The sequence below is a fragment of the Carcharodon carcharias genome, chromosome 14, assembly GCF_017639515.1.
Source record: "Carcharodon carcharias isolate sCarCar2 chromosome 14, sCarCar2.pri, whole genome shotgun sequence".
NCBI classification, from domain to species: domain Eukaryota; kingdom Metazoa; phylum Chordata; class Chondrichthyes; order Lamniformes; family Lamnidae; genus Carcharodon; species Carcharodon carcharias.
The window spans coordinates 48,721,519-48,967,835 of NC_054480.1; the positions used below are offsets into that span (position 1 = coordinate 48,721,519).

The 246,317-nt window shown below is 41.1% G+C and overlaps 2 protein-coding genes across 6 annotated transcripts; one reads left to right on the plus strand and one right to left on the minus strand.

Annotated features, from left to right (window-relative positions):
• Window positions 1-25,407: 25,407 nt before the first annotated feature.
• LOC121287141 (beta-1,4-galactosyltransferase 5-like) lies at window positions 25,408-139,846 on the minus strand. 4 transcript variants are annotated; one of them, XM_041204715.1, is made up of 9 exons: window positions 139,786-139,846; window positions 71,336-71,470; window positions 54,170-54,283; window positions 50,747-50,871; window positions 43,244-43,360; window positions 36,638-36,825; window positions 36,013-36,135; window positions 31,125-31,226; window positions 25,408-28,454 (listed from the first exon to the last, which is right to left on the minus strand). In XM_041204715.1, exons 1-9 carry the CDS (start codon window positions 139,787-139,789, stop codon window positions 28,307-28,309), a joined length of 1,056 nt encoding a protein of 351 aa, XP_041060649.1. In that variant the 5' UTR covers window positions 139,790-139,846; the 3' UTR covers window positions 25,408-28,306. The 4 variants fall into 4 exon arrangements, with proteins under 4 accessions (XP_041060649.1, XP_041060646.1, XP_041060645.1 ...); XM_041204712.1 differs by lacking the exon at window positions 139,786-139,846 and adding an exon at window positions 126,424-126,937 and having other exon boundaries at window positions 71,342-71,470; XM_041204711.1 differs by lacking the exon at window positions 139,786-139,846 and adding an exon at window positions 126,424-126,937.
• Window positions 139,847-139,998: 152 nt separating this feature from the next.
• Window positions 139,999-214,368, plus strand: slc9a8 (solute carrier family 9 member 8). 2 transcript variants are annotated; one of them, XM_041205617.1, is made up of 16 exons: window positions 139,999-140,349; window positions 145,679-145,863; window positions 147,858-147,938; window positions 150,073-150,131; window positions 164,861-164,944; window positions 170,626-170,727; window positions 173,708-173,742; window positions 176,825-176,968; window positions 177,325-177,463; window positions 178,600-178,705; window positions 188,642-188,758; window positions 192,766-192,848; window positions 200,959-201,070; window positions 204,072-204,292; window positions 205,211-205,357; window positions 212,620-214,368. In XM_041205617.1, the coding sequence occupies exons 1-16, from the start codon at window positions 140,021-140,023 to the stop codon at window positions 212,725-212,727; spliced, it is 2,052 nt and encodes a 683-aa protein (XP_041061551.1). In that variant the 5' UTR covers window positions 139,999-140,020; the 3' UTR covers window positions 212,728-214,368. The 2 variants fall into 2 exon arrangements, with proteins under 2 accessions (XP_041061551.1, XP_041061552.1); XM_041205618.1 differs by lacking the exon at window positions 176,825-176,968.
• The last annotated feature ends 31,949 nt before the right edge of the window (window positions 214,369-246,317 follow it).

Here is a 246,317-nt window from a genome sequence, read left to right on the forward strand (position 1 = left end):
TCTATATGGCGGTCCACACTGGTCTGGAGGGTGCTGCATACAGCAGTCCCGTGTAATAAATGGTTAACTTGATTCATGGACTTTTGGCCCATTTGTAATTTCTGCAGCCTGGAGAAGTCTGTGTCTCATTTATGTACAGTGCGAGCGATCGAAGCCTCTCTTCCATTGTCTGAAGGGGCTGATCCTCAATTTCTGGTTGCACTTCAACCCTACATTCCTGATGTTTGGCCACCTGGTGCAGTGGTAGCAGGGCAAGTAGATCGACTTAAAACTTTACTGCACGGGGATACATGTGCAAGACCCTCCATGTCAAATCCCTAATGCGGAAGGTTTCCCTTTGGCATCGAAAGCCCTCCAAAGTCCCCAATGCCACAGCGTGTCTGGATGGCCGACTAGGGGGAAAAGAGGAATTAGAAGGTGTGCAAGAGCAGCCCGTACACGAATCCCCTCTGGGCTGAGTGGAGTGGAGTGGAGGGGACTCAGGTTTCGGGGCATGGTGACGAAAGGAACATCCAAACAAGTATACAAACAAAGCCCAATGTGACATTTAACTAGGCCTTTATTCGGTCACCTATAGACATTGAGGGTCATCTTACAATGAAATCCACCACCAGAGGTGAGCCTTATCCTTCAACAGCACAAATTAGAAACTTGGGTACATGGTCTAAAATTTGTAGGCTCTGCATGTCCATTTTTGAGTTGCGTTAGTTGCAGATAAGGCCTTCCGCTGACAACACCAATTTATAACAGTATCCAAAAGGGGAAAAATGTCCTTAGCTATTCTGCTGGATTTTCTCCATAATATCAGTGTGGGTCCTACAGAACAACTTCGACAAAGACCAGAACCTTTATAGGTCTGACTTAGTTCAGAATTTCAGCTTGGCTTTTAAGGGGTGCAGCCTTTTTCCCCACACATACAAGGCAAATTACATGATGACCATGGACACCTTAAACTGGGAGCTCCTGCTTCCCTGGCCCACAAGGGACCAAATGTAAATCCAGAGGCATGCATCCCAGCAAGATAGTCCATACCAGTTTTCAGAAAGGCAAATGTGCCCTTTGCTGGGGTAGTGCATGCCAGGGAAGCAGCTTGGGCCCCCATAGGAAGGCAAGATATGGGAAGACATACAATGGACCAAGAGGGGGCTTTGATGAAACACAAACAGTCTTGAGCTGTGAGAACCAAGGTCTTTGCGTATATGTTTTACTTTTGATTGGATAACATAATTGTGTATACAGCCTTTAGAATAATTGGTTAGCAAAATCACATGTTTATGTACTCAATAGGATAGAGTTAGCATGAGACTGGTGTGTTGGTTACCGATTGTATGTACTCAAATGTATTATGATTAAAAAGTGCAAAAGTAATGAAATGTAATCAATCTGGGAGCTGGGTCTTCATTCTTAGGAATGATTGCGGCTCCCTTGCATATGCTTGAATAAGACTGGTTAAAGGAAGCCTGAGTCTCTGTTGTCACTGTGTGATTGGGAATTGTAACTTATCCTCTTCAACTGGCCTATGTTGTAGTTGCTGGATTGGAGGGGGTACCTTCTTCAGTGGCGCAGTTGGCAGGATTCGCCCAGATCTTTGTGAAGGCGGAACAATGATCTGGTGAGTATTTTCATTTTGAAAGATACTCCCCGGTTGTTCGCGTCAGACTAGAATGGAGGTCTAATAGGTCGAATCTGAATGTTTCAGCTAGGGAGACTCAGGTGGACGAACTGTATGTTCCTGTTTATTGTGGGGCGGTGGAGTCCTGTTTTATTGTGGGGCAGTTGAGTCCCAGGAGCTTGGGGGAACTGTAGGTCCCTGTTTCAGTGTGGGGGTGTGGGTGTGGTTATGGCCAAGAAGACCGAACTCTAGTCCGTTGCAGAACGGGGAGGTGAAGGAACCATGTCCCTTCACCCCACCAGGAAGCAGAGAAAGTTGATCAGCAAAATGAAACAACAAGGGTGGCAGCCGAGTGACCCGCTGTTACGCTCCAAGGACTGGTGGAAGCTCAGACTAATGATAAATCTGACAAAGCTACAGCACTCATTTTGAGTGTGTATCTGCAACAAACTAAACTGATCTAGAAATATCTCAGTCGAGTTGTGCCGGTCATAGTGGCAGATCGATTTCTCCCAGGGGCCACCAACAGATGTCGGGAATATGTGGAAGGATAATTGGGACGTGAAATGTTGTCACATAAAAAAAATGAATTGATCTAAGTTTCAAGAGCTGTTTGTGCTGAGGAGAGAGAGAGAGAGAGAGAGAAAGGGGGGACCCCTAGGGGAGTTAGTGAGCAGTGACAGGCAGCAGCAGAGAAAATGTGAACTTCGGTCAGTTTGATTGTCCCTATAGGTGGAGCTTCCAAGATCCCTTTATTCCCCATTTCTACTTGAAGCTTCATTTATAGTTGAGTTCAATATTATAGGAATATAAATACATACCTTTATATGTGTTTGTTTGTGTGCAAGGAAGCATTTGTGAACTTTAATGTGTTTTCTTCCCTAAATTGTCATTTGTGTGTGTATTTCAGCACTTAAGCGTCAAAAGCCCCATATTAGATTAAAGGAAAAGTATACACAAACATTGAGTATAAGGTTTGAGTTGAGATTTCTGGCAAAAATCACAATTTGAAGGTATTGTAAAGATAAAACAGGGTTTGCCTTTGTTTGAGATGAACCAACTCCTATACCACCCCCTTGCAGACTAGCAGGGAATAACCCTCATCACCAGCTTCCAACCTGATTGGGATTGATACATACAAGTTGGTATTCTAAAATTGAGGGGGGTAAAAATTACCTGAAATTCAGGATTCCAGGAAAACCAAAAGACATAAACACATGGTCTAGGTGATTCCAATGGATAAAAAGGGGTTCCTTTTGAAGAGATTAATTAAATATTAAAGGAAATCTGCATTCCAAAAGGCACTAATTTGAATTTGGGATGATCTTGAGATGTAAAGTGCAGTCTAATTTAACAGGTTACTTTGAACAACAAGGATTCCATCCAAAGTTAAAGAATGTGTCGATAAACATATGGGACTTCTAATCTGGATACAAATCATTACACATGAAAAAGAGGTTGTTTTAATTTTGCTAGTGTAAATTACAGTTCTTACAAAGTTTAAAATTGAGGTTTGGTTCTTGATAAAGTTCTCAAAAGGGAATTTTCATTTTAGAAGGTTTTTGACGACAATTGGCACTAATTCAAATGCTGCAAGCTTTTGTATTTGTAAGTCTGTTCCCAAAATGTGAAGTTAAGCTCAAGACCTTGACAAAGTTTGGCAGAAATCCAATTTTTGGCTGCGTTAATGAATCTGGGATCATGCTTAAAAAGTCAGACATAATTTAGTGGGTTACTTTTGAGACAATAAGGTGTTGTTTGAGAAGAAGATAAGGTGTCAATGCCTGATTTCTGTTTTAAAACTGTTATGAGCATACTTTATTGGACTGTAAAACCTCTCCAGACAACCTGAACAGGATAAGGTGGTAGCTATTGCATGTGTAAAATGGTATAAGGAAAGGGTTAAGGGTAGAAGAAAGAGATAGGGAAAGAGTACACCATAATGTACAAACTGTTTTAAAGGAACTGAATTTGATAATCTGGCCATCAGCTGAGACATTGGAACCACACAGGGGAAGATAAGCAAAGATCTAGAGACAGAGATCCCCGTTGACATGGAATAGTTAATATGGCCTAAAGAGTAAGGGAACATTTTAAATGGTCAAGACAATAAAGAAACTGACCTCAAGAGAATCTTAGGATGATCGTGGTCAGGAAAAAACCTTAGAGGCAAAACTATTCGGAATCTGTAGTTGAGGCAATTGAAGGGTAAGGAGAAATAATACTTAACGACAATTTACCACAAGATGGATACAGGTAAAGGTAAAGCTGGGAAAAGGCTAAATAGATGTATTACTGACTATATTAATGTGCCTGCAAGCTACAGAGAGTAAGACCACAGGATTAACACCTTGATGAGAGGCAGAGTTAAGTGGCTCCCAGAGAGAACTGCCACTGTAAGTGAAGATAGTGAGCCATCAAAAGACAGGATAAGACAGGAGACAGGGAACAGCTGGGCCACCATATTGCCCAGCATTCTGGTGCACCTTAGGGCTACACCAAATAGAACTACCAGGATCACTCCATTGAATTGATAACAGGAGGGGCCATGCAATTACCTGAAGGCATTATAGTGAGACGAGGAATTGTAGGGCCACTGAATGGAAGAATACGGGGCAATGTAAGGGAATTAAATGAGCAATTACATGAGTTGAGAGAGGAAATTAGAGACCGACAGATGATTATGGGTATGGAAACAGGCAAATTGAGAGAGCAACAACGGACCCCCAAAGTGGGGAATAAGGTGATGGCCAAGGTGAGCCCTGAGCAAACAGGGTTTGCCCAGGTGGCATGGACCATACAAGGTAAGGCTGACAGGTGATACATGTGCACTTGTAGATATGAAAATAGGAAATAAATGGAGGCATTACACGCAGTTAAAGATATATGATGAATCGCCAAGTGGTAATTGGACAACGGGAACCAATGTTAATGTTTCCACAGGTCCGTGATCCTGGCTATGGGCATGTCAGCTCTGGTATGGGAAGTAGCAATGGTCAAAGTCAGTAATGACACCTGCCTTCACCCTAGGCAGTATGTATTACTTCCCCACGGAGGAAGTGATAAATGGATAAGAAAGCCCAACAGCTGGATTACGGATCAAGTCACTACACAGACACATCGAATGAACAATTGGGAACAGGACCCCCAAGTGTAATCACGAAGAGTTGTAAGAGTTCTTTACATTTAACAGCACCAGGGCAACCATTTCAACTGACACCATTTGAGTGTAACAACGGGAACTTCATGGGATGGTGGTACTTACCCAAGGGTAAGGACAATGATGAACGTACACCCCCCCCCTTACAAAAGAACTGGACTGGGTCGGTGGAATGGGGGATGTACCAGTTTTTCATTAACAAGCATTTGGATGTATCAAGAGATTAATGTGACTGCCGAATGGACAGATCTACCTCCCTTTGTTTGGGAACCAGGTCTTGAGGGACAATATTGTCAAGAAACATGTAAATATGTAATAGATATGATACACAATGTTTTACTTTGACTATGTGTGGATATCAAAGATTCAATGTCCAGATGTAGTAAGTCCTCCATAGATGGATAGTCAGGATAGGAAAGTTGAAACCACTACAACATGATGTAACTATGGTCTCCATGGAAGTGACATATAATATCTCAGGACTACTGTCAGTATTACATACCACTTGTCACAGCCACCAGAATTCCATAAAATGGGCTAGAAGCCAACTGGAGAAGGTAGTTAAGGACTATAAATTTCAAATTGTCCCGGGAATTAGAGCAAAAGCACAGGCTAGGTTAAAAAGAAGTATACTAGGTGATATCGGAAGGCTATTTGGGAGTGCCAATTCCACACTTAATTAAGAACAGGCCTATGACTTAAATGATTATGCCTCCTGGGTGGCTGCTGAGACTGCCCGAGGGTTGCACTACAACATGAGTGGGACAGGATTTGTCCTGACATCCATGGAGTTACAAGGAGAAGGTCTGCTACGGATCCTTAGGCAGACTGCAGATGGGATAATAGACACAGGCGAATCACAAGCCTCAGGGAGGGCATGCGATATGCTAGCACAAGATCTAATTGATGGGTTAAAATCTGACATTGAAGATATCAGGTTCGGGACAATTTCCGAACACATATTCGAGCCAGTCTACCAATTAACCGTCATAAATTTACTCAAGGAGCGGCAGGAATTGGTGATTACACAGCCTCAAGGTGGAGGAGAGGATGGAGTCATAAAATTCATCATGGCATTCCCCAAGAACATTATCTAAACGGGGATTTCCTAAACAGCTATAGGTTTGAGTCCCTAGGAGTAGATAAAGGGGGGATGGTATTCCACATAGGGCTACATGGATATATATCCTATATAAAAGACATGGTATTGATAAGTACTGGAGACTGTTGTTCAGAATCAAGAAATTACATTGTGTGCTCATGCCAAATGCTGGAGGTACAGACAGTAAGAAACCAAAGGTGCGCATCAGTTCCCCGACCTATGCATATTTCAAGGGGGAGGACAGGAAAAGGGGAAGTTATGTTATACAACTGGTGGTTTAGGATTCCTCTGGCAGTCTGGACGACTGGCCACCCGAAGGGCAAAAAGAGGAATTCTCAACTTAAGGTGTGGCCAGCTTGGGCTTTGCCAAAGGGGACTGTAAGGGGAAAATTAAAAATGCTAAAAGAGAACACTAAGAATTTACTGAAGAACACTTAAAATCTCCAGGCAGGGAGGTTACAATGAACTTATCTAAGACACTGGTTAGACCTCAGCTGGAGAATTGTGTACAGTTCTGGGCACCACATTATAGGAAGGCTGTGAATGCATTGGAGAGAATGCAGAAGAGGTTTATGAGAATGGTTCCACGGATGAGACACTTCAGTTATGAGGAAAGATTGGAGAAGTTAGGAGTGTTTTCCTTGGAGAGGAAAAGGCTAAGAGGAAATTTGATAGAACTTTTCAAAATCATGAGGGGTCTGGACAGATAGGGAGAAGCTGTTCCTGCTTGTAAACAGCTCACTCCGCCCTCTCTCATTCGCCCCATTCCCTCCTCTGATGCACCACCTCTTCTCACTCCCCAAGAAGCAGTCATCAACTTCATACACCCCTCCCTTGCATGTGCACCTGGACATTGCCTTCCTCCACCCTTAGACCTTCCAACACCCCTGTAAACTTACCAGCTCTACATCGTCATTCCCAACCCCCAACCTCAACCCCTCTGACACCATCTTCTGCCCACCTTCCCAACCTAACCCCGACGACACCATCCTTCACCCCATGCCGACTTCACCCCTCTGCCCCCGACACAATCCTTCCCCCCCATCCCGAACTTACCCTCACCACCCCCTGCCCCTGCCTCCGCTCTCGGCCTCACCCTCACCCTCACCACTTCTCCCGACCTCACCCCCCCCGACTCCTTCCTTCCTTCACCCCGCTCAACCTCTCACCCCTCACCTGACACCTTGATTCCTTCCTTCACCCCAATCTCTCACCCCTCCCTAACACCTCCCTTCCACCCTCATTCACCCCCTTTCCTCCCCTCCGCCATCTCCCCCTCTCTCCCCCTTACTCCACCTCTTCCCCTCTCTCCCCCTCCCCCCCTCATTCACCCCCTTTCCTCTCCACCCTCATTCACCCCCTTTCCTCCCCTCCCCCATCTCCCCCTTACTCCCCCTCTCCCCCCCATCTCCCTCCCCCTTACTCCCCCTCTCCCCACCATCTCCCTCCCCCTCTCCCCCCCTCATCTCCCTCCCCCTCTCCGCCCCTCTCCCACCCTTACTCTACCTCTCCCCCACTTCCCCCCTTACTCCCCCTCTCCACCTCCCCCCCACTCCCCCCTCACTCCCCCCTCCCACCCTTACTCCACCTCTCCCCCTCTACCACTCCACCTCTCCCCCTCTCCCACCCTTACTCCACCTCTCCCCCACTCCCCACTCACTCCCCGCCATTACTCCCCCTCCCCCTTACTCCCCCCTCCCCCCTTACTCCACCTCTCCCCCCCTTTCACCCCTCTCCCACCCTTACTCTACCTCTCCCCCACTTCCCCCCTTACTCCCCCTCTCCACCTCCCCCCCACTCCCCCCTCACTCCCCCCTCCCACCCTTACTCCACCTCTCCCCCTCTACCACTCCACCTCTCCCCCTCTCCCACCCTTACTCCACCTCTCCCCCACTCCCCACTCACTCCCCGCCATTACTCCCCCTCCCCCTTACTCCACCTCTCCCCCCCTTTCACCCCCTTTCCTCCCCTCATTTTCCCCTCTCTCCCCCTCCCTCTCCCTTCCACCCTCATTCACCCCCTCCCCTCTCTCCCACTCCCCTCCACCCTCATTAACGCCCCTCCCCCTCTCTCCCCCTTCCACCCTCATTCACCCCCTCCCCCTCTCTCCCACTCCCCTCCACCCTCATTAACCCCCCTCCCCCTCTCTCACCCTCCCTTCTACCCTCATTCACCCCCCTCCCCCCTCTCCCCCTCCCTTCCACCCTCATTCACCCCTCTCCCCCTCTCTCCCCCTCCCTTCCACCCTCATTCACCCCCCTCCCCCTCTCTCCCCCTCCCTTCCACCCTCATTCACCCCCCCCTCCCCCTCTCTCCCCCTCCCTTCCACCCTCATTCACCCCCCTCCCCCTCTCTCCCCCTCCCTTCCACCCTCATTCACCCCCCTCCCCTCTCTCCCCCTCCCTTCCACCCTCATTCACCCCCCTCCCCCCTCTCCCCCTCCCTTCCACCCTCATTCACCCCCCTCCCCCTCTCTCCCCCTCCCTTCCACCCTCATTCACCCCCCTCCCCCTCTCTCCCCCTCCCTTCCACCCTCATTCACCCCCCCCTCCCCCTCTCTCCCCCTCCCTTCCACCCTCATTCACCCCCCTCCCCCTCTCTCCCCCTCCCTTCCACCCTCATTCACCCCCCCCTCCCCCTCTCTCCCCCTCCCTTCCACCCTCATTCACCCCCCTCCCCCACTCTCTCCCCCTTCCTTCCACCCTCATTCACCCCCCTCCCCCACTCTCTCCCCCTCCCTTCCACCCTCATTCACCCTCTCTCCCCCTCCCTTCCACCCTCATTCACCCCCTCCCCCTCTCCCTCCCCTCCACCCTCATTCACCCCCCTCCCCCACTCTCTCCCCCTTCCTTCCACCCTCATTCACCCCCCTCCCCCACTCTCTCCCCCTTCCTTCCACCCTCATTCACCCCCCTCCCCCACTCTCTCCCCCTTCCTTCCACCCTCATTCACCCCCCTCCCCACTCTCTCCCCCTCCCTTCCACCCTCATTCACCCCCCTCCCCCTCTCTCCCCCTCCCTTCCACCCTCATTCACCCCCCTCCCCTCTCTCCCCCTCCCTTCCACCCTCATTCACACCCCTCCCCCTCTCTCCCCCTCCCTTCCACCCTCATTCACCCCCTCCCCCTCTCCCTCCCCTCCCCCTCCCTTCCACCCTCATTCACCCCCTCCCCCTCCCCTCCACCTCCCTTCCACCCTCATTCACCCCCCTCCCCCTCTCCCTCCCCCTCTCTCCCCTCCCCCTCCCTTCCACCCTCATTCACCCCCCTCCCCCTCCTTTCCACCCTCATTCACCCCCCTCCCTTCCACCCTCATTCACCCCCCTCCCTTCCACCCTCATTCACCCCCCCCTTACTTCCACCCTCATTCCCCCCCCTCCCTTCCACCCTCATTCACCCCCTCCCCCCTCCTCCCCTCTCATCTCCCCCTCTCCCCTCCCTCCCATCTCCCCCTCTCCCCTCCCTCCCATCTCCCCCCTCCCTCCCGCTCCCCCCCTCTCTCCCGCTCCCCCCTCTCTCCCGCTCCCCCCTCCCTCCCGCTCCCCCCTCCCTCCCGCTCCCCCCTCTCTCCCGCTCCCCCCTCCCTCCCGCTCCCCCCTCCCATCTCCCCCTCTCTCCCGCTCCCCCCTCCCATCTCCCCCTCCCTCCCGCTCCCCCCTCCCATCTCCCCCTCCCTCCCGCTCCCCCCTCCCATCTCCCCCTCCCTCCCGCTCCCCCCTCCCTCCCGCTCCCCCCTCCCTCCCGCTCCCCCCTCCCATCTCCCCCTCCCATCTCCCCCTCCCTCCCGCTCCCCCCTCCCATCTCCCCCTCCCATCTCCCCCTCCCTCCCGCTCCCCCCTCCCTCCCGCTCCCCCCTCCCTCCCGCTCCCCCCTCCCTCCCGCTCCCCCCTCCCATCTCCCCCCTCCCATCTCCCCCTCCCTCCCGCTCCCCCCTCCCATCTCCCCCTCCCATCTCCCCCTCCCTCCCGCTCCCCCCTCCCTCCCGCTCCCCCCTCCCATCTCCCCCTCCCTCCCGCTCCCCCCTCCCATCTCCCCCTCCCTCCCGCTCCACCCTCCCTCCCGCTCCCCCCTCCCATCTCCCCCTCCCTCCCGCTCCCCCCTCCCATCTCCCTCCTCCCATCTCCCCCTTCCTCCCTCCCATCTCCCCCTTCCTCCCATCTCCCCCTCCCTCCCGCTCCCCCCTCCCATCTCCCCCTCCCTCCCGCTCCCCCCTCCCATCTCCCCCTCCCTCCCGCTCCCCCCTCCCATCTCCCCCTCCCATCTCCCCCTCCCTCCCGCTCCCCCCTCCCATCTCCCCCTCCCTCCCGCTCCCCCCTCCCATCTCCCCCTCCCTCCCGCTCCCCTCTCCCCCTCCCTCCCGCTCCCCCCTCCCATCTCCCCCTCCCTCCCGCTCCCCCCTCCCATCTCCCCCTCCCTCCCGCTCCCCCCTCCCATCTCCCCCCCTCCCTCCCGCTCCCCCCTCCCATCTCCCCCTCCCTCCCATCTCCCCCTCCCATCTCCCCTCCCTCCCGCTCCCCCCTCCCATCTCCCCCTCCCTCCCGCTCCCCCCTCCCATCTCCCCCTCCCTCCCGCTCCCCCCTCCCATCTCCCCCTCCCTCCCGCTCCCCCCTCCCATCTCCCCCTCCCTCCCGCTCCTCCCTCCCGCTCCCCCCTCCCATCTCCCCCTCCCTCCCGCTCCCCCCTCCCATCTCCCCCTCCCTCCCGCTCCCCCCTCCCATCTCCCCCTCCCCCTCCCATCTCCCCCTCCCTCCCGCTCCCCCCCTCCCATCTCCCCCTCCCCCTCCATCTCCCCTCTCTCCTGCTCCCCCTCCCATCTCTCCTGCTCCCCCTCCCATCTCCCCCTCCCCCTCTCACCTGCTCCCCCTCCCATCTCTCCTGCTCCCCCCTCCCATCTCCCCCTCCCCCTCTCACCTGCTCCCCCTCCCATCTCTCCTGCTCCCCCCTCCCATCTCCCCCTCCCCCTCTCACCCGCTCCCCCTCCCATCTCCCCCACTCACCCGCTCCCCCCTCCCATCTCCCCCTCCCCCTCTCACCCGCTCCCATCTCCCCCTCCCCATCTCACCCGCTCCCCCTCCCATCTCCCCCTCCCTCCCGCTCCCCCCTCCCATCTCCCCCTCCCTCCCGCTCCCCTCTCCCCCTCCCTCCCGCTCCCCCCTCCCATCTCCCCCTCCCTCCCGCTCCCCCCTCCCATCTCCCCCTCCCTCCCGCTCCCCCCTCCCATCTCCCCCCCTCCCTCCCGCTCCCCCCTCCCATCTCCCCCTCCCTCCCATCTCCCCCTCCCATCTCCCCCTCCCTCCCGCTCCCCCCTCCCATCTCCCCCTCCCTCCCGCTCCCCCCTCCCATCTCCCCCTCCCTCCCGCTCCCCCCTCCCATCTCCCCCTCCCTCCCGCTCCCCCCTCCCATCTCCCCCTCCCTCCCGCTCCTCCCTCCCGCTCCCCCCTCCCATCTCCCCCTCCCTCCCGCTCCCCCCCTCCCATCTCCCCCTCCCTCCCGCTCCCCCCTCCCATCTCCCCCTCCCCCTCCCATCTCCCCCTCCCTCCCGCTCCCCCCTCCCATCTCCCCCTCCCCCTCCCATCTCCCCCTCTCTCCTGCTCCCCCTCCCATCTCTCCTGCTCCCCCCTCCCATCTCCCCCTCCCCCTCTCACCTGCTCCCCCTCCCATCTCTCCTGCTCCCCCCTCCCATCTCCCCCTCCCCCTCTCACCTGCTCCCCCTCCCATCTCTCCTGCTCCCCCCTCCCATCTCCCCCTCCCCCTCTCACCCGCTCCCCCTCCCATCTCCCCCACTCACCCGCTCCCCCCTCCCATCTCCCCCTCCCCCCTCTCACCCGCTCCCATCTCCCCCTCCCCATCTCACCCGCTCCCCCTCCCATCTCCCCCACTCACCCGCTCCCCCTCCCATCTCCCCCACTCCCATCTCCCATCTCCCCCACTCCCATCTCCCCCCTCCCCCCTCCCCCACCCTCATTCACCCCCTCCCTCTCCTCCCTCCTCCCTCAACTGTCCCCCCTCAACCCCTCCCCCTCCCTCAACCCCTCCCCCTCCCTCAACCCCTCCCCCCTTCCCCCTCCCTCCCCCTCCCTCAACCCTTCCCCCTCCCCCTCCCTCAACCCCTCCCCCTCCCTCCTCCCTCAACCCCTCCCCCTTGCCCCCTCAACCCTTCCTCCTCCCCCTCCCTCAACCCCTCCTCCTCCCCCTCCCTCAACCCTTCCCCCTTCCTCCTTCCCCTTCCTCCTCCTCCTCCCTCAACCCTTCCTCCCTTCACCCTCTCCCAACCCTTCCCCCTCCCCCAACCCTTACACCTCCCACCCTTCCCCCTCCTCCCTCTGTTTCCCCCTCCCCCAACCCTTACCCCTCCCTCAACCCTTCCCCTCCCTCCTCCTCTGCCCCCCCTTACCCCCTCCCTCCTCCTCTGCCCCCTTCCCCCCTCCCTACTCCCCCTCCCTCAACCCTTCCCCCTCACCCGTCCACCCTCCCCCCTCCCTCTTTCCCCCTCCTCCCCCTCCCTCTTTCCCCCCTCAACCCTTCCCCCTCCTCCACCCCTTCCCTCTTTCCCCCCTCAACCCTTCCCCCTCCTCCACCCCTTCCCTCTTTCCCCCCTCAACCCTTCCCCCTCAACCCTTCCCCCTCCTCCACCCCTTCCCTCTTTCCCCCCTCAACCCTTCCCCCTCCTCCACCCCTTCCCTCTTTCCCCCCCTCAACCCTTCCCCCTCCTCCACCCCTTCCCTCTTTCCCCCCCTCAACCCTTCCCCCTCCTCCACCCCTTCCCTCTTTCCCCCCCTCCGTTCCCCCCTCCCCCAACCCACCCCTCCCTCCGTTCCCCCTCCCTCAACCCACCCTTCCCCCCGTTCCCCCTCCCTCAACCCACCCTTCCCCCTCCCTTCCCTCAACCCCTTCCCCCCCCCCTCCCTTCCCTCAACCCCTTCCCCCCCCCCCTCCCTTCCCTCAACCCCTTCCCCCCCCCTCCCTTCCCTCAACCCCTTCCCCCCCCCTCCCTTCCCTCAACCCCTTCCCCCCCCCCTCCCTTCCCTCAACCCCTTCCCCCCCCCCTCCCTTCCCTCAACCCCTTCCCCCCCCCCTCCCTTCCCTCAACCCCTTCCCCCCCCCTCCCTTCCCTCAACCCCTTCCCCCCCCCTCCCTTCCCTCAACCCCTTTCCCCCCCCCCTCCCTTCCCTCAACCCCTTTCCCCCCCCCCTCCCTTCCCTCAACCCCTTCCCCCCCCCCCTCCCTTCCCTCAACCCCTTCCCCCCCCCCTCCCTTCCCTCAACCCCTTCCCCCCCCCCCTCCCTTCCCTCAACCCCTTCCCCCCCCCCTCCCTTCCCTCAACCCCTTCCCCCCCCCCTCCCTTCCCTCAACCCCTTCCCCCCCCCTCCCTTCCCTCAACCCCTTCCCCCCCCTCCCTTCCCTCAACCCCTTCCCCCCCCTCCCTTCCCTCAACCCCTTCCCCCCCCCTCCCTTCCCTCAACCCCTTCCCCCCCCCTCCCTTCCCTCAACCCCTTCCCCCCCCCTCCCTTCCCTCAACCCCTTCCCCCCCTCCCTTCCCTCAACCCCTTCCCCCCCCTCCCTTCCCTCAACCCTTTCCCCCCCCCCTCCCTTCCCTCAACCCTTTCCCCCCCCTCCCTTCCCTCAACCCTTTCCCCCCCCCCTCCCTTCCCTCAACCCTTTTCCCCCCCCCCCTCCCTTCCCTCAACCCTTTTCCCCCCCCCTCCCTTCCCTCAACCCTTTTCCCCTCCCTTCCCTCAACCCTTTTCCCCCCCCTCCCTTCCCTCAACCCTTTTCCCCCCCCTCCCTTCCCTCAACCCTTTTCCCCCCCCTCCCTTCCCTCAACCCTTTTCCCCCCCCCCTCCCTTCCCTCAACCCTTTTCCCCCCCCCTCCCTTCCCTCAACCCTTTTCCCCCCCCCTCCCTTCCCTCAACCCTTTCTCCCCCCCTCCCTTCCTCAACCCTTTCTCCCCCCCTCCCTTCCCTCAACCCTTCCCCCCCCTCCCTTCCCTCAACCCTTCCCCCCCTCTCCCTTCCCTCAACCCTTCTTCCCCCCCCCTCCCTTCCCCCCCCTTCCCTCCCCTCCCTTCCCCCCCCTTCCCTCAACCCTTCCCCCCCTTCCCTCAACCCTTCCCCCCCTTCCCTCAACCCTTCCCCCCCCCCTTCCCTCAACCCTTCCCCCCCCCTTCCCTCAACCCTTCCCCCCCCCTTCCCTCAACCCTTCCCCCCCCCTTCCCTCAACCCTTCTCCCCCCCTTCCCTCAACCCTTCCCCCCCCTTCCCTCAACCCTTCCCCCCCTTCCCTCAACCCTTCCCCCCCCTTCCCTCAACCCTTCCCCCCCCTTCCCTCAACCCTTCCCCCCCCTCCCTCAACCCTTCCCTCAACCCTTCCCCCAACCCTTCCCCCAACCCTTCCCCCAACCCTTCCCCCAACCCTTCCCCCCCTCCCTCAACTCTTCCCCCAACCCTTCCCCCCCTTCCCTCAACTCTTCCCCCAACCCTTCCCCCCCTTCCCTCAACCCTTCCCCCCCTCCCTCAACCCTTCCCCCCCCTCCCTCAACCCTTCCCCCCCCCTCCCTCAACCCTTCCCCCAACCCTTCCCCCAACCCTTCCCCCCCTTCCCTCAACTCTTCCCCCAACCCTTCCCCCCCTTCCCTCAACCCTTCCCCCCCCCTCCCTCAACCCTTCCCCCCCCCTCCCTCAACCCTTCCCCCCCCCTCCCTCAACCCTTCCTTCCACCCCTACCAAACATCCTACGTTCCCCTACCAACCCCAGTCCCCCGGCACCAGCGCGCCGCCCTCCAAACTACAACTCCCCTACGCCATTGTTCCTTTCTCTCAACCTCACCCGCCCCCATCATTCACTCCCCCCACCTCACTCGCACCTGAGACAATTGTTCCTCCCTTCCTGACATCACCCTTCGCCCGAGACCAGCGGCTCCCTATTATTTCCACCCTCCAACCTCACCACCCCCGGCACATCACCCAACCTCACCACCCCCGGCACATCACCCAACCTCACCCCCGACCCCATTGTTTTTCCCCACCCTCCTCCTCCTCCTCCCTCCCCTACCAAAAGAACATATATCCCCCTAACCTCAGCCCCAGGTACACCTCCCTCTCCCAGTTAAACCTAGTCCTTCCTCTTCCAACGCGCACACTCCCTGCCCAAGTACATATTCCTTTCCACTCCCTCGGTGATCATCCGTAGTTCATGTCCAAGACACTGATGTCCTGATGCAGATCCCCAACAGTGACCTTCCATCTTCAGTGAGCTATTTCGTGGCACAGCCATGTCCATATAAATCCACCCAGCCTGTGATGCATGTTTTCCTCTAGGGTCCAGTAGTTGTAGGGGTCTCGTTGCTGTAGGGGTCCAGCATCTTCTGCTCCTTAGACATCTGCATATCACACTTGTCAGGACGTGTTCTGCACCAGCGTGTTTTCTTGTTAAGGTGGGTGGTAAATTTGACCTGGGGTAATGATTCCCATGAGCAGGGCTTACACATTGACATGTAGATGTATTAAAATGAAGGTCCTGACGTACGGCGGTGGGCAAGGTGGCGCACAGTTGACTGGCAGAGCAGACGACTACAAACTAGTTTCACAACAGCGTCAAACTGATTTTTGGTCTTCCCGTCATATTGTCTGCTCACGCCCGACGCCAATGGGCATGGAAAATTCCACCCTTCATCTATTCACTGTTAGTACACACTAGTAATTTAAAATTGCCTCATATTTAATAACCTGCAGTTAAAACCATCACATGCTGGATATTTGCCAACCTTAAGTTGTTACATTCTCCATTTTAAAAAAATGTTAATATATTTCCTAACTTCCTCTCCTTAACTCACTTGCAAGTTCCCTTAATGTGCTGATACTTTGTCCACTTTCTACACTGTGAAATGTTCAGTTAAAAGATCTGCTACTTTCTTATTGGCCTTATTCTCATCTCCCCTGCACCCCTCTTTAATTGTCCCACATTTCCCTTTATACTCCTCTTAATGTATTAAAAGTGTTGGTTGATGGCCTTAATATCCCTTGGCAAGTTTTGTTTTCCATATTCCTTTTACATAACATTACTTTGGGAGATATAGGAAGAATCAGCCTGCTAGATTTCAATCTTTCCAGACATTTGTGTAAGTCTGTCCTTTCAGCTGACATCTGCCTTAGTTCAATAACCATGGTCATCGAATGAGGCTAACAAGTAGAGCCTTTCCCTTTTTGAGTTGAGTTACATACTGAAGTTGTATTGTGTCAAACATTTTTGAATATTTCCCACTGTTTACAGGTTTGTCCATAAATAGTCCAGCCAAATTTTATTATGGTCAATTTGATTCTCATTCTTTTGAGGTTAGTTAAACTTAAAACCTTTGCTTTGTGACTCTTTCTAACCAAAGATTGGAGGAGGAACATATGCCATTTAGCCCCATGATCCTGTTCTGCCATTTAATTAAATCATGGATAATTTGCATCTTAACAACTTTCCTCAGTTCTTTGTACATTATTTAACCATCTAATGGTCATTATTTGCCAGATGCTTCCTTATCAGATTGTTAACTAATCCTGGTTTAGTAATCATAAAATTTAATACGGCCTGTTCCCTTGATGGCTGTAAAACATTGCAGCCTGTTCACTTCTACTGAAATTCCTGCTTTCTACTGTGGTTAGTTATCAACAATGCTACTTCTCATCCCTTTCCAATATCCATCTCCTCCTCCTTAAAAAAATCCCAAACCCTAGAAATGTTTAGCTCCCAATCACTTGCTCCGGTGTAAATGAGTCTATTTAATGGTCACTACATCAAACTCTTCTAGCTGAATTTGAGCATCTAATGCTCATCTGGATAAATGCCTCTACCCTGCCCATGCATGTTGCTGGTCTTTCTCTCACTTCATTTGCACTCCCCCCCCCCCCCCCACCCCAATTTAAATCTTTCTCTGCTGCTTTATTTAGCCTTTCCATGAGAACAATGCATGACCATAAGGTGGGATAGCCATCGAAACCTGAACACCATAAAATCAGGTTTCTCATAATTAGACATTTTCTTAGATGGTTGTATCACCAAGTCATACTTTACTTAAGACCTGTTCATGTTTTAACACTAGTAAAGCTTACAGTTTGACTAGCAATATAATTATCTTAGGTGCCATAAAAATCACTTATCTGGGTTTGGGGTCAACAGATATCTTACCTACTTCAGCTGTTTGCAAGCTACCAAGGTCCAAGAGCAATGAGATTCTGTTCAGCCTTTGAACTGTTGGCATGCTAAAGGAAGTTCCAATAATCCTCCTGTTAGTCTTTTTAAAAATATATCAGCTCATAAAACATAATTAAAACAGATCTTGCGAAACAATTAGTGGTGAGGCAAACAATGCTCACTGTAACAGGGTAAATCAGACAGCAACCTTTGGCATCTGAACATGCATTCGCAGGAAAGGCACACCAACGTCCGTGTTCTCGCTCAAGCCAACATCCCCAGCATTGATCACACACAATCAGCTTTGCTAGGTGGGCCACATCATCCGCATGCTGACATGAGACTCCTGAAACGAGCATTCTTCTTGGATCTTCTTTCGCAGTAAGTGAGCCCTAGGAGGGCAGAGGAAACACTTCAAAGGCACCCTCAAAACCTCCTTGAAAAAGTGCAACATCCCACCAACATCTGCGAATCTGTGGCCCAAGACTGCCCAAAGTGAGGGAAAGCATCCAGGAAGGAGCTGAACACCCAGTCTCATTGCCAAGGGCTAGCCGAAGCCAACAGTGAAAGGAGCGTGTGGCAATCCAGGCACCCCACCCACCCATTCCCCCTATATCACCATCCGCCCCACCAATGACAGAGGCTGTAGGTCGCGCATTGGACTCTTTAGTCACCTGAGAACTCATTTTTGGTGTGGAGGCAAGTCATCCTTGGCCCCGAGGGACTGCCTGAGAAGAACAGCTAAACATAAAACACTGGCAGCTTCTGTTAGAGATATCCTGTTCCTTCATTAGGTGAATCCTTGCAATGCTCTCCAGATTTGACACTGAAAATAGTTTAATGGCTGAACTTGGGGTACTGGTCCACTGCAATCATAAAATGATTACAGCACAGGAGGCCATTCAGCCCATCCTGTCCATGCCAGCTCAGAGCAACTTAGCTCGTCCCTCTCCCCTAGTCTTGCAATTTTTCTCCTCTTCAGATAATTATCCAATTCCCTTTTAAAAGTCATGATTGAACCTGCCACCATCATACCCTCAGGCAGTGCATTCCAAATCCTAACCACTTGCTGCGTAAAAGTAGTTTTGCCTCATATCACCTTGGAGTTCTCTTCGTCAATCACTTTAACTCTATGCCCTCTGGTTCTCGACTCTTCTGCATTGGGAACAGTTTCTCCCTACCTACTTTGTCCAGACCCCTCATGATTTTAAATACCTCTATCAAATCTCCTCTTCTTTGAGAACAGCCCCAGCTTCATGCATCTATGTAACTGAAGCCTCTCATCCCTTGAACCACTTAAGTTTTTCTGCACTCTCTCTGATACCTCACATCCTAAAGTGTGGTGCCCACAATTGGACAAAACATTCCTGTTGTTGCCAAACCAGTGTATTGTAAATGCTCAGCATATATTTCTTGCTTTTGTACTCTTATGCCTCCTATAAAGTCCAGGATCCCATATGCCTTAGTCATTTTCTCAACTTCATATCTGTGCCGCCACTGTCCCTTTTATTCCATGAGCTTCAACTTTGCTGACAAGTCTGTCACGTGACACTTTATCAGCACCCTTTGAAACTCCCTGTAAACCACATCACTGCATTACCCACAACAACCTGCTGTTAGCTCATTGAAAAGCTCAGCCAAATTAGTTACACAGAATTTTCCCTTTACAAATCCATGCGGTCTTTCCTTACTTAACTCTCGTGTGTCCAAGTAACTGTAAATTTTGTTCTGGATTATCAATTCTAAAAGCTTTCCTACCTCAAGTGGTTAAACCGACTGGCCTGTAGTTGTTGGCATTAATCTTGCACCCTTTTTTTCAAACAGAACTGTAACATGCCTAGCTCTAAGGTGGATTAGAAGATTATGATCAGTGCCTCCACAATTTCCACCCTGGCTTCCCTCAGTACCCTCAGATATAGCCCATCCAGCCCTGGATAACTTGTCAACTTTAGGCACAGTCAGCCTAAAATCTCTATCAATTTTTAGCACCCTTCCACTCCTCAACCTCATCCTTTCACTACGAATTGGGCAACATCTTCTGCCTTGGTAACATAAGATGCATTGTTCTCATTTAATACTTCAGTTGTGCCCTCCACCTTCACGCACAAATCTCCTTTTTGGTCCAAATTGACCCTACTCCTCCTTTTAACACTCCATTATTTATACGCCTATAGAAGATTGTTGGTTTCCCTTTTATGCTGGCTATAATTTCTCTCTCACTTTTCCTCTAAACTTTCTATATTTAGCATGGTTTAACACTTATATATCAACCTGACATCAGTCACATGCATTCTTATTCTGATCACACCCAGGAGTAAGTTTTTAATGGTGTGATAATTACTGTGAACATCTCTGGACCTTGTTATGAAAATTGACTTACCTTGATGTTGAGAGCAGAGGTTGGGAACTTCAACTCTTGACAGACCAGGGAGCTTTTGAGCATGCACAGACAGTGAGCGGGCTGCACATTTTTTTATTCATTCATGGGATGTGGGCCTTGCCCAGCACTTATTGCCCATCCCTAATTACCCTTGAGGTGTTGTTGGTGAGCTGCCTTCTTGAACTACTGCAGTCCATGTGGTGTAGGTACAGATATGCAGATCAGCATTTTTATGTTCTTGGGCCCAGTGCAGCCATATGGAAGAAAAACAGTGCAAAAATGCAAGGAGGTGGCCGGAAGTGGAAGGCCATTGAGAAGGGAAGACCCAGGTAGGAGACAGGGAGAGGTCGCAAAGGGAGATGGGACAAAGAGAGGTCCAAAGAGTCCCAGAGAGGAGGCAAGGACAAGAAAAGGTCCTGGTTCAGTTTAAAAAAAAGCAGAGAAACAGGCTCCAAACAGGAAAAGGGCTGTGGGGAGCAGACTTTAAGTGAAAAAGACAACTGAAGGTTGGTGACTCTGAACTGTGGGGGAAAAAGGTACCCCTTTGGAGCATCAGTGTTCTGCTTGGCATGGCCAAAAAGCTGAAGTTGTGCTTGTGCATTGATGTTGAGTGCATTCTTGGGAATCCAGGTGAACAGAATCTTGGGAGACGAGATTGAAACCCTCTGAGGTTGGCCATTGTTGATGCCATCCGAGTTGGAGCAACTTTTGGAGAAGAATTCCCAGGCTAAATCTTTAAAGGTGAAGACTGGAATCCCTTCTGAGAGACAGAGCTTCAGTGCATTTGGTTGACTCAAGTGTTACTGACATCCAGGTGGGCTGTTGAGAACTCCATGGACTCTGTCTTAGTTGCATTTGCCATTTATTGTGTAGTGTGTTTGACCACAGTTGGCTTGTTAATTCACAAGTGCTTCATACTTACCCTGAATGTTAGAATAAAGGATAAATATTGTAAATGGTTTTATCTTGCTTACCTTTTATAGTAAGTTTATTTTTGTTTGTTCAAAGCCAGTGAAAGCTTGTGGCTTTATTCATTAAATGTCTTGAATCTCAAACTTTGTCAATTTTAAATAAATTTCATTGGTCTCTGACCAGTCTTACCAAAATCTTGGAGATCATTCTATGATCATAGCTTGAAAGTTTAATTTTATTAGTGTGGAGTTTCATTCCCTCAGAATAAAACTTGCATTGAAGACTCAATTTTCTTTTTTTAACCTCATCTCTTTCCCTTTTATCGCTCCTAATTTCATCTGCATTTCCCAATCTTTATTTCCTACTCTATAATTACTGGTTCAGATTCTGCAAGAAATCTTCGATCTGATTGTTTGAAGAGATTTGCTGTCTTGGTCTGCTGATAGATGTTATACGACATATACAATAGATGCCGTGTAGAGGGTGCCACACTGGATTGAGATACAACATTAGAGAAAGTCTACAAAGCTTTGTGAAGAGCTGTCAGTGAGGTAAATAGCCAAGTGCCAATCCTTTGGTACTGACTGATCCATATTATACAATGTTGGATGAAATCCTTGCTTCACAGTAATACAGACCTCAAGGTGAACTTTATTATTGTAATATTAATTCCTTAAAAATAAGAATTTTGAATAAAAATCAAACATTCGAACATACCAACTCTGCTCATATTGACCAGTGCTTTGACTTTTTAAGTTTCAAATATATTTTTGCTTTAATCTTCCATAAGGTGAATAAATTTATGAGGGGCCCAAATGGAGTGAATAGAAATAACCTAGTTCCCTCAGCAAAGAGGCCAATAACCAGGCATCATAAATTTAAATTAATTGGTAGAATTAGGTTTAGAGGGAAATTGAGAAGAGTGATGGGGGTCTAGAACTTACTGTCCGAAAAGGGGTACAGGCAGAAAGCCATATTAAAAAGTACTTGGATACAATTAGAAGTGCTTATATATCCTACAAGGCTGCAGTTCAAGAGCTAGGTAGATTATTAGGCTGGATAGATAATTTTGAACCGGGACAGATACATTGGGCCAAATGGCTTCCTTAAATCTCTAGGATGTTGTTATTCGGTTATATCACTTGCTCACTTTGTAACATTCTTCTTAAAAATAAGATTCAAAGGAAATACATATAATAATGCAGTCAATGGTGCAGAGAAATGTTGCCAACTTGCAATTAATTTTCCACATTTTTTTTTCTATGTGTAGGTTAAAGGACTACCCATAAATTTACTTAGTTGTTGCTTTGAAAGTATCACTTTAGACTGAATTAGAATGCTACATATTTGCTATAACTTCACACTTGAGTAAATGAATAAGCCGAAGTACAGACCATAAATAATCACAGGATACACAAAGACAGTAAAAGATGTTGCTTGTTCCTGAAAAGAATAGAAAGCTTGCAAAAGGTCTGCCCCCAGGACCAGCTTCATTCAGGCACAATGGCTGCCATTTATACAGTTGGAATTTACAAATTACCATTTTTGCAACAGCAACTCTAATGATTTGTACATAAAATAGAATTATTATTTATTACTGATTTGTACATTGACACTTGTTCCACATATCTTATGACTGAATTGCCCAGTAGAATTACTGGCCTTAGGTTAACTGCAGTTCAAACCATGTGGATTCTTCCTCATTTCTGCTCTTCTACTATTTTCATCCTCTGATATTTTTAATCTCTGGGATAATCCATCAGGACTATTTCATGCAGATTATCTTTCCCTCATGATTTGTTATATTTTTAATAGAATCCTCAAAGTGCACATCACAATCATTCCTCTTTTGTGTAACATTATCATTTTACTTATCTCTCCAGGCAGTCATTTAGATTCTTGTATTGAGCATGCTGTCATTTGATATTTCACACTTCTATAAATTGAAAGCATTTAGTATACCTTAATTCATTTTTTAAGAATCAGACTCTTCCTGTAAGCATGAGGACACCACGAACAATTTTATCAATACTCTAAAACCAGTTCCATGAAGAAATGGGTTAGCAACATGTAAAGAGTCAGAAATTCTTCCTTAGATTGACTGGGACAATAATCATATTCCACTTATTCATTTTATCGATCAAAGCCAATAGACTCACATTTTGTACTACAAAACATTCTGCCAGACCCATGAATTTTACCCATACATCTGTTATTAAAAATCCCTGGCATCCAATTTAATTTTACCTTTTTGCTGTGATAGCTTGAAATGGTCCCAAAAATTCTGTCACTTAACCAACAAGTGAAGGTAAAACAGAACGTTTTACAAATATGGATCAATTTGCCATTAACGTGGTTACAATGTTGGATTATCATCTCACCCTCTAGAACAAAACCTTGCACATATAACACTTTTTAAAAAAGGAAAATGTCCCAAAATACTTCACAAGGGTTTAATCAGACAAAAATTGACACCAAGCCAAAGGAGGAGATATTCAAGTGTTGACTAAAACCTTACTCAGAGATAGAAGGGTCAATGATAAACTTTGAGAATTAAGAGGGGAAAGTACTTGATGAGAGCTAACATTTTAGAATATCAGTTATTATTCGGGCCAAGGAGGGAGTAGGATGGTCAGCAGTTTGGTGGAAATAAGATCAAGAGAGCAGGCGGATTTGATGATCAATCTGAGCTCAGAGGGGGCATAGGGGACATACTACAAAAACTACCAAAGGACTGGGTTGCGCGGGGAAGAATCTTAGAAGCCAAGGAAAAGAGATAGCTGAATGGATAATCCCAATCTTCATGGCAAAGCTCCTCATACGAAGGCTGACCAACACTTTTTTATGGATCTTCCTGGAAGATCCATAAATTCAGACAGATGATCAGATTAGAAGGCAAGAAACCTTACTTCGCTTAAGAGTTGAGCTAAGATGGTCCAAATGGCATGTCTCATTTTTATTATTTTTTTTTAAATGATATCAAATAGATTATAAGCACTTTCTGCACGCTTACATCATTACAGGTGTTCTGGACCAACTAGAATAGGTGAAATGCTACACTACCCACCATATAATTGGTTCAATAACAGATTGAACTAAACTTTCTATTTTGAGCACCAATAAACAAGAAACTATGGAATGAGAACATGCTCATTCTCTCTAGAATGGAAAGTTTGATATTATCCAAAATCTTATCGTGTCATATTTACATCTTTAACAAACTTGTCTTTTTTTTTTGCAAAAAAAATTAGATTCAATGTTTACTACATTAAATAGGAGTTTATTTCCAAAATCACACATGTGATAAGAAATTCTTTAAATTATTCAGCGCTGGTTTTATAGTTGCCTCTCCCGCGAATGCTGAGCGTGGTACAGTGATCATTAGTTGCTTTACTCAAACTACCACTAGCCCAATCATGATAAAATAAGTGTATGTTGCTCCTTCCAACCTTTCTTTTTGCTAAAATTAATAACCTTAACTCTTCCCCATCTATGCTACATTCCTAACTTTTCCAATGAACCCTTATCATTTTAGGTGTTCTTGTGATGAGAGCTAAAATAAGCAGCTTTTTTAAATGAACTATGCATCACAGGGTATCATTTACCACAATGGAATACGAAGGGTCTATGAAACAAGAGCAAGTAGTTTAGCGAAGGTATAGGTCAATTTTATTCTCAACTTCCCAAGCAACCAAATTATGTAGTTCCTTAGTGCAATTGTAGAAAGATGGTTGGAATGGTGTTTGCAGGGTGGGTCGGGGTTGGGTAAGCTCATTGGGGGAGGTCAAGAGAATAAAGGCAGAGAAGACACAGTCATTCAGTCCTTCATGGTGGTGTCAGTTCTTTGAAAGGACTATCTAATTAGCCCCACTCATCAGCTCTTTCCCCATATCCCTGTATTTTGTTTTGTTTTGAACAAAGATCCAATTCTTTTTTTCCATGTATTAATGTAATTAATAGATGTCCACTATCTACAAAGCACAAGTCAGGAATGTGATGAAACACTCCCCACTTGCCTGGATGAGTGCAGCTTCCACACTCAAGAACTTGACACCATCCAGAACAAAGCAGCCTGCTTGACTGGCACCACATCCACAAACATTCACTCCCTCCACCACCAACACACAGTAACAACAGTATGTACCATCTACAAGATGCACTGCAGGAATCACCAAGGCTCCTTCGACAGCACCTTCCAAACCCACGACCACTACCATCTAGAAGGACAAGAGCAGCAGATAGATGGGAACACTAGCACCTGCAAGTTCCCCTCCAAGTTGGTCACCATCCTGACTTGGAAATTTATTGCCGTTCTTTCACTGTTGCTGGGTCAAAATCCTGGAACGCCCTCTGTAACAGTGCTATGGGTGCACCTGCACCACATTGACTGCAGCAGTTCAAGACGGCAGCTCACCATCACCTTCTCACAGGCAGCTAGGGATGGGCAATAAATGCTGGCCCAGCCAGCAATGCCCACGTCCCGTGAATGAATTAAAAAAAAATCACTGCAGATCATGGTCATTTTCTGTGCAATACTCCAGGACTGGTACATGTGAATCAAGAAGTCCCTTAGCTCTATGAGCAGCGATGAATATCATTCGCCAGTGAGATTTGGAAACTAGTAAAGGTACATTCTGGAATTAAGACTGTAATCACTATATTCCTGAATGGTCAGTTATCCAATTAAACCATGCAGTGTCGCTTCAATTCTTCCTCTACAGAAGACAGCAATGACAGTGGAGGCAAAATACTTACTCAGGCATCAGTTTCAGACAAACATTCTGGTCACACTGTTGTTCAATGCCAATTCGAGCAATGAACCAATTGTCAAAGTAGGATTCTTTTCAGTCCAGTGATCAATCCTGGAGGCGTCTGTAGGTCAGAGAATCCAAATACATTTATTCACGTTATACAAATTAACGTGGCTTGGCCAGAACACGTTTTGTAATATTCTCTACAGACATTTTAAGTCCCTCCTTCACGAGAACATTTTAAATTGTTTATTTTGAATTGTCTCAGGAATGAATATCCTATTTTTATGAATTAGTTGTAATCTACACATCGACTCATGGTGTCTTTCACTTTTTATTGAAAAAATCATCCATAAATTAATACAAAAATGTATAACAAATGAGCAAAGGAGTGAAGATAGGACAGAAGGCTTTGAGGTGAGAACTCTAATGCTTTTCAGTGCACAGGTCTAGAACTTTGCTGATCTGTCCAGCTCTACTTGGAAACATGCAAAAACTAGACCATACAACAAAAATTTAAATAGGAACCATATTCTATAAACAATACATGCCAACATTTGAGAAAAAGATCTTATATTGTCAGGCCTCTTTTGCCCCTCTTCCTGCAGTGTTATAGAAAGTTTGATAGATTTCTACATTCTTGTATATTTACTAATTTCTTTTTGCATGCAGTTTGGGTCATATACAAACATATTGTGGGTCTTGTGCACCAACATGGTAAAAAGCGATCCAAATCAGAATTATCCTTCATTCCCACAACATGGAACACGTTTGTGAAATGGGCAAGGGGTTTTACTGAGTAAATATACCGAAAAACTATAAGGTATATACAAAAAGCAAAATCTGTGGTTTGCATTTTTTTAAATTGACACCAAGTTAAAACTGAAAGGTACCTTTACCAAGATGATTTTGGAGCTTATGCTGCCTTACAACAGCTTTCCGATTCTTAAGCTGTGGCATTTTTCAAAATGTTTTCTATATCATGTTAGAACATGCACATCACAATTTTCTCTTCTATACAAATACACAAAACTCATTGTATAGAAATCGCCAAAACATGAATAGTACATATTTAAGTGCTTCATCAAAGCCATTTTGGAGAGGGAGTGGGAATGGAACTGAAGGAAAAAGAGGTGGAGAAAAACATATGGTTACATATAGCTATAAATCAAAACAAAATACAATTACGATTTTATTTCTGCAGTAATATACCAGATTCAGAAATAGCAATACAGTTCACCATCGACAGCTGAAAATGAAACAAATCAGCATTTTCTTTATTGCTATACACTCTGACTGCATCATACTCGGTCTTCAGGATAATATATGCAATATTCCTCCTTTGTGAAACATCAGTTTTAAATGCAAACATAAAAACTAAATAAGGCTAGCAGCCTTTCAAGGACAGATAAGCCTAGGACAATGAAATCCTTTGTCCTGAATTTTTTTTTAAGCAAAAAAGGTTCAGCAGAAAATAAAATAGAAATTCTATTTTGTGTTCACACTAACCATTTGGCTAGAAAAAAAAATGAACAGGAGAAATTTCATCCCTAGATGTCCTCTCATACCGACTGATCATGACCTTGCAACAAAAGCTTCAATGTCTACTCACTTGGGTTATTCCTCACTGCAAACAGCAGGGCCTGTGTCATGTCACTGCCGTTCATTGGTGGATGGGATCTTAGACTCATAAAAGATGTAAACCAAAGATTGATACAAAAATATACATACATATATACATATACATATACCCCACTTCTTTAAAAAAAAATATTTTCCCATCTCTTCTCCTGGCACGTTTAACGATGGACCTCCAGCAGTTGTTAAAGCTGCATAGGTGGGCTCATCATGTTTTCCCAAACACTTCATTTATCATTGGCAAAAAAACTGCAGAATCTTACGTGTAGCTCCATGTCCTACTGTTCTCTGATGCAGTGAGCTACAACATCTAACACCATAAATTATGCTTCATTTTAAAACGGCTAACAATTTAAACAGGCAATGGGCTTTAGCATCTTAATCAATAAGTTGACATTTTACTAATGTTCACAAACATGGTAGGGGTAAGGAACTCTCCAATTCAGACAGATAAGCTGAAATTATCAGCTAAACGCCATGGACTAGAGAAGGCAGTTGAACCCCCAATGTAGAACATTAAAGAAACACAAACTCAGCAGTTTCACAAGTGCTGGACGTTGCCATAAACTCAATTCATAACAAAGACGGAAAATAGTTTTCTACACTTCTAGTGTCGTAACATAAGAATTAATAGAACAAAATGCTACAATATCATTGGCACACATTTGTTTTTAAGAAAATGCTGATATTTCAAATATAATCAGTTATGTTGAATAAAGTCAAGCAACCACAGTTTAACTAAGGCATGTGTAAAAATGCCATTTTTTCTAGGAAGGATCTATGAATTTCAGCAGCATGAGAGTGTAGCAGTAAAGAGGGCTGAAACAGAACACTCAAGTCATATATTCAGGAACACATACTAATCAAATCACCTCACATTTAAAATTAAAGGAGATTATATTCAGTGTGTGTTCTGTGCCTTACATATACAACAGTGTCAGACTTAAATTGTTGATCTCAACATGTAAACCTTGTGGTTCATTAGACTATAAATAAAAAAATATCTGGCAATTCACAGCTTATTTACAAAAACTTTGTCCACTAGAAGTGCATTAACAATTGCTAGTGAATAAAAAAAATGGTAATGGTATGTTTTTCAGCTAATTTAGTATTTGATCACAAGGTGATTGGAAAGGAAACTGCTCACTTCATTCCTGTTGGCATCCAATGCCAAAATACAATACAATAGTTTCCAAGTAGGTCTGCAGTCTTGGAATTCAGTTTGATTCATTGCCGCGATGCTGCTGCATGGATTCGACAGTATTTTTTCCTTCTTGATCAATGATGTATTATTCAATTGGAAAAGTGAGATTAAGAGGTTACACTGATGAAGTTCATGACAATGAATTTCAAGCCTGATTCTATCATAGACACCAGCACTCCTGTATAGTCATTGACCATTACCCAACCTGTTGAGAGTAAAATCAAACTGCTGGCCAATTCCTCAAGACTACGCAAAGGAACTTTTGTGTTGTCTCACTGCAGATTTTTTTTTTAAAAACCAGGTTTACAAGTCCATCAATTTTCTCTGAGCAAGCAACCCTAATCCTCACTAACCTGTTATGCCTATTATAACTTAATAGTCACTCACTGGAGCCAGCTCCGGTGTCAAGTTTACAGTTATATTTTTATACAAGACTTCAACTGTGATATTTGGAAAGTACTTCAAGTTTTGCAGGCCATCAAGCTGTTGCCTCTCTTTAGAATGTCTCAATAAAGCATATCTGCAACAAAAAAAAAATAAAACAGCAAAACAGCTTGTTAATGTTTTCATGTCAGTTAAAATAACTAAGGAACAATCTCATTTCACAGTTAAGAACAACAAAAAATAGGAACAGGAGTAGACCATTAGGCCCTTCCAGCCTTCTCCGCCATTCAATAAGATCATGGCTGATTTTGTGTGTTTCAATTTCCACATTCCCATTTAACCCCGATAACCTTCAATTCTCTTGCCTAACAAGAATCTATCTACCTCTGCTTTAAAAATATTCAATGACCCCACCTTCTGAGGCAGAGAATTCCAAAGCTGCACAATCCTCAGAAAAAATTTCTCCTCGTCTGTGTCCTAAAAGGGCAACCCCTAATTTTAAAACAGTGCCTCCCAATGCTATTTGAATTTGTATACAACTAATAATGAACATTACTCAAAATAATAGGTTCAATTTTTCAGAATTAAAAGTTAGTAAAATAGAGTAGAGGTAGAATCCTAACACCATTAGTACCAGCTAATTATTGGATGCAACTGAACTTCAATTTCTAGGAAACCTTGTCCTGAATATCCATTTGCACAGCATGTTGAAGACCTGTACAGCTATGTTGCTGAATAGGTGGATAGCATGTTTTGGGGGTGGAGTTTAAAAGCATATCAAACAAGATCAAGTTTGGAATACACTTTTTGTTTTCTATGTCACAATACATCTGGCAATTTTGTAAACTTAACAGCAAAGGACTGAAATGGAGCTCAATTAATACATTAATGACTCAAAAAACTACAATCAACTTTTAGCCCAAATTGTTATTATTCTTTGACCTTTGTCCTTCGTTTAACCAATGATGGGAAACACTGAGCCAAGAGATCTATGGTTCAGTGCTATTCTCAGGAGATTTACTTTCGTAGCATTGAACCCAACACCATCTCCGATAGAAAATTCAGAGTTCTTTTCAAAGGGAGTAATCTGTAGTGAAATGTTAAGTGATAGTCAAATAAGCAATTCACAAAACTGAGGAGCTTAAACTCAAAAATTATATTGAATAATGTTACATTGTTGCTCACCTATGTCCTACATTTGTAGAATTAGTGCAGAATTATGGAGATAAAATTTTTTGGTGTTAAAGTTGCCTTAATGATCAATGCACTATAAACAGTACATTGGCCCGGGTTTTGCAATGATAATGATAGTGAAAATGTCAGTGTCATCATCATTGCACAGCACTGATACCACCAGTAACTTTGGGAGTCTACATATGTGGAAATAATGTAGAAATCCAGAAGTTGCTGTTAGTGATCTACGCCCCTCCATAAGGTGTGTTTTTGAAGTCACTTCAATCAATGAATGGGCTGAAACACCCACTTTTATGTCATTAGTCTCACTGAAAATTCCCTTAGAAAAAGTTGCACATTACTAATGTGTTTTTAATAGTATACTAGCTAAACACCCTTATCAACCCTGAAGAGATAATTTTATATTCATGGAATGTCAAACTTCTCCATTATGATTTTAAAAATTCTACATGCTTTGAAAAAAATGTTTATGTTAATACTTCAGCTGCTAAATCCAATCATTTATTTTGCTATCTGCAAATTTAATATAAAATGAAGGATGAAGTACTTATAAATTCTTGCTGTCTGAGAATGCTTCAATGTAATTAACTACTTATCCTGCCAACAGATCTCACTGTTTCTGCATACCTGGAAAACCTCACGCTGATGCCAGATTCAGAACGCTGCCAGGCAAGGGGAACAGCTACATTTTTGTGAGCAGCTTTCTTCAGAGTCAACAGCAAGTGACACTGCTTTACCGCTGACTGCAAAATCTAGCCCGTTGCTTCCCACCAGTGCTGGATTCACATTTCAAAAACATCCTAGAAAATCTCAGTGCCGAAACCTACAGTGATTTATTAACTACTTGGATCAGTTTGCATACTTACTATGCACTGCCAATTTAATCTGTTAGTCAAGAGTAACATACATTTATAGCCGTTATACTCCAGGCTTGAAGATGTATGTTTATGCTTGGGATTCTAGCATAAGTTTTTGCACTTTATTGATAAAAATGTGTGGCGATTTTGAAACAATGAGGAATAAATTAGGCTACCCCACAATAGGCATATTCTTAATTTAATATAGTTCAGTCTCACTGCAAATCTCTGTGTCTAGGCTTTACTTACTTCTCTTTACAATCTAGTGTGGTTTAGAGCTGCTTTTCACCTATTACCTACATCTCAATGCTCCAAATATCGGTTGCCTTAATGCCATCTCCTTAGATCAAATATTGAAAGGCAGTATTTAAAGGATTACATATGGTTACACAGTTGACAATTAATTAATCCGCACATGGGATGGAATTATTCAAAAGGAGAGCTTTTTCAAGCCAGTTTACCAACCAATGTTATGACAATGTCCCATGTGAATATTTGGAGCATGAGGAACACCCTTCTTACAATAGACAGTCTAACCTTTGTACACTTGATTTATATGATGCTAGAAATTCCAATAAGAATTTTTACCTTGTTGTCCTATCAAAATTGGTGCTAAGTAGTTCTGTGATTAATATTTATTTTGTATTATTTGTATGACCTTGGACAAACCATTTTAAGGATGCTTTCTACTATCTCTTCAGAATCCAAATTCAATAAACATGTTCAAGTACAGTACCTCAAAAAGTTAGACTCACCTTCCCAAGAACTGCACTTCCCCTCTATGGTGGTGAGGAACAGATTTGTATTTTCCCAAATCACCGCCTGGTCTTGTTACAGTAAGGCCAGCAAACTGAACCCTAAAAAAAGCCAAACAGATGCTTCAACACAAGTTCTTAGTTCAAACAATACATTTAATTTTTTTGCACTTGATTACAAGTAAATCCAGAGGTTAAGTCAAATATTGCAAAGTTTATTCATCTTCGTAACAAAGGTTTTGTTGCAAGGAATTTCAAGAGCAACACATTTGCCAGTTGAATTTGACAAAATGATCACAAAGTACAGCTCAAAGAAGGTACAGAACGTTACTCACCTTTGGCAGTTGCACTGTTCATTCTTCAACTTAAATTATCTTCCATTTACCATCAACTTGTGTGAGAAGGGGAGAAGAAAGAAAAACTAGAGAAACTTGTCCTAAAAAATGCTTTACCGACTAGACTAGTGTGATTCCCTCTTCTCAGGCCCGTGCATAATATTTCCATCAATAACCCAAATAAAAAGTTGCACTAATGAATCTACTTTCCTTTTTAAAAATACACAGTTCAATGCATAATCACTAACAATTACTCAGTCCCGAAAATGTTTTATCAAACATGTCTCAAAGACAAGTGAAAACAAACGTACATCATGGCAATAGCATAATTTAGAACCCCAAAGCAAAGAACCAAAATTAAGCTTACGTCTACAGTAATGGTAATTTAGCAAAAACAATGGAGGGACTGCTCTAATATATTAGTATCTACACTACTCAAATTTCACCAATTACATTAGCAATGATGATTTGATTGATCCAGTACCGTGGAACATTTGTGCCTGCAGTATTCCTGAAAAGTTTCACATTCATCCTTACAAGATATTTATCCCGACCCTTTAAATAGTTATTCAAATATATTATGAAGGCACTAAATCCTGCTAATGTATCCACCACACTTCAGCTCAGTGAAAAATTCAAATGTCAGTATAATATTTACTCTCCATCTAGTTTTCCCCTCTTGTATGTGGAGATAATCACCTAACCTTTACATAGCACCACTCCATAGCAGCTTAATCAAAATTAAACTCTATGCGAGACAAACCTGCTTTACAACCCCTCTCCCTGGCAACTGCAGCAGAAAGCATCATATTCCACAACTCTCAATGAAAACCAGCTGAATTTTGTCAAGCTCTTCGAATATCAAACTGTGAATGCTAGAAATCCAAATTAAAACATTCTGCAGTTACTGGAGGGGCTTGCCAGGAACATTAGTTTTAGATCTTTTCAGATGCTGACAATCCTACTGTATAATACAAAACTTGAGTAAAATGAAACGTTAGCATGTCCTGACTTTTGAACTTAGTTATATTTAAATTTCAGAATTTTAACTATTTTAAAAAACTAAATTGAAGATAATCAGCGATTTATCATTTTTTATACCCAAATAGAAGATAACTAAGCATGCAACACCATATTCCTGAAGTGAAGCTGTGGCAATAACTGAATGATTTATCTTCAGTGCTACTAAAATAGTGGAAGTGTTTCCAACAGAAAGAAAATAATGATGGAGCTGTGCCAGAAATCTTATAGCAATGGGGAGAAGGTCTATCGTCCTTGGCCTGTTTTTTCATAGAGGTTGGTCACGTTCTTGCAAACAAGGATAGTTTAAGCTTCATAGCCTCTTGGGTATTATCAAGCTGAAGACTGAAATCAGTCTATTCGAGCTTGGCACATAGGGCCACATTCCTTTCCACTGCATAATTCGTGAACTTGTTGCCTTCCAGATCCATGGCCACATCTCTCAATTCTACCTGAAACTCTCCAATTGTGTTTCCATTCCTGCCACAATTCCAAAATTATTCTGGCAAAGCACAAAAATGACATTCCCTACAAATCTGCCAGAAGATATTATTCCTCCTTGGCCCCATGCTCTGGAATTCCACCCTAAAGGTCTCTGCCTCTCTCTCATCCTGTAAAATGCTTCTTAAAACCACTTCTTTGATCGCTTCACCTGTCCTAATATCTAATGTAGAGCAGCATTTCATAATTATCTTTGAGAAACACATTGAGATATTATGCTGCAGGTGCTATGCTTAGTTTTTTATTCATTCACGGATTGTTAGCATCGCTGGCTAGACCAGCATTTATTGCCCATCCCTAATTGCCCTTGAGAAGGTGGTGGCGAGCTGCCTTCTTGAACTGCTGCAGTCCATGTGGTGCGGGTACACCCACAGTGCCATTAGGGAGGGAGTTTCAGGATTTAAATACAAGATGTTGCCCTTTCTTTAGCCTTCAGCATTGTAAATCACACCCCCTCTTCAATATCTTTCCTTAACAATCTAGCGCAGAAATATTCCTCTTATTTAGTTCTACTCTTCATCTGACTGTGGCCAGAGCATCGCCTGCAATGATCTCTCTTCCAAATTCCTCATTCACCAGGAAGGAGCATCCTTGGCCCCTTTCCTCTTCCACATGTGTATATATGAGGGCAGCTTCTACAACATGCTGGTAACCCTTAGCACTGACACTCCACTGCCTTCTGACTACTCTATTGTCTAAGCTTTTAGTGCTAGAGGATCCGAACTTTCCTTCAGCTAAACAATAGGAAGACCAAAGCTATAGTTTCAGCTCCAACAACAAACTTTTGCCACCAATTCCAACCCCTCCCACTTATCACCTCAGGATAAACCAGACCATTCAATCTTAATGTCCTATTTAAATTCCAAATTCTCCATACCCCCCAAAAAAAAGTTTATTCTATCTCAGACTGGTACATAACCATCATATCCAAACCCTTCTAATCCAATGAATTCTGTTTGGTCTCCTACTTTCCACCCTTCATAAATTGCAGCTCACCCAGAACTCTTAATGTGGGTCCTAAGCCACACTAGATCCCCTTGCCCATCATCTGAGTTTACACCGATCTAGATTGTCTTTTGGTCTTCCAATATCTCAAAATTTCAACTATTCATTCTTGCATTAAAATCTCGCCATGTCCGCATCTGACCATCTCTCTAACCTTGCAGCCACCCTTCCAAACTCTGCTCTTCTGAGTCTAGCTTCTTTTTCTGCCCTGTTCCCTTCACTGTATCAGTACATAAGAAATAGGAGCAGCAGGTAGGCCAAAGGGCTCTTCAAGCCAGTTACACCATTAAATGCGATTATGGTTGAACTTCTGCCTTTTTCCTGCCTTCTCCTTATATATCTCTTTATTTCCCACAAAATCAAAAATCTAACTATCCCAACCTTGAATATACTCAATGATGGCACATCGGAAACCTTCTGGGTTTTATGCCAAAGATTCATGAACCTCAGTGAGGAAATTTCTCATTTTAGCCCTATATGATCAGCCTCTTTATCTTGGCTCATTTCCCCCATGTTCTAAATTCCCCAGGTAAGAGAACCAGCCTCTTGTGAAGTACCAGGGATGCTTTTCTATGTGAAAAGGTAGTATATAAATACAAGTCATCAGCATTGCTGTTGTTGATACATTACAAAAATAATCTATTGGCCAAAGCTTGAGAAGGTAGTGAAAGATGGGGAAAGAGATTATTTGCAGCTGATTATCGAATTGTGGTCAGAATTATGCAATTTTTAAATAAAAAAAAAATCTTCCTTTATTCTTACATGAAAAGATGCATTAATTTCAGACAAGCATCCAAAAGAAGTCAGATGGCTAGAGCTACGAGTTTACAACAGGTGAGTAATAAAAGCATTCCCTTTTATGGCTTTTAACTGCATAAACTTATGAAAGACAGAGTAAGCCTTGAGTGCATCAGGAGAGTGCTTACATAAGTTGCAAGCTTCTTGTGAAGTTAAATGGTTTATTGTACAAGTGATGACCTTTGATTTTCATCTATCTCATTTAGAAAGCTACCAAATTTCACAACTCTAGTACCTCAATATCTGTACAGTGTAGCAGTAACAAATATGAACACACCAGTTATTAAACCTTTGAACTGAAATTTTTGGAGGCAATTAAAGTTTCCCAGGTCTGGGTGAATACCTCAAGGTGCAAGCTTTGGGCGGCTTGAAGGAAGGGCAGAATTTGAAGTGGGATTTAATACTAAACTACTAGAATTGTCTCTTTTTATTATGCTAAGATTTTCTGGCAGGAGGACAGCTTGCTTCAGCTACACTCACTGTGCTAAAGGCAGGTGCTGAACTCAGGATGACATTATCCACCATTAACTCCAGCAGTTTGCTCTCCTCACCACCCCACCCCCCAACCTCCAAAGAGAGTATACTCCATGGTGCAGGTATACTTAAATTCCCAAAAAAGCTTGCTGACAGAAGTGGTGGGATCCACAATGCCAGTTTCTTAAAATGATTGACTGCCTTTAGGAAAAGCAGCTACTTCAAGATCAATATTTCTTTCACCTTCACCGTGTTTGGACAGATTAGCTCACTGGCTTCCCCCAACCCTTCCCACAAAAAGGAAAAAATGTCACATGGAAATCCTTTGCCTGCTGCAGAGCTACACCATAAACAGTATAGGTTTCCAAATGACCCTGGCCCAAAGAATTCAGGACAGTCAATCCAGGGAAAACTGCCTGTTAGAAATCTGCTACACTACACTACCAGCAGCAGTGCAGCCCAAAATTTTCAGGCCCAATATATTTATGACAAGTTGAACATTTGCTCTGCCCATTGATATACACAGATGAATACAGCTGAAAGATACTTGGCTGTGAAGCACTTTAGAATGTCTTAAGGATATAAATTCAAATCCTCTCCTTCGTGCAGTAGGAATCCAAAACAAGCACGATTACTTTCAACATGGTATTCATTTGAATATGTGCAACTGTTTTTAACCAGAAGCATTTCATATGGATTGAATTAGTGACATATGAATTTAGATATAACTCATTATTGTGTCAAACCTAACCAACCTTTTCCAGAGATCATCATCTTCACCTCCCCAACCCCAAAACGCATTTGGGAATCCATTGATTTTTCTAAACTGTTCCACTGTTAGTCCACTTACTCCACCAAAAAATTCATCGTAAGGAAGCCTGTAGAAAAAGATGACAGAATTGTAATAAGCAATTAAAAAATCTTTAAATATTTTACTATTTTATTTGCTTAGGCGGTTAGGGGTTGAAAATAAGAGAGAGGGGGGTCTGTGTAGTTGCAGTAATGCATCAAGGGAAAGGATTATAGGACCAGGGTTTCTGCTCCAAACGGCACATGCAAATTCAAGGGCATGTCGAAAAATTGACTCTCTTGTTAATTGTTAACTGTTTATGGCCTTCTTAATGATCTTATACAGGAGCATAAACATGGTTCTCTAAACAAGTTACTTGCTTAGAGCTTTCTGAAGATGGTATACAGTATGGAACTTCAAAAAGGAAGGAAACTTAAAAAATGGAAATATTGTGAAACTGATTCAAATAAATTTTTGCTCGAATTTCACACAAATTTAAAGCTACACAATACCTTTCCTAATGATATTTTGTCCAGTTATATTTCTAACTATGATTAATCGAACACCTCAGATTAAGCAACAGGACGTACAAGTACATGTATTTATCCAACTTGGCTGCAAAGTGCCTTGGCATCTGGCCACAACCGTAGTAGTTACGATCATTTTCAGGTATGTGATCAACATCGTGAAAAATTACACAATCCCAGTCCATGTCTTTCAAAGCCTCCATAAATCCAACATTGAACAGCATTGCACGGTTAAATGGGTGGAACCCAGCCTGATAAAAGAAGAAAAGAATTAACTTCTCTGGCAACACTTTTTTTTAAACTATTTTTTTTTTTTAAAAGTACCCAAGGGTGGGATGGATTATTTTGTGTTACTTGCAACAAACTTATATCTGAACCCAAAGTTGTTTACATTTTGTTAAACCTATGGCACAAAGAAAATCTCGACTACCTTGACACTAAATCTACATATTTGATCTCAAAATTATGGACACTATATACATCTCACCATTAGAATAAGGACTTTATCTACACGATACAATATTAAAAACCAGATAATAGGATAGAATAAAAGTTACTGAAATCATAAGCAGCTTTGATCAACATTGTTGAAAAGGAAGTGCAGTTATTTTGCAATTCTTAACAATAGTTCAATTCACATTGCAATTGATGGCAAAAAAGAGAGAAGGAACAAAAATATACAGCAAGGTACAATCATTGTAAAAGAAAAACAGACTTGCATTTACATGACACTTTTCATAACTACCAGACAAAGTGCTTTACAGCAACCTCATCTAATCTAGTCACCGTTGTAATGCAGGAAACACAGCAGCCAAATTACACACTGCAAACTCCCACAACAGAAATACAATAGTGACCAGGTAATCTGTTATATTTGTGATTTTGATTGAGGGATAAATATTGGCCACGACATCAGGACTCTTCTTTGAAATAGAGCATCCAACCAAAAGACAACACCGAAAAGGAAGTGAAAGAATACACACGACATGTTCCGTTGCAAAGCTAGATTTTATCCATAGCAAACACTGGTAATTATAATAAACGCAAAATACTGCGGATGCTGGAAATCTGAAACAAAAACAAAAACAACTGGAAAAACTCAGCAGGTCTGACAGCATCTGAGGAGAAGAATACAGTTAAGAGTCCATATGACTCTTCATCAGAACTTTTCTTTTCTGATGAAGAGTTGAATGGTAATTATAAGGCTGCTTTTAAAAAATTCTGCAGCTGAGTAAACCATTTAGGTTAGTTATTTAGTCTCCTCCATTACTTAATTTTAAACACTTGTACACAACTTCACAATTTAAGTTTCCTACATGCAATATCTTTTCTCGTTCTTTAAACTCAGTGATTGCTTGTAAAGCACATCAGTCATTCTGTGCACGCACACTTGATCAGTTATGCATGCACCTAGACTCTGGACAGTCAACAGGAGAGAAAGCTGGATGTGGGCCTCCAAAGCACATGCACCTGCCGAGCCTGAAGCCACTTACTGCCTGCTCCAGCTCGGTGCATGTGCTGGTGATAGACTGCCAAGTGGTTGGAGTGTAGGAAGCTCTCCACACAGGAGAAGGGCTTCTCCCTGTACGTTGCTTCCATAGGATGCTCAACTCGATGAATCCGTTCCCTGGAACAGAAGGAAATGCTTCTTGCTTGTGTGGATGCACTGGTGGTCAGTCAGGTGGGTGAGGGAAGGCCTAACTGCAGCTTGTGCTTGAGCAGGACTGCTCACACTAGTGCACCCATACTGCACTAGGTTCCTGGACTTCAAATGAACACTTCTGCTCTGAAGAAGGGTCATATTGGGCTCGAAATGTTTCTCTCTCCACAGATGCTGCTAAACCTGTTGAGTTTTTCCAGCATTTTCTGTTTTTACTCCTGCCTTAAAGTTGGCCTTGGTCCCTTCATTCTGAAATTTTTAAAAAATATTTCCAGAGGGAAAGGAAAAAACAAATCTCTAAAATAGCTAATTAACTAAAAAAAGTCTTACCTTCAAGTAGCTAATTGCAGATTCACCTTGTGCCTATTGTTATCACTATTCTCTCTTATTTTAGTAAAATAAGGCAGGATCTGGCCAAGGTAGGCTGGGAACAGCTACTGTGGGGAAATCTACAGAGGACCAGTGAGGGGGCGGGTGGGTGTTCAAAAAGGAAATGGGAAGGGTACAGGCTCAACATGTTCCCTCTAGGGTGATAGGAAGGAGTAACAAGCCCAGAGAACCATGGGTGACCAGAAATATTCAGTTTACGATGAGAAATAAAGGAGAGGCTTTTGGCAGGTAGAAGGGAAGCAAATCAATGGAGGCATTAGTGGCGTAAAAAAGTGCAGGGTGGAGCTTAAGAAAGCAATTAGGAGAGCAAAGATGGGATAGGAGAAAGCTCTGGCTGGTAAAAGTAGGGAAAATCCCAAGATATTCTATAGGTATATCAATGAGAAGGAGATAACCAAGGAAAGAGTAGGGCCCATGGGGGCATGGGTGGAGCCAGAGGACATCGCTAGAGTGTTGAATGAATACTTCACATCTGTCTTCACCCAAGAGAATGAGGATGAAGGTATCGAACTTAGGGAGAGAGACTGCAATGTTCTTAAGCAAATTGATATGGAGTGACAAGGTATTGGAGGTGTTGGCAGGCTTAAAAGTGGACAAATCTCCAGATTATTTGTGTCCCAGACTGCTGAGGGAGGCAAGGGAGGAGATCGCAGGGCTCTGGCACAAATTTTTAATTCCTCTCTGGCCACAGGGGAGGTGCCAGAGCACTGGGGAACAGCTAATGTCGTTCCGCTATTTAAGAAGGATGGTAGAGATATGCCAGGGAACTACAGGCCAGTGAGTCTCACATCAGTGGTAAGGAAACTATTGGAGAAAATTCTGAACGAGAGAATCTATCTCCACTTGGAGAGGCAAGGTTTGATCAGGGATAGTCAGCATGGCTTTGTCAAAGGGAAGTCATGCCTAACAAATTTGATTGAATTTTTTGAGTAGGCCAGGTGTGTAGATGAGGATAGTGCAATTGATGTAGTTTATATGAATTTCAGCAAAGTCTTTGAAAAGGTCCCACATGGGAGACTTATAAAGAAGGCAAATGCACATGGGATACAGGGTAATTTGAAAAGGTGAATTCAAAATTGGCTTAGTTGTAGGAGGCAGAGGGTGATGACAGAAGGATGCTTTAGTGACTGGAAGCCAGTGTCCAGTGGCGCACCACAGGGATCTGTGCTCAGTCCCCTATTATTTGTCATTTGTATAGACAACATAGATGACTACGTGGGGGGTAGGATTAGTAAGTTTGCAGATGACACAAAGATTGGCCGGGTGGCTAACAGTGAGGCTGAGTATCTTGGGCTACAGGAAGATATAGACGGGATGGTCAAATTAGCAGGTAAGTGGCAGATGGAATTTAACCCTGAAAAGTGTGAGGTGATATACTTTGGAAGGAGTCATTTGACAAGGAAGTATTCAATGAACTGCATGACATTAGGAAGTTCTGAGGAACAAAGGGACCTTGGCATGTGTGTCCATAGATATCTGAAGGCGGAGGGGCATGTTAGTGGGGTGGTGAAAAAGGCATATGGGACACTTGCCTTTATCAATCGAGGCATAAATTACAAAAGTAGGGAGGTCATGTTGGAATTGTATAGAACCTTGGTGAGGTCACAGCTGGAGTACTATATGCAGTTCTGGTCACCACATAATAGGAAGGATGTGATTGCATTGGAGCGGGTGCAGAGGAGATTCACCAGGATGTTGCCTGGGATGAAACATTTAAGTTATGAAGAGAGGTTGGATAGACTTGGGTTGTTTTCATTGGAGCAGAGAAGACTGAGGGGCGACCTGATTGAGGTGTACAAGATTATGAGGGGCATGGACAGGGTGGATAGGGAGCAGCTGTTCCCCTTAATTGAAGGGTCAGTCACAAGGGGGCATAAGTTGAAGGTGAGGGACAGGAGGTTTGGGAGCGGGGGGGGGGGGGAATGTGAGGAAAAACTTTTTTCCCCAGAGGGTGGTAACGATCTGGAATGCCCTGCCTGGGAGGGTGGTGGAGGCGCGTTGCCTCATATCCTTTAAAAAGTACCTGGATGAGCACTTGGCACATTATAACATTCAAGGCTATGGGCCAAGTGCTGGTAAATGGGATTAGGTAGGTAGGTAGGTCAGGTGTTTCTCACATGTTGGTGCAGACTCAATGGGCCGAAGGGCCTCTTCTGCACTGTGTGATTCTGTGATTTGCATTTTCCTCAGCCATACCGTACAATCGTAGCAGAACTCTGAACTCCAGCCTATCTGTCTAATAATAACTGGATCAAATAGCACATTGCAGAGACCTTGAATTACCCTACAGCAGACAGGATCACATAACTTATTCCGGACAAACTATAGGTGGTGCCAAAGTGTATCAGAAATCTGGCCCAATCCGCTAGTGTTGCAAATTGACAAGTTTGAACTTAAAGATGCAGCCAGTCAGGCTGTGTGTTATACCCAATTAGTTATACTTCTGTCGTGTTTATTTTAAGAAATCGATTTTCACTTAAGGTTCATCAGCTTCAGTTTTTAATTATTTTGCGCTCCTCCAGTTGTAACATTCCTGCACCAAACTTTAAAGTAGGGTCCTTTTTTCTGGTATAAGAATCCCTGCAGAGATTTGGTCCCATTCCCGATACACTTTTACACTGGTTCACTTTTTAAGAAAAAAGTTAAAAAATATTTATGAACTATACTTCCACCACTGATTCTTAATTAATGTTTTAATGACCCTCTAGGTTTTAAAAAATGCTCTAACCTGTCTTCATAGATAGGGAGAAATGTTTCCCATTGGCAGAGGGCACAGATTTAAAGCAGTTGGTGAAAGTAGCAAAAGTAATCCGAGAAAAAACTTTATCACACAATGAGTGGTTAGGGTCTTGAGAGTGTGGTGGTGGCAGGTTCAAGCAAGACATTCAAGGGGGAACCAAATGATTATTTGAAAAGAAACAACGTGCAGGGTTACAGTGAGAAGGCAGGAGAATGGCACTAGGTGAAATGCTCAGACAGCCAGTGCAGGCACGATGGGCTGAATAGCCTCCTCTGCGCTGACATAATTCTGTGATTCACACTTTTAGTGATTATTTTAATTTCTATTGTTCCGATTACAAATTCACCAGTTAGTGGAAATAGTGTTCCTTCCATCATAGTTCCTTGTTTTTAATGAATATTGTCCTTGTTCTATTATCTGTATAGAAAGCCTCTCACCCCTTTACAACTATAAATGAATATCTTTTAAACCCTCTCATGGCATTGACATCTTTTCAAAAGTAATGCTAATAAAATTGAATACAGTACTCTAATTGTATCCAAACCTATTATTTACATTGGTTTAACATTTGGATTTTGTACATTCTGCCATGATTTATGGAATTTAGCATCCAAATATTGATGTCTTTTAAAAGATTTGTTTATCTGCATCCTGATACTTCTCTGCTTCTTGAAATGTTTTACTAAATCTTTTACCCAAAATATATCATCTCTCAATTCTCTGCATTATATCTCATCTGACATCTATCGGACCAATCTACTCTTCTGTTCATGGCCTTGTAAAGTCACTTCGAGTTCTGTTCAGTCAACCACACTCGCTATTTTTGTGTTATCTTCAAACTTTGACTTTGCGCCATTATAACCAAATTCAGATAATGTACATACATATTATGAACAATGATAAGACAACCGTTAGTCACAGCCACAAGGTGTTGATGGTTCAAAAAATATCAGGAAATACTTAATATTAAGTTGAAAACAGTGTTTGCAAAATTCTCAGCAATCAAAAAGGTGATGTTAAGACTATTTAGTGCTGATTGTCCAAGGTCTATGTGAATGGACTTCATGGACAAAAAATACTTCTCTAACTTCATCCTTTATGCTCTTGTTTGAGAGATGCAAACTTCAAGCTGGCATAGAGTTTTACTAAACTGGAAACAATCTTCTTTTCTGATAAAAATATGGAAACACAATTGGAAAATAAGCTTATATTTTTCTCATGAACTTTGTATAGTAGCAAAGTACCCTGGAAAAAAGGCAACATGCAACAGTTTAATGGGTCTCACAACTGTTTTGCTTAGTCAAACAAGCTCTTATGTAACCAAGGATTTTGATACATTTGCAAAAATTATGCCCAAAGGAGATTGCAAAATTGGGCGATGGTACCTTACTGCCTAATAGATAGTTAAGTGCCCAAATTAAGTAAATTAATTTATTTACAGTTCATTTGCGTTATTTTTACAAATATCTCTTTAATCATTACTGAGCCTCACCAGTGAGGGTCAGTGGGCTATTTGACAAAAGGTCACAGCAAAGACAGGCCCCATCTTCACCTGATATTCACATATGCTCAAACCTTAAATAAACTTCTAAATGTACTGTTGACCGTACAAAGAGCCTGTAATTTACAGTGGTCAGTTGTAATAGCAGTGATAGGCTATAACTGGTTTCCCACTTAGCAATCCTGATGTGATGGAAAGTGCAGGTGTACAACTTGCTTGACTTGAAGTCAGATGTTTTGCAATACACTAGATAATGACCAACAGTTAACAACTTATAGATCTTACAGTTTCACATTTGAGGGGATATGCTGAATATCTTATGGTGAGACCACGAACCTTAAAACACTTTAAAAAAAAAAATTAAAAATTGCCACTCACCTGTTCAATCACATAAAAAGCAAACTGCAAGCGTTGGTGCTGTAGCATTGGAATCAGATGCCTCAACAGGATTGGAAGATGCTCATGACGATTGCGGAATGGGATCAAAATTGCGACCTGAAATGATAAGCTCAAGTAAGGTTATTTGCAATAACATATGGTTAATTTGATAGGCAGAATTAATACCATTCTGGAGACTCATTCAAAATCTTCAAGCATTCAGAAAATTAAGTATTGCCAATTCCGCAAAGCAGGGAGGCTAAGTGTTCCCTGGATCATACATTCCATGAGGCAGACAGAGTTCAGGATAGTTGATGGGTGACCATTTGGAACAGTAAAAAGCAGGAAGTTATTTTTTCATTCATTCACAGGATGTGGACTTCACTGGCTGAGCCAGCATTTATTGCCCATCCCTAGTTGCCCTTGAGAAGGTGGCAGCTGCCTTCTTGAACCGCTGCAGTCCATGTGGTGTAGGTACACCCATAGTACTGTGAGAAAGGGAGTTGCAGGATTTTGACCAGCGACAATGAGGGAACAGTGATATATTTCCAAGTCACGGTGGTGAGTTACTTGGAGGGGAACCTCCAGGTGGTGGTGTTCCCATCTATCTGCTTCCATTGTCCTTCTAGGTGGTAGCGGCCGTGGGTTTGGAAGGTACTGCCTAAGGAGCCTTGGTGAATTCCTGTAGTGCATCTTGTAGATGGTACACACTGTTGCCATTGTGCATTGGTGGTGGAGGGAGTGAGTGTTTGTGAATGTGGTGCCAATCAAGCGGGCTGCTTTGTCCTGGACGGTGTCCAGCTTCTTCAGTGTTGTGGGTGTTGCACTCATCCAGGCAAGTGGAAAGTGTTCCATCACAGTCCTGACCTGTGCCTTGTAGATGGTGGACAGGCTTTGGGGAGTCAGGAGGTGAGTTATTCATTGCACAATTCCTAGCCTCTGGCCTGTGCTTGTAGCCACAGTAATTTATATGGCTAGCCCCATTCAGTTTCTGGTCAATGGTAACCCCCGGATGTTGATAATGGGGGATTCAGCATTGGTAATGCCATTAAATGTCAAGGGGCAATGGTTGGATTCTCTCTTGTTGGAGATGGTCATTGCCTGACACTTGTGTGGCACAAACGTTACTTGCCATTTGTCAGCCCAAGCCTGGATATTATCCAGGTCTTCCTGCATTTGGATATGGACTGCTTCAGTATCTGAGGAGTTGCAAATAGTGCTGAACATTGTGTAATCATCAGCGAACATCCCCACTTCTGACCTTATGATGAAAGCAAGGTCACTAATGATGCAGCTGAAGATGGTTGGGCTGAGGACACTACCCTGAGCAACTCTTGCAGTGATGGCATGGAGCTGAGATGACTGACCTCCAACAACCACAACCATCTTCCTTTGTGCTCAGTATGACTCTAACCAGCAGAGAGTTTCCCCCCATTCCCACTAAGTCCAGTTTTGCTAGGGCTCCTCAATGCCACACTCGGTCAAAAGCTGCCTTGATGTCAAGGGCAGTCACTCTCACCTCACCTCGGGAGTTCAGCTCTTTTGTCCATGTTTGAACCAAGGCTGTAATGAGGTCAGGAGCTGAGTGGCCCTGGCGGAACCCAAACCGGGCATCAGTGAGCAGGTTATCATTAAGCAAGTGTCACTTGATAGCACTGTTGATGACCCCTTCCTTTATTTTACTGATGATTGAGGGTAGACTGATGGGACAGTTATTGGCCAGGTTGAATTTATTCTGTTTTTTGTATATCTGGGCAATTTTCCACATAGCCAGGTAGATGCCAGTATTGTAGCTGTACTGGAACAGCTTGGCTAGGGGCATGGCAAGCTCTGGAGCACAAGTCTTCAGTACTATTGCCAGAATATTGTCAGGGCCCCTAGCCTTTGCAGTATCCAGTACTTTCAGCTATTTCCTGATATCACGTGGAGTGAATTGAATTGGCTGAAGACTAATATCTGTGATGCTGGGGACCTCTGGAGGAGACCGAGATGGATCATCCACTCGGCCCTTCTGGCTGAGGATTGTTGCAAATGCCTAAATCTTTTGCACTGCTGTGCTGGACTCCTCCTTCATTAGGGATGGGGATTTTTCTGGGGCCTCCTCCTCCAGTGAGTTGTTTAATTGTCCACCACCACACACAACTGGATGTGGCAGGGCTCGATCTGATCTGGTGGTTGTGGGATTGCTTAGCTCTGTCTCTCACTTGCTGCTTATGCTGTTTGACATGCAAGCAGTCCTGTGTTATAACGTCACCAGGCTGACGCCTCATTTTTAGATATGCCTGGTGCTTCTCCTGGCATGCCCTCCTGCACTCTTCATTGAGCCAAGGTTGATCCCCTGGCTTGATGGCAATGGTAGAGTGGGGGATATGCCAGGCCATGAGGTTGCAGATTGTGTTCGAGTACAATTCTGCTGCTGTTAATGGCCCACAGCACCTCATGGATGCCCAGTCTTGAGTTGCTAGATCTGTTCGAAATCTATCCCATTTAGCACGATGGTAGAGCCACACAACACGATGGAGAGTGTCCTCAATGTGAAGGCGGGACTTTGTCTCCACAAGGACTGTGCGGTGGTCACTCCTACTGATACTAGCATGGACAGATGTATCTCCGGCAGGCAGGTTGGTGAGGATGAGGTCAAGTATGTTTTTCCCTTTTGTTGGTTCCCTCACCACCTGCCACAGACCCAGTCTAGCAGCTATGTCACTTCAGACGTGGCCAGCTTGGTCAGTAGTGGTGCTACCAAGCCACTCTTGGTGCTGGACATTGAAGTCCCCACCCAGAGTACATTCTCTGCCCTTGCCACACCCTTCGTGCTTCCTCCAAGTGATGTTCAAGCACTGATTCATCAGCTGAGGGAAAGCTGTATGTGTTAACAAGCAGGTTTCCTTGCCTATGTTTGACTGATGCCATGAGATTTCATGGGGTCCAGAGTTGATGTTGAGGACTCACAGGGCAACTCCCTCCCGACTGTATACCACTGTGCCACCACCACATACCCAGGGATAGTGATGGAGGAGTCCAGGACATTACCTGTAAGGTATGATTCCGTGAGGATGACAATGTCAGGCTGTTGCTTGACTAGTCTGTGAGACAGCTCTCCCAATTTTGGCACTGGCCCCAGATGTTAGGAAGGAGGACTTTGCAGGGTCAACAGGGTTGCGATTGCAATTGTCATTTCTGGTGCCTAGGTCGATGCAGGGTGTTCCATCCAGGTTCACTGCTTTTTTTTGACTTTGTAGTGGTTTGTTACAACCGAGTGGCTTGTTAGGCCATTTCAGAGGGCATTTAGAGTCAACCACATTGCTGTGGGTCTGGAGTCACATGTAGGCCAGAGCAGGTAAGACGACAGATTCCCTTTGCCCTGAACCAGATTGGTTTTTACAACAATGGTTTCATGGCCATTAGACCTTTAATTCCAGACTTTTATTGAATTGGGGGGCGGGGGGCTTCACATGTTGACCAGTTCTAGGGCAGGAGACATCTATTCAAAAGGGACAGGTTGCACCTCAACTGGACTGGGAACAATGTCCTCACAAGGAGGTTCACTAACGTCTTGGTGAGGGTTTTAAACTAAACTGGCAGGGGAAGGTGGGCACTAGCATACAGGAGTAGAAAAAAAAAATAATTGCATAAAAGGAGTGAGTGTTGGGTAATACTAGAGAAGGACATAGTATCACATTAAACAGGAATGGACTAAGAATGGATACAAGGATTAGAAAGACAGGTTTAGAATGCACAGAATGGTGAATGAAGCTGATGAGTTACAAGCACAAATAGCTGTGTGGGAATATGATGTAGTGGTAACAACAGCAATGTGGCTGAAAAATGGGTGAGGAATGGGCACTTAATATTCAAATGACAAAGTGCTCAAAAAAGATAAAAAATAAGAAAGTGTGATGGGGTGGCAGTACTGATTAGGGAAGTCATTGTTGTGTTAGAAAGAGAGGATGTCCTGATGGGGCAGGAAAGAAACATTTGGTTAGAGAAGCAAAAAAGGAATGATCATGCTACTGGGGCATGTTCTATAGACCGTCAATTGTGATAGAGAGATAGAGGAGCAAATCTGCAGGGAAATCAGATGCACAAGAACTACTTAGAGGTGATATTGGGGGATTTTGATTATCCAAATAATCGATTGGGATAATACTGGAGAGAAGGCAAAGGTAAGGGAGTAATTTCTGAACATGTTCAGGAGAACTTCCTTGACCAGTATGATTTTGTTCTAACTAGGAAGGAGATAGTTTTGGATTTGGTGCTGCAAAATGAAGGGGGAAAGAGTTGGGCAAGAGTGACAATCATATCATAAGGTTTACATTAGCAATGGAGAAGAGCAAAGCACAATCTAAAGCAGGCTTCTGAATTGGAAGAGGGCTAACTTCAATGAGATGAAGGGGAATCTAGCTGGGGTAAAATGGAACCAAAAGACTGTAATGGAACAACTGGTGATCTTCGAGAAGATGCTTCAGGTACAGATGAAATATATTCCAAAGATGAACAGCAGGAAGAAGCAAATCCTTGGCTCAATGGATGTTGAGGGACTTAGAAAATATGATGAAACAAAAAAAGGGTGTGAGGGTGTTTTATTCTTGTCAGGTGAATTCATCAAGCAAGAACTAGGTATACTACCAGGTCAATGAGCTGAAAGGGGCAAAGAAGAGGAAAATATGAAAGGTAAAGAAAGAGTATGAGAATAGAATGGGAGTTAAAGAAGAAACCTAAAAATTTACCAGTGTGTAAATAGTAAGCAGCTAATAAAAAGGGGGGGTCCTATTAGGGACAAAGAGGCCAATATACACTTAGAGGCACAGGACAAGGCTAGAATACATGGTATTGGAACTTACGAAGGAAAGGGATGCTAAAAAAAAGTGGAAATGGAGGTGGTAGAGGTAACGGACGAGGTGAAAAATCGATCGGCAGGATGTACTGGAATGGCCGACTATACTTAAAGCGGATAAGACCGGGTGGCTTACATCCCAGGTTCTCAAGGGAAGTGAGGATGGAGAGAGCAGAAGGGCTTGCCATAACCTTTCAATCTTCTCTAGATACAGGGAAGGTGCAGGAGGACTGGAAATCAGCAAATGTGACACCCTTGTTCGAAAGGTATAAGGGCATATCGAGTTACTACAGGCTGGTCACTTTAACATTAGTGGTGGGTAATGTTTTGAAAACAATACATGAGGAGAAAAAAGAATCAACAGGCCAACAGCGTTTGACTAGTCGAATTGATTTTTTTTTTAAAATGACGGATGTTGCCCATATGGATTTTAACAAAGCTTTTCAAGAAGCATCACATAAAAAGCTGGCTGACAAAAGAAAATGGGATTCATGGAAAATGAGGTTTATCCAAGTGTCAGCTTAGATAAAAGATTGGTTTTAAGGAGAGAAAACAGTGAGCCATAGTAATTAATTGTTTTTCAGACTAGAGGAAGGTAGACGTTTGTATTCCTGGAGGGTCACTGATAGGAGCACTACTTTTTTTTAAAAAGATATATGTAAATATGAGGGAACTATTTTTTTTAATGCAGTGAGCAGTAATGACCTGGAACCCACTGTCTGGGAGAGTGGTAGAAGCAGAGACCGTCAACGATTTAAAAAGGAAATTAGATGGACACTTGAAGGAAGTAAACATGCAGGGCTACAGGGATAGAGTAGGGAATGGGATTAATTGGATTGCTCTACAGAGAGATGGCATGGAGTCAATGTGCAAAGTGGATTCCTCCTGTGCTGCAATGATTCCATGACTATGCTATTCTTGGTACAGAAATGGGTCCATTCCACAAGTGGAATAATAAGTGAGCACAATGTCCACTGTACAAAACAATAATAGAGATCCTGAACTTATGAATGCACAGATGCTTAGCAGGCAATAATGTAGAAGTGGTCTTTTACACTGCTAAAACAACACTATTACACAACATTCTTGTACATCAGAACAAGGCACAATTTAGATTTAAAAAGGTGCTTAAATGATGACCTGCTAGATTTTAGTTCAATAAAATACCATTGTTTGAGAAATACAGAAATATTTGAGGTTACAAAAAAATTGAAGGTTAAATTTCAGGAGCAAGGTTTGTTTCTAAAAACACTTCTATAAATTCTTAAATGTTTACATAATTAACTGCAAAAGTAAATACATATAGGATTTTTAAAACGGTTACATTTCACAAATGAATGAAGCAGCCAGAATTCTAATTTGTCTAAAATGTGGAGTGAGTGAGTTTGATTACTCAGTCAATACTGGAGATATTAAATCATCCATCACACAAATGGTTGGACTGCTCATGCATATAATATGGGTACTGCCTTGCTTTCTTAGGGACATCTCCAATACCAAACAAGTACAGCAAATCATGACTGCCAATTTTACCAATTAAAAAAAGGCTGAATGAATTTAGCATGGCTAACCTTGGGAAAGATTAAAAAGCCAGGGAATTTGTTGAAAAGTCTAATATTTTATTCCTGCCTCTTGTGCACCAAGGGTTAAGCACAATAATTAGGTGCAGTGGTGAAGCTGTGTGTACAGCACAACATAGAAATCATCATTAGCTGAGGGGAAAAAAAACACCAATCCTGTCACTTCTTACACAATAGGGATTTTCTTCTGTTTGTAAAATTTAATGAAAACAGACGTGAGGGAGACCGCAGTAATGGGAGATTCCATTTATTTTTATGAAATGAGCTCAAGAAAAAAAACTAAAAAGAGATGCAACACTTGATTCATGCATAGGCCTCATTTTTCAAAAGCTCCTCCCACTGCAAGATGATCTTGCCCAACATGAATCTCTGCTTTCAGAATGTGCCTGGTACAGGTGCTGGTATTTCTCTGGTTTAGAACTCTTGCATAAATGAAAGTCAGCATATTAGGAGCCAAGTTCAATCCTATGCATACAAAGGCACGCATTTGCCATAAGATTACTGGACTGTGATTAGGAGGGAGAATTCAGGCAATAATGTGCAAAAAAAAAAAGAGCATCATGATGCTTAGCAGTAAGTTTCACATTTGATCACCAGATTGAAACTTATGTCAACTCCTGACTAATTATTAAGGGTACCATTTTGCACTGAATATATCATTACTATTGTATAGTATAAACATTAGATGCAAATCAGATGGCTGTTGCACGAAGTATGGTTCAGAATGTCCAGAGACCTCAAAATCAATGTCGAGAGACCTCAAAATCAATCTAATTTCTTTTGCAATAACTGATCATCTGCCTTTTAAAACATGCCCATACTAGCACTTAATTCACACAATAAGTTATTGGTGTGTAAATTATTTCTGCTTATCAAGACATTGGTTTTGCACTTATTGCCATTTCTAAAATGGATTACTGCTGCTACAGTTAATATACCGATGCTTACATCATTAATTACATTTCTTTTTTAAATCTTGAGGCTCACAATTTAAGCTTTGTAAGAATCCAAGTTCACATCTTTCAAACATATTAAAAAGTCAAAATGAAAGTACCATTGTTTCATAACCATGCACCAATTTATTACCTTCCAACGAGGCCTGCAATCTCTTGGCTTCCAGTGACCACCAATCCGAATATAAGGATCCTTAGCATATAATTCCTGGATCTTTTCCAATGAAATTTCAGTCATGTTTACATCAATTGGGCCCCCTGTTCAGGAACATTTGAAATGAAAGGTCAAGCTGTTCCAAAAGGTGTCAACAGTCTATGTTGACCACAGCATTAAGCAATTTTAGAACCAACAGCATACTACTACCCAAGGACACAGCTACAAGCCCAAAGCTCTGCATCAACATAGGCAAAAGTATTGTGTACTACCAAAATGCGTAAGCCCATGGCTTAGCACTCCTCCATCACTATCAATTTATCAATGGGAGTGTAGGAAAAGAGTGCCAGGTGCATTCCCCGGCATAGACCAGCAAGTAAAGCTACAGCAAAGGGCTACCTACATACTAATCATCAAAAACAATTGCACTAAACAGTTCCACAACTAACAGATTAATGAAAAGTTTTGTAAAGTCTTACCATATCCAACGAGAATGATGGTAAACAATCAGATAACTAATGTTGGGAGAAAGTTCCACAAACATACTCAGTTCTGGTGGAACACAGCATGTGAATGAAAGAGGCAAGGCTGAAGCATTTCCAATATCTTCAACTAAAAGTTCCAAGTCGATCTGACACTCCCTTCTCCCTAGGTCCCAATCATAGGTGCCAATGTCTTGCTAGCTTGCTCCTCTCCATGTGGCATCAAGAAACAGCTAAGTGTACGAGACACAAAATTAACAATTCTGGCAATATTCTAGACATAGTAAAGCCTTGCACACCAGAACTTGGTACTTCCATTGTCAAACTATTCCAGAGCAGCTATGACAATACTATCCACCCACTGACATTAGAAAATTGCTCAGGGTATGTCCTATACATAAAAAGCAGCAGAAACCAAACTCAAGCAATAACTGTTATCAGGTTCCCTCAATTATCAATAAAACGATGAAAGGAATCTTTCCACCAAGCGACACCTACTCACTATTCTGCTCACCAAGCCTCCATTTCAGTTCTTCCAAAACCACTTGGCTCCAGATCTTAGAGTCTTAAATAAGTAACGGATGCAAGGGCAATTACTAAAGGAGACGAGAATAACTGCATTTGACATGGAGGAAGCATGGATACAAAGGAAGCTGAGCAAAGTTGAGGTCAGTGGCAGGTGACTGTGGAAGTCTGCTACTGACTGTAGTCATACCTTATGCATAAAAAAAGGATGGCTGCAATTATTAGCCTCAATCATTGCAGCAAAAGTGCTTGGTCCAACCATCTTCAGCTGCATCATCACGGCCTTTTCCTCCATTATAATGTTAGAAAAAGTGCTACAGTTCAATGACAACTCTGCTGTATTCATAATCCATTCACAACTCCTTACATAATGAGGTAACATGTCAGCCTACAGCAGGACCATCCAAGTATGGGTCACAAGTGACAAGCAAGCTTTGCACCACACAAGTGCCAGGAAATGCCCATCTCCAACAAAAGGGAAACTACCTCTTGTCAGCCTTCAACACTGCCAGGTTTACCCATTAACATGAAGCTTAACTGGTCCAACCACATCAACAACATAAGAGCAGGGCAAGAGACTACATAATCTGCAATGAGTGGCACATGTCCCAACCCATCAAACCATTCATAAGGTTTGATTTAGGCAAGTAGTCAATGTTACACTATGTTTCTGATGAGTGTTGTTATAATAAAACTCATGAAGCATGACTCCATTTATGAATGATTAGTCCGCTTGATGGCCACCCCTGCCACTGGACTCCATATCCATCCCCTCCTACTGTGCTGTAGTAATTATCTAAAAGGATCCATTATGGCTTCACATTAACAACACCTCACAATTCTGTGGCCTCTACCATCAATAAAGGGCAACAGCAGAAAGGTCACTGGAACACCAAGATCCTCTCCAAGTCTCTCACCATCCACATTTGGACATATGCCACCATTTGCATCATTGTCAGCAAGTCAAAATCCTTGAGGTAGATATCCAATGTGGGATCAACATTAACACAATGACAGCAGTGGTTGAAGAAGGCTTCTCAATTTCTTCAAACAAGTAGGGATAGCAAATAAATGTTGTTTCGGCAGTGTCATCTATATATTTGGTAAAATCTTTATTATAAACCAATGGTCTGATCTGTGGGTTTTTACGACAATGAGGAGCGGTTTCATGGTCATCAGACTTTTAATTTCAGCTTTTTATTGAATTCAAATTTCGCCACCTGTCATGGTGGGATTCGAACCCCAATCCCCAGAGCATTAACAAAAATACCTGGAAAAACTCAGCAGGTCTGACAGCATCTGCGGAGAGTGGTACAGTTAACGTTTTCAGTCAGAATGACTCTTCATCAGGACAAAGGAAAAATAGTAAAGAGGTGAAATATAAGCTTATATTTCACTTTTTCTATTTTTCCTTAGCTCTGATGAAGAGTCATTCGGACTCGAAATGTTAACTGTATCCCTCTCCGCAGATGCTGTCAGACCTGCTGAGTTTTTCCAGGTATTTTTGTTTTTGTTCTAAATTTCCAGCATCTGCAGTATTTTGCTTTTACCCCAGAGCATTACCCTGGGTATCTGGAATACGAGTCCAGTGACAATAGCACTATGCCACCGCCTCCCCATATAAATTTACCAAAACTAACTTTAAACAAATTATAGATCATTTGGATCTCTGTACACTTCCATTGCAAACTTTATGCACCACATTTATGTCAATCGTGGCTTGAATTTAGTATAAAAATGTGTAAAATTAATATTCTACTGCTCTGCATCCAGAAAGACCAAGTAGGTAATTCCATGATTCTGTCATACTTTCTGACTGAATTCCAACATCTGCAGCATCCCATAAAGCAATCACCAGACATCTGCTTACCAGGGCAAGTACAGGCACCCTTGGGCCTTTTGAGGTGTGTTGTTTAAATATAAATGGAATTCTTTGCACATCTGTTGCACAATTATCTTCTCCCACACCATCCCTCTACCTTGGTCTAGGCACGCTTTGGCCAACTACAACATCCCAGTGTTGTTTTATGACTATTGGAAGCCATAATTGGTATAAATCTATACAAAGCAGGAAGAGGTCTATGTGATGTCATACATTAATTTATCGAGTCAAAAGGAAGTGCAATCTTAACAAGTGTCTTCCTTTACAAAATGTAATCAACATTTTCTTTTGGGTTTATTTTTAACACTACATACAGTAGTGACAAATTATAGATTTCCATGCATATATTCTATTGTTTTAGTTTCCATGCTCAAATATTGTGGCATTTCTGTAGTAGAAAAAAACCTAGCTATAAAACTTTGAATGGATAAAATAATTCTTATTTAGGTTAATTCCAACAGTCATTTGATGTCTCAATAGATTTACACTAACTTGACTTGTTCACATACTCACTCATAGAAGGAAGTCTTTCAGGGCACATGAGGTTTGCTTGGTAGGTAAAATCTTCAGGAAGAAACGTTGTTGTTTGTAGATAAGTTTCACTATGGTTTAAATCATCTGGATAATCTGAGAAGAAAGTTGACAGCACAGTAAATTTCAGATCTTCTGGCATGTCACAGTAAAGCTGCAACACATACACTGATGTCAGGATTGCAGGCAAGTACCAATGTTATGTTAAATATAAAACATGTTACTTGCCATTCAAAATATTTCTAATTTCACTACAGCAAGGTGTTGCAGTCCATTAGACTTTAAGGATATCCAAGTGTTTATTATCCATCTGTTATATACGTGCAACAATTTAGTGCGAGTATAAATAATGTTTCCCTACTTTATGCATATATTGACACTCTGCTAACAAATGGCAAAAAAATACATTTTTGAGTAGTCTGGAATAATTACATGATCAGCGTGATTCTCACTTTCATTGGGCACAAAATACACTTGGAGATATTTTCAGAATATGGGGAAGTTGCTAACAGGCATGGCTAAAGGAAATGGCCTCTTCAAAATGGATTCAGATTGGAGCACTAATGGTGAAACTGGCCTACTTTTGGGTAATCCTATTCTGACAATATTGTCAGCCAATTCACAACCTACTGATGAGGCTTGGCCATATGCATGCTGAAAACCACCATGCTCCAGGTCCTCACTGGGTAACAAGGGATGTGTGGTGAGAGAGAGAAATCATAAATCAATAAAAAAAAGACCAGCCACCAACCACAAAATTTAAAACTGAAACATCCTGTCAAAGGTTTTGTAACACTTTTCTAGTTAGTCAAGTTGTTTTTCTAATTCATGAGATCTGGGCACTGGCTAGGTGAGTATTTATTGCCCATCCTTAGTTGCCATTAAGAAGGTGGTAGTGAGCTGCCTTCTTGAACCGCTGCAGTCCATGTGGTGTAGGTGCACCCAGTGTTGTTAGGAAGGGAGTTCCAGGATTTTGACCCAGTGACAGTGAGGGAATGGCAATATGTTTCCAAGTCAGGACAGTGAGTGGTTTGAAGGGGAATTTCCCATCTGTTTGCTACCCTTGTCCTTGATAGTGATGGTGGTCGTGGGTTTGGAAAGTGCTGTCTAAGGAGCCTTGGTGAGTTCCTGCAGTGCATCTTGTAGATGGTATACACTGCTGCCACTGTGCATCGCGGGTGGAGGGAGTGAATGTTTGTGAATGTGGTGCCAATCAAGTGGGCTGCTTTATCCTGAATGGCATCAAGCTTCTTGAGTGCTGTTGGAGCTGCACTCATCCAGGCAAGTGGAGGGCATTCCATTGCACTCCTGACTTGTGCCTTGTAGATGGTGAACAGGCTTTGGGGAGTCAGGAGGTGAGCTACTTGCCACAGGATTCCAAACCACTGGCCAGCCCTTGTAGCCGCAGTATTTTTATGGCTGGTCCAGTTCAGTTCTTGGTCAATGGTAACCCCCAGGATGTTGATAGTAGGGAATTCAGCAATGGTAATGCCATTGAATATCAAGGGGTAAAGGTTAGATTCTCTTTTGTTGGAGATGGTCACTGCTTGGCATGTGTGGCACGAATGTAACTTGCCACTTGTCAGCCCAAGCCTGGATATTGTTCGGGTCTTGCTACATTTGGACAAGGACTGTTTCAGTGAGGAGTCGTAAACGGTGCTGAACATGGTTTGCTGATGATTGCGCATCCCCACTTCTGATGTTATGATGGACGGTTGGTCATTGATGAAGCAGCTGCAGAAGATTGGGCCTGGGACACTACCCTGAGGAACTCCTGCAGTGATGTCCTCGAGCTGAAATGATTGACCTCCAACAACTGCAACCATCTTCCTTTGTGCTCAGTATGACTTGAGCCAGCGGAGAATTTTCCCCTCCAATTCCCATTGACCCCAGTTTTGCTGGGGCTCCCTGATGTCACACTTCATCATATGTTGCCTTGATGTCAAGGGCAGTCACTCCCACCTCAGCTCTGGAGTTCAGCATTTTTGTCAATGTTTGAACCAAGGCTGTAATGGGGTCAGGAACTGAATAGCCGTGGCGGAACCCAAAATGAGTGTCAGTGAGCAAGTACCGCTTGATAGCACTATCAATGACCCCTTCCATTACTCTATTGATAATCGAAAATAGACTGATGGGGCAGTAATTGGCAGGATTGAATTTGTCCTTTTTGTGTATAGGACATATCTGAGCAATTTTCCACATTGCCAGGTAGATGCCAGTGTTGTAGCTGTACTGGAACAACTTGGCTTGGGGTACGGCAAGTTCTGGAGCACAAGTCTGCAGTATTATTGCCAGAATATTGACAGAGCCCATAGCCTTTGCAGTATCCAGTGCATTCAGTCGTTCCTTCACATCACATGGAGTGAATCAAATTGGCTGAAGTCTAGCATCTATAATGCTAGGGACCTCCGGAGGGGGCAGAGATGGATCATCTATACGGCACTTCTGGCTGAAGATTGTAGCAAATGCTTCAGCCTTATCTTTTGCACTGATGTGCTGGGCTCCCCCATCATTGAGGATGAGGACATTTGTGGTGCCTCCTCCTCCAGTGAGTTGTTTAAATTGTCCACCAGCATTCACAAATAGATGTGGCTGGATTGCAGAGCTTAACTCTGATCCACTGGTTATGGGATCGCTTAGCTCTGTCCATCACTTGCTGCTTATGCTGTTTGGCATGCAAGTAGTCCTGTGTCATAGCTTCACCAGGTTGACACCTCATTTTTTGGTATGCTTGGTGCTGCTCCTGGCATGCCCTCCTGCATTCTTCACTGAACCAGAGTTGATCCCCTGGCTTGGTGGTGATGGCAGAGTGGGGGATATGCCAGGCCATGAGGTTACACATTGTGGTCAAGTACAATTCTGCTGCTCCTGATGGCCCACAGTACCTCATAGTTGTCCAGACTTGAGTTGCTAGATCTGTTCGACATCTATCCCATTTAGCACGGTGGTAGTGCCACACAACACGATGGAGGATATCCTCAATGTGAAGGCGGGACTGTGCGGTGGTCACTCCCACCAATACTGTTATGCGCAGATGCATCTGCAGCAGGCAGTTTGTTGAGGATGGAGGTCATGTCTTGTTGGTTCCCTCACCATCTGTTGCAGACCCAGTCCAGTAGCCATGTCATTCACGATCCAGCCAGCTCAGTCAGTAACCCTGTTTCCAAGCCACACTTGGTAATGAACATTGAAGTCTCCCACCCAGAATACACTCACCCTCAGTGCTTCCTCTAAGTGGTATTCAACATGGAGCAGCACTGATTCATCAGGGAGGGCAGTACATGGTAAATCAGCAGGTGGTTTCCTTGCCCATGTTTGACCTGATGCTAAAAGACTCCATGCAATCCATGTTGAGGATTCCCAGGGCAACACCCTCCTGACTGTAAACCACTATGCCACCACCTCTGGTGGGTCTGTCCTGCCATTAGGACAGGGCATACCCAGGGATGGAGATGACGGTGTCTCGGCCATTGTCTGTAAGGTATGATTCCGTGAGTATGACAATGTCAGGTTGTTGCTTGACTAGTCTGTGAGACAGGTCTCCCAATTTTGGCAACAGCCCCCCACCCCCTGAGGTTCATAAGGAACACTTTGTAGGGTCAACAGGGCAGGGTTTGCCATTGTCATTTCTGGTCCTTAGGTCATTGCTGGGTGGTCCATCCGGTTCCATTCCTTTTAGGCTTTTTAGCTATTTCAGAGGGCATTTCTGTGGGTCTGGACCAGGTAAGGATGGTAGGTTTGTTTCTCTAAAGGACACTAGTGAACGAGATGGGTTTTTACGACAATCGACAATGGTTTCATGGTCATCATTAGATTTGTAATTCCAGATTTTTATTGAATTCAAATTTCACCATCTGCCACGGTGGGATTTGAACCCCAGAGCATTACCCTGGGTCTCTGGATTACTAGTCTAGCAACAATACCACTATGCCACCTTCTTCCAGTACTCTTGTACTATGACTTTTTATAATGATAGAAAAATGCAAGGCAGTGTGGATCTATTGAGTACCAAGCTAACTGACCACAATTCTTACCTATACCTTGTGCCCAGGACCTGATGGTTTCCAATCCAAACTTCTAAAATGTGAAGGGGTGCATTAGTAATAAATCTCCAAAAGAACTTGCAATTTGGGGTTTGTGCTATTGGATTGGAAAAATTGCTGATGTCCATTTTTTTTTTTAAGAACAGTGGAAGAGAGAAATTAGGGAATTACAGACCTGTCAGTCTAATGTTATCTCTCAGGGTATTACTGAAATTGTACATGAGGGGATTGTGAATGAACAGGTCAAAATGAAACAGTACACATTTGTGAAGGGCAAGTTATGGCTGAATAATCTAATACTGAATATTTTTGAAGTCGTCACTAATACAGTGGATAAAACTGCCTCCATGGATATTATATCATAAGGTTCCATTCAGAAAGATTGGTTAATAAAATGGAAGTGTGCAGAATTGGAGGTAACCTTGCATTTTGGGTTAGAAGCTGCTGGGGGAGTGAGAAGGAGAGAAATAAATACCACACACACACATTGACAGGACATGCTATGCGGTGTTTCTCAGGGACCTGTACTGGGGCCTCAAACTTTTTAAAACCATATTTGTCCATAATCAGCATGAAGGAACAGTGAATTGTACATCCAATTTTGTAGGCAGCACAGTAAGTAGCACAGGTGGGGATACAAAGGGATGTAGACAGATTAACAAGAGTTTTTTTTCCTGTCATTATTGAAGTTCAATATCTGTGAGGTCATTCACTCTGCTAATTCAAGCATATGTACTCCCATTCTTCTTCGCATCGTCTATATTTCGAGCTGATCTTGCTTGGATCAAGGAAATATTCTTTACATTTCATGATTAGCTAAATTCCCCTCATATGCTTGTGAGTCTGGAATGTATTTCACCACTAAGATTCGATTCCATTGATTTATTTTTCACTTGGGTCTTTGAGACCCTTTGGGTTGTCACTGTGTGACTTTTCCAAACTAGAGGAGGTCCCTTTCATTGAATTCCTTCTGTAGTGTTGTACGCCACCAAGGGGCAACTTGTCAGCCCCAGATAATAGGTCATCAGATCATTATGCTGCTTGGTTTGAATAGGTAACAGGTTGAAGAAAAGCAGGGGGCTTTGTTCAAAGGCTTCCTATTGGTGAGAAACTTGACACTTCCCTCCCCTTCCCTGGCCTCTCTGTCTTCATTTCCAGCGATAGGCTGTCCATCAATATTCATTACAAACCCACTAACTCCCACAGCTGCCTCAACTACAGTTCCTCACACCCTGCTTCCTTTAAGGGCTCCATCCCATTCTCAGTTCCTTTGCCTTCGTCACATCTGTTCCAATGATGCCACTTTCAAAATGGCACTTCTGACATGTCTTCCTTCTTCCTTAACTGAGGTTTCCCACCCACTGTAGTAGTTGCTAGGGCCCTCAACAGTGTCTGACCCATCTCTGGCGCCTCTGCCCTCACACCTTCCTCTCCTTCCCAGAACCATGATGGGGTCCCCCTTGTCCTCACTTATCACCCCACCAGCCTCCGCATTCAAGGGATCATCCTCCACCATTTCCGCCAACTGCAGCATGATGCCACCGCCAAACACATCTTCCCTTCAACCCCCCAGTCAGCATTCCATAGGGATTGTTCCCTCTGGGACAGCCTGGTCCACTCCTCCATCATCCCCAACACCTCATCCCCCTCCCAAGGCACCTTCCCATACAAATCACACAAGGTACATCACCTGCCCCTTTACCTCACCATTCAAGGGCCAAACACTGCTTTCAGGTGAAGCAGTGCTCCACTTGCATTTCCTTCAATTTGGCCTATGGCCTTCGTTGCTCCCAATGCAGTCTCCTCTACATTGCAGAGACCAAATGCAGACTGGGTGACTGCTTTGCAGAACAACTTCGGTCTGTCCGCAAACACGACCCAGACCTTCCTGTCGCTAGCTATTTCAACACACCATCCTGCTCTCATATCCACATGTCTGTCCTTGGCCTGCTGCAATGTTCTAGTGAAGCTCAACGCACACTGGAGGAACAGCACCTCAGCTTCTGATTAGGCACTTTACAGCCTTTCGAACTTAACATTGAATTCACCTGCTTCAGACCATGAACTATCTTCTCCACCTTCACCCCTTTTTTATCCCTCTTTTTCAATATTCATTTTTATTTTTTTATTTTTATTTTTTATCCACTTATTTTTATTTTTATTCATTGTTTTATCCTCACCTTTTATCCTATTTTTGATCTTTTTTCCTCCCCTGACCCCACATCCAGAAGGGCCATCTGTCACTTGTTCATGTTGTTCTTCTCTAGTCCTGCTGTTACCGCATTTCGCTAGACACTATGTCTTTACTGATGAAATAATTTGACTCCAGCTATCTTGCAGGGATTCACTACCCTTTTTGAAGATCTTAGGGTATTGCCATTTCCAAATTTAAAGCTGGTGGAACTCTCAAATTCTTTAACCTTATTCTGATCCTTGTCATTTAAGGGGTCCAGGTAGCATTTTAACCAATCTATTCCAGGCTGTAGATGTGTATCCGCTATCTAGCGCTGCACAGTTGAAGGACTCTGCAAGCAAGACATTCCTTCTCAAGCCAACCCCTTCTCAAGGGCAACTAGGGATGGGCAATAACCAGCCCACCAGTGAAGCCCACATCCCATGAATGACTTATAGAGGAGATAAGCAATAGATGTGATATATTTAAGAAATACAGAAGGACACTGTCGCATCTACCCTTAGCGGGGATTTCAGTAAAGTTGTAGTGATGGATTTAAAGGTGTGGGATAAAGAAAAGAACATTTTTATTTTACATTTTGTAGATTTGGCCACAAGGTTTGGCCAATCGACAATCATATACAGCAAAGAAAAGAAAATAATTGTGGATCAGCTAATGGAAAAGTTGATAGGGACCGGATTGGGACCACTGGCAAAATTATTCGCTGATAATGGGGGGGGACATTGCTAACCATGAGTTTTGGGATATGTGCAAAAACATGAAGAATCATAAATACAGCAGCGAGCGCCCTTTCACTATCGGAATGTGTGAAAAGAATCAGGTGGTGATAGATGAGACGCTTTGTAAAATATTGGTGAATAGGCCAAGCTGTAAATTAACATCATGGGTGTCCATGCCAAAAATTCACTGCAGATGGGTTGGGACTATAGTCCATATCAGTTGGTTTTTGGTAGAAACCCAAAAATTCCTTCAGTCCCGAGTGATCATCCCCCAGCTTAGGAGGGTACTACGATTAGCTTTACCTTTTGAGCATTTAAATGCACTACATGCGAGTAGAAGAGTTTTCCTTAAAGCCGAAGTTTCAGAAGGAATTCAGCAATCTCTAAGACGCAAAGACTATCGGAAACTACTTTTAATCAGGAGACATTTCTTACTATAAAAGAGGAGGGCTTAATAAGTGGAAAAGCCTGAAAAAGGTTACAGGTAAAGATGGTAAAACAGTCATTTTACAGCATGGGAACCAGACTATTCAGGTACACTCATCGAGGCTAGTTAGCGCAGACTACAAATTTGCAGGTCCACAAAGGGCTGTAGGAAGGATGAGGAACCATGTACTTCTCATACCCATTATGTTTTATGATTGTAGACAAGGTTGCTGAGGTTGACAGAATATCTGAAGATGGGCACAGTAATTCGGACAAACAAGATGAAGCCATTTGTCCCAGAGGACAACTGCCAAAAGCTGGCACTAAAATTACATACTTGCCAGAAGGGGCTGTTCAATGGAGGGGTGCAATGATTGTACACAGAGCAGAGAAGGCCACAGGAAAATACAAAAACAGGTTATATGTACGAGAGAGGGGACAGGAGGTTAGGCCTATGGATTGGGAACATGAAGTACAAAAATGGAAGGCACACATCACAAGGGTACCTTCAAGGTTTTACCTCCTAGATTTGTACATTGATTCCAAGGAGTGGAGGAATGATAAACAGAAAAAAATAATTAGGATAAGACTTCTGCTCCTAAAGAAAACTTATAATATAATCAGGAGGCTAAATCCACTGTTGACTTTCTCACCTGTACCTTGGCAGGTGTTTACTCAAGGGATTAACAAGTGCTCCCTTGTGATAATTTGCTTAATGCATATAATGCACTTTGCAAATTCACTTTGGAAAAGGTGTTGGATATCACAACATCAGTTAACAAACCAAAGCAAATATAATTGCAATTAATGACATGAGCCACAACTCAGCAAACACACAAGAAACATTGAAGGTTGTAAACAATTGTCCTTCATAGTCTTCAATGACAAGAATTGCTATTAAAAATATTGATCAAATTTGTTTCTGAACAATAAATGTAATCAATTTTCATCCTAATAAAAATAAAAATACCTGGAAAAACTCAGCAGGTCTGGCAGCATCTGTGGAGGGGAACACAGTTAATGTTTCGAGTCCGTATGACTTCCATCATGTCCAGGTAGCTGGAGCACTGTCAATAGACTCTCGTTGCAGGATAACAGAGTCTTCTGCAGACTCTTCAGTCTTGTGCTTCCCGCTGGCACTGCACCCCAATTGGCTGCGCCTCTTTCCACAAATCGCTCTCTGGGATGCTGCCTGCAGATTCCAGGCCCCCTCTTCAGAGAGTAGGTCCCTCCACCCGAGTAGACAATCCCCATTTGCTGGAATACAGATGGCATAGGATAGTGCCCTGAATGGTGCACTCGGCAGAAAGCCTCTAAGAAAACTTGTAAGCCAAAGAGTCCTCCGGAAAATACAAAATGCAAATAACTGTCAGAAAAGCACCTACAACCAACTCTCACCTAAACTCCTACCTATCCACATAGCCATGGCTGTGATCAACTTTCATCCTGCTTGGATTGAGTGTCACTTAACAGGATGGCCATCTGCCCGTGTGGCCTGTGTGCCGATTGCAAAATCGCACGGGTCACGTAAAATTTCAATGAATTAATTTAACATTTAATTATTGATGGGCATGCTTCTCCCCCCACACCCACCCTGCCCTGTGTATGCCCACCGACCATAATATGACATGATGGCACAATGACGTCAGAACGCATGCCCGTCATTTTCTCGTGCAACTTCACGTGAGGTCAAGTTGGCCGTGTGCCCGATCCTGCAACTTTAAAATCTGGCCACGGAATCAAAGTGTGCCAATGGGAAACTATTGTCATTGAATTCCTAGTTCATCTCAAAAAGTAATGGAATTGAGAAGGTTACTAATTTTTAGAACTTTCTAGATGACAGCACTTCTAGGTAGGAATGATATCAAAACATTAATGGCAAATTAATGTTTCCATTAGATTAGCTCTGGTTGACTTTGGCCTTTGATATGTGGGCAAACCAATTTGCTTTATTTTTCTGGAGCTCTTGAAGGCTGCTGGAAAAGGGGACTGGAACAAAGGTGCCATCAATTGGAACGACCAAGTTTGGATTGCCTACTATGATTGGGATAGCTTGCTTAAACTCTCAGTAAGTTTTCCTGTTAAATGCACAAGGACAAAATATTGAATGAAATACACTTGGAAAGAAGTGTGAAGTTGAGAATGGAGAAACTGAATCCATCACCTAGTGGCAGTCAAAGCAAATGGCAGTGCTTAATGCCAAACCGAAGCAGCCAATAATGTACAAGAACCCAGTATCTGAATTATAGCTTGGTGATTTGGCAACACAAATGTCAATGTCTGACTTCATACACAGCTAACTTAACCAGCAGAGTTGATAAAGGGGAACAGTAGATTTATGTATTTTTATTTCCAGAAGGCATTCGATAAGGTGTCACATAAAAGGTTATTGCACAAGATGGGAGCTCATGGTTTGGGAATAATGTATTAGCATGGATTGAGGAATGGTTAACACACAGACGAGAGAGGGTCAGGATTAATGGGTCTTTTTCAGGTTGGAAAGATGCAACTAGTGGAGTGCCACAAGGATCAGTCCTAGAGCCTCAATTATTTACTATCTATATTAAATGACTCGGAGGAGTGAGCACAGTGTAATGCATCCAAATTTGATGATACAAAAATAGGTGGGAGGGCATGTTGTGATGAGGATATAAGGAATCTGCAAGGGGATAGATAGGGTGAGTGAGTGGGAAAAAAACTTGGCAGATGGAGTTTAATGTAAGAAAGTGTGCGGTCATGCACCTTGGTAGGAAAAATCAAAAGGCAGACTATTATTTAAATGGCGAGGTGCTCCAAAAAAGTTCAACACAGAGGGATCTGGGTGTTCTTGTGCATGAAACACAAAAAGTTAGCATGCAGGTGCGGCGAGAAGGCAAATGCAATTTTGGCCTGAATGCTAGGGGGTTGGAATTTAAGATTAGGGAAGTCTTGTTACAACTCTACAGGGTGTTGGTGAGGCTGCACCTGGGAGTACTATATACAGTTTTGATCCCCTTATTTAAGAAAGGATATACTTGCGTTGGAGACAGTTGAAGAGAGATTCACTAGGCCGATTCCTGGGACGAAGGGGTTGACTTATCAAGAACGGCTAAAAGGTTAGGCCTTTATTAGGCTCAGCGGCAGGAGTGAGAGCAGCCCTCAGTGAAAACAGCGTGGAAAGAGAGTGAGTAACGAGCTGGGAGGGAGAGAAGGACAGGAGCCCCAACCAGCGATTCGAACCAACACCGAAAAAACAAAAAGCGCAATGTAACAGGAGAGCAGGCAGGTGATTGGCTGGTGAATACTTCAGCTTTTAGCTTTGTTTTAGATTTAAATGAGGTGCTGGGTAACTATCACTTGATTGCTAAATTAGTAACACAAGGATAGGGGGAAATTAAATAAATAATAGAGGTGAAACAACGAAAAAAAGAACGGGAATGGACCAGCTATATAAAGAGCAGGAATTTACCCGAGAGGGAGGGGAGCAGCTGTATAAAGAGCGGAGCGGAGTTTACCTGTGAGGGAGCCAGTTCTCACCAGATACTTGAAAGGAGTGATGTCAGGACATCGGAGAGAGCTTATTGGTAAGTAGTGGGTAAGTTGATTTTTTTCCCCAGTCTGAAGCGATATTACAGAAGGTAAGAGTTTCAGCATGAGGTTTTTTTTTTATGAAAAACTAAATAGTTTTCCATTTGTCTTAAATTTAAGGAAATAGTCTTTTAATTAAAAATAAACAATATGACAATATGGGAGCTCAGACCCGTGTGTTGTATGGCCTGCAGCATGTGGGAATTCTTAGCTACTCCTTGCAGTCTGGATGACCACATGTAGGAAGTGCCACTGGCTTGACCAGCTTGAGCAACGGGTTTCGGAGCTTGTGCATCAGCTGGAGACACAGCGGTGCATCCGCGAGGCTGAGGGTTACTTGGATAGCACATTTTTAGATGTGGTCATTCCGCAACTTAAAGAAGTGCGGTCAGAGAGGGAATGGGTGACCACCAGTCAGAAGAATGGAGGCAGGCAGGTAGTCAGGAAAGTCCCAGAGTGCATCTCACTCAAGAGCCATTTTTGTGTGTTGGAAAACAGTGAGGGTGAAAGTTCCTCTGGAGTGTGCAGCCAGAGCCAGGTTCACAGTACTATGGGTGGCTCAGCTGCACAAGTGGGGAGGAGGAAGAGTGCAAGAGCAATAGCGGTAAGAGACTCATTAGTGAGGGGTACAGACAGGCACTTCTGTGGCCGTGGATGTGACTCCAGGATGGTTTGTTGCTTCCCTAGTGCCAGGGTCAAGGATGTCTCAGAACAGCTGCAGGGCATTCTGAAGGGGGAGGGCAAATAGTCAAGGTTGTGGTTCACATTAGTACCAACAACAAAAGTATACAGGGATGAGGTCCTGCAACAAGAATTTAGGGAGCTACGTAGCATATTAAAGAGTGGGACCTCAAAGGTTGTAATCTCTGGATTATTCCCTTTGCCACATGCTAGTGAGTATAGAAAAGGAGGAGAGGGAGGATGAATGCGTGGCTGAAGAGATGGTGCAGGAGGGAGGGCTTTAGTTTCCTGGATCCCTGGGTCTATTTCTGCTGAATGCGGGGCCTGTAAAAGTCTGATGAGTTGTACCTGAACCAGAACAGGGCCAACATCCTTGCAGGGAGGTTTGCAAGTGCTGTTGAGGGGGCAGTTTAAACTAATTTGGCAGGGGGGTGGGATACAGAGTGGAGGTACAGTTGGAGTTGATGCACAGCCAAATATAAAGGAGAAACTAAGTCAGTCTGGAAGACAGAGCAAAGAGAAACTTGTCAAGGTGCAAGGGAATAATACAAGACTGGATTGCATCTATTTTAACACAAGGAGTCTTACAAGTAAGACAGATGAATTGAGGGCAAAAACAGAAGCAGAAATACCTGGAAAAACTCAGCAGGTCTGGCAGCATCGGCGGAGGAGAGCACAGTTGACGTTTCGAGTCCTCATGACCCTTCAACAGAACAGACCCTTCTGTTGAAGGGTCATGAGGATTCGAAAAGTCATCTGTGCTCTCCTCCGCCAATGCTGCCAGACCTGTTGAGTTTTTCCAGGTATTTCTGCTTCTGTTTTTGTTTTGAATTTCCAGCATCCGCAGTTTTTTGCTTTTATCAGATGAATTGAGGGTGCTGATTAACACATGGGAATATGATATTGTTGCTATCAGAGAGACATGGTTGAGGGAAGGGCAGGATTGGCAGCTCAATATTCCAGGGTATAGAATCTTCAGGCCGGGGCGGTGGGGGCTGTTTATAAGACAGGAGGTGGCATTGCACTATTGATCAAGGATTCAATTACTGCAGTAAGGAGGAATGGTATCTTAGAAGGTTCCTCAAATGAGGCCATACCTGTAGAACTTATAGGGAAGCAATCACTTTGCTGGGAGTGCACTGTAGGCCTCCAAACAAACAAGCAGTCAGGGGGAGATAGGGGGACAGATATATAGACAAATCTCAGAGAAGTGTAAAAATAATAGAGTAATAATAGTATGGGATTTCATGTTCCCCAACGTTAACTGGGATAGTCTTAACGTGAAAGGCTTAGAGAGGGCAGAATTCTTAAAGTTAATCCAGGAGAGCTTTTTGAGCCAGCACGTAGAAAAGTCCTACAAGATAAGGGGCGGAACTGGGCCTAATCTTAGGGAACGAAGCCGGGCAAGTGGTAGAAGTGTCAGCTGGGGAGTATTTCGGGGATAGTGACCATAACTCTAAGATTTAAGGTAGTTATGGAAAAGGACAAAGGTAGACCGAAAATAATGGTCCTCAACGAGAGGAAGGCCAATTTCAATATGATAAAACAGGATCTGACCAAAGTGGACTGGGAGCAGCTACTTGTAGGCAAGTCTACATCGGGCCAACAGGAGTCATTCAAAAATGAAATAGCGAGAGTTTAGGGCCAACATGTTCCCATAAAAGGTGAAGGGTAGGACCAACAAGTCCAGGGAACCCTGGAGGTCAAGGGATATAGAAAATTGGGTAAGGGTAAAAAAGAAGGCTTATGGCAGATACAGAAGGCTGAAAACAGCAGAAGCCCTAGAGAAGTATAGAAAGGTTGGGGGGTACTTAAAAAAATAATTAGGAGAGCAAAGAGGGGGCATAAAAAAACACTGGTAGGCAAAATAAAGGAAAATCCCAAAGCATTTTATAAATATATTAAGGGTAAGAGGGTAACCAGGAAAAAAAGGGTAGGGCCCATTAGGAACCAAAGTGGGATTGTGGGTGCAGAGCCAAAGGACTAAGTGAGGTTTCAAATGATTACTTTTCATCTGTGTTCACTATGGAGAAGGACTTTGTAGGTGTAGAGATCAGGGAGGAGGACTGTGATATACTTGAACAAATTAGGATTGAAAGGGAGGAGGTATTAACAGTTTTAGCAGGCTTAAAAGTGGATAAATCCCCAGACACAGATGAGATGTATCCCAGACTGCTATGTGAGGCAAGGAAGAAGATTGCAGGGGCTCTGACATTAATTTTCAAATATTCTCTGGCCACAAGAGAGGTACCAGAGGACTACAGGACAGCGAATGTGGTACCATTATTCAAGAAGGGTAGTAGGGATAAACCAGGTAATTACAGGCCAGTGAGTCCAACATCAGTGGTAGGGAAACGATTGGAAAAAATTCTGAGCGGCAGGATTAATCTCCACTTAGAGAGGCAGCTGGGATAGTCAGCATGGCTTTGTCAGGGGGAGATAATGTTTAACATTTTTGATTGAATTTTTCAAGGTGGTGACTAGTTGCGTAGAGGAGGTGGTGCAGCTGATGTAGTCTCCGTGGACTTTAATAAGGCTTTTGACAAGGTCCCACAAGGGAGAATGGTCAAGGAAGTAAGAGCCCATGGGATCCAGGGCAATTTGGCAAATTGGATCCAAAATTAGCTTAGTGGCAGGAGGCAGAGGGTGATGGTCGAAGGTTGTTTTTGCGATTGGAAGCCTGTGACGGGTGGTGTACCACAGGGATCGGTGCTGTGATCCTTGCTGTTTGTAGAAGATATATTAATGATTTAGGTGTGAATATAGGAGGTATGATCAGTAAGTTCGCAGATGACATGAAAATTGGTGGTGTTGTAAATAGTGAGGAGGAAAGCCTTAGATTACAGGACGATATAGATGGGCTGTAAGATGGGCACAGCAGTGGCAAATGGAATTTAATCCTGAAAAGTGTGAAGTGATGCATTTTGGGAGGACTACCATGGCAAGGGAATACACAATGAATGCTAGGACCCTAGGAAGTACTGAGGATCAGAGGGATGTTAGCGTGCATATCCACAGATCCCTGAAGTTAGCAGCACAGGTAGATAAGGTGGTTAAGAATGCATATGGGATACTTGCCTTTATTAGCTGAGGCATAGAATATAAGAGCAGAGAGGTTATGGTGGAGCTGTATAAAACGCTAGTTAGGCCACATCCGGAGTACTGTGTATAGCTCTGGTCGCCACACTATAGGAAGGATGTGATTGCACTGGAGAGGGTGCAGAAGAGATTCACCAGGATATTGCCTGGACCAGAGCATTTCAGCAATGAATAAAAACCGGTCAGACTAGGGTTGTCTTCCTTAGAGCAGAGAAGACTGAGGGGACACCTGATAAAGGTATACAAAATCATGAGGGGCATAGATAGGATATATAGGAAGAAACTTTTCCCCTTAGCAGAGGTATCAATAACTAGAGGGCACAGATTTAAAGTAAGGGGCAGGAGGTTTAGAGGGGATTTGAGGAAAGATTTTTTCACCCAGAGGGTGTTTGGAATCTGGAACATACTGCTGGAGGGGGTGGTAGAGGCAGGAACCCTCACAACATTTTAAATAGTATTTAGATGGGCACTTGAAACACCATTGCAAACAGGGCTATGGGCCAAGTGCTGGAAAATGGGATTAGAATAGGTAGGTGCTTGATGGCCGGCAGGGCCTGTTTCTGTGCTGTATAGCTCTAAAACTCTATTTATTCATTAGAGGTGACCTTATTGAATCATACAAGATTCTGAGGGGGCTTGACAGGGTAGATGTTGAGAAGATGTTTTTATTATTGGGGGAATCGCAAACTAGGGGACATAGTTACAGAATAAGGGGACACTCACTTAAAACTGAGATGCAAAGCAATTTCTTCTCTCAGAGGGTAGTGAATGTCTGGAACTCTCTACCGGAGAGAGTTGTGGAGGCTAGATCACTGAAAATATTTAAAAGAGGAGGTAAATAGATTTTTGAAATATCAGGGAGTTGAGGGATATGAGAAGCTGACACGGAAGAGGTCTGGAGGCCTAGGGCAGATCAGCTATGATCTTATTGAATGATAGAGCAGGCTTCAGGGGCCAAAAGGCCTACTCCTGCTCATATTTCTTATGTTCTTATTTCTTTGTTGAAGCCATGAGGTCAAATCCTGCAAACACATGCCAGGTCTTTGTTGTAAAATGCAATCTAATTCCAATACATCCTCCCCCATCCCTATTTGGTTACAAACAGAGCATAAAATGATATTTTTCCATGAAAGCATAGAAATATTAGATGCAGTGTAAAAATTGATTTTTTAAAGCAAAATAAGCACAATGTATGGATTTCCAGGCTAACTTCATTTGCATCAAAGCAGTAGTTCCTCAGAGTATACAGATGGTGACCCGAATAAACACATCAACCTTTTGATCCAGGTTCAAGTTTTCCACAGGGGTGGAATGTATTCACATTAGATTGGAGAAAAGTGCACTGAAAATTTGCTAGGTAGGTTTAAATAATGAATCCACTGGCATGCTGACTGGACGTTAGCCAGTTGTTCTTTACCCAGAGAGAGTAGAGTGCCTTTAAGAGGTAATAACACCAGTTCTTGACTGAGGCAGAGATCACATCATTTGGAGGTTGTGTCTTTATAGATAACACTTGGTCCATGTGATCTCCTGAACTGGTTTTGATCACTTGAGGGATTTGGCAAGAAATTTTCTAGGGTCTTTTACCCCTTATTATTATTCTGGTTTCTCTCCATCTCTTAGGAAATAACATGGGTGACGAAAACCAAAACACTTGGGGAAATAACATGTTGTGAAGTGTTGCATTTTTGCATTCAAAATATTAGTGCCAATATAAGTCTGCCACCCTTCAATACCCATTTCAAGCTGCAGCACATGTCCTCTACACCTTTAGCAAACCATATGCAAATGTATTCAACTTTTCTACAGAGCCAGCAAAATGGCAGTGTGTTTATTTACACCTCATCAGATCCTTCAAAACCCAAAGAACTTTGCTTTAGAAATGTAGTTACTTATCTAGGGAAAAACACAATACCCATTGGCACACAGGAAGATTTCATATCAGGAGGCTGATGTACACTGGTTACAAGGGCATGAAGACCTCCCAGCTCCTCTTCAAAGTCTGCCAGGTCATCTTTTATGTCAGCAAACAGGCACACACAGCTTTGATTTAACACATCACCCAAAAGATCGCACCGCCAACAATGCAGAGCTCACATGACATTCGCAAGAATACCAAATGTATTGGCAACGCAGCTACAAGAGTCCACTTGTCAACCAATTAGCACTCTCTTCTTGTGAAACATAAATTGTTGTTCCCTTTACATTTGGCATTTTCGCAAATGACCTGTTAAGGGCAAGATATTAAGCTTTAAATTCTTTCAGAGATACTCAATTTCAGTACTCCCAAATGATTTGTAAAGGAATTTTCTTTTCCAGGTGCATAATATTTATAGATGTTAAACAGAGGCCAGTTATTCTACACATGTAAAATATATTTCTCCACTTTAATTTGTTACCATGGCTACTGCATAAATACCTGTACCATTAAGGCTGCTGTTCATCTTGGCATAAGTGCCGCGAACCACCTGCTCATACATTTGGGATCCCATTGTTTTCACACTCTCTCTGATCATGATGCCTTGGGCTTGCATCATAAATAGATACGTGTTTACTGGAAAAGAAAATAATGCACAATTAAATACACTTCAGCAGAATTGCATAATTGGGAATTGCAGTTCAATTATGGTAAACAGCAACAGCTGAATTTAGAAATAAATCAAGTACCTCACTAAAATCAAAATGTACAAACTCCAGCCTAATAATACTGATTCAAAAACAGGCAGACTGGCAGGTTGCAAGTTTGAGTTTCAGACTGCACATTATATTCCTGATCTCAGTCGAACTAAATGAGCACTATGAGGAAAGGAATCTGTTCAAACAGCAGCCATAGAAGAGCAGACACCCAGGGACAGGTAAATATGAAGTCATAGGGGGTGTAAAATGGATCAATCCTTAGGAGGAAAAAAAAATAGCATTGAACAGGTTCAAAACAACACATCAAGAAACTCGATTCTTGCAGTCACCAAAACAGGCATTTAAAAAATGATATCCTTTGAGATGTTCCTGCAGATGTCTCATCACCCTGCCGGCCTTGTGCACTTTCCTCCTCTGGCTGCAATCAGGGAACCTCTTTAAACAGTAGAATAAATACACAATACAAAACACCTGCTAACAGTAATCCGCAATTCCACTCGGAGTATCATGGCACCTGAAGCCTAACTTCAGAACACCACTGGCCTTCTTTAGACAAAATCAGTTGCCACCATGAGCCTCATTATATCCATGCTCCTTTGAACAAAGGGTAGCTCCATTCTCAGTGAAGGCACCCAGACACTAAGATAAAAACAAAAAACTGCGGATGCTGGAAATCCAAAACAAAAACAGAATTACCTGGAAAAACTCAGCAGGTCTGGCAGCATCGGCGGAGAATAAAAGAGTTGACGTTCTGTTGAAGGGTCATGAGGACTCGAAACGTCAACTCTTTTCTTCTCCACCGATGCCAGACCTGCTGAGTTTTTCCAGGTAATTCTGTTTTTGTTTTGGGCACCCAGACACTAGTCTAACTGTAAACATGTGGTGGACTACCTTAAAATGAAGGAATCTTGGGACAGCATAATGGTGGTTGAGATCACTAACCAGCTCGGCAGTTAAATTGTTCCCTGTTGAATGAGTTTATATCATTTTTGAAAAGGGGCATTTATGGCTTCAGCTGACATTTTGAACCTGGGGAAATACAACCAATCGATAAAAAGGAGCTGCTCCTTCGAGCTGATGAGTAAACTTTATGGGAAAGATGTAACACACAACTCATGCATTAAACGAAATGAACAAAAAGCAAGGGAAGTCATGGCAAACATTTACAAATTACTAGTTAGGCCTCAGTTGGAGTTTTGCACCTGATTCTAAGCACCAAAATTTAGGTAGGATGAACTTTAGGGAGGGTGCAGAGGAGCTTTATGGGAATATAACCAAGCATGAGGGAATTCAGTTATGTGGAGAGATTAGAGAAACTGAGATTGTACTCCTTAAAAGAAGAGAAGATAATTCATGGAAGATTTAATAAGTGTTCAAAATTGAAGGGCTTTGACAGAGTAGATTGGGATCATTTCAAGTTTCCTCTGAGGATTATTGGGTTCAATTGGCCTATTGTGTTTGTGCTGGCTCTTTGAAGAGCTATCCAATTAGTTCTACTCATCTGATCTTTCCCCATAGCTTTACAGGTTGTATTTTCCCAATTCCTTTGAAAGCTACTATTGAATCTACTTCCTGGTTTTCAATGGCAGAAGAATTGGTGACCAGAGGAAACAGATGTAGGATAGTTGGCAAAATATCCAGGAGGGAAATGGATTTTTTTTTTCAAACATAAAAACAGCGAGTTATGATCTGGAATAAATTTCCAGAAATGGAGGAAGTAGATTCAATAGTAGCTTTCAAAGGAATTGGATATATACAGTACTTATAACCTGCAAAGCTATGGGGAAAGATCAGATAAATAAAACTAATTGGATAGCTCTTCAAAGAGCCAGCACAGACACAATAGGCCAATTGAACCCAATAATCCTCAGAGGAAACTTGAAATGATCCTACAACGAAGTAGTGAGGATGGTGGAAATTCTCAAAGATACCGGTAATACAGTTTCGCAAGTGATGATCAGTTCTAGGTCAACCTCCATGAACGAAATGTATCCTTGGGCATTGCTCATTATACAGGTCAAGATAACAGAACCACACTTTGTAAACATAGCTGCTTATGTATGTATGTTGTGTCCCAAACAGCTCCAAGGCACATCAACAAGGCTTGAGGAAGATGCTGAATTACAAAAGGAGAAATTAGGAGAGGTAACCAAACACTTTATTGTAAAGGTATTATGATCCCAGCTGATATTACTGCTGGACAAGCCAAATCTCAAGGGAGGAACCCGGCTTGATAGATCCTAAGTTTTATTTTTTGTTTAGATACGTGGAGTAGCTACTGAACAGAGTCACAGGAGTCAGCTGATGAACTAACAAAAGAATAAAATATTTATTAAACAAGAAAAGATGAACTATATTCCAATATTCCTTCATCCACAATTGTACCTTACAGATATATACAGATTTGTAAGGATAACACAAGTTACAAAAATTCTTATACTCTGGTGTTCACAGTAAGTACACAGTACACGTAAACCAATAGGCAATCTGTGGTCAGATACGCCACACTCCGAAACCAACTGACAAATACCACCCAATAGATACTGCGGATCGCTCATCAACTTTCCCCAGGTGCTCGTCACACAGTGAGCCAACCAGTCTCACTGAACTCTGTCTTTCACACAAGGGTTTCCAATCTTCACTCTCAAAAAACTTGCTTTGGGGTCCCAAGCCGACACTCTCTCAGATGCATTCCACAAGGGTCCACCTCCAGCGTTTTGAACTCTCCTTCCGATGCTCCTCTCTCCTAGATCGCCACATGCATTCAAGCTTTCTTCCACGCAGTGTGTCTGACTCAGCCATACCAACAGAACATCACTGCTTCACATGCCTATAGTAAAGAGTTATAGACCGTCAGCTGTCTCTTGGAACTTCTGGCTTCTCCCAAGCCTATATTGCTTTGAATCTACATCCTGTAGCTTTCATCTCTTTAAGCTTGAAGTCGTCCTCTCTGCTCCTTACTTTCACTTCCATAGAACAGAACCTCTTCCAGATTCCTGTCCTTTGACTAGATCATCCTCTTTGGACCTTTCCTGTTTCACTTTCTTCTGTAGTTTCTGGAACCTGCTTCTGTAGTTTCCTCTCCTATTCAGCTACCCCTGGCAGCTGGCTTCAACTTCAGTTTGGGACTTGCTATGTGTCCCTTTGCTGTTCAGCCTTTCTTGGAAACTTGCCTGGGTGAGTGAAGCTCCAACAACACTCAAAGCTCGACGCCATCCAAGACAAAGCATCTGCTTGATCGACACGCTATCATCTTAAACATTCACTTCCTCCACCACCAGTGCACAGAGGCAGCAGCGTGTATCATCTACAAGATGCACTACAGAAACTCAACATCTTCCAAACCCATGAACTCTATCCCTAAAAGGATAAGGCACATGGGAACACCACCACCTTTATGTTCCTCTTCCAAGTTGCTCACCATCCTGACTTGAAACTATATTACCGTTCCTTCCCTGTCAACGGTTCAAAAACCTGCAATTCCATTCCTAACCACTTAATTTCTGAATTGCATTGCATTCAATGTTCTCAGCGCAGGCAGGTGATGCAGGAGGGTACAACCAACCTCTGTGCCCTAGGTTACAGAAAGGGGAAAGCTGTCACAGAAATCTAGGATAATATAAAGGTCTGGATTTTACAGGAGCAGTGGTTACAGTAGGGCGTTTGCTAGCATTACCTCTCTGAAACTTGCTGCAACTCTAGGATATAGCGCATCCGCAGATTAGCATGGAAATCTTGAAATTGTGGTTTGTCACTCAGTATTCTGTCAGAGGCTGTGCTTTGGACCCCCTCTCACCCCAAGCCAGCAATCATTGAAGTCAGTGAGAACATCCCCTTTGCCACACTCAATGCTTTTGGAAACTCTTAAAAAAGTTAATTTAAGTAATTTTTTAAAAAAATTGTTTTTGGGACGTGGGTGTTGTGGGCAAGGTTAGCATTTATTGCCCATCCCTAATTGCCGAGGTGGTGGTGACATGCTGCAAACTTGAGCTGCTGAGATCCATGTGGTGTAGGTATACCCACGTACATAAATTAATTCAGTATAATTTTAAATGAGTATAATTTAATGGAATCAATTATATTTTCTGTTTCAGTCTATTGTACTGAAACAATGAATAGATAACAATGATTATATTTTGCTGTAAGTAAACAAACGATGGTATGTTTAAAGACAAAAAATGCTCAAAATACTCAGCAGGCCTGGTTTATCTGTGAGGAGAGAAACAAAGTTAATGGTTCAGGTTGGCGACCCTGAGATTTCAGGTCGGTGCCGTCTTGTCAGAATTGATAATGGGTAATTGACGTTAATTCCGTTTTGCTCCTCACAGATGAGCCAGACCTGCTGAGCATTTCCAGCATCTCTCTTCATTTCCAAGTTCTCCAGAGTCTGCAGTTCTATATTCTTGTATTAATGGCTGTGTTTGATTTAATATAGTCAGAATGATTGCTAACAAAGGCTTGTGAATAAGCAATTAGGCATATTGGTGGGGGTAGTAAAGAACTTAGTTCTTACCAAGGAAATTTGATATTAACATTGGATCTCCAAGTCTCTGAAAAGGTACTTAATTAGTCAGTACTAATATGACTGACCTTGAAGATCTGAAGTATGATTCTTTTTAAAACAATTGTTGTGTGAACCAAACACCTCAAGTAATGCTGAACATGATTTATATTATACAAGCAGGCTGGCCTCATGACTTTGTTCACAAGTCATGAATATTGCTAAATTTGAATGCTGATAAGTTTCAGCAGGAGTTGAAGGATACAATTCATAGCACATACTAGGCATTAATTTCAAATGTGAACTATAATGACACCAATTTGTGGACTGAATTTGCCCCTACAGTTTACGATTCCCTTCCCACAGCCCCCTCCCCACCCACCCACCTTTTCAAAATGTGAGCCATTCCCATTAAATGTATACTTATTGAAATATCACATGTAGTAACATTTACGATGTACTCACCCTAGTCTGTACAATAATGAAGAGTTTTTTTTATCTGGTACATCTCATAAGATTTTCCAGCAAAGCCTGAAATCATGAACTTCCTTTACTTCTATTCAAAGTAACATAATGCGTGACCTTATGCATGCAAATTTGCCACAACTATACCGTATGGATTTAGATTTAAAACTGAACTAAGGAAAGCTATGGTACTCTTCATTGCCTGATATAGGCTAAACAGGAAACCCAACATGGTATTTAAAACCTCATTTAAGCATAAAGCATGTCAAAATTCGAGAAGTGAAGCAATTCATTGAGTGTTGACATTGCATGCTAAACTATAATACCATGTGGCAAGTATTAAATAGTCAATTTAACATTCTCACCATTCAGTCTAGCACCTGTAAACTTAGATTTCCATTGGTATAGTTTGCAATAATAAAGGACACCTGCTGTTTTGAGAAGAGCCCTTTCACAACTGCATACAGGCAAGTCATTATTTTTATGAAGTGCTGTCACTTTCTGATATGGGGAAAACACTGCTGCCAATTTGCAAATGTAACTCTCAGTCAAAACAATTAAACTAAATTAACAAAATCAGGGACAAAGTAAAAGCAGCCCCTTAAAAGGGAAACTGCAAAAGCAAAAGACAAACTTCAAAAGGAAATTTACAAACATCAAACAAAAACGTGATTAAGATGGTCAATAAAACATCCCAGTCCCCACGGTGCCCACTGAGCATAGAAGGCCTCAAATGGTGCCGGCAGACACCAGGTGCTCCCTCTCCAGGGACACCCGGCCTCGAACATAGCCATGGAAAAGGGGCAGACAGTCGGATCAGATGACTCCCTCGATCGCTCGCTGCCTGGACCTGTTAATAGCCAACCTGGCCAGGCCCAGGAACAGGTTCACGAGAAGGTCCTCCTCCCTCCCTGCCCCTCTCCACAACAGGTGCTCGTAGATCAGAAACGTGGGACTGAAGTTAAACGAAACAACAGTGAAAGGTTTTTCAAATAACTGAAAAGGGAGTGCAGCCTACAACACCCTACATAAGCGTGGTCCATGAACTCCACAAGGCTGCAAAAGACACAGGCATCGTGGGAGTCCATAAACCAACAACCTATGATTGTATGATACTGTAGTGCACGTAGTAAGGTCATTTTGCAATTAGATCCTACATTGTAATCCCCATTTTGTTTATACTGCAAATCTTCCACGAAAGGTAAATCTTAGTTCATCCTTTCACCATCATCTCTAATTCCACTGGAAAATTGTTGACTCCCTTATTAAGAATTTGACTGCATAGGTACCAGACAACCTCTGGCACAGATTTCAGTGCACACAGTATAATCTGTGATGCTTGACAACAAGTGTTGACAGTGTATGTGACAGGAGAGAATAGGGGAAGCCTGCATTCAATTTGGTTGGCAACCTAGAAAGCCAATCCTTGGAGCTCAGAATCAGAAGTCAAGCTTTTGTCTCTCTTACTCACTGACAAAGAAACCCGAGTAGATTGGAGTCGTGACTACTGAACGCGATAGCTATTTCTAAGCCAGTAAGAAATTGTTCACTTTACAGTGACTTAGGCTCCATCAAAAGTGAAAAAAACACATATGTTTCATGATACAGGAAGTGACAAAAAAAACTTACTGAATCTTGCTGCAAAAACCATTCCATTCATCCTTGTATTACATACATTAACTTACAATTGGATTTATCTCACTGGAATACTGTTCAGTCCATAATATTGGAGAAGTACTGCTGGCAGCATGCATATGTTGCAATTTCCAGTACACACGAGTGGTGTTATTGTCCTGTGCCTGGGTCATGTCATTGCCATTATTTAACTTGATTTTGTGTATAAAAAGGTATTGCCCAAATTAGAGTCAGTGGTGGCTGTCAACCCAAGTACGTTGCTAGTGCAGACTCAATTTATAACAATCGCATTTGCCTCTGACAGCAAACAACGCATGTCAAAATAAATAACTAAGTGAAGAATTTGAGATAAGTTGGAATAAGATATCGTATAAAACCAAAGCTTTTTATTCAATTTCTGTGTAGAGTCTCTTTATGGGGAAAGGATTAGAGAAAATAATCAATTGTTATTTGAATTGTCGTAATGAGAGAGAGAGAGATGTGATCAGATTTAAACATTACTGTTCATGAGGTCAAAAATGCATATTGTCACTGGTCACATAAAAGCTGTAATCTGCACTTTAAAAAGTCTAGTGCTGCCACACCAGCAACAATACCAGCAATTGTAAAATTAGCATTAATTAACTATAGCAAGTCTACAGCCTGGATTTTTGAGGTCAGCAGCAAATAAGTACCAATCTCCATTCAAATGCTTGCAACTGCCTACAGATTTGTGCTTTTGCAAGTTTGTATGAACATACAAACACATGGATTAAGAGTAGGCCATTCAACCCCTTGAACCTGCTCTGCCATTCAATAAGATCATGACTGATCGGATTGTGGCCTCAACACCACTTTCCTGCCTGCCCCATGATACTCTTTGACTCCTTGTTAGTCAAACATCTAACCTCAGCCTTAAAAATATTCCACGGCCAATCTCTGGGAAGAGTGTTCCACAGGTTCACAACCCTCAGAAAAATATTTCTCCTCATCTCCTCAAAAGGGAGATCCCTTATTTTTAAACTGTGTCCCCTAGTTCTAGTCTCTCTCACAAGGGAGGAACATCCTCCCTGCATCCACCCTGTCAAGTCCTGTCAGAATCTTACATGCTTCAATAAGATCACCTCTCATTCTTTTAAACTCTAATGGATAACAGGTCCAACCTGTCCAATCTTTCCTCATAGGATAACACCACCCGTCATCCCAGGAATCATTCATATAAACCCTCTCTGAACTGCTTCTAACACAATTATGTCCTTCCTTAAATAAGGAGACCAAAACTCAGTACTCCAGATGTACAATGCCCTGTACAACTGTAGCAAAACATCACTAATTCTATATTCAATTCCCCTTGCAATAAACAATTCCATTTTCTGATTTGGCGCAGCTCCCTCTATAGAGGATCTGGGACCTGTGTGAGCAGCAACACGTTTCTTCAACCAGATTGTGTACTAGTAAGGGTTCATCAAATTCAAAATTAAGAATTAGAAAATTCAATGAAAAATATTTCTCTCGCTTTCTGTACCATAAAGAGAGGGAAGAAAGAAGGGGCTGACAAAGAAAAATTGAATTCTTTAAAATAATTAAAATCTGAAGTAATAAGACTCCTTCTAAGATCAGTGCCAGAGATTGTTCGTAGTAATTAAGACTTACTGAACTACTGAAAATTCACTTACATTTGAATGAACAAACCCTCACTCTGTCTTGAATGTTTAGTGGACATCTAGTAGGCAAGTGCCAAAATTTCATGCCCTTCATTTGTTTGAATGCTAAATTTCTCATTTGGCATTGGTGCAGCAAAACTCAAGGAGGAACAGAGCAAAATGGACATCCTGATTTTCATGCTCACCATCTTCCCAAGGGCAATTAGGGATGGGTGACTAACGCTCGATTTTCCAGTGACACTCATCAGATGAAAAAATAAAAAAGTTTAGATGACCTGTGCAAGCTTTTCAATTTACAGTAATAAAAAAGATGAGCACCAGTGACCTGATTTGTTATTCCTATTGCAGAATCCAGGGCACATATTTTTCAAAGAACTTTCTCATTGCTGGAAATTAGCATATGCGCGCACACGTGTGTGTGTATACGTATGCAATATATAAATTCAGCTTGAATTAGGTAGAAAATTAGGTTCTTACTGCAAGAATTGTTTTAACTGGAAGCTGCTTAAAGGTTTGCTTTTCTAGAAAAAAAATTGGATGAATGATTCTCGGATGGTGGCAGCTGTGGCTAGCCTGAAAAGGGGCCATAGTCAGAAGAGGCCTCTATAATATTAGAACAACTGGATAGATTAATAAAACAAATACACAAACTTCAAAGCTATGTTAGAGTGTACAGTTATCTATGCCTAATTAAGATGGTCGCTAGATTATAAAAGTTAATGTATAGAAATAGAGGTTACTTTAGTGACATCACCTTATAGTTTAGTATTCTGATAATTCCTTTTGAATGGTTAGACTGCATAGAAGTTATGAACAAATTAACATTTATGTAGTGACTGTAGCTTTAAGACTTATTATACTGTGTAGTTTCGCGTGACAGTGTGGACGAATCAGCCCTAAGCGCAGGGAACGTTAGGGGTGAAGTTTGTGGTTCCTGGTGGAAACATGTAACCGCTGCTGAAGCCTTGTAAATAAAAGTTCACTGCTTCTTATGAGAAACCTGTCTGGAAAATCAAGTCCATAACAGTTTTTGAACAGCTTTAGGCATAAATAAGTGATAGCAGGCAAATATAAACAACAAAGGCTCTGAAAGTTAGTTTGAAGGCCAAGAGATGGAACGTTTCAAGGAAGTTGTGGAATTGATCATGGGGAAACAGATTTAGATGAGATGAAGAGAATGATGTGAAGGCCTGGTTTCTCAAGGACAGAAAGTGTGTAAAGGCTGTGGAAGTTCACAAAAGGTGGATAACGTAAGGGTGGGCTTTAATCCCATGATTTAGACAAATAACTTGACATAAGAACTTTTACAGGGCTGTTAAGTCCTATCAACAGCCAGGTCCACCCCTGAACAAGGATATAAAAGGATAATTTTTTTTAAAAGGAAGCCATTGCATTTGGTGGAGGAGAGAAACTCCTGAGGATAGATCCATGTTAACAGTTTTGGGAGTTTGGGATGTCATGAAAACATGACGCACCAAGATGAAAGAAAGAAAGAAAGAAAGAAAGAAAGAGTAAGTGGTTCAAGCATGCTAGCTGCCCTGCCCACATTGGACCAGTACTTGTGACCTGTCACAGTCCTATGTTTTTGCTGTATAATTAGTTTGTTGTATTCTAACTTGCACTCTGATTAAACTCAACATGACCAATATATTGGCTGCAGTTGATAGATTGATTAGATAATTGATCAAGTAATTGTACTCAAATGGTAAACAAATTGGCAAGATTAAAAACTAGCACCATTTACTGACTGTTCCAAGCATGAGTTGAATTGAAATTCAAGTATTTCAGTTCAGTTTCACAAGAAAGTGTTGTGTTGTATTCTATGTAGAAATAACTGGATTTTAGATTTATTCATCAGTTTAAAAAAAGATGTCAACTTGCACAATGGCCAATGTCAAAATCTGTTGTGTCTTTCAGTTGCAGCGGGAAACCATGTTCAATGTGATCTTAACAAGATCACAAGATAAATACAAATGAGGGAGATCACTGAGCCTATCTCTACTCATTCAGAAGAATTTACATTCCCCTATTACATCTATTGCACAACACTTCATCTCTTCTCCAGATCACACACTAAAAATTCAGATTGACTACAAAAATTTATAACTTTTATTTTTGCACCGATGAATAACTTGCCAATTTTCTCTTGTATTTAATTCTCATGAAGGCAAACAGAGAAACTTATTCATACCCCAAATCTCAGAAAGCAGGTAAGAAACTATCAGCTGATGAAAACAAAGTTTCATAAAGCGTTTACTGCTTTCACATTAAGACAGCATCACTTATGAACCACCGGATAACTCAAAAAAGTATGCAATACTCAAGCTCATTTAAAAGTAAGTATTTAATATGCAAAATTACTTCTGCTACATTTTATTCAGTAATAAACACAGTAGAACAACTTATCAACTCTCCTAATGCAGACCAGCTAACTGGCAAACCTGTAATACCTTGTTCATTAAATCAATCTTGTGGTATGCTTTTTGCACATCACAACACAATTATCTAACTGATCATTTTCAACTGACTCAAAATAAATTTCCTTTTTTTTTTATACTGTCAGTACATACATATGTTGGTTTCAAGCCATTAAAGGCAGTGCCAGCAAATAGCAGAAGGTGTAATGATACTACATTCTTGCATTACAACATAATATCTTCCTAATTTTAGGTTCAGCATTAAGCAGATAATTAGCCAACAACAACTTAAATTTATATAGTCTTAAACTTAAAACTATCCCAAGACATTTCACAGGTGCATTATCAAACAAAATTTGAGGTGCTGATGGTGAACTGGAGCTGGGTGTCGTCAATATACGTGTGGAACCCGACGGGTTTTCAGATAATACCGCTGATTGGCAGCTTATACATGAGAAATAGGAGTTAAGGATAGATCCTTGGGGAACACCAGAGGTAACTGTGGCAGGTGATAGGTTTGACTACCAATGAATAAATAATAGAACTAGATGAATGCAGTCCCACCCAAGTAGACAATGGAGGAAATGGTGTGATCAACCATGTCAAAAGCCTGTAGATAGGTTACAATGGATGAAGGAGGTTTAGCTTATCATGATAACAGTCATTTGACAAATTCTGAGACTGTGAAGGGTTATTTTGATAATGTGGCAGAAACCTCATTGGAGAAATCCAAACCTGGAGTTCTGGAAAAGTGGTGCATGGATTTGAGAGGCAATTGCACTCAAAGACTTGAGAGGAAAGGGAGATTGAAGATAAGGTGATAGTTTGTAAGGACAGAAGGGTTAAGGGTTTTTTCCCCCCAGCATCTGCAGTATTTTGCTTTTATCCATAGGTTTTTTTTTTAAATCTTGAGCAGGGGAGTGGTGATGGCAGAGTTGAAGGATGGGCTGAACAGTACCTCAGGGAAAGAAACTTAATTGGATGTACAAAAGACTGCAAAAAAAAAAAAAAATGAAGCATCATGTGTTTAATTCATTTGCGTTTAAAATTCCTTAATCAGCTAACAATGGGGCCAGGAAGGGAAGTTGAGTGGTCTGCAGTTTAGCAAGAATAGAGTCAAGGGAGACAGATATTACCCATATATCAATGTTTGTGAAAATAAGAATCCAGAGCCAAATGTAAGAACTCCCCTGACTTCCAACCTGGTAGATATATAGTTGGAATCGAACCAATCAGTAAAACCACCTGTAATCAGGAAATTGTATCCAAAGAGCAATCAAAATTATGTTGGTTCATTTTCACGGCTGAAGTTTCCACTAAAATTTATTTGCATAACCACAAACCTAAAAACCTTCTACAAACCTTGATGTATTCACAAGTGTAACCTTCTAGCAGTTTTATTAAACCCATTTTAGGCATTATCACTTAGTAAACGTCCATTTGTCCACCTCCATACACATTGTAATTTTTCTTAGTAAATTAAGTATTTTTTGGTGTGAAAAAAAAACTTTAAAATATAGCCCCTAGTACCCAATAAAAAGAGCACAATTTGAAGAGCTTTGACCACAAAATCAGTCGAATATCACTGTTGACCTGGGGGAGTGTCTAGTTTTGTGGGTGGTCAAGGAACTGGTGTAAAAGATTGCAAAAAAAAATGCAAACAAGAATGACTGTGTGTGTGTGTAATTCACATGTTTAAAATTGTCCCAATCTCATGATGGTCTGGCATATTTTGCCTGATATATTGCACCATTTTAACTTATGTAAATCAAGAATGCCTTTGAACTAACCTTAGTGAAGGAGGATGAAATCAAAGAGAAGTTGGGCCAATGCTTTATGCGTGTAGAAAACCCGAGAACAAAGGCAGAAAAAGTAGCTGCAAATTAAGAAATGGCAACTAGAATCAACCTGGAAAAAAATTAGAACAGCACTGAAAGAATTGAGGAACAGCAAAGCAGTATGACCAAATGAGACACTGGTGGAACTACAGACCTGCTGAGGTGAATATGGGAATCCAAGTCCTGAACAAGCGACTCAGTTGTGTTATAAGAGAAAATCCCAAGGGAATGTAGGCAAAGCATTTTGGGACCATTATTCAAAGGAAATGGAGGCAATTCAAAATCACAAGAACTACTGAAGAATTAATTCCTAGGAAATCCCACCACACATATCAAGATATAGGAGGCAGTCATGGACCAGAGATGGAGAAAAATAGTGGAATCCAAAGAGGTCAGTTCAGATTCATGCCCAGAAGAAGCACCACCAATGCCATTTTTGTTTTGAGACAAATTGAGAAATATTGGATATTGGGAAGGCCAATGCAATATGAAGATTTGTTCATCAATCCAGAGAAGGCTCACGACTGGGGATGGAGAAAGTCTGGAGGTGTGCTAGAATTCGTGGAGTCCCCAAGAAGTATGTACGACTGTTACAGAACATGTCCAAGGAGTGCCAGATAAGAGTAAGAAGCAGTGCGGGGGAAGTGAAAGTTTTGAAGCCAAAGTTAGATTATACCAGTGATTGGCATTGAGCCCCTTCCTTTACTCGATTGTCATGGGTGTTCCAACTGAGCAAGTGAGACAGAAAATGCCATGGTCAATGATGCTCACAGATGATTTTGAGCTACGTGGTGATGATGGTGAGAACGTGACCAAGTATCTGAATAATGGAAGACAATACACCAAGGATTCAATTTATGGATTGTCAGTTTGAGCCTAGGGAACAGGGTCAGAGTGAAGATGTAAAGATTGTGGTTGAAGATTCAGAAAAAGTGAATAGCTTCAGGTACCTGGGGTCTGTGGTGGCAGAAGATGGAAATATGGAAATGGAAACTAAGCCATGGATTGGCTCTGGCTGGAGTAATGGAAGAAGTGTAATGGAGTCTCATGTGAATAAAATTATCGCCAAAATTGAAAGGAATATTTTACAAGACAGTTGCGAGTTTGGCCTTAATATACAGTGCAGAAACTTGGGCAACATCAGAGAGAAGAACAATGACTGGATACAAGTGAGAATGCAGATGCCGAGATGGATGTGTGGAGTAATAAGGGAATATAAACACATCAGCGGTTTGTGGGGGGGGGGGGGGGTGCAAGGCAGTGAAGATCATGGGAGCAACAAAGATAGTAGCTCAGAAGAGATCGAAAAAGTACAGTATCCAGTTTCTCCTTTGGAGAGAAAGAGGAAATATGGTGAGCTAAGTAATGGACTGCCAGGAAGGAGGATAACAGCAAGGCTCAAGACTAGATGAAAAAATGCAGTGGGGAGAGAGAGACTGAAATGTAGTGGGATTGAAAGAGGAGCGACTAATAGGAGGAGATAGAGAAGGTGGTTAACCAACATTATGGCAGTCCCAAGAAAAATTGGTAAAACCAAAAGACGATAACAAAAGGTGTAAGTGAGCAGAAACTCTACCTCAATGTTTGAAGCATTTATGGACTGAACTCATTATCATAATCTGAACCGTTTGTAAAAAATTAATCTGAATAATTACAATTAGGACTTTTTTAAATCAGAAATTTCCATGGTTTCTCATTTTATATCATTCAAGACATCACACCTAGAGAACTGTTGTACAGTTTTGGTCACCTTAGGTCACACCTAGAGAACTGTATATGTTTTGGTCTTTTTACTTAAAGGAGGGATATACTTGCATTGGAAACAGTTCAGTTCATTGGGCTGATTCCTGGGATGAGGGATTGTCCTATGAGAAAAGGTTGACCAGGTTGGGCCTATACCCATTGGAGTTTAGAAGAATGAGAGGTCACCTTATTTAAACATAAGATTCTGAGGGAGCTTGACAGGGTAGATGCTGTGAGGAAGTTTTCCCCTCATGGGGGAGTCTAGAACTGGGAGGCACAATTTCAAAATAAGCAATCTCCCATTTAAGTCAGAGGAGGAGGAATAGTTTTCTCTTTTAGAAAATAGGAGGAGTAAGCCATATAGCCCTTCAAGGCCACTCCATCAATGAGATTCAATGAGATCATGGCCGATCTTCTAAACATCATTTTCCTGCACTATCCCCATATCCTTTGATGTTTTTAATATGTAGAAATCCAACGATCTGAGTCTTGAACATATTCAACGACTGAGCCTCCACAGTCCTCTGGGGAAATGAATTTCAAAGATTCACTATCCTGAGTAAAGAAATTCTTCTTCACCTTCTCATCTCCGTGTTAAATGACTTGCCCCTTATTCTGAGACGGTGCCCCCTGGTCCTAGAGCCCATAGCTAGGGGAAATATTCTTCTGACATCTACCCCGTTGAGTCCTGTGAAAATTTTGTCTGTTTGAGTGAGATCACCCATAATTATTCTAAATTCCAGAGAATTAAGGCCCAGTCTATTTAATCTTTCCTCATAGGACAATCCCTCCACCCCAGGAATTAATCTGTGAACCTCTGTTGCACTCCCTCCATGGCAAGTATATCTTTCCTTAGATAAAGGAGACCAAAACTGCACACAATTCTCCAGGTGCAGTCTCACCAAGGCTCCATATAATTGTAGTAAGACATCTATACTCCTATACTCAATCCTCTTGCAATAAAGGCCAAAATACATCTTTAATTGCTTGCTGTACCTGCACGTTAGATTTCAGGGGGTCATTAAGTTTTTTTGAATTCTCTTCCACAAAGAACAGATGAGGCTGTGCTATTGAATATATTCAAAGCTAACCAGACAGGTTTTTGATCAACAGGGAGTCAAGGGTTATGGGGGAAGGCAGGAAAGTGAAATTAAGGCCACAATCAGATCAGCCTTGATCTTATTGAAAGGCAGAGCAGGTTTGAGGGGCCAAATGACCTCCTCCTGCTCCTATTTATCTTAGGTTATGTCCAAGAGGTCAGGCATTGCACAGAGTTTACTTAATTCAACTTAATGGGCGAGAAGGAACCACAATAAAATGAAACAAGTATTTGACATTTAATAAAACCAGTTGGTTTTCCCAAAGCATTTCTCTGAGCAAAATTACAAGTTCCCATTTCCTCAAACTATCTGTGTATTACTTTACACTTCCTGCTGTCCTCTTTGTTATCTTCTGAAAAAATTGCTCCCAAAAGCTGCTTGAATCATTTGTCTTTATTCCATTCTCTCTCCTTTGCTCTATTATGTTTTTCTTTCCCTTAGTCTCCTTTCACCCACTGTTTGCATTTGTTCTGTATGCTTAATGCACATTTAGAATGAACTATTCCGTACTTTACTCAAGGCACAAATAGTTGCATTTGTCTCTTCAAATTTTGGTTTGTGACCTATTTTTCTCCTGCTGTTTGATTGCATCCTACAGCACAGAGCTCACCATTTGGCCCATTACACCTGTGCTGGTGATCTGAGTTACCGGTATCCAATTAATCCCACTCCCTTATTCTCTCCCCATAGCATTAATTATTTTCTCTTCAAGTATTTATCAGCTTCCCTTTGAAAGTCATAATTAAAACTGGTTCCTCCACCCTTCTATATTACAGTGTGTTGCATAACTTTTCATTCATTCTGGTACAGCAGAAGAGAAAAACTGGCAGTACAAATATGTTCTTTAAAATAATGGAAGAAGGGGCCAGAAAACTGTCTTTTATATCTGGGCCAGAGTTATGGAAAAGATTGTGACAGTGCTTTATGAGGCAGATTCAGCCGCATGAGGCAAGGCTAGGGAGTGAGAATATATATCAGTGAGGACAGTGGGATGGAAATGGTGTTTGGTGGTGGGGTTGGAAGAAGAGGGTATGTGCCCCCGAGGCATGTGAAGCAGTGAATGATTAGGCAACAATGCATGTGAAGTGGTGACTGAATAGATGGCGAGAAATGATGTAAAGTGTATTGGGGTCAATGAGGCAATTAAGTGATATGAATTAAGGACAAAAACTAACTAACTCCTTTGCAGTCCTTGGAGAACTGAAAGTTGGGGTCTCATTCAGTGTGGTCATTTTTTTAAAAAAATGATGTTTTAGGGAACTGCACATTTTATTAGGAAGGGAGCTAAGAGTTATTAAATATTAAAATTTTCTTTTAAATCAAGTTTTCTTTCAGGAGATTAAATTCACAGGATAGTCACATGCAGGGACTGTGGGTCAGAAATCAGACAAAGCATGTGTTCAATGTATTCAGATGACCTCAGATAACTGGGAGGCGGGACAATATTAAAACATTCCAGGGAACATTCAGATGTGGGAGTTATAGGTTTATTGGTGCTTTATTACATTAAATTGCTGTCAGCAAGTAATGAGATGCTTTGTGCCTGTACTAAATGTGGAAGCTGGCAATGGGAACTCTAGTGTGGTTATTTAGCTTAATAACTGTTCAGCTCACTTAACTGATGCCAAAGGTATCAAAAATCAGGAAGTGTAGGAGTATTGGTCCAAGATAGGAATTTCTCTGCAATGCAAATTGAGCAGCTGACCGATGGGAAACTGAAGCACTGCAGCATCACAAATAGTGCAGAATGTAATTACAGCATAAGTTTACACAGGCAGGTTCCATTCTCAGTATGGACACAGGAAGTTATAATGGCAAAAGGGGAGAGGAGTGTATACAGACATTAGTATCTTTATTAAAGATAGACTTGATTATAAACTTGCCTCAGTATCTGAATACCAGGTTGGAATTTTGAAACAAAACAAAAAATAAATTTGAAAAATGTTCCTATTTTTAAATGACCTGAAAGCACACATGAACCAGGATTTCTTTTTAAGTAGTATTGGCAAGACTAATGCCATCTTCCTGGTTCTCAACAGAACATTCACAACTTAGCTCAATTCCACCTATATCCTCAACTGCTTCCTTAGACTGAACTCGGTGTGCCGGCTCAGAGCTGGTTCACTGAACTTATTCAAATCCCACATGTCAAGTAATACCAGGACTGCCTATTTGAATCTCTGAATCGCTTCTGACATTTTTTTTTGACATCTCCAGGCTCAACTTTCTCAAGACTCTTTTCAGTGGTTCCTTTTTAATTGATGCATTAACTTCAGTCTTCTAGTCCTCATTAACAGCTTCGCCCGGTCCTTTCTGCATCTTACCCCAGTCCAAACATTTTACTTTTGAGACTGGACTACACTGCATTCCACTTCCACTATTAACATAGGGGGCCTTAGCTAACTTGCAATGATCTTCATCTCAATCAATTCTTGTGGCAAAAAACTTCAAACAATTGTGCAAATAAATTTCTTCCAACTTCTCTCCTCATTCTCAATTACAAATTTAAGTTTAAAATTGCTCATCATCACTATCCATATGCACCAAAAAGCAGCTGTGTTAAATCTTAGCATTCTTTGCTCCACTGGAAGATGACCCAAAGTCAAGTGTCTCCTCATTACTAGCTTCTTTTATCTGGCATTATCCAGGTATATCTAAAATGTATGCTATCAGACTTTCACATCCTTTCGAAGATGGGTCCCCAAAAACTGCACAGTACTGTTTTCTATAAATTTTGTTATCTATGCCATTATTTGTAAAACACAAAGGCAGGTGGTCTGGTTTTTATGGCTTTAGTCGCCTGTATTCACATTTACACGGAATTGTGTATTTGAACTACAGGTATCTGTTCATCCACAGCTTCTAGCACCTTTGTATCGTTTGTATATGCACTGTTCCCCAACTGCATCACACATCTATTGTTCTAATAATATTTGCCTTAAATCTTTTATGGTCTCTTCACTGTTTGACAAATTTCTTACTTTAAACTCAAGACTGTACTCCCCAAACTCAAATCATCCATATAAAAACAGGTCTTAAACAGGAGGAATATAAACAAAGCTAGCATCACTGTGTGGATTTGAATGTAAGGTGTTAATGTTGCAAATGTTGTGACAATGGAGTGCATGCTCTAGTTGTGATTAAGAGTTGCTGATACTAATTGGGGAGAGATGAGGGCACAGTCTCCACCTGTGTGGGGAAACTATATGAAAGGGAAAAGTAGCCTGCACTTATGTTATACTATATTTTGTGAATAAACCTCATGTCGAAGTCAGACTGGCTCCAGCTTCTTCCTCTGCCAGATGGATATTCACCACATAAACTTTAAGATATGGCCTCTTAAGTTAAAAGATGACAGAAATGGGAAGTTAGGTTAAGTGTGCAAAGCAGGACAATATACAAATTAATAGTTTGAGTAGAAAGATAAACTACAAAAAGAAATGAGATGACGCATATTGGGAGGGCAAGAGGAAAATATGCAATAAATGAAACTCTGGAGAAGGGCAATGATAATTCAGAAATCAGACAAACATGTGTTAGAGAGGCAAGCAAATAAATTGATGTGGGCATAGATGCAATGCTAAGACTTAAGTTAGATAAGTGTGTCCAGCTTTGAATGCATAACTGTCAATACCAAACAAGCACAAGGAAGAAAATTTACAAACCTGATACCAAAGAGACGGGCTTTAATGAATGAGACACCAAAGAAAGTGGCTCTGGAAAAGCAGATCAGGTTGAATAGTTTTGATAAATACTTAAATTAATTGGTAGGCCAATGACTAAAAGGCAGGAAGGCATGATGACCAATAGAACATTTTTTATTTAGAGGGTTGTTACAGCATGCATAATGTTCTCCCATTAATATGACAGAAGCAGAATGTACAACAGCTTTTTTCAAAAACAAGAGAAGTGGATAAATATTTGAAAACACACTTTAAAAGGATATTGAAAATTGCAAGAAAATGGGACTAAGCAGATAGCTCTTCCAGACAGAAATGACCTCCTCCTGTTTTATGAAGTTCTTGGATTTTAAGGTTTGGAACAAAATGGTCCTGTTTGAAGGGCTACCATGAAGTGCAATGCAGCTAAAGTCTGTGCACGTTCATAAAACGGAACAATTTTGCATTTGCTTGTGTTACAATATTGTCTGCAGAATATTTAAACAAAAAGGCCATTTCAGCCTTTAAAAAGATGTTTACAAATGCAAACAGCATTTAGCTGGATGGCTTGCTTTACCACTGGCAATATAATTAGAACTCAAAATGCAATATGTTCATTTGGCAATCTCAGTGAACCCTCCCTTGCAGGCCAACTACCCAATCACTATTAATCAGGCTAGTCATCTACCGAAGCTGGAACACTATGTTCGTTGAGTCAATTGTTTGTATTCTTCAGGTAATTAGACTTTGTTCCAAATTTGTGTCCCAGGAGGTCATCGTTTCATCACTGTTTTTAAGAATGTACAGTTGAGAAATGGAAAATAGAATTCAAATTTAATGTTGAGGCAGGAAACATGGATCATCTTAGACTTGAAAATTAAACTGTTCTAAATGCATTCTATATTTAAAATAGAGTTCATGAGAAGGAAGGCATAACTCTAAATACCACTTTCAAGTAGAATGTTGAAATTTATGCAATAGAATGCAGTGGCATTAGCCTTCACTCTCACAAATGTGCAACAATACCCAAGAAGGAAGCAAGACAGAAGTGACAGATTTTAGAATAGTTCACACAATGAAGGACATAGTTGCTATTGGGCCTGGGGAGGAGTAGTAATAACACTAGTAAAAATAGACTTTTATGAATTTGCTGTGTTCTAGTTCCAAGTGAATCAATTTGACTACAAATGGTGTTAATTATACCAAAAATGTGGTCATACCTTTTTTTGGAATGCAAGAATTGTGCATTGTAGATTGAGCCCGTCAGCCGTCTTGTATGACATGCTTTTAGAAACTTAGGTTACAGTTCTTTTGTGGGGTGGTTAACATTTCTTCCATTTCAAACCTTGCAACATTCTGTAAACTAAAACATTTACTGCAATTGTAAAAACCTAAAATGTAGGCGAATTTAAATTTTTCATACTTTGTGGCAAATATCAGTACAAGGATCCCATCATATCCAAGACCCACTATGTAGACCAAAAAAAATGCCCTACCATTCAATGAATTTAAAAAAACTTCCAAATTCATTCATAGGATCTGTGCATTACTGACAAATCCAGCAATTATTGCCTATCCCTTTTTCATCAAGAAAGTCACAGTGAGCCACATTCTTTAACCACTACAATCCGAGTGATAAAAGGTGTTCCCCGCTATAAGGTCAGGAGTTCCAGAGTTTTGACACAGCAACAACAAAAGTACAATATATTTCCAAGTTGGTATGGAAGGGTATTTGGAGGCTACCGTTATCCTTCTAGATAGTCGTGGTTACAGGCTGTCAATCAAGCCTTCAAATTGCTGTAGTATGTCTTGTAGATGGTGTACACACTGCAGCCACCTTGAACCAGTGGTGAAGGGAGTTAAGGTTTAAAGGTGGTGGATGGGTTGCCATCAAGCAGATATATTTGTCCTGGACAAAAACAAAAACAGAAATATCTGGAAAAACTCAGCAGGTCTGGCAGCATCGATGGAGAAGAGCACAGTTGATGTTTCGAGTCCTCATGACCCTTCAACAGAACTAAGTAAAAATAGGAAAGGGGGATATTTCACCCCTTTCCTATTTTTACTTAGTTCTGTTGAAGGGTCATGAGGACTCGAAACATCAACTGTGCTCTTCTCCACCGATGCTGCCAGACCTGCTGAGTTTTTCCAGGTATTTCTGTTTTTGTTTTTGTTTTGGATTTCCAGCATCCGCAGTTCTTTGCTTTTATCTTTGTCCTGGATGTCAAGCTTGAGTGTTTTTGGAGCTGCACTCATCCAGGCAAGAAGTGAGTGTTCCATCACACTCCTGACATGTGACTTGCAGATGGTGGAGGCTTGGAGTCAGGAGGCGAGTCTCTCACCATAGAATACCCAGCCTCTAACCTACTCTTGTCACAGTAGGTTATGTGGATAGTCCAATTAGGTTTCTGGTCAATGATGACCCATGTCCCTGGAAGTTAACAGTGGGGGAGTTTGACAATGGTAATTGAATATCAAGATGTGGTGGTCAGGCTCTTTTTTTTTTGGAGATGGTCATTACCTGGCACTTGTGTGGCATGAATGTTATTTGCCACTATGAGCCCAGGCTGGGTGTTGTTCAGATCTTGCTGCAATGGTACTGAACAGTAAAAACATTGAACATCCCCACTTCTGTCATAATGGAGGAAAGGTCCTTGATGAAGCAGCTGATGATTCAGCTTAGGGTACTGCTCGGAGGAACTCCTGCAGCAATGCACTGGAAATTGTATCACAGGGATTTAAAGGGGAAGTATTTTCTCAGTACAATTAACCACAGTAGATTTATTTGACAATGGTACATATCGCCTCAAGCAACATCCGTCAGGCGTTGGACAGTAACTCATTTATAGCTGGACGGTGTTGAGGGAACAAAGCATAATGATTGTTTGCCGAGGCGTTTGAGTCACTATCTCCAATCACCTCTCATTTCCATTCTGTGGACATATTAATTCTTCATCGGCTGCACTATTATAAGCATCAAAGACCATTTGAGATGGAAAAAAAAGTATGTTTATCTGTTGCAGCTTACAATAATTTTAAAGGCCCCCTCAAAAGCCCTGATGCTTTCTGCTCCACTTTTCAAACTTCAACATGAAAGTACATAAAGTCCAAAGCACAGAATTCATCAATTGATGCATTATCAAACACAACTAATAAGCACTGCAGATAGGACAGTGTGGCATTGCTCATGTGCCTCAAGAAGGAATTTGGAATATCCCATTACAGGAGATATCCCTCCCTAAATCATCTTCCCTACATTCAAGCTTTTCTCCAACACATCAGACCAGTAAGTCGCAGCAGCTTAAAAAAAGCCTAATGTTATCTTTACATAGCATACCCCTAACATGTTACATTAAAAGTTACTTGATGGTTTCCCCCTGTCCCTCCCTGGCCCAGGGCATTTGTACACCTCAACATTATCCAAGTTCAGCTAACTTAGCATTGATTGGGATCATCTTGCTATCTATGACTCAGTGCTGCATTAGGCAAAGTATTTGCTCACTAGCTCTTCAGGGATGGTTATTTCTTCTACTTAGTAATCAATAAATGAATCTACAATGTGGAAAAAAAAAACAAAAAAAAACAGAAAATGCTGGAAATACTTTTTAAAAAACTCTTCCATGGATGCGGGCATCACTGACTAGGTCAGCAGCCGTTTATGTTCTCCAAAGAAACAACAAGTTAACCTTTCAGGTGTGGACTCTTTGTCAGCACTGGATGATGTTCCAGATGAACAGCAATTTTTAAAAGCAAAACAAAAAAAAAAGAATGGGAACGAGAGGGAACAATCTATAAAAGTGAACATGAAATAAAGAAAATGGTTTAATGGCAAATTTGATATTCACAAAAGGGAGTAGGAGTCACGACAAAATTAAAGAGAATTGTGAGACAAAGTGTTAATGACTAAAATGGGTGAGAGGCAGGTGGGACTGGAAGAACAAAAAGCTGGCAAACTGGCAGGCTACAGGAACTTGGAAGGAGAAAACGTGTAGGGTGCCACAAAGTGCAGACTGCCATTAATGGAAGGTTATCACTCCTAACACCAAGCTGTCCATCCACCTTCCACCCATCCCACACTGTCGGAACCTCCTGAATAAAAGGTCTGAAGTTATTAAAGTCAGTACAAAAGTCAGATTGCTACCTTTTTTCTAATAGGGAGCTGTTAAAGTGCAGTTTTTAGAGCTGGCTTTGACCTTTATTGCAACAATGTTGAAGGCAAATACTAGAGATCACAGTCACTCAAATAATATGCAACAGGAAGCTTGGGGTTGCGCATGTGGGCAGAACAGAATCTACTATTTTAATTATTCTTATAATCTTATATTAATTCACACTATCATGTCAACCATCCATTTTCTCACAATAAATTTCTGTGCATGTACGTGCCAGCATTTATTTTCCTTCCTTTCCCCTTTCTTTAGTTCATTTTTTTTTTAAATGAACCGTTCATCTGAAATATCTTCCAGTTCTGGCAAAGAGTTCACAGCACAAATATTAATCTCCATGGAGAAAAAGACAAGTAGAGTTTAGATATTTTGAACTTTTGTACACAATGCTTGGCTAGATTAGAGCAGATTTTAGTTGGAGTGCACAGAAATTTATTAGGTACCAGGAACTTATGTTGTCATTCACCTAAAGATGCCAGTTAGTATTATGGTTTATTTTGAAAACAGATCTCTCGAAATGAGATCAACAAGTAATGTGGAGCAAACACACTGAAGGAAAGCAATTTCATGGAAGATTAGATATCAAATACAACTGCCAATTTATTTTAAGCCATTTGTGTCAGAAAAAATCTGACTCAAAAAGTTTAAGAGCAACTTACAAATTCAACCAAAAGCAAAATGAATCTTCACTAATGTAATAGTCTGTTGAATTCTGAATCAGACTTTCCTTTGGTTGATTTTTACATTTCCATTATAAATTGCTATGTCCACATTTGCTTTCCAGTGGTAGAAGGCAATATCTGCATTATTGGTATGAGTATAATTACATTATGAGTTTACGTAGACAGTTTCTATTATAAGTGCGGATGTGGGAATTCAGAACATGGTGACAGGAAATGCTAATCTAAACTTTAATGCAACATTTATAGACAATGCAGGTTTTTTCGTAATTAAGATGGTTGGAGCGGATGCCTTTTGTCCTCTCATATTTGCATATTGCTAACAAAACAGGGAAGGTCTCGAACGAGAGCAAACATGACCTTGGATAACACCGTGGGTAGAAAGTAAAAACAGTGTTAAATTTTAAGAGTTTGATAGGAGAAACAGGAATTGTAAGTGTATGTAAGATGTAAATTTTTAATATGAATTTAAGTGTGATTTAAAAATTTAGCTTCACTACAATTACGGAGCCATTTCTGTTACAAATACATTGTGTCAAAGCTGCTTACTCAGTGATTGACTGGGAGAAAGTAACCTTGTGGTTAATGGTATCGCACAGAACAAGTGTTAAGCAGTGATTCCCTGCAATATCTGGGAATTGCTAGCTTTAAAGTGCTGGTATAAGGCAAGATACTTTTCAATATTTTTGTGTTACACAAAATTATTGGTTAAGTTGATTTCTCTGCCCCACTTCCTGAGCTCCAAATCAGGGAATATTTTCTCAGCAGAGATTTTTAGTGAATAATTTACAGATGTAGAGACAGCAATTAGTCATATTTCCTTCAGGTATCGAGCAAAAAGTTTAGAATGATCTTGTTTCGAACAAAATTAAAATTAGTCACCCATTAAACAACGCATTTCAAAATATATACAAAGTACAAAAAGTTAGATCGTGTAAAGAAAAATTAAATGAGAAAATGCTTATAAAGAGCAATATTTCATAACATAACTGTAATGTTTAACAGGTTATGAATAAATCATAGGATAATATACTCAAAGTATCAGTTGACCAAAGGCTTGGTCAAAGAGTTCCATAAAAGGAGACGATGCAGGCAGAGAAAACTTAAAAAGTTTAGGGCCTCAACAGATTGCACACAGAGGGAGGAGCCAGGCCATGAAGAGATTTCTTTAAAAAAAGATAAGAAATTTTAAAATTGTTTTGCATCATCTGATCTTTTTTGATATGACCTCATTTAAGAGAACAAAGATTTGGAGTGGGGGTGGACAGGGGAGAAAGAGAAACCTTTATAGCACCACAGTAAAAAGCAGCTCAAAGTCTTTTCATCAACAGATTACAAAGGAGCAGATACAGTAATTTATCTGGGAGACTAAAAAAAATTAAGTGATCTTAAAATTCACAAAGTTTTCATTCTGCAGAAATGAAAAAAAATCAAACTCCTAAAATGTTTCAATCCAAAATGGTGCACTTGCGTAGGATTGATCTTAAAAGCTATACACTTTAAAAATGTCCATACAACCACTCAACTGTTCCAATTAGTGTAACTTCAGGTATTGACTCCATGTGTATCAAAGCACTACAAGAGTTCCCATGGCATTTTTTCTAGGTTGAACAATATCCCATAATTTGGTGCATTATGTCAGTAAACATCAATACTTTGCCTCAAACTACATGAATAAGTTTCAAGTGTCTAATTAAACTGCTGATTTCACACTTCCTTGAAAGACAATCTGTCACTGTATACATATTTAAATACTTTAGATGAGGTAATGCAAAATGGAGGGCATGACTGTTGACACCACCTTGTTACATTATTATTTAAAAGGTGATCGCCATCAAAACCAGTATCCAAGCTATAGGAAAATATCCAAGAGCTAGAGCTGTGACACTGTACTTCATTTAACAGTCTACTAAAAAAAAAAAATCATAAAATAAATTAGGCAAATGATTACTTGATAATCAAAGGAAAATTAGTAGTTGAACACCTTAGGAAGAAACAAGAGAACCAAGCCTCAAATTAGCAAATGATAAAATTTCACTCAGTTACACCGTTCTGAAGACTAATACACCCAAAATACCTGCCAATTATTTACCTAATGACAAAACACAATCCAGCCTACGTCTGTGGTAGCAGACTGCTGAATTGCCAATTTTCTTAACCTCCATTTCAAATGCTAACTAAAACAAGACAGAGCACATCAGGACACATCAGAAATTATAACAAAGTCACCACCCGAACTGTTAATCTTTTTCAAATGTTGACACACCTGTACATTCCCAACATTTTTTGTTTTTATTCTAAATAAATAAAATGCAGAATGAAGGTCAATGGGGATAGAATGTCATTTCCATTCTATTAAACACCTTCCTAATGTTTACAATGGAAAATGCTAAATTGTCATCGCCTGTCCCTCAATTCAAGGATGGCATCTACTCAGGGTTGCAAGTTTCTTCCATGGGTCTTCGTGTGACTGAACAGGTCAATTCTCGACCTGCAGATCTTTGGGCATATGGGGCAAGATGTCCACGGGGTAGTGGGAACCAGGGCGCAGGCTTTGCTTTATTTTCTTTCCTTCTTTGCCGTCGCTCTGCCTCATCATTAGGATGTTGAGACTCAAAGCATGGTGCAGCTTGATGGACAAGTTGTCACCATCCTGAACAACTGGTAGCAAGCTCCTCCCAATCATTAATGTCAATGCTGCCACACTAAAGGCGGATTTCTTTGAAGCATTTTCTTTGTCGTCCCCTGGAATGTTGGCCATTTGAGAATTAAGAAAACAGGACCTGGCTAAATAGTAGCTGAGAAACCAACAGAATTCATAGCCAATGCTTTGTGAATGCCAGCTATTAAATGACTTTCTCCACCACAACCTCGCACCGCCTGCCTCCAGCAACTCCACATTCACATGTACAATTTACTCTCTCCCAATGGTAGTAAGTCAAATAAAATCAGGATGAAATGACAACAAAGCCTCCATCCAAGATATTAATTTGACTTTTAAAAATATGTTCATGCAGGTATTCCTAACACATTCAATTTTTGAAAAAAAAAAATCAGGACAATAAAGGTCAACAAGGTCCTTTTCATCAAAAGGTATGCATTGTTGGATGCTGCTGACTACAACGTTAGAGTTAGAAAAAAGGGAAGGGTGGCTGGAAATGACATGATAACCAGAGCCTAATTTTTTAGTGATCAGTTTAACATTATGTAGTTAGAATCTATGCATAAAAGTAGGAGTCCTGACATTTTGATAAAGCCAGATGTTTAACATTCTTCAAAATGTATTATGGAATAAAACATCCAAGTTTGGAACCAAGCCTTGCCATACTTATTAACTTGATCAGCTCCCAATGAATGACAGAATTATTATAGCACAGGAGGCCATTTAACCTATGTCTGCACCAGCTCTCAATGAGCATTTCACTTAGTGTCACTCTCCTGCCTTCTCCCCACCTGCAAATTCTTCCTTTATGACAGCCTAATTCCCTTTAGAATGTTTCAGTTGAACCTGCCCCCACCACACTCAGGCAGTACATTCTAGACCTCACCCACTTGCTGCGTGAAAAAGTTTTTCCTCATGTCGCTTTTGCTTCATTTACCAAATACTTCAAATCTGTGCTATCTGGCTCCTTTCATGGGTGGGAATAGGTTTTCCCTATCTACTCTGTCCAGACCCATGATTTTGAATACCTCTATCAAATCTCCTCTCAGCCTTCTCTTCTCCAAGGAAAACAGCCCTAACTTCTCCTATCTTCATACCTAAAGCTCCTCATCCCAGAAACCATTCTCCTGAATTTTTACTACACTCTCTCCAATGCCTTCACATTTTTTCCTAAAGTGCAGCACCTAGAAGTGGACACAATACTCCAGCTAAGGCCAAACTAGCATCCTATACAAGTTCAACCTTTGCTCTTGTACTCTGTATGCTTTATTAACCTGTATGCTCTCAACGTGATAAAGACAAAAAAACTGCGGATGCTGGAAATCCAAAACAAAAACAGAATTACCTGGAAAAACTCAGCAGGTCTGGCAGCATCGGCGGAGAAGAAAAAAGAGTTGACGTTTCGAGTCCTCAAAAGACTCGAAACGTCAACTCTTTTCTTCTCCGCCGATGCTGCCAGACCTGCTGAGTTTTTCCAGGTAATTCTGTTTTTGTTATGCTCTCAACGTGTCCTGCCACCTTCAGTGACATACACCCAGGTCCCTCTGCTCCTGCAGCCCCATTAGAATTGTGCCTTTGATTTTATATTGTCTCTCCATATTCTTCCTACCATGTTGAACTTCATCTGCCAACTGTCTGCCCATTCCACCAATTAGTCTGTCTTTTTGAAGTTCTATACTATCTGTCTTACACTGCTTCCACGTTTCATATCATCCACAAACATTGAAATTGTGCCCTGTACATCATGGTCTAGGCCATGATTATACGTTTGCCCAAGTTTAGAAGATTAATGGATGATCTAATTGAGGTGCGTAAAATGATTAAAGAAGTTGATTGGGTAGAGAGAGGAACTATTTCCTCTACTTTGGAGGTTGCGGTGGGAGGGGGGGGGGGGGGGGGGAAGAGGCAGCAGCACAAGGATGCAGAGGGGTCCAGAACAAGGAGCCTAACTTTAAAATTACAGCTAGGTTGTTCAGGGGTAATGTCAGGAAGCACTTCTTTACACAAAGCCAAGTGAAAATCTGGAACACACTCTAGAAAATCTGCATTAGGCTCGGGGTCAATTGTAAATTTCAAAACAGAGATTGATTTTTGTTGGGCAAGACCATTAGGGGTTATGGAACCAAGGCAGGTAGTTTAGGATTAAAATACAGATCAGCCAAAATCTAACTGAAAAGACAGAACAGGCTAGAGTGGTTGAATGGCCTCCTCCTGTTCCAAGACAAATATATAGATTGTGCACAAAGGAATTTATTTGTGAAAGCATTGACTAGGAGATATGATCAAATCTTTTTTCTAAACTATGCATATTTTCCTATCAATATTCTACAAAAGATTGGAATGCTAATGTTTGTTTTTCCATAGCTTCCAAGTAGCAAACCATATTTAACATAAATAAAAGCAATCAAAAACACAAATGCTGGCAATCTGAAATATAAATAGAAAATGCTAGACACATATAGCACTGGTCTCCTCATCTGATGCAGTGAATTAAATCAAGTCATTTTTATTGTAACAATAAAGCTAGGAGGAAATTTAACAGGTGTGTTGAAAATCATTAGTGAATTTCAAGAAATACAAGTTTGCTTCACAAGAGCATCCATCATGGCTCCTCCAGTTCTAACAAGCAGACATAAGGCAGTGGGAGTCAAGTCTCATAATCATAAGCTGGTCCAACTACTTACAGGAATGACTGTGTTACTGAACTAAAGGGACCATCTACAGCAGATGCAAATTTATTATAGAAGTATTTTAGACTTTGTTCTTAATTCAGAGAATCAAACATTTTTACTAGTAGGCTAGCAAGTAGTGGTCAAGGTTCCACTTTTCCCTTCTAGATATTTAGTCAAATTTAATAATTTTTGCAGTTGTGTCAGAGACTAATGCAGCAAGCTAGTTTAACGTCATACAAAATAGAAACACCTGGTCTTGGCTTAGAGTTCATTTCAACTCTATCAGTCTTTTAATGATTATTCCAGCTGAATTAGTTCTCCAACTAGCCAAAGAACAACCAATTTGCAACCAATTCCCAGTGCAAAAAAAATTAATAAAAATGCTAATTTTCAGTATTCCACAGTAATAAAACGTTTGACCTCAAGAGTTGGCTAAAACAGCGAAGAGGAAATTGAAATGTATCATGAGTCATTTATAAATATTCAGCCATTTTCTTCTAACAGAGGAAACAATGGGTTCATCAAGTAGGCTTTTTACAAAAAAAAAGGCCTTTAGTTTAACCCTCCATACTGATGCACTACTTAGAACTGGAATTTTTGGAGGAAAGATTGCTTTTATTTTAAAATATATATTCCATTAGGATGGAAAATGTGTCATCAGACAATAAGTTTTCCAGATCATGATCAGGACAGACTACAGTGAACACAATTCCAATGTCCAGCTTAACAGCAGCTTTGTCAAAGACCAAAGATAGAATGAATATATGGCCCACCTGTCAGCAACTGGTCTACAATACTGACATTAATTAATTTGAACATCTGGGGTGAAAGTGAAACTTGTGAAATCTCCTTATAAAAGATTTTCTTGGCTTAAAGTAGTATATATTAGAGTTATCATGAACACGGAACTTAAACCATGTTGTAATGTTTTGAAATGTACCTTTAACTCAAAGTAAAGCAGAGAATTCTGGATAAACATCTGAACTTGAAGACATGCCAATGTGATCAGGTTGCCATAGGGAGAAAAGTCAAACAAATTCACTAACTTTTAATGGCCCTTGACCTGGAAGCATTAGTAATAAGGAAAATTTGTAATTATTCCAAAATATTTGGGGGGAAATCTGCAATTGTGTTTAAAAATGTTTGATAAAGACTGAGTTTGTATCACCTACTTATAAAAGGGAATAAAAGTTTATATCACTTGTAAAATTGTAAATTTTTGGATAAGAAATACTTGTCCAGGTGATCTGATAACCCTTGACCTGGATGCAGTACCAACAGGAAGCACGTTGAAAAACAGTGGTCATGTGGCACACAGACAGAAAGAGGAATGGGGAGAGCTGGAAAGGAGGAGAGGTGGTCAACAAGTCAGAGAGGTGGATTCCTAAGCGGTTGGAAAACACATTTAGGACTGCTGCCATTGTTACTTACTTCCATGCGACTGAATGCCAAGAATCAGCCATACTGTGTGAAAGCAAAGATGGTTCTGGTGGATACATGCTACAACCAATGAGAGTCAAGAGTCGAGAAGGTTCCATAAAAGTGTCTCCTATAGGGAAGACTGCATGGGCGGAGCCCTGTTTAGGTGGAAGCTAATTCTCCTCAGGCAGCAGCTAAGTCCTTGGAGGAAAGCAACTGGAATTCAACTTGGAAGAACTGTGTAATTAAAACTAGGACCATACAGGTGGAATGGACTGCCAACTAACTCAAGTAAATGCTGTTGTAAATGCTATTCCATGCGTAATTTATAATTCATACTAACCGTGATTTGCCTTTAATTTCCATCGATACTGACTTGCATTAAAGTAAAAGTTACATTAAAGTGAAATCTTGTTTGGTAATTTCTTCACTTAGGAGTGGGTCAGTCTGAAAATTTGATTATTTTAGTTTAAGAATTCCCACTGGAATTTTAACAGTAATAAATTGTTAGTCATCTAAAAAATTTAATGTACCTTCCTTGTTAAAAAAAGTCCAGGTTTTTCTACGCCTACATGCTGACTATACTATTGACAGAACTATCCTTAGAATGCTTTTTATTTCAGCTTGTTTCACTGTTCACAGGGTGTGGGTGTTGCTGGGAGGGTCAGCTTTTATTGCCCCTAATTGCTCTTAAGAAAATGATAAGTCGCCTTCTTGAAATATTGCGGTCTGTCTGGTGAAGATACTCCCACAAAGCTGTTAGGCAGGGAGTTCCAGGATTGTGTCTCAAATGAAGGAATGGCAATATATTCTCAAGGAAGGATGGTGTGCAGGACTTGGAGATGGCAATGTTCCCATGCATCTGCTGAGGTTATCCTTCCAGTGGCAAAGGTTACAGGTTTGGAAGGTGCCGACAAAAGAAGCCTTATTAAATTGCTGCAGTGCACCTTGTGGATAGTGCATGAAGAAACATCTTCATCCAGAATGGCGAGAATGTAGAATGCACTACCAGAGGGGGCTATTTGAGGGAGAAGGGAATAGAGAGCGAGATGAGAAAGGATGGGATGAGACTAGTGGGGCATAAAATGCCAGCATGGACTAGATGGAGAAAATGGCCTGCTTCTGCGCCATATAGTCTTATGTAATACACATTGCAGCGGTGGCAAAGCACAAGTTACATTCAATGCAAATCTAGTTTCCACAATCTTTTGAGCTAGTTTAAACATCATCACTAAGACAACCCTGCCCACAAAACAGGCTATTCCTGCTGCATGAATCAATCACTTTTGGGCGTTTCCAACATTGCATTTTGCAGCCCTTAAGGAAGCTTTAAAAATTAAGTTGGTCCTTTTGGGTACAAGGGACAGTTGGCACATTTTAAAAGCTTTTTGAAAGTCAGATCAAAATTGAAGAAACTAACCATTGCACCCCAAAATTAACAAGTAAATGGATGTTTTTCTAGATGACATTTTGTCATTTAAAAGCTGGTTATTTGCAGGTGATGGTTTGATGCTGATTAAAAATGCTCCCATTTTCAGCTGTGTTAAATCAAACTACACTAAGTTACCACATACCAAGGTATAGGTTTTTAAAGCAATTTTAAAAATGTCTTAAAACAACTACCCAATTGCACTGGGTTCATGCAAGATTTTGCTTGGCACAATATAAATGAGTGCCCAAGAACACAAGAAAAACTTCTCAAAATGGGCACAAAGATTGCCAATTGCACCCAAAATGAAAATTCCATTTCTCAGTTTAGCCCACATCATGTGCTTTAAGAGAACATATATTTAGCTTATAGTTGACATGCATACTATAATTCATCTTCACTGAACTGCTCATTTGTTAAACATAAGACAGGATACTTTATAGATTATCACAATATATAAATTGTTTACATTATACATACTTGGAAGATAACTCAAATGCATTCTTTGCATACAAAAGGAATGTATAACATTTCAAAGTGTACACAAAACTTTGCATAAGGCTCTGTTCGTTGGAATCTAGCTGACAACCCAATTTCATGATCCATACTCCATAAACAGCATTTTGTCCCAACTCTCCCTCTCCACCTACAGCAAATAGGTTTCTGAACTCTTCGATCCAGAAAGACACCCAAGTAAACACTGTAGATAGTTAGTACTAATGCAAGTTTCTGCAGAAGAATATTAGTATGTTTAATCCTTTCTTTCACCATTTTCATACTTGTATAATCAATCTTTCTCTATTATTTACTCCTTTAGTAATGATGTCCCCTTCTTTCCTGAAACTGGGGTCTGATGCTAAAATATAATCACATTGGCACCAGCTGCTCTCCTCTGCAGTTCGCAAGCAGCAAGTTTCATAGTGAATCTAGACATGGAAATGATTAAGCCATTCAACCATGGAAATCACCATAGTTAGGATCATTCCTGTCTCTACCCAACATGTGCACACATTCCAGAAGGTCTCACTGGGATCAAATAGCTGACAGTTTGCTTCCACCATTCCAGTTGTGCGATGCATCATTTTGTTGGTGACACTTCTGAATTAAAATACTGCAGGTTATGAGTTGAACTTGCTCCATGACTTAGTACTACATCACAATGTAGTAAGCCATTAAGAGAAGACAAGATCAAGATTAAAAGTTGACCATTGTGTGCAGCTGTGCAAGACACCAGCTCCAGGGCAGAAGGGAGCAACATTGGAACATGGATAGACAGCATCAACAAGAAAGGAGTAAATGGAGGAGAACAAGCATACAAATATAAAAATGTTGGAAGGAAGGATAAAGTTTACCAGCATTCTTTTTTTTTGTAATTTGCACTGGAGAGGAGGTCACATATTTTCTGATAGAGAAGCTATCAGAGAAGCTATTCGATACAGAAATACCCACTCGAAAAAAAGCTTATCTAGAACTTCAATGCAGCAAAAATAAGGCTATTCACAAATAATTTCCTTTTAAATTGCAGAACATGTTCGAAAGGGAATAAAGTGGAAGGTGGAAGGTGGGGGGGGGGGAAAGAGAAAGATAATTAGACTCTGACTCTAAAAAGTATTTAAAATTTGAAAAGGAAAGCTTAAAAATCAAAATTATATAGACAGAAAAGTCAAATTACTGGTTTATTACAACTCTTCAGGAGGTCTTTTTATAATACATAAGACAACTTGCTACAGATGACAGTTGATAAGCCGACATTAGCTGAGCCATATTGATGTGTGGTTATACTTATTTTCAATGTGTTTTTGTATGCAGCTAGCCTCTCCACAATAAAAGAACATTGCTGTTCTTACCCTGGCAGCACGTTTAAATAGGCACATAATCAATATCTAAATATTTAAGCAAACCAGCCCCATACATTTTGGGCATTGATAGGACTAGACAACATTAGGGAAAACACACTGTGGACAAATCAAGTAGCGACACACCCATGCAATAAAGTAGTCGTATTTAAGTGCATTCTAATTAAACTTGTTGAAACGTGAAATCAGACTACCTTAAGTAAATGTGCCTCTCTGCTTTTACTTATTTTGTGTCAATTATTCAAACATACGCCTCAAGGAGGCATTACATACAAGTACTTGAAAACCAGGGTTTAACATTAACTACTTTACTGGATTTTCTTAAAAAAAAGGCAAAGTAAAAGTAGGGCTTGCAAATAGTTTCCGCTTTCAGTATCACTTACTGATCTGAAAGCTGATCTTTCGATCTCATGAAAGCAAGTGGTAGCCAAACCTAAAAAAAACTAAGCTGTTGGTGTTTGAGCACTTGATACAGTTTTTAATCCCATGTTACATTAGAGGTTATAGTGGAAATGTTGTTTTTGAACTACTATACCTCTTGCTTAGCACTGCATTTATAGAAAAGACACTCCAGTTTAGTTCATTCATGTTGATAATGATGGTATGCAATAAAGATTTAGCCAACGTACAAATTTTTAAAATCTCCCAGGACACCTCCACCCTAAAGTGCCTAGACAACAGTAGGTTCTTAAAACAGACATGGTGAACTCCTGGCTCCAAACAGAATATTGCATAAAAAGCACCAAGTTACTCCCTTCAATAATGGAAAGGAAAGTCAGAGCAACACTCAAATGCCTCCTACAAATCACTTATGACCTGACTTGTTATGACCTGACTTGTTATGACAGATTCTGAATCCTACCCTTTGTGTTTTAATTGATGAATACCTTTTACATAATCATAAATTTAATCATATGGTTAAAATTATAATTTTTAAAGTTAGCCATTTCACTGAATAATTAGAATGAGGAGCACAAGCTAAATACGGGGGGTGGGGGTGGGGGGTAGGGTCAGTGTGGGGAAAAATGGTAAAAAGACAGATTAAAGGCTCTTTATCTGAATACACATAGTGTTTATAAAAAGATAGCTGAATTGATAGTTTAATAGAAATAAATGAGTATGATATGATAGCCATTACAGAGACATGGCTGCAAAGTGACCATGGCTGAGGTCTGAATATTCAAGGTTATTTGACATTTCAAAAGGACAGGAAGCAAAGAAAAATGTGGTGGGGTGGCTCTGTTAATCAAGAATGAGATCAGTACAGTGGGGAGATATGATCACAGTTCAAAGTACCAAATGTAGAAACATTTTGGTGGAGATACGAAGCAGCCAAGGAAAGAATTCACTGGCGGCGTGGTTTATAGACCCCCTGACAGGAACTACATTATAGAGCAGAGCATAGATCAAGAAACAATGAGGGCATGTAAGAAAGGTATTGTAACAATCATAGGAGATTAAAATCTTCATATAGATCGGACAAATCAAATTGGCAAAAGTAGTCTGGAGGTTAAGTTCAGAGTGCATCTGGGAGAGTTTCTTAAAACAGTATGTTCTAGAACCAACCAGGGAACAGCCTATTTTAGACCCGGTCATGTTTAATGAGCCAGGATTAATGGCCATATAGTAAAGGATCTTCTAGGTAACAGTGATCATAACACGATAGAATTTTACATTATATTGGAGGATGAGAAATATGGGTCAGAATCTTGTTGAAATATGCCTTTAAAGAACATTAGCATGACATCATGATATGATCACTTTTGCTTTGAGCAGAGCACACGCACAGCTCTGATGTCGTCCAGCTTTATACCCATGCATAACTGTTCTCACGTGCCTGGTCTTAATAAATTAATCCACAACATGTTTACCCAATCCCTTGAGTGATTAGTGTCTTGTGTCTTGTACAAGTCCAAGGTATTATATCATTATAATAGCACAACACATCTTAAACTTAAATAAAGGCAATTACAAGGAAAAGGAGTTGGCTAAAGTGGAATGGGAAAATAGATTTCAGATAGAGGGTAGAGAAGCAGCAGCAGATATTTAAGCAGATATTTCATAATTCTCAAGCCACATTCCATCGAGAAGGAAAGACACTATCCATGGCTAACAAAGGAAGTTAAAGGGTGGTATCAAATTGAACGAGTAGTACAACAATGCTGCAAAGATCAATGGGAGCCCAGCAGATTAGAAACATTTTTAGCAAAGGATGACTGAAAAATAAAGTGGGAGATATTGGAGCATGCAAGAAAATTAGCAAGAGATATAAAAACAGGCACTAAAACCTTTTACCAGTATGAAAAAAGGGGGGAGAGTAGCTTAAGTAAGTGCTGGTTCCTTAGAGGGTGAAGCTGATGAATAATGGGAAATGAGGAAATGCCAGGGACCTTAAACATGTATTTTGTATGTGTCTTCACAGGACAAGCCACAAAAAGCGTCCCAAGAATTATAGGAATACAAGAGGAAAAAAGGGAGGAACTTAAAACAATCACAATAACTTAATAGGACTAAAGGTTGACAAGTCTCCTGAGCCTGATGGCCTGCATCCTAGGGTCTTAAAAGAAGTGTCAGCAGAGATAGAGGGTGCATTGTTGATAATCCTCCAAAATTCCCTAGATTCTGGAAAGTTCCCAGCAGATTGGGAAACTACAAAAGTAATACCTCTATTCAAGAAAGTAGGAAACTGTAGGCCAGTCAATCTAACATCTGTCATTGGGAAAATGCTAGAATCCATTAAAGGGGGTGGTAGAAGAACATTTAGAAGCTTATAATACTATCAGGCAAAGCCAACATAAATTTCCCTTTCAAAAATATATGCTTGACAAAGTTATTAGAGTTCTTTGAGGATGTAACAAGCAAAGTGAATCAAGGGGAACTGGTAGCTTACAAGGAGATCAAAGCTGGGAACTAAATATTCAGGGGTCTGTGACTTTTCGAAAAGGACAGGCAGGAAGGAAAGGATGGTGGGGTAGCTTTGTTAGTATGAGATGGAATAAATATGATAGCAAGAAACGATCTTGGATCGGAAGATGTAGAATCCATATGGGTGGAGGTAAGAAATAACAAGGGGAAGATGACATTGGTGGGAGTAGTCTATAATAGGCCCCCTAATAGTATCTATACAGTAGGACAGAGAATAAATTAGGAAATGAGGGCATGTAAAAAAGGCAGCACATTAATCATTGGTGAATTTAATCTTCATGTAGATTTGGAAAATCAAATTGGCAGAGGTAGCCTTGAGCAAGAATTCATAGAATGTATTAAGAACAGTTTCCTAGAACAATATGTTGCGGATCAAACTAGGGAGCATGCTATTTTGGATCTGGTAATAATGTAATGAGGCAGGTTTAATAAACGATCTCAGAGTAAAAGACTCCCCCTAAGAAATAGTGACCATAACATGGTAGAATTTAGCATTTAGCTTCAGTGAGAGAAACTTGGGTCAGAAACAACTGTGCTAAACTTAAATAAGGGTAATTACAAAGGAGTGAGGGCAGAGCTGGCTGGAGTGGACTGGGAAAGGAAGTATAGCAGAAAAGACAGTTGATGAACAATGGCAGACATTTAAGAAAATAGTTCATGGCTCACAACAAAGATATATCCCAGTGCAGAAGAAGGATTCTAGGAAGGGGATAAACCAACCATGGTTAACCAAGGAAGTTAAGGAAAATATCAAATTCAAAGCAAAATATACAATGTAGCAAAGCTTAGTGGTAACCCAGAGGGCTGGGAAAGTTTTAAAAACCAACAAGTGAACAAAAAAAGAGGGAGAAAATAAACTTTGAGGGTAAACTAGCAAGTAATATAAAAAGACAGTAAGAGCTTTTTTAAATATATAAAAAGGAAGAGAGAGGCCAAAGTGAACAATGGTCCATTAGAGAATAAGGGAAATAATAATGGGGAGCCAGGAAATGGTATAGGAGTTGAGTAAATACTTTGCATCAGTCTTCATGGTAGAAGACACTAATAGCATTCCAAAAATACTAAATACTCAAGAGGCACAAGTGGGGGGTGGAAATAAATAACTATCACTAGAGAAAAAGTACTGGGTAAACTAATGGGACTGAAGGCTGATAAGTCCCTGGGCCTGATGGGTTGCATCCTGGGAAATTAAAGGAAGTAGCTGCAGAGATAGTGGATGCACTGGTAGTAATCCTTCAAAGTCCAAGAGGATTGGAAAACTGCCAATGTAACACCCTTTTTCAAAAAGGGAGACAAAAAACAGGTAACTATAGGCCAGTTAGCTTAACATCTATCATTAGGAAAACGTTAGAGTCTATTTATAAAGGATGTAATAGCAGACATTTAGAAATGCATAATATAATCAAGCAGTTAGCATGGCTCCATGAAGGGGAAATCATGCCTGACAAATTTATTAGAATTCTTTGAGGCTGTAACAAGCAGGATAGATAAAAAGGGAACCAGTAAATGTAATTATTTGGACTTCCAAAAGACATTTGATCAGGTGCCTCAAATAAGGCTACTTAATAAGATAAGAACTCATGGTGTTGGGGGTAGTATATTAGCATGGATAGAGGATTGGCTATTTAACTAATAAAGACAGAGAATTGGAATAAGGGAGGCATTTTCAGGATGGCAACCTGTAATTAGTGGAGTGCCACAGGGATCAGTGCCAGGGCCAAAATTATTTACAATATATATTAATGACTTGGATGAGGGACGTGAATGTACTATCACCAAGTTTGCGGATGACACAAAAATAGGTGGGAAAGCAAGCAGTGAGAAAGATAGTCTACAGAGGGATGTAGACAGGTTAAACAAGTGAGCAAAAACTTGGCAGATGGAATACAATGTGGAAAAACGTGGGGTTATGCGCTTTGGCAGGAAGAATAGAGGAGCTGAATATAATTTAAATGGAGAAAGACTGCAGAGGGATTTGGGGTCATCGTGCATGAATCCCAAAAAGCTAGCATACAGTTCAGCAGGTAATAGGGAAGGCAAATAGAATGTTGGCCTTTATTTCAAAGGAAATGGAGTATAAAAATTGGGAAGTCCTGCTAAAATTATACAAGGCACTAGTTAGACCACATCTACAATACTGTGAACGGTTTTGGCCCCCTTATCTTTGGGAAGATATACTGGCATTTGGAGGCAGTCCAGAGAAGGTTCACTAGGTTGATCCCGGGTGTGGAGGGATTTTCTTATGAGGAGAGCTTGAGTAGGTTAGGCCTGTACTCACTGGAGTTTAGAAGAATGAGAGGCGACCTTATAGAAACATAAAAGATCCTTAGGGGGCTTGACGGGGTAGATGCTGAGAGGTTGTTTCCTCTTATGGGAGAGTCTAGGACCAGAGGGCATAATCTCAGAGTAAGGGGTTGCCCATTTAAGACAGAGATGAGGAGGAATTTCTTCTCTCAGAAGGTAGTGAATCTGTGGAATTCTTTACCGCAGAGGCACGATCATTAAGTATATTAAAGGCTGAGATGGACAGATTTTTTTTTATCAGTAAGGGAATCAAGGGTTATGGGGAAAAGGCAGGAGAGTGGAATGAGTATCAGATCAGCCACGATCTCATTGAATGGCAGACCAAACTCGATGGGCTGAATGACCTACTTCTGCTCCTACGTCTTATAGATGTAACATATTTGGATTTCCAAAAAGCATTCGATAAGGTGCCATATAAAAGTTACGACACAAGATACAAGCTCATGGTAGGGGGAAGGTGATATGTTAGTTTGGAGAGAGGGTTGGCTAAATAACAGGAAAAAGAGAGTCAGGATAAATGATTCATTTTCAGTTTGTTACATTGTTAAATTAGTGGAATGCTGCAGGGATCAGTGGTGGGACCTCAATGATTTATCTATATTAATGACATGGACAAAGGAACAGACAGCATTGGAGTTAAGTTTGCTGTGTTACAAAGTTGAATAGGAAAGCAAGTTGTGAGAAGGATTCAGAGAGTCTGTAAGGGGAAAGAGATCGGTTAGGGAGTGGGCAAAAATATGGCACATGAGATATAATATGGGAAAATGTGGAGTTTTCCATTTTGGTGGTAAGAATAGTAAAGCAGAATATTATTTAAATAGAGAGAGACTGTACAATGCTTCAGTGCAGAGGGATCTGGGTATTCGCATACATGAATCACAAAGTTAGCATGCAGGACCAGCAAGTAATTATGAAGGCAAATGAATGTTTGTCTTTACTGCAAGGGTTATGAAGTATAAAGTAGGGTAAGTCTTGCTACAGCTGTACAGGGCATTGGTGAGACCACCATGTACAATTTTGGTCTCCTTACTTAAGGAGGGATATACTTGCATTGGAAGCAGTTCAGGGAAGGTTCACTATGCTGATTCCTGGTATAAGGGTTGCGTTATGTGGAAAAGTTGAGCAGATTGGTCCTATACTCATTGGAGTTTAGAAGAATGAGGGGGATTTTATTGAAGCATATAAGATCCTAAGGGGGCTTGACAGGATAGATGCTGGATGTTTCCTTGCGTGGGGGAACCTAGAACTAGGCAGCAGAGTTCAAAAAAAGAGGTCTCCCATTTAACATGGGGAGGAGGACGAATTGCTTCTAAGGGTCGCTAGTCTTTGGAATTCTCTTCAACAAACAGCAGTGCAGGTTTGGTCATTGAATATATTCAAGGCTGTGTTTGACAAATTTTTGATCAACAAAGGAGTCAAGGGTTATGGGGGACAGACAGGAAAACTGGAGTTAAGGACATAACCAGATCAGCCATGATCTTACTGAATAGGGAGCAGGCTTACAGACCAATGGCCTACCCCTCCTATTTATGATTGTCTGAGAATAAGGAAAATGTTCAATGTAATTTTAAGATTTATATATTGATCAAAGTACAAGTTTCCCATTCTACACAAGTGAATTTGGACAATGATCCTCAAGTTATACTAAAATGAAGAATGTTACAGTAAAATGCAGTTGTATTCTTACTTTAATGCATCAACTCCAACAAGAGATGTTGCAGGCTAATTACTATGGGAAATCTGTCCCTTTTTACTCCTGTTCCTGGATGAGGGCAGATGAGAGCCCCAATACAAAAATCACATATCTTTTGCATCAAATGCTAAATATCACTGAAGATCATTGTATGGTAAATATTTCATAAAAATGAATAATGATGACTGCTAGAGGGCACTAATGTCTAATATCTACACGAATAAAATCTTCAGTCACTTAAGAGTCAAAAGAATAGTACTGCATAGAAGGCTGTTCAGCCTGTGTACTGGCTTTCTCAATTTAATTTGGTCCACAGTCCTGCTCATTCCCCATATCCCAGTATTTATCCAATTCCCTTTCAAAGAGAATTTAGAATCTGTGCTCACCATCCTATCAGGCAGTTATTCCAAACCCTAACCACTTACTGCGTAAAACTGTTTTACCTCATGTTGCTTCTAGTTCTTCTGCCAATTCTACATCACAGTAACACTCTTCAACAGTAATCTATAGTGTGACACTCAGCTTTAAAAGAAAGTCTTAAAAATTATTTTTTAAAACACTACAGAGGAATTTAAATGTGTTTCTGGCCAACTTACTCCTTTTGTTCTGAGAACATGGAGCTTTGAGCAAGCCAAGCATCTGAACAGCCAATTACAATTTAATTAATAGAGACAATGATTTAACGGATTGCCTCATGAGGAATACAAAATTACCTATTTTATTTTTCCATTACTGACACCATTCAAGTGATATGGTGATTTCAAGAGATAATCAGTTTGTAATTATTCTAACTGATAACATGTGTCATCAAGTGCCAGTCACCTTTGAATATGTTGACAGATATAGCAGGAACAGGAAGTTACTTTTTTGGCTTGTAGAGAACTGAGCGAATATGCAGCTAATTGTGGTACAATCATGTGCAGGGATATCTCCACAAGATTGTGGAGTGATAATCTTGATCAACATATTAATCATCAGAACATTTGCATCAAAACGGCTTAATTTAAACAATGCTTTTCAAAATCCGCCTTGAAAGAGCAAGCTAGTTTAAATTATAGATTGCTTTTAAATTTTGCATTGAATTATTGAAGTTAGAGTCTCTAAATAGTATAAAGGCAATTCAAAAGAATGAAGTCATTTAACCTGCTACTTATCCAGTGTTAATGTCAATCAACTTCAGGATTTGCAATCAGCTTTGAATGCTTGATATTTGAAACCATTGGGAGAATTATTTTTGAACATCTAAAACCATAATAGCTATCAATTTCCCAGATGAATGGATGGGGTTTTAATCTTATAAAGTTTAGATTTGATCTAACCCACAATTTTTGTCTTCATCTCTTCCCTTATTCTACATTAAATTAGGATTTTATATGAAAGTCCAAGTTCCCAGTCAATCTATAGCAAAAAGCTGTCTGTAACTCAGTATTAGGTTTAAAATCTTACTCAGACTATACGGGTAGCACATGTGCAGAATAAAATGCATGTTACTTTAGCTCAGATGGCAGTTTTCTGATCGGAGTAAAAAAAGGTCACAGTTCAATCCACAAGCCCTACTCCAAGGCTGTCGATTCTGACCACTGCTGAAAGATTACTACATTTTGGAGGCAGAATAACAATGTTGGAGGTAGCTCCAACAATGTTATCCATGGCAAGCACATACTTCTGGTGCTGGCTGCACCAGACACCATTTTAGTGAGAATGTCAGCACACACATAGGGAGCAGTCAGAAGTATGCAGAGAAGGCAGATCTGGCGTCACACTGCAATTTTGGAGCTCAACACTCCAGCTGATGCCCTCTCTTAACCTTGCACAGCGAAACACCAGTTCAGCAAGAAGCACCTCTCACCAATACTATTTAAAAGGAATCAACTGCTTTCAGATTAGTTGCTGACTAGAAACCATAAACAGCTTCTAAAAGCTAAGGAATAGAAAGCAGAAATCAGAGTTCTTTAATGTTGCTAAGTATACAGGGTGTTATGTGACACACAAAGAATCTTGTCCTGCCTTCAGGAATTAAGCACAGACCACTTGCTCTCATTTTTGGATGCAGTAGTTTGTACCCTCTTTGGCCTACAGCACGACAGAGAGAATAGGGATAGCAACACAGAGCAAGGCAAATTATTGAAAAGGGGAGGGAGGATTGGGGGCAGGGGGAGAAAAATGAGCTCTCAGTGGGAGGCCATAGTTACCCAGGCTGTTCAAGGAGCAATTCTCCTACCTGTATCTCAGCATGGACTAGTGTGTGCCAGACATCTCTGCTTTATGAAGGAAGCCCTCACTGAAATCTGCCAGACCAGGGACAGCACAGCATTGCCAATAGCTGTGAAGGTGACCATAGACACAAATTCATGTGTCAGGCTCCTTCCTATATTGGAGCAGGCAATATATTTGTAACATCTCCAGGTTCATCACCTATTGTTGTGCAAGAGATCACTGGGAATCTGCATTCCAACATATCTTTTATAAATGTCATTCCCCCTTGCCAGAGAGAAGCAGCAGAGCAAGCACCTGGCCTCATGAGGATTATATGCTTCCCTAGTGCCTGCAGTTAACATCGCTTTGCAGGCTCTGCAGGTCAATTCTAAAATGCACTAATTGTGAAGGATTCTACTCCTTCAATGTCCAACTCTTGCAACACCACATGCTGCATGTCATACAGGCCAACGTCCAGTATCCTTGCATGAGTCACGCCTTAATTTTGTGGAGCCCCAAAGTGCCATTGGTATTTGAACCACCATGACAAGCCAGAAAATGGCGACTGGATAGCAAGTGCTATCTAGTGACCACAGACATGATGCACATGTAGGTCGTGTGCTTGTAGCAAAAGCCATTCTATCTCACAACATGTAATTGAGCTGACATCAGAGTGCTTAAGTAAAACTTCAGCTGCCTAGACTGCCCTGGACCCCAAGAGTACTCAGCCAAATGCAAATCAAAATTCGTAGTAGTCTACACCATGTGATACAACTTCTCCAATGAGGGAACAGCTCTTGCCTCCAGCTGCACAGGAGGAAAGGGGAAAAGAAACAAACAGCCTTTACTGTCCTGCTAGCTGTAATCAACTCAGTACCAGTGAATGCAGCCCCAATTCCCTATGCATCAACAGTCCCTATCTGACCTTCTTTCCGTTACTGGCCATTTCAGCGCTCCCTCGGCCACAATGTTAAGATGAAAGTCACGATAAAACAAATAATCCAAACCAAATTTGTAAGTATAAACCATATTGCAAAAAGTTAACAGTCACCCTTGTGCACTCCTTCAGTATCTGTCATTCGTGTGCTCCTGTGCAGCCCTGCTCCAATGGCTGCTGAATGGTTCGTTGAGTGCAAAAAAAGAGATGACAACAGGGCAGGGAGGAAAGAAGGAGACTGCAGGTGTCCTTTGCAGGAGCACCTTGAGCAGCTCTAGCCCAGATTGCACCACCTCAGTATGGGCTGCAATCTGGGTGGCTGGCTGACAGGCAGGCAGCAGCAAGGGCAGTGGTGAAACAGTAGTGGCAAGAGAATGAATGCTGCCTTCCTGGACTGAAGATCATGCTCCACAGTGCAACTGCCACTCCCCTGGGGCAGCAGCTCATCAATCTGAGCAAATGTGTGGAGGGCAGATTGATGGATAGCTATGATGCACTACAAGCGGGATGCAGTGGTATAGTGGTAACGTCACTGGAATAGAAATCCAGAAGCCCAGACTCATACTCTGGGACATGGGTTCAAATCCCACCATGGTAGCTGGTGGAATTTGAATTCAATTAATAATCCTGGAATTATAAACTAGTGACCATGAAACTATTCTCAATTGTCATAAAAACCCATTTAATTTACTATTGTCCTTGGGGGTGACTCCAGATCTACATCAATGGGGTTAAATCAAATGCGCTCCAAAATGGAGCAAGCCACTAGTTGTATCAAACCACTACAAAGGGAAAAGGAATTAAACCGGACGGACCATCCAGCATAGAATGGGAACAACAATGGCAACCTCAGCCCTATAAACCCTGCAAAGTCCTCCTTACTAACATCTGGAGGCTTGTGCCAAAATTGGGAGAGCTGTCTCAACGACTAGTCAAGCTACAGCCTGATATAGTCTTAGTCACAAAATCATATAATGTCCCAGGCACCACCATCACCATCCCTGGGTTTGTTCTGTCCCACCAGAAGGACAGACCCGGCAGAGGTGGTGGCACAGTGGTATACAGTTTGGAGGGAGATGCCCTAGGGGTTCTGAACATCGACTCTAGCCCCATGAGGTCTCATGGCATTAGGTCAAATATGGGCAAGGGAACCTCCGCTCCTCCCTCTACCCCACTCCCCCAACCCCAATGAATCAGTCCTCCATGTTGAACATCAATTGGAGAAAGCACTCAGGGCAAGGACAGAATGTGCTCTGGATAGGGGACTTCAGTGTTTATCACCAAGAGTGAAATAGGACCTATCTGCTAGACTGGGTCTACTGGGTGAGGGAATCAAGAGGGAAAAACCTACTTGACTTCATCCTCACCAATCTAATGGCTGCAAATGTATCTGTCCACAACAGTGCTGGTAACAGCGACCAATGCACAGTCCTTGTGGAGACAAAAGTCCTGTCTTCACATTGAGGATGCCCTCCATAGTGCCACACAACACAATCACTGTGCTAAATGGGATAGATTTCCAACCAATCTAGCAGCTTAAAACTGGGCATCAATCAGGCGCTGTAGGCCATCAGCAGAACTGTACTTGACCACAATTTGTAACCTTATGCCCATCAAGCCAGGGATCAACCCTGTTTCAATGAAGGGTGCAGGGAGGTATGCCAGGAGCAGCACAAGCATATGTGAAAATGAGGTGCCAACCAGGTGAAGCTATAACACAGGACTACTTGCCAAACAGTGTGAACAGCGGGTTATAAACAGAGCTAAATGAGTCCACAACTAACAGATCAGGTCTAAGCTCCGCAGTCCTGCCACATCCAACCATGAATGGTGGAAGACAATTAAACAACTCAATGGAGGAGGCGGCTCCACAAATATCCCCATCCTAAATGATGGGGGAGCCCAGCACATCAGTGCAAAAGATAAGGCTGAAGTATTAGCAACAATCTTCAGCCAGAAGTGCCAAGTGAATGATCTATCTCGGCCTCCTCCGGAGCTCCCCAACATCACAGATGCCAGTCTTCAGCCAATTCGATTCACTCCACATGATAAAGAAACAGCTGAATGCCCTAAATACTCCAAAGGCTATGGGCCCTGACAACATTCCAGCAAGAGTACTGAAGACTTGTGCTGCAGAACTAGCCTTGCCCCACTACAGCTACATCATCAGCGTCTACCTGGCATTGTGGAAAATTGCCCAACTATGTCCTGTCCACAAAGAGCAGGGCAAATTCAACCCAGCCAATTACCACCTCATCAGTCTACTTTCAATCAGGTATCATCGGCCGTGCTATCAAGCAGCACTTACTCAGCAATAACCTGTTGACTGATAATCAGTTTTAGGTTCTGCCAGGGTTACTCATTTCCTGACCTCATTACAGCCTTGGTTCAAACATGGACAAAAGAGCTGAACTCCCAAGGTGAGGCAAGAGTGACTGCCCTTGACATCAAGGCCACATTTGACCGAATGTGGCATCAAGGAGCCCCAGACAAACCGGAGTCAATGGGAATCGGCGGAGAACTCTCTATTAGTTGGAGACATACCTAGCACTAAGGAAAATGGCTGCAGTTGTTGGAGGTCAATTATTTTAGGCCTAAGACATAGCTGCACAGGAGCTCCTCAGGGTAGTGTCCTAGGCCCAACTATCTCCAACTAGTTCAAGGAACTTCCATTCATCATAAAAGGTTAGAAACAAATGTTTGCTGATAATTGCACAATGTTCAGCACCATCCGTGGCTCCTCAGATACTAAAGTTCGTATGCAGCAAGACCTGAACAATATTCAGACTTGGGTTGACAAGTGGCAAGTAACATTCGTGCTGCTCAAGTGCCAGGCAATGACCATCTCCCAAAAGAGAGGATCTAACCATCGCCCCTTTTCATTCAACGGCATTACTATCACTGAAACCCCCACTAATTAACATCCTGGGGGCTTACCATTAACCAGAAACTGAACAGGACCAGCCATAAAAATACTGTGGCTACGAGAGTAGGTCAGAGGCTGGGAATTCTGTGGCGATTAACTCACCTCCTGACTCAAAAAAAGTCTGTCCACCATCGACAAAGCACAAGTCAGGGGTGTGATAGAATACTCTCCATTTGCCTGGATGAGTGCAGCTCCAACAACATTCAAGAAGCTCAACACCATCCAGGACAGCAGCCCGCTTGATTGCCATCTCATCCACAAACATTCACTCCATCCACCACCGATGCACAATAGCAGCGGTGTGTACCATCTACAAAATGCACTGCAGCAGCAGTGAGGGCGTGGGGGGGGTTGTACCTACAGTTCAAGAAGGCAGGTCACCAACACCTTCTGAAGGGCAATCCAAGATGGGCAATAGATGCTGGGCCAGCAATGGCCGCAGCCCATGAATGAATGAATAAATACAAGCCTTTTTGAACTCTGCCACCATCATCCTAGCAGGAGATGCCAATTTGAGTTTGTGGCAGCCAGCCAAGCTTGCCTGATTTCAGTTGATGCTCCCACTCCAGCTCTAAGACATTAGTTGTTTTCTGCTTTCCTGCCATGGAACCCGAGACATCAGCCATCAGGTTCTGCATCACAGTTTGATCCACAAGGTTTCATCTCACGGAGATAGTCACCACTTCCACTTTGGAAAGGATTGGCTCCAAGCACTGTGCAAGGCCCTGTTCTAAGCTAGGCCTGGACCATACTCTTTTCAACAGCAACCCTTCAGTCTGCCAGTACAACAAGCATTTCAGTGTGCATATAACTTATCTTCCTTCATAGACCACACAATGCAATTCCTCTGCAGCAGAATGCATATGCAATTGCACCTGCTTAACCAGCTGACAATTGTGCAATACTTCTCCCCTGCCTCTTATCTTCTAAAGTACGTGCTGTGAGCTGGTGGCTGCGAGTGACAGTGGTTCTTTGCACTACAACAGGAAGACTGTGGTGAATTGTTCTGGCCATGCTCCCCCATAATGCCGCAGCAAGTTGCCAGACCAAGTTCACCCTTTTTGGGCACTAATGAGAGGGGGTTAATATGGAACACTAACATAACTGAAGTCATTGGGATTCAGAGGAAAACTCTCCACTGGTCGAAGTCATACCTAGCACAAAGGAAGGTGGCTATGATTGTTGGAGGTCAGTCATCTCAGCTCCAGGACATTGCTGCAGGAGTTCCTCAGGGTAGTGTCCTAGGTCCAACAATCTTCAACTGCTTCATCAATGACCTTCCTTCCATCTTAAGGTCAGAAGTGGGGATGTTCATTGATGTTGCACAATGTTCAGCACCATTTGCAACTCCTCAGATACTGAAACAGTCCATGCCCAAATGCAGTAAGACCTGGGCAATATCCAATCTTGGGCTGACAAGCGTATCGTGAATGTTACTTGCCACAAGTGCCAGGCAATGACCATCTCCAACAAGAGAGAATCCAACCATCACCCCTTGATGTTCATTGACATCACCATCACTGAATGCCCCACTATCAACATCCTTGGGGGGGCTTACCATTGACAGAAACTGAACTGCTCTAGCCATATAAATACTGTGGCTACAAGAGCAGGTCAGAGACTAGGAATTCTGCAACGAGTAACTCACCTCTTGACTCCCTAAAGCCCGTTCGCCATCTACAAAGCACAAATCAGGAGTGTGATGGAATGCTCCACCCTTGCCTGGATGAGTGCAGCTCCCACAACACTCAAGAAGCTTGACACCATCCAGGACAAAGCAGCCCGCTTGATTGGCATCACATCCACAAACATTCATTCCCTCCACCGCCGATGCACAGTAGCAGAGGTGTGTAACATTTACAAGGTGCACTGCAGGAATTCACCAAGGCTTCTTCGACAGTACCTTCCAAACCCATGATCACTTCCACCCAGAAGGACAAGGGCAGTCAATAGATCGGAACACCAGCACCTGGAAGTTCCGCTCCAAGTCACTCGCCATGCTGACTTGGAAATATGTGTCACCATTCCTTCACTGCTGCTGGGTCAAACTCCCTTCCTGACAGCACTGTGGGTTTACCTACACCATATAGACTGCAGAGGTTCAAGAAAGGAGCTCACCATCACCTTCTCAAGGGCAACTAGGGATGGGTAATAAATGCTGGCCCAGCCAGCGAAGCCCACATCCCATGAATAAATATATTTTTAAAAAATGTTTATGAGGTCATTGAACTTCTTTCAGCACTTCATCCAGATCCTTGAGATTAGAGTCCTGGCATTGACAGCTGTCTAGTGCCATTGTTTTAACACTATCTGGAGGGCCTTCTAGCCCGAAGGATAGAAAACATCTGCCCTCTGCAACTCTTCGACCATAAAGTCAGGGCAGGACCAGAAAATCTTGGACTCTGCTCTATTGTGCTATTCTTGTGCTTCCTCCCACCATGCACCCACCACCCCACCTCTTCCGCCCAAGTCAAACTTCCTGCTCCAATGACTTGCAGCACCTGCTTCAGTGAAAATACATCTCTCTTCAAGAGTTGCAGACTATCTTTAAGAACTCAGACCAGCTTGAACTTATGTTAGCCTCACAATTTTGTGCCACCATTCTGCATGTGATGCCCGCATTGTAAGCAAAAGGAGATTAATCACACAATGCAATCCCCATGAGCATTCTTGGGTCTGAGCAATTTTTGCAACGTTGCCCTTTGAGTGTGATTTTAGACCGAGGCTCCTTTGGCTATCAGCTGAATGCTAAAGATCCCATGGCAATCTTCAAAAGAAGAGAGAGCACTTAGTGTTCTGGCCAACATTCATCCCTCAATCAATACCATCAGACAACAGATTAACTGCCCATTTATTCTTTTTGCCTGACCTTTGTCAGCCATACTTGTTTGGCCACAAAAGCATTAATTTACTGGCAGTGAAGAACTTTGAGATGTCTGGTCAATGTGAAATGTTATATATATGCAAATTCTTCTGCACTTAAACTGGGGCACCATTTTATAATTTAGTTTAAGACATAAATTTTGAGGAAGTGTAACTTAGCCAGTGTTAACCAACGATGTCAAAAATGGAAAGTGGTAGATTCCTTGAACAAGCAAAGAATTTAAAAGCCATAATTTAAGAACATTGAGGAATAATACTCAAGAAAATTCTTGTGGGAACAATACCTAGTAAATTTTCAAAACAATATATGCTGGATCTAAGACATAGGCAATTCATACAATCCAAAAAAAATGCACCAGTAATGATTTTAAAAATGATAAAATGGGCTGAAATGCAAGTATCATGGGTACATGCTATAGCTAACAGGATGTCTCCTTCACACAGAAGGTATCACTTGAACAAGTTGCCACTTCTGGTGGCGAATGTTAATTCACTACAACAATTCTGATAGGAATTAGACAAACTCCTTGCTATGGCTAATACCATTATGAACAAAAATGGGCGCAATATCTGCTTTGTACATTATGGCCACAGACCTCCTGAACTCATTTTGATTTGGGGGACCGGTGGGGAAAAGGTGGTCAGGGACATTTCCCAGATGTTTTCCCCGCCACCGAATTGGCCTACGGTACTTACATAGTTTCTTGCCTCACAAATGAAGCTAGAGCACTGCAGAAGGGAGAAAACTTTTGAGTTATGAAATCATAACTGTTTGGAACAGTCTTGAGACATCAGCCAATCTTGTTCATCTTTTCACATGTTCGTGTGCAAGAGCTTTCTGACATCTCAATACATTTTTATCATCTGCTTCTTTCCTGTATGCTTTTTCTTTGTGAAAATAACTTTTCAAAATTAATCCACCTAGCTACATACATTTTAATATCATACTATAGGATGTTGCATGGCTCATGTAACTTTTACTTAAGTTTTGGCCATAGAGCTGACTATTGAAGTAACGGGTGTGAAATTGTACTATAGTATCTATGTAATGACTAGAGATATACTCCACTTCCCCATCTAATTACTCTTTTAAAATGTTATCACTAATATTTTCTGCAATGCAAAGCTCGGTCTTCTATCAAGCTTCAATGTGTTGAGTTGTAATTAAAAACCTCAGCTCAAAAAACGCCTTGCACCAAGGTTAAATACCAACAACTACACAAACAAGGCAACAGGTCTCCTGTCAGAGTCCTAGCAACAATAAATTGAGCAGGCCTGCATATACATGACTATTAAGCTAGGTGATTTGAAGGTCTGGTGAATTCTGTACGCCAAATTTAGTTAGTACTTGGCATAAAGTAGCAGAGTAAAAAGGACTGAGACAGAAAGAATGAATATAGAGAAAGAAAACTACATGATCAATGTGTAGGAAAAGAAGAAGAGGCTACATGTTTCGCAGTCTGAATCCCAGATCTGACAATCTTATAATCAAGGGACAGATTCAATCCCAGGATGTAGTTACATGTTTTGTATTACTAATAGAAATTAATTTAAAAATTTGAAATGTGTGTAATACAATCAAGATAGATGTTTTTGTGTAATGGCATATTCAATATCAATATTTATGGAAAAAGCTCTTGCCTGCACTAGTTGAAACGCAGATCATTTTGTTTTCACCTTTTATTTGCTATTTTTGCATTTATAGCACACTTTACAACAGTGGTGAAACTGAACAGCACCACGTTATGATGCCTCACTTACATAGTACTTCTACTCGGAAGTGGGGTTCTATGCATGTAAGCTCCAGCAGATCATTTTTAAACTGACTACTTAGTCATCTGGTAGCTGAGTAGTCTTAATTGTTGTTCAGATGCCTCAAATGGAAATCATTGATATTGTCAGTATGCATCTTTCTTTTCAAAAAGAAAGGGAATACTATATCGCAATAACACCTTGATAAATGCAAACAGTAGAATACTTTCTAGGAATATGGTTTTTAACTCATAGCAGAACAAAAGGCATGACATCACTAATTTCATCGACCCTTTCTCGATCTAACTTGGCCTGAGTGTCATATCATATTGTTGAATTTCATATCGCCCACATTAATATTTTGTTTCAGGGAACCTTTACATGACCAATTAGTGAGGCAAATGTTCACAAATGTTCAGTCAGCCTGAAATGGAACACTGAAAAGAAGTGAATGCTTACTGTGGTAAAGTGAAATAAATGCTATTAACTTATTTGATCTGTTGTTCAATAGAGATTCTTTCAAACATATCTTTCCAAATGTAAGTTGCATTTCTAAATACATTTATATGTTGCACAAGACTTTAAGATTAGACAAGTGCATGGAAAACTATTAAACAGTCTTAATGGGTAATTAGGATAAATTTCCTTCAACAAAACCTTGAATACAAGTATTCTTTTTTTAAAATGCTGGTGTGACTGACATTAGCAATGGAAATTAGATTCAAATCAAAGCTGTTAGAGTCAAGACAGGATGATAAAGCCAAATCTTTATCATGCCATGTCTCAAAAAAGTAGAGACATAAAGGAGGTATTCAAAACTGTAGTTTCCTTTCACATCCCTTTCACCAATAAAATCCAAAACAGTGACACATTGCTAAAGACAGAGAAGGGAACTCTACAGTGGGGTAAGCCTTACACTAGACAGCATCAGTATATGGCTGGAGATATCACTAATCTTTTGAATTATAAACATTAGTTTAGGTTAGCACATTTCCTCAGTCAGTGTGGCTAACAGCACTACTGGAGTTAAGTGGGGAACAATCTATGATAGAAATATGGTATGGTATAATCACGTAAAACTTCATTCATAATTTAAGTCTTCATCATGTAACATCCTAGGTTTGTACAACTAATGGGTCTCAGTTAAGAGCTGTAGAAACCCATTAATTGGCCCAAGTTTCCCGAGCAGGGTAGGGGAAGAAAAGCAAAAAAGGTAAAAATCAGCCAGTGGTCCAACTCCCATGCAGGGAATATTGTGAATAATAGGTGAGGATGAAGCCAAACAGCAATAATCCAAGATCAAGCATTCTACTGATAAGGGTCCAGCCTCTATGATGGCTGGCCATTTGAAAAAGGTACAGGCTGCTGGTGTTTACAGAATGGTACCTCAGTCAAACCTACTAAATTCAGGAAAGGAGGGGATAAATGGTGGGAGAGAGTGCAAGTGATATTCTTCAGCATAAATCCTACTACAGTAAAGCTTGAAAACATAACTCATGAAACACTGTCACTCAGTTCACCAGCGCATCACATCAAATCTAGGTAGCAACCTTTGCAGCCTACATTGTAGATTCAATTCACAGTAATTGGCACACAGCCTCTGCCAACTTCAATTGGTGCTGTCCACTCAATCCCAATTTCACTGCCTCCTTTTGTATTCCTTTTGAAATACCCAGTTCTCTCTTCAATTATGGAACGGTGTCTGTCTCATTAACCAATTGTGGTTAACATTGCATTCCAATAATCTCCATGAAAATGCTCTAGCTCTCCCCATTATTAATTCAATGACAAAAGCACTGTGCACAAAATCATGGGAGAGCAAAATTTCAAAATGACCATCCATTCAAAATAGATCTTTACAAAAAACACCTCTGGAACAATAAGTAGAAAGATGGACACGCCAATGGAATAATAAAGAACAGGAAAGGTAAAGACGACCTTGACAAAGTTAAAATCCAACATAGAAAGGAAAGTAAATAGGAAAAAAATGTCACTCATTATCAGAATCTTTTCCACATCCTGCAGCAAACCTCTGGTCTTACTAGAATGAGCTGATTTTATTATTCATTTGTTTTTAATGGGTAGTTCTTTTCTCCCAAAATAAATTTATATTGAATTAATCTTTGAATACAGGACACTTATAAAAGGAAATAAAAACTCGTGGCCAACCTCGATTAAATAACATTTTTTTCAGCTACCACCTTATTGCCAAACACAGCCTTAAACTCAGGAGAAAAAGGCTCCTTATCTCCACAATTAATCATGAATGATTATGAACATGAATGATTTATTGAATAACATATCTCTGATGCCAATCCACATTGGGCTTTTAATTCATATGATTAATCATGAAGGTTCATTTTATCTCATTAAGTTGGCACTTCGCATTATCTGACTTCTTACAGTCAGCTTTTCATGACTCCAATCCATGACCATAACATTTAGACTTTGGCAGGTTGAAAGCTCTTTCTGCGAGTACATTTTGCATAGGTTTGTATAATCATCCATGTTGTGACTGGCCAAACCACTATCCCACAAGACAGCATGCGAGAACTGGAGAACAGATATTACAGTTTACTGAAGGAAATAACTCCTATCTGGAAATTTCTCTGCTCAGCTGACAGGCGAGTAGGCTAGTCAATTTTACGCAGCATTTCAGGGTTTGTGAATGACTCAGTGCACCATCACATCACCTACTGAGAGCAACATTTTAGAGGCGTTAATCGTCTGCTGAGAGTTGCGAAATTCAACAATGTGATTCAACTGTTTCCAGTTAAAAACTTGCGAAAACCAAGACTGTGTGGCTACAACATTTGCTGAAGATAGATACAAGATACAGCAAAAAAATGTATCCACAACTGTGGAAATGAGTAAAATCACAAGGGGAGGGCCAGAATGGAATTTGTGGCGACGATTATAAAAACAGACACTAACACTTTTTTTTAAAAGTGTATATTTTAATATGAAGCCCGTCTTTCAAATAGCCCCATTCGGTAACACACAAAACTGTTTCTGTTTGGGCGTCTCTTTTCGTTCCAACCCCGTGCAGCACTTCCGCCAAATCAGCACTAGTTTCCCCATGATTGAGCTTTTCAAAAATCAATTCCCGTTCCCCATTTAGAAGGAGAGCGAGGCTATTGCCGGTAAAGCCTCAGATAGATGGCTCCCCCGATCTTTCTCTCCATTGGAACCAGATCCAGTTCCCTCCCGCTGGGCCTGAGAATGTGACAGTCAGCTGAATGTGCCCTACTCCAGCACCTCCCAAATGACACCATCACCTCGGAGACCCAGCGGGAGACCCAGAAAGACAAAACCAATATAAATAAATGCAGAAAAAGGCGAGAGAGAAAAAACAAACTTGACACTCACCTAATCCGGGCGCTACATATATGAAGTAGAGGAATGATGATGACAAGGAGAAGAGAAATAACAAAGCAAACACTGAGCGGTTCGGGATGCGTAAAATTCTCATATTATGCTTTAAAATAAATATAGAAAAATTGCAGACGCCCCCGTTAGAAAAAAAAAGCACACACACACACTACGGCGAAGAGGTCGGGGAACACCAAAGACTAAGAGATTTTATTCAAGGGAGGGGGAGAGCGTCCGCGATGGGATAGCGGCAAAAAGGAAGCTGCTCTCCGCACTCATGAATAAGGAGGAATCCGCCTTTAAACTGAGGGATTGCAGATCTTGCTCTAGTTTTTTTTTGTTAACTTCCGGCTGGGAGAGTCGGGACCGCCCTCTTGTTCGCCAAAGGAAAAGGAAGAATTGAGTTTCGAACGTGGTAATGCGTTTCCTGTAAAGAAAACGATATTACTGATTTTAAACACACGCGCATATCCCTTTATACTCTTTATTCCCACGGTGAAATTGCAGCCTCTTTTTTTGCCCATTCAAGGTTAAAGGCACAACATCGCCCTTCCTCATTCATTGTGAAGAATAATATTGCAACTCCAGCATTTTTTTTCAATCTACGCTTTTGCTTTTGTTTTCGGTCGTGTTTTATTCTTTAAGATATTGATTCGCTCCCCCTGATCTCAGCGGCTTCCTGGGCGCCGTGATTTTTTTGTAGCTTTCCGCTGCGAGCGAGTGTCCCGTTTCCAAAGCGCGGGTGTGGTCTCTCATTCCATGCGTCAAGACCAAAATATAATGACACTCCATGACGTGATTTCCTCCTGTTAGTGATTTTGGGTGAATACAAAGGGTGGTACAAACTTTCAGCATGTCTCACTACAGTGAGGTCAACGTAGGAACAGTTATTTGGCAAGAAGTATTTTTTAGGACAACGACAACTTAGTAAAACCGTCCACGAGTGTGCCCCCTGTTGTTACTTCACTTGGCCCATTCCTAATCTTTGTGTTTTTCTTAAGTGGGATTTCTACTTTTTGGTCTCCAAAGACCGCTACTGAAACCACATTAAACCAGAAAGTGTAGAGTAACCGGCCTCTAATGCCGATCACAGTGGTTCCCCGTTCCCGCCCTCAGAATAAAGTTTGTTTTTTGATCAGCACCAATGCACTGAAATAAGGACAGGGAAGGGGGAATCAGCAAAAGAGGCAACAAAAAAGGAGGTAATGGAAAATACTACCTACAGTTCCGAAGCAGTGGAACAAGCAAAGGGCACAATGCACACCAATCCCAAAATGATGAGTGCAATGAGACGCCCCCACCTCTGGGAGGCACAGAACAGCAACATCCTCAAAGTGGGAAGATAGCACCTATAGAGGATAGCCCAAACATCCCTGATGGTATGACTCCCCAGATGTACTGCAGGCAGAACAGCCCTATCACGGTGGACCATGATGGCTTTCTCAGGCCAACAATAATGAAATTGTTTATGAACACTATGGACATGCAGGGACAAAGCCAAGGACCAGGTCTATCACAGAGAATTGGTAAGTGAGAAAGTTTTAATGGGTCTAAAGGCTGCCTCCATTAATGTGTATCACATTAAGTTTACTGTGCCATGTGTTTCAATCTTGGGTAGCTTGCCAAGGTCAAAGATGGCCTGCTGTGTCTGCAGGAGTGTGGAATTCTGCACCTCAGCACCTACAGGCAATGGTCACGATTGTGGTTTCATGGGTCAGGAGGAAACAATACCCATTCCGCTGGTCTTGGTATTCTGCAGTGGGAAGGCAATGTCACCGTCATGTTAAGGAGGTGGTAGGCAGTCTCCCTGTGGTAGAAGATGTATTGTACAAAAGTGTTCCACTCCAGTTAATCAACATGTACACTCCCGCTCTAAACAGCAAGTGGCTGGCCATCCATCAGCAGCTCCCACTGCTGTTAGTGACATCCAGGTACAGGATGGATGTGGAGAAGATGTTTTCTTTTGTGGGAGAATCTGGAACTAGGGGTCACTGTTTATAAATAAGGGGTCACCCATTTAAAACGGAGATGAGGTGAATTTCTTTTTCTCAGAGGATCGTGAGTCTTTGGAACTCCCCACCTGAAAAGGTGGTAGAAGCAGAGTCTTTGAATATTTTTAAGGCAGATGTGGATAGATTCTTGGTAAGGAAGTGGGGTGATAGGTTATTGAGGGTAGGCAGGATGTAGATTTCAGGTTACTATCAGATCAGCCATGATCTTTTTAAAATGACAGAGCAGCTCGAGGGGCTGAATGAACTACTCCTCCTTGTTCATATGTTTGCTCGTATGTGTCTTCAACCACTTCATTGAGGTAGTTGGACAATCCAGCAAAGCCGACAGCAAACTGGACACCATGTCCAGACTCCCAAAGGAGACAACAAAAGATGCCAAGCTGCTCAACAAGTTCAGCAACCCTTCAGATGGAGCGCTGACCAGGTACACCGGATTGAGGTCAAATGGGTCTGTCCGTTACAGGATAAACTTCCTGTTTGTGTCCTGAGTGTTAACTGTCAGATCTACTGATATCAAATCAGCGTTTTCCTCTGACCGCTGCCTTCTACTGGATAACTCTCACCTACAGGAAAATCTGAAGTTTGGCTGGGGAACATGAACATGACCCCAGAAAACATCAAAGTGTGCATAAAAGTGATCTGTGATCAGGAGCCTGAAGGAAGAAGATATCTCGGTAACATCATCAGAGTTGGACATACCAAAGATTAGCAAATCTTTTTAATGCTGGGCTGTACGATGTGAAGCCCACAGACAGCATGGTCTCCCAGTCCTTCCTGTCTCCTATCATGGTTATCTTAGGCAGCAGTATGTGGGAGAGCCTGGACACATCGCTAACCCTGAACAAGCTGACAAAGGTAATCAGGTCCTTCGAGATGAGTAAAACTCCTGGAAGCATTGGTTTACCATAGAAGTTCTGTTGGACTCTGTGGAACTGGATTGTCCTAGAGCTGCTGGAAGTGTACGAGAGTATGCTTCTGCCCAGCAGCATGTCACAACTCAGGAGAAAAAGCATCATTATCCTCATCAATAGGCACAAGGGGCAGAGGGAGGAAACCAGAAATTGGTGGCCCATCTCACTCCTTAATGTAGACTACAAAATCCTGTCCAAGATTATCACCAGTCAGGTCAAATCTGTTCTAACGTTCATGATCCACTCTGATCAGACCTGCAATGTAACCATCAGGGAGACCTTGAGCTACTCAGAGATATGATTGCCAATGTGCAGACCGGGGGAGATGGACATCTGCCTCATCAGCTTAGACCAGGAGAAGGCCTTTGACATGATATCACAGACCTTCATGATAGATGCTTTCTCCAACATGAGATTTGGAGAGGCAATTTGCTATTGGATCAATAGCATTAAAGGAGCATTGTAAGATCTAACAGAAGTGTGAGAAGTCTTCAGTATTTGTGCAGTAAGCCTGCTGTCCACAGAAACCGAAGCTAGGAAAAGCCACTTTGAATTCAACTGTCCAGGATATTGTAGCACAGTTCCAATCAGTGAATGGGATCAGAAAGCTTTCCTTTCGAATCTGGAGTTAGGCTGAGGTGTTCGCTCACCCGTCTTGACCACATGCTTTATCAGACCTTTTATTGAGTCCATCAGGAAGGATGCTGGCATAAAGGGGGGGTGGGGGGGGGGGGGGGGGGTGACCTGTAATTGTAAGTGTAGTGAGGCACCTCAGAGTGCCTCATACTGCATGGAAAGAAATTGATCTATTTTTGCACTTTGTCATGTTAAATCTGAACTATTATGTAGTGTACCCTTACAAATTTTATCAATAGAGTTTTGTCAAAAAAGTCTAATCATTCTCATAATATTATTGTGATTTATTGTGGGTTTTGCATAGGTTCTGTGTGTGATTTAATTACATCTTGTAGCCAAGCAGACTGCGGTTGAAGTTATCGAAAGGGATAAGGTGTAGAAGTGTCTTTAATATGTTAATGAGTAAATATGGTTGGGGTCTTAGCATGTAAGGTGTAAAGGGAATTTGTAGTTATAGATAGATGAAGGGGGATTTGGTTTCAAAAGGGATCTCAGTCTGTTTACAAATAGCCAGACAAGCTGAGGAATGTGTTTATTTTTCTCAAGGGTTATTGACAATATAGTGGTAACATGAAAAGATTTATATTATGAAAAAGGTAAAGTTCCAAAGATATATGGACAATGGAATTTACATATTAAAGGATGAAGGCATTGTAAGATCTAACAGGAGTGTGAGAAGTCTCCAGTATTTGTGCAGTAAGCCTGCTGTCCACAAAAACCAAAGCAAGGAAAAGCCACTTTGAATTCCATTGTCCAGGGTATTGCATTTAACTTGCTGGATCTGTTTAAAATCATTTTTTTAACCGTTGTCTTAATACGTGGTGTAACTGGAAGCCAGATTAATTAGGGGTTTTAGGAGTTATTATATAGTAATCATTTGTAAACCTATGTATGTGCTTGAAAACTTATCTTTTGTTAATAAATGTTTAGTTTTTTAAAAAAAATCTCAAGTCTTGGTGGATTAATACTTCTGAACTCAGGGCATGCATCTTGAAATAAATACAAATTGCAAAACCATTGTGATAACGTGATCAAGTTTCCCTTGAGGATTTGATCACATCATCTGTTGTGCCATAACAGTATCCAGTTTGCAAAAAAAGCCAACATTAGAGGTTTAGAACACCACAAAACTGAAGCAGCAAGATCATATCCCATCACTCCATGATACTCTGTTTTACTTTAACAATAAAATTCATCTAATTTAAAGCTCAAAATTCTAGTCGCACTGTAAGATAGGCTGGACAGAAACTCCTTCCATGTTTCGGCCTTCCACAGGGCTGTCAAACATGCACTTGTTTCCTAACACTATGTATATTAATTCTACCTCCTACATAGTAGCACAGCATTTAAAGGAACTAAACACATAGCTAAACATGCACACCTGCAGATTCTAAGGGGCTGGTTGGAGGTTCCATATACAAAGTACTTGACCACGACTTCCCAAAGTAGGCAGAGGACTAAAATTTCCAAACATAAAACTTCATTTGTGGGCAGTGCTGCTCCACATGTAGCCTATATGTAACTCCAGGCATACAATAGTGTGGTTGATTCCCCTGAAATGGCCGAGCAAGCCACATAAATGTAGCAAACAGCTATACAAAAGTCTAATTCAGAAAAACAGGATAGACCACCAGGCATCAGCCTAGGAATCAGACATGACAACCAGACATACACCCAGCCCAGTATACTCTGCAAGGTCCTCCTCACTAACATCTGGGGACTTGTGCCAAAAGTAGAAGAGGTGCTGAGGGTAGCAAGGGCACAGGATGTACCAAGGGTGGGGAACTTAAATGTCCATCACCAAGAACAGCTTGGTAGCACACTATGACTGAGGCTGGCTGAGTCCTGTAGGATACAACTGCCAGACAGAGCCTGCAGCAGTTAATGAGAGGACGAATCTACCTGTTGCAGATGCATGTGCCTGTGACAATATTGGTAAGAATGGTAACTGCACAGTCCTTGCAGAGACACAAACCCATCTTCGTACTAGGGACGTCCACCATCACGTTGTGTGGCATTACCATTCTGCTAAATTGAGATAAATTCAGAACAGATCTAACAGCTCAAAACTGGGTATCCATGAGGCACTGTGGCCCACTGCAGCAACAGAATTCTATACCACAAACTGTAACCTCTTGGCCCAAATACCCCTCATCCTACCATGACCATCAAGGCAGGCAACCAGCCATAGTTCAGATGAGTATGCCAGAAGGAACAGCAGGCATACTTAAAACTGAGGTGCCAACTTAGTGAAGCTACAATACAGGACTATATGCATCCTAAACAGTGGAAGCATCATGCTATGATATAGCTAAGCAATCCCACAACCAACAGATCAGATCAAAGCTGTGCTGTGCTACCACATCCAGTCATGAATGATGGTAGAAAACTAACCGTGGTTGCATGAACATCCCCATCCTCAATGATAGGGGAGCCCAGCACGTAAGTGCAAAAGACAAGGCTGAAACATTTGATACCATCTTAAGCCAAATGGTTGATCCATCTCAGCTTTGCTTGAGGTTCCCACCATCACAAGCAAGTCTTCTGCTAATGTGATTCACATCACATGATACCAAGAAAGGAATGAGTGCACTGGTTGGAGCAAAGGCTTTGAGCCCTGACAACACCCCAGCTATAGTAATTTGCTCTGGAACTGTCTCTGACCAAGTTGTTCCAGTGTAGCTACAATACTGGCATCTACCTGACCTACTTTGGGTTCTGGTCCTGCAACACCTTGATTTTAAAATTTTCATCTTCTTTTTCAAATGCCTCCATGGCTTCACCCCTCCCTATCTCTGTAACCTCCTATAACCCTCCAATATCTCTCTGCCTCTCCAATTCTGGCCTCTTGCATATTCCTGATTTTTGTCACTCCACCCTTGGTGGCTGTGCTTCAGCTGCCTGAGTTCTAGGCTCTGGAATTACCTCGCTGAACTTCTTCATCTCTTTACCTTCATCTCCTCTTTTAAGATACTCCTTAAAACATATCTCTTTGATTAAACCTTTGGTCACCTGTTTTAACATCTCTTTATTTGGCTCCATGTCAAATTTAGTTTGATAACATGACTATGAAGCACCTTGGGATGTCTTCCTATGTTAAAGGCATAACATAAGGAAGTTGTTGTTCTTGTGGATTGCAAAGGTCATTCAGAAGATATTCTGGGTCTTGTGCCAAATGACTGCCTTTATTTTTTTTTAAATCTATTATACAATGTTAAGCAAAGCAGTTCCAAGGATGACATACTAGAAATGTATGCTAGGCATGCTATTGCATAATATTACTGCTGGATCTTCTATGGTATTGTTAACTGTAAGTCACAGGTTGTGCTCTGTATCTCATCTGGTATGGAATTTGTCCAGGAAGCCTATTGTCAAAAGGTTAAATAAAAAATGTTGGCTTGACATGCAAGGGGTTAAAAGCAGAAGCTTCAAATGTAATGTTAGCAGTAAGCAAGAGGCTTGCAAAGGAAATAGAAATAGTTATTGGTCTTCTTTTAAATTAGATGGGGTGGCAGCATTCTCATGACTGTGTTTAAGAATAGTCAGAATAATGCAGGTGAACAAAAATACATAATCACAAGGAATATCAAATTACCTAGAGCACTTTTATATTGTTTTAGGACATCAGTACCATACCAGCTTCTCAGCACTTCTCTCTCTCCTATTTACATAGCCAATCAACACCATTTTCCCAGACACTGACCAGTGGAGCTGATGTATCTGTTGGAAATTTACAAGATCCATGAAGTTGTACTTCTCTGCTGTCCCCAGAACAAGGTAAGTTGCCCATTTTATATCTTGAAGTGTAGCCAAAAGCAGGTGAATCAGGTGTATCCTATCTCCTGTTGTATTATTATATAAACATGTCTTGAGCAATAAGATTAGACAATTAGATAAAGACATATAGGAGACAAAGACTAAAATTAAATGTACCTCCCATAGTGTTGCTGAACTAGTCGTGAAGTCTGAGGACAAGCATAACTGCAACAACAGAAAAGCAACCAAAGGACTTAACATTAGTCTCCTGGACTGGGTGTAACAAACCAACAGGAAAATCCATGAAATTCTCCAGTTACATAAGTGCAATGAGAAAAGGGTACAACATTTTTTTTCATTTGCTACAGGTTATGAGGGGAAATTAACAAAAACACTTTGTTACCATAGCAATAGGCCAGAAGGATGACAAAGAAAAAGAAAATAATGTTGATGGAAGACTTGAGCCTTCCTGGCATAAATTGGGCATGGCCAAGTGGGAAGCACTCGGAGCTGTAATGCACAATTACATCCTTATTCAAAACATCTCTATCTTCTTGTGAAGGGTTATGTTGTGGGTGTTGATTATATCTCAGTAGGTTTGATGAAGTCTTTGTCGTCTTTAGCAGGTTAACTGTAATTCTTTATTAACTACTAGAACTACTAACAAACATAGAGTAAACGGTACAAGCTAGGAGCTGTTGCTATGCTTAGGTCTACACACGTCTCTGTCCAACACCACACTGACCCCCCAGGTGTGGGTCATGTGCTCTTTTACATCACTGTGTGAGCAAAACTGTATTCAGTCCCACATTAACGCTATATGTGCCAGATCCTTATACACACCTCCACCTAAGTCTTTATCCAATATATTTTGGTGATTATAATTATCTCTTATTGTACATTGTTATCACTATTGTACATTTACATTGTCGTTACTATATTATCATTACCGCTCCTCCCCTCTTCAAGTCCTTGAATTCAAAGGTTCAGGTGGTTTGGAGGCCTTATAACCCTTCCATATCTCATTTGCACTGCTGTTGGTGGAGTTGTTGGTTCTGTCGCTGCTGGTTCTTTCTGTAGGTTTGGAGGTTGTTCTGGCATCTGCGTATGTTCCTCGATATCTATCCATAGCACAGTGGGCACGGGCAGTCTAGGGATGAGGTGGAGACTGCTGTTTCTCCAGACTGTGCCCTCTGCAGTGCCAACCAGGTAGGAGCAAAGTTGGACCTCATCCTTTATAAACACAGTACCTTCTCACTTGAGGTCATTAATCCAGACCTTGTCACCTTTCTGTAATTGTGGTAAGTGTCTGATGTGGTATCTTCCATTGTAGGTGGAAGCTTGCTTCTGCCTGTAAGACTGGTCTTTTGCTTGGCTGTCCTGGTAATCCTTGGTTACCGGCCCTGGTATGAGTCTTCTTGGCAGGATTGGAAGTTGTGTGCAGAGTTTCCTGCCCATCAGAGAGTTCAGATGGGGACAGGCCACATTGCAAGAGCATGGACCTGTATATGAGCAGTGCTGTGAGGGAGTCCTCGTTCTTTTTTAAGGAGGGCTTTTACTGGACCCTTCTTTCAGCCTCCCCAATTGACTGTGGTTATCTTGAGGAGCTGGTGCAGTGGTGGAAGCCGGATGTGGTGGTGAAGCGCACAAAGTACTCATCTGAAAATTGTGGGCTGTTATTGGACAAGATTTTGTCCAGGATGCCATGGCTTGCAAACATCTCTTTTAGTGCCTTAATTACTGCCTCTGTGGTAGTTATATATAGTTGCTTCACCTCAACTTATCTGGAGAAGTAGTCCACACCCAGTCAACACCCAGTCTCTTCCATGGCCTGGTAAGGATTGTGCAAGGATGAGGGGATCTCTTTGGTCCTGCATGTGCAATGACAATTTGTAGGGATCTTTTCAATCGCCTTGGAAATGCCACCCACCAGACAACAGATTGGGCCTGTGCTCTGCACTTGTTGATGTCCAAGTGGCCCTGTTGTATTTTTTGAATGATCTCTGGCCGCAGGGAGACTGGGATGACCAGTCACTCTTCGTAGATGAGGAGGTCATTTAAAACCATAAAGTGTTTCTGTTGTTCGAACAATTTTTTCATGGTCTCTCCATTTGGTCTCTGCTGAGGCCATCCTTGTTGGCAATATCTGTGGGTATGGGCACACTCCTCATCATGCAGTTGTTCCTGGCGGATCTTTTGGGGTTTACTTGTGGTTGCTTGCAGGTGTCTCCTTGCCAGTTGGTAGTATGCTTCCAGTTGTTGAATTAGATTGACATCTTGGCCTTTGAAAGTCTGCTGTTGTCTGGTTTTTACCTTGGACATATACCATCCCATAGGCACACCTCATGAGGTGTAGGCCAAACCTCTGGATTCTGGGAGACATCTTTGCTAGCTCCTTCTCGTCCAATAAGGAGACTAGTGTGTTGTGGTACATTTCGATCGTCACCTTGAGGCCGGTGATATAGTCTGAAAACTTCTCTCATGCCCATGTGACTGCAAGGGCTTCCTTTTCTATGACAGCGTACCTCGTTTCTGTGCCTAACATCCCACTGGCCACATAGTATACAGGTCGGTGACTCCCATCCAGTTGTCCCTGGAACAGGACCACTCCCAGGCCTTTTAATGAAGCATCCGCTGCTATGGTGGTGGGCAGGGCTGGGTCATAGTGGGCCAGAATGTCCGAGGAGAGCAGTATCTCCTTGATGTGAGTGAAAGCTTGCTCTTGATGTGAGTCCCAGCACCACGCTTGGTCTTTCTTAAGTAGATGCCTTAAGGGATCTGTGATCTGTGCCAAATTTGGTAAAAAGTTTGCCAGCTGGTTCACCATCTCCAAGAATGGCTGCACGTCTGGAATTAAGGATGGCGTTGGGAATTTGCTGATAACCTTGGTTTTCTGTGAGTCTGTCACGGTGCCTTTATTGCTGACAACATGGCCCAGGAATCAAATTGATGTTTTGGAAAATTCACATTCAACATCAGCCCTGCTTCCTGCAGGTGCTCTAAGCCTGCTGTGAATCTCTTGCCATGTTCATTCGCCGTTGCACCAAGAACTAATACATCATCCATGTGGCAAATGATCCCCTTAGAGTCCTGCATAGTGGCCGATATTGTATGTTGGAATTTTTCTGGCGCTGATGTGATTCCAAATGGCAGGTGATTAAAACAGAATCTGCCAGAGCGGGTAATAAAAGTTGCCAGCAGCCTGGACTCTTCTCCAAGAGGTTGTGGCTAAAAGCCCCTGCTTTGCAATTAGTTGTGTGACTGGGGAGATGACTCCCAAGTTTGTCATCTCATCCAGCTGCTGCTGCACCTGCTTCACAAGTAGGTGGGGCTCTTACACGATGTGAATAGGCACATGGGTTTAGAATCCTCTTAGTGTGTGGTCCTGTATGCATTTTTCAGTCGCCCCAGTCCTGTGAAGAGTTTCAGGAACTCACATTTGTACTTGGAGCCAGGCCCTTGCTGGCTGACCTCATCAATCTTCTGCAACAGGTTAACACAAGCTTCGCAGTTTAGTAATGATCAGTCCTTGTTGTGGATCACAAAGTGGGTCTTGTGGATTGTTTTATTCTTGTATTTCAGTGTTGCCTGCAGGGTGCCTTTCACTGGGAGCTTTAAGCCTCCTGCTCCGCATAGGGGTATCAGCCACTGGGTCACCAGCCATGGTTCTTTGTCCAACAGGACTGTTAGGTTGGCTCCTGTGTCCAATTTAAAATTTGTTAAATGGCCATTGACTAAAATGTCTGCATTCCAAAATAAGAAACTAAGGTCTTTGACCTCACCCAAGAAGCATGGCTATGCGTCATCCAGGTTTGTAGTCTCAACCTCGTGGATGATCTTTGGGCCTTCTGTGTATTTACGTACACCACATGGACTGCAGCGGTTCAAGAAGGCAACTCACCACCACCTTCTCAAGGGCAACTAGGGATGGACAATAAATATTGGTCCAGCAGTGAATGAATAATAAAAAAATCAGAGTTTTTTGCCCTGCACAGTTTTCCGTCGTGTCCAATCCTGTTGCACTGGGAGCATTGAGCTGAACTTTCAAAACATTGATCTTGCCTGTGGGGACACTACACTCTAGTGTTGGTATGGTCACTCTGCTGGCCGGTTAGGTTGTTGTTTTCTCTGACTTAGAACATCCCTGTGTCTTTGTTGCTTAACTAGCTGAACAGTGGGTTAGCCTCTGCACCATGATTTATTCTCTCACCGTCTAATGGTCCTGTGTTGCTCATTGGAGTTCTGACTGTCTAACTATTTGGATTACCTTTTCCAGGGTTGGATCTTCTTCTGCTTGCAGGAGGTCAGAGAATGTGTCATCTGCTACTCCTACCATTATTCTGTCTCTGATGAATCCCGATTTTAAATCTCCATATTCGCAACCTTCTGCCATCCTGTACAGATCACTAACGAATGAATCAACAGGTTCTCCTGGCTGTTGGACTGTCTTATTGAATTTAGCTCTTTCGAGTATTTTATTATTTCTTAGATTAAAATAAATGTTGAATGATTTTAGTGCCTCTTCAAATTTTGTAGGTGATTCATTAATCCTTGTCTTGCAATAATGTCATCCACAATCGGGCCTACTGAGTAAAGCAGCATCTTCACCTGCACTTCTTCCAACTTTTTATATAAACCTGAAGTGATGCTGTGTCTTAAGAATCTTTTCCTCCAGAGTCTCCAATTTTGTGATTGATCTGGGCCTTGGATTAGTCTGAACTGACTTGCAAATATGGAATTCTGATCCATGTTCAAAATTTTAAAAGTGTATGTTCTACTTTAAGGCCTGTATGAATTTCAAGATGGCATCACCATTCACTCAGAGACAAAGGGATTTCACATGCATGCCAGTTTTGACAGGCTCTGCAACAATGGTGATGGCACTCAGCTTGAAAGAAGGTTTTTAACAATGGCTTCCTGGTCAGCTGCCGGCAGATGTCTCTTGTTCAGCGTTTTAATTTTTTACTTGTGAGCCCATTGAATTCTAGCTTCTGCTTGCTGTTTACTGAATTGAACAGTCGTAATGTTCCTGAAATATTTCATTAATTCTTCCTCTTTTTTCTCATTTCTGATGAGCTTGGGTGCAATGTGTTTAGGCTTCAACTTGGGGGTTGGGTTTTAGCAATCGATTTCTCTCAAACTACACTTCTGACTCTGAATTACTTTAAAGATTTCTCAGGATTTGCTGTAGCCTGGAATTTTAAGTGATTTAGCTCACCCTTGCTAGGTCTGCCAACTCTGTGCTCTGGGATTTGAAGCTGGGCTTCCAAAGGAGCTGCAATAAAGTCTTCTGCTACGGTTAGGAATCTTAAATTTCTACCTTAAGCTTCCAAGACTTTCTTTGGAACTTTTTATGGCAATTTTTCCTCTGTGCCTCTGCTTCTGGAGCTTCTCTTCAGGTCAGAAAGCTTCTTTTAATTTTTATGCAGTCTTCCAACATTTTGATTTGTCTCCACACATTAGCGAGGTTCTGTTTTTTTCCACGCGCTGCCACCATGTTGAGGGATGTTGGTTACATCTCAGTAGATTTGATGAAGTCTTCATAGTCTTTAGCGGGTTAACTGTAAGTCTTTATTAACTACTAGAACTATTTACAAATACACAATAAAGGGTATAAGCTAGGAGCTGCCTCCATGCTTAGGTCTGCACACAGCTCTATCCAACACCACACTGACCTCTAGGTGTGGGTCATGTGCTCTCTTACATCACAGTGTAGTCAGTACTGTACTGAGACCCAAATTAATCCATATACTGCCAGACCCTTACACTACAGATTAAACACTACCCAGTAATCAATAGTAGTCAAACTATTAATCAACAGGATTCACAGTGCTAAAGCATTCATACTAGTGTGGGAATGCTTTTTCACTAAGCGACTGAGAAATTTACATTGGTGATTTATGTGCCCACATGGACTGCACAGACCTCTCTCCCTGCAAGGACAAATTTCCCATACCTAACTCCAGGAGTTAAAACATATTCAGCTCATCAGCAAAGAACATCATTAAACTTCCCATTATTTCCCAATTTTGGGAATACCTTACTCATTGGCAATATACGTGTCCCATCAAGTCTATCCCACCGAGTTTAATGATTGGAAGTGCCAGCCTTGCTCTGACCAGGTTCCACAGATGAGTGACGCTGCCCCGGAGCATCCTGGGAGTTGTAGTTCTTTTATTCCCGGCAGGAGGACTACAGACTACAATCTCCCGGCAGGCTGTGCTGAGGCCGGAAGTGGTGACAGAGGCTGGTGGAGGGAGGCTGGGGTCGTGGTTGTTAATGGTATCTCCATACCTGGTCTGCACGATTGACGTGGGGAGGGGGATGGTGGCTGTGGTGGGGAGTTCTGCTCATCTTGTGATGGTCGCTGTCTTGCTGACGGCTTGTTGCACCTGGTGCGATTCGCTGTCGCAGGTTGAGGGTCAAGCTGGGACCGGGCAGGCAGCAGCAGCAGCGGCAGGTCCAGGGGCACAAACTCACCTGGACCCCAAGAGCAGTCAGCAGCAGGATAATGTTAAATCCCAGTCGGACCACGACGATCCTAAACTTGCCAACAGCGACACATCTGCGGAAGGTGGGAATAAAGCATCAAAAGGAGATCAAGACAGGTGAGGCAAAATAGACAAAGCTATAGGGCCGAAAGTGGCTCCTGCCAGGGGATGATTGGACTCATTTACCTGCATTTTATTGTGGTTTGAAAACTCATTCATAACCTTTTAAAGCAAGATATGAAACGAGATGAAAACTTTTTAGCGACTTTAAAATGCTTTTGTATTTTTGTATTTTGTATTTTGCTTTTGTATTTTTTAAATATGAATGTAAAGCGACTTATCAGAGTGTCAATTAACATTTTAAAATAAATAGAATTACCTGGAAAAACTCAGCAGGTCTGGCAGCATCCGCCGATGCTGCCAGACCTGCTGAGTTTTTCCAGGTAATTCTGTTTTTGTTTTTGTTTTGGATTTCCAGCATCTGCAGTTTTTTTTGTTTTTATTTTAAAATAAATAACTGGTTGAGTAATGCAGAGTGCTCTGGTTTATTCATACTAATTTGATACCCAGACCATTTACATACTTCCTGGTTCCAGTCGTTTATGTGCCTGTGCTCCTCTCTTTCAAATTTTGGTTATTGTATGTAAATGCCAGTATCCAGTTGAACAGTAATTCATACACTATGATAATGCAGCATTGTGAAGACTTTAGGTTTTGTCATGAATACTGTCACTAACTCTTGCATACATTTAAATCAGCCCAAAAGTAGTCAGTCATACTCTTAACTTGATGGGAATTTTGTTTTCCCTACTGAAGATGCTGGTGTGAATGGCAAATCAGTCTAATTTTATTGAAGGTGTAGATGTTTGAACAAAGAACTGAATGATACGTCACTCAGTTACACCCAGAATCATGGCTGTACGCTTAAGAGTGATGAGCTTGTTAACTGCAACTATCTTTAATTTTTTTGATAACTAGTGATATTGCTTTGGATTGATAGGATTGTAACATTAGATAGCTCTCTATCCTCTGAACCATAAGGTTCTCTGTTCTGGCCCCGCTTCTGTCAGTAAAGTAGAAACTCCAGACTAGCACTTCATTGCAGTATGGAGAGATTGCTGCCCTATCATGCAGATGAGATGTTAAACCAAGTGTCAGTCTGTCCTGTCTGGTGGATGTAAAATATCCCTAGACATTCTTCAAAGAGCAGAGAAGTTTTCCCAGTGTCCTGGTTGAGCCTCATCCCTCAACCAACATAAAATGGATTATGTGGCCATTTATTTTAATGCTTTTTGTGGAACCTTTATGTGCACATGTTGACAGCCATTGTTCCTACATTACAACAGTAACCACATTCCAAAATTACTTTATTGACAGTAAAAGCACTTTGTGAATCTCCTAAGGCTATGAAAGCTATATAAGTGCAAGTCCTTTCTTTAGTGATCAATTTATGTGCCCAGGGAAAGCAGAGGAATAGTTTATCAAATAGATTCAGTCTACTCCTATTTATACCGGACCAGGAAAGGCCATTGAAATTTATCTGGCTGTTACAAGGATCTGGAAACTTGCATAGCATAACATTTGTGAACACCTCCATCAAATGTTTCAATAGGTGTTCATCTAACCCCCACTTGAACTTGCTGATATAATTATCCAGTACTGACTTCCATGGCAGTGCATTCTGTACATGCACCAACTACTGTATAAAGTATCAAAATCTAACTTTACTCTCCAACCAGCAAGACAAGCTATTGTCACAGACCCTGATGGGAGGAGTGTGCACTTAATTCTAGCCCCACTTCTCTTCAGGTTGCAACAATAGATTAAATGTTTAATTCACTCGCCAAAATGGCCAGTTGTTTATCTTTGATACTGCTATACCCAGCATAAAAAGACTTTAACCAGGCTTCTTTCAATAAATGCAAAATAATTGATTTATTATAAAGCAAACTTCTTCTTTAAAACAAGTTGCAAAACTGGTTAACGTACAGTTTATAATTTGGAAATGTAATGATTTTCCCCTTTGTTATAAAACAGGTGTCCCAACACCCATACACAAACACAAAACAGAACAAATAAACACGTTCTCTGCAGAGGCTGGAGTATGGGACCGTTTTAAAAAGGATAAAGTTTGAAAAGGTCTTGATGCTGTTGATCTAACAGAATTCTGGTCACAGTAGATCTGGAAGTCCTTTCAGATGGATCTTTGATAACTCCCACTTGTCAAAATTTTGCAGAGTTTCAAAAATACAGATGAGTTATTCTGATGAGAAGTTTCTGACGGAAGGATAACTCACTCTGGACTGCATGTAATACAAAGGGGAGGAAGAGAGAGAGGATCTTCCTTTTGCAGCCTGCTTTAAAGGCTCACACACTTTCCTGATCTTAATTCAAAAAGAATAACATGTTCAGAGAATACTTCTCCCGGCCAAGTATTTTCAACCAATCAGCAGGAGTTTCTGGCCTGGCAACAGCAGTTCTTCTTTAACTCAGACAAACAAAGTAACTCTTCTCTCACCAGGTCTCCCTGCTGGACATCTAGCTGTTGACCTGTGGCTTGCTGAAAAAAAAAGGCATATTCACAGCTCAGAATTAAAAACATAAAACATAAAAACATCTCATACAGAAGAGTGTCAAAAATTCAAAATCTTTTCAATTTTCTGAAAAGTGGGTTCCTCACACTATCACTACTTCTTGTAAAATCGACAAAAGGACAAAAGCAAACTATTCAGAAACTCAAACCTGTCTGGAATTTAAATAGGTCATGGCTAATGTGTACCTTTCAGACCACTTACCAGTCTTTGCTCCATGTTGCTTGACATCCTCGATTGATCTATCAATTGAAAATTTCAATTGCTCCAGCATCCACATTGTTGTTTGTGGGGTAGAACATAATAGATTTCCACTATCCTTTGTGCAAAAGTGTTTCCTGATTTCACTCCTAAATGATCAGCTCTAATTGTACATTTGTACCCTCTTGTTCTGGATTCCCCCAATAGGATAAATACAGATAAACTATTTTGTTATCTATTTGCTTTATCATTGTAAAGAACATAATTAGATCATATCTCAAATTTCTAAACCCGAGGCAATGCAAACTAAGTTTATGCAAATTGTTATCATAATTGAACCCTTTAAGTCCTTTTCTACTTCTGATAAATCTGTGCAGAACCTGCTTCTTGATATTCTGTGTCCAAAGCTGAATACTGTACTGTAGATGGGCTCGGACCAGGATTTCCCAATGGCAGCTTCACTTCCTCACTTATATTCAAATCCTGTTAAGATAGAGGCCAACATTTTATTACCCTTTTTGATTACTTTTTGTGGCTGTCTTTTAATTATTTATGCATGTACACACTCACATCTCTTTGGTCCTTCACAGTTCCTAATTTCTTACTGTTAAACAACTAACATAATTTGGATTATTTTGATCCATCACTGTTCCCCACATTGAACTCCATCTATCATAGTTTGTTCCACTCACTTAGTCTGTTACTCTTTGTAAATCCCTGTTCCCATCCACATTATCTTAATGTCAGTTGCAAACTTGGACACTTTCATCTAAGCCACTTACTGTGGAATGGTGAAAAACTCCATTACAAATCACAGTGGAACATCACTCATCTCACCCAACCAATCAGGGAACACTTCATTTATTCCTGTTTACTGCCTTCTACCTTCTAATCAAATACCAACCCACATCGCAAGATTACCTCCAATAATTCGGTACATTTTCATTTTTGTTCATCTCTTTTGTGGACCCTTATCAGATTCCTCCTTGAACTCTATATAGGCAACATCCATTGATATTGCCCTATCCTTCATGCTAGCGATCTGAAAAAGATTCCAGTAACTTCTCCACAACTGATGCAAACTGACAGGTTTGGGTTCTTTGTTCATCCCTTGCAAGTTTGCAATCCAAAGGATCAGTTCCTGAATTTAGAGAGCTTTGGAAAATGTTGACTAATGCATCCCGAACTTATTCACCTACTTCTTTTGAAACTCTTGAGTAGAAACCATCAAATGGTGGGGGCTTGTCTATCAAGTCCCAATCTTTTAAAACTCCATTACTGTATTGTTTTATGTAAAGTTCTTATCCTTAAGTATATTAAACTGTTTATTATTTCAGATGGACTTGATATCTTTATCACCCTTGCTGATCATTTATCTGTCTCTTAACGATTCCTGTTAGATCTTCAAAGCTGTGGAATATATTGCATCGCTCAGTCTTTCCTTCCTGCTGCAACCTAAAACCTTGGAATTACTCAATCATGACTTTTTGATTTAGGTCATGTTTAATTCCCTCTCTATTGCCCTTGCATGCATGCATACTCACTTTCATTCAATAAACTTTTCAATCTCTTCCAAAAATCCTATTCATATTCCTACCTCAATATATGTATCAAAGTTCTTGGATAAAGTTTCTCCTAAATTGCATTAACTTTGTGCTTTTTAAAAAAAATTGCAAAGTAGACATAATTGAGCAAATTTGTAAATTAGATAGTGCTTAGGAAGTGCTTCCCTTTCAGTTGTTTGCCAAAATGTGCAAAAACATTGAATCATTCACTTCACTTAATTATCCAGTTAGAAATAAAGTTATTTTTCAGAACTAAGATTACTTTGTTATTCACAGAATTATTGTTACTTTCAATGTTTGTAGGTTCGGAAAACAAAGTGATTGCATTGTAAAAGTACTAAATGTCTCTGAGTTCACATTGCACATTTCACTTTCAATAACTTAATTCATATAACTATGACCATTACAATACCTCAATTGTATGTAAGTTCAGATATAAAGAGCTTACTTTTGAAAGGCAGAAATTTAGGTGGATCTCGGGTGCAGTATTTGACTGTTGGGTCAGTGAGCGAGAATGGAAAAATTGTTTTTAAGTTTTTCTAGGTAGTTTTTCCTACTTGTCAATATTTCAGCCAATTAGTAAGTTAATTGAATAGTAATTGTTCTTCATTGCCAATCAGAAAAGTTGTAAGTTTTAAGAAGTCTTTAAGGGGGAAAGAGGTAGTGGTTTAGGCAGTGAATTCCAGAGCTTAAAGCCTAGGTAGTTGAAGGCACAGTCATCAATAGTTGACAAAATTAATATAATGGATGCTCAAGAATTAGATGAGCACAGATATCTCTGAGGGTTCTGGGTCTGGAGAATGTAGAGATAGGGAGGAGTGAGGATGTGGTGGGGTGAATTTGAAAACTAGGGTAAGTATTTTAAAATTAAGGCATTGCTTGACCTTGAGCCAATTTAGGTCAGTGAGCACAGAGGTAATGGATGAATAAGACTTGGTAGATCTGGCTTATTTAGACATTTAATTTGGGAGTACAGTTGGTTGGATAAATATCCAACATGTATCAGTGACAAATGTTTGTATTGTAATCAACTCCAAAAATAAGGAGCCATTCATTTTCAAAGCAGTCTTACTATTTCACTAATTTCAGGTTGTCAAATAATACTGCGGAACAAAATGACACGCTGCAAGCCACCTCAGTTCCCACAACCACCATCACTACTCCAATTCCACCAACTCCACCAAAACCTATATTGCCTCTGCAGACAGGGGCTGAAGCACAACAAGAAGAACAGTCAAGTGGAATGACTATATTCTTTAGTCTACTTATATTAGGTATGTCACTGATACAAAAGACTAATGTGTTCTGAATTTTCATGTCATATTATTTCCTCAGAAGTCTTAATCAATAAACTGTTGTCTGCTCGTGGTAAAGTCCATTGACCCTGAACTAGCATTTTTTTTTTCCTGCTCTCAAACTAATGTTGAAACAAATGTTGATGATTAGTAACGAAGCTCTTCAGATACCAGAGTAATTTTATTTCTATAATTATACACTTATTAATTGTTTTCTTTGAGGTGATGTAATCTATTCTCATTTTCCCCTTTTAAAAATAGTTATGATACAGAATGGTTTAGTGCAATTGGCAAAAATTATCTGCATTGAAAACTATATCAGTGCATGAGTGACATTATTTTCTATGTTTTTCAGGCCTTATTGTTACTTTAGAGAAGCAAATTACTCTAGGAAAAATGTTTTATATTTATAAGATAAAATTCTAAAAATTGATAATTGGCTTCATAACTGTAAGTAGTTTGATTTTTCTTTTTGCATGATTTCAAGTTTCTTTATATCTTTATGTTCGCACTCTTGCGTCTGATTCACAAGGTTGTAGGTTCAAGTTCCACTCAAGGATTTGAGCACAACAAGATAAAAGCAAAAAACTGCGGATGCTGGAAATCCAAAACAAAAACAAAAATACTTGGAAAAATTCAGCAGGTCTGACAGCATCTGCGGAGAGGAACACAGTTAACGTTTCGAGTCCGTATGGCTCTTCAACAGAACAGTTCTTATGCTGTCAGACCTGCTGTGTTTTTTCCAGGTATTTTTGTTTTTGGTTTGAGCACAACAATCTTGGTTGACATTCCAGTACTGCAACAAAAGGTGCCATTTTTTGGATGAGATGATAAACCAAGGCCCTTTCTGTTCTCTGAGATGGACAGCATTTTGGGTGTACCTACACCACATGGACTGCAGCAATTCAAGAAGGCACCTCACCGCCACCTTCTCAAGGACAACAAATGCTGGCCTGGGCAACAACATCCAAATCTCATGGAAGGATATTGTTTCTTTAAAAAATCGAGCCTGTAATGGAACAGTAGTTTGTGCTTATTGAAGTTATCTGTTCTGCAGCATTACTATATATCTATAGTATATCTATATATACTATGTGTTTCAGTAATGGTCCTGATTTTTTTTCTTGAGTGTTTGCCATCTGAAATTTTCTGTATTAATTTACAGGCATGGCAATTCATACAGAACTCAAACTATCTATTGAAATAACATTATGCCTCATAATTCTGTGTCATGTGGACATAATGTAAACTGTGACAATTAGTAAATACCATTTGCTGCATGTGTTAATAAAATATCATTTACTGAAAGGTACTGCAGCTATTGAGCAGTGTGTTGGCTGTTGAGTCCCGGATGCAGTAAGTGGGGTGAGAAAATAATGCTTATGTACAAATTATTTGCAAAATTAAGGAAGTGCCAGACACTTGCCTTTTGAGAATTATTGAAACGTGCTGTTATAGCATGCAGGCTGTGTGTCTAGCTATAGTAGGACAATATTTCAAATTTAGGATAAAGCCTGCTACATGCATTTCCTTTTTTTTCTGAACTAAGTTTATTAAAATTTCCTTGACTAATTTAGGTAGAGACTTGTTTTGGACCAAAACTCAATAGTTAACTGAACCTACCACTTGATTTTGCTTTATGTGTATTCTTCCTGGTATATTGTAAAGTATGTCTAAATATTAAGATGTAAATTTTTTATTGTGGCTTGAGAGCTGCTTTTGAGCAGTGAACAAAAGTTGAAATTATAGAAAGTTGATGCACTGAAAATTGGGTTTTGAAAATTCTGAGGTCAATTTTAAGGGCAATACTTTATATAGGAAGTAGAGTTGGGCTTTTGTTCCAAAAATGTTTTTACTTGTGAGATGCCAGGAGATTGCATTTGATTAAAGTATTATTCAACAGTATCCTCTTTCCCCCTTTGGTTTTGTAATAATATTATATATGCATAACTTGTTTTATTTTCATTTCACAGCTATTTGCATCATATTGGTGCGACTGTTGATCAAATATAAACTGCATTTTCTGCCAGAAAGTGTGGCAGTTGTGTCATTAGGTAAGTGAACTGCCATTTTTTTTTATTTATTGCATTGAACTAGATCATATTTATATTGAGATGATATGTATGTGACTACAGGGAGCATTTTTAATATAAGCTTTCTGAAATACAAAAGTACGTTGCTGATGTATTTGATATTCATATTTCTTGACGTGGGTGTCCCTAAATTGGAATCTGTGACGTCTGACCCAAGTTCCAATTACTCTTTGGATACACTGAGAGAATGTGATTTCAGTGTAATTGGAGCATCTTGCCAGTGCTAAAGACCATCAAAAACAGTGGGTCTTCATGTAACGTAACCAAACTAATAACTTCATTAACTTCAATAAGGCATGACTTTTTCACTAAAGTCTTTGAAATGGTATCAGGGAGGGGAATAAAGAATATTGTATTTTATAGTGGAACTATAAATGTAGTCTTCCATTGTAAAGCAACTTTTTGTTATGCAAAAGCAAAATACTGCAGATGCTGGAAATCTGAAATAAAAGCAGGCAAAATCTGTAGAGAAAGACCGCATCTTAGATCATAGGTCAATTACCTGAAATGTTAAACCTTTTTGTTATACTGGATTGACACCTAGTGGGATAGTCACACCAGGCAACAAAATTCCCACCATCCAAAGCCCAGAGCACTGACCTCTGAATACAGAGTTGACATCCATCAGGATACTTGTATCCAGTGGTAGTATAATGGTGAGCCCCCACCTGCTATCTCAGTCCTTCTAATTAGGTTAACGACCTGCACATATCAAAAAGAGTCTTTACCAAAAAACCTAAGTATGATCTGCTGGATATAAAAGCAGTGCAGAGAATGGGTTGTTTTAGCCATGGAAAGGGCATTAACATACTTGTGTAAAGTCTTGATGTGTCCTACTTTAGTCTTCATTGCCCTCTGACCGTTGATCCTTAATGCTGGTTTTAAGACGAAATATGGTTGCTACTACCATCATAAAATGCATTTAACGTGTGTACATGAATCAATAAAGGAGACAAGTTCTCTTTTGGGTATTTTCAGTTCTTTGATTAAAGTGATAGAATTGCAGCACCTTTGGTGTGACTACCTCTTTTTGTGGTACATGGAGAATAACCTAGATTCAAAATAAGATTAGGCAATCTAACCATGTTTATTTTTTCCAGGAAATAGAAACCCCTTCCCAATTTTCCTCCTTTCGATCTTTGACCTGAAGTGCTAATAAATTTGAGTATTATTAATGGTGGGGAGAATGTGGGATTGTTGGGAAGGAAAGGAAAAAGAATCATCAGTATAATTTTTTTCCCATTGGTTTGCTGTCAAAATATTGATACTTAGAGGATAATTTATAATCAAGCCATGAGAAAGTCCACGATTGTTAATAATCTAACTGCTCCTTTAAACAAAGTATCTTTGATAAACTTTGCTCATTATGCACCAGCCAAATTTTTTTCTCAAACAACATGCTTTGTTTCACACTTGCCATAAACTTTGTTCTGCTTTTCAGAAGCTGGAATCCTATACTGCATTGGGAACTGAACAGTTTAAAGAAACAACATTTCACAAGCTGATTTTTCTTAATTGTGACAGATGCTGCTGTTTAAGTTTTTTTTGAGGTTGAATAAATGTTATGGAGGAACTTCAGGGATATGAGATGGTGGATAATTCTTGCAAAAAGCTGACACAGGCAAACCAAATTGCCTACATGTGTACCGTAAAATTCTTTGATTCATATTTTAATTTCCATTTCTTGGCTTGGAACTAAATTTAACTTAAGTACACCATTTCACAGTGCAGTGGCACAAAAATTGCTCATGCTTCTAAAGCTATACAACACTGGACAGTCAGAGGACAGAAGTCCTTGAATAATACTTGAACCTGAAATCCAGTCTGGTACATAATAGGATACAGGAACTGCTCTGTGAAGTATTAAGGTTTTAGGAAACAGAAGTTAAATATCCACCCCTAAGTGTGTTACATTTGGTTACATTATGTTTTAGCACTAATCCTGTGGATCAGTGAGTGAGAGATGGGATGTTTTAATTGGTTTCAGATTCTGTGTCCAATTTAGAACCCACATTTATTTGAGAGGACGATCATCTTATGAGATTGTGTCTTAAATCATGGCATTACATTTTTACCTTTTTTCTTTTTTCCTCAGGGATCTTAATGGGAGCTGTGATTAAAATTATAGAATCACAGCACTGGGCTAACTGGAAGGTAGGTTTCCAATTGTTATGTGACAGAACAAAGAGCATCAAAGTGTTTAATAATTATTCCCATACCATGAAAGTCCCATCCCAATTTTCTTTTTCAGGATGGAATTGATTTTTTTCATTATTTATCTATTCCTGGAAAGATTGAACTGGCACCTATGTCAACATTAACCAAACAAATTGCTCAAACAGTTTTGTTGAAACTACTTCCAGTCACTGGACTGAATTTTATGGCCCCTTCTGCTGGCGGTATTTTTTTGGTCCCGCTGAAGTAAATGGAGTTTTGAACGGCTTGCCGCATTTTCTGGCCTGCCCTCCATAAAATTATCCATTTGTATTTAAAAGTTCCTTTAACATTTAAAGTTGCCTAAAAGAAGTTTTCCACACACAGGTCTAACTGTTTAGGCCTTGGACTAGTCCCTATTAGCAGATTCTTTGTGCATTAGAGATGTCATGGACGTTCTAGTTTTATCTTACTGGACTGGGGTATAATATAATACCATGACTACATGATGTCAATCTATCATATGATTGCAAAGTAAAAATATTAGAAATAACTGAAGCATAGGGTGCACAAAAGCATTTTTAAAAAATAACTAGGCTTGTATTCCAACATGTATTCTTGATTTAAGGGGTTCTGTAATTGAGGCGTTCACAATTATTAAAGGGGTGGGGTGAATAGAAAGAAACTATTTCCTTAGGTGGGGGAGTTTGGAACAAGGGTGAATTACCTTAAAATTAGAGCTAAGCTGTTTAGGAGTGATTTCAGGGATTACTACTTCACGCAAAGGGTAATGGAAATCTGAACTTTCCTTCAAAAAGCTGCTGAGACAAGGTTAATTGAAAATTTCAAAACTGAGATTGATAGATTTTTGTTGGGCAAGGGCATTGAGGGAAATGGAACCAAAGAATTTAAATGACTTTATGATGCAGATCAGCTATGATCTATTTGAACTGCAGAACAGGCTCAACAGCTAATTGACTTAATCCTGGGTCTAGCTTATATTGTTGCTCTGCAGTGCTTGGACATGATGACAATGTTGAGTTTGCTAAGAACCCTCAGACTTTGAATTTCATCCTTAACTATTTGAATACCATTCATAGAACGTGTGTGTCATATTTCAGAAGAATCCACCTTGGTTAACCAGTTGTCACATCATTGCTGCTGAGCTTTGGTTGCAACATCAGTCATTTAGTCAAGTAGATTATACAAATGGTCCTCTGTTCAAGCTGTTTATTATTAGATATGTGACAGTGGGCTATTCTATGGGCAGAATTTTCTGCCTATCTCCAGCAGGTGTGGAGTCGATCCCTGCCAGCTAAGCAGGCTACACCGCCAATTAAGGCCTGCCCAGCGTGACGTCCGGTGGGAGGTGCTATGCACTCCCTGTGCGGGTGGGGGAGGATTCCCTAAAAGCGAGAGTGTGCTCTTTCGCATGTGCGCATGAAAGAGCGCACATCTCCCTGAGGCTAAGTGCAGCCTCAGGGAGATCGCCTGGACTTTGAAAAATGTTAAAAAATAGAGAGGAAAAAAAATCCCTTACATGTCCCCCACAATGTCACATGAGTTGGGACATGTTCATAATTTACAGAATAAGTTTATTAAAATTTTTAAAACCCTGTATGAAACCTCATCCCACCGCTGGATGAGGTTTCATGTTTTTCCTATTTGCCACCGGGGCTCCTGGCCTGCCCGCCAACCTTAAGGTTGGATGGGCAGGTCCTTTACTTGGCTAAATGACCCTGTCAATGGCCTCAATTGGTCATTGACAGGTCGGCGGGCTCGCTGCTGATTTTGCTGTGCCCCCACCTTCCTGAAAGTTTAAGTGGGGCGGGATGACGTCGGGGTTCTGCCCTATGTCATCCCGCATCATTTTATGTGCCGATGAGAGGACCCCGACCCCTGCTCACTGATGGCAAAATCCTGCCCTATGTTGCTGATGGCTTCAAATCTAATTCTGGGAAACAAGTAAGGAATAAAAATGTTTTATTATGAAAATAATTGTGTAAAATACTTACAGATGAAAGAAGAATACAGAAATTAAGAAATGTATAATGCTTTTGTTGCTATGCTACCTAACTGCCCTGATTTGTGCACAAAATATCCATATTCATTGGGTAAAATATTCTAAGTTGATGAACCAGTTAGAAATTAAATTTCTGTAAAGATACAATTCCCCCACACACATTTTAGTAGCACAAAAATTATAGAAGGTACAAAATAACTAATTTTCTTGAAGTTGTGATTTATTTTTTTAAATTGGTGACACAGAAATAGTGTAAGGATAGTTAGCTAGTAGTATTGTATTTGAGTATAAACATAACCGAAAGCCTGCTGTGAGGGATCAATAATAATTAATAAGCAAATGGCACCAAAAGTAACCCCTCATTCAAGAGGTTTTCACTCAGAGCACAGAAACCAAAGTAACTCTGTTTGGCCAGAATGATATCCTTCATTCTGCCGCTTCTTTATGAGTCGTGGGCTCGCTGTCCAATTTTCCTTTGGCCGCATTGACTTTTTGAATGATTTGCTCACCTCGCTGCTTCTGCCTCAAAACATACTGGACATAAACCTGCTGTTTTTGTTTTGCTCTCTGCTGCCCTTTTAACTTGTTGCAACAAGCATAAACATCACTGATCCTGTACACAGGTTTCTGGAGGCTCTATCCAGCGATGTTGATCTGCCCTGGCAGCAGTCACCCTTGTGTGGTTGTTGTGGGTTAGAAAAGTAAATGCAAGCAAATTACCATCCAAGAGTTCTGTCCTACATGAGTTGGATTGAATTTATGCAGTTACAAAAACCATGGAAGATAAATCTTTCTGTAAAATTGTAAGCAGTGTAACTGTAGAATGAATAGATTTAATCAAATTATTTTAAAAATAAAATTAAAATATTTAAAACAATTAAGATACTTAAAACAAGCAAAATATCATATAACAGCATTTTGCTGTGATGCTATACACAAGTTAAAAACACAGCTTTTAAAGTAGGTGCACAAAATAGATGATTACTGCACAAACCTCATTCCAAGTTTTGAGGATGATAGTAAACAGATTTTGCTTTGTGTTCCTGACTCCAGCAGCCAGTTTAGCAGACTTTCCAAAAATTATTTCCTGGAGGGACGATAGTTGCCTTGAGATTTTATTTTCATTTCATTGGATGGAAGAAGGTAATTTAAATGAGCAACATTTATCTTTCTGCAATAAGTTGTATAATCGGAGGAAGATCTAACCATTCTCCAGGCTTGCAGAATTGGAAAGGTTCAATTGCTGTGTTATGCATGTCTAATGCAGCTGATGTGATGTTGCTACATCCTCAGATTTTAGTAGAACCATAACATGGCATAGCATAGACAGAGATGATGCATCCCACCGTGCCTGTGCCAGCTATTTGAAAGAGCTATCCAATTATCCAATTCACCCACTACCCTACTCTTCACCCATATCCCCGTAATGCTTTTCCCTTCAAGTATTTCCTTTTGAAAGTTACTATTGAGTTGGCTACCAGCACCCATTCAGATATTCCAAGGCACAGCCACCAAAATGCCAAAGGTCAAATATTGATGGACCCCTTCCTATTTTCATCTCCTTATTTCTTTCTGAAAGAAAAATTAAAAGTAAAAGTTTAGTTCGAAGATTAACGTTTTTGGAAGTAGATTTTTCTACTTGCCTAATCAATGCTAGCAATGTTGTTTGGAACAGCATAAAAATCCTGTGTTCTTTTTATTTATCGAGTGCCAGAACATGTAATGTGTGTGATGTGCTTTAGTCTCTTAGGAATATTTATATTCTCTGAAAGAATTAGCTTTATCCATTTTTAAAAATCAACATTTTCAAATGAATCACATAAATTATGGCAGTAGTAACTAGTTATAACCTCAATTTTTCACATTTTTTCCTCAAAGATTCTATGCAGTGTTTTTAAAAAAAAAACTCTTAAGTGTTGGTGAGCTGGACATGATTTGTAGGACATGAAAATCATGCGTTGCACAAAATATTTCTCCCACCTGAGTTCTCGCCTGATAGGTACTATATTTGTTCACGTAGCAATTCCTGGGATTAAACAGATCCCTCTTGTTACTCTTGTGGCCTTCTAATTTTTCAGTATCAGAAGAATAAACCCAATCAGATTTTATGACTAGATATGAGAGATATAAATGAGATTTATTAAAAGAAAATATTAAACAATGGCATAACTTCAGATTTGATATAAAAACATTTAACTTCCACTTCCATGGAAATTCAAAATCAACAGAAGAACAATACTTGGTCAATTCCCAATGCTAAATCTAAACCAGTGTCCATAACGTGTTATTTTGGAGGTTTTGTCCGTCCGTCAGTCTGGACGATACCTGCAACACCCTTTTTGTTTAAAATTGGAATCGAGAAAGCAAAAGGTATTGTCCATAGTTGAACAAAGCCCAGCAGATATTAAAAATTATCCCTGATCTCCACTTAGATGAGACCCTAGCCGGTTTTTACACTTTACAAAACATTTTAGCTTTAAATTGGTTTCAAAATAAAGCAGTGTAAAATGCTATGCAATCAACTTATTTGCATTGGAATAATGCTTTAGAAGTTATATTTTGCATACCGGAGTGGTCCGCATATTCATTCAAAAAAAAAGTAGAAAATTAGTTGAAAAAAAGACAAACAGCTGCAGGTCTTCCCTGTCAAGCAGTAACCAAATTTAAAGTGCCCAATTGCATCTTGTATCGTTTGGTCTGTGAGGCATCATCCAGACGTAGCATTGAAGAATAAATAAGAAAGAAAGAACTTGAATTTATATAGTGCCAAGCTAAAATTTTGAGGAAGAGCAACTATTACTTACATGTGACAACTATTTGACAGCAAATTTGATCATTTTATTGATATTTTCCAACCAAACACCTATGGTAGGCATTTGCTTTAAATAGCAGCCTTCCCAGGATGATTTTGGAGTTGTACTGTCTGTCTGTGTCTGCATTTGCATCTGCATGAATTTGATGTCCCTTATCTATTTAATTTTAAGACTTTTGGGTGCTGACTTCTAATGATACGATTGTGAACTCAAATATATACAATTGTGTAATTTGACTAAAATAATTTAATAGTTGTAACAATTTTTTTGATTTAAAAAAAATAGCATAAGATGTTGCTAAGGAATGGTATCTAGCAAATCTCTGCTTCAAATGTGCTGATTACAAAAGATTGATTGAAGCAATGCATGTAAGTGGATTTAATTTCCGTGTTATGGAGATTATTATTTTAAATCTTGTTAGTTTTTAATCACATTATGACCGCATGTTACAGAATAGGAAAAAAGCAATAAGATAAAGGTAACTTCTTTAAAACTTAGTTGACCAAATCTGTGGTGACGCTTTAAGTCTTAAAATTGTCGTGTAATGATGCTATCCCATCCCACACATACAGTTGCGCAGATCTTCCAGTCTCTCGTCGGAGACCAGACGTACCCACCAAAATGCACTTTGGAACCCCGCAAAGTCCCAATGCAGTGACTCCATGGGAATTGACCAGGGAGTTTGAACTGTCAATGGGCAATTCCCCTGCTTCTGACCTACTTAACTAGTATAGTTACCCAGGAAATGTTGAACAGAAAAACCCTAGTCTAATTCTTGGCTAACTATACAAATGACATGCCCACTTTCACCCCACTGAGTCTCCCCCCCCCCCCCAAAATCACCCCCACCCAACCTGACTAGCCCCACCACCCGACTCTGCTCTGACCCCCCCCCCCCCAAAGTCCCTCCTGACCTAACTTGACTAGCCCCACCACCTGCCTCCCCCCCACAACCCACCAACTCCGCCATCACGTCATCTGACTAGCTCCCACCACACAACTCCCAACCCTGCCCCCTAAACCTTCCCATCTCCTCCCTGACCGGACCTGACTGACCCTTGGCCAGACAACCTCTCCCAACCAGCCCTGAAAACCAAACAACCCACCTATCCCCTCAACCACCTCACCTATCCACCACTTACTCAGCTGCCACCCTCCCAACCTACTGTCATCTCACCCACCTACCCACTCACTCCACCCACACATGCCCATGCCCTTGCACTTGTGCCCTCACATGTGCACGCCTTCACGTGCCCACTCACTCCACACTGAGAAGCTCGGGGGCTTTAAATCCTTACCAGCTAGTGCCTTAAAAAGGGACTGGCTTCTGCACTGATTCGGTTCACTGCTATCTGCAAGGACTCCTGAACTGTGAGAGTTCTGCAGGATCATGATCAGAAGTTGGAGGCTTTTCAACTGCCAAACAAGTTAATTGGTACTGAAAGTTAAATTTTACAGGTGTGGGGTTTTCACTAATTTGAATTTGGATTATTGTTGGAGATTTTAAAAAATTAAAATTCTTTTTTCAACTTCTTGGTCTCTCTTATCTCTATCTCTCTTAACTCCATATGTCCTCTTTATTTTGCTTTCTGTGCATGATTTTATATTGAATTAATGTTTCATAAAGTGCCACATAACAAGCTTGTCAACAAAGTGGAAGCCCATGGGATAAAAGGGCAGCATGGTGGCTTATTGACAGTAACAAAGTGTTTTTGGATTAGAATGGAGTTCACTAAGTTATTTGGACCACTGCTCTTCCTGATATATCTTAATTATTTAGACTTTGATGTATTGGGCACATTTTCACAATTTGTGGATGACATATAACTTGGAAACATTGTGAACTGTGAGGAGGCTAGTTTAGAACTTCATGAGGACAGGTTAGCATATTAGATGGACACAAGTCAGATGAAATTTAATGCAAAGGAGTGTGAAGTGATACATTTTGGTAGCTGGAGCGAGGAAAGCCAATGTAAAATAAAGGATACAACTCTAAAGGTAGCGCAGGAGGAGAGGGACCTGGGAGTATATGTGAACAAATCGTTGAAAGTGGCGGGGTAGGCTGAGAAAATGGTTAAAAAGATGTTTGGGATCCTTTGCTTTAGAAAGGACAAAAGCAAGGAAGTAATGGTGACCCCTGAAAATCAGTGATTAGGTATGTTCTGAAGTATTTTGCCAATTCAGGCCCCCAAACTTCAGATAGGATGTGAAGGCACTGGAGAGGATGCAGAAAAGATTTGCAAGAATGGTTCCAGTGACAGAGACTTCAGTTACTTAAATAGATTGGCAAAGCTGAGGTTGTTCTCTGTAGAGCAGAGAAGATTGAGAAGAGATTTGATAGAGGTGTTCCCGTTGATGGAAGAGTTGAGAATCAGAGGACACTGATTTAACGTGATTGGCCGATAAACCAGCGGCAACATGAGGAAAAACTGTTTTACACAGCAAGTGATTAGGATATGGAAAGCACTGCCTGAAGTGCATTCCACATCCTAATCACTCTGGAGGCAGATTCAATCATGGCTACCAAAAGGGAATTGGATAATTATCTGAAGAGAAACATTTGTGGGCTATGTGGAAAAGGTAGGGGAGTAGGACTAGCTGAGTAGCTCTTACAGGAGCTGACACGGACACAACGGCCAAATAGCATCCTTCGGAGCTGTAACCATTCTATCATTCTAACTATTGTAACTCCCACTTCCTGTTTCAGACACATGTGTCTCAGCCAAGGATTCTTTTGGCTAAGGAGACCCACCATTGGTTGCCTTTTCACACGGGTCCAAAATTTCCAATAAAAAGTGCCATCCTGTTTTTGTTCTCTAATAATTGCAACTCTATGGGAAAGTACAAGTATAATGAACGACACAGTGCTGCTTGTTTACCAATGCCCACAAAATTTGGGCCAATACATTTTCACATTTTCCTTGCCTCTGTTCTGAGACTATTTTGAAATTGAACAAATACTTGACTGTACTTCTGTGACATTTCGAAACGAGATGATACCACCCCTCCCCCCAAATCTAAATCCAACATTCAGTCACTCTGATCAGAATTTTGAAGATGTGTTTCAATGTACATGCATAGTCTTTTTTGTGCTGCTGTTTATATATAATGAAGAAACTTGAGTCCTATTCATTCTTGCTGACTGAAAACAGGCAGTAAAAATTGGAGAATAAGAGACCAGTATCAAGTGATCATCATACGAATATACAAATTAGAAGCAGGAGTAGGCCATTCTGCCCCTCGAGCCTGCTCCATCATTCAGTAAGATCATAGTTGATCTGATTGTGGCCTCAACTCAACATTCTGCCTCCCCTGATAACCTTTGACTCCCTTGCTAGTCAAAAATCTATCTGGCTCTGCCTTAAAGGTACTCAATGACCTTGCCTCCAACGCTGTCTGGGAAAGAGAGTTCCAAAGACTCATGACCTTCTGAGAGAAAAAAATTCTTCTCATCTGTTAAATAAAAGACCCTTTATTTTTAAACTGTGTCCCCTAGTTCCAGTCCCCCCCCTCCCCCCCACCAGCAAGGGGAAACATCCTTTCAGCATCCACCTTGTCAAGTCCCCTCAAGACCTTGTATGTTTCAATAAGATCACCTCTCAAAAAACAATCAAAATGGAGGACAGTTCATGGTCTAGAGTTGTTGAACTCAATGTTAACTCCAGAAGGCTGTAAAAGTGTCTAATCAGAAGATGAGGTGCTGTTCATCCAATTTATGTTGAGCTTCATTTGAATATTGTAGCAGGCCAAGGACAGAAATGTGAGCATTAGAGCAAGATGGCAAATTGAAATGGCATGTGACAGGAAGGCCGGGACCATGCCTGCAGATTGAGCAAAGGTGTTCAGCAAAGTGGTCACTCAGTCTGCATTTAGTTTTTCCAATGTAGTGGAGACAGCATTGTGAGCAGCTAATGCAGTAGACTATATTGAAAGCAGTGCAAGTGAATCGCTGCTTCACCTGGAAGGAGTGTTTGGGGCTTTGGGTGGCAAAAAGGGAGGAGGTAAAGGGGCAGATGTTACATCTCCTGCATTTGCATGGGATGGTGCTGTGGGAAGGGGATGAGGTGTTGGGGATGATAGAGGAGTGGACCAGAATGGAGGGAACAGTCTTTTCGGAGAAAACAGTGTTTTCTGTTTTTATTTCAGATTTCCAGCTTCAACAGTGTTTTGCTTTTACCCCTACTTTTACTTCCATTCCCCTTACAATGAACAACAACATTCCATTTGCCTTCCTAATCACTTGCTAAACTTATATACTAACTTTTTGTAAATCATGTACTAGGATACCCAGATCCCTCTATACCTCTTAGTTCTGTAATCTCTTTCCTTGTAAATAATATGCTGCTTTTCTATTCTTATTGCCAAAGTGGACAAGTTCACATTTTCCCACATTAAGCTCCCACCTGCCAATTTTTTGCCCACTCACTTAACCTATGTCCCTTATGCAGAGTCCTTATGTCCTCTTCACAACTTACTTGCCAGCCTATCTTTGGTCATCAAATTTAGCAACCATACCTTCTGCCCCTTTATCCAAGTCATTGTTATAAATTGTAAATAGTTGAGGTCCCAGCACTGATCTCTGAGGCACTGTACACGTCACATGTTGCCAACCCTAAAATGACCCATTTATGCCAACTCTGTTTCCTGTTAGCTAACCAATGCTGTATCCATGCCAATATGTTACCAGCTACACCATGAGCGCCTATTTTGCGTAGTAACCTTTGATGTAGCACCTTGTTTGATGCCTTCTGGAAATGTAAGTACAACACATCCACAGGTTGCCCTTTATCCATGTTGCTTGTTACTTCCTCAAAGGACTCCAATAAATGAGTCAAATATGATTTCCCTTTCACAAAACCATGTTGACTCTGCCTAATTGCATTGAGATTTTCCAAGTGCCCTGCTATAACTTCCTTAATTATAGATTCCAGCAATTTCTATATGATGGATGCAAGGCTAACTAGCCTGGAGTTTCCTGCTTTCTGCCTATCTCCTTTTTTGAATAGAGGAGTCACATTCACTATTTTCCAATCTGATGGAACCTTTCCAGAATGTAAGGAATTTTGGAAAATTAAAACCAATGCATCTATCTCAGCAGCTGCTTCTTTTAAAACTCTAGGGTGAAGTCCAACAGACTTGTCAGCTTTTAGTTCTAGTTATTGTCTTAGTACCCTTTCCCTGGTGATTGCAATTGTTTTAAGTTCCTCCTGCTCTTTCACCTCCTGATTCATGATTATCTCTGGGATGTTAATTGTATCCCCTACATTGAAGACAGGTGCAAAATGTATTTTTAAAAATTCATTCATGGGATGTGGGCATCATTGGCTAGGCCCGCATTTATTGTCCACCCTAATTGCCCATGAGAAGATGGTGGTGAGCTGTCTTCTTGGTACTACTTCAGTCCATGTGGTGTAAGTAAACTCACAGTGCTGTCAGGGAGGGAGATTCAAGATTTTAACCCAGCAACAGTGTAGGAATAGCGATATATTTCCAAGTTAGGATGGTGAGTGACTTGGAAGGGAACTTGGATGGTGGTGTTCCCATCTGTCTGCTGCCCTTGTCCTTCTAGATGGTAGCAGTCGTGGGTTTGGAAAGTGCTGTCTAAGGAGCCTGGTGAGTTCCTGCAGTGCATCTTGTAAATGGAACACACTGCTGTCGCTGTGTGTCGGTGGTGGAAGGAGTGAATGTTTGTGGATTGGGTGCCAATCAAGCGGGCTGCTTTGCCCTGGATGGTGTCAAGCTTCCTGAGTGTTTTTGGAGCTGCACTCATCCAGCCAAGTGGGGAGTACTCTATCACACTCCTGACTTGTGCCTTTTAGGTGGTGGACAGGCTTTGAGGTGTCAGAAGGCGAGTTACTCGCCACAGGATTCCTAGCCTCTGACCTGTTCTTGTAGCCACAGAATTTATATGGTTAATCCAGTTCAGTTTCTGTTCAATGGTAACCCCAAGGATGTTGATCGTGGGGGATTCAGTGATAGTAATGCCATTGAATGTCGAGTGGTGATGGTTAGATTCTCTCTTGTTGGAGATGGTCATTGCATGGCACTTGAGCACCATAAAATTTACTTTCCACTTGTCAGCCCAAGCCTGGATATTGTCCAAGTCTTGCTGCATTTGGACATGGACTGCAATTCATCAGCCATTTCCATAAGACCATAAGACATAGGAGCAGAAATTAGGCCATTTGGCCCATCGAGCCTGCTCCACCATTCAATCATGGCTGATAAGTTTCTCAACCCCATTCTCCCGCCTTCGCCCCGTAACCTTTGATCCTCTTACCAATCAAGAATCTATCTATCTCCGTCTTAAATACACTCAATGATCTGGCCTCCACAGCCTTCTGTGGCAATGAATTCCATAGATTCACCACTCTCTGGCTAAAGAAGTTTCTCCTCATCTCTGTTTCAAAAGGTCTTCCCTTTACTCTGAGGCTGTGCCCTCGGGTCCTAGTCTCTCCTGCTAATGGAAACATCTTCCCCACGTCTGCTCTATCCAGGCCTTTCAGTATTCGTTAAGTTTCAATCAGATCCCTCCTCATCCTTCTAACCTCCATCGAGTATAGACCCAGAGTCCTCAAACGTTCCTTTTATGTTAAGCCTTTCATTTCTGGGATCATTCTTGTGAACCTCCTCTGGACCCTCTCCAGGGCCAGCACATCCTTCCTGAGATACGGGGTCCAAAATTGCTCACAATATTCTAAATGCGGCCTGACCAGAGCCTTATAAAGCCTCAGCAGCACATCTCTGCTTTTATATACTAGTCCTCTCGAAATAAATGCCAACATTGCATTTGCCTTCCTAACTACCGACTCAACCTGCAAGTTATCCTTAAGAGAATCCTGGACAAGGATTCCCACGTCCCTTTGCACTCCAGATTTCTGAATTCTCTCCCCATTTAGAAAATAGTCTATGCCTCTATTCTTCCTACCAAAGTGCATGATCTCACACTTCCCCACGTTGTATTCCATCTGCCACTTCTTTGCCCATTCTCCTAACCTGTCCAAATCCTTCTGCAGCCTCCCTGCCTCCTCAATACCACCTGTCCCTCCACCTATCTTTGTATCATCTGCAAACTTAGCCAGAATGCCCTCAGTTCCTTCATCTGGATCATTAATGTATAAAGTGAAAAGTTGTAGTCCCAACACTGACCCCTGCGGAACTCCGCTAGTCACCCGCCGCCATCCTGAGAAGGACCACCTTATCCCCACTCTCTGCCTCCTGCCAGACAGCCAATCTTCTTTCGATGCTAGTACCTTGCCTCTAACACCATGGGCTCTTATCTTACTGAGCAGCCACCTGTGTGGCACCTTGTCAATTTCCTTATTTTCCATATTAATTACGCAGATTTACTCTCCAGAGGACCAAGGCTTACTTATTTTTTTTTAAAAAACCTGTAGAAACTCTAGCTAGGTTTCTCTCATACCCTAATTTCGTCCCTTTATTAATCTTTTAGTTATTCTTTGCTGTTTTTTATGTTCTGTCCAATCTTCTGACCTTCCACTTATCTTTGCAGCATTATTTGCTTTTTCTTTCAATTTTACTATCTTTAACTTGCTTAGTTAGCCACAGATGGTGCATCCTTCCCTTGGAATCTTTCTTTCTCACTAGAATGTAGATTTTCTGAGTTTTGAAATATCTCCTTAAATGTGTGCCCCTGCATGTTTACTGACCTATCCTTTAACCTAATTTCCCAGTTCACTTCAGCCAGCTGTCTTCATAATTACCATTATTTAAGTTTAAACACTAGCCTCAGATCTACTCCTCTCTCCCTCAAACTGAATACGAAGTTCAGTCGGATTATGATCACTGCTATCTAGGGGTGCCTTCACTATGAGCTCATTAATTAATCCTGTCTCATTGCACATTATCAGATGTAGAATAGCCTGCTCTCTGGTTGATGCTAGAATGTGTTGCTCTAAGAAACTATCCTGAAAGCACACCATGAACTCCTCATCCAAGCTGCCTTAGTCATTCAGATTTGTCCAATCTAGATGTAGATTAAAGGCACCCATGATTATCACCATACCTTTCTCACAAGTCCCCATTATTTCTTCCATAAGTAAGGGCAATTATGAAGACAGAGCTGGCTAAAGTGAACTGGGAAATTGAGTTAAAGGATAGGTCAGTAAAGATGCAGCGGCACACATTTAAGGAGATATTTCAATACTCAGAAACTCCTACAATATGGTTACTGTTAGTAAAAAACCACTCCCACAAGTGACTTCTTACCGTTGCTATTTCTCATCTCCACCCACGCTAATTCTACATGTTGATTTTTAGAGCTAAGATTACCTCTCTAATGTACTAATGTCATCCTTTATTAACAGAGCTATCAGTCTACCTTTTTCTAGCTTTCTGTTGTTCCTAAATGTCATGCGCCTTAAATATTCAGGTCCCAGTCTTTGTAATCCTGCAGCTATGTCTTGGTAATGTCTATCAGGTCATACATATTTACTTATCATTGCACTGTCAGTTCATCTGTTTTGTTACATGCATTCAGATGCAGAGCCTTTAGTTCTGTATTTTTACTTTTTTTTTAAACTTCTGATCTTATCTGCACTCTTAGGTTTGTATGCTTCGTCCCTTCCTGCCACACTCTGATCATCATTTCCCTTATTCCTATCTTGCTGTCTTGCCTTGCTTTCTCTATTTAATTTATTATATCTTCCCAAACTTGATCCGTCACCCGCACTATTTAAGTTAAAGCCCTCTCTACTACATTGGTTATACGATTCACCAGAACACTGTTTTGGACGGTTCAGGTGAAGACCATCCCAACAGTACAGCTCTCTCTTTCCCCAGTACTCGTGCCAGTGCCCCATGAATTGAAACCCATTTGTTTCACACCACTTTTTGAGCCACGCATTTAACACTCTAATCTGACTTACCCTACACCATTTTGCTTGTGGTTCATTTAGTAATCCAGAGATTATCACCTTTTGAGGTTCAACTTTTTAATTTAGGCCCTAGTTGCCCATACACTCTCAGCAGAATCCCTTTCCTAGTTCTACCAATGTCATTGGTACATACGTGGACCACAACCTCTGGATCCTCCCCCTTCCACTGCAGGTTTCTCTGCAGACCAGAACTAATGTCCCAAACCTTGTACCAGGCAAATGACACAGCCGTCTGGACATTCTGCAGTCGCAACACATCGCCCGCACTAAGATAAAAGCAAAATACTGTGGATGTTGGAAATCCAAAATAAAAACAGAAATTGCTGGAAAACCTCAGCAGGTCTGACAGTTATGAAGAAGGGCCATACGGACTCAAAACGTTAACTCTTTCTCTTTCCACAGATACTGTCAGACCTGCTGAGTTTTCCCAGCATTTCTGCTTTCACGTCACCTGCATTACCATCTTTATTAGGTGTTAATTAACTTTCTTTATTTGTTTATAATTAATAAACACTGCTACTGCCAATAACCTTTACTACTGCTCGTAAATCTTACTATAAGTACAACTTGCATTTGTGCAACTCCTTTAGCATAGAAAAACATCCAAAAGTGGGTAGGGTGGGGGCAGCATAAATAGCCAGTAGCTACCTACAGTCATATTCTTGCAGCACTTATACTTTCCCTTCCCCTAGCCCACTTTGTTTTTGTGCATGAAACATATAATTATGTTGGAAGAATTTTTTTGAAGTTAGTGGATCAGGAGCATAGTGAGTGATCGGTAGATTCTGTTCACTGAAACTTCCAGTGCTTCCCTGACTGTTTATGACAGGAGTCATTTTTTTTTTTTTGAGAGCTCTCTTGAAATTTTCTCAAGGGCCGTTTTGTTTTTCGGGGGCTACTTCTCGGTTTTCAAGGGCTCCTTTTTCATTCTCCCTATGTAGAACTGTAGGGCCATTGATCTTCAGCCATTACATTTTTGATCTCCTTTCTGCACAGGAAGAAGAAATGTTTCGACCAAACATGTTCTTTCTATTGTTGCTTCCACCCATTATATTTGAGTCCGGATATTCATTACACAAGGTAAGTGTGAGAAGTTGTAAGGACATGATTGTTTGTGTGTGGCATTTTATTTTGTAAATAATATTTTTAAACCAATTTGGAAAATTTTTGATTTAAGTATCTTTCTTACCTTATTTTAAATCAGTTGTAACATTATGTAATTTTGAAGTGAATGTACAGTGAATATTCAACCTTAGATCAGTGTTGTGTTCTCTTCCCTGCTTTTACCTCAGGCTCCCGTATAGTTAAAGCTGCATCTCAAATAGCACATCTGCTTAACTATTTCAAATATAGTACTTCCGGGACTACAGAAAAGCCTTCAATTTATGATTGCAATTAAACTTAATTGGCAGATAAAAACACAGCTCAAATTTATTCTGAGTTAAGTACTTTAGAATGTTATCCATTTCATACTTCACAATCAGAGATTGCTTGCAAAGATAACATAGCTGAGCCTAACCACTGAATTGTGGAGAGGTGGTCACTGAACTTCATGTAGTCTTGTACTACCATCTGAAGCACTTTGGTTCATGAAATATTATTGCATAGATCAGACCTGTGCTGCCCAAAGTTATTTCTTCATAAATTGTAAACAACAATGCTTGTGAATTTGTTGCATAAAAAGTACAATATACAGTGCAAATCTGGGACAATTCCACCCTAACTGCGGTAGCGGGTGGAAAAAACAATGTTTTACCCACTGGCCACAAAGGCTGAATTTCACACCGTATTGTCCCAAACCTGCCACTTTACTTATGCATTCCTGGAAATACACCATTTCCATAGTGGGCCATGCAATCACCTTGCCGCTTCATCACTCCAGGTGCTATGTTTAAAGTCTAGCCATGTGCACATGTCTGTGTTTCCAGCCCTCAACTGCTGCAGGGAAGATGTCCATGAAAGGCAAAAAGATGGCAGCCCCTAGGTTTAATGACGCATCACTGGGATGCCATTTGAGTTTATGGAAGGTGGAGGATGGGCTGCTGGTGAGGAAGACATGAGAGAAATCAAGTATAGAGATGACAAAAGGATGAGTTAGGGTTTCAATGGCAGAGGAGGTAAGGCTGGAGCTTTGGTCTTCCCAATGTTCTAGAAATGTTCCCAAAATTCTAGAAATAAAGTGAGTTGTCATCAGCATGCATCTAGAACTTTACTCTGTTTCTGAAGATGATGTGATTGAGGGATAGATTAGAAGGAGGTTGCCTCATTAGCTTCTTCAGCAACACTCATGATGAGCTAGGAAATGAATTAATTTGCTCAAGATTCACTGGCTGCATTGGAACAGGCCTGACTAACAGCATATGAAGACAATCCACAGAGATTGTCTCTCTTCTGCAGTCCATGTGGATGATGTGGACACTTGAATCAAATATTTTGGAGAGGCTGAGGAAGACAAAAGGGCTGTACTACGTCATGTTCAAAGTAACAGCAGGTTACTTGTGACTCTGCCCAGCGTGATTTTAGTACTCTTAGCAAAGTAGAAGCCAATCTAAGGCATTTGGACAAGAAGAGTTGGAAGAATTGGGTACAGAATTGGGAAGCGTTCAGTCCCTTTGAAGAGGAAAGGGAGTTTAGAAATGTGGCAGTAATTTTATACATTGAGAGATCAGGATAGACCTTCTCAAGAGGAAGTGATGGTGAAAATAAAAGGATTGAGGAAGTGGCTCATAAATATGTGAGGGCCGGGAAGGATATTTGAATGATCAGGAGTTGAGTGAAAAGGGAATCGAGGAAACAGGAGGTGACCACAGGCATTCATTTACTTTTTGACAGTGAAAAAATAGACTGAATTTTCAGTTGTAAAGGAAACTACATGGTGTGAAAGCATTAGAATAGCAATGCATACTAGTTTCACAGATCATTTTTTAATTTGATGTGAAGCAGATTTTTCATTGTTTCTCTCTTTCGCCCCCCCCCCCACCCCCGGCAAAAAATTTGGGAAATGTGTTAAAATGTTGAAAATTCATTATAAAGTACGATATCTGGATTATTTCCTGAACAACTTGCAAATTGGCATAGGGCACATAAAATTAGAGAGATGACTGTGTGGCTCAAAGACTGATGTTGGAGAAATGGGTTCCAGTTCGTGGGGCACTGGCATCAGTACTGGGGAAAGCAGAGACTACCATTGAGGCAATCTACACCTGAAGTGTGCTGGGACCAGTGTTCTAGTGAGCTACGTAACTGGGGAAATAGAGAGTGTTTTAAACTAAAGAGTGGGGGAAAAGGATCAAATTTGGGAAGATGTGTTAATTAGAGTAGAGGCAACGCAAGAGAGAAAGGTATTAATGTGGGAAATGATAAAAGGACCATGACAGGAAGGGACAGAGTACAAATCTAAGAGTAAATCAGCAGATAATGCTAGAGGTTGTAAAAATAATAAAAGGACAAAACTAAAGGCTCTGTATCTGAATGCATGTAGCATTTGCAATAAACAGATGAATTGACATGCAAGTAGAAATAAATATGATGTGATAGCCATTGCAGAGACAAGGCTGCAGGATGACATAGATTGGGACCTGAATATTGAAAGGTACATGACATTTAGGAAGGACAGGAAGTTAGGAAAAGGTGGAGGGGTGGCTCTCTTGATTAAGGATGGTATTGGCACAATAGAGAGGCATAACCTAAGCTCAGGAAGCCAGGATGTAGAAGTGGTTTGGGTAGAGATGAAAAATGATAAAGGCAAGAATTTTGCGGGAATGGTATTCAGGTCCCCTAACTAAACATCTGGTAGGACCCAGGGTATAAAGGAGGAAATGATGGGAGCTTGTCAGAAAGGTATGGCAATAATCATGGGGGATTTTGATCTACATATAGACTGGAAAAAATCAGATGGGCAAAGGTAGACTAGAAGAGGAATTCATAGAATGTTTTTGGAATAGTTTCTTAGATCAGCATGTTCTGGTGCCAGCCAGAGAGCGGGCTATATTAGACGTGGTATTGTGCAATAGGATTAATTAATGATCTCATTGTGAAGGCGCTCCTAAGTAGCAGCGATCATAATATGATTGAGTTTTATGTTCAGTTGGAGGGAGAGAATAGTGGGTCTAAGACTAGTATTTTAATGTTAAATAAGGGCAATTATGAGAGCATGAAAGCAGAGCTAGCTAAAGTGAACTGGCACATTAGGTTAAGAGATAGGTCCATAGAAATACAGCGACAGGCATTTAAGGGAATATTTCAGAATACACAGAATAGATACATTCCAACAAGAAAGAAAAATTCCAAGGGGAGTACCCACTATCCGTGGCTAACTTAAAAAAAAAGTTAAAGATAGTATCAAACTTAAAGAAAAAGCAGATAATTGTGTAAATATTAGTGGCAGGTCAGAAGATTAGATGGAAAATGGAAAAAAAAAGCAAAGAATAACTAAAAGATTGATAAGGAAGGAAAAATTAGAGTATGAGTGAAAGCTAGCTAGCAATATAAAGACAATAATAAGAGTTTCTATAGATATTTTAAAAAAGAATAGAGTTAACAAAGTGAGTGATGGTCCTATAGAAAATGAGTCTGGGGAATTAATAATGGAAAATAAGGAGATGGCAAATGAACTGAACCAGTATTTTGCATTGGTATTCACTATAGAGGATACAAGTAACATCCTAGAAATAGTTGTAAATCAGGAAATGGAAGGGAGGGAGGAACTCCAGAAAATAACAATCATCAGGAAATTGATACTGAGCAAATTGTTGGAACTATAATGGAGCTAATGTGGGAAAATGTGAAATTGTCCATTTTGGCAAGAAAAATAAAAAAGCATATTATCTAAATGGTTAGACATTGCAGAGGTCTGAAATGCAGAAGGATTTGGGTGTCTTAGTGCATGAATCATAAAAAGCTAATATGCAGGTACAGCAAGTAATTAGGAAAGCTAATAGAATGTTATTGTTTATTGCGAGGAGAATTGAATACAAAGGGATGGAGGTTATGCTTCAGTTAAAAAGGGTATTGCTGAGACCACACCTGGAATACTGTGTACAGTATTGGTGTCCTTATTTAAGGCAGGATGGAAATGCATTAGAAACAGTTCAGAGATTTCCTAGACTAATACCTGGAATGGGTGCGTTGTCTTTTGAGGAAAGGTTAGGCAGGCTAGGCTTGTTTCCATGGAATTTAGAAGAGTGTCATGAAACTAACATTTTTTAATAATCACTTTCTGGTTTATTGTGAAGTAGGTTTATGGGGGTAAGTATAGTTGGATCAGGTTAATTAGGAATTTTAGGAGTTATATTAGTAATTGTAGACTTATGTATGCGGTTCTCTAAAGGTCTTGGTGAACTTATTACTTCTGAATTCAGTGCACACAACTCGTAATAAATACAAATTGCAAAACCGTTGTGATAGGCCATTAAGTTTCCCTCGTGGATTTGGTCCGCCTGGCACACATCATCTGCCAAGTCATAATCAAGTCTCCTCTTACTTTTGTTGAAACATATAAGATCCTGAGGGGTCTTGACAAGGTGGACGTGGAGAGGATGTTTCCCTTTATGGGAGAATCTAGAACTAAGTGATCACCCATTGTTCCATAAGGGAACTAAGAACTAGAAATAAGGGAGAGCCCATTTAAGAGAGAGATGAGGAGAATTTTTATTCTGTAAGTGTAATGTGTCTTTGGAACTCTTCCTCAAAAGGTGTTGGAAGAAGAGTCCTTGAATATTTTTAAGGCAGGGGTAGATAGATTCTCGATAAACAAGGCAAAAGGTTATAGGGGATAGGTGGGAATGTGGAGTTGACATTACAACCAGATCAGCTATGATCTTATTAAATGGCAGAGCAGGCTCGAGGGCCTGAGTGGCTTACTTCTCCTAATTCGTCTGTTCATACATTCCTATGCATGTTCATATTGTGTCCAACTATTATGGCTTGAGGTTAGAAATATAAAAATGAAAAGCCCTTCATGTATTTAACTGCAGTTCGATATGAGGGATGGGGAAGTGGGAGAGTGGGAATTGGACAGGATCTGATTCTGCTGTGATTCCCACATTGGAATACCTTGTCAACATTTGCTGTCTCGTCTCACCAGACAAACAGAAATTTAAAAAGTTATGGATTGCTGCGCTGCTCTATAGATGCTACAGGAAAGTCTCTGCAGGAAGATGGGAAAAGAATTGACACAGACATTATTAGTTATACTTTTGTGCGTTCTATAGCTCATAAATATGGCTAATTGTGTTTTGGTGCCGTTTCCCTCTAAGCCTCACACCATCCTGACTTGGTGTGCTGCCCCTTCACTGTTGTTAGGTCAAATTCTTGGATCTCCCTTTCTAACAGCACTGTGGGTGTTCCTACAACACATGGACTACAGTGGTTCAAGAAGGTGGCTCACCACTGCCTTCTCAAGGGCAATTTTGGATGGGTAATAAAGGGAGAGCCCACTTAAGAGAGAGATGAGGAGAATTTTTATTCTGTAAGTATAATGTGTCTTTGGAACTCTTCCACAAAAGGTGTTAGAAGAATAGTCCTTGAATATTTTTAAGGCAGAGGTAGATAGGTTCTCGATAAACGAGGCGAAAGGTTATAGGGGATAGGTGGGAATGTGGAGTTGACATTACAACCAGATCAGCTATGATTTTATTAAATGGCAGAGCAGGCTCGAGGGCCTGAGTGGCTTACTTCTCCTAATTCGTCTAGCTAACTTTCATATCCCTTGAAAGAATTTTTTAAAATGTTAATTGATCGGTTACTGTTTTCATTTTCAGGGTAACTTCTTCCAAAATATTGGATCTATTACCCTCTTTGCTGTATTTGGCACCGCAATATCAGCTTTCATTGTGGGAGGTGGAGTGTACTTTCTCGGTAAGGTGAGTGTTGACTGCAATAAAAACCTATAACTTTGCTTAAATCTTAATTTTCTGCTTGAATTTGTGCTTGCAGAAGAAACTCAGATTATCAGTGTGAATGCACAGACATGTACATGACTCATGACATGCATGCTTGGAAATTATAAATTTAGAGGAAACTTGAACGTAGAACTGCATATAGCTAGTCTGGCCTAAACTGTTGTTAAAAGAATACAGCATTAATTGTTTGTCACCCCTAATTCACTAAAGACATTATTTAGAGTTTATAGATTGATATCATACTGTTTCAACAAAACTTACCATTAGAAGAATCCCATTATATGCAGACTGCCTGCGCTCAGTACATGAAGAGTGGAAGCTTTGTACCAACCATGTGCCAGAATCATGTTATCTGTTTTTACGGCTAGGATGTGTTGGTGTCACATGAGGTGCATGCACTACTGACAACACAGGTTTCATTAAGGCTTTGAGAAATGCAGCAAGCTTCTTTCAATTTGCCTCATTGACATCAACCACTGAGTATATTAGCTGACTGATGCCTTTTTTTTTAACCAGGGCTAATGACTTGCTTGCTTTTCCCATGAAAAGCAGCAAGCGACAGCATTGCAATTTTTCAGCCTGTCTTTCCAACAGTGCAGGGCCTCAACAGTGGAACCATGAGGCATGTTCAACAATATGGTATTTTTATAAGAATAGGAATAGGTTCCATCCTTTATTACTTGAACCTGTACCCTATCAGCATTACATCAAACAAATAGATGCTAAATATCCTAGAAGTTACTATAATATAGTTATTCCACAACAGTCAACAGTATCACCATTATTTAATGGAATATCTAGATAAGATAGATGGATATTTTGGAACCATTGGGATAGCCTTTCAACCTGTTGTTTATAAATATATCATAAACCTGCTAAAATAAAAATGCTGCTTGGACAGGTCTGAGAGTGTCCTATTGTACATCTCCACAATACTTTCCAAAGTAATAATGATATGCAGCCCATTTATACTTTCGGGAGAGGATACATCATGCTGCAGTTGGAAGAGGAGGGTTAGGCAAACCCTGAAGAGGACAATGGGAATGAGCCTGAGGCTGAAGAGTACACTGCAGTTGTAACAAGGCAGATAAATCCAACAATGCCCATCTTTAATTGTAAATCAGCCACTTCAGTTCAAGAATGGTTGAATAAATGTTCCCAATAAACTGGCAATTATCTTCTAATTTGACCTTGACTATCAAGCCCCTCCAATTATCTTCTACAGAAATTCTGCATTATACCTAGTGAAAGAAAGATTGCATTGATATAGCACCTTACATATCTTCAGGATATCATTATGTGCTTCACAAGCAATGACACACTTCTGAAGTGCAGCAATTGTTATGCAGGCAAATAGGGCATCCAATTTGCACACAGCAGGGTCCCACAAACAGCAATGAGATAAAGAACTCTTGGTAGTGGTGTTTGAGGACAGAATGCTGGTCAGGAGATTGGAGAACTCACCTGGCCTTTTTCTACTAGACCTGTGGAATATTTCATTCGTCAACCTGAACCTGTCTGATTTGAAAGATGCCACCTCCCCTTAGCACCAGTGGAGTCCTGTATTACTTTAAGCGTTAATCTGTTAGCAAGGCTTTTGATAAGGTCCCTCCTGGCAGACTGGTCAAGTAAGTAAGAGCCCATGAGATCCAAGGCAAAGTGGCATAATGGATGCAAAATTGGCTGAGAGGCAGGAAGCAGAGGGTGATGGTAGAGGGATGTTTCTGTGACTGAAAGTCTATTTTCAATTGGGTTCTGCAGGGCTCGGGGCTGTTGTTGTTTGTGGTGTACATAAATGATTTATACTTAAACGTAGGGGGTATGATCAAGAAGTTCGCGGATGACACTAAAATTGGTAGAGTGGTAAATAGTGAGGAGGATGGCTGTAAACTGTAGGAGGATATCAGTGGACTGGTCAGATTGGCAGAGAAGAGGCAAATGGAATTCAACCTGGAAAAGTATGAGGTAATGCAAGGGATTACACAATGAAAGGTAGGACCCTGGAAAGTACTGAAGATCAGAGGGACTTTGGTGTGCATATCCACAGATCCCTAAAGGTAGCAGGGCAGGTAGATAAGGTGATTAAGAAGGCATATGGGATACTTGCCTTTATTAGCCCAGGCATAGGATACAAGAGCAGGGAGGTTATGATGGAACTGTATAAAATGCTGGTTAGGAACTGGGTTCTGTTGAAGGGTCATGAGGACTCGAAATGTCAACTCTTTTCTTCTCCGCCGATGCTGCCAGACCTGCTGAGTTTTTCCAGGCAATCCTGTTTTTGTTTTGGATTTCCGGCATCCGCAGTTTTTTTGTTTTTATATATGGATAGAAAGGCACTTTTCCATTAGTAGAGGGATCAATAACCAGGGGGCATAGATTTAAGCCAAGAGGTAGAAGGCTAAGAGAGGAGTTGAGGAGAAATATTTTCACCCAGAGAGTGGTGGGAGTCTGGAACTCACTGTTTGAAAGGGCGGTTGAGTCAGAAACTCCTGTAACATTTAAGAAGTATTTTGATATTCACTTGCGTTGCCATAGCTCCAGGGAAAATGGGATTAGTGTAGTCAGATCTTTGTTGACCAGCATGGGCATGATGGGCCAATGGGCCAAATGGCCTCCGTCTGTGCTGTAAAGTTCTGAGTCTAGATTATATATTAAAGTTGTGGAGTGAAAATCGAGTCAGCAGTAAATGCCACCATTAAGCCAAGTTGACTTTTGTCTCAATCATTCCGGATTGTAGTCATTTAAATCACAATTTTAATCCTTGTCTCACAGCTCTGCTTTATTGCAAATTTAACCTCTTGAAAGCTAAATTTAGCTTACAAGTCACATTTTAATATAAATAATATCAATTTCCTGCTGTGACAAAATAGTCAGAAAACTTGATTTTGGAAAGAGAAGTATACTTCTGATCTTCATTTATTTCATTTCCCTCTCATTTTAGGCTGAAGTTATTTATAAACTCACAATGACAGACAGGTAATTATTTTGCAAATTATCATTCTGTAAATGGATCTTTCTGCAGTTTGTCGAATAATGTTTGAAATCATGAACTTAGGGCCTGAAAATTATTTTAAATGCTAATATTACCTATTTGAGTGCTTTCAGAAACAAGTATGTTCTATCACTAGGATATAACATTTTGCTTACAAAAGATGAGATGTGAAAATAAGAGTTATTAATTAATCTGAAGATGGCCTTGGAGAAATTAAAAACACATGCTGAGAATTTGCACAGTTTCTATTAATCATTACTTGTGGGTTATGTTACGATCCTGGTGGAGACCAATAACTTTTTTTGAAAAAAACGACAAAAGTTTCACAGTAACCAAAGCAAAAGAATCGCATAACAAGGTTTCACATTGTAAGACTTTTTCCTGAAATAACCAAGTTAAAATCAACATCAATTAAACATTAGTGTATTAATTACGTACTAAGTAAACTACAAAAAAGATATTCTCCAATAACTTCTTAACACAACCATTTATTACTTTGCAGCACATTCTAAGCAGATGCAGAGCCTTGTATTTAAAGTCCCAAATGTCTCCCTGCAATTCAGCAGGCTCTCTTCTCCCTGCCTTGCCAGGGTGAATCTTCCATTTTCCTTTTAAACAAAGTTCCCTTTACGCAATTTTCTGAGCATATTTAAATAGGCTTCCACCAGCAAGGCACTCACTAGTGATTCCTTTGGTCTTCAACTCTCCACAACAAGCTTCTTTCCTTCAAACAGGGGTTCCATCCTCAGCAGCATTTCGCTTAATGATTAATCGAAAAGCAATCCTTTTCTTCTGTCTGGCACAGCAGCACCTGCTTTTGGCCTAACTGCCTCTACGAGTCTGTAAGCAACAAAAACAGCTGCCTTTTTTGTTTCCAGGTGTTACATGTGGCATCTTGCTCAATGGGTCTTGACCTGGGCCCCTGCCCCCATGACAATCAGATCACATGGGTTTGTCATTGGGTAGAGTTCAGTACAACTTCACACTATTCCCCCATTCCAGGGTATTCCATATTACCTTAAAAGAAATAGTTTAAAGTATAATGACCTTATAAAAGTCCATAACTCTTCATAGTTCATATAGAAAGTTTCAAGCTTTTCATGGATGATCCTGAGAGTGTATCACATTAAAGACTCTGATCATATAAAGATTTTTTTTTCATTTTCATTATTCCTCCTTTCTTGAATGCACTGACTGATACAGAACTATGATACCATAAGTGCTGGTTATCCTCTAGTACCTTGCCTGAGTCCATTGTTCATATGAATTAAGATTCTGTTTCGGCAGACATTTTAACTGTGTAAATATTAGAACTAAGTGAGATCCTCACCTTTTCATGCTTTCTAGTAGGCATTATTGGTTAACATTTTCCCGTCTCTAAGGGCACTAACTCCTATTGTGTGCAATATTCAGAATAGCTAATTAATTCCAGGTGAAGGGTCAAAGCTGGGAACTACATAATCCATATAAATCAGCACATCAGAAAATGTATTTACCACTGAGACAAAGGATCTCTCAATCATTAGAAAATGCTGGATGCTTTTTATTCAGGATCATAATGGTCAGCTGTGGCCTTAACACTTGTGCTTGTATATCCACAAGTAAACTGAGTGAGTTTCATCCTCTTCATAGTGGATATTTATAAAAGTTAGATAAATCATGTGAAGCGTTTTCCTTAAATTTGTTGAGACTAGCATCACATATCTTCTGCAGAGAATTGACCAGTTTGTTTCCATCTCTGAGCTTTTGCAATGTTCGGTGGTGTCAAGAATATTCACTGGCCCGAGAAGCAATATTTTGTTTAGGAATAAAACTGTACTTATTGCAAGATAGCATATAGCAAAGTGGGTAATAGAATACATATTAACTAGTTACAACCTGTTTTGTAGAGCTTGCTTACAAAACAGCTATGCACAGTAATAAACATCCTTCAAAAAGCATGATTATCTGTTTGCGTAGGATGATGGACATTTTGTGCTGTTCTGCTCCAAGTTAGTTTTGAAGTCAGGCCTAGTTGATCACCATGGTTATTGAAATACTTAAGTAGAATTCATTTGTACCGAGAGTTGGAAAAAAATAGAGAATGCTCAATAACTTTTGTAACTCAGTTGGTGGCACTCGTGCCTCTGAATCAGAAATTTTGAACACAGATGAATGAGAACCAAGTGGCCAGGTAACATTACAGCTTGCATATGAGTAAATAAACATGCATTTTGTCAGTTAGCTGTGTGGTAAGCTTGATCTGTAAGGTCAGTTTTCCAAACACTCAAATGACAGCATTGCAGTTTTAAGTCACTTCAATCAAACGTGCCCTGCATTAGTACGGACTTGCATGTAAAACTTGGAGAGAACTATTTTTTAAGAACCTCAGTCAAGTTGGGGCAGGATGAGGAGAAATTGTAGCTGCCTTGCATGCTTTGTCCATCTATTTGATATATTGCAGTGCTGGCTAACTCCACCTTGGCAGACTTGCTTGTATACCATTTCCTAATCTGCCTCCAGGTCATCTGGATGTTTGAATGTATATTTACTGACTGTTACCTCCTGTCAAGCAAAAATACGCTGATATTTCTTCTGAAAGGATGATGCCCTGGATTGACCAAGTGAGCAACGTTTCTTCAAAGAATACCTCAAAACTTGCATCTAACTACAGAGCCCATTTCTTCCTGGCAGCCATTTCCCCTTCCCTGCCCAGCAGCAATTAACCCCAAGTTGGAGCAGCATGTTGCAGGCAGCCTCACTTTGGTTTGGGTACTTGGCTTGGATATATAACTCGTTAGTCTCAAGAAACCTTAAAAGATTGGCCAGCAGGATTTCATGCCATGACTCAAATATTTCCTATAATATACTAAAATATGCAAAGGTTATCCTGCAGTTTGAAATGAAGTAGCATTTTTCCGTTAGATTTATTTGTGCTGAAAAATATAAACCGTCATTCAAGAAAAGTCATTCATTCACAATTTAGAATAAATATTTCTTGTATTAAAAAATCTTGAACAAATAATAGATGATTTAAATTTTCTTATGGTTTCTTATCTGTGCTGTTGCACTGTTTATATTTTGCAGTTTTGCATTTGGTTCCCTAATATCTGCTGTTGACCCGGTAGCTACAATTGCCATATTTAATGCTTTGAATGTGGATCCTGTTCTGAACATGTTGGTATTTGGGGAGAGCATCCTCAATGATGCAGTTTCTATAGTCCTTACAAAGTAAGCTTTCATTTCCTCTTTCTCCCTTTAGTTTACCCCCCACCCCCCCACCTCCCAATAGTGCATTGAACATGTCATTTTATTTAGCAATTGAAATTTGAATTTGCAACATAGTTACAGCAGATACTTATCCTGGAACATTAATTGTCAGATAATTTCACGATCTGTTTGGTGCAGTCCTCCCTTATTTCCGTAATACTTGTATTGTTTCTGTTAATACTGGTTTCCAGTTTACATTTTAATTTCCCTGACCAGGTATGTCATGTTTATTTAAAATCGATTCCGACAAACATTGGTTAGCATGCAAAGCTATAATTTCACATTTTAACAATGTATGTTCAAATGCTGTATTCTAGCACGGCAGAAGGCTTAGCCAGAGAAAATGCACCTGATGTGAGTGGATGGCAAACCTTCCTACAGGCATTGGGCTACTTTCTGAAGATGTTTTTTGGATCTGCAGCACTTGGAACCCTCACTGGTCTCATCTCTGCATTGATATCTTTTTTTTTTGGCTTGTGAATATTACCATTCCAGTTGATATATTCTTGGTATTCAACATTTAAAAAAAATCATTGGAAATGACTTGATAGAAGAAATGAGCATGTATAATGAAAATTCTTACCAAACAACCTTAAGCAACACCTTATTATTTCCACAGAGTCCCAGAGAATTATACTGCTTTCATGAGCTGACATTAAAACATTTGTTTTAGTCAAGAGTTGAGTTCTGCCCATTTGGCTCAATAAATATATGTTATGTTAAAGCTCAAATTTTATTATCATTTATCTACCTATTTATATGGCACCAAGATCAGTATGTTCTATATTGAGTATGTTTTACTTACCAGCCCAGAGGCGGTAGTGAACAGCAGGACAGACTGTTGTGGTAAGAGATACCGAGGTGTTGAAATTATACAATGAGATGCTAGTATATGATTGCTTAAGATATTTGTGTCAGCTGTTTTAATGGAGATTTTAACCTATTTAAAATAAGTAAGTTAACATTTGCTCTAAAATATGCAAGAGGAGTTTTAAACTTCTTCAGCATTCAAACTATCATCACAGAAATTCAGAGTCTTGGTATTTGTATAACATGAGAGAAAGATACATTCATTGTAAAAATCTTGCATAATTAGGCTGTCTGTATATACAATATTACTTCAGTATAAGGTAATATCGAAGGATAGAGTAACAAAGTAAATGTTATTTATTCTTTCATGGGATGTGGGCATCGCTGGCTAGGCCAGCATTTATTCCCCTTGAGGTGAGCCACTTGCTTGAACCGATACAGTCCATGCTGTGCAAGTGCACCCACAAGGGTAGCAAGGGAGTGCCAGGATTTTTACCCAGCGATAGTGAAGGAACAACAATACAGCTCCAAGTCAGGATGGTGTGTGACATGGAGTTGAACTTGCAGATAATGGTGTTCCCACCACAAATAGATCTTTGAAATCTCTATAAACATAGACCACCTGCAGTCCTCACCACTGCCCCTTCCCCCTTAGATTTGGAGTGGGGATTTTGAATATTCAAAACTGGGAACTGAGCATAATTCACAAGATGAAATTGCTTGTTTATACTTGTGTACCTGAATAAGTGAATATTTGTTTTCCTTAATTTTTAAGTATGTACCTGTTAAAGCACATAGACCTCAGAAAGACTCCATCACTAGAGTTTGGGATGATGATAATCTTTGCCTATCTTCCTTATGGGCTTGCAGAGGGTATAAAGTTGTCTGGTAAGTGTTTTTCTTTAAATTTATATGAAGAATGATTCCTTGATCTTTGCCTGAAAATGAGGATGTAAAAGATTTGTTTGAAGAGAAAAATGTTGAGCAGGATCAAAATTTTACCTCTTAGTAGCATTGCATTTTATTTTGCATTAGCCATATATTTTGAACAACAAGCTGACTCGTTACAATTTTAAAGACATATGTCATTTTATTTGTTTAAAAAGTAAAACTGAATTTTGAGAGGCTACAATGTTTTTATTAACTTGTGAAGTTCTATGTCATTGCTTTTGATAATCATTCCCAATGCATCTGTTTCCTGTTTTTCTTCATTCTACCCACCAATTTCCATTTTCTACATACAGATTGTAAACCTGCAGGATATTTTCAATTCAACCTCCTTTTGTAGCTCTTACTGTTACTATCAAATGGCTCTCTTTTTTTTCCTCCTATTCTTTCCTGTAAGAAGTGACTTGGTTTGGCCAATTAAAACCAGAGTAATTTCCACCACAATTTTACAATTGCAAACTTCTGTCTGTGTTCTTAACACTGCAATGATGGGTTGGAATGGAAGTAAGTTGAGGTAAGTATATTAGGCAGATCAGTAATGTTATAAAAAATCATTGATTGCTACATGATGCAGTATAAGGCTATGGTAAAGTTAAAAGATCTACTTTGTATCTTACATGATGGAAAACGTCAAAATCATTGCATTTATAATGTGCCTTTAATGTAATAAAACATGCCAAGGTGCTTCACAGGAGCATTTTAAAGCATATTTTGACAGTGAATTTCATTTAATATTAGGGCAGATGATCAAAAGCTTGGCTGAAAGAGGAATGTTTTAAGTAGTGTCTTAAATGAGGAGAAAGAGAGAGAGGGTGAGGTTTAGAAAGGAAATTCAAACAGATTAGAGCTTTGGCTGCTAAAGACAAGGGCGCCAATGCTGGAGCAATTAAAATCAGGGATGTTCAAGAGGCCAGAATTATAGGAGTGAAGATACTTTAGAGGGTTGTGCAGCTGAAGGAGAATAAAGCAATAAGGAGGGCAAGACCATGGAGGAACTTGAAAACAAGGATGAGAATATAAAAATCAAGGCATTATTTAATTGGGAGTCAATGTAGGTCAGCAAGAACAAGGATGATGGATAAGTGAGTTAGGGCATGGGCAGCAGAGTTTTGGATGGTGTCAATTTTGCAGTAGAGTAAAGAAGCTAGGGGATTTCTTTGCCTTTGAATAGTGAGTAGTTTTGGCAGACAAGAGCAGGACCCAAAGGCTAGACAGTTGGGAGTTTGAAAGTGAATTGGGAGAGAACTTTTTTTCAGAATGGACACAGAAAAAAGTGGGATTGGGAGTGGGAAAGAGTTAAGTGGGTGGAGAATGATGCAAAGAAGCAATCAGAGAAGACGTTTGTGGTTGATGCAATGTGGGTAGGGAGTTCACGTGAGATGGAGCTCAAGAGGGCAGCCATGAATATTGATTGAGGAGTTTAAATGAAGGATCAGATTAAGGAAGAATAAGAGGGCAGTGACCTGTGGAGAAAATGTGATGAATTGAGATGCAGGTTAAAATCACGGAGGATGAGAAGCTGTTTGTTGCCGAGGCTGAAAGAAGAAAGCAGTGAAGATATCTCGGAGAAAATTTTATTTGGTAGGTGGTAAAGGACAAGAATTTGAAATGAAAGGTGAAAGGGGTGATAGAAGTTCAATGCTAAGGAGCTGAAAATGCCAGAGGAGAAAGTGGACCAAAATGTGATTTGATGTTGAGAGCCATACTGCACCATCTAAGCGAGGCAAATGGTGGTAAGTATAGCCAAGTAGGGAGGCTTTGTTTAGGGAAAAGTGTCATCACCCCTCAGCCTGGTTCCTATCAGGGTCATAATGTTGATGCAATCATCCACAATAAGCTCATGGATGGCAAGGGCCTAGTTAACAAATGAACAGATACCCTGCAGGGAGATCTGAATGGAGGTGGTGATAGGTGATTCATGCTGACTGTCCATAAGGTCAACAGTGGGATGGGGAGTTTGACAGGGAGAAGATTGGCAAGGCTAGACCCCAAACAGCACACTGGGTAGGAAGATCAACAAATGGAGCAGTTGGGGCTCCCTGTAAGGTGGCAATGTTGAGTGCCTAGATGCACCCTTCAGAGATGCCATGGGCTTACTAAGAGGGAGTTAAGCTTGGGATGGCGGCAGGAAAATAGGAAGATTAAGAAATACTGAAGGGTTGGGGAAAGGATTTGGAGCAGAGTACCTGAGAGGGGAAGAAATGAAAGGCGACCTGGTGACAGGAGAGCAGTCAAAATGCACATGTGAATGGACACAGAGAAAATGGGAGTTAAACAGGCCTGGTTACGTAAATAATGGTAACAAAGTATGTTCCAGGACACTGGAGTAAAGGCTTTCGAATACTGAAACCTGCAGACTGACTTAAGTTTGTTCACTGCTTTAAAATAAGTTGAATATGCCAATTATATTGCATTGGTTAAAAATGTCTTAACTAGCTTCTACAAGGGTCTGTAAGGAGTTAGTTAAAAGCAGCCTGTGCAGGAGTAAGGTTTTTGAAATTGATCTCAGCAGCATTTAATTCGGGGAACAGAATTGCCCAGGATTCTTACTGTGGATTGCTATCCTTGGATCCATGTCAGAAGTCCACATGTATACACAACAGATGAAGGCTGGGTCAGGCTGGATTGGCATAGCCCCTGCAATGAAAGTGTCTGCCAAGTCTGCAGGTGTTTACATATGAACCGTGGCCATTTGGATGACATGCCAGAGAACAATTGGCACATAGAGGTTTTCTTTTAGTTAGGTCACTGAGCTGTTGGTATCCATATGTAACCACTCCAGCAATAAGATGGTTTGAGTCAGAAATATAAAATTTCCCTGCTAAATCTAGATGTGAAATTGAAATTTTTGTAGAGCCACTTGCCACGATAAAGATGCCTCTGCCATCGACCAAATATGAACTTCCCTTCTGCTGGCATAAAGGAACATGCAAATACTGAAATGGATGCATTATCACAACCAGGGGTTTAAAAATGGTGGGTGAGGTGCCAATCAAGTTTTGTCTTTGCTGGTGTTGAGCTTCTTGAGTCTTATTTGTGCTGCACTCATCCAGGCACATGGAGAATATTCCATCACACTCCTGACTTATGCCTTGTAGATGGTGGTCAGAACTTGGAGAGTCAGTAATGATTTACTCGCTGCAGAATTCCCAGCCTCTGACCTGTTCTTGTAGCCACAGTTTTCTTACTCTGGATTGTACTTTATCTTTTTCTGTAGCCAACCTAAACCTTATGATGCAGTAATCACTGTCCCCTAATTTGGCAGATGTTGAGAGTAATAAAGTGAGAGATTAGAGCAACACTCTTGGAAGGCTTTAGATTTATAGGTAAGGAGGTAGAAACGGTGGCAAGCAATTTAACAGGAAGTGGGAACAAAAGATCAAGATGTGGCCACAGTAGCCATATGGTTTTCTAGTTAAGTTTCTGGTCAGTGGTAGACCCTTAGGATGTTGATGGTAAGGGATTCAGAAATGATCATGCCATTGAATGTCGGGAGGAGATGGTTAGATTCTCTCTTGTTGGAGATGGCCATGCCCTGACACCTTTGTGGCACAAATGTTACTTGGCACTTATCAACACAAGCCAGGGTGTTGTCCAGGTTTTGCTGTATGCAGACTCTGACTGCTTAAGTATCTGAGGAGCTGCAAATGGATCTGAACGCTATACAATTATCAACAAGTGTCCCTACTTCTGTCCTTATGATGGGAGGAAGGTCATTGATGAAGCAGCTGAAGATGCTTGGGCCTAGGACACTACCCCGAGGAACTCATAAATTGAGGTCCTTGGACTGATATGATTAGCCCACAACAACCACAAGTATTTTCCTTTCTGTAGGTATGACTCCAGCCACTGGAGAGTTTTCTCCCTTTTTTCCCATTGGTAGGGCTAGGGCTCCTTGATGCCACACTTGGTCAGTTGCTGCCTTGATATCAAGGGTAGTCATTTCACCTCAGCTTTGAAATTCAGCTTTTTTCTCCATGTTTGGGCCAAGGCTGTATTGGAGTCTGGAGTTGAGTGAATCAAATTGTGTGAAGACTGGCATCTGTAATGGTGGGCATTAATGGTCTGGCTAAAGATGGTTGCAGATGCTTCAGCCTCGTTTTTTACACTGACATGCAGCCTCTGCCATCATTGAGGGTGGAGATATTTTTGGAGCCACCTCTGGTTAGTTGTTCAATTGTCCACCACCATCCACCACTGGATGTGGCAAAGATTTAATCTGTTTGCTGTGGGATCGCTTAGCCCTGTCTGAAGAATGTTTTTTGCACTTTAGAGCATGCAAATGGTCCTGTGTTGCAGCTTCATCATCTGACTGTCTTGTTAGAATCATGTCAGGGTTCAAATTGTGTCCAAATCACCCTGAGTTGAATTTATTCATGAGGCGTTCACCTATCCCTGGGTACATTTCTGATTTGAGTTAGCTCTGGAATAAAGATTTTTACAGAAACAGGATGGTGATTAAAATCAGAGCCTTGGGTTTGGAAGAAAACGTCACTTCCCACATCTTGATCTTTTGTTCCCACTTCCTGTTAAATTGCTTGCCACCTTTTCTACCTCCTTACCTATAAATCTAAAGCCTTCCAAGAGTGTTGCTCTAATCTCTCACTTTATTACTCTCAACATCTGCCAAATTAGGGGACAGTGATTACTGCATCATAAGGTTTAGGTTGGCTACAGAAAAAGATAAAGTACAATCCAGAGTAAGAATAATTAACTGGACAAAAGCCAACTCTAAGTTGAAAGAATAGATCTGGCTCAAATAAATTGGAATCAAAGATTGTCAGCCAAAAACGATGGAACTGCCTTTAAAGAATAAACATTTTGGGTTCAGTCAAGGTATATCCCTAAAGCAGAAACGTAGGCTAAACAATTCAAGTTCCCTGGATGATGATAGAGTTAAAAATTAAGATAAAACAACAAAAGTGTCAGGTGGATAATATAATTGAGAACCAGGCTGAATACAGAAAGTTTAGAGGCGAATTGAAAAAGCAAATCAGAGAAGTGAACAGAGTGTGAGAAGAGACTGGTAGATAACATAAAAAGAAATGCAAAAGACTTCTATAGGCAGATAAATAGTACAAGGGTGGTAAATGGAGACATGGAGCTGATTAGGGACCAAAAAGGAAATTTACATATGGAGGCAGGGGCCTGGCTGAGGTACTAAATGAGTATTTTGCATCTGTCTTTTCCAAGGAAGAAGGTGCTGTCCAGATCATGGTGAAGAGGTTGCTCAAAGACTTGAAGGGTTTAAAATTGATAAGGAGGTGGTATTGGATAGGCTATCTGTACTTAGTTGAAAGGCACCAGGACCGGATGAGATGCATTCAAGGATACTGAGGTAAGTGGGAGTGGAAATTGCATAGGCACCGGCCATAATTTTTCAATCTTCCTTAGACTCAAGGATAATGCCAAAGGACGAGAGAATTGAAAATGTTGCGCCCTTGTTCAAAAAAGGGTAAGTAAAGCCTAGCCATTACAGGCCAATTAATTTGACTTCCGTGGTGGAGAAGCTTTCAGAAAAGATAATTTGGGACAAAATTAATAGTCAATTGGGAAAAATGTGGGTTAATTAAGGAAAGCCAGCATGGCTTTAAGGGCAAATAATTTTTAACTAAAAGAATTCAGTTCCATAGCTGGGTCTGCAGAGGAACAATCAACTCAGTCATCTACATCTTTAAAGCAAAAGTCTCAAGACCATCAGATCCCATCTATAACCAACAAGGCAGCGAGCTACGAGCTGTGAACTTGCTTTATTTTTTAACTAACTCTAATTTGCCCTACTTTGTAATCTGTATTTGTGTGTGTGGTTTTAGAGCATGTATCTGTGCGCATGCCATATGTTTGTGGAAGTCGGGTGTAATTTTAATATTTTAGCCAGTTCTTTTAGGGTAATAAAGCTTGCATCTTACTTTGTTAAACTCAGAACCTGTCTGACTAGTTCTTTTATAATCAGAGCACATTGACAGTTAAGAAAGCACTAAAGTTGGCAAGGATATCCTTATTCAAAACAAAAACCCTGTTGTGGTCATGTGCAGAGGGAAAAGAGGGGAGCTCTTTGACCTATCCTCAATGGGTTGTAACAATGCTAATAGTAGAGTTGTTAGTTGGGCGGGTGATGATTTTTAATAAACGTGAAAGTAAAATAGCATTTGAGTTTTCCAAATTAACAATAATTGGCCTAATTCAAATGGAGTAGAAACCCCAAGTATTGGCGATCATGAACAATCTTTTCAACATTCTCAAAATTCTCAGTGTAAATCACTTACTTTCAGTTAGGTTCATGTTGTATACAAGTTAGGAGCATTCTTCAAGATTTCCAGCAGTTACCCAGTAGTTTCCAGACCAATGGCATAGAATAAAAGAAAAGGATTCCAATAATTTTTGTGCTGGCTTACAGCTTTATTCACTGAAGTGATCTTGTAAGTAAGAACAGAGGCTGTGGAGTTCAGCTAAATGGTGACTGTTTCTTGAGTTCAAAGTAGTGTCATGTGGCTCTTATGTTTGGGGAGGGAGGAGTTGAAATGCCAAATGTTGTTTCTCCCATGCTAACATAAGAAGGTGCCATAGAAAGGGGGAACAGGTATTCCTGTTTCCCGAAGGAAGGGAAAGGGCTGAGGGTAAAGATGTAGCAACTGGGAGGGTACTGCCAACCACAGTAGAGAGGAATACTTGCTTGAGGGAAAAGGAGCACATGGCAGAAGAACTAGTGTGGAACATGGCACCATCAGAACAGCGATGGAGAAGCTGGGAGAATAGAAGTATTTTCAGGACGGGGGATGGGAGGAAGTGTAATCAAGGTAATTGTGGGAGCCTGTTGGCTTTAGGTATTGGTTGACAGCCTATCATCAGAAATGGAGATAGAGAAGTTGAGGAAGGGAAAAGTCGAAATGGGCCATCTAAAGGCTGTATAACGTTGCCTTTTCGTATAGATGAAGAAAAAAATCATAATGCAACACAGTAAACAAAGTTGTTACCTTTTTATTGAAATAATTAATATTTCATTATATTAATGAAATATAAATGACACTAAAGTTTGAAATTGGGAGGAGCAGGATTGGTAAAAGAGAATCAGGAGGACTAAAAGTAAAAATGATAACCTAGAGAATAGAACAGAGATGAACAAATCAAATGAGAGAAGAAAGAGAAACATAGTTCCTGGAATAATGAAAAGAAAATGAACAAACAAATTATTGCCATGAAGTCCAAGTGCATTTACTAAGGCTGGCATTGGTGTTTTAAAATTCATCTAAACACAGAACTTAGTGCATGAATGAAAGCAAAATACCGTGGTTGCTGGAAAGCTGAAATAAAAACCAAAAATACTGGAATCACTCAGCAGGTCAGGCAGCATCTGTGGTAAAAGAAACCTTTCTTCAGAATTAGGTGGCATTAAATATGAGCAGCTTTTAATTAAGATTCTTTTTTGTAAGTCAGTTCTAGACATAATGCTATCAATAGGTTTGTGTTTTCATACTTGGATTATGTTTTCAAGTCAAAACCTTATTCATCGTTTTATTTAATTTTATGTCAAGTTTCAAGTAGTATTTTAGTCTTAGTACATTGAAACCTTTAGCCATATCTTCTACATTTCAGTGAGCTATATTAGTACATTCTATATAAGTTATCATTCGTAGCAAAATTGGAAAATTGAAGTAAAATTAGTGCTAAAATACACCAGTTAATTAATTTGTTGTAATTAAAATCAATTGGTCTAGTTCTTCCAAACACATTTATTTATTACTGTAACAGACATCAAAACCAAGAAGATTCTATCTTGGTTTTTCCAATCTTTTGAAGTTTACTGCTTTAGTATTTAATGGGCATTTGGAAACAATAAGAAACTATGTTTTATGGTTAAAGTCAACCTCATTCTAGACTCTCGAACATCACCAATGCTAATCCCTTGTTTAGAGCTGTTAACTTTTTGGGGAGAGGAGTGCCTGTTCCACACACCTTCCACAGTCAAGTATTCCCTTGTGTAGGTAACCTTTATTCTCTCTAATGAAGAAATTAATGATTGACAGTAAAATTTAATCTCTCAACTAAGAGCCCAAATTGGAAATCAAATCTGGGATTTTTCTGGCTTCTTTTGGCAGCTACTCGTGAACTTTAACCAGTTGAGCCATTGCAGCTGATAATATAGAATATTATTATAAGAAGCCAAATACATTGAAATCCTTAATATCTGTATTAACTTCATTGGACAGTCATGATTCCAGCTCAAAGTCCACTTGATAATTGCCGAGCAGTGGAAAAGAGCAGGTTGGATAAATCAACCTATCACCTTTTTTGTTACTGTCTTCTTGTTTAAATACTTTAAGATTTCTCCCCTTCCACAAGTTTTACAATGTTGCCTTTCAGGTTTTTGATTCTTTTCATTGGGAACTTCATTCAGTAACCTTTTCAATGTATGTGATGCAGTAGATTTAATGTAAACCAAAATAGTTTTTCCTTGTGTTTTCTTTCATGGAATAATATGTGCTTTGACCATCTCTTCCAAGAATAGCAAGATCAATTGAGTATTTTAAGAAATATGAAACACCATAATAAAATGTAATTGTTAGAGCATAACTTGATTTGGTTAATCTTGGATAATTAAAATGCTACATTAGGAAAATTACAATGTTTCAATCATCTTGCAAGTAATACTTCTGCCGTTGAAATCATAGGGAGTTGGTTAAAATTGTACTTGATTAAGATAGCAGCTTGCTAATTTTAATGTCTGGAGGAACTAGTTCAAATACAAAGGGGAAAAAAAATAGATCAAAGTCTGTTTTTGCTAGTAGCTTTTCCAGGACTTGGTTTGTGGCAGTCTCTGGTTAAACTTTTAAACATGGTCCCTACATTGCTGGAATGATCCTGATTTAATATTCAGAATGATGCATATTTTTGTGAATTGCTGTGTGGGGATGGAGCTGAATTTATGATCTGAATTTTGTGATTGAACTAGCAGTATGCCCTATCCATGCTTACCGTTGTTAAACAGTAAATCGGACAGCAACCTCTGCTGCCCACATGTGTACAAGTTGATAAAGGAATCTGCTAGATCCTGTCCAATTTGCCCTGCTCCTTCAGAAGCTTTTCCATAATAGCACCTCACTGATAAACTGCATTCAAAAACATGGAAGGGCGTGGCTTTGTGGTTTTTAGCCATTAAATACAGGGGGGAAAAAAGTTAGGGCATGTCCATTCAAGCGTAAATTATTTTTTAACCATGTGATTAAGTTTTTAACTCCTGTGAAACAACCCCTCTGGTACTAAAAGTTTACTTTTATAAATGTGTAATTCTATTCCTTCACATTTTAATTATTGTTGGGATTTTTTTTTAAATTAAAAAATGTTGGACTTTTCCTTTGTCTCTTCTATCTCTCACAATCCTGTATTTCTTTGCCTTTCAATTATATTTTTTCGTAGGTGATTTTACACTGAATTAACCATTCTAAGCTATACTTCTTGGTTTAGATTGCAGCCCTCCAAGGATTTTTCGCTATCCTTAGTTGAGGAGATGCTCTGTCTCTTGCTCTGTTTTCACAGGTCAGAAGGCAGTGTACTTTTTTGATTGCCTGATAACTGCTTATTGCAATGTCAAAACTCAGGAATTTTGTGGGCATGTGTAATGAATAATATGTGCCGTTCGTTCACTGCTGACCACAAAATCTGGGCCAAGCTTTTGAAGCCATGTGTAAGAACTGAGTATTTTCAACTTTGTCCATTTCACAAAACAAAAATGTCTATGTTCTATACATGAATCTTTGTCATAAATTGTGTTTATTTCACAGCTGCAGTAATAATGAATTTAACTGACTTGATATCTTAGGTTTTTTTGATAAAACCTGTGTCAAAACTGTTTTATCTTGTTTCCTTGTTTCTTTTTAGGAATCATGGCTATTCTGTTTTCTGGCATTGTGATGTCACACTATGCTCACCATAACCTCTCTCCAGTTACTCAAATCCTTATGCAGCAGACACTGCGGACTGTTGCTTTTATGTGTGGTATGTATTTTTGGGTGAGGTTTGCATTACTCCAGTCTTTACAATTATAATGTGAAAATGTTTTTAAAATTACAGTAACATGATTTTAATTTGGCTGAAGAGCTAACTAACTTTGATACGATTTGAAAAATGACTGAGCAACTATTCAAGAGTAGCATGGACATTTTGACTTGTTATTGTCTGGTCTTTGTCCCAGCCCCTGCACCTTCAGATCACTTCAATGGACTAATAACGTAAGATGCTTTTGTCATTATTCGATCTGTTCAGAACTCTCAACATCAGACAAAGAATCTTGCAGATTTGTTACCAAGAGAACCAAAGCTCTATAATAAAAAAATGGAGTATAAATTAACTATAAGTCCTTGCTATGGTGAATTGAAGAGAAAATAATAGCTTTATGTAAAGTAACTGAAATTAGTATGTGAATAACAACTTTCTTTAGCCACCCATGTGTGGAAATAGAAAAATAGAGCAGTTCAGCCTGATCTATTTTTTAATAAAATTAATTTTGAAGGATTTATTTCTTCCTTATTTATGAAAATGTAATACTGTGTCTTGGTGTAATATGATTTAATCACAATTGTAATGGTCTAAAGAATAACTTTAATCTTCATGTAGATTGGGAAAATCAAATTGGCAGAGGTAGCCACAAGCAAGAATTCATTGTGTATTCGGGACAGTTTCCTAGAACAATATGTTGTGGATCCAACTAGGGATCAGGCTATTTTGGATCTGGTATTGTGTAATGAGGCAGGTTGAATAAATGATCTCAGCATAAAAGAGCCCCAAGGAAACAGTGACGATAATATGGTGAAATTTAGCATTCAGTTTGAGAGTAAGAAACTTAGGTCAGAAGCAACAGTGCTAAACTTAAATAAGGGTAATTACAAAGGAATGAGGGCAGAGTTGGCTGGAGTGGACTGGGAAGACGATTGATGGACAATGGCAGACATTTTAGAAAATAGTTCATAACTCACAACAAAGATATATCCCAGTGAGGAAGAAGGATTCTAGGAAGGGGATAAACCAACAATGGTTAACCAAGTAAGTTCAGGATAGTATCGAAGTGAAAGAAAAAAAAATTAACTGTGGCAAAGATTAGTGGTAAACCAGAGGATTGGGAAATTTTTAAAAACCAACAGAAGATTACAAAAAAAGAGGAAGAATATGAACTGAGGCCAAACTAGAAAGTAATATAAAAATGGACGGTAAGAGCTTATTTAAATATATAAAAAGGAAGTGGGAGACCAAAGTCTGTACAAGCCCGTTAGAGAATGAGACTGGGGAAATAATGGAGAACCAGGAAATGGCAGAGCTGTTGAATAAATACTTGCATCAGTCTTTACGGTAGAAGACACGAATAGCATACCAAAAATACTAAATAATCAAAGGGCAAAAAGGGAAGAGAAAATAAATACAATAACTATCACTAGAGAAAAAGTACTAGGGAACCTAGTGGGGCTAAAGGCCTGAAGCTGATGGGTTGCACCCTAGAATATTAAAGGAAATAACTGCAGTGATAATGTAATTACCAGATAATTACCAGATGCACTGGTAATAATCTTCCAAAGAATCCATAGATTCTGGAAAAGTCCTAGAGGACTGGAAAACTGCCAATGTAACATTCTTATTCAAAAAGGAAGACAAAAAACAGGTAACTATAGGTCATTTAGCTTAGCATCCATCATTGGGAAAATGTTAGAGTCTATTATAAAGGATGTAATAGCAGAGCATTTAGAAATGCATAACATAATCAAGCAGAGTCAACATGGCTTCATGAAGGGGAAGCCATGTCTGACAAATTTATTAGAATTCTTTGAGGAGGTAACAAGCAGGATAGACAAAAGAAAACCAGGAGATGTAATATATTTGGATTTCCAAAAGGTGTTCGATAAGGTACTGCACATAAATCTACTTAATAAGATAAGAACCCATAGTGTTGGGGGTAGTATATTGGCATGGACAAAGGATTGGCTAACTAATAGAAGACAGAGAGTTGGGGAATACAGGGGGCATTTTCAGGATGGCAACCTATAACTCGTGGAATGCCACAGGGACCGGTGCTGGGACCACAATTATTTATGTGACTTGGATGAGGGAAGTGAATGTACTATCGCCCAGTTTGCGGATGACACAAAAATAGGTGGCAAGGCAAGTGGTGAGGATGACACTGTCTGCAGAGGAATATAGACAGGTTAAGTGAGTGGGCAAAAACTTGCAGATGGAATATAATGTGGGAAAATGTAAGGTTATGTACTTTGGCAGGAAGAATAGAGGAGCTGAATATTTCTTAAATGAAGAAAGACTGAAGAAAGCTGCAGCACAGAGAGATTTGGGGGTCTTTGTTCATGAATCACAAAAAGATAGCATACAAGTTCAGGTAATAGGGAAGGCAGATGGAATGTTGGCCTTTATTTCAAAGGGAATGGAGTACAAAAATAAGGATGATTTGCTAAAACTATACAAGGCACTAGTTAGACCACACCTACAATACTGTGAACAGTTTTGGCCCCCTTACCTTTGGAAAGATATACTGGCATTGGAGGCAGTCCAGAGAAGATTCACTAGGTTGATCCTGGGTTTGGAGGGATTTTCTTTTGAGGAGAGGTTGAGTAGGTTGGGCCTGTACTCATTGGAGTTTAGAAGAACGAGAGGCGACCTTATTGAAACATATAAGATTCTTAGGGGGCTCGACAGGTTAGATGCTGAGAGGTTGTTTCCCCTTATGGGAGAGTCTAGGACCAGAGGGCATAATCTTAGAGTGAGGGGTCGCCCATTTAAGACAAGGATGAGGAAGAATTTCTTCTGATGGTTGTTAATCTGTGGAATTCTTTACCACAGGGGGTTGTAGAGGCTGGGTCGTTAAGTATATTAAAGGCTGAGATGACAGATTTTTAATCAGTAAGACAATCGAGGGTCATGGGGGAAAAGGCAGGAAAGTGGAATTGAGGGTTATCAGATCAGCCATGACCTCATTGAATGGTGAAGCAGGCTCGATGGGCCGAATGGCCTACTTCTATTCTTTCGCCTTATGGTCTTAAATTGATAAAGAGTTACGCTGTGCAAGTGATGAAAGAAAATTTGAAAGAAACTGTTTGTATTTTCTAGTTCTTTGTTGTATTTGTTTTTTTATTTTAATCTGCTTTGAGAGAACAATGTTTTTGATAAAATTTCAAATTGAAAAAATGGAGGACCTTTCCCCATGTAAATGGCCTTTTATATTTATATAAACATAATGTTCTTTCAATGTTATTTATGTAAAATGTTAAGCTAACTTTAATACCTTATTATGTTCACTTTCTTGGTTTTTGCTATGCTATGCACTATTTCCCAACCGCTGGGATGGTGTAGGTGCTACAACACCCGTATCCATAGCAGATTTCAACTACTAAAAGGTGCATAAGTCTCCATGATGTGCTTCCTTCAGTGCCAGGATCAGGGCTTTCCAACATATGAAGTTGAAGAATTGAACACAATACATCAACATCATGCTTTTGCAATTTAAATGCAATTGTTTAAATTTAAACTTTTTGAAGAAATCGCTAGGCTATGCAATTTGGTGCTAGAAAGAGAACAATTATGTTTCTTTCTCATACAGCATCTGTATGGCAGGTAAGGCACACCAAGTGCTGAGTAAATCTTTCTCGACTGCACCACAATATGCCTTATCCTCAAAAAAGCATCAATTATTACACTGAGATTTCCACCCCACGTCAGTCATCTTTTTGATGTATCTGACTTATGTTACCAATTTGTACTGAACTGCATATAATTTTGTGAACCTTTGTCCTTTTAGGAAGTGGGTTGAGATGATCCACACTGTTCATGTCTGCAAGCCCTTACACTTGACAGAAGAACAAGAGGAATTTCATGCCCTCAATCTGAACTACCTTCAAACCCATGCCCCTGGGCAGATGGGCGGTGTGCAAAGCTTTGCTTGATTGCACTACTAACTTAAAATCTTTGTAATATTTTTACCCAGTAACATGAAACCTTTTTTTTCCCAGAGACGTGTGTTTTTGCTTATATTGGCCTGGCAATATTCAGCTTTCCTCACAAGCTTGAGATCTCTTTTGTTATCTGGTGTATTGTGAGTACATATTTTAACAATTCTTTATATTAAACTTAATTCTTAACCTTTTTAATCGAGTACAATTCATCATTCACTATTGTAACATTTGATGTTTTACTGGACTAGAATAGAACAGAATAGGAGCACATTGGAAGGTGTAGTGAGTAAATAAAACAGCTGAGTCATTGAAAACAAATAGTCATTTGATAAACTGATCCATTTTTAAGTGTTTTTTATTCACCATTATCTGACAAAAGCAAAAAAAAACCCAAAAACTCAGAAAAGAAACTATATTCTTTTTACCCATCCACTCTGATTTCCTAAAAAAAGTCAACTAAATTAGCTTCATATTCACTCACTCTATGCCTTGCTGTGGACTCTAATTTACCCAAAATAATTGGGACCTGCTTATTGCTTTACCTTTTCTTGAACAGCGGTGCAATGTTTGACATCCATAAATATTTGGCACTACTCGTTTTAATTTTTTTTTGGGAAACTTACAGTTAATGCCTGTTTTGCCATCTTCCAAATTTATCTGAGTATTCCACGATGCATAAATTCTGGAGTTAGTGACTGTCAACCTTTCTTAACCTACTCAGCTGTCTCTAATTTTAAGTTAATGAAAGCCTGAATTAAAGGGAGAAGCTCGGATGGACTTTGCTATTTAAATATTGCAGTGCTGGAAGTGTGAGCAACAGCTGACAAGGCACTGATGAGGTCTTACTTCAGGGTCCACATGCATTAGAGAAATTATTGCAAGTATATGACATTGTATAAGACTACCACCACTTCCCTTTTTCTCTTCCCCCTCTAACTTTTAACCTAAAACATGGTAACATGTCAAGTCACAGTGGGCCAGCAATCAATAGAACAAACAGAATGCTCAAATTTATTGCTAATTCGATTAAAAAATAAGCTAGGGTATGATGTACTAAAATTGTTTTGGACAGAATGCACCTTCTGTTTGCTTATCAAGACACAAAGGAAATATTCTACTGGAGACAATGTAGTTCAGCCATGAGGCTGATTCACCACATTAGGGGGTTGAGTTACAAGGCAAAAGCAGAGAAACTGATGCCGTTTAGCTTTGAACAAAGATTGAACTCAGACCTTGCAGAAATTTGAGATATTAAACAGCATAGAAATGGTCAATTTTGGCACACTTTGCCAAGGTTCAAACTGGTGAGAGATGGATTTAGTACTGACATCAGAAGAATTTCGTCACACAAGTAGCCAACATTGGGACCAACTTCTAGGTAAAATACTGAAGTTGAAAACTTTAGATCCTTTCAGCGTACATTGGATACTCTGATAGGAGATTAAACTTTTCTTTCTGGACATCTGGAACCAGCGATGCATTATGTCATTAGTTTGAAACATTATCTTATTCCCCTTATAGAGGTTAATGATGTGGTCTGTGTCTTCAAGCAGGCTTTTGAAACTGGCTGCACTATAGTAGACTTTATATGGCTGCCTAGTCAACGAACTGCAGATTAAAGAGGCATGATCTATTGCTTTTAAATCTTGTTGACTACTATTTATGACTACTATGGCCTTTTGATGAACATTGATAGTCTTTCATATCACAAAGATGTCTATTATGTAGCTGTAACGTTACATAGTGTTAATCCTCAGTCATGCAATTCGGTCTTATAATATGTGCTTATATTTCTAACTTTTCCTGGAAGTTTGAAAAGGCATATTATTAGTGTTGTTGCCACAATAAGAGATCAATCCTCAACTGGAATGTGTGATATGTTTATCTTAGTAGTTTGAGATCTACGTTCCCATTATTTTACATAGAAATAAATGTTATGCCCCCCGAGGTCTGATCCAAATCACAAAGACCTAGCTTGGACATTTCTTCCATATTAAGCTCCCACATTGTCTGCCTTATAATTGTGAGGCAAATTGGCCTAAAAGGTCTACCCTTCTGTTTATTTTATGAATGGTTGGACTGTCTTCCACTGCTTTGCTGTCCATTGATTTCTTAATGTTTATCAGAACCCAGCATATTTTCCTTAGGAATGTCCGATGAGTATTTTAAGCAATCAGCTGATATTGCTGACAATTTCCCAAGCTTTTGTGTTGTTGAGGGGAAGTGTGTTTTAACTGGTAGGAGAGAATGTGATGGTGTAGTTTTGTGGCACTCATAATTATGACTGTTATTCTTAACTAACCAAATTTACTATATAAGTGTACCAACTTGTATAAATATAAGTCACTATTATGCCCCATACTTGTTTAAAGATATTGAGGGTAATTTTGACCTAACCAGTTGACCTAACAAACTGGTGGATTTGCTTGGGGTGCTTCTTTTACATCTTAAACAGTTTTACTCTCCTACGGATAAAGTTTAAAGCTATCACCGGAATTTTTTTTGGAAGAAATATAGGAATTGCTAGATAAGGAAAGATCAAGGTCCATCTAATTTTCCTTCTACCATCCTGGTATTCACAGCTTACAATAATAATGGGCTTGTTGACTTATCATAGAGATCAATTTCTATCAATCATTCTACCATAGACCCAGACATGACATCAGGAAATCCCCCAGTGGTGGAAAACTTTGACAATCATGGCCTATAGACCAGGCTGTGCAAGCACCTGTTATTTGAATGCTGAGCAACCTACTAAGCCCCCAGTGTGATAGCCAGGAAGCCCATGCAGTCTTCTGGCCTAAATTGCACTGACAACCAAATTGGTGAAAGGAAAATAGGTGCCAAGACCCCATGTCTGAATTAGTTGTAAGGAGCTTTATATTTGCCTATAACAAGGACCTAGCTTGGACATTTCTTCCATATTAAGCTCCCACATTGTCTGCCTTATAATTGTGAGGCAAATTGGCCTAAAAGGTCTACCCTTCTGTTTATTTTATGAATGGTTGGACTGTCTTCCACTGCTTTGCTGCTTTGCTGTTCATTGATTTCTTAATGTTTATCAGAACCCAGCATATTTTCCTTAGGAATGTCCTGTGAGTATTTTAAGCAATCAGCTGAAACAAGGAGCCTATAACTATATGGAGCCCCCATGCAAAATTGGTTTGCCTTGAGGTATTCAACGGCAGACCTTGGGACTGCCACTTCTAAAAGAGTCTTTGGAATTTACTTACCTGAATGTGGCATTGGGAGGTGTGATCCACTTAAGTCCATGTTTGAAGAACCATGTTCTGCCTCCGCTGCGTGGAAGTTTCTTTACCGTCTGCTATAAATAAAACATAGTAGTTGTATCCAGATTACTTTGTGATTGCTGAAGTTATTTTCATTAAGTAATTTTTTAAAAAAACTTTGTTTAAATTAATGCATAGAGAATTTAATTCACTTATGTCTAGTTTTAAAATCCAAGTCCAAGAGAGATTTTTTTGCAAAAGGTCATTTGACACAATTATCTATTGATTACATTGTCTGTTTTCAGTTATTTAATGACTGTTACCTTTTAGATTTAACATTATACTTAATCTTTAAAATACATGTTTTGAATTTATAGATTAAACTGAAGTTGGACAAGAGTTAATTAATATGCTTTAGAAATATTAGCTTAGAGACTTTGTGTAATCCCTTTTATTTAAATGCCAGTGTTAACCTATTTAAAATACACTGATTAACTCTTCCATAAAATAACATGTAAAGGGCAATTGGGAATGGGCAAAAAATGTTGGCCTTTGCCAGCACGCCTCATCCCATGATGGACGAAAAGAAAGGAATTGTATAGAATGTGTGTTTTATGTTAATGTTTGTATGACAAATTTCAGGGTTTGCATAGTTTAAACATTCAAACGGTATGCACTTTGTTAATAGTCTCACTAGTTGAAATATTCCACTGAGTTTCATCCAGGTTAGTAATTGTTATGATCCCCACAGGGACTAATAACCTGAAAAAGAAGGGACCCCCAAATGACCCTGATGAAAAAAACCAATGAATAAAAGTTCACTTTTTAAAATTTTTACTGAAACAAACTCAACAAATCAACATAAAATTTAGCATGCATTAACAGATAAATGGTATTTCAATAGAAACAATGAATTTCACTTTAAATAGGCGACACGACAAAGGTATGTCTCACCGCTGTCCTAGCATCACTCCCAGCACAAACGTGGCACCACATGCAGTCTTTCAAACACTGCCTCCGGTACGCAAGGTATCTCACTTTTGCCACACTCTGGATTTGACCATAAGACCTAGGAGCGGAAATTAGGCCATTCGGCCCATCGAGTCTGCTCCACCATTCAATCATGGCTGATAAGTTTCTCAACCCCCTTCTCCCACCTTCTCTCCGTAACCTTTGATCCCCTTACCAATCAAGAACCTATCTATCTCCGTCTTAAATACACTCAATGAGCTGGCCTCCACAGCCTTCTGTGGCAATGAATTCCATAGATTCACCACTCTCTGGCTACAGAAGTTTCTCTTCATCTCTGTTCTAAAAGGTCTTCCCTTTATTCTGAGGCTGTGCCCTCGGGTCCTAGTCTCTCCTACTAATGGAAACATCTTCCCCACGTCCACTCTATCCAGGCCTTTCAGTATTCTGTAAGTTTCAATAAGATACCCCCTTGTCCTTCTAAACTCCATCAAGTATAGGCCCAGAGTTCTCAAACGTTCCTCATATGTTAAGCCTTTCATTCCTGAGATTGTTCTTGTGAACCTCCTCTGGATCCTCTCCAGGGCCAGCACATCCTTCCTGAGATACGGGGCCCAAAATTGCTCACAATATTCTAAATGTGGTCTGACCAGAGCCTTATAAAGTCTCAGCAGCACATCCCTGCTTTAATATCCTAGTCCTCTCGAAATAAATGCCAACATTGCATTTGCCTTTCTAACTACCAACTCAACCTGCAAGTTAACCTTAAGAGAATCCTGGACTAGGACTCCCAAGTCCCTTTGCGCTCCAAATTTCTGAATTCTCTCCCCATTTAGAAAATAGTCTATGCCTCTTCTTCCTACCAAAGTGCATGATCTCACACTTCCCCACGTTGTATTCCATCTGCCACTTCTTTGCCCATTCTCCTAACCTGTCCAAGTCCTTCTGCAGGCCTCCCCGCCTCCTCACTACTACCTGTCCCTCCACCTTTCTTTATATCATCTGCAAACTTAGCCAGAATGCCCTCAGTTCCTTCATCTAGATCATTAATGTATAAAGTGAAAAGTTGTAGTCCCAACACTGACCCCTGCGGAACTCCACTAGTCACCGGCCGCCGTCCTGAGAAGGACCCCCTTATCCCCACTCTCTGCCTCCTGCCAGACAGCCAATCTTCTATCAATGCTAGTACCTTGCCTCTAACACCATGGGCTCTTATCTTACTGAGCAACCTCCTGTGCGGCACCTTGTCAAAGGCCTTCTGGAAGTCCAAGTAGATAACATCCATTGGCTCTCCTTTGTCTAACCTACTCGCTACCTCCTCAAAGAATTCTAACAGATTTGTCAGGCATGATGAAACCATGCTGACTTTGCCCTATTTTACCATGCAATCTCATCCTTAATAATGGGCTCTAAAATCTTACCAACGACCGAGGTCAGGCTAATCGGCCTGTAATTTCCCGTCTTTTGCCTCACTCCCTTCTTAAATGGGGGGTTACATTAACGATTTTCCAGTCCTCTGGGACCCTCCCTAACTCGAGTGATTCCTGAAAGATCACCATTAAAGCCTCCACTATCTCTTCAGCTATCTCCTTCAGAACTCTGGGGTGTGATCCATCTGGTCCAGGTGATTTATGCACCTTCAGACCTTTCAGTTTTCTTAGCACCTTCTCCTTGGTAATGGCCACCATACTCACCTCTGCCCCCCAACTCTCTTGAACTTTGGGGATGTTACTCGTGTCTTCCACCGTGAAGACTGACGCAAAGTACCTATTCAGTTCCTCTGCCATTTCTTTGTTCCCCACTACTACTTCTCCAGCATCATTTTCCAGCAACCCAATGTCCACTTTTGCCTCTCTCTTACCCTTTATATATCTTTTAAAAAAAAAAACCTCTTGCAATCTTCTTTTATATTACTGGCTAATTTACCCTCATGTTTGATCTTCTCCTTCCTCATTTCTTTTTTAGTTGTCCTCTGTTGGTCTTTGTAGGCTTCCCAATCCCCTGGTTTCCCACTGCTCTTTGCCGCATTGTATGCTTTCTCTTTAGCTTTTATGCTGTCCTTGACTTCCCTTGTCAGCCATGGTTGCCTCGTCCTCCCTTTAGTATGCTTCTTCTTCCTAGGGATGAATTTTTGCTGTGTCTCCCAAATTACTCCCAGAAACTCCTGCCATTGCTGTTCCACTGGCTTTCCTGCTAGGCTCATCACCCAGTCAATTCTGGCCAGCTCCTCCCTCATGCCCCTATAGTTGCCTTTATTCAATTGTAATACCGTTACATCTGATTCCAGCTTTTTCCTCTCAAATTGCAGGGTAAATTCTATCATATTATGGTCACTTCCTCCTAAGGGCTCCTTCACCTTAAGCTCCCTTATCAAATCTGCCTCATTACACATCATTAAATCTAGAATTGCCTGTACCCTAGTGGGCTCCACCACAAGCTGCTCCAAAAAGCCATCTCATAGACATTCACAAATTCCTTTTCTTGGGATCCACTACCAACCTGATTTTCCCAGTCTACCTGAATATTGAAATCCCCCATGGTCACTGTAACCTTGCCTTTCTTACATGCCTTTTCTATCTCCTGGTGTATCTTGTGCCCCACGTGCTGATACTGTTCGGAGGCCTGTACGTAACTCCCATTATGGTTTTTTTACCTTTGCGGTTCCTCAACTCTACCCACACAGATTCTACATCATCTGACCCTACGTCATTTCTTGCTATCGATTTAATTTAATTTCTTCTAACAAAGCAACCCCACCCCCTCTGCCAACCTGCCTATCTTTTCGATAGGATGTATATCCTTGGATATTTAGCTCCCAGTCCTGATTCCCTTGCAGCCATGTCTCCGTGATGCCCACCACATCATACCTGCCAATTTCAATCTGCGCCACAAGTTCATTTACCTTATTTCATATACTGCGTGCATTCAGATACAACACCTTCAGTCCTGTATTTCCTGTCCCCTTTCTCATTGTCGTCCCTTTATCTGATGTGCTTGAAGTTAGATTCCTAGCCCTTTCCAAACACACTGTCCTATTGTGTTCTGGAGACTTTAATAGCCTCTCCTGGGCTCTCCTTTCTTTTCAGTTTTTTTGGCCCGCAAGTTGCTTTCACTGGTAGCTTTATTCCATTCCAGGCCCCTAGATACAATTAACACTTACCAGGCGCCCTTCTACAAACCCTCTCTCTCCCCTGGGTCACAGCAGTCTTGATGGCATAGCTTTCCAGAGTTCCTTTTCAACTGACCAACCAACAACTCATGGTTCACAATCTGACCATCTCTGCTTCAAACACTCAGCTCTTTAACTTACCTGAGCTATTCACACTGCTTTTAGGTTTCTGTCCCTTTTAGCTCCCTTGCACATTGATTGACAAATAGCTCCATGAGTTCTCCTACAGCCAAACAGAAAACTGACCTTTTTTGTAGAGAGCTTTGATTACCTTTCCTGAACACACTAGAAGTTCTGTGCCTGGGTTCTACTGCAGCACAGCAGGCTGAAATATGACACCCTACTCACTCCATTAGCTTTTATTTGCCTTTTTTTTTTGTTACCTAGCTTTCACCCCCGTAGCAACGTCAGTCACTGGGTCACTTCTCAAAAATGACCTTGCAGCTAGGAAATTCAATTATATCCTCCCTTTTTTGAATTATCTCAGTTTTGTTTTGGGTTAAGGGGTTATCTTACAAATACAACTTTTTTGCAAAGTGCAAAGCTCATCACTGCACATATGGGTTATTATGGTATTGGATCCTTACAGCCTTCATTATAAGCAGCTTGGCTTTCGAAGTCAAAGAGAATCCTTACTGGTATATCTGATGATACCTGCGCACATGTTCTTTGATCTTTTATTCACCAAATCTCAAATGAGGTAGATGCTGATAGTGAAACAAAATTAAATTACTAACTGCAAACGGAGAATGTATTTCAAATATTGGGGCAAATACATTGCTGTCTGCTAGTACTGTATTAAATATATAAGAAATACACAAATATTTATAAGTACTGTTTATTATCCACATTTAATTCTACTAAAATCACTTTGATTGACAGGTTCTTGTTTTATTTGGAAGAGCAGTGAATATATTTCCCCTCTCCTACCTTCTGAACTTCTTTCGAGATCATAAAATTACCCCAAAAATGATGTTTGTTATGTGGTTTAGTGGTAAGTGGATATCAAAGTTACAGCTATTTAAAACTGTTACTGTATAACTAAATGTAAATTTAAATTTTAAATCGTAATTGTATAGCATCATAATAATATGAAGTACTGAATACTTATTAAATGTAGAAAATTTAGGTTTTTTAGTTTTTGCTGTGTTCTGGAAATGTAAATATGCTGTATTACACCCAGATTGAGGCATAAACTTACAGCAAGGATTGATCACATGAAATTGTTGTAGCAAATGACAGGGCTTCAAATTTCCAATAAGAACTTGAATTTATATAGTGTCTTTAACGGAGAAAAAACATCCCAAGATTATTTTTGTCCATTTACACTTCTGAAACTAAGTGAAAAAGGAAATATTAGGAGGGATAGCTAAAAACTTGGTAACTTTGATTTTAAGGAAGGTCTTAAAGGAGGAGAGAGAAATGGAGAGGACCTGGGGGGTTAAGGGAAGGAATCCCTCTGTTTTTCCATTTTCCTCTCATACTGAACCACAGCTAAAGCCAATTTTTGCTAGTTGGCTGCTCTATTTCTTTGTTAGCACCAGGAACTTGCATGCACAAATCTTTCCTAATCCTCACCAGTAGATGGGGAGCTAATATCCATTTCAGCCTTGGCTCATTGGTAGCATTTTTTGCCTGAATCAGAAGGTTGTGGATTCAAGTCCCACTCCAGAGATTTGAGCATATAATCTGGACTGAAACTTCAGTCCATTAACGAAATGATGACTCGGTGTCAGAGATGCCATGTTTTGGATGAGATGATAAATCAAGACTCATCTGCCCCCTCAGATGCATATAGAAGATTCCACGGCACCTTTTGAAGAAAAGTTGTTCTTGTGTTTTAGGCACTGTTTATTCCTATTACGATCCCCATAGAGACTCAACTTTTAAAAAGAAATTTGAACTTTCAGTGAATAGCTGAAAGGATTGCACAATGAGGCTTTTACTGTAACACATAAACAAAAAGCAGCATTAATCAAACACTATTTCAGTAGACAACCTATTCTCTAAACTACAGAAAAGATCTCCCATTTAAAATTTAAAACAACCTAAATCTCCTCCAGTTATATTTTACTCTGTCCCTTAAGTAGATACTTCATTCTCCAGGAATCAGTCCTGACTGATTCTTAATTCCTTTTCTCTTATCCAGCCAGATAATTTCTAATCCCCAAACTGACTTTCATGGTGTGTGTTATGCTTGAGGTCCCCCTCTCTAGTCAAAGCTAGGCAAATCTTCCAGCTTCATTTAAACCCTCAAGACTTTGGTCTCTTTAGTCTGAGCGCGAGCTCCTACTCCCATCTTGCATGGTGAACATTAGAGATTTGCTGGCCCTATCTCTCTGCTCTCTCCTGGATTCTTGCAGACTGACCTTGTCTGGGGTTAAATGATATTTTTAGGAAAACCTATAACCCAATCCCAGAATACTTCCAATGGACTTTTCCCCTCTCAAATCTCATCTGAACCATATGGGCCTTGTATTTTTTTTTCTTTATTCTTTCATGGGATGTGGGGTGTTGCTGGAAAAGCCAACATTTGTTGCCCTCCCTAATTGCCCTTGAACTGATTGGTTTGCTGGGCCGTTTCAAAGGGTTCAGATCCCACCACGGCAGCTGGAGGAATTTAAATTCAACTAATCAATCTTGAATTGAAAGTTAGTCTCAGTAATGGTGACTATGACAACCATCATTGTTGTAAAAACTCATCTGTCACTAAATAACTTCAGAGGCTAGCTCCAAGGCAACCACATTGCTGTGGGTCTGGAGTCACATGCAGGCCAGACCAGGTAAGGACAGCAGATTCCCTTCCCTGAAGGACACTACTGAACCAGATGGGTTTTTAACGACAATCGATGGTAGTTGTCACGGTCACCATTACTGAAACTAGCTTTCAATTCCAGATCAATTTAATTGAATTTAAGTTCCACCAGCTGCTATGGTGAGATTTGAACCCCAGAGCATTAGCCGGAGCCTCTACGTTGCTAGCCCAGTAACATTACCACTATTCCACCATCTTCCCCCTCCATGTAGTATCCAGGTAGAAATGCTATTTATCTATCACCCCCCCCACTCCATCTCCACCACTCCATTTTATCGGAATTAAATGGACAGCTCAAAATATAGCTGTTTACACAATCTAACATTCTTAACACCTCCCTTGGAGACTAACAACCTATCCACCATTAGCACAGCTGCTCTGATCACTGGGTGCAGATGTGAATATCTTGCACCTTCTTCCCCCTTTGACCTTTAACAACCAAGCCACCTAGGTTTTGTTACACAGGGTTCAGAACAAGTCACATGACTCCCTTCGTTCCTTCATTTTACATTAACTTAAAGGCACAGTCCCAAAACATAATCTCAAAAAACCTCACGTTTGTAACATCCTTTAACCAAAACTATCAATGGGAGTTTGCTATGCAAAAATTGACTGCTGTATTTCCTACATTACAATAGTGACAATACTTAAAAAGTACTTAATTGGCTGTAAAGCACTTTGGAACAACCTGATTTTGTGAAAGGCACTATATAAGTTTACATTTTTATAATGGCAGCCCCTCTATCAGCCATTTTCTTTGAATGCTATGGTTTCCAAAATATTGCTTCTCTAATCTTCATGTTTCACCTCAAAACTTCCCACCAATATAAAAATCAACTTGCTGATCCTCACATTTGATCTCCATAAGTGTAAACTATGATAAATGAGCAAGAATTTAGTATAACAGTAGATAACTCAATCACATTTTAATTTGTCTGTAATTATCATCTACTGCATAACCATATGTTCATTATTACAATTGAGAAGTTTTGTCTCTATTGCAAAATTTTTATAAGATATTGTGATTTTCTTTTAATAAAGCCTCCTCATATCGATTGAGCTGAATCCTCAGTTGAGGTTAAATTAACTGATCAAAATCAAAAGACACAATGACTTATATGATTTTACCTTCTAGTTCCTACACAATGGTCTTGGATTCATTTATCCTCTTTAATGTTAGGTCTCCGTGGTGCCATTCCTTATGCTTTGAGCCTACATTTGGAGATGGAGCCAATAGAGAAGCGGCAACTTATTGGAACAACCACAATAGTCATTGTGCTTTTCACAATTCTGGTTTTGGGTGGAGGAACAATGCCTCTCATCAGGCTGATGGATATAGAAGATCCCAAAGCTCGTAGAAGAAACAAGAAAGATATTACCCTCAGCAAAACTGAGAAGATGGTAATTGATTTGCCTTGTTTCTCTTCATGTCTTTTTTGCACTTTGTGTTTGACACAGGACCTTAACTGTAGGCATTAAATCAGAAAATTGACGACAAAAATTTTGATAATTATAGCAGTATTTGGAATAAAAAACCTAATTGCTCAATTTGTAACTAAAACAATGAGCTGAAGTGCAGCAGGCTGTAACTTCTGAGCCTCCCAGTGTCGTATTGGGCAGGTACACCAAAGATGCGCTGAGGAATCCCAACCTTCGACACTCCCACCCCCAACCTTCAGTCTTCCCTGACTTCCGATCCTTCCCCGCACACACACACTCACCCACCCCACCCAGCATCCTTCGATCCTTTCCCCAAGCTCCCCACTGACCTTCGATCCTTCCCCCAGCCCCCACCCCCGCAAATCCTATCCACTTACCTTAGACACTTAGTTTCTCCCTGGTCTCTCAAGGACCTTTAAATTTCAATGGACCCTTTAAACTTACCTGGTTTAGGGCAGCTAATGCTGTAAACAAGGGAGCGCGGCCTTCTGTACTTCGACTCTCCTGCACTTCGACTCTTGGCCCCAGGGACACACTGCATTGCTTGGATCTCACCCAGCCTGTATCAGAAGGTCGGGCATGAAAGCATCGAAAAATAATTAAAGTAAGAAATTGAGCACAGGGCACTTGGAGGAAGTTCAGACCTAGCATTTTCTTAGCCATTGTTTGGTATAAGCTTAACTCTTTGAATTTACTATCCAATTTCTTCCATTTTCGTTCGAGTTAATGTGCAGAGCTCCAAGTAATACAATTCTGAAGTAGAACTTATAGCAATAGTTTCCAGAATGTAATAAATAAGTTCTGGCTGGAAATCCAATTCATTATAAACTCAAAGTCATAAGTATATAGATAGTTCTAATTGGTTGCTATTGTTTCTAGGGAAACACTGTTGAATCTGAACACTTATCAGAGCTAACTGAGGAAGAGTATGAAGCACAGTACATCAAACGACATGATCTCAAAGGCTTCATGTGGCTGGATGCTAGATATCTGAACCCTTTTTTTACAAGAAGACTTACTCCAGAGGTTGGCCATTCTAAATTTCTCTGATCAGTAAATCAATATTGTACACAATGCAGTGCAGAAACTGTTAATATTATGTGGCAAGTAATAGAATTTGCTGTATGTTTTAATAATGGAATAGAAAGTTAAAGGTTATTTTTGGAGATAACTAAATTCAGAAGGATCCTTCTCCTTTCCCATCCGATGTGGTGAAGCTCAAAATTCCAAACCATTTTTCTTTAAATTTTCTAATTGGATCCCATGTAAAACGCCTAATCAATTTTCAAGGAAATGTCTTCACGTTATTAAGGAGAACTGATAGGGTCGTTAGAGGGAAATCATTCCTGTTGATTGAAGGTCAAGGATTAAGGGACATAACCTAAACATTAGAGCTCGATTTTTGTGGAGTGAAGTTGAGAAACATCTGTACGAAAGAAGGGTGGTAAGAGTTTGGAACACTTCTGCAAATGGTGGTTTATGATATGGGCAAAGATGAGTATATGAAATTGGGTCAAAGATCAGCCATGATCTCATTGAATGATGGAACAGGCTCAAGGACCTAAATTGCCTATTGCTATTCCTATTCCTATTTTATGTCCATTAAACTCAGTGTGATAATGATAGATGACATCTTTTTTGTCAGTAGTGACTGTAATGTTTTGGATTATTGACAGAGAAATTTTGGGTAACTTTGTATTAAGATATTTCTGTTTCGTTAAATTCAGCACACAAGGGATTAAATGCACAGAAGTATCCACATGCTGGGAATGTAAATTAGTTCTGATTGAAGAATCTGCCTAGGATGGTGTTTCCAACAAACCAGATCAGTTTGAAACAGAGGGGCTTAATATATTGCACAGATGAAATGTTGGGTTTATATAGAATATTATCATACATACTTCACCTCTAATACAAGTTCAAGGACTAGGATATATTGAAACACTGGCTAGTATTCTTTACAAAATCAAGTCAAGGAGATAATAAAACAACTCTTTACATGCAGTATATATGAGATATAGGCACATTAATTACATTATACCTATGCATGGACTGCAGCAGTTCAAGAAGGCAGCTCACAACCACCTTCTCGTGGGCAATAAACACTGGCCTAGCCAGCGAAGCCCACATCCTGTGAATGAATTTTTAAAAATTATATATCATATACTAGAAATCTGTTCAGGAGATTCAGGGTATGTCAGTGTTAATTGTTTACATTAGCCTCAAGAAGCCAAGGAAAATCTCCAGAGAGCTCCACTGTCTGTACCTTTTTATATAAATAATTACTTCCTCCTGGCAATGTCATTACATCAACACATTCTAACAATGCCTGGTTAATCTCCCTTTAATGAATTTATGCAATAAGATCTGTTTAATCACTGATGAGACTAACCAATCATTAATAAAATTCTTGCACCCTGACACAGTTTCCACAAAAGTACTGATCACCCAAATTCCCTTCTGGCTCCCATGAGAGCTTGTATTGTTCATGGATCTCTTATTCAGGTGCTATCCCTGTCCTGCTTGAATGTGTAATCACCTCCCAAATCTGTGCTCATCTTTCCCAGAGCTACATCTTTGAATCTCTCCATCAGTTTCCCCCCCCACTCCCACTATACTACTGAAACAACTCTTAGGACATCATTTTTGACTTTGATATGTAACTATGTCAAAAGTAAACTATTTCTCCTCATTATTCTTTTATTATTTGTTCATGGGATCTGGGTGTCCCTGGCTAGGCTGGCACTTATTGCCCATCCCCAGTTGTCCTTGACGGTGGTGTGACCTACCTTCTTGAACCGTTGCAGTCCATGTCTTGTAGGTATACTCAGTGCTGTTAGGAAGGGAGATCCTGGATTTTGACCCAGTGACAGTGAAGGAACGGCAATATATTTCCAAGTCAGGATGCTGTGTAGCTTGGGAGGGAACTTGCAGGTGGTTGTGTTCCCATGCATCTGCCATTGTTCCTCCATGTGATAAAGGTCGTGGGTTTGAAAGGTGCTGTCGAAGGAACCTTGGTGAGTTGCTGCAGTACATCTTGTAGATGATATACAGTGCTGCCACTGTGTGTCAATGGTAGAAGGAGTGAATGTTGAAGGTGGTGAATTGGGTGCAAAACAAGCGGGCTGTTTTGTCCTGAATGGTGTCGAACTCCTTGAGTGTTGTGGGAGCTACACTCATCCAGGCAACTGGAGAGTATTCCATCACGCACCTGGCTTGTGCCTTTATGATGGTGGGCAGAGTCAGGAGGCAAGTTACTCTCTGCATATTCCTAGCTTCTGAACTGCTCTTGTAGCCACAGTATTTATATGGCTAGTCCAGTTCAGTTTCTGGTCAGTGGTAATGTTGTTAGGGCGGATGCAGCAGTGGTAATGCCATTAAATGTCAAGGGGTGATGGTTAGATTCTTTTTTGTTAGAGATGGTCATTACCTGGCACTTGTGTGGCACAAATGTTGCTTGTCAGCCCAAGCCTGGATATTATCCATGTCTTGCTGCATATGGACACGGGCTACTTCAGTGTCTGAGGAGTTGCATATCGTGCTGAACATTGTGCAATCATCCGCAAACATCCCCATTCTGACCTTATGATGAAAGGAAGGTCACTGTTAAAAAAGCAGAAATGGTTGTGCTGAGTACACTACCCTGAGGAACTCCTGAAGCTGAGATAACTGACAAGCACAACCATCTTCCTTTGTGCTAGTTATGACTTCGACCAGTGGAGAGTTTTCCCCTTTATTCCCACTGACTTCAGTTTTACTAGGGCTCCTTGATGCCACACTCGGTCAAATGCTGTTTTGATGTCAAGGGCAGTCACTCTCACCTCACCTCGTGAGTTCAGCTCTTTTGTCCATGTTTGAACCAAGTCTGTAATGAGGTCAGGAGCTGAGTGGCCCTGGTTGAACCCAAACTGAGCATCAGTGACCAGGTTATTGCTAAGCAAGGGCTGCTTGATAGCACTGTCAACAATACTTTACATCACTTTGCTGATGATCGAGAGTAGACTGATGGGGTAGTAATTGGCCAGGTTGGATTTGTTCTGCTTTTTGGGACAGGACATACCTGGGCAATTTTCCACAATGCCAGGTAGATGTCAGTGTTGTAGCTGTACTGGAACAGCTTGGCTAGGGGCACAGCTAGTTCTGGAGCACAAGCCTTCAGTACTATTGCCAGAATATCATCAGGGCCCATAGCCTTTGCAGTATCCAGTGCCTTCAGCTGTTTCTTGATATTACACGGAATGAATTGAATCGACTGAAGACTGGCATCTGTGATGCCAGGGACCTCAGGAAGAGACCATGATGGATTATCCACTCAGCACTTCTGGCTGAAGCTAGCTGCAAATGCTTCAGCGTTGCCTTTTGCACTGATGTGCTGGGCTCCCCCATCATTAAGGAGGAGTATATTGGTAGAGACTTCTCCTCTAGCTAGTTGTTTAATGTCCACCACCATTCACTACCGAATGCGGGGGATTGCAGTGCTTATATCTTATCCATTGGTTGTGGGATCGCTTAGCTCTGTCTATCACATGTTTCGTCCGCTGCTTGGCATGCAAGTAGTTGTGTGTTGTAACTTCGCCAGTTTGTTGCCTCATTTTTAGGTATTCCTGGTGCTGCTTCTGGCATGCCCTCCTGCACTCTTCATTGAACCAGGCTGGCTTGAAGGTAATGGTAGAATGGTAGAGTGGGGGATATGCTGGGCCATGAGGTTGCAGATTGTATTTGCATACAATTCTGCTGCTGATGGCCCACAATTCCTCATTCATGCCCAGTTTTGAGTTGCTTGATGTGTTTGAAATCTACCCCATTTAGCATGGTGGTAGTGCCACACAACATGATGGGGGGTACCCTCAATGTGAAGACAGGACTTCATCTCCACCAGGACTGTGCCATGGGTCATCCCTACCAATACTGTCATGGACAGATACATCTGCAGCAGTTTGGTTGGTGAGGATGAGGTCAACTCATTTCTCTCTACTGTTGGTTCCCTCACCATCTGCCAAAGACCCAGTTTCTCAGCTATGTCCTTTAGGACTCTGCCAGCTCAGTCAGTAGTGATGCCATCGAGCCACTCCTGTGATGGATATTGAAGTCCCTCACCTAGAGTACATCCTATGCTTCTTCCAAGTGATGTTCAACGTGGAGGAGTACTAATTTATCAGCTGAGGGGGACAGTAGGTGGTCAGCAGCAGGAGGTTTCCTTGCTCATGTTTGACCTGATGCCATGAGACTTCATTGGATCCAGATTTGAGGTTGATGACTCCCAGTGCAACTCCATCTTGACTGTATACCACTATGTCACCACCTTTTTTTAAATTCATTTAAGGGATGTGGGCGTCATTATCTAGGCCAGCATTTATTGCCCATCACTAATTGCCCTTGAGAAGGTGGTGGTGGGCTGCCTTCCTGAACCGCTGCAGTCCCTGTAGTGTAGGTACACCCACAGTGCTGTCAGGAAGGGAGTTCCAGGATTTTTACCCAGCAACAGTGAAGGAACAGTGATATAATAAGTCAGGATGGTGAGTGGCTTGGGGGGGGACCTTACATGGGAACACCACCACCTGGATCTGCTAGTCTTGACCTTCTAGATGGTGGTAGTCGTAGGTTTGGAAGGTGCTGATTAAGGAAACTTGGTGAGTTTCTGCAGTGCATCTTGTAGATGGTACACACTGCTGCCACTGTTCATCAGTGGTGGAGAGAGTGAATGTTTATGGAAGGGGTGCCAATCAAGCGGTTGCTTTATCCTGGATGGTGAAAACTTCTTGAGTGTTGTTGGAGCTGCACTCATCCAGACAAGTGGAGAGTATTCCGTCACAGTCCTGAATTGTAGATTGGGGAGTCGGGGGTCTGGTGGCTCTGTCCTGTCGGTGGGACAGGACATACCCAGAGATGGTGATGGTGATATCTGCGCCATTGTCTGTAAGGTATGATTCCGTGAGTATAATGTTGTCAGGTTATTGCTTAACCAGTCTGTGGAACAGCTCTCCCAATTTTGGCACAAGCCCCCAGATGTTAGTCAGGAGGACTTTACAGCATCGACAGGGCTGAATGTGCCCTTGTCATTTCTGTTGCCTGGGTCAATTCCAGGTGGTCCATCCAGTTTCATTCCTTTCAGGCTTCGTAACGGTTTAATACAGCTGAGTGGCTTGCTGGGCCATTTCAGAGGGCATTTAAGAGTCAAGCATGTTGCTGTGGGTCTGGAGTCACGTGTTGGCCAGACCAAATAAGGACAGCAGATTTCCTTCCCTAAAAGACATTAGTGTACCAAATCGGTTTTTACGACAATTGACAGTGGTTTCATGGTCACCATTAGACTAGCTTTTATTTCTAGATTTATTAATTGAATTGAATTTCCACCAGCTGCTGTGATGGGATTTGAACCTGTGTCCCCAGAGCATTAACCTAGGCCTATGGATTACTAGTCCAGTAACAACTTCTTCTCAACCTGTCTGCAGCGTTTAACATAGTTGTTCCTACCATCTGCCTCCAACATCTCTCCACTATCGTCCAGTGGGTGGAACATCCAATAGAATGCACATTTTCTCCCATTTAGCCAAATCCAGAAGGTACAGGATAACAGAGCCAAGGTTTGAGAACCAAAATGAACACAGGAATATCCTTGGAGTTTAATGAGCTAAATCTATGCAGTTTACCACTGCAGAGAAATTTGTCCAGCTGGGACAACCCCCACCAGTTGGGATATGAACAGAAAGTGTTGGAAATACTTAGTAAATCTGGCAGTATATGAGACAGAAACAATGCATCAGAAATCAAGGTCACAGACCTGAAAAGTTAACTCCTTTTCAGACATTGCCAGATCTGCTGAGTATTTCCAGTATTCTCTGAAATTTCAGTTTTCCAGCATCTGCAGTATTTTGCTTTTGCCTACCTGTTAGGGCATTGACTTGCAAGGTTATCTGGATTTGAGTGGAAAGTTTCCTGAGCCTTAGTAACAAGTCTAGTCCTATTAATGAACCAGCTGGCTGATAAATCATCAACAGTGCCATGGAGTACTGCCCAATTCAGGTTTCAGTTACCAAGTCTATCACAGTCAACTTAGTTTTGAACTTCCATTACACCGTATACCCCACATAATTGATGTTTGATCATTTATAATGTTTAAGTCTATGGATTTGTATCATTTGATGTTGAGCAAGGCAAACCAACAGCATTTCACAATAAATGTCTATAATTCCAGCCAGGTTATGTTTCAACTGGTTTAGCATGATATGGACATAATGTTTTGCTGTAGATGCAATACAACAATTGAAAGTGGGATATGACGGATGATTTTGTCTTCGTTTCAAGGACATTTGAAGTACAATGTTGCTATTCTTTGATGTTTATGTATTTTATAGAGCAACCTGCAGAAAGGAAAAAGCATGTTCAGGAGGACATGTGGTTGGAGAGAGATTCTAAATAAACATTTAGAGTTTGTTTAATTAAAAGTTTATTTAAACAGTCCTTTTAGTTACACTAAACATTGTTGCAGACATAGTAAGAAGCAAAGCTACAAATTAACTTACATTTTCTTGTGTTTTGTATTTCTTTATTTGAAAAGAAATCTAATCCAAAACAGATGGAATTATTTGCTTATAGTAACCTGCTACTTAGAAGATTAAATAAGTAGGTCTTTCTCAAAATATTTGGAGGGACATATACTATTTTGATTAAAGTGTGTTTTATACCTTTAAATATGAAAGGAGCATAGAAATTGCTATTTAAAGCTCAATGCTGAAACTGTAAATTTCTTAAACAGAACAGTAATGTAATTTATGACTTTGTTTTATGTACTACAAGGCCAGGTGAATGGCGATCTTAAAACTGTATCTCTGTGATTTTGGTTTCCTGAGAAAATCTGTTTTCTGAATGTTGTCATCTGACTTTTTGATGTCCAAGCTGGCATCATGAAATTATCTGTTTTGCTGACTAAACATTTCTCTCAGCCACAATGAGCTGACACCCATTGCATGATAAAGGAACATGCTTGTACGCATTACATAGTAACTGCCTAGCAGAACACAGCATGTCAAACTGGAACGCCAAGCACCCAGTTTTGTAGCTGGAAATCTGCAGCGCCTTCGCCCTTTGACAAATGGGTGATACTTCTGTCTTGAGTGCATACACAGTCTTAGTAGAATGCTACCCTTACAAAGATCTGTTTCAGCTCAAGTTGGTAGAAATATTCAGCTTCTTTCCCAGAGCTCAGCTGAATCAAACAACACGTCTAAGTAGCTTAAATTTCTATGTAATACTAAGATGTATTCATATCTCATATATATGTACTCTAGGATCTCCATCATGGACGAATACAGATGAAAACATTAACCAACAAGTGGTATGAGGAGGTGCGTCAGGGACCTTCAGGCTCTGAAGATGATGAACAGGAGCTGCTCTAGCATATGGATTGACCAAACATCTGGGCTTTACTCCAAATTTTGCACCACTGCATTTAAGTTCCATAAAGATTCAGGAGAAGGGCTGGCACCAATTTAATTAAATTACACTGCATTGCATTCTGAGCCTCTCAAAATGTACTTAGTGCCATCTGTTGGCTGTTCTAGTATTTAAAAAAGGCAAATAAATCTGTGCAGTTAATTCTTCTAGATAATATTTTGCATGTTTAGCTTATTGTGAAGGTAAACAGTTAACCCTAATCTAAGGAATATCTATTTAAAAAGAACTGTCGATGTAAATGAACATTCATACCACAAGAGGACAAGCACTTTATTGTAAATAAGATTACACTTTTACAAGGTTCCCACTTTCTCTGAGCATTTGGATACTGCAGAAACTTAGTCTCCATGGTTAGTTCATTGAGCTGTTGAATAGGAAGCCCTGCTGCTTTTTTTTCTCTTTATTGCTATTGTTAGATGAATTTACTTTTTTTTTTGCTTCATAATTTATCTCAACTTTGACCACATCAGTAATTTGACAAGAAGTGACACTCCAATGTAAATTTTAACTCCAGTGGGGTTTTCCCAGATTTTATTTAATCTGTTGCATCCCCAGTTTGTCTATATAATGTATTGGGTACTCCAAACAAAAGTTTCAAATACATTTGCAAAGCGATTTCTCATAAAGTAGCAATTGATTTAAAACTAGAATATTTGAAGCATTGCAGATTTATGTATACCATCAGGATGTGCATATTCTGATTTCCAAGTTTTCCAGACCAAACTGACCTTAATTTGTGCTTAATTGAGAACAATTCAACCTTTGTGACCCTAAAGGGCGCTTCAGCAAAATAATATAATGTACATTACATGGAAAACATTCTTGTCTTTATAAAATAGCATCTCATCTGACTTGGGAGTAATGCCATGGGAGAGTTTTTACTTTTTTGATGCTGTATCTAATGTGTGTCGATTGCACATCAAAATGTTATACTTTTGACAAGGATACAAAATATCTCCATTATTTTATTTGAAAAAAAAGAATGCCACATCATTATATTACGAGTCCTGACCTGGAGACAGAACTTTACAATTCCATTTTCACCCTGACATCAGGAGTTTGCAAGCTGGTAAAATTAAACCACACCTTGTAGGAGAAATTCAGCATAGCAACTAAACATTACAATCGTGCTCAAAAATACTGATGTCCGATGCACAATGTCATAGAAAACTAATACTATATATTGTGTATGAAAATGAGACTGCTTCAGCGTGCAATAAGATCATGGCTGATCTTAGTGGCCTTAACTTCACTTTTGTGCCTGCCCCCCATGCCCCATAATCCTCAACTCCCTTGCAGATCAAAAATCTGTCTAACTCAGCATTGAAAAGATTTAGTGATTCAACTCCCCAACTCTCCGGGGTAGAGAATTCCAAAGCTTGACAACCCTCGGAGAAAAGAAATTCCTCCTCATCTCTGTCTTAAATGCGAGGGCCCTTGTTTTGAAACTCTGCCTGCTGGTTCTGGATTCCCCCCACGAGGGGAAACATTTTCTCGGCTGCCTTGACTCTTATATCTTTCAATAATTCTCATTCTTCTAAATTCCAATTAGTATAGGCCCAATCTGGTCAACTTTTCATCGTAAGACAACCCCTTCATCCAAGGAATCAGTGAACCTTCTCCGAACTGCCTCCAATGCAAGAATAAGATCCCACCTTAAATAAGAAGACTAAAACAGTACACACTACTCCAGGTGTGGTCTGATCAATGCCTTGTACTATTGTAGCAAGACTTTACTACATTTATACTTCATTTCCCTTGCAATAAAGGCAAACGTTTCATTTGCCTTCCTAATAACTTGCCGAACCCGCATGATAATTTTGTGATTTGTTTACAAGGACACCCATATCCCTCTGTACCACAGCATTCAGCAGTCTTTCCCCTTTTAAACAATATTCTGATATAAATATCATTTTCAGACCAGTATTTTCAGTTTGCTAGGGTTTATAAGTGACAGCTGTATTTTAAATTAGCCTGAATGCAAGTTTCATATTAGCCTAAAGATGGTGAAATATTTATTGACAGAAGCTAACACTGCAATGTTATCCACCATTATATATTCAAGCTTGAGATGGAAGAATATTTCAAAGTAAGGATTGCAAAGCCCCGTTGTCCATATGGAACATGCATCAAATACTGTAATTTGTATAGTTATTAATAGAGCAGGCAGAGTTTCAAATTTGCTTTTTTGAAAAAAGGGTATCAATCTGATATTTGATTATAAATCTAGAATACTGGTGACACACCATGGTGAAGATAAGATAGTCTACCAAAAAAAAATAAAAAAACAAGAAAATTTAGTCCATGCCCTATATTTTCAGTTACATTGTAAACAAAGATAAATTACATACTGAATTTCAATCATTTGTCGCTTTAGCCCTCTCCCCTTTCAACCTGTTCCCCAAATCAAAGTGCTTCTTGGAATCTACCAGCTTCTTAGAATCTACCAACTTTTGACATTAGATGTCGAAATGTTTCAAACTCAGTATTTGAAATCATTAGCCGTTCTCTCTTAAATTAAAATACTACATTTAAATTAAATATTAAATACTATAGCCCTTTTCAGTCTTTGCAAAGTTTAACAATTTCAAAATGAAGGCTGCATGGTTACAGAATTCCTGTTAATGTTGCTGCTGAGTTATTGGAAGTCATTTCCTCATTGCTATTAACTGGAATATCCAAGCTGTTATTAATGCCTATAATTTCTCACAATTTGTGATTCCAAATTCATGAAATTTTAATGAATGAAATGTATGGGATCTTAAGTAGACAAATTTCAGTATTAAACCATGCTCTAGGAAAATAGCCGTCTTATTTATAAAATGTGGTATGTTTAATGAGTTAGGATTACTGAAGTATTTCTTTAACCAGCTCAAACTCTTCCAACAGAAAAATGTTTATCAAATGCTGTGATACATATGAAGCCACTAAAATGTTTAGACTAAATGTTTTCCAATTCAGGAACTTGGACAGTAAAATGTTAACTTTCTTATAATACAAATTCATTTGTTTATATTTTCACATCCTGACTGGAAGACCAGAAATTGTGCCAGTTTATCACAAGGGGCCTTCCTAAACACTGTACATCTCCTTATAATAATCTTGACTTAAGCAATATATTTTCCCTTTCTCAACTTACATCAACGCTTACTTTAGTGTTTCCAGCTAGATTCATGGCTTATACAAAAACAAAATACTGTGGATGCTGTAAATCTGAAATAAAAACAAAATGCTGGAAATACTCATCTTTGGCCAGAGAAACAAGAGTTACCATTTTGAGTCAATGACCTTTCATCAGAATTGACCTGAGACATTAACTCATTTCTCTTCCCACAGATGCTGTCAAATCTGCTGAGTATTTCCATAATTTTCTGTTTTATAGTATAGACACAGTTTTCCCACTATTGTTGCTAAAGACAACATCAGAGTTTGTATTGTGTCTTGGTTTACTGATGCCTGTTCAAGACCCATTACATAGCCTCCCCTCATCTCATTTTCCCAAAATGTAGAACTAATTAACCATTCAATCTTTCTTTCCTCCCTTCAGGCTTCAAAACCCAAGTCGTCACTTAATCACTGCCCATTACATTGGCTTCCCAATTTTAAAATGCTATCTTGTGGTCAGAGTTTTATTTAATAGGGGCATCATGCAAGGATGCTTCATGACAACAAAACAATATTTTCAGCTTTACAGTCAGTTGCTGCACATGTTGAACTCAAAAAATCTGTGGTAAGATTCTTCTGCAAAGTTGCTAAAATGAGTAATGACCATAACCAGCACAGCAAAAGTTTAAATGGCCAAGTTAGTTGTGTATAATTCTCTACCATGCCATGATTAAATGTCTGATGAGTAAACTTAATTTGTTGTTGATTGCATTTTTAATTTGAAGAGTTTTTTTTAGTATATTAAAATTTATATTGTTTAGCAAAAGGATGTGATCTGTTGAAATGTAAATATTCATGAAGACACGCACGCTCGTTATTTCAAACTCTGTCAATATATTTTTAGAACATCATTAATGACATAATTAAAGCCCACATTTGTAGAAACGTGCTGTGAACTGGACATTTTGTTTATGAATTCTACACCATATTTAGGGGTGTATCAATACCAACAAGCATTTGGTCAAAAAAGACAATTATGATGGTGGTAATCTTACTTTTGAAACCATAATTTCCAAAAATATAACTTTACCATTTAAAACATTCATGTGTCATAACAGAAATATAAAAGTCCTGCCACTGTAAAACCTCCAATATCAATGTGAAATGTCATTTTCTAGAACACGGGAAACTGGAGAAATGTGGAGTATTTGGATAATTTAAGATGTGGTTAATTTTTACCACTTCCAGCAAAAAGTCTAGAAGTTAAAATTTGTAAATCTGCTTCACCCGAGTTCAAAGGAGCTAGAAGAAGATTACATATCACTTTGACTTATCAAGTCTGCTGTGTGTTTCCTTCATATTTAGTTACATTTAATGTTGGAACTTACATATGAACACAAATCAGGAGTAGGCTATTCAGCCTCTTGAGCCTGCTCCGCCATTCAATATGATCATGACTGATCTGATTGTGGCCTCAACTTCACTTTCCTTCCTATCTCCTTTGAATGGCTTATCAATCAAGAATCTATCTAATTCAGCCTTAAAAATGTTCATTGTCCCTGCCTCCACCACTATCTGGGGAAGAGAGTGTCACGGACTCACGACCCTCAGAGAAAATATTTGTCCTCATCTCCGTCTTAAATGGGAGACCCCTTATTTTTAAACTGTGCCCCCTAGTTCTAGTCTCTCCCACAAGGGGAAACATCCTTTCAGCATCCACCTTGTCAAGTCCCCTCAGGATCTTATATGTTTCAACAAGATCATTTCCCATTCTTCTAAACTCCAATAGATACAGGCTCAATCTGTCCAACCTTTCCATATAGGATAACCCCCTCATTCCAGGAATCAGTCAAGTGAACCTTCTCTGAACTGCTAATACAATTATGTCCTTTCTTAACTAAAGAGACCAAAACCGTACACAGTACTCTTGTCTCACCAATAACCTATACAACTGTAGCAAAACATCTCGACTTTTATATTCCATTCCCCTTGTAATAACTGAAAACATTCTATTTGCCTTCCTAATCTCTTGCTGTACCTGCATACTAACTTTATGTGAATCATGTACCAGGACACCCAGATCCCACTGTACCTCAGAGTTCTGCAACCTCACCCTATTTAAATAACATGCTGCTTTTTTATTCTTCCTGCCAAAGTGGACAAGTTCACATTTTCGCTTATTACACTCCATCTGCCAAATTTTTGCCCACTCACAACCTATATATTATGATACTATCATCGGAACCTTTATAATAGTACAGGCTTTTACAGCCATTGAAAAAACTTGATAAGTCCACTACCTCAATTATAAAGACAACACGTGTTTACAGGCAAGCACTATCGCAATGAATTTTAATGAATTATGTAAATTCCAACATTAGTTGAATTTCCTGGCATCTTTTTGTGTTTGAAAGCAAATCCACAAAAGCAAGAAGTCCTATGTTTTTTAAAATTTGTTTATGGAATGTGGATGTCACTGGCTAGGCTAGCATTTATTGCCCATCCCTAATTGCTTTTGTCCAGAGGGCATTTTTTTGTAAGAGTCAACCACATTGCTGTGGGTCTGGAGTCACATGTAGGCCAGACCAGGTAAAGGTGGCAGATTTCCTTCCTTAAAGGACATTAGTGAACCAGACGGTATTTTTTTTTTTTACACAACAATCAACAATGGTTTCATGGTCATCATCAGACTTTTAATTCCAGATTTTTTTTTTTATTAAAATTTCATCATCCACCATGATGGGATTTGAACCCCAGTCCCTGGGTCATTAGCATGGGTCTCTGGAGTACCAGTCTACTGACAATACCACTACGCCACCTTGAAAAAGAATTAAAGGTTAGGAATTAAGTAATAACTGGGGCATATTACTAAAATAAAAACAAGATTGTGCGTTCATTTACAACTATCTGGATTAAATATGTATTCTCATAAAACATCATATTCTATGCATAACCCCTCTCATACTTGTTTGTCAAACTTCTTCCTGCAATAGACATTGTATTATCCCTTCTAAGAATTATTTCCAATGCCATCTTTTCTAATCTTTTGCATGCACATTGCATGATTCAAATATGCAGAATTTATACAAAGTTACTTAACACTAGTCAGAAATGAAAACAAACCAGAAATGCCTGAAATGCATAGCAGATCACTTGCAACTGTCACGAAGGGATACACTTAAAACATTAACTTGTCTTTTCTTTATACAAGCTCACTGACATGCTGTACACTTCCAGCACTTTGAGCCTTTTAAACCAAATGGTGATTAGTAAAATAGGCAGTATCATTTTGTGCTCAATTAAGTTTATCATTATTTATATTGTAAATGTATCCACATGATTTTGAAAATATTTTATGATGAACTGGGAAAAGATTGTGAAACAATATTTTATAATTTAATGTTTTGGGCTTTATGAAACAAAGTAGCTGCTGAACTTTAAAATTGCCTTCTGATGAGCATTTTCATAAAACTGGTTTTAGAGTTTCACCTTGTCTATATGAGTCATTGTAAATTAGTCACTTTGCTTTCTAGTACATCAAATGATAATAGTACTGAAATAGTTGAGCAATATTGATTTGAAGTATTAACACATTATGTAAATGAATTATTGGTAAAACATAAATTAAAATTTAGATATTCCACCTTTTCTTGTAAATGGAAGCTTTTTGCTGGGACTAGAAAGAGAGCTTTAGTCTTTGTGCAACATGTATTTGCATAGCATGAGGTATTTGTAAGTGTAGATTATCTAGACTTTTCCTTTGGTTTGATTGCCATTGCAGCCTCTGTGATCACCTGACTTGTGTGTTGTATCCGGCTTTATACCTGAGTTGGAGTGCTCCATCTAGTGCATTAGAGTGCAAACAGAGCTCCTTACAGCAGTGTACACAGATTAAACTTTGAGCAAGCTGGAAACTGAGCTTCCATTGCTGTACTTGTGAAATTGTCACTATTGCTGCACTGCTTCTGGCTGATATTTTTTTCTATTTGCACAAATTTGCAATAAATTGTATTAATAAATCTGTAATTTGAAATAAAGATGCTGGTTGATCACTTTATCAACATTTTATTTTTTGGTCTTTTACCTTCCACATACAACATTGTGGCTAATTCATAACTTTGACTAATATGTATCTCAAGAAGATTTAGACCTGTGAAAGCAAAATTTACAGTTTCTTATATGAAATGTTTTGGCTATACAAGAATTTTTTTTCCCTTATATGTTTTTGTATATTTATAATGAATTTTCATGAGATGTTGAATATGAGGATATACAATTTAAAATAAATCTTTCCATTACTAATTCAGTGTATTTCTGATTTTCTTTTTATATAGAACTATAGAATGCTAATTAAAAACAGACTATTTGGTCCATCAGCTTTGTATCACTGTTGTTTTCCATTATTCATCTGTCCTAATTCCATTCTCACTGAAAGTTATGATAAAAGTTAATATATTATTATATTTAAATTCTCTACTGCAAGATTGTTGTAAGCAAATACTATTAAACTTGAATGGTAGTGGTGTGTTACAGATCTCTTGGCATCCCAAGTTGCTGTGGCAACACAGCTTTTACATTGATGTTGTATTCTGGAGCTTTGGATAGTGATGGTAGAGGCTCCAACTTTATTTCCATTGCTTGGCTGACCAGAAATCTTTCCCACTCTCACTGCCTGCCATTGGCTTGTGTTGGAGAGATTCGTAGATTGATAACCAACCAAGTGAAGCAGCGATTTACTTGCACTTCTTTCAATTTAATCTACTTTATTCGCTGCTCACATTGCGATCTCCTCTACTTTGGGGGGACAAAACACAGACTAGGCACTGCTTTGCGGAACACCTTCACTCATTCCTCAAGCATGTCCCCGACCTTCCTGTTGCTTGCCATTTCAGTTCACCACCTTGCTGTCATGCTCACACTTCTGTCCTCAGCCTGCTATAATATTCCAGCGAAACCCAACTCAAGCTGGAGGAACAGCACCTCAGCTTTCAACTAGGCACTTTACAGCCTTCTGGATTCGACATTGAATTCAACAACTTCAGACCATGAGCTCTGTCCTCCATTTTGAATTTTTTTTCCCCCAAGTGCCGGACTGCATTTTATTCTCATGTTTTTGCTTTCAAACAGCACTGACTCTTTTCTGCTATTAACACATTCTGCTTTTTTGCTTTCAGACAGTGCTGACCTTCACTCTGCTAGTAATAACTATTCTGGACCAATGCTTTAGATTTTATTACTATCATTATCACTCCCTTCATCTTGTGTTCCATGATATCTTTGTCATTTAATCTCTCCTGCCCTCTAACCTATCCCTGACCTTTTATTTTGCTCCACCTGCCTCCCCCCTTTCTCAACAGCATAAAACCCATCACATTCCTACCTCTGCCGCTCCCAAAGAAGTCATGTTGGACTTGAAAATTTAACTCTTTTTCTCTCTCCACAGATGCTGCCAGATCTGCTGACCTTTTCCAGCACTTTCTGTTCATATTTTAGATTTCTAGCATCTACACAGTATATTGCTTTTATTTGTTAATCAGCCTGCTTGGCTGTGTTATGAATGCAACTTCCTTAGCCATCAAGTCCTGAGAGAGGACTCAAACCCAGAGCTTCTGGCTTAGAGGCAGGGACGCTACTCACTGTACCACAAGACATCCATATTAAACTTGAATACCAAAGCCATTAAAAAATTTAAATTTGACTTAATTCAATGCAGACTGCTGTCTGTGATCTATTGAGGACGTTTGACACAATGTTATAAAATGCCACTTTGTCTATAATTCCCAGGTTCATTATTAACAACATTCTTTGCAATCAGGATTGCACTTGTTAATGTTCAATCCTAAGGCTCCACTTTGGTAATTATGTAAAGATAACTCCTGAATGAAACTACATCCATGTCCTATGCCTCCCACATCGCTCATTCGTTTAACACCTGATACTATCTTTATTGCCTCATTTATACCTGCCTGTGTATAATTACTCTATTCCCTAGTATCCTGTCATCAGCAAACAAATGTCAGTATAATATCCTTGGCCTTAGATTCCACAGACCAATTCCTTATTTGAATGTACACTTTCATTTCCATTGTAATATTTTCAATGATTATTGGACTATTACAATCTATATTTTTTTCCAGCTGCACCATACTTAATCCTATACCATTCCTTGTGTAATACGTATAGTTTTATCTCTATTGTGTTCCAAATTTTAATTTCTCACCACAGACATTCATTTACTTAGTTATGACTAGATTTCAATGAAAATCTACCAGGGTATCCTTGAGCTGGCATGGTCAAGATGGGCTGAATGGCCTCCTTCTGTGCTGTAACTTTTCTATGGTTTTAAAATGTCTCTTTTAGAAAGGTGCCAGCGCTGACACAGTGGTAATGCTCTTAGCTGAATTAGAAGGTTGTAGCCTCAAACTTTACTCAAGATTTGAGCACGTTTTCTAGGGTGACACTTCAGTGCAATGTTGTACTGTTCAAGGCTGCTTCGACAGCATCTTCCAAACTCACAATCTCTACCACCAAGAAAGGCAAGGCAAGGCAGCAGATGCATGGGAACACCACCATCTGCAAGTTCCTCTCCAAGTCACAAAAAGCCCTGACTTGGGACAATATCAAAGTTCCTTCACTGTCACTGGTTCAAAATCCTGGAACTTCCTTCTTAGCATCACTGTGGGTTTACCTACACCATATGGGACTGTAGCAGTTCAAGAAGAAAGCTCACCACCACTTTCTCAAGGGCAACTAGGGATGGGCAACAAATGCTGGCCTAGCCAGTGACGCCCATCTCCTGTGAAAGAATACAAAAAAAGGTATCATAGTTTAGTCTGCTTTTAAAAATCCCATGAGTGTTATTTGATGAGCAGAAGAGTTCTCCTGGTGTTCAGGCCAGTATTTCTTTATATCGTTCTTGGGATGTGAACATTGCTGACAAGGGACTATTTATTGCCCACCCCTTATTACCCTTGAAAAAGTGGTGCTGGGCCATCATCTTGAACCATGTGATGTAGGTATTCAACAATGCTGTTATGGAGAGGGACTTCCAGGGTTTCAACTTAGTAACAGTCAAAGAATGACAATATCACTCCAAGTTAGAATGGTTTGTGACTTAGAGGGGAATTTACAGATAGTGGTTTTCTTGTGCATCTGCTACCCTTGTCCTGTCAGATGATAGAGGTCGCACACTTGAAAAGTGCTGTTGAAAGATTTTTGACAGGTTGCTGCCATACATCTTGTAGATTATACACACTAATGCCACTGTGCAGCAGTGGTGGAGGGATTCATCACACTCCTGACTTGCGTCTTGTAGAATGTGGACAGATTTTGGGAGTCAGAGGGTAAGTTACTCTCTGCAGAATTCCCAGCCTCTGACCTGCTTTTATAGCCACAGTATTTTTATGGCTGTCCCAGTTAAGTTCTTGGTCAATGGTAACCCCCATAAGGCTGATGGCAGGGAATTCACTGACGTTAATGCTGTTGAAGGTCAAGGGGAGATGGTTTGATTCTCTCTTGTTGGAAATGGTCATTGCCTGGCACTTGTGTGGCACAAATGTTATTTGCCATTTATCAAGCCTGAATCTTGCCCACATCTTATTGCCCGTTAGTACAGACTGCTTCACTAGGAGTCTGCAAATGGAATTGACACTGCGATCATCTCCAAACATCCCCTCTTCTGACCTTATGATGGAAGGAAGGTCATTGATGAAGCAGCTGAAGATGGTTGGGCCTAGGACACTACCCTGAGGAACTCCTGTAGTGATACCCTAGGGCAGAGATGATTGACCTCCAACAACCACAACCATTTTCCTTCTCGCTAGGTATGACTCCAACCAGTGGGGAGTTTTCCACAGATTCCAATTGACTCCAGTTTTGCTAGGATTCTTTGGCCTAACACTCATTCAAATGCTGCCCTGATGTCAAGGGCAGTCATTCTCACCTCACCTCTAGAATTTGGCTCTTTGATCCATGTTTGGATCAAGGCTGTAATAAGATCTGGACTTGAGTGGTCCTGGCAGAAGCCAAATAGAGCATTAGTTGTTGCTCAGTAATTGCTGATGATAGCACTGTCAACAACATCTTCCACACTTTGCCAGCGATTGAGAGTAGAGGTGGTAATTGGCCACGTTGAACTTGCCCTGCTTTTTCTGGGCCAGACATACCTGGACAATTTTACACATTGTTGGGTAGACACCAATGTTGTTGCTGAGTTGGGACATAAGGACAGCAGCTAAGTGTGCTGCTATTTCTGGATCGCAAGTCTTTAGTACTAAAGTTAGGATGTTTTCAGGCCTAGCCTTAGCTGTATCCAGTGCCTTCAGCAATTTCTTATCATATGGAGTGAACTGAATTGTCTGAAGAAGGCGTTTGTAATGGAGGACACCTCAACTATTATTGTCAGCCAGTTGGTAGTCTACAAGGTCCCAAGTTCAAGTCCACTTCAGAACTTGAACACAAAGATCAAGGCTGACAGTCCAGCATAGTACTGAGGGAACGCTACATTGTTTGAGGTTCCTTTTTTTGGATGAGATGTTAATCTGAGGCCCTCTTGGGTGGCAGTAACTGTAAAGTAAGATTTCAATGAGCAGGGGAGTTATTCTGGTGTTCTGGTCAATGTTTATGCCTCAACACCACAAAAACAAATTATCTGGTCATCATATTGCTGTTTATCGGAGCTAGCCATCTGCAAATTGGCTGCTGTGTTTCCTGCATTACTACAGTGACTACACTTCAAAACTACTTCCTTCACTGCAAAGCACTTTGAAACATATGGCAGCTGAGAAAAGCACGATATAAATGCCAATCTTTCTTTCAACGAAAGCATTAACATAGATCATCTAGCCCTTAATCTTAGTGGTATTTGTGAGACCTTACTATGTGCAGATTAACTGCCATATTTCTCTACAACAGAGACTACGCTTCAAAAGTACTTCCATAACTGCGAAACATTTTGCCTGTTTGAAGCATAATCCACAGAACAGGATAGTTTCTCACAGAATGTATCTGTTAGCATTGTGTAGCTCTCTGATAATGGACTGTTAAGGTAGCCTTTTGGAAGGTCTTTTTTTGCCTCCAGTGAACTTTGTGTTAATAGAAGAATTGCCTCACCAATGCAATTCACAAATATAAAGCAATTAAATATTCAGCAGAATACCACCTCCTTTTCTACTATGTAACAGACAAAAAAAACAGTGGAAAGAAAATGTGCATCTTTCATCACAGCAGATGGCAGTATTTAGGCATTATTTTTAGCTTTAAATTACAAACCTGTACAACAAATTTGTCAGGTAATAACAATATGACTCTATATGAAATATTGCAAACCACTATTTATTGTGCAATGGCATATCGAGTTCATTAAAGGGAAAGAAAATTCTTAGGGGTAACATTTTATTCAAAGTAGTTTCCAACATCATCTGTAGAGCCCCCCTACATCTGAGCTTACTGAATCAGTGTTCAGTAATCCTTCATCAGTTGGTGAGAATCAATTGGATCTTGGCCCTGCATATCACATGATGGCATGGAAAAGGAATGTTCTGTCTTTCGTACCTCTTACAGAATCCACACCTGCAACTAATGATTACAACAGATCGAAATCTGTTAAGACAGGGTGTTCATCTATAGGAGGATTTATTCTGAGCAAATAGATGAAGAAATAATATGTCGACCAGATTGGAAATGAGGCATTAAATTTGGTTCTGAAATGTCTCCAGGTCACAGCGCGAGATGAATCAGTGTGCATCTAGGCAAACAATACTACATAGTCTGTTACATCAACAAACAATGGAACTTGCTTGCTGACCATATAGCTTACTGATGCTAGGATCCAAAGTAGTATTGTAAACTAATATTTTGCTAGAGTAGAAAGCATACCAGCAGATGTTCTGAGTCATCTCATCATTCACCTTTACAAGTGGAAGATCCTGTTATTCAGGATATGGGAGTGGTCAAAGATAATGTTCAAGTACCATGTTCATATTAATGATAGATTCTCCTTTTCTTGGATATGTAGGTTTAATTTGTGTCTCCTCCATGTTTATGAACCGATGAGTAATGCAGAGGAAATGAGCAAATATTACTCTAATAATTCTTTTATGGTTTCTCAAGACAATGTTATTTGAAATCATGATAATCTGAAAGAACTGAAGTGATCTTATCTTACCACTGTGATAGGAGTTGGCATGAAATATTATGCCCAAAATTATGAATATTCCAGTTGACAGCATGGCTTTTGAATAACAATGAATAAATAAATATTGAAATGGCTGTTAAAACTTGATCCTTGCCTTTGGATGTTAGATACCAAGGTCAATATACACAAAATGGCTAGTACTGGGGCTTACAAAACAAAGTGGAAAAAGTTCAGGGAATGGTAATCTGCAAAGCCAATTAGCCATATCTTACGTGAAGTCCTACATATTCCAGATTACATCAATTATTTGAAGTTGATTTAAAAGTAAATTCTACTTAGGTTCATATTGTGACTAATTTGGTCGGTCTTAACCTGTGAATATTTGGTTTGCTAGAGAACCTATTTTTTATAATGAATTTGTAAATTTTACCAGTGCCGTACCTTCACAATTTCCCAAACAGGACTTTACTTTGGTTATCCACAAATTGCTGTGTTCACGGTTTGAATTTTTTTTCTCAGTATCATAGCCATATCTTTGTATTCTTCCAATTCTGTTTAGCTATTTCTTAGTTCCATCCTTATAATATTTTCGTTTCATCTGTATCAATAATTGAACCATAGCAGTTTATTGATTTTCAGCCTATTCCCCGACATTTTTTTATTCGTTCATGGGGTGTGGATGTCATTGGCTAGGCCAGCATTTATTGCCCATCCCTAATTGACCTTAAGAACTGAGTGGCTTGCTAGGCCACTTCAGAGAGCATTTAAGAGTCAACCACATTGCTGTTGGTCTGGAGTCACATGTAAGCCAGACTAGGTAAGGACAGTAGATTTCCTCCCTTGAAGGACATTGGTGAATCAAATGTTTTTTACAACAATCGACAATTCTTTCATGATCATCATTACACTCGTAATACCAGATTTTTTTTATTGAATTCAAACTTCACCATTTGCTGTGGTGAGATTTGAACCTGAATCCCCAGAGCATTACCCCGTGTTATCTGGATTATTAGCCCAGTGACAATACTGCTATAGCACACGCTATACTTTTAACCTTGGCCATTGCTACTGTATTATTATACACAGATATTAAGCTTCTATAAAAAATTGGCAGAATTTTTATTTGCCCAATTGCATTACAGTATGCTGCTAGTCAGTTATTTATCCTTTATTTTCTCGGTATATATATTACAATTTGAATCTATTATTGGCACATTGCTCCCTCTCTGAGTGCCTTAACACAAAATAATAAGTAAACATAATCAGCTATTTATCTACACTTACAATTTATTTATTAAACCTGAAGTTATAATATAAATTATAAATCGCATGTGAACAGTTACCTTGGTAATATAGTTTATATGTTGTGATCTACTCTATTGCAGGGAACATTTGTAATTATTAAGCTCTTAAAAGCCAACAGTTTCAGTATGATTCTGTGTATTCAACTGTGATGTTTGAGTGATTAAATTACATACGTTTCACTGCATATAACCTTTGCTGTAATGTACAGGAATATTACTGTTGAAATTGTTGATGCTTTTAATAGCTATTCTGAAATGTATATATGATTTTCATTTTTCTTCATTTCCAATGCCCAATTTTAGACACCAGTAGTGCCATTTTTTTAAACCAGATTTTATTTTTTTTGAAGTATTTGAGGAGAACAGTATCAGTCCAAAGTAGTCTGATTTGTAGCACCTATGTAATAGGGTTCTAAATAGTTATAGGTATACTATCAACTTGCTTTCCTTTAACCTATCCAATACTAGTTCTTCCCTCTGACCTACTCTGTCTGAACCTCCTCTATATTCTGGGTGTATTGTTATACTTTAGTTCTCTAGGGACCACATTTGCCAGAGGTCAGACCATGCTATTGGATTGGGTTACAAGAATGATCTTTCTGCTGCTCTATCTTTTTAACTTCCATAAACAGCAATGGAGGATTCTAACATTAAAGACATTTCTGCTGGAGGGAAGCCAGAATCAAAAGGTGACTTAAACTTCGACTCAATCTTCCTTAAGTCACCTCAGGGCAACCTGGCATCCAAGTATAATTTGCTTGCTCTTGGAGTTATCTATTGCTTGTTTTCACTTTTGAACTCGAGACGTTTTTCACCTTGAATTTTTATGGGCCTATCCCCTAATCCTTCCCTACGGAAAGCCAGCATGCTTTTGCAACCTCCAAATACATTATGGGAATACTAATACTGCAGGTATGCAGAAGGGGAAGAAACACCTTTTATTCTGCATCTCCTCTCACATTGTGTGGAATGTCTGACCATTCAAGACTGTGTTTAAGGACATTGGTCCAGTTAGCATCAATCTCGGATGGAAACAGTTGTTTCAAATTGGAACTGGAAAACCCAGCCCTAGTCAAATAGTATATGCACTGGAGTCAAGCAGGGCACTTTTTGATGGCAGAAAAACATGGTCACATGAGAAACTACCAGTTCTTGTAATTAACATTTCTTCTTCAGTTCTCTGCTCAAAGGCAGGTCTGACCCACAGTGCCATGATCACCACTACGGGTAGGGCAAGGAGACAGGTCCCAAATCCACCCCAGCTGGAACAGGTATTGAACCCAGTGCTGTTGGCACCAATCTGATCCACACTAGCCATCCAGCCAACTGAGCAGTATATAAAGGTCCCTCAGGCATGGAGTCCAAGTTGCTGTGGCAACATACACTCTTACATGGATGTTGTAATCCGGAGCTATGGATCATGATGGTAGAGGTTCCATTTTTCTTTCCATCAGATGGCTGAACTGGGATCTCTCCGGCTCTTACTGCCTGCCATTGGCATGTGTTGGGAGGATTTACAGGTTGATACTCAACCTGTTTGAATGTGCCTTCCTTGGTCATCAAGTGGGGCAAAATTTTTAGCTTGATGGACGGGCACATACCTGACCTGATCTGGCATGAAATCGCTTGAGATGATGTCGGATGAGCATCCTGATGTCATCCCGCGCTCGCGCGATATTTCAGTTGGCGGGCACACGCAAAAGTCGGAAGCGCGCCCGCCGACAGTTAAGAGGGCAATTAAGCCCATTAACAGAGCAATTAACTCCAATTTTTTGTGGTCCATCCAACCTTACAGATGGCAGACAGGCAAATCAGCTAGGCGGACTTTACATTTTTCATGAAACCTCATTGACAGATGGGATGAGGTTTTCGTGAAGAAACAAAATATAAGTAAATTTTTATGGACAGCATTTTCAGTAGTTAAGTTTTCAGGTGGTTTATTATGATGCGTGGATAATCTAATTCAGTTTCTTTTTGATTTTCTCTCAGTGCTGACCCACGCCTGCAGAAACATCATCACCCAATCTCTTCCCACCCCCACCCTGGCAGTGCTGGCTGTTAACTGGCCAGCCAGCCTCAAACTGCGGTTGGGGGCCAATTACAGTCAGTGGTCTGTTTCCCCAGCTGATCCTGGGCCCACTGGCCTAAAGATTTGGGACTTGAACCCAGACATTCTGCCTCAGAGGAAGGGTTGCTACCCACTGCGCCACAATACCTCCAATTAACCTGGCATATATTAATTGCATGTTTGTAGTTTTGAAGCCCAAGGTCAAATGATGAAAAGTCAGCTTTTCTGCGTGTATTTAATTAATTACAAGTTATCACATGAAAGAGATCAAAGAAGAAATGTCAATTTCTTGATTACAAAAGTGTATTAAAGGATGTACAATTGGAACTGCATACTTGATTAAGTGTGGTGAGTTATGCTACTGAATTGATGTGAAGCGAATGCTCAACAAGTGTATTCTCTAGCCTGTGAATAAGTAGGGTGTCATAATTTTAAATCCACAAGAATGCTTATTCGTTATGTTAAAAACCTGAGTTTTTTATTTAATTGAGTTTTAATATGGACAGGCTGGTGATTCCAGTGGCTTTATGATATTTGGGCATTAATTCAGGATGCTCTTGGCAAATTACTAGTGATGTGTGAATGTGGTGTTTTCTGTTTCCCTGAACACTGGCGTACAGTTCAAACTGAAATTCAGCCACCTGATAAATATTAATAATAATAAGTTCTTACAGTTAGCAATAATGTAGCAAAATGAGACCTGAATTCATGGAGGTGAAGAGGGGAATCTTGGTCAAAAAGTACCCTTCAACAACCGTATCTTGGGTAAAATTGCCCCCAATAAAAATAGAGGAAAGCAGAGGACGCCTACTGAACTAAACGTGCACCATGTAAAATAGGCTAAAGAAGAAAACAGCTCACAAAATGGTTAATAATTAATAGCACAGAAAAATAAGTGAACATGAAAATACCAGATAGCAAGATAGCCCAGCTGCATGGAATTTCTTGGATGAAGTGTGTAAGATGATTTTAAAATTGCTAACATTTTATTTTCCTTGCACAGAAATATAATTAGCACCCTTGACCATATAATGATCTGACCACTCTGCATCACTGTGTGAAAACCAGCTGGCAGCAGATTGCTGAATAAATTGATGCCCTTGGTAGTACACTAACATTAGCAGCCTACTATCTAATACTGTTGACAGCTATGTTACATGGAGGATTTCCCTCAAGGCCTGCAACTTCTGAAATGACAGGATTATCAAGTGATTCGTAAATACTGCTCCACTTCAGAGGTTCCTAGTAGTAATGGCCCTGAATTTGGGAAATCTCGCAGTGAGCACCTGGGTTTAGATTTTTTTCCCTCACCCTTCAGCAATTAATCTATTGCTGCAAATTGCTGGAGCTGCAAATTGATAATGCTCAGCTGGGCATTAGTTGCACATTTTATGCAAAGAACAGCTAATTGCTAGCTGGTTTAAAAAGAGAAGGCTACTGGAAACATAACCTCATTAAAAACCCTTACACAGTGAAATAGCAGCTGTAACTTTCTATGGTGAGATTCATTCATTTTTATAGCACAAGTGCAGCAATTTCTTGACAATGAGAGAATCCATAGTGAGCCCTGGTTTTTGTCTAGTTAACAGCAAAGTGTCCAACAATTTCTGGTGAAGCACAACTCATGCTATCTCTTCCTCACTACAAATTACTAAGATTTTTAATGCATTAATAATGGCATGTGCCATAAACTTGATCTTATTCTTGCAGCAAATTCTGGCTTGATTTCTTTAGCCAGGCAGGTTAGAATTGCCCATCTCAGTACTTGATTTACCTAATAGCAATTTTTACACATTTTGGCCAGAAGTTTCTGGCCCCGTTGGTGTTGGGTATCATGGAAGGATGGATGAGACAATATGACGAGAAGACAAAAATCGGTTTCACGCCATCGTGAAACCAGTTTGCAAGCATCTACTTCACCCATCAATGACGGGCCGCTTTTCCCACCGCTACACGTTGGAAACCTAATTTAGCATCTCATTATAAGCCCTGCTTGCTGGAATCAACCCCCCACGCTCGAATACCCAGGCATCAGGCCGACATGTTTCACAACTGTGAATAAGTGACGTGCGCCTGGTGAGTTGCACTTCGCTCGGGACTTCGAGGTTTGTTTGCCTTACTTGCTCTGGGCAGCACTCGCTGTCATCAGTGCCAGGCTTTGCAGGCAGCACCACATTACTTTTAAGGGAGCTCACAGGCAGGTCTCTACCTATCAGTCTAGCCAAGAGGCAGGGGGGTGCTTTTCAATGGCTACAGCCTATGGTTTGCTCAGCGAAGGGGGGAAAGTGGCCTCAGGCAAGGGAAGAGACTGCAGGTTGAAGGCTGTACTGGGGAAGGGGATATCCCAGGGTGTGTGTGGGGGCAGATGTTGATCTGAGCAATTAGCCTCAAGGTAGTGAGAGCTGAGGATGCAGCCTCCAGAGGAGATGAGGCCAAATGGAGATGTGCGTGTTTGCTTGTGAGCGGTGATGTCCCTTGAGCTGGCAGTGAGTGAGATTTCAGTGAATGTGTGATGGTCTTGTAGGTGTGTGAGTTTAGAGTGATGAGATGGTTGCCTTAGCCTGGCGGCACAGATGAGATCATTCATCCATTTTCTGCATTGGATGGCTGACCTCTTGTGCTCAGTGTTGGCACTGACCACCATTGCCACCGCCTCCCAAACCAGAGTGGTGAGACTCATGGGCCTCCTGCGACCAGAGCGGGGATAGAGGCCATTGCAGAGGGCCTCCATGGCTTCCAGAAGGCATCCCAGTGATGTGTCACTGAATCGGGGGGCTGCACTCTTCTTGGCTTTTGGGGCCATGTCTTCATCAGAGCAGTCCTGGGCTGCTAGCGTTGAGAAGCATGGTGCAGCTACAGTTTAAATATGGAATCCTGCGTGAGGAAGCGGTGAAGTAACGGCATGATGGGCAAATTGGTGGCCGCCCACCAGCGAGACTGTGTTTCCTGTGGCTGCATAATTAATGAGGCTGGAATGGGATGATTATGGTGTGAAAACTCACCATTACAGCCGGCTGGTAAAATAAATTTTTTCCCACTCTCTACTGCACTTTGTGCAAATCTGGGATGATTCCGCCCTTTGTGTTTTGTTTTTCATTTGTACTGAATAACTCACCATCAAAAAAGCTGAGAAAAATGTCATTTCAATGTGTAGGTAACATGTTGTAAGAAACTTCTTGCTACACAGGGTATAAAAAATGTTTTCCTCATCAGGCATGATACGCATTTTCGTGCATTCTTCAAGTGCCTTGTTGTAATAGATAACTGCTGGATGTCCTGTGCTTGAACAACACACAGATTGAGCTGTAAGGGTGCAAGGAGTGCAAATATTTATTTGGTCCAGTAAAGGACACCATTCTATTTTGAACAATGTGAAATTATTTGTAGCAGCAGATGCTTTTAAATCATGGTTTATATAAACACCAATAAATTATGGCCGTTTATCTGTGGACAAATGAACTAAGTGCTGACGCACTTAAAGTACAAGACAAGGGTGTTGGTAAGGCCATACCTAAAGAAGTACATACAGATTTGGTCTCCTTATTTAAGGAGGGATATACTTGCACTGGGGGCAGTTCGGAGTAGATTCACTAGGTTAATTCTTGGGATGAAGGGGCTGCCTTATGAGGAAAGATTGAGCAAACTCATTGGAGTTTAGAAGAATTATTGAGAAATAGAATAGGGAGCTTGTCAGGGTAGACACTGAGTGGATGTTTCCCCTTGTGGGGGAAGCTAAAACTAGGGGTCATAGTTTCAGAATAAGGGATTTTCCTATTAATACAAAGATGAGGGTGAATTCCTTCTCTCAAAGGGTTGTGAATCTCTGGATTTCTCCACTGCAAAAAGCTGTGGAGGCTGATTTCTTGAATATATTTAAGGCTGAAACAGATAGATTTTTGAACTATAGGGAAGTCAAGAGTTATGGATAACAAGCTGGAGAATAGAGTTTTAGTCAAGTTCAGCCATGAACTTACCAGATGGTGAAGCAGTCTTGAGGGGCCATATGGTCTATTCCTGCTCCTATTTCTATGTTCTTATGTTCTTCAGACTCCGCATAGCTACCCTCTCCAGCTGGCACCTGCAATCCATTATAGCAGGAGGTTTAAAGGGAGGGAACAGATCATTTCCTTACTTAATTTCCTCTGTAATCTAGCTCTCAAATGGCCTATGGTCATTACTGCTACCTTTCTTCCCTGGCTTATCCCTGTTCCCAGTGATTAGACCATCCAACTCCTGTGAATTTCCTGTGAATTCCAATCCCTCTCTTATCTTCTAATCTTCTGACACTAACCTTTTGTGGACCCCAATCCTTTTTTCCCACTTTTTTTATTCTTTCATGGAATGTGAGCATTGCTGTCAATGCTAGCATTTGTTGCCTATCCTTAATTGCCCTTGAGAAGGTGGTCATGAACCACCTTCTAAACTGCTGCAGTCCATCTGGTGTGATTAAGGAGCGAGCTCCAGGATTTTAACTAGAGACACTGAAGGAACGACAGTAGCTCCAGGACAGGATGATGTGTGACCTGGGGGGGAACTCACAGGTGGCGTTCCATGCATCTGCTGCCCTTGTCCTTCAAGGATATAAAGATAAAAGATTTGTGAGTTGCTGTCAAAGGAGCCTTGGTGAGTTCCTACAGTGCATCTTGTAGATGATATACACTGCTGCTACTGTGCACTGGTGGTGGAGGGAGTGAATATCTAAGGTGGTGGATGGGCTGCTTTGTCCTGAATTGTGTTAAGCTTCTTGAGCATTGTTGTTGCTGCACTCATCCAGGAAAGTGGAGAGTAATTCATCACACTCCTGACTTGTGCCTTTTGGATTCTGGTAGTCAGGTGAGTTGCTTGCTGCACAATTCCCAGCCTCTGACTTGCTCTCCTAGACACAGTGGCTGGAATGTTCCAGACACCGTCCCGCGCGGCAGGTTCCCCCAGTAGGGCTGGCGAGCCATTGAAATCTCCATTCACATTGATGAGACCAAAAGGTCCCACCCTTGAGGGGCTGTAAAATTCTGGCCAGTATTTATATGGCTGGTCCAGTTCAGTTTCTAGTCATTGGCAAACCCCAGGATTTTGATGGTGGGAGATTCAACGATAGTAACGCCATTGAATGTCAAGGGGAGATGGTTAGATTCTCTCTAGTTGGAGATGGTTATTTCTTGGCATGAATGTTACTTGCCACAAATCACCCAAACCTGAATATTGTCCAGGTCTTGCTACATATGGGCATGGACTCTTTCAATACCTGAGGAGTTACGAATGATACTGAACCTTGTGCAATCATCAGCGAACATCCCTGCTTCTGACCTTAGGATAGAGGGAAGATCATTGACGAAGCAGCTGAAGAAGGTTGAGTCCAGGACACTAACCTGAGAAACTCCTGCAATGATGTCCTGGGACTGAAATGATTGGCCTCCAACAACTACAATAATCTTCTTTTCATGCTAAGAATGACTCCAACCTTCATAGTCTACAGCCACCATCCAAAATTCCATCCTTAAATTGCTACACATCTGTATCTCTTTCCTTGCCTTCAAACATATCCTTCCCCCAAGCTTTTGATCAACTGTCCTCATGCTTCTACAAAGGCACTTCATCTGTTCCTTTTCCCCTTTGTTAAATTATTTTGGGATAGTTTACTAAATGTAAAGTATTTTACAATTAATAAGTCATTGTTATGTGCAGTTCTTTCTGAATGAGACTTCAGTATGTGAACATTTTTATAATTCTGGATTGTCCTTAAACCTAGATTAAACAACCTTAAACCCTCACTGTTCAACTGTTGAATTTGAAATGGAAAAAATAATTGGATGAATTTCAAATTCTTCTCCATTCCATTTTAAATGTTATTTTAATTAGCTGATGAATGTCACCTTGCTGACCATTGATGGTCAGTGGACCTCAATGACTTCCTGATCAAGTATGGCATGTCTTACTTAAGAGTAAAGCTTCCTAACATGAACTTCCTATGCTCCTTTAGAGGAGCAGCCTCAACTGCACCATTGAAAAAAAAATTCTCACAAGACATCCATGAATTACTCTGATAGAGAGATGCAATTTGTTGAGGTTAGGCACTGCAAAACTCAGTGTAATTTCTACTGTGATGATGATAAAAGGAAACCAATTGGATATGATGTTGCAAAACACATCTAAAGCTGCCAGCTATGCTTTCCAACTTGGCTCCATTATGTAGGATCTTTCACTTCCCACTCAATTGTTTCGGCCCTTGAATCGCATTCATCAGCCGAATACACTGACAAGGCGCACGTCTATGAACCCTCTCTCGCTCTGGTCACAACAGTCCTGATGGCATAGATATTTCTTTTTATCTGACCAACCAATACACCTGGTTCACCAGCCAGCACTTGGGTCGAGACATACCGCTCTTGCATGCCAATGGGCCACCAACACTGGTTCATGGTCCAGTTCTCTGATACATACACTCAGCTGCTTTGGGGGCTCCACAATATCGATGCAATGAAGGCGCAGGAGGCACTTATACTCACAGATTTTGTCTGACACCACCAGTCATCTAGCCAGATAAAGATCCACACTACAAGCACCCAGAAGTCACTCAACTTTGCTGGAAGCCCAGATCCACTCAGTCACTAGCATCTAGTGCTTCTGCAATGTGCAAAACATGATGCACATACTGTAGTCACCCCAACAGCCAGCCCTCGGGTCGAGACATATCACTCTTGCAAATGCCCGAGGGCCACCAACACTGGATGGAAACTTTCAAAAACCAAACCAGACATTTACTATGTTAATCAAGCATAGAAGCATTAACTGCCTAATCACCGGCAAGGCCCAGGTACACCTAATGTGTTTTCCTAATTCTTTTATGTGAACTGCGTGTGGTGCTCCCACTTCATTGCCACCTATGATGGAAGCAGATGGCTGACCTTGCTGCCCGTGGCTTGGGTGACCATGGTAGTCATCCTCTGGCAGCCTGAGAGCTAGAGGGCCCCGACATGCTGAGGGGCTCCTGCACAAGACCTTGCTCTGTTGCCGTGGTAACTTGAGGCATTGGTATCTTTGGCAGAGGGGCTGAGGAGCTTCTGTCCACACTCAGAGCGCCCTGAGAGGAGCTCCACAGAAGCAGAAGGCAGCCAGTACTCCTCCCTTGAATGAAGCATTTGTACCTCCCTGCTGACCTAAGGATGAGCACCTGTTGGACACTCCAAGCGCCTCATCCCCTCCCGCCTTGCCACTGCACCCTTGAGTTCATGCAAGGCGATGGAATGCAGAGCCGTGTACATCTCCAACATACACTATAATACTCTTCTCACTCCTAACAGATCTAAGATTTCTCTCCCGAGAATTACAGAAATAACGACAAAATTAACCATCAAAAATCTTTACTACTCTTTTGCAATGCAATACATACAATGCACTGTTAGTCAAGTGAAAAAACATACAGAAATATGGAGGTACAAGAGGTTTGTCTAGACCCATGACTAGTCAGTTCCATGTTGATTCTAGGTTTCAATGATTGACTGAATCATTCCTCTGTCTTGACAGGCAGCACCAAAATTTAAAAGTCACTACTTTTTATACAGTTAAGATCAGCATGTGCTAATTTGGGGGGAAATCTCACTTTCTGATGTCCTTCAGCAGAACTCGGTTCAGATTGACTAAGTAGACAATTGTTCAGATAAGAAGCCTGAGTGCTTCGGTTACTGGCAAGCAATTATTTGAGTTTATCACGTCTCAGGGACACTGAGTGACCTGTATCTGCCTTTCCAGACTCTCAAGGCCTGTTTTTAAAGCAATTTAATAACCTGTCTTTGTCCTTTTCCAATCAGATTGTCTGAGAACAAATTACTTCTCACAGATCAGCAGTTTTGAGAAAACAAGCTGTCTCCCATCAGTCCTGGTCATATATATTTACCATAATGGTTGGACAGACTAGGTGAGTCTCAATCACATGAACTACAATTCTTCTTGCTACAGATTTCATACTCTACCCCACTGACTTGTCTGCTGGATCTGGGTCTCCATGAGTCACCAATCTCTTGACAGAGGTTGCCACACGTGCAGACAATAGGGAGATTGCAGCACTCATGGCCTGGGCGGATTCCCCCACTGTCTGAGCCAGGGTGTGGATACCTTCTGGAATATACACCAGATTTTCACGTACCTCATGCTGCACTACCAGCATCTGCCACTTCACAGATGACTGCAGAGGCACTTCACCAGCCTGGGGCTCAACGTGAGCCTGGCCTCCCATAGTCCTCTGACTCTTAGTGGCCTCGGCTATCACAGCCTCTGACAGCTGATCAGGCACATGCAGTGGTCTTAAGAGGTTGTGGCCCTGAATCTAATCACAAGCACGTACCAGCCAAGGTGGAAATATCTGCATTGGTGAATTATGGATGGGGGTGATGGATGGCTGTGGGAATGATGTGGTCTGAGGTCTCATCCTTCTCCTCAGTGGTGGACAAGTGTTCCCTGGACAAAAACAGAATTACCTGGAAAAACCCAGCAGGTCTGGCAGCCTCGGCAGAGAAGAAAAAAGTTGACGTTTCGAGCCCTCATGACCCTTCAACAGAACTGAGTGAAAATTAGAAGAGGGGTGAAATATAAGCTGGTTTAAGGTTGGGGGGTGCCGGGGGAGAGCAGTCGGGGGTGGGGGGTGGAGGGGGGTGGGGGGTGGTGGGGGGGTGGGGAGGTGTGGTTGTAGGGACAAGCAAGCAGTGATAGGAGCAGATAATCAAAAGATGTCGCAGACAAAGGAACAAAGAGGTGTTGAAGGTGGTGATATTATCTAAATGAATGTGCTAATTAAGAATGGATGGCAGGGCACTCAAGGCACAGCTCTAGTGGGGGTGGGGTGGAAGGACTAGCAGGGCATACAAGATTTAAGAATAATGGAAATAGGTGGGAAAAGAAAAATCTATATAAATTATTGGAAAAAACAAAAGGAAGGGGGAAGAAACAGAAAGGGGGTGGGGATGGAGGAGGGAGTTCAAGATCTAAAGTTGTTGAGTTCAATATTCAGCCCGGAAGGCTGTAAAGTGCCTAGTTGGAAGATGAGGTGCTGTTCCTCCAGTTTGTGTTGGGCTTCACTGGAACAATGCAGCAAGCCAAGGACAGACATGTGGGCAAGAGAGCAGGGTGGAGTGTTAAAATGGCAAGCGACAGGAAGGTTTGGGTCATTCTTGCGGACAGACCGCCCAGTTTACGTTTGGTCTCTCCAATGTAGAGGAGACCACATTGGGAGCAACAAATGAAATAGACTAAGTTGGGGGAAATGCAAGTGAAATGCTGCTTCACTTGAAAGGAGTGTTTGGGCCCTTGGACGGTGAGGAGAGAGGAAGTGAAGGGGCAGGTGTTGCATCTTTTGCGTGGACATGGGGTGGTGCCATAGGAGGGTGTTGAGGAGTAGGGGGTGATGGAGGAGTGGACCAGGGTGTCCCGGAGGGAGCAATCCCTACGGAATGCCGATAGGGGGGGTGAAGGGAAGATGTGTTTGGTGGTGGCATCATGCTGGAGTTGGCGGAAATGGTGGAGGATGATCCTTTGAATGCGGAGGCTGGTGGGGTGATAAGTGAGGACAAGGGGGACCCTATCATGTTTCTGGGAGGGAGGAGAAGGCGTGAGGGCGGATGCTCGGGAGATGGGCCGGACACAGTTTAGGGTCCTATCAACGACCGTGGGTGGAAAACCTCGGTTAGGGAAGAAGGAGGACATGTCAGAGGAACTGTTTTTGAAGGTAGCATCATCAGAACAGATGCTACGGAGGTGAAGCAACTGAAAGAATGGGATGGAGTCCTTACAGGAAGCGAGGTGTGAGGAGCTGTAGTCGAGGTAGCTGTGGGAGTTGGTAGGCTTGTTATGGATATTGGTGGACAGTCTATCACCAGAAATTGAAACAGAGAGGTCAAGGAAGGGAAGGGAAGTGTCAGAGATGGACCACATGAAAATGATGGAGGGGTGGAGATTGGAAGCAAAATTAATAAATTTTTCCAAGTCCCACAAGAGCATGAAGCAGCACCGAAGTAATCATCGATGTACTGGAGAAAGAGTTGTGGGAGGGAGCCGGAGTAGGACTGGAACAAGGAATGTTCCACATACCCCATAGAGAGACAGGCATAGCTGGGGCCCATGCGGGTACCCATAGCCACACCTTTTACTTGGAGGAATTGAGAGGAGTTAAAAGAGAAATTGTTCAGTGTGAGAACAAGTTCAGCCAGACGGAGGAGAGTAGTGGTGGATGGGGATTGTTCGGGCCTCTGTTCGAGGAAGAAGCCAAGGGCCCTCAGACCATCCTGGTGGGGGATGGAGGTGTAGAGGGATTGGACGTCCATGGTGAAGAGGAAGTGGTTGGGGCCAGAGAACTGGAAATTGTTGATGTGACGTAAGGTGTCAGAGGAATCACGGATGTAGGTGGGAAGGGACTGGACAAGGGGAGAGAGAAGGGAGTCAAGAAAACGAGAAATGAGTTCCGTGGGGCAGGAACAGGCTGACACGATTGGTCTACCAGGACAGTTCTGTTTGTGGATTTGGGTAGGAGGTAGAAACAGGCCTTCCGAGGTTGGGCGACTATCAGGTTGGAAGCTGTGGGAGGAAGATCTCCAGAGGAGATGAGGTCAGTGACAGTCCTGGAAACAATGGCTTGATGTTCAGTGATGGGGTCATGGTCCAGGGAGAGGTAGGAGAAAGTGTCTGCGAGGTAGAGGTCAGTGCGCCAGACAACAACAGCACCACCCTTGTCAGCGGGTTTGATGACAATGTTGGGGTTGGACCTGAGAGAATGGAGTGCAGTAAGTTCAGCGAGAGACAGATTAGAATGGGTGAGAGGAGCAGATAAATTGAGATGACTAATGTCACGCCGACAGTTCTCAATGAAAAGATCAAGAGAAGGTAAGAATCCAGAGGGAGGGTTCCAGGTGGAGGGAGAATATTGGAGATGGGTAAAAGAATCCGTTGAACGGGGAAAGGACTCCTGCCCAAAGAAGTGGCATGGAGACAAAGACGGCGGAAGAAGGGTTCAGCATCATGCTGAGCTCAATATTCATTGAGATGAGGGCATAAGGGTATGAAACTAAGTCCTTTGCTGAGCACTGAACGTTCAGCATAGGAGAGGGGAAGGTCAGGGGGTATAGTGAATACACAGCCGGGCCTGGGATTGGAAGATGAGGTGGGGATGGAGGGATAGGCAGGGGTGGAGGGTCCTAGGTGGGTGTTGGTGTCGATGAGTTGTTGGAGCTTGCGTTCCTTAGCACTTGAGAGAAAGAGAAAAAGTTTCTTGTTGAGGCATCGGATGAGATGAAGAATAAAATGAAACTGGGGGCACGCGCAGCTTTGAAAAAGGGTACGGCAGTGCTGCTGGAGGGAGAGGTCAAGCGTGTTCATATGGCGGCGCATGGCACTGAGTGTGGATCTCAGAATGTGATGGGAACAGCAGTCCGAGAAACGTTTTATGTCCCGGAGATACCTGTAATCCTGGGTGGGTTCGAAACAAGAGCGATGGAATTTCAGTTGAAATCCACGTGAGGTAAGTCGGAGACGGAGACAGTCACTGAGAAAGGAGATGTGGCTGTGAAAGCGGGTTTAGTAAACACCTTGTCAAACACCAGGAGAGAAATGGAAAGTAATGAAGGTGAACAAGGCAAATGAGAGATACGGAAATCTTGTCGCAGAGAGGAACAAAACTTCTTCAAGGTAGGCATTTTTTGAAGAGGAGTGGCAGGCAATTAAACACAGAGATAAAAACAAAAAACTGCGGATGCTGGAAATCCAAAACAAAAACAGAACTACCTGGAAAAACTCAGCAGGTCTGGCAGCATCGGAGGAGAAGAAAAGAGTTGTTGTTTCGAGTCCTCATGACCCTTCAACAGAACTGATTGAATGTTAGAAGAGGGGTGAAATATAAGCTGGTTTAAGGTTGGGGGGGGGGGTGGGGAGAAGTTGGGGGGGGGGTGGTATGGTTGTAGGGACAAGCAAGCAGTGATAGGAGCAGATAATCAAAAGATGTCACAGACAAAGGAACAAAGAAGTGTTGAAGGTGGTGATATTATCTAAACAAATGTGCTAATTAAGAACGGATGGCAGGACACTCAAGTGTTCTCTGGAGACGGCAGCTCTCTGTTCCTGTGGTTGACCTGCAAGAGAGAACAGAATGGAAGCCTGCAGTGTAGCCTGCATTTCACATTGATGTCTGTACTTTGGAGGACAAAGAACACCATCCCTCGTACTCACCTAAGACTTCCCTTATGCCCTGTGATGAGGCAACTTATCCATTTGCAACTGCATTCTGGTCTCACTATCTGCAATGGAGAGCCACCCTGATACTCTGCCAGCTCCAATACCTTCTCCTCCTCCCTGGAATTAGGATGGCAATGATCAGGACCCCATCCCCAATCTGAGCACCCTCTTGGGCATTCTGGGTCCTGTTTTTCCTGCAGGAACACAGAAGAATAATGTTAATGCCCACGTCTGAGCAGGCACAATGCCTAATCACCTAATTTCCTTGTAGATGGTCTATAAGTAAATTCTGTCTTCACTTTAAATCAGTATTGTGGCTATCTTTTGGTCAGGTTAAAATAGAAAAATGTTTTCTCTGTTTAACTGGACTTATTTATTGGTGGTTAATCCATTAATGTACAATTGTCAGAAGATACTGGTAATGGGGATCTCTGTTAATAAGCATACTCCATCATTAACCAATCTCAAAACATTTAGACCAAAACTGTAGACTAGTTGCTGTTTCTGTGGCCAGTGGCATGCATGTGACACTGGGCTACTAGGGAGCAACTTTGTGAGGGTCAACAGGGCCAGGCTTGCATCCCCTGACAGAGATGCAGCCATTCCTTTCTCAGGAAATGCTGCAGCTTCCAGTCATTGCACCTATATGGTGGGCTCCCCCTCCCTAGCATTCGCAGCCTCATGTTTATCCATTTGCTACTGTCAAAAGGGACTGAGGTTTGTCACTCACCATTGTAGAGCAGAGAATGTCATTGATCCACTTGAAGCATTGCAGCCAGATTCCCCAGTCAACTCCATGGCTGCTGATCTCCTCTGCTGCCTCCATCCAGTCTTTCTTGATTAGGTGAGGAGATCTCCTCTTTCTGTCTCTCGGGGAGAGAACTACCTGCCTTGTCCTAGTGGCCTGGCGGAGTACATGGGGGGGATTCATCACTGAGCCATGGGGCCACACGGGATCTTATTTCTTCCGTACCCACAAGTGACTTCCACAGGGGCTTCCTTGCAAAATCACGGGCGGTCACAGGCTGCCGGCCATTGAGGATTGCAGGCTGCCGGCTATTGGGGCGGGTGGGGCCATAGACTGCTGACTGTTGGGAGTTACAGGATGCTGACTGTTAGGATTCACAGGTTGCTGATTGTCGGGACCCACAGGCTGCTGACTGTTAGGAGACTTAGGCTGATAGTAGCTGGGGTCACAGGTTGCTGATAGTTGGGGGACACAAGCTGATAGTAGTTGGGGGACACAGGCTGCTGACTGTTGGGGGACACAGGCTGCTGATTGTTGGGGGAACACAGGCTGACAGTAGTTGGGGGACACAGGCTGCTTGACTGTTGGGGGTCACAGGCTGCTGACTGTTGGGGGACACAGCCTGCTTGACTGTTGGGGGTCACAGGCTGCCGACTATTGGGGATCAGAAGCTGCCGGATTCTTGCAGGCCTGCTGGCAGCACTTCCTCCTGCATCTGTTGATGATGCTGCCACCACGTCAAAACCCACCTAACGAAGCTGAGCGGTTGGTGACCCTGCCTGCAGGCCTGTGGAGTCAGTGTGAGAATGCTTTGCAAACGAAGGTTGGAGTGAGAGGGCCTTCCCCACTCGCTTCCGGCTTCACCTTCACATCCCCACCAAGTCAGGACAAATCCCAGCCACCTCTGTTATTTCTATACTTAAGGCAATACAAACCCAGTCGATACAATCGGTCCTAATAAGTTTTTAGCCTGGGTATCAATCTGGTGAATTTGAGCTGCACCCATCCAAGACCAAAATATTGGTTTTGTACTGGTTCCTCCTCAGTAAGCCTACGTAGCCATTGAAGGTTGATACTCCTGCACTCAGTCAGCACACCAACAACACACAAACACCAGGTCCTGAATGAGGAATATGAGTGGGAATTCTCATCCTAGAAACTTTTATTCCTTACACATTTATGTGGATGCACCCAGAAATGGCAGAGACCCAGCATCTGGGAAACCTCAGCCTCTTATAGTTATGCTGCAGCTTTGTGAAACTAACAAAGTACCAGCTGCAATGCTTCCACAAGTCTGAGTGGAACCTACTTCAGCAAGTGCTCATGTTGGCCCTAAACTGTTGCTCAGCTTAGAATCTACAGTTGATCACAATGTGAGGTTTATTGTTTTCGGGGAATCTGGATGACAATACTGCATGTAACTGAGACTGGAATCACATGTAGGTTAGTACAAGCAACTTCCCTTCTCTGAAGAAAAAAATAGTGAGTTTCCACAACAATCCAAAAGCTTTCAAGTTCATTTTTCCCATTATTAGGCCATGAATTAGAAGATTAATTCAGTTTCGTATCTTGGTGTAGCCTGTTTTGGTGACTATACACCATAACATCAACATGATTTTACATGATAATAGCGTGTCCACTTTTGAACTTGCCTGCTGATAACTCTGGTATCATATGGCCAAATCTGATGTTATTTTAAACTCTCTCCTTTTCAAACATATAAAGATGCAAAAATAGTTAAAGAAAAGAAAGACACTTCAAGATAGTTTAACTATGTTAAAAATGAGAAAATTGCATATTAAACAAGTAATGAAGTCAAATGGGAAATGTCTTAATGGATTATAATGAAGACAATATTCTTATAGCTGTCAGTGCCTTGTGACAATGTCAGATTGCTATTCCCATAGCAAGTACACTCCAAAATGAACAGGCAGGTTAATGGGTTTGGCAATTCATATGATAAAGAACCAAAATTATTCATCAAATCAAGTTAAATGGAGAAAAGAGTTCAGCTGTTTATTCATGCATTCTATAACAGTGTGTGTAGGCCAGCATTATATTCTTTAGCCCATCTAACTCTCAGCATGACAGTGGCAGAAACAGATTGTTCACTGTATGGGTGAGATTTTAACTCACTCAAAACCTATTGACTGACAGAGTAAAAATCAGGCCCATAAAAATTTCTCACAACTAATTGTCTTGTTCAAAACAAAACTGTGTTAGCACCACAAGGTCCCGATTTATGCACAGGTAGTGGCATATCCACCGTAAGCTTGCAAGGACTTACTAAGGGCGGTTACCAGAAGATCTCAACAAAGTAACAAGTCTTTCAATCCAATGATTAGTGCAAAACTGACAATTTCATTTTAGTGTTTCTGCCTGCTGCTCATGACTCACCTGTTAGTTGTTGCAGACACCAATACAGTACTTAGCCAAGCAGAAACAGTCATTGATTAACAATAAAGGGAGTCATAATTGAACTGGAAATTTGGCAATCTTCAGGAAGATCATTTTCCGAGTACTATAGAGCACCTCCATATTGAGTTAATGGAAAAACTCATCAGATTGACTGAGAGCACCTGCGGTCGTTTGAATCCAGTCAATAATGCTCACTATTCTGGGAAAGCTCACAATGACATAATAGTTCTGTGGTCTGGTTATCTGAACTCTAAATGAAATAACTGAAGCTGTCAGCTAGAATTCTAGTATAGTATGACCCTTAATTTCCAAATGTAAGTCATCATGGTAGCTTAACCAATGCCACTGTGACCAAAAGACCCAAGAGCCAAAGCATTAATCATTACTATCACTTTAATCCCTACAACACTGGCAGCACCTGGGAGTTCTGTATTTCTGTACTGCTATTTGTTTAAGATTTCAGCTCATATACTGTGCTGCTTAAGAATCATTTTTATTAGAGGAACAATAACGTTAGAGATGCTGGCTTTATTGCTCTAATATCGTGTTATAAATTAGCACTTGAATCCTAAATAAGTTATCAAATGTTTTTCTGCTTTCCCTGTCATTTCTTTTCGTCTCTGCTTACTTCCATACTTTCTTCCTTTTTATCTTGTTTCAACCCCTACAATATCTCTTATCAATATTTTATTAATTTGACAATATTTTTGCATCTGTTGTTTTATAAACTTGGTTCAGTGACTATACTGATATCACACATTTTAAAACAAGGACCTACATTAATAAAGGCACAATACTGCGGATGCTGGAAATCTGAAACAAAAACGAAAAATGTCAGAAGCTCTGAAGAAGTCATACGGACTCAAAACATTAACTCTGTCTTTCTCTCCACAGACGCTGTCAGACCTGCTGCGTTTTTCCAGCATTTTTTGTTTTGTGTCCTACATTAATAAAACTTGGTCTCTTTTTAGTTAAAACAATTTCCAAAGGCAGTTTCTTCAGCCAATTGATAACCAATTGTGAAATTTTAACATGTTCATTTTAGCAATTTGGTAAAATTTCTGAACCCTGTTTTCAGGTGATGATGGAAATCATAAAAATACCAAATATAATAACTCAGCAGGTGACTCTACCAGCATGAAATAACTTGTTACAAATGAATAATGCATCAAAACGTTTAAGTCAAAATTAAATATTCAAATGATGATATTCTGTTTTCCACCTATAAATATTCACAATGATCTTTGCTTTCAGTGCTGTGATGTTAATTGTCTAATGATGCACAAGCTCATTCTTATTCTACTTGAATTCATTAACCTTGCATAAAATTGATTTTTGATTATAGCTGATCTGAATGCTAAGTTCTCATTTACTGAACCAACATCCTTGATTTTCAATTCACCAATGAACCTCTAGAAGATTCTGTTAGCCTTCAAACTATGATAGTCACTGTGCTAAGTGTGGTTTTGAGTCATCATTATGTGGACAGCAAATACTAGGAGATCCTTAGTGAACCATTTAGTAAGCAAAATAATGGGCAGGAC

Coding starts and splice junctions, on each gene's coding strand:
- LOC121287141 (XM_041204711.1), bottom strand. CDS start 126,526: ATGAGAATTTTACGCATCCCGAACCGCTCAGTGTTTGCTTTGTTATTT. Junction 50,872..54,169: donor TGAAAGACTTCCTTCTATGA/GTGAGTATGTGA, acceptor GTTCCTGAACAG/GGGGCCCAATTGATGTAAAC. Junction 43,361..50,746: donor ATTGCAGGCCTCGTTGGAAG/GTAATAAATTGG, acceptor TTATCATTTCAG/GTCGCAATTTTGATCCCATT.
- slc9a8 (XM_041205617.1), top strand. CDS start 140,021: ATGGTATCTCCATACCTGGTCTGCACGATTGACGTGGGGAGGGGGATG. Junction 150,132..164,860: donor AGCACTGGGCTAACTGGAAG/GTAGGTTTCCAA, acceptor CTTTCTGCACAG/GAAGAAGAAATGTTTCGACC. Junction 178,706..188,641: donor AGAGGGTATAAAGTTGTCTG/GTAAGTGTTTTT, acceptor GTTTCTTTTTAG/GAATCATGGCTATTCTGTTT.